The sequence below is a fragment of the Camelus dromedarius genome, chromosome 3 (genome assembly GCF_036321535.1).
Source record: "Camelus dromedarius isolate mCamDro1 chromosome 3, mCamDro1.pat, whole genome shotgun sequence".
In the NCBI taxonomy this organism is placed as follows: domain Eukaryota; kingdom Metazoa; phylum Chordata; class Mammalia; order Artiodactyla; family Camelidae; genus Camelus; species Camelus dromedarius.
In genome coordinates, this window is record NC_087438.1 from 36,816,591 (window position 1) to 37,104,948 (window position 288,358).

The window sequence follows — 288,358 nt, forward strand, 5'->3', positions numbered from 1 at the left end:
ATAACATTCCATTGACTGAATATATACCATACTTTGTTTTTCCATTCATTTGTCGATGGACACTTGGGTTGCTTCTACCTCTTGGCTACTGTGAATAATGCTGCTATGAACATGGGTGTACTAGCAAATTGCTCTTAATTAAAATAAATTGGTTACATTCTGTAGTGTTCATTCCAGCTCACAGTCTTACACTCCTGTTCTCAAGAAAAGCTCACCTTAGTCTCTCTTATGCAGTTATTTACACTTGGAATAAGCTTCACCTGTTGACCCATCACGACCAGTTGTAGACATTCATCTCACAGCTCCGATGAAGAGGCACTCTGCCTAGGAGGAAACAGGCTCACAGAGGGCTGGCTTTGCAAAACTCATTTTACAAAGTGGTGATAAGTTGTTTAGGGAGATAATAATAAGCATAGTGATTATAAATGTGGGTCTGGCCTCAGAATCTCAGCTCTAGTACTTACCAGCTGTGTGACCTTCAGAAAGTTACTTAACCTCTCTAAGCCTCAGTTCCTAATCTCTAAAACAGAGGCAGTGATAATAATAGTACTTACATCCTAGAGTCATTGTGAGAAATAAATGAAATAATCCATGTAAAGAATTTAGCATGGTGTCTGGCATACAGTAAGTGCTCAAGAGTTGTCAGCCTTTATTTTGTGATTATAGGCCACCCATTCCAACCCCCTCAATTAAAGATGAAGTCCAAAAGATAAAGCAGCACACACTCCTGCCTTGATAGCCACAGAGCTCTGGATAGCCAGAGGCCCCTTGTCTGACACGAAAACCCTAGTGATCAGAAATTTACTATCTTTTTAATCATAGAAGTTAGCTTTATTTCAAAACTTTGATAAAAAATATACCACTTAACCTAAAGTTGACCCTTCTAAGCTCACAGACTTAAAAATAAAAGCTAAGAAACAGGAAGTGAAAATGTTAAAGATCTGAGCAAAACCAAGTAAACATCACAGACATCTTTTCTGCTAAGAAAACCCTTGACCTCATCAGTGTGTCTTAAATCTTGTTTAAAATATATTTGTTTTGGGGTGTTTTGTTTGTTTGTTTTTTGTTTGTTTTGCTTTTGCATCAAATGTGGATCATCACAGCCATCATGCGAAGACAACATTTTAAATAATGATCCATGCCTTTACTTGGCCTTTTCTCAGGCTGTCCTTTGGCATTTCTGCCTTTGCAATTTTGATTTACTTTGAGTTTAACACTTTGGGGCAGTTCTTTGAATAGTAGTCCAAGATTTCAGGGCAACTAGGGACCACATTAGTATAGAATTGACAACTTTTCCCTCCATCACCCTGCTCCTGAGCTGGACAATTTAAGAAGCCTGTTTGGCCCTCCTTCTTTGATCAGATTTACATTACATAATATCTAGGTTTCACAATGAAAAGCAAGATTAAAGACGTCTTTCTTTCCCAAGCCATGCTGCTTTGCTCTATTCACTGGTGATACCCTCAGCCGAAGAACCACCCAGCACATGAGTAATTAGCAACCCTGGCTGTGCATTAGAATCCCCTGCATCACTTTATTGGAAAACTGTGGATGCCTGGAGGTCACCCTAGACCATCTGAAGCTGAATTTCTGGGGATAGAATACAGATTTCAGCAGTTTTCAGGAGTTCTGCAAGTGACTGTGATGGATAGAGAGGTTGGCTAGGTCTGCCCTAACCAAAGCTGGACATCAGAGTATAGCACCATGCTCCAAGGTAGGCCACACTCAAATAAAGGGCAGAATCCTTCAAGCCTCGCCACTGAATCTGTAACTAACTCCAATTCACCAGAAAAGAGAAGAGGTCCTTCCCCAGCTCATCTAGAAGTCAAACTTGCACCACCCGTTTCTAGCTGGGGCTGCTGAAGGCTTGATCCCGCCCTCCAGCCAACTTCACACCCCGAGTACTCACCTCCTCTGGCCGAACTCTGCTTCCAGTCTGTCTGCTCTGACTACACTAGCACAGTTAGAATTTACTGAAGAGTAAGCCCAGTCAGAAAGAATCCTATTCAGTCGTGGCTCTTAGGGGATCTCAGGGGCCACAAGCAGGGTTTTCTATGAGCAGCAGGACCAATAAACATGAAACAGTCAAGACCGAGAGGGCAGGCAGACCACTGCGCCGGGTATCGAGGCAAACAAGGCCGAGGTGTTCAACAGGGAGAACACACAGGAGGCCATCCCGGTACGAGCAGAGTGGCAGACAAAGCCAAGCAGAGACTGCACATAGAAGGAGGGCAGAGCGGTGGGTATACAGCTGGGCTCTGGTGGTAAACTGCCTGGATTGAACCCTGGCTCTGATCCATGATTTGGGACAAGCAAAACAAAACAAAACAAAAAACAAACAAAGCTCCCTAAGCCTCAGTTCTTTCATCTGCATAGCGGGAGCAGTATTACCTCTCTCACTGGGTTACATGAGAGAGTAAGTGTGAGGACTAGCACAGCAGCTGGTACTCAGTCAAATGTTAGCAATATTATTACAAGAAAAAGAGGCAGCTCCTAGAACCCAAGACAGAGGCTTAGTCAGAAGGAAATAAGGCAAAAGGCCAGTTACAAGTCAGATCAGGCCCAGTAGAAAGAGAAACCAGGTCACCATGATGGCAATAGACTGGAACTCTCAGCTCTAGTTTCTTTGTAGAAGCAAGGTTGGCTGCAGAGCCTTGGGCAGACCAGGCAGCTATGGCCTCAGCTGCAGAGGTTAGAGGCCTGGAGGTAAGAGAGCCAAGCTGACCAGTACAGTGATGGGCTTGGCACAGGTTCAAAGCTGAGAGCACTCTCTGGGACTCCTAGAGGCCACTTTCCTTTCAATCCCAGGCCCTTCCCAGTATGGCCCTTACCTTTAGGAATTACTTTAAAAAAATAGTAACTCCTAGTATTTTCTACCTCTAGTTGCAGGTTCCCACTCTTGCCCTGGCCAGTGACCTCCCTGCTGTTCTCCAGCTCTCCAGTCATTTTAGTTTCTCTAGCACCTCCCTGTTTTGCTCAGTCTCCCCTCCAGCCTTCATTCCAGGCCCTTTAAACAGGCCCACGGAGTCCCCAGAGTCCAAAAGAAGGCTTTCTTCCCTACCCTTTGTCCCTGCGCCCACCCGGTCCCACACCCTGCCCACCCCCAACCAGCCAGGGTCTTATTAGCCTCCAACTCCACCCTATAAAGCCTTCACTTAGGAATCCTCATACATATTTCCATGTTAATAACACCCACCATCTTCCCTGGAAAGTTCCCATTTGCTCTTCCTTAAGCACTCAAAATACAGTGAGACTTCACATTCATGTCTTAACACAGAAACCTCTGTCCTGCTGGCTCTTCACTGTCATTGGGGGCGAGGGAAGCATTTGACAATACTCTGAAAACAAACCGAATCAGGAAGTGGATAAAAGGGGACATTTTTATAAACATGTTTGTTTCTGACCTTCTCTTCTCCTCCTCTCCAAAGCTGATAAACTCATTGGATTGGACCAGCACTCTGCTTCTCTTTGCTGCAGAGATATTTGGAGTCTGTCTCTGACACAGACCAACAGACCTGTCCTCTTCCAGGGGAAACTTGAAACTTCAACCCTGTTTGGCCATTTCTCAAATTCATTATAGAGCAGTTATAGATCTGTAATAAGGGGAACCAAGCAAGAGAGCCCAGGTGGAGCCATCCAAGGGTATCGGTGTGGCTAAACATGAACAGGCCCCGTGGTAGAAGGCCAAGAGGTAATTATCCCCCTGGAAGAAAGTACTCCTAATCTGTGCCTGCAGGGATCAATCTGCTGCTTATTTCCTGCACTTATGCATAGGAACCAAGGAGGAAAATTGAATAATGATATTGTGGTCAGCTGCCCTCTTGGGTTAGGCTGTATTGGAAGAACATTCCCATTTTATTAAGATACCAACTCTTGGACTATTTTCAGAGCTGAAGAGATCTCAGGAATACTCTCTCCCATGGCTTCATTTTACAGTTGAAGAAACTGAGACCTTGAGAAGTAAATGGACCCACCAAGGGTCACCAGAGCAGAACAGGAACCAACTTCTCTCTTCCTACAGTCTGTTCATTGCACCACTATGCCACAAACAGCTTCATCTTGGCTATTTACAAAATACATTTTTTTAAAATGTAAATATACAGCAGGGACTGAATGAGAACATGAATGGATTTTTTTTCCTTGAAAAGAATTTGTAATGTACAATGTTTTTACAAGTAGATATATGCACCTGATTGTCCTTAGAAAATGAAAGTACTAAGGATCAAAAAAGTTATTCAGTTTTAGAGAAGAAAAGAGAAAGAGAGTCATGGGGAGGGGTGGTATGGAGAAAAGCAAAGTGAGAGGTTTAAATAGTACTGAGATTGAATGTAGGATAAAGGAGGGAAGAATGGGGCTGAAAAAGACCCTCCAAGGAAGAAAGGTATGAGAGATCAGTAGAGAAGGAAGACTCCAGAGAATCCTGAGGAAGTACTTTAAATGGTAAAGTGTGAGAATTCTTAATGTTAGAGATTTAAAATATTGTGAGGAATGGAAAAGAACAACCAGGTGGGCGTGGGGAGATGACCTCTGTTAAGCAGATGTCATTTACATATTTTCTCATTTAATTCTCACAAAAATACCATGAGAGATTACTATTATATTCATTTTGCTGATGAGAAACTCAGAGAAGTTAATTTATCTTTATCTATGGCCACAAGACTAAAATGTAGTAAAGCCAAGATTCTATTCAGGATTGACACCAAAATCCATCTAACAATCTAGGTCATGGCTTCCTTTTTATTGTAAACTGTAACACAAGTTACAGTGCAGAGGTAAAATCTTATAGCTCCTTTTGAAAAATAGCATCCACATGTCATATTAATGCATCTAACATCACAACCTGGAAATGTTCTATTCTATTAACTTTAACTTTGGGCCAGAAGAGTCATCTCCAAGCACTACAGGAACTTGAACTTGGGTTTGGGGCAAAAGAATGACCAATTTGGGAGGTCCCTTAAGTTGCCCAAGTGATTTAAAAAAAAAAAAAAGGCTTTATCAAGGGTTCATATTCCCATTTCAAAGTAAGACAATGTGAGTCCTCACCTAGCAACCAGAATTTTTTTCCTAACTCATTTCAATTCAGATTAGGTATCAGAAATCCTAGTACATATTCAGTTTCAATTCCTTCATTCTTATGTACTTGTTAAAGTTTGATCATATTTTCAGCATATTTTAGCTCCAAAAATTTTAATAGTCCCTCTAGTAAGAATATACTACTGAATAGCCACATACTGGAAAAATGCCAAAGAATTGATTAAAAGTTCAGATTCCCTTGCAAGTTTATTCTATTCCAAGGAAAATGGGCATATGATAGTAACTTCTTTAGGAGGTATGTTTTGCTTTCTCTTATGATTACTACCAGCTGGAAATTAATTTTCATGATCTCATGTGCAGTTTCTTTTGTTCTGTAGATCACTTACTAATCTCCTCCCCCAACAAAAGTATTTTAATATCAAAATAACTGAACTAATGTTATTTTTTTAAGGTCTTAACATAAAAGAGTTTTAACTGTTACAGGGGGTTGATTTTTAACATATTTTGTTGACTTCAATAGATGAATTATAACTAAATGACAGTGAAGAAGTGGGGAAGGGATTGAAGAGAAAAAGAGAGTATAAGAAAGGAGTTTCCTCAGTAAGACAATTTTTGTTAATTTTTTAACCCAAGATTGAATTCACTTTTTATTCATTTCTACATTAGATTATAAACAACACGTTCTGAGGTGTTATTTTTAGATGTTTTTAATTTGTATAGTCTAATACACAACCTAACATTTTTCCATTTAAAGCATGACAATGCTTAAAAACAAAATCAAAACAAAACCTTTTTCCTGTTCTGTTTAAGGTGGGTGGATCAAAGAATGTCTGGGCAGATAAGAGAGCTTCAGATACCAGGCAGCCCCAGTTACTGAGAAGAATAAAAAGGAGGGCTCTTACAGTCATGGCTGTAAACAGTTTCTTGCCCAAGAAGGTAAGAGAATTCTCCAAACAACTGTTGGTAAATATTCGATTCAGTTTGCTACATTTCACATCTTCACAGTCTTCAAAGGCAACAAATTTGAAACTTTATCTGGTAGGAAGGTTTTGAAACTCAAGTTCCATTTATCCTCAGCCAAGTCCAGCAGTCTGGTTCCTGGGGTGGGGACGAGGAGGGTCAAACTGTTGAAATAGTTTCTGATGATTTCCTCATCACTTGAAGCACCCCAGAGAAGGAATTTAAAATGTTTGTTGTTGTTTTGTTTTAAGTATGGGTCTGAAATACAACTTTAAAAAGCGTTTTGTTTTATGTTGTGTTTCAGGAGCCAAAGGCCAAGGTGATTCTGTAGATTGAGTCTCACCTTTCTTTTTGGGTAACTTCTGTTTAGTTGGTTTGGTTGGTTAGTTCGTTGGTTTTGTCTTTATTCTGGGCACATTGATGCTTTAAAAAAAAAATGAGACCTGTTAGGAGAAAAGGAAGGAGAAAAGGAAGAAGAGCTTTTGAGTAGGTGTATTAGTTATTAGTTAACAAATTACTCCCCAGACTTCCAGCTTAAAGTAATCAGCATGTATTATTTCACATAGTTTCTGAGGAAGAAGAATGCAGAAGCGCCTACCTGGTGTTCTGGCCCAGAGTTGCTCTTGAAATCTCAATCAAGCTGTCAGCCAGGGCTGCAGTCACCTGAAAGGTCAAGATCCATTTCAAGCACATGCACATGGTGTTTGACAGGTCGTGGTTCCTTGCTGATGTTAGCTGGATGCTTTATTTCCTTACCATGTGGGCCTCTGCATGAGATTGCTCACAAGAGGGCTTGCTTCCCCCAGTGTAAGTGATCTAAGAGAGAGAAAGAGAGACAGAGGCAGAGAGACAGAGAAAGAGCAAGAGAGAGACAGATCAAAAGACAGACACAACATGCCCAAGATGGAAGTCACAGTCTTTCACAGCCTAGTCTTAGAAATGACATTCCTTCACTTCTGCTTTTCCTTATTGGTCACACAGACCACCCTGGCACATGGTAACAGGGGCTTACATGAAGGTATGGATACCAGGAGAGGAAGACTGTTGGGGGCCATCTTGGAGGCTGGCTACCACAGAAGACAACTAGCAATATCTGCCAGACATTGACCCCTTAATTTACATTTCATACACCATTGTTGAGATTGCACATAGCCACACTACTTGGGACACTTAACAAAAACTTATTGAATGAGTAAGTTGAGAGACACACATCTCAAGCTACAACACCATGCTGCTCTTTCAGCCAGCAATTGGCAACATAACCATTTTATCAGGACTTCAGCATTTCTTTCTGCAAATATTTCATTGGAGTGATTTTCAAATGATGGTCCCAGGTGGAGTCCCTGGAAAGTATCTTCTCAACCCCTTCTTGGATCAATTAGAACAACAATTCTTCAGCTAAAAAAAAAAAAAAAAGAAAAAAAAGCAGGGAGGAAGGTGAAACTAAACCTTTCTTATGCTTTTTGCCTATGTTATTTTAAACAAAAATATTAGAAAATGAAAAAAATGAAAATGTGGGTAATGCTAAAAAATTTCATACAATCAAAGGAGGAATAGAAATCCTCAGAAAGCCAAGAGGAGTAAATCATTAATGTCAATTCAAACATTAGTTTTAAGCTGGTTCACTTTGGATTCAATTATATAAAACATATGCTTGCAGGTGCACACAAAAGACAAGGAAAAATATCTGCAAAAATCTAAAAGTATGCAATTGGAGATTGTGCCTTAAAAGTAAGGTAAAATTAGAATTTAAAAAAAAAATTTCTAGCTTTTGAGGAGTGAGGAACTTCTCAGAACATATGAGCTTGTCTTTTGATCTTTGTGTCAGACTTGCCTATTAGATTTGGGGTACAAATCACATAGAGAAGTAGAACCTTTCTTGCCTGTATGCCCCTAAATTTTTCTGGATTTATCATCCCATATCTAAAACTCACCACATTTCAGTGTCTAGCCAGACCCTAATCAAATACTGAAAGTGTTGATTGGGGCCCTTTAAAATCATTGGGCTATGGCCTCACCTTAAGCCAAAAAGTATATTTGGGTTTCTATCAAAGCAGCCTTTCTTCATCAAAGTTCTCAAAAATCACAAGTATCTCAAGTATCTTCTAAATGAGCTCTGTTTTGTGTGTTCTGCTTCGCATAAGGCAAAGGTCATTTGCTTTACCACTGGCTCCATGTCTTAGTTTGTTGATATTTCAATTGATTTTAAAGAATTTGAATATCTACACATTGACTACAACATTTCATTAAGATGTGTCATATCCTCTTAACTATTCCCATAGAAAGGGATAATGAAAAAATTAAGGAATTAGCCTCCACTTATGAAGAAAACAAAGACCTTGACTATTGAACTATGCTACCTAAAAGTGAATGTTACGGATTTAATTGTGTCACCCCAACCCCACCCCAAAGAAATATGTTGAAATCCTAACCCCACTATCTCAATATGTGACCTTATTTAGAAATAGGGTCATTGATGTGATTAGTTAAGATGAGGCTGTACTGGGAGTAGGCTGGGCTCCTAATCCAATATGACTGGTGTCCTTAGAAGAAGGCAGCCATTTGAAGATGGAGAGTTAGTTTGCAACTACAAACCAAGGAATGCCTGGGGCTACTAGAATCTAAGACAGCAAAGAACAGATTCTCCCTCAGAGCCCTCAGGAGAAACCAAGCCTGCCCACACCTTGATTTTATGTTTCTCTCCTCCAAAACTGTGAAAAGATCAATTTCTGTTGATTAAGTCCCTCTGGTTGTGGTATGTTGTTTGCAGTTCTCGCAGACTAATACAGTGAGCTAGTCTCTTACTGCTCTAGTCCAGTTCCCCCAGTGCCTTTCAATTAACTCCCGGGCTGCTCTGGGGGGACTACTGAAAGCCTCCAAGCAGCTCCACTGCCCTCAGTAGGGCTCATAGGCTGCTGCCTGCTTTGCAGACAGGTTTTATTTTGCCTGTTTATCTTTTTAAAACATTATTTTGGTTCCAATTTGTAAAGTTGAGAGAGCTTGCCATTAAAATCTGGATTCCAGCTTCTCTTGAAAAATTAGAAAATCTGGTAGCAAACTCAAATTCAGTAGGACTCTAGTCCTCCTTTCTGCATGTTATCTTATCTGCCTTGAGTTATATTTTTATACCTGCTTGACCCTCTTCCAAACTTAAATAAGTCTCTCTTATCTATTCATCCCCTACCATGGTGGTTCTCAGACTTCAGCAGGCATCAGAATCACCTGGAAGTCTTCTGAAAACCCAGATTGCTGGGCCCCTTCCCAGAGTTTCTGATGCAGCAGGTCTGTGGGAAAGCCATTGATTTGCATTTCTAGGATTTCCCAGGTGACACTGTAGCTGCTGGACCCAGGACCACAATTGAGACTGGCTGCCCTACAACATGATGTAGAGCCTTGCGCATAAAATGGGCTCATTGCATAGAGATTGCATAGAGATTAAGAGCACACAAATACTGTTTGCAACTTCCAGTTTCATCACTCATGATGACTTTGTACAAGTTACCAAATGTCCTTGTACCTTTAGATCCTTGCCTATATAATGAGAAAAATAATAGAACCTGCATAGATCAAAAGATTGCTGTCAATATTAAATGACATAATATATGTGAAATACCACAGCTGATAGTCAGTGCTCAGTAAACATTGGCTGTTATTACTATTTATTAATTCTCTCATTTCCTAGTAAGTTTGAAGTCAGAGTCTTCCTCTCATTTTTCTTTATGTAACCACCCCTGGACCGTCACCAATATCTAAAGCTGTGCCTTGCACATAACATGTACTGAATAAATATTTCCCAAATGAATAAAGAAACTTAACACATATTCACGTTGCATAGACTGAATGTCAAGCAGGACAACCAAGCTCAGTCAGTACTTTTCTAGAGACCTTATCATTCCAACACAAAGAGGAATTAAAATGGGTATTCTTACATTAAAGTATAAACTCGGAGATGATTGGTAACTGAAATGATTCCCCAAGGGACATTAACGGATAGCCTTTTGCACACAGACTCTGCTTACTCACCCATTGAATCAGGCCTCGTAAATGTTAAACCTCAGGTTGATACGATATCCGTTAGAAATTGCATGTGGCTACTCGTGACAGAGACACCAAAAATAATGACCCAAACACAAAGGTGGTTTCTCTCAATAAGGGAAAACCAGAGGAGGCAGGTCAGGGCTGGTGTGACAACACAGCAAAATCTTCAGGGACTGAGGCACCGTCTCTCTTCCTGCTCCACATCTCAGTTCTCAGCTCTGTCTTCAAGGTCACCTCGGTGCCCAGGATGGCTAATTGGGGCGCTAGACTCTTATCAGCTTCCCAGATGATGGCAAGAGCAAGTGTCCTCCCTCCCTTTTCAGAAGGCTTCCTGGAAGTCCCACAGAATACTCTGCCCCAGTCCAGTCAGTCAGAACCTGCTCACACGGCCACACCTACCTTAAGGGAAACTTGATCTTTGAGCTGAACGCATTGCTGCCCCAGGAAGGCCAGCTTCTGCTATTAGTAAGGAGGGAGAGCCTGTTTAGAGTCGTCAGTGTGTCTGCAACAGCTATGACACATCCACACACGTCCACACACACGCATTCTCAGTCCTGGGCTCCCACCGAACAACAAATCACACATTTGGAACACATTTCAAATTTGTTTAGTAAGCTACCGGGAGTGTAGGTTTCACTCATATGTTTTTGCTATCACCTTTTTGATGAGGCAAAACATGAAACTTAACCATACTTCAGCCTTGGGGAAAGCAGCTGGTTCGGCAGCAGGGCCACATGCTGTGTATATGAGGAGTGTAAATTTGGATCACACACGCTGTGATGACGCTGGCAGTGGGGATAAAAATAAACACCTCCCAACACCCTGGGCATTGTGATTATAGTACTCAAACCTTGAGCCTGAGGGTGGTGAAGGCAAACAGGGGAAGAGTGAACACACTGTAACACCTCCTTCCAAGAAAGCTGATAGGATCTGGAAAAACAGGAGACATCATTTAGTAGGAAACTCTGTCTCCCTTTCTCTCCCTCTCTCTTTTCTTCCTCCCTCTTCCCACTATCTAAAATGTATCAGGGCTGCAGTTTTAATTAACTTTTGTGACTTAAACTGTAGAGCACCTGTCTGCAAACCACCAAAGAGTGCCTCTTCCATGGAAACACTCCAAGCCATCAGCTAACCTGGACTTGCAGTTCCTCCATGGTTAGAGCCTCACAAAGCAGACAAAAACTCCTTTATAAAAAAGCTCGGAAAGAACTGAACTCTGAAACGATAGGGTCTCTGTGTTCTTTGTGTAGGTAGGCAAGGTTTCAGGTTTTGCAGTTAGCTTTTGTAATCACAATAAAAGAGAGATAGTAGCCTTTCCAGTGAGTGGCAGCAGCACCTTAACACCAGGCTGTGTGAAAAGAGATCACGTTACCTGGCGCCTTGCCTTGTAGTGGGGGGGTTACTCTATAAAACTGTGTTCTGTGTAGGCATCCAGGTAGCCTTCCTTCACCAAGGCACGTCACCCCACCTGTGCGAAGCTGATTTATTTTTTTCATTAAGGAAAAAAACTCCCCTCCCTGAAATTCAATTGATGTTGACAGTCCCTTGCTAAGTGAATTTGTGTGGGAGCTGTGGGCGATGGGCAGAGAAGGAGGAAATGTTGCCGGGGAAGCATCTACAGGCTAAGTAAACTACTAGGTGAACCACCTTAGGGGCAAGACTGTTCTGATTCCTTTGGTTGCTGTGTGTGACTTGCCAGGGGAGGTGGTAACTTAGGAGTCTGGCTACTTGATGAAGTCACTGCACTAACAAGAGTTTGGAAACTGCTGATCATTGTCACTTCTGCTTTCCTTTGATGAGAATAGATGCTATTAAATTAAGAACTGTTTTCAGCTCTGAAGACTTTATCACTTAGTTCATGACACATAAGCATTGCATACAATGATACCCTACCTAATAAGTACCAGTATTAAAAATCACATTCCAATGGGGAACTGTCCTTCATGCTGAGCTTCTGTTAGTAGAAGAATTTCAAGGGAATGGTTCTTATCTGCTGGTGTGAATTGGCCTTCTCCACATCACCGTGGAGGGATTGGAACTGTATGGATGAAGCTGTGGATGAGGGACATTCAGGGCCAGGAAAGGCTGCTGGATTGACAGAAGACAGAATATGTGTAATGAGGAGAGTAGTCATTCAGTCAATAAATGTGTCTTGACTGCCAGCTGTCTACCACTGTAAGACACTGTTCTAGGAACTAACCAGACAGCTCATGTTCAGCCAACATTTCTTACTCAGGACGTATGGGCAAGGTTCCCCACTAGGCATAGCTGGGACACAAAGACCAATAATTTGCAGCCATTAACAATCCTGTCTCTTAAACTCTAGTGAGGGAAGATACCAATACCAAGTTTGGAACATTAATGGGATATCGTCAGAGCTCAAAATAGGGTGTGTATGCATTTGAAGTGGTCTGAGACTAATAAACTTGCAAGAGCAAAACCAAATTGGCACAAACTGGCAAGTGCTGAGGAGTTGCAGAAGGGAGAATGTTAAGGTGAGGCCAACCCAGGAAGGTGATTTAGGACTAGGCTAATTTTGAATTGGAAGTTTAGGGCTCTTAGGCTTAGGTCCCTGCCTTAACCTATACATTCCTGCTGGACCCAACCAGACTGTTCACTGGGGGCCAGAACCCATCAAGGACATCTTAGGCATGTATCCCATTCTAACTTTCAGGCTTCCTAGAGAATGAAAAGTATGTACCCCAGAGGTCAAAAGCAACCCAAAGAAGTATTGTGTTTGGCCTGCAAATTTGTTTTTATTCTGGGTTGTTTTTTTTTTTTTTTTGAGCCAAAATTAAAAAAAATCAATGGAGATTTCTATCATCTTTAAAAGAAATGAGAAGATACGGAAACACTGGGCCTACAGCATGGAAATATGAATCCAGAGCTGGGAAATTTCTGACCCCCACCTCACCCTCCAGGGTAGATGGGCCTTGCCTCCCCATGCACGGTCCCCACCACTTCCTTGGCCTCCTCTACTCGAAATCCCCCACTAACTGCCATTTCTCATGAGAGTTGCAACATTGGTATTTTATAGTAAAGAAATATCTTCTTCCAATGTCACTATCAAATATGGGGACATGAAAGACTTTATATATATATAAAGGAAAAAAACATTATTCCTTGCTTCATTCTACAGATATTTATTGAGGATCTACTATGAGCCAGATACTGTTTTAAACACTAAGGATACAGCACTGGGGCAAGGGGTGGGGGTGGGGAGGATGGACATGTTCATCCCTTTGTCAAGCTGTTTCTTACTTGTGTAAGAGAGAGACAATAAATAAATATACAATAGACCTTCAGAGAGTTGTATGCAACAGGAGAAGAAAAAACAGCAGGTGTAGGGTAAGGGTGAAGGGTAGGGATGGGGTGAAGAGGCAGATACATTGGTCAGGGAAGGCCATTCCGAAGAAGTGGCATTTGAACAGAAATCAGAATGCACTGGAGAAGTGAGCATTGAGAAGGTGTATTTCTTTGCGGAAGAAAAAAAAATCCTGATGTATTTAATATGCAAAGGGCATTAGTGTCAAAAGAACTCAAGACATTATTATGAAATCAACAAAGGTGAAAATTATGGAACGGCACCCAGAAAAAAATTGAGGCCCAGTCTTTAAGAAGTTTGCTTTTTGAATGATTTTTTTTAAAACAAAGAGCTATATTTTGAATTTCATATTCATTCCACTGAAGATCAAAATCCAGTTTGTATTAGCAATCTAATTACATTTCAATCTTAGTGACCTTGTGGGGTACAAAGAGCATCTCGCTAAAGAGAGAAGCTAGGCTCAGAACAGTTAGTGTCCTTGCTTACGGCAACATGGTTACTAAGTAGTAAAGACAAGAGAAGGCTACCCTGACTCCAGCGTCTTTCCAAGGCTAGAGCTTTAATAAGTTCCTCCAAAGCACCTATAACCAGAGTAGGGTGAAAGCAAACCTGGGTGAGGAAGTGAGGGGGTTCAGAGGTGTAGAGGGCCAGGAAGTGTTTTTGAGCAACCAGTTCCAGATACAAAATTTCTTCTTGATTTCATGTTATTTTTGAAATACAAACACATTTTATGTCTGTTTCATAATGTATCGCTATTCTTTCCATTTTGATCAGATTAAGAAGATGTGCTTTTTTTTTTACCACTTAACTTTGCTTACCATCCTCCGCCCCCAAACATATTGAGTACCCTAGTTTTGAAAACAGGACCAGAAAGCCTGCAGAATTAACTAGAAGACTAGCAGAACCAGAGCCAGCAGGGACTTGAAGATGTACCAGGGCTACACACCATTATATTCTACATCAAAAGCAGGATTATTAAGATACATAAAGATGATTAAAATACTCTCTGCATTGCAAACATAAGGAAGCATGTATTACAAAATGGTATTCAAGTAATAAACATTCATTTTACTTACTTTACTGTAATTTTCAAGATGTCATGCACATCTGGAGATAAAAATAACACAATCCAATAAAACTGGGAATGGCAAGATCCAAGAATAAAGTTATTGAACACAAATCAGTGGATTGCTGAGACAAGTTTTCCTTTACTGCATAATGTCATTATTTCATTAAGGGTAAAATACAACGTTACCATTCCGGAATGTATCACATAGATGTTTCCAAGGGTTGGTGTCTCTGCACTCTTCTCATCATAAACTGTTACAGATGGGTTTGGGGGTTTTGTGGATCACGTGATGAAAATAACTCTCCCTTGCCTTGTCTTTCAATCTTTGTATAATTGCAGGGGGGTGGTTACTTATCAGTTTTTGGCTCATCTATGATGGAGAGATTCTCTTCCCTGATTTTTCCCTGCACCTGATATTTTACCCAATTTTCAAGTTAGAAGGATGAACTTGGCAGATGGCCTTCCTCAAACCATTCATCACTCTTGTAAATGGCTGGCATGAGTCCTCATTATTTCCCTCACATTCCAACACACGTTGTTCCAAGACATCTTTCCACGGACCATGAAGGAAAGAGCTCCACACACCGAGAAACAAAACACAGCCATGGAATCATATTTTGTTCAAAGATCTCTGATGATGTTGATATTGGTTTACTTGAACCAAGTACTTCTAGAAATAAATCTGGGTGTGAGTTAGGAATGGATTTAAAAAGAGGATGCAGAACTGTCCTTCTAGGGCCTCTTTGAAGGAGGAGAGAAAAGAAGATTTGTTTCTTCTGCAAGCCATTTGAGGAAGCAACTGACAGGGCAGTTCTCTGCAAATGCTTCTTTGTGGCCTCTAACCCTCTGCGGCTTCCTTTCTTTCTTATTTCCACCTCCTATTCCCAGCCTTTAAAAGTACTGATTATACAAATCACTGTAGTCCACACTTGCTCTTTTTTTTTTTTTTTTTTTTTTTTTTTTTGATGGCTTGGGTGCATTTTGTTGGTTTTCTTTCAGAAATTGTCTACAAAAGAGCAAAGTTAAAAAACATGTCCCTGGCAAGAAGGTGAGAACCCTTCCTCTTTCCCAAGATCCTTACCCCATGTTCCCCAACTGTGTACTGCTGCAGTTCATGGGGTTGGGGGGCTTGATGCTTTTATACCCCATCAAGCCCCAAAAGGGAAAAGACCTACCACCTAGCAACCCCTGCCCTCAGCCCCATCCCCCATACATTGGTCCTGGTTACAGGAGATGGTGGTGAGAATTGTTGGGGTCCAGTCAGGCAGTCCTTGTCTTCCCCATTGCTGGAAGTGCCTGTCTCCAGCATCTACCGCTCCTACTGTCACCAGAGCAAACTTAGCAAAGCACAGCTGTAGTCAAGTTCCTCTCCTGATTAAAAGTCTCAGAGGCTCCCCATGCCTACAGGGTAAGATCCTACTCATAGGACCTGGATTAACTTTCTCTCCATCTCTGACAGTTCCCTGCCCCATGTATTCCAGGGCCTGCTCCCCCTCTGCCAGGCCTGTCCACCTGCTGGCCTCTCTAAATGGAACACCTTTCCTTATCTCTGCTTGTTTGGTTTCTGTTTGAATTCACAACTCTGCTCTCCTTTCTCAAACACCCCCCTCCCCCACTACTCAGAGCACCTCAAACATAGCTCTAACTTAGCAAGTATATTTTAAATTTTTCTCGGTTTTACCACCTCTCACCCAGGCCCCACCAACCCTCAGAGGATAAAGACTGGGTCTTCACTTAATATCCTCTCCCCTCCAGGGGCATTAGCTCCCCTGCACATCCAATCTACCCTGCCTTGGAAAAAAAAAAACAAAAAAACAAAAAACCCACAGTTGGAAGCTGAGAGATGCTGGAGCAGGTGCTTGAGATGGCCCCCAGGAGCAATCCTGGGACCCATCCACAAAGCTGCAGCAGAAATCAGGTGGACTTAGGGCATACAATGTGCCTGCTGCAGGCACACAGATTTCAGTAACCATGGAAACTCAGAGTAGGAGAGTGTCTCAGAGCCCCCTGGCCCAGGCTCCCATACAGCCCAGGGATGCTTTTGCAGATCGCTGACAGATGGGCAGCTTCTTCTCCTCCCCTCCCTAGACATGGCCAAGTGATATCACCAGACAGCTCATTGCTTGGCATTTTTGCCAAACATAAATTGATCTGATTTTAATAATTACAATATTTACAAATTAAATAATAATAACTTTGAATGCTTATTGTATACAAAGTACTGTACTAAGAGAATGGCATGTACCATTTAATCTTCAAAAGTACGTTCTGTGGTAAACCAATCATCATCATCTCCATTTTCCAGGTAAAGACAGTAGCAGATGCTGCCTGTGCCCTGACCATTCCCCCTCAGGCCCCCTATTGGAGTACATGCTGGCAGGACTCCCCAGTGCCTGCACCTGCATCTCTGGGCCAGAGCCCACTTTTCTGCAGTATGTTGGCCAAAAGTGCCAGAGAATTAACCACTTCTTAGAAGCATCCCCCAACCAATGACTGAGAGAACTGCCCCTCAAGTGGGTTGGCTCTGTGGTATGTGGTCTACACTAGCTCTCAGAGGTCCCCAGTGAGGTGAAGCTCTGGTTGCCCACAATTGTAACACACTAGACAACTCATCTTTTATTGGCTGCAGTCCTTTTATCAGCTCACTTCCCCACTCCCTTACCAGTGGTTTCTGAGATCACCTCCCAACATGTGTGCTTGAAACCTGGTCACTGGGTCTACTTCCAGAGAAGACTAACAAAGACAGGGAGGCAAATGCACAGAGATCCAGGGACACACCCAGGATGATGTCTCACTCCAGGGCACACACTCGTCTCTACTACCATGGACTGCTTCTCCATCCAGGCTTTCCACTGGAGAGATGAATGCCGTCTTCTCTCCTCTACACCCAAATATGTGAAGACAGCCCAAGGCTCCTATTCCTTCTGCCGTGACTGTTACAAATGTGGTTTCCATATTCATCACCCTATCGTGAGGCACACAATCTGGCTTCAAATTTTCCACTCAAAATTAAACATACGAATTTTTTTCTGATTTAAACCTTCCATAATTCCATCCATATGTTTCTTAATCTTGTGTTATTATAGAAGCAGAGAATTCAGAATATGGTCTAGCAAACTATTCAATTTTAATCCTATTCTAATAACAAAAATATTCCTGGGACTATTTCCATGTTCAAAATAGCATCCATAAACACAAAATGTTGAATTGGTTACAGTGAATCTTATTACAAATGAAAATATAAGTAATAATTATGTTAATAAGTTCTTATCAATTTGGCAAAATTTAAATATTGATTATATACTATTTACTCATTAGCAAAAAAAAAAAAACAATAAACACTTTAATAGACTTCTACTGTATATCTTGGTCAATTGCACCCTCATCTAGAAGTCCTGGGTTTATCCCTGATATACCTTCTTCTCTAGCATCTTCTTTGTCAGTTATAAATAAAAATTTAGGCATCATAGATTAACCCAAAGAAAATATTCCCCGGAGAGAGTAATAGCTCAGTGGTAGAATGTGTGCTTAGCATGAACAAGGTCCTGGGTTCTGTCCCCAGTACCTCCATTAAAAAAAGAAAGGAAGAAAAGAAAATATTCCCAGAAGTTAAGCCACTCCACAGTGGGATGTGCAAAATATCATCAATGAGTCTAAGGTTCTTGAATTTCTACATGGACTCAATCTAGGTACACATTGTAAAATAATTGATAACTACAGGAATTGTAACATGTCACAGGTTATGAAATGAAGATTTATAGAATATTAAGGTGAGAGGAACCTTAGACAACATCTATTTTTTCAATTTCACCTTTTGCAGAAGTAAGACCTTCCAACTAAGTAGTAACATAATTAGAACTTAGGTTTCTAAGCTCCCAATTCAGTGCTTAGTCCGTTTACCAATATCTGTCACAAATTCTGAAAAAATTCACTTTCCATCCCTGTTACAAGAGTATCCTTATATTTGGAGTCACTAATCCATCTCCATGATAACCAACACCTGGTTTAAAATAGATACATGAAGCTAATCAAATTTATGTCTCAGGAATTTAGGATTAGGACAATGAGGGACCATGTCAGTGGAGAGCACTTGAACTGACAGATCATGCTAAATAGCAGAGAATTAACACTGGGTGCCATACAGGGTCTACACAATAAGATCAGTGCAAGTCACCACAGAGCCCCAAAAAGAGAGTAGCTTGAGTTTCACTTTCTCAGAGTACTTCTGAGGTCTGGTGACTTTTGGACTTCATGAAGCCTATTTGTATTTTAAAGTAATATCTCTCAACCGAATTACTTGAACCAGCTTGAGTAGGGTTCTCTTCCCTGTGACCAAAAGTCCCTGGGTAGAAGACTCTTCCTTCTTCTTGCTACTGAAGTAGGCAACTGTAAAAATGGGTGGCGAATAATGGGAGAATGGCCTTTGTAATCAGCACGAAGAACTGGAATATAGCAGGAGAGTCAGTTTAGCCAAATGCCAGCTGTGGCTAGAGAATGTCATTGTATGAGAAAAAGAGGCTGAGATCACTAACTTCTTAAGCCAGGATAGGAGCAGGCCCTCGATTTTACAAATGTACGGGTCTTGACTGGTAAGTTTTTGGTCCCCTTCCTCCTTAGACTTACCCTGGTGGTTCCAAACCAAAGAAACAAAGGAGTGAAATCTGTGAATCTGAAAGGGTGTATTCCCTTTTCCACAGGCTATTCTTTGGACAATGAACTTACAGTCCTTTTGAGACCTCTGCTACTCCCACATTTTGGGGGTGGGTCAGCACCTTAGGTCAATAGGGCTTCTTCCAATTTCATACTGGTCTTATTGGTTTCCTATACAATATGACAGTCAATATACCTAAATCAATAAAGCATTTTAAAGGATCTTCTCCCCAACATCACTAAACACAGTGGTATTGGCCTTATTTGTTTTCAACCAGCAGCCATTCTCCTACTTCTTTGTTGACAGAACCCTGATTATTCATTCCTCAGGAGAGGTGACCCCATTCCTAACTCACTAGCTCAGAAAAAATTCCAGATAAATTTAAGACAATCATGAAAACATCATTCCCTTTGTCAGCGACTGGTACAGGCATAGGCTTGTGAAGTAAATCTAGCCAATGAGATAATGGTAGCTAATATTTATTGATTGCTATGCGCCCTGTTCCAAGAGTTTTATAGGAACTCATTCTTTTATCTTTCATTACAACTTTATAATTTAGGGTCATTATTTGTTCCTACATCATGTCTTCTTGAAAAGTAGGATAATTCATCTTCTTCATGGTTTAAGTTATTTTGATTTGGATTTCCTATTACTTGTCACTACAAACATTTGAACTAATTCTCAGATTAATTTGTTCTCTTCTCTTTAGAATCCCATTTAAGCAATGTACAAAGATAGTAAAAGAGTATATAAATGCCATACATACTATTGCAATTCTTTCCTTTCTGGTTCCTGTAAGAGTTTTTTTCCTTATCCTTTACTATGAGTTAAAAAGAGAAGGTAGAGGAGAAAAGCTCATTTTCATCTATTAGGTTTATTACTAGGATACCTTATTGTTGGCTTTATTTATGAAAAATCACCTTGTAAATAAAGTAATGAATGAAAATAAGTCTTCAGTACAAACCCTCTCAAAAAGATAGACAAGTAGCTCTTTCCAACCTTATATTATTTCACTTAGGACTATCACTTGCTGAAACAGTAAAAGGTCCTTTAGTTTTTCATCCCAGGACTCTGCATGGGTATTGAGTAAAATCCAGTCTTCTATTCTAATTTACATTTTTATGATATTAATTTTTGGACCATTTCAAATCATTGTCAACTAGCAAACCATTCCTCAATAAAATAACATTTTTGCTACATGTTTCCTGGTACTTTGGTTACATTTCTACATGTTTTTGAAAATGTAGGGAAAAAATTACACTTCATTTCTTTAGTATTTACAGGAAATAGCCATTATATAGGCTCTTGGCCATTGTATTTCTAATACTATATTAATAAATTAAGATTCAGGTGTTTTCTTGTTGCTGCCTAACCAACATAAGGCAATTCAATGTAGTGACTTTTATATGTTATTATAAATAATTCAGCTATATTGAAGTAGCTTAATATAGTAGTAGAACCAGATAATTAGATGTAAACGCTAACCCTGTAATTTATTATCTTTGCAACACTGGGCAATTTAATATTCTTGTGCCTCAGTTTCCTCAGATGTAAAATAGGGATAATAATAATCCTACCTTTTAGGATTGTTGTGAGGATTAAAGGAATGAATTCCTACAAATCACTTGAAAGTTCTTGGCACAGAGGAAAAACTCTAAGTGTTATCATCATCATTATTACCAGGGTTAACCGTAATTAACAGAAGACTTGATAAACAGTGGCACAAACCATAAGAACACATGTTATTTACTTAATAAGAAGTCTGTTGGCCCTGGGGTTGGTTTATAGCTCAAAGATACCGTGAAGGACTCAGGCTCCTGCTACCCTCCTGTTTTGCCACGCTCATTGTTTTAGCAAAGTTTCTCCTCATAGTCACAAGATGGTTGCCTCAATTATGAGTTCTTCAGGCAATAGGGTCCCAAACAGGAGGTAATGGGATGAGGGCAAAACTAAAACAAATAAATTAAAAGGCAGGGTGCAGGAGAGGGGAGGTGTTGGTTTCTCCTGATGAATATTTATCTTTTCAGAAGAATGGAATTTCCTAGAAATAGTCAACAAATGTCTTCTTTGTGTCTTATTGGCCAGAACTGGGTCACATGACCACTTCTAGACCAATCACTGGGAAAGAAGAGAACTGCCATGATTGATTTAGACCAACCATGAGTCATTTTCTGGGGCTGGGCCTTCTGTTGACTGACCAAAACCAGGTTTCCATCACAAAGAAGAAAATAGCCACTGGATATACAACCAATAGTGTGTGTCATCAACAAGCATTCATTTGTTGCCTACTATGTGCTCAGCTTGTGCTCCTAATAAAACTGTAGAAATTCCCAAAAGAACAAATGATATTTTCTTTGTCCTCCAGGTTCTATTTACTTGGCACCTTTAGTCTGAGGGCTACTTCTTCTAGGCCCTGCTAAGTAACTAAATCAGAGCCTTTAAGCCCTCATCCCTAATCTACTCACTATGAGTAGCTTCACTTACTCTCCCCAAATAAGTTTGATCTTCCTTTTCATGGCCACAACCATGCATTGCATCTCGAAGTGCTTCTCCACTTTCAAGTAGTGATAACTGAAGGATGGCACAAAGTTAGTGATTCAAAATCCCTTGTTTAGAAGCTTGAGCACCCCAGCAAATTCCATTTGCCATTTTTTTTTCTCTACTGAGGGCCTACTGTGAGCCAGGAGCTTTCATAAAACTCTTTCCATTAATTCTCATTTTTAAAAATCCATGAAATATGATTCAGATAAAGAAAAGAGAAATTAAGACAGATTAAGTGACTTGTGCAAAACCATCAGCTAGAAACAGGAAAAATAATTCCCTTTTATTGAGCATATGCTACGTAGAAGCCAAGCACTGTCTTAAATGCCACAGGTGGATTCATTCCTGTAATTCTCTTAACCAACCAATGAAGTAAGCATTCACTCACAACAGATAATTTCCAAGCACCCTCTCCCTGCCATTATATAGATAAGAAATCTGCAGCTTCAAAAGCTAAGTAACTTCCAATTCACCCAGCTACAAAATAACAGGTATTATTTAAAGCTGGGTCTGTCTAATTCTAAAAGCTTTGTGTTAAAGCCCACCCACCTCTACACTGCAGGAATTTGAACTCAGGTCTCAACTCCTGGGCTCATTCCATAATCCCTAAATCTGGGATGAACACTGATGTTTTATTTTATCAGCTTGTCCTGTGAAGTGTTCTCCAAGTAGTTCATGATTGGTCTAGTTATCTAAAACAAAGTTGGGAATTTATCAGAAAAAAAGCAAATTAGTGATTCCCTTCTTCCTTTGTGAGAGTAGAGAAGCAAAGTGAGCTGATTCCTACTGAGTTTAAAGAAAGACTTCTGGGAAGGTAGATTATCAACATTGATCACATTTTTTGCTCTGCCCTCAAGCCACAGATGAGATGTTAACACTTGGATTAAGCAAAACTCTCCAGTTGTACATTTTACCTAGTCTAAATTTTGTTAGTTGCTCTGTGTTTCAGAGACAATATGAACAAGTGCTCTGCTATAAACCGCTGAGACCTTTTATTTCTTGTCAGCCCCAGATTAGAGTTTGCCAGGAAAGAGATTTAACAATTGGTAACTGCTTCAACTTCACCCCTGAAGGAAGCCTTCTCTCCCTGCTTATCTCTGTTGTGTGGCCTTGCTCCTGCAGCCTCCTACACAAAAATCAACTGGGGCAGTATTCACAGGAATACAGAGTTCAAAGGATCATTCCTTGTCTGTTTCCAGCACTACTAGAGACTTACAAGAAGTGGGAGGTGTAGAGACATTTCTTTGGTTCATTCATTCTTTTTGTTTTTGTTTGTGGTTGTTTCGCTTTGGGTATCTAAGTTTTAAACATGCCACAGGTCAAAATATTACCAAACCCTGTCCCAATATGCATTTATTTTCATGAAAGAGTGAGGTTTCAGAAAGTAAAACCTGAAATCTGAACTCTGACACTAACTCCATAGCTCTACACAGCAGGTCCTGAGTAGCTGAGAAATCATGGTTTAGGGAAGCACATGGGTGCTAATTACCACAACTATATAAACAGTCCAAACAACAAATTATCCTTAAAAAGATGAATATGATGATCCCAGTGACCACGATATTTCAGAAGATCCAAAGAACTATATAAAATAAATGACTGAAGAAAACAATGCAATGAAGTTATGTTTACAGTTTTCTTTCATTTGTATACCAAAAGAAACACATACATACACCCCCAGAGCATCATTTACAAAGTTCATGTGGGTGGGACAGAAAGTATGATGTAGATTTTTAAGGTCTTTCACACAAATGAAGATACTGATGTCTTCCTAATCCTGAGCCTCACTTTTTCTTCTTTGTGAAACAAGTCTTTGATAGACCAGAGAATTATCTCTAAAGTTTCTTTTAGGTCAAAAAACTTGCTTCTTCATCTCACTTCCCTGTTCTTTACAGGTCCATCTATTATGGCATTAATTACATTCCACTGTTCTATAATTAGCAGGGACATTTTCTTTCTGTCTCCTACCATGGGACATGAAGGCAAAGCCAGGTATTAACCCAGGACATAGTTTCTGGTGGAAATGGAGTAAATGTTCATGAGATGCAGTCTATGAATCTCTTTATTTCAAATCCTTAGTCTGAATTTTGAATGCTATAGCCATAAGGAAGTTTTCTAAATCATCTTTATTCTAGAAATTCCCAAGAAGGAATCAGCAAACTATTACTAAAAACTGTGTTTCAATAATAAGACTCTTGGACATTTCTCTGACAGTTGTTGACTATAAATAAATATAAGATGTGTACAATCTTGCTTTAGTCAGATGAGTGGATTAATTTAAGTGATTTTTCTGTGGGACTATGGCTGCCCATCCCAACCATTTCCCTATTATTCTTCATATTTCTTCCCCATCAAAACTACCTAAATTCCAAGCACCACTAAATCATCCTTTCTCATAGTTCATTCCATGGACCCCTGTATCTGAACTAGATAGAGTACTTATCATAAAAACAGCTCCCAGGACCCTCCAGCAGCCCCACTGAATTAGACTCCCTAGAGGTGCAGCCCCAGAAGCTGCATGTTTAATGAACTCCGCAGGTGGTTTTGATGCACACTCAAGTGTGAAAACTACTGCTCAGGACCCAGGAATTGAAACTGAAGGGCGACTGTGGGGATCTGTTGAAGCAATTAATTAAGTGGGCTGAAGCTCCAGTAGGTTACAAGATTACTTTGAATCCAGCCCCTAAGAGAAGCACCTTGATTTCTGAAACCACTAACCTGAGCTCTGACTCAGAGGTCAGTCACCATTTATCATCACATAATCCTCTGGTTTCACTTTGCCTGCTTTCCCTGTAAACTGAATCACCTCCTTCTATGTCCATGATGGTTAATATACATTTTATATTTAGAAAACGACATCCCCTACCCCTCAGCTCCCTGCCACATTCCCCTTTACTTAAAAAAATTTTTTATTAATTTATTATGTTTGGGGAGGGAGGTAATTGGTTTTTTTTTTTTTTAATTTATTTACTTTTTTTTAAATGGAGGTACTAGGGACTGAATCTAGGGCCTCGTGCTTGCTAGGCACGTGCTTTACCACTGAGCTATCCCCTCCCACCATTCCCCTCTGCTTTTATGAAACCTCCCAACACTGCCTTTCCTGTAAAGAAGACAGACACCGAAAAGAGTACCTCTCTTACAGCCAGGGTTATGCTCAATGGTGGGGTACTCTCCTCTGAACCAGAAATAACAAAACCACCACATTTAACAGAAAACAGAAACTTCATGCCAAAGAGAACATGTTGTTATTGAAAAGATGGGTGTTTTTAAGATTTTTAAGGGACCACACAAATACTCAGAATTATTGGCTTTTTAGTGAAATCAAAAATATTTTGACAATCATAATAATGATACCATTTAGGTAAATTCTCCCCCCTAGAGAGTACCCTGTTCTAAGGGGAGAGAACATAGGCATTCACAGAGAATCAGATGAGAAGACCTTCCAAAAGAAACCATCCCCTGTGGAATGTTCAGTGGTCTCCTGCATGTGCCTTTTTCAGCAATGAGTGAACATATTCTGAGATCCAGAATTAAAGAGGTTTAAAGGAGATGAAATGTTTTTGCTCCATATAATTAGAAATAAAGTGCTTTCACATAGTGGATACTGAAAAAAAAAAGCAGGGGGTGGGGGGAGGGCAATGAATAAAAAGTATGTCCCTTCAAAGGAAAAGATAAAACAAAAAAGTATAGAAGGAAGAGAGGAAGGAAGGAGGAAGGAAATCCCTAATTCCATTAGTTCGAGGACACCATTGTAAGAGGAAGTGAGAAAAAGGGACAGATTTCAAGAGCAAACACAATGTAACAGGAGAGCCCTACGAGAAGGAGAGTCTATTCACTTCACTTCTGGTGGGATGAAAGAGCCTCCTCGAGCAGATTCCTCACGCCCTGGAGGAGAGGCCAGAAGAAGCAACTTTGCCAAGGATGGATGTTTCTTTGAATTTTGCTCTTTGACTGCTAAATAACAGTTATATTAATGAAGGAATTTACCAAACTTAATCATGTTAATCCCCATCCCCAACCCCCCAATATAGGATGGAATGAGTGTCTTCTTTCCAAGACAGACAGGCATCCTCCAATCTTCCCAGTGCTCAGATCCTGTCTGCAGTGGATCACCTCCAAGTCTCCAGGGCAAAACAAGCTGAGCAAATAACCTACTGAGTAGGAAAAAGGATTGTTGTTGACAAAAAACCCATTTCACCAGGTCATTGGCCACATCCCTCTGGCCATCCAAAAGAAAAATCTGAATTAAGCCCATTTCTTATTTAGGAGAAATTTTCTGCAGGTATTTGAATGGCTGAGACATTCTGTGGAGTCAAAAATAAAAGGAGGGGCAGAAAAAGTAGAATGTGACATATTATGTGTCCTCCTTTCCCCATGCCTCATTCTTCCAAGAGAAAATGTTCTTTACAGAAACAACCCCCAAACAATTAACAAAATGACAATAAGAACATACATATCAATAATTACTTTAAATGTAAATGAAGTAAATGCTTCAATCAAAAGACACAGAATGGCTGAATGAATACAGAAACAAGACTCACTTCAGATTTAGAGACACACAAAGACTGAAAGTGATGGTATGGGAAAAGGTATTCAGTGCAAATGGAAATCAAAAGAAAACCAGGGTAGCAATATTTATATCAAACAAAGTAGATTTTAAAATGAAAACTGTTATAAGAGACAAAGAAGGACATTACATAATGATCAAGAAATCAATACAAGAAGAATATGTAGCATTTGTAAATATATATGCACCCAAAATAGGAGCACCTAAATACATAAAGCAAATGTTAATGGACATAAAGGGGGAAACTGACAGTGAGCCAAGAGACCATGTTCTTTGTAAGGAGCTCAAAATGTGAATAACATAAAAACCTCAGAGTTGAGACAGATTTCTAGTCTAAGAAGCACTACTGCCATTATTAAAACTGTTCTCTAACATACAGAAAACACGGCCCAGAGCTGCCAACTTACAGTCCTAGTGCTGCAGCTAATGACAAGGAGTTAACATTTATTGAGTGCTTACTACATGGGCTAAGCATCTACATGCATTATCTCTTTTGAAAATCATATTTGGAACAAAGATTTTCTTTCATGCGCAGAGCACAGAATCTATGCTAGAGAGTATTATGTTCAGAGAAATTATTTCACCAAAATAATTATAGCCACTTTATCAGCTGCTTTGTAAACCCTGATTTTTTTTTAAAATCTTGTCTCAGATGTAAGCCAAAAGAGCATAACACAGTCCTCTAAACCAAACCTCGAAATTGTCCTTGTCTTAAACTCATGCTCTTGTTTGAAAACTCAGCCTTTACATGAAAGTCCGACTGCACTAGATGTGGCTGGCATGCCCAAACAGGAGCCATGCACATTTCTTTTTGAGGATCAGCATTTGGGGGCAACCTCAGAGCAATGTCACCAAGTGGCGAGCAACCAGATCTCAGGATGAAAGCTGAGGATCTGAATAAGGTGAATAAGAGAATATCTAGGGGCGGGGGGGGGATTCTTTTTTTTAACCTGTGGTCAACAAGTTAACATGGAACAATTGTCAAGTCTGGAGACCAGTTCAGGCTGGAGAGAGGCAGGAGTCTCACAGAGTGACAGCTGTGGATCCTGATAGAATGAGACCCAGGTTTCCCAGTGTGCCCGTTGGTGCACTGGGGAAACCGGGAAAGCCTTATGGCAGTGCCACACAAAACCAGCTCAGGACAGCTGCCCAAAAAGTGGCCCATAAAGCAGCTTGTACTGTCAGCAACCCTGAAACAAACACTGCTCACAAATGCACTGCCAATTGGGCGGCTTCACCAGGAGCAACGTGATCTTTCTTTCGATTAGTTCAGAAACTTGCCTTCCAGAGATCAAAGAAAATCAGCTCTGGAGAGACTGGATGCAGTTGTAGAAAGAAAAATGTCCAAGCTTTGGAGAGAAAGTTTTGTATGTTTCTGACCCAGCGACTGTCTTCTTTACTCTTTTTTTCCCTGCCTGCTCAGGAAACTCTTTCTGTAATTACTTGAGAGTTTTTTTGTGCGTTTTTCTTTTTCCTTTGCAAGAGGATTTGCAACTTAGGGTTAGATTACATTCATTTTAATTTTCTTTTCTCCTGTAATTTTTTCTTTAAAAAATTTCTGTGGAAATAAATTAAAAGTTGCCCATCATATACAGAAAAAAAATACACAAGAAAATTAAAATAATACCTAATCCCACCACCTAGATTACCACTGTTAGTCTTTTTCTTTAATAAGTTCAAGTCTTAATTTTTCTGTGTTTGTATGCATGTATATACACATATTATACAAATGTTTGTACATCTATTCGGTTATTTTACAAAATTGGGATCATTCCATAATATGGTTTTGTGCTCTGCTTTTTTCCACTCATAAGAATGGCAGCATACTCTCAAGCCATTAAATACTCTCTGAAAACACATTTTTTTAAATGACTACATAATTACTATTCTTTTTCAGGCTTTGACATTCTGAATGCAGTACATTAAAAGGAATAATATATGGATTTTCCCCCTTTTAATGTAACTTTGAGCTTGTTTCTAAATGATTGTAGGTGTAACAATAGGCTGGCTTAGCTGTGTCCTCAACTATTGGCTGTTCACTCCCAAACGTCTGAAACCTTTTATCTCATTAGATGGTATTTGTTAGCATCACACCATCTGGTCATTAGAAAAAGCTGGATAATTGACGGCATTATTGGTAGGACTTAACTTTTGAACAGCTATTATTCCTAATATTTGGTTCCCAGTGTTTGATGTCAACCTGGTTGTTTGGAGCTCTCAGAAAACGTTCTCTCAAAGAGATAAGCTCTAAGTGGTAGCCAGCTAACAAGGAACCAGAGGCATAACATGCCACACTAGGAGTACCATATAACATGGTAGCAATCATACTGGGAAAACATGAATTGAAAGTACTCTTGTGGGATCGGTGACTTTTTTTCCCTCACCTTTCACCTCAACTACCCAGCAGCGGGGGTAAGGATTCCAAAGAGCCATCTCGGGACACTCAAAGAAGCAAAGTCATGAACAGAAGGCTCAAGGACTCCAGGGAAATGTGTCTCCTTCTCAGAGCCTTCTCAGTGTGGGTCACCTTCCAGACTTTGCTCTGAGCACCTCAGGATGGGCTTACCTGCTTTAACTTTCAGCCATCACCATCTTTTGACGCCCCTCAAGCTTTGCTCCCTACCCTGGCCCACTCCCCACATTCTTTAAAGCCTTCCTCTTCCTATAGCAAGTTCAAAATCATTTTTAAGGTTGTATAGGAGTGTGTGGCTAAGAATACTAAGAGACAGTTAAAAGCTCCCTCCTAAGTCCAACCATAATTATAACACTGAGTGAAAGACAAGGATGGTGGTAAGGGCATAAGGTGGTCTTAGAAAACACAGAGGTCTGAAGAAAAACAGGCATCTATATTTCAGAGGAAAATTCCATTCCAGTGACTCCCCTGAACATCAGGACCCCTGGAGAGCAAGAAGGGAGAGTGAAAGGATAAGGTAGAGACTAGGATTCTTCCGTGAGGAACCTCCAGAATACTAAAGGATAAAACCTAGTGGAGAATCAGCTTCCTGTCTCCACTAGGTTTGCTATTATCATATCACCACTTATGTGGATAGGAAATAGGGTACTTTAAGAAGGGGATGAATGTTTCCTAAGTTCTCACCATGGTCCAGATACTGGGCTTTTACAGATGAGGAAACTGAGACTCAAGGAGGTTAAGCAAGAAGCAAGGACAAAGGGAAGCCAGAAGAGGGTGCAGTTCTTAGCAGGAGCAAAGCTGAAAAAAGCAATTTGGAGGACAGAAGGAAGCACCAGAGAGTGTCAACTAGGAAGAGGAAATAATGCACCGTCCCCTGACTGCCACTCCCTGATCCCTGCTTAACACGGGGCTGCCATTCCAAAGACTGTTCCTACCTATAGAATGAAAGTGAGACATGCACCTGTAGATTGGGGAGGTCTTCTCATTTTCACTCAGATGTTTGGGCATCATGTTTTGGCACCATGGCATGTTTTGACTGAAAACAAGAGACTCAGAAGAAACTATTTACAGTTAAGTGTTTTCAACCAAACAGCCATTCCTCTCTCTCCATCCTGCACTGTGAAACTCTGAATTTGGTCCCAAAATCCCACTTGAGTCTACAGTTTTTAATGCTGGAAACAACTTGCAATTTAGACATGAATTCAATTATTTTCAAAATGGATGGTGCATGTCTTACTTTCAGTTGTTCTTATATGAACTTAGAAGGATTTTCTTTTGGGCATCATTCAATTCTAAATTTCATTTCTTTCCCCTTTAGCTGGTTATAGCAGTTTTTTTTAAAAGATGTTTTAAGCTTATTTGTTCTAAATCTAAGCTGTAGAGTCTCTCCCAATGAGGTCTAGAAAAGCTACCTCTCCTAGAATAATTTAGAACTTTCTCATCCTATTTTTAATAAATCACTTAGCATTATTCTCAGTGATGGCTAATATTAACAACAACAACAAAAACACTCCTAAGCAAAGAAGATGGACTAGAAAGTTCCAGCAAGAATTGATATCCTAATAAATATTCTCCCATACTTAGTAAATTTCATGTTTCTGCTCAGTTCAGAAGTTGGCATTACAACTGTAGACACCAAAATATGAGCATTCCTGGGACAGTCTTATTAGAAAAGAGTAGGGAAACACTTGATAATCATGCAGAAAAGGTATAGACCTTTCAGCAGTGAATCAAGAGGAGGGTGTAGTTCTCACCACCAGCAACATCAACACAAAAGGGACATTTCAGAAGAGTCTTCGGACTGTCTCTCATAAAATAAAAATTATTTGGGCTTCTTCCTGTGCCCAACTGTCCCCTCAGCTTGGAAAGTAAACAGCAGCCTCATTAGCACCACCATCAATGAAAATGTCTTCACCATCTAAGCATATTAGACAACTTTATGGCTGAAGAAAAGCAGGATCTAGCTGCTCAAGCTACAGCTGTGCCAAATCCGAGACGCAAAACAAGATTTTCTTCATTGTTATGATGGGACACAGGATACTTCTAAGGTTTATAGTTCAACTTTTACAGGCACTTCCCTTTGCCTTCAGAATTATATTATACTTACAAGGTATGGTACCTGAATTTCCACAGGCAAATTTATTCCCCAAAAAAGAAGTCAAGAAGTCAAAGAAGACTAAGAGGCTCAAAGACTTCAAGTCCAGAGACTTTGGATTTGATTTATATTTTGTGCCTTGGGTTTACTATTTATGTGGGTTAGGCTATTATGAATGAAGAGAACTTGCTTTCTTTAAAAAAAAGACCTGTTCTTTAAATGAATGTAAAATCATGACAAGTCAATGCATTTATAGCATATTGGTCTGGCCTAAAATGCCTCATTGCTCTACTTTCACTATTTAATCACTAATAGTTATATTTTTAAAACTGAAATCTACAGTGTTGTGTTAGTTTCTGGTATATACCATAATGATTCAGTTATACACATTTATATATTCTTTTTCATATCTTTTTTGTTATAGGTCATTATATGCTATTGAATATCATTCCTTATGCTATACATTGTTTATCTATTTTGTATATATAGTAGTTTGTATCTGCAAATCCCAAACTCCTGATTTATCCCTTCTCCTTCCCCTTAAAAATTATATCTGAAAATAATAAACTCCATCTTTCACCATGAGTATTTATTTACAAAGCACAGTTAATTTCAATCACTGTAGTTTTCCTTTCTGAAGTTTTATGATATACTTCAAATAAGCCTGCTCTCTTTTCAGCGTGCTATTTTCATTATTATGATTTCCCCTTATTTTATTTTAAACATACTTATTTTATAGTATCCTAATTTTTGTACTGCCTTATTAAGTTCCTGGGGTATAAATTTTCCTAATTTTTCTCTTATTTAACTTTGTGGCATGTGGAGTGTGTGTATGTGTGTATTCTGTAGGCTGTGAACTGTAGAAATGTACTTAAAGAATGATTTTCACTTTTTTCTATAAAGGAAACCCCAGGAGTTTTTCATTCATCTACAGTAAGTTCCTGTAATTAATTTTTCAGCTTGGGATTCCCCAAGATTCAGATAGGGGAAATTTAGATTTCACACTTATGCTCAGCACACACATAGAGTTTCAGTTTGTCAGGGGAAGTATCTTTTCCACCAGGACCCAGAGCACTCATGAGCTTCCTTGCAGCTTCCCTGGGCCTGTGGAGAGTTTTTAAGTTTACCTTTTATTGAAAAAGCAGGCATCCATGGCCCTGGCTTCATGCTAGGATCTCAGCAGCCTGCAGTAGTCCAACGATAGATCTTTGGGCATTGAAAATTTACCATCTTCCCGGGCACTCAGGGCATATATCAAAGCCCGATTCTCTCCTGGGCCACGATGACAGCTTCTCATGAGCTTGTCATTCTGATTTTGATTCCCTCTTTGTTTCTGGGACCTGGATATTTCCCGTTCTTCCTTTTGGGTGCAACTTTCTATTTTTAACATTTTATGTGTTTTTAACAAATTCATTATTGCTCTGTGGTTTTTTTGTACAGGGCTTCCACCATAATCTGTCATGATGGTGGGACCAATAATCCAAAGAACTTTTATGTAATTTTCTCATTTACTCATCAGGACAGGGGAGTAAACACATTTTCCCACTTTTAGAGATGAGGGAACAGAAATTCAGACAGATTAAGTTACAGAGCTAATGCATGATAAAGCAAGGCCAATGACATCTAGACCTGTATTTTGCCCATTTTGGAATTGGGGCTCAGTCCACTCTGCTACAGATTCCTAAGCAGGGGATGCTTCAAACCTTTTGACACTTGGCATTGTCTTCAGGCTGAATAAACAATTCATTAACACACTCTATTATGTTTCAAATACATCTAGATTTTGTGAGTAATAAAATGTAATTTCATTTAAAAGTAAAACTCTAGAGATTGTCATTCTAAGTAAAGTAAGCCAGAAAGAGAAAGGAAAATACCATATGATATCACTTATATGTGGAATCTAAAAAAAGACAAACAAATGTATTTACAAAACAAAAACAGACTCACAGATGTAGAAAACACACTTCTGGTTACCAGAGGGGAAAGGGGGTTGGGAAGGGATAAATTGGGAGTTTGAGATTTGCAGATACCAATTAATACATATAAAATAGATAAACAACAAGTTCATACTGTATAGCACAGGGAACTATGTTCAATGTCTTGTAGTAAGTTATGGTGAAAAAGAATACGAAAACAAATATATGTATGTTCATGTATTCCTGAAGCATTATGCTGTACACCAGAAACTGACACAACATTGTAAACTGACTTAATTAAAATTTAGAAATTAAAAAAATATATGGTACTGAATTCACAATAGCTTTTTCTTTTTATGTTGTGTAATTTCTCAGTCAACAGATACTAAAAAGGCATATGTTAATCCATGAAAATTGTTGAGGCACAATGGGCCTCCTAATCACATTACTAGTGACCTCTGTCCTTAGCCGCATGCCTCTTTGTGTAATTAATGGCTATGCTGGTGAGGCTAGAAAAGCAATCTGGCATTATTGTGAATCTGTAAATCCTGGGTATGCAAAGTCCCTAACTAAGGCTGGCAGATGACACCGAGGTGTACATTAAAGAAAAAAGTGTCACAGGGACCTGCTGCCACAGAAGTTAATGTAAGAAAGATGATATATCATCAGCTTTCACTGTGAAAGCTGCCTTTACTTGCACATCAAACTGTAAAATGGACCAAACACAAAGACCAAACAACGAAAAAACTTCCTATCTTTTTTGTGTTTGTCACATATTATTTCCTATCTCTGGAGTCTTGCTACGTGGCGTGGGACAGGTGTGGGACACTAGGTGTTTCAATTACTATGGGAGAAACAGCATTTTTTTTCCCCTTATGTTTGTTCTCTTAGTTTTTGTTTATTGAGACCCTCTTTTGCTAGGAATTTCCACAAATACAGACTGAAGGACCTTTAGATTCAAATCACTTTTAGCTGCTAAAGACCCTGCGATATCCCAGGAAGACTCATGGCAAAGAGGCCAAGGGAAGATGACAGAGGAAATGAGCAGCCATCATGACACTGACTGTGAGGCAGCCATGCATGAGCCTAGACACACACACGGCTGATAACTGGGTTCCACCTCCGACAGTCCAGCCAGTTCTTTCCGGCCAGCATGAATGCACCTTTGCCAGAAGTGAAAGAGGAACACCAGCCAACATGAACCTTAAAATAGGAAATATCTTTAAAATGGGGAGGTCAAATTCTTCCGTAAATACAAATCAATGTACAGATCTGGAATTTTCCAGTAGGAAGGAGTTCTGCAATGCCAAGCCACAGCAGTCAGGAACAACTTGACTCTTAGATATGCAAGCTCTTCTGCAGAGTCCTGAGCCTCAGGGCATGCAAGAGCCTGGCCCATCTGACAAGCCTCAGGGAGAACCACTTCTCATTCTAGATCAAACCATCAGAAAAACAAAACAAAATAGATGAACAACAAAGATTTACCATATAGCACAGGGAACTACATTCAATATCTTGTAATAACCTATAATGGAAAAGAATCTGAAAAAAAATGTAAACATATAGCTGAATCACTTTGCTGTACACCTGAAGCTAACACAATTTTAAAATCAACTATAATTCAATTTAAAAAAGATCTAGCATAACATCAATGAAGAAGTCAAAACACTCATGAATATCTGTATCTGTGCATGTCAGTGAGGTTTAGATCCATGTCGCTGACCAAAATCCTAACACAGGGTTTAGAGAAGGCAGTTCTTATTCAAAAGAAAGAAACACATTCAGAAGTCATGGGAGGAATTCTCCAAATGCTTACTTCAGAAGACAATTTCCCATCACTTTTTTTAAAAACGCATTTCCTGATAAAAGAATGTTTTCAACAGATTTAAGCACTTTATACAACTTTCAAATGCAGCAAAATTCATGTCTCAGATACTGGTTGCAAAACATGAAGACTCCAGAATCTTGTGGACCCACGGCAATGTGGACTCTCTGGTTTTTAAGATGTGTTAACTTTAGAAATACCAAGCAGGCAAAGCACTTAGCTTTTTTTTTTTTTTTTCCCCAATTTCTTCATAATAAGCACCATTGTATACATTGTCTACTCAAAATTTAATGCGTTTTAGTATTATGCCTTCAAGCAAGGGTGTGTCTTGTATCCACAGAAAGTCCTTATGAAGCTGAACAGAAGCACCTCATTTACTTTCCCCACTAGATAGAATCTTGGTTGCAGTGAAAGTTTGTATTGCATAGGAAATTAAACCTTGAGTTCTCACCCTTCCTATATGGCTTAGTTGTTCTCAGGGGTGCATTCAGATCTCCGCCTGGTGTCAAATAGGTTGGTAGTTTGGGCAGATATGCTAAGCATAAACAGGGAGTGAGAATTAGGTCCAAAATTCCATCAAGAGCATGTCTCATCACACAAATCAAAAACCAAGCATCACAGCAGAGTTATTGCTGCAAAGTCCTTACAAACCTACTCAGTTTTTCCATTTGACAGAGGAGGAAATGAATGATAATAACTATGGCTGCCATCAGTAGAGCACTTTGCTTTAATGAGTTCTCTAATTCTCAGGGCTACCTCGTGAGGGAGGTAGTATCATTATCCCATTTAGAGGTGAGAAAACTGAGACTTTTTTAGATCTCCTCTCAAATGTCACTTTTTCTGTGATGTATTCCCTTCATAAAATAGCACCCCCTCCTTGGCACTCCCTTCTCTCCTCACCTTGCTTTATTTTTCTCCCTGCCACTCATTTCCAATCTGATACATCATATACTTACATTTTTTGTTGTCTATCTCACCCTTCTGACTTATAAGCTTCATGGGAAAGGGACTTTGCTTCGTTCACTGCTATATCCCCAGCACAGAGAATACTGGGCACATAGTTGGTGCTTAATAAATATTTGTTGAATAATGAATTTTTTTTTAAACTGCCTAAGGCCACTGAGCTAGTATTTGGTGGACCCAGTTTTTGGATCCAGGACTATTGTTCTCTGGAATACACTTTTAGCCATTTTGCTTTTACTTGAAGTCTCTCTCTTCCATTTTCCTTAAAGAACTGAGTTCTTTCGCATCAGCTTCTTCTGCAGGAATTCCTGGCCATCCTTAATGCTCTCTGGCTACCTCCCTTGCTGTGACCATACTATAAGGATCCTTATTTGAAGGACTCCCAGGTGGGCTCTACATGTAGCTAATTGGTTATCAAATCTCTGCATCTCCCTTCATCAACAACGAATATTCTTTCTGTTCCAGCTCTAACTCTATTATTCTAAATTTTTTAAGAGTAGTTTTTTTTCTTTTGAAGGGTGAGGTAATTACATTTATTTATTTATTCTTAGAGGAGGTACTGGAGATTGAACCCAGGACCTCATGCATGCTAAGCATGTGCTCTAGCACTTGAGCTATATTCTCCCCCCTATTATTCTAAAGTCTTAGAACCAATATTTACAATGTGTCAGACTCCCCAGTGAATCCAAATGATGGTGCAAGCCTCCAAACCAAATTAATTTTAACTGAGTTAAATTTAAAAATAACTGTCTATCCCACATTCCCCCTGCCCAACTCCCATCACCAAAAACACAAACCAAAAAAAAAAAAAAAACAACTTCTTGATAGAAAAGTCTGCAAGAAAATACACAAAAATATTGGCAAAGGTGGTCTGTGAGACTAGGGATAACTTTTTTCATTCTATATTTACTATATTACTTTTATAATGAAAAAATACACTTACTTTAAAAATAAATCTAAAAATAAAGATACCTCCAATATAACTCTTAGGGCAAATAGAGTTTTATCAAGAAAACAACAATTATTTTGTTCACTTCTTTTTAAGCACTATTACATGAATAGGCACTATATTAGTCCTCAAAAAAAAGATGATCAGTCTTTATTTTATAAAGTTTAAAAACAGCAAGGATAAAAAGTTTTGCTAGATTTTATTTCACTTTAAGAATGGGTTAAATGTAATGATAAGATCAGAAGAAGAGAGACCTACTCTGACCCTTTAACATTTCTCTTTTCATAGACACCATATAACTGCTGGGTTTCATTCTCATTCAGGTGTGTGTATTTATATGAGTCAACTTAACATTGGCTCAATCCTAGGTAAGCCACGGGTCTTGATCAGAGGGTGGACACTTTTCTAATGAACATAGGGTAGAATTCTCAGTTTGGAATTCCCCCCTTTCCCTTCTCCCATTATGGTGGTCTTCTTGACTCTTGCACTGTCCTGGTCTCTGGAGTTTCTGCCCACTCTGATATTTTCTCTATCAACCACTGCTCCCAGCCATATCAACAGCCAACTTCATGGTGCCCATCTGCACAGATTTGCCACAGCAGAACAACGTGCCTAACAAGAGACAGGGCAAGAGGAAAGCAGCCAGGCTCTTCCGGAGCATGTTTTTTGACTCGTTAATAGCCTTGGTGTCACCTAGTCTTCCAAAAACAATAGGGCAGTAATTAGCTTGGCTTGGCCAGCTGGCCAGCCCACAAGAGAAGGCAATAAAGTGGAAATAAATGGAAAGACAAAAAATAAAATAGATTTATAAGCTACATACCTTTAAACATTTTATTATCTTTCTAAATGAGAAGGTTTAGGCTTTTTAATTCCGTAATTAATAGTCCATGAAGCTACTTGTCTGGGCAGAAGGCATCCCAACTTCAAGCACCAGAACGAGAGTGCCTAGGAGCACAGCAAGGTACAAATTATAAAGTCTTTTATAGACAGCAGCGATGTCTCAAATCCTCTGATCTTTCTCATGAACTTCCTTCCAGAGAGCAGTAAGTGTTCTGCTGTCCCTGAAGGAGCCACCAGGACTGGCAGCCTAGGAACCTCACTGGGTGATTAGCAGGCAGTCCTTTACCTTTCAGTGGAAGCAATAATGTTTATTTCTGGACTTGGAGCTTATTTCACAAACACCTGTGACACATTTTCAGTGTGTGTGTGTGTGTGTATTTATTATTTCAGTATACATGTTTTTATAAATATATTTATATTTATATGTACATATGTATAATGAACCACTCACAAACCCAAACATAAATGACAGGAAGAAGGAACAGAGTTATTAATACCTTCCAAGCCTTGACCAAGATTGGCTCCAGATTGGAAGCTGATGGAAGATCCTTGATATCATGGCAGAGCTGGAGAGGGAGGTGGGGAGCAGCGAATTAAGGGAAATTGGGCTGACTTGAAATTCACTGAAATTCACCAGTGAAGCGCTCTGGCGTCAAGAAACTAAAAGGCCCCAATGGGAAATAAAAGGTATTGAGATAACCATGATAGTTATTAAAATTTGACATCTACCCTAGCCTGAGGATTGGTGGAAAACTGCTGCTTTTGAATGTCTGTGTGTTTCCTGAAAGTGAGCATTTGTGTGGAAAAACTCAATACTCTGAATTCCTCAGTGTGTTTCTGCTGTCAATAGGTAGGAACACGGCTCCTCAGGGCACAGGCCTGGGTGCCATCTCCTTAGATTTCAAGATTAGGGGCAAGGGCAACCGCCATCCAGGTTCTCCATGGAGTCACCCTCCAAAGCCAGAAGAGAACACCCAAGACTAGGAATTTCAACAAGCTCCTGTTATGACACTTTCAAGTGAGCCCAGTGGTTGCATCTATTCTTGGCCAGGACTTTCCTAACAGGCTTCTGGATAGAGCCTAATTAGCATTATTTTCACTCTGTCTGGATCTATGACTAAAAGGTTAGTGGTGCTTTGTTTTACAACACGAGGGGAATTTGGTGCCTTGGAAACAGAGTGATTAACTCAGGCCAGTGGTTTTCAACTCAGGCTGCTCATGGAATCATCTGGAAACTTAAAAAAAACAAAAAAAAAAACAAAAAAAAACAGGGCCAAGACTCTATCTCTAGAGATTCGGACTTAATCTGTCTGGGCTAGGCAACATGCCAGTGGATGTTTTAAAAGCTCCACAGGTGACCCTTAGCTCCTCTCAAACCCTGTTAGGTGCATCTGAATCCTTCTTGCAAAATTCTCAGATCCTGATCTAATAGGTCTAGGGTGGAGCTTTAGATTCTGTATTTTTAACTAACTCCTAGGTGATGCTCAAGCTGTTTGTCTGCAGGCCACACATTGGAGTGTCAGAAAATGGGGGAAAATGTATCAGGAAAGAGGGTTCCACACTCATTTCTTCCCAGGGGTGTTAGTAGTGAGCCCTCCCTGACCAGGGCAAACTCCACCCCCACCCCAGATATGTGGCTTTCTTAACCATGTGTCAAGCTGAGCAGATGCTCCCAGAGCCCAAAGATGACTATCTGAGTTAGCTACGAAAATGAGCAATTGTCCAAATGTCCAGGAAGCCCTCAAATCAATCAGAGCCACATTAATGGGAATCTAAGAATGAATGAGAAAGAGTCAAGCAGTGAACTTTAAAAAAAAAAATGAATCTGCCTTTGTTTCGCTTTGGCTCTGGGCTTGTGGGGAAACTCTGTAAGCAGAAGCTTATATGGCCCTTGCCCAGTCAGATGGTGAGCAGGGACCACAAGGGAGGAAGAGGGACGCCCAGGAAGGAGGCCTCCATTTATGCAAGCAGCTTAGGAGGAGTCACCACACAGTCCACAAATGTCTGCAGACTGAGCCTTGGCCATGCTGAGACTGGGCCCGCCGAGGTCCTCCCGCAGTGACTGCCACTCTCTCCTCTGCCTTCACCTTCCTGACATACTGCTGTCCTCAGCTACCTACCTGGTCAGAAAGGGCCAGCAAGATGAGCTGCAAACTCCCTGAGACCCTTCAGCCTTACCTCCCTGGACCTTCTTTTCTCTCCTCCCAAGCTTAGGGGCCATCTCCTCCAGCAGGGCTCTCAGCACAGAATCCCCCCACCTGGAAAGTCTCCCTTCCACATTTCTAATTACTGAAATGCTCCTACTCTCCACTTCAGTCCCACCTTTCTCATCAATCCTTCCCTCACCCACCAGCCCCCACGCCTTCCTGGGCACTTCTAGAACCTTCCCTCTTTATCCATGGCTTTTACATGCCTTGCTGTTCCCAATTTATTATCCTTTCACAAAAATCTGGTGCACATGATAAACTTCTGCCTGGAAGTACTGGCCCAGTACAGTTCTTTGTAAATAGATGCTCAGAAAGTTTTGCCAAAGAGCTCACAATTGATGAAGCAGAGATTCCTGGAGGCAAGAGCTCAGGAGTGTCCACTCACAGACAAGACTTCCCACCTCTAACAAAAGTATCAGCTGCCTCAATGCCTCAGATCTCTCTCTAATCCCTGTGGGTTTGTCACTATGTGGCACCACAGTCCCCATTCTGGATTCCCTCAAAGTCCTGTGCTATATATTCCAACAGCCCTCAGGTCCAGGCCAAGCCTTGTGCTGGGTGTGCAGCCAGTTCAATAACCTAATCTCAGGCCTGTGTAACTTTCACTCCTTATAAGGGAAGTCAAAGGTCTTTGCAGGATCAGGCCCTCAGTCTGTTCCTCTGAAGAGAAAAACAATAGGGTGTGGTTGGGAGAAAAGTAGAGAGCCGGCCAAATAAATGTCTCCTGGAAAAACCACTTCTATAGCTGGAACAAACAGGTATGGCCACTCCACGAGCTCTGAGCAGAACTTGGCACCAAGACAAGGGTGCAGATATATACAGAGCAATGCCATTCAATGCCATCTCTTCACCACCAAACTTTTCAATGGGGGGAAATTTTCTGAAAAAAACAAGAACAATGGCAATTATGGATATGATCATTGGAATTTAACATGAGAATACTTGGAAAGCAGAATCTTGCCGAGGGTCTCAGGAATGACCTAGTGAACTGGCAGCCCTTGACAGATCACAAAAGAGAAATGAGAGGGCTCAGTGCACAGAGGCCCTGCTCCTTTCTCCCCCAGGGCACGTGGCCCAAAATGCTGCCCTTGGTTGCACATACGACTTGCCTTAGCCAGGTTCTTTGTTGGCCATGGGCACTGAAGTCTGTTCTGAATCCTCCTCCACTACCCTCGGGCTATCTGACTTCACCCAGGTCCCAGTCCTCACAATTGCAGAAGTGGAAGAGGGTTAGATGCAGTCAAAGTGGAGGGGGAGAAGACTTTGCAATTAAATTGCTAATTAAGAAAGTACCAACCTGAAGAAGCTAATTTGCACTGACCTATTTAAAATATCTAGCTACAGATCAGGCATGAATTGAGGTACAGCTTTTTTATGTGTCAGCCAACTGGCTTTCTTTCAGGGCAGCGGCTATCAATAATTCCATGCTAAGGACCATCTGATAGGAAATCAACCGCTGGCCCCTGGAATGCCAGCATTCCCCACTGCTCTGTTTTCCCAGTTGTCAGCTCTGTTTATAAATTGTCCATTTATAGCAAATCCAGCACCTGCTATGAACACCTCATCCTGCCAAGTGTCGGAATGTATCTCAGAAAGAGCCACTATAGACATTTTCAGTTCCTTTTAACCTTTTCCCAGCCCGGGAGTTTGAATATTTGCATAGGAATTCTGAGGGAGGACATATTATGTACAGAAAAGGCTAGATCATCTATTAAAAGTTAGCATTTTGCTCCACTAAGAAAAAAAAAAAGAAAGAGCAAATCATCATTCTCTTGGGAGACACAATGCTCTCTTTCTGAACAAGGCTGACATGGGGACACATTTAAAATAACCCCTAAAATATTCCCCAGGGTAAAAATGCTCTGGAGGAAAGTTAAGGGAGGCACCCAATATGTGACCTAGATTTGGAGGGTTTTCCCTTGTCAATTATCCATTTGCAAAGTGCCTGGGATAAATTCTTAAAATTCACCCCCCCATCCTAATACACCTCTGTTCATTTCGCTTTTCGCAAAACAAAATAAAATCAATGGCACAAGTAGAATATTCATGGAGGGTGGGCTTGTGGTTTCCAAATGGTTGTGAGGGTCAACCAGATGTGTGTGGATATCTTTGGGAAGGTGGGGCCACTGGCTGGATGCTTCAGTTTACAACTTGCCACAATAATCCTCCCCAAGTGTAAGATTGTCACCCTTTTAAAGCCCTGAGGGAGACCCTGATTGAGACCATGTGGACAGAGGCAGCTGGGCTTAAAGGGCAGCATTCCTGAGCCCCAGCTCTGCCTTCAGCCAAGTGGGCGGCCCCATATTTTTATAGGAGGACTCAAGGGCTTAGCACTTAAAAAAAAAAAAAGTTATCTGGATATAAAAGACAACCTAATCCACCCAAGGTTATTATTATTCGTGGGCCAGCAAAGGTAGGTGATTGGAAAACCAGAAAAAACTGAAGTCACTCAAGAAATAAGATTGGAGGGGATGAAATTAAACATCCATGAAATTAGAGATGTTGCTCTGGCTCAATGTGTTTTCTTTTGCACAAGTCAGGGTCCTCAGCATTCCAGAGCATTCCAAAAACTTGTAGCTCTTTTCTGCAGTCCATGCAGATTAAACTAATCTTAGATTATAGACATCAGATATTTATTTTCAAAATGGGATTGTGCTTAGTCAGTTACATGTTCCTCCAATGCAAATCATCTTTGCTTACATTTTGGTCATTCAATGGCCATCTGTTTCACCAACCTGGATTCACTCACTCATCACAGAAGTCAAGCCCCGGTTACTGGAGATGATCTCTGAGATGCCCCTGCTGGCGAAAGGAATGTGCAAATTAGGAGACTACAAATCAGTTTGAAAACTCAATGACTCCTTCCCATAAATCTGTGTCCTTAATATTAAAAATCATTTGGAGGTGCTGAAAAGGAAGAGAACTGATCCCTAACAGAAAACAGCAGCCTGACTCTCTTCGGGGCACGGATTAGGCGTGGAGAGGGGTAATGCAGATCTAAATCCATATTCTGCTCCCAAAAATAGAAAAGAGGAAACCTTTGAAGCCAAGAAGGCCTAAGAATAACCGTCAGCAAAGAGCTAGAGAGACATGGGCAGGAAGCAGCGCTCAAGTGGCAGTTCTGTGCTGCCTTTTGTTTTTTTTTCCTCCCAGTGGCTTTCACATTCATCCTGTTAAAAAGATAGCTTTCAAAGACTTCTCTTCAACACAGACACGCAGGGCATCACGGCCTGCCTTTCCGCAGCAGCTCAGGGACCTGGTGCCCAAGCGCACGTCCATGCAGCCCTCGGCTCTGATGCTGTTTCTCCCCACGGATCACTTCAATCTGTTGAAGGCTGAACAGTGAACCCTTCATAGACCACGTTCCATAGACAGCCCTCAGTAGGAAATGGTTGGCTGAGCAAACACTTGTTTCCTGTTTTGCTTTTGGTAATTTTACATTTCAACTCAACCCAGCTTTCATCGTCTAAATATTTTTTATAGTCATGAAAATCAACACACCGAACCAGTGGTTTGTTTTATCTCATGCACTCTGAATGATGCTATAAAAATGCATTTGAATATGTCTTATAAAAGGTATTCAAGTTAGAAGAGGTTCTTTGGAAACAAGAGGGTGAGGGAGCTTTGGGATGGCCTGTGGGACAGCAGGAGAGGCAGAGAGGGGAAGAGGCTCTCTAGAGGGAGATCGGGTTGATGGGTGGCAGTGAGGCAGCTTAAAGGCTGAGAAGGGAAAATAGAGTATGAGGGAGAATGTGGATAAGAAAGACATTGAGGAAGACGGCAGAGCTTCTGCTAGCCATAGTACTTGATGCAAATTAGGAAAAGGCCCCTTTTTTCAGAGTGCATGCAACCCTGTGTGGGTGCATGGCTAGATTTCAGCCTTCACTCTTCCCTTTGGTCAGATGCCCCTCGGCAAGGCACAGCTTGCACATATCACATGTAGGGCTTGGGGAAAATGCATGCAAGAGATTGAAAGGCCCAAATGGGGACATTTAAGAGAACTGGTTGAAAAAAAAAAAAAAAAAAAGAAGCCACAAATGCTTCTGGTAGCATACAGGAAATCCTGTTTTGAATCATAGATCTTTGCTGGCTGGTGTGGGTAGGGGAGGATGGTTGGCAAAATTGATTTCTCCAAACTGACTATATCAAAACACCCCATGTTTTGTCATGATTTCTCCTTTGTTGTGTTTCATGTGATATCTGTACTGTTCATTTTCAGAGAGCTCTGTGTTTGTCACATCTAATGAATAACTTCCAGGGTTAGTAAAATTTGTATCTATTTGTCAGGACCACAATCGCCGCCTAGGCACAGATTGCTGTGACTGTAACCAAGCAGGACCCTCTGGGGCCTTTCACAGTCAGACCCCTCTCCTATATCCTCTGCTGTAGCTCCTCTCTGAAGTAGCCAGATAATAGTATCTCATGTATATCTCCTGAGTTTTTCGAATGCTTAAAACCACCACCAAAGGGAAGAAGTGAACTTGATGATCAAGATCATGTGGTCCCCTGATCTCCTGGTGCCCAGAGGTTGACAGTGCTGACCGCCCTGTTACCTCAACATCAACCAATCAGAGAACTGTACATGAGCAGATCATGTACCTGGGACCTTCCTCCCTTACCTGGCCTTATAATATGCTTGGCTGAAACCCTTTGGGGAGTTAGGGGTTTTCTTGGGCATGAGCCCCCCCATTCTCCTTGCTCAGCCCTGTAATGAACATTTCTCTGCTCCAAACTCATGTTGCAGTTTATGTGGCCTCATGGTGTAGCAGGCACATGAACTTGCCTTTGGTAACATGATGAGTTATAATCTGAGCTCAGCCCTCGGCCAAAATCTGAGAACATTTAAATTTCATAGGATGAACAGTTGGTGATCCTTAACTGCCTTTATCTCAAAAGTCTTGAATGTTTTACTGAAACTACTGGTTAAACTTCAGCCAAGCAAAAAAGTATAATAACCTCCACTCCTCAGACAGATTGTTTTTCCAAGGTTTTGGCCCCAATTTGAATATAATCCCTTATCGATCTGTTTGGGTTAGGTCCATGAATTGCATCATGGTTAGCAAAATTGAAGCAGGCAAAAATCCAAAACTTATAGAAAAGAGAAAAACAAGAGAACAGTAGAACATGATATTTCATACCTCTAACAGAATCAATATGTAACACATGTACTACTCTTGCTCAGGACCTGGGCATGCAGTGACTACAAGCGGACCATTAATGTTTAAGTGACGATTTGCAGATTTTACAGTCCTTCAACAATTGTTCTATGCACCATCTCATCGAATCCTCAGAACAGTCCTTTGAAGTAAGTATGGTTTTATTATCACCTTTTGGTAGATAAGAACACTGAGAACTGGACAAGCTGAGACTCACCCAAGACCATCCAAATCGTAAACAACAGAACGAGGATTCGACCCTAGCTGTGGCCTTTTGACTCACCAGTGATCTCTAGTTCTAATGGAGACATCTCCTGATGGCCTTCTGCATTATGGATAGGTCTACTTCCTTCTCAGATAAAAAATATTCAACTTGATGGGGGATAGGATCAGCAATGATGTATTCTAGCAACTTCAATGACTTAGATTTTGAATATCTATTTCACTTTCTTTTTTTTTAAACATTTTTTATTGATTTATAATCATTTTACAATGTTGTGTCAAATTCTAGTGTTCAGCACAATTTTTCAGTCATACATGGACATATACACACCCATTGTCACATTTTTTTCTCTGTGAGCTACCATAACATTTTGTGTATATTTCCCTGTGCTATACAGTATAATCTTGTTTATCTATTCTACAATTTTGAAATCCCAGTCTATCCCTTCCCACCCTTCGCCCCCCTGGCAACCAAAACCAAAACCAAAACAAACAAACAAAAATAAAGCATAAATACAGGACAGAAATAGACTCATAGACAGAGAATCTATTTTACTTTCTAAAGATTTTGGTCTTATTTTTATATATAAAAACTGTATTCTCTGTTGCAATTGACCTAGGGGTGGAACAATAAAAAGATTCAGTCAAATCTGTAGAATTATAAAAGCCAATAGCAATATTATTAAAAATCATAATTTAAACAGGATAGATCTTTTTGTTTTTTTAATTTTTAAATTTAGCTATTTAAAACAAATAACAATTGTATATATTCAAGATATACAGAGTAATGTTTTATGTATGTTTATGTTATGAAATGATTATTACAGTCAAACTAATTAACATATCCATCACCTCCCATAGTTACCTCTTCTGGTGTGTATGTGTGTGCACACACACACAGTAACATTTGAGATTTACTTTTAGCAAATTTCAAGTATATGACAGTAATATTAACTACAGTCACCATGCTATACATTAGGTTTCCACAACTTATTCATCTTAAACTGAAAGTCTGTACTCTTTGATCCATATCTTCCATTCCCCCCACTTCCCAGCCTCTGGTGACTACCATCCTACTCTCTACACAGGACAGGTTTTATTTGGTTTTATTTTAGTTGTCTTTGGCTGTTTTGGAATGTTAGGGAATGTGATGTTTATTGTAACATAAAAGCACTTAATGAAGTCTAAAGAACGCCTTGCAAAGAACTCATGGTGGAGGCCAATCCTAAAAGTGGATTGATAGTTGATCAGTTCCCACCATTTGACAACCAACCACCCAGGTGAGAGGACAGTTTTGTGTGCTGGCTCAGCATCTGGATCAGTAACTTCTGGCTAAAGGTGAAGAATAAGGTCCTTCATGTAGTCCCTCTGCCAAAGACACTTTTGGAGAAGTAAAATGTTAACTGATTTTAGCCTCTGAGTTCTCTGCTTCTATAATCACCTCTCTCTCTCTCAATCCTAATTCATATGTCTGACTTAAAAACTACTTTTAAAAATTGAGGAGACCTTTGTATTTACCATTTCAGAGGTCTGAAACCAGTTTGACTGGATTTAGAATATCATTGTCTCAAATTGTCTAACAAGGGACAAGACCCTTTGGGAAGTTGTAAGGCCTGGTTTGGCAGTGGTCCACTGGAAGGCCTGCTTCCTAGAAGATTCATCCATGTGATCAAACGATGACAACAGACGGTCAGACCCATCCATCATCACATCTTTACAAAAAAACAGCAACAGCCCTTAGAATAAATCTAGCAGAAATTACTCACATAATCTCATCAAGTCACCAGTAATCATTCCAATAAATAGTCCCTTACTGCCTACATCCACCGCAGTCTTGCATGTCCAGGGTACGGTGTTAAAAGTTACCATTTCCCAACCTATTCTATGATACCAGTAGTTCCACTACTAGCTTTCAAACTTAGAAAAAATTCTGTTTGTATGAGACATGTGCAAAAACATTTGTGGCAGTGCTGTTTGCTATTTTTTTAATGTTAGAAACAACTTGACTGGCCCTCATTGGAGAAATGGATTTAAATATTTTGACTCAATGTGACTACAACAGAATGACATACAGTGAATAAAATGAATGAATTAGATGTACACATTTCAGGATGGATAAGTCTCAATATACTGTTGAATGAGGAAAAGCAAACTGGAAAATGTTATGTTTAGTGTGCGAGTTGTTTTAATCCTTTCAAACTGCTACAACAGAATACCACAGACTGAGTGGCTTATAAACAGAAAAGTATTTCTCACAGTTCTGGAGGCTGGAAAGTCCAAGGTCGCAGTGCCCTCATGGTCGGGTTCTGGTAAAGGCCTTCTTCCAGACTGCACGTTGCCAACTGCTCGCTGTGTTCCCACACAGAAGGGGTGAGGGACCTCTCTGGAGCCTCTGTGATCCCATTCACAAGGGCTCTGCCCACAGGACCTAATCACTTCCTAAAGGCTCAATTTCGGTATACCATCATCCGGGGGATTAGGATTTTCACATGTGAATTTGAGGGAGGTGGGTCACCAATACTCAGACCAGAGCACTAGTATCTAAGTAAACACGTAAAACATACAAAATAAGTTATAAATGCATAAATATAAATGGAAACATTCATGGAAATTATGCACATCAGCTTCACAAATGGTTATTTCTCGGGGGAGAGAGAGAGAGAGAAAGAGATAAAGACAGCTCTGCTCTACCTGTAATTCTTTTCATCTTTAGATAGATAAAAAAATGTTTTTTACAGTAATCAAAACAGTATGTTGTTGGAATAAAGACAGGCATATAGAACAGTAGAATAGATTAGGGAGCCCAGAAATAAACACTCCTGCATATATGATCAAATAATTTTTGACAAGGGTGTCAAAACCACTCAAGGGAAGAAAGGATAATCTTTTCAACAAACAGTGCTGGGAAAATTGGATCTGCACTTGCAAGGAATGATGTCAGACTCATACTTAATACTATATATAAAAATTAACTCAAAATTGATCAAAGATCTAAACATGAAAATGAAAACTACAAAATTCTCTAAAGAAAATACAGGGAAAACACTTCATGACATTGAATTTGGCAACAATTTCTTGGCTATGATGCCAAAAGCATAGCAACAAAAGAAAAAATAAATTAGACTTCATCGAATTTTAAAATTTTGTCAAACTATACTACCAACAGAGTGAAAGGTTGTCCAAAGAATGGAAGAAAATATTTAAAATCAGTACCTGATAAAAGATTAATATCTAGCAAATATAAAGAACTCTTACAATAAACAACAAATCCAGTTTAAAAGTGGGCAAAGGACCTGAATATTTCTCCAAAAAAGGTATATTAATGGGCAACAAGCACATAAAAAGAAGTTCAGCGTCACTAATCATTAGGGAAATGCAAATCAAAACCCCAATGAGGTGCCACTTCATGTCCATCAGGATGATGATTATTAAAAAACAACAAGAAGTGTTGGTGAGGATTGGAGAAACTGAAACACTTGTGTATTGCTGATAGGAATATAAAATGGTACAGCCACTGTGAAAGACCATGTGCTGGTTCCTCGAAAAATTAAACAAAATTATCATGTGATCCAGCAATTTCACTTCTAAGTATATGCTTAAACAGAAGTGAAAGCAAGGATTGAGAAAGTATTTGTACACAAACACTCATAGCAGCATTATTCACAATACCAAGAGGTGGAAACAACCTAAATGTCAATTGACAGATGAATGGATAAACAAAATGTGGTATATACATGGAATGGAATATTATTCAGCCTTAAAAATGAATGAAATTCTGATGCCTGCTACAACATGGGTGATTCTTGAAAATATTATGTTAAATGAAATAAACCAGTCACAAAAGGACAAACACTGTATGATCCCAATTATGAGTTACTTAGAATAGCCAAATTATAAAGTACAGTAGTGATTACCAAAGGCTGGGAGAGTTACTGTTTAATGGGTAAAGAATTTCAGTTTGGGATGATGAAAAAATTCTTCAGATGAAAAGTGTGATACACAACAATGTGAATATACTTCATGTCACTAATTATACACTCAAAAGGGTTAAAATGGTAATTTTTGTGTCATGTATATTTTATCACAATAATTTTTGGGGGGGAAGGGAGATGAATCAAATATGGCAAAAATTCTCAAATTAAAATCTTTTAAAACTAGATAGTAGGTTTACAGATGGTCTACTACTTTAGTTTCTGTACTTTTCTGTGTATGTGAAATGTCTCAGCTTAACTTTGGTAAATTTGTTATAAATTTTGAAGGAATGGTTCTCTTAAACTTATTCTGACCCTCACTGTCGGTAGCATGGGGAGAGTATAGAATCAGGCATTGAGGGCTGAAGGCCGGCTCTCCAATTATTTGATTAGTTTCGTGTGATCTAAAACAGTGCTTCTCAAATATAGGCAAAACATTATCTTACATATATCTCAAAAATGTTCTCCTAGGGCAGTCTACCCAAGCAATAGAAATAAAAGCAAGAATAAACAAATGGGACCTAATTAAACTTACAAGCTTCTGCACAGCAAAGGAAACCATAAGTAAAACAAAATGACAACCTACAGAATGGGAGAAAATTTTCGCAAATGAAACCGACAAAGGCTTGATCTCAAGAATATGTAAGCAGCCCATACGACTTAATAAGATAAAAACAAACAACCCAATTTAAAAATGAGCAAAAGGCCTAAACAAGCAATTCTCCAAGGAAGAAATACAAATGATCAATAGGCACATGAAAAAAGGCTCAATATCACTAATTATCAGAGAAATGCAAATCAAAACTACAATGAGGTATCACCTCACACTAGTCAGAATGGTCATCATTCAAAAGTCCACAAATGACAAATGCTGGAGAGGCTGTGGAGAAAAGGGAACCCTCCTACACTGCTGGTGGGAATGCAGTTTGGTGCAGCCACTGTGGAAAACAGTATGGAGATACCTCAAAAGACTAAGAATAGACTTACCATATGACTCAGGAATCCCGCTCCTGGGCATATATCCAGAAAGAACCCTACTTCAAAAAGACACCAGCACCCCAATGTTCATAGCAGCACTATTTACAATAGCCAAGACATGGAAACAGCCTAAATGTCCATCAACAGAAGACTGGATAAAGAAGATGTAGTATATTTATACAATGGAATATTATTCAGCCATAAAAAATGACAACATAATGCCATTTGCAGCAACATGGATGTTCCTGGAGAATGTCATTCTAAGTGAAGTAAGCCAGAAAGAGAGGGGAAAATACCATATGAGATTGCTCATATGTGGAATCTAAAAAAAAAAAAAAAAAGAACATAAATACGAAACAGAAACAGACTCATAGTCATAGAATACAAACTTGTGGTTGCCAAGGGGGTGGGGGGTGGGAAGGGACAGACTGGGATTTCAAAATGTAGAATAGATAAACAAGATCAGACTGTATAGCACAGGGAAATATATACAAGATCTTGTGGTAGTTCACATTGAAAAAAAAATGTGACAATGAATATATGTATGTTCATGTATAACTGAAAAATTGTGCTGTACACTGGAATTTGACACAACGTTGTAAAATGACTATAACTCAATTGAAAAAAAGAAAGAAAGAAAAAGACAATGCTTCTCTCTGAGATTTGCAAATTATAACCACTATGTATAAAAATAGATTAAAAAAACAAATTTATTCTGTATAGCACAGGGAATTATGTTCAGTATCTTGTAATAACCTTTAATGAAAAAGAATATGAAAATGAATATATGTGTATATATGTACGACTGGGACATATGCTGTACACCAGAAATTGACACATTATAACTGACTATACTTCAATTTAAAAAAACAAATTAATTCATAAAACAGTGCTTCTCAAGTTTAGTGTGCATACAAATTACTGAGATTTTTATTAAAATGCAAATTTTGATTCAGTTGGTCTGGGGTGATTCTCCATTTCTAACAAGTTCCCAGGGGATGCCAGTGCTGATGGTCCAGACACACTTTGAGTAGCAAGATCGAAAGAATGATCACATTCTACATATATTTTCATTTGAAAGTTTTCTTCATTGTGTGCTTCTAGATAAAAAACAACTGAAGCCAGCCTTGATTATTCTTAAATGAAAAATTCATCATCTTATTATTTGTTTGATAGATTACTATAAAGCAGAGTTACCAACAATTAAACCCTAACCATTATTGAAGATATTTCACAAAGACTACATCTTCTTTAAAACTCCTGAGCTGGAAATTCTGACTCAGCTGTCAAAGTCCATAATAAATACATAGTTTAGGACATACGAATCCCTCTTCCCCAAATGAGCTGTGAAATAGGAATTGCTATAGCACAAATTTCCACTGACGGCAAGTTACTTCACCTAATTATACAGTCCTTAAACAGTCTCTTTTTATTTTGTAAATTCCAGGATAATCCTAGGTTGGGAGCTAATAATTTCACCTATCATAAAATGACTGATTAATTGCCTAAAATTGAAAAAGCCCCAGGAGAAGAGAAATCTTCTCTGCCAGAATTGTTTAGAAATTGTTCTGTCTGATGGGTCCCAAGATGCCAATCTAGTTAACTGAATTAAAGCTTCAAGATATATAATGCTCCCAGAGTTGGCACAAATGTGATCCACCCCATTGCCAAAAAGAGAGAAATCCTCTAAATCCCCCAGTTAACCACCAGCCCACTAGACTCCTCTTCAGAATCAAACAAATGGTAAGGCCTCTAAATGAGTGTAGTTGATTAAGAGTAAGCAGATTTCAGGCATAATTATCCCACTGCTAAGCTTGTTTTTTTAAATCCAGCGAAGTTTTAAATAACACAAGTCTACGTGTAGCACTCGTTAACCTTTCATCAGCCTGTGATTTCAGAGGCATGAATTGTCTTTAGTCCAAACTGAAAATTTTGATACACATCCTAGGTCAATGATTCTTTGGACTCTGTACCCTGCCCTTCCAAACAGAATATTATAATAACACATACATACAGCTAACCTTTATGGTGCCCTAACTCTGTGCCAAGCCCTGTTCTACATGCTTCACATGGGTTCTCTCATTAAATCCTTACAACAACCCTGTGGGAAGGTATTACCATTATCAACCCACAGTTAAGAAAACACAGACTCAAACCACTGTTATACACCTGAAACTTATATAATATTGTACACCAGCTGTACCTCAATTAAAAAAAACAGATTCTGAAAATTAAATAAACATGTCCAAAGCCACAAAGAAAGTAGCAATTTGATGCCAGAATCCTGTTCACCATGATGCTCAATTGTTGATTTTCATTGTAATTGCTAATCTCAACCACAAATGGCATCAAACAGGGCTGCTCCAATGCAGCGCTTGATGGAACTACAGTAGGTTGGAAGCACGCCCCTTTCTTACAGTAAGCATTCTCCTTCTGTCTGTATTCATGCTCATTTGCAGCAGGCATTAGATATATGGGCCTGCTACCTATTTGCTGTCAAGAAAAAAAATTGTGATATTTGGCAGAGAATCTGCAATATTTAAGTGGAAGTTCACTAATGCCTCTATGGAATCACTCAGTTCTGTTTAGCCACTCAGGGTAGTTACATCAGGAGGGCTAAAATCTAGGGGTGTGCTGAGGTTTCTTTTGGAAGAATGGCTGGTTGTAACACAGGCCTGAAAATAAAAAGCTGGGGTTTGGACAGTATCAGCATATTTTTGTTTCTAAGGCAACTGAATTCCCTTCCAAATGACTTACCTCCCTCCACAAAGCTAGGTTCTTCCTTTCTGAGCTTGATACTTCACCAGCGAGTAGAAGGGCTCTATCTACATGCAAAATATCAATAGCTCAAAAGGAGGTCACATTGATTCAAGAATTATCTATCCATTTGCTGTGCCAATGTCGGAGAGCTCATATGCTGGATGATTCTAAGGAGGGAGGGCTGAGAAATATTGAGTGTCAAGTCAGAAAACAGAAAGTCCCATATATTTCAATCCCATTTGCAGTCTTAAATTACAACTTTGACTGATAAAGTCACTATTTCAAAAGGACATCCCTCAATAAAGTGCAATTCAGAGACAGTTTGCTTGCCAAAGGCCAAATGGCTTACTCTTCTGGACTCACATAGTGCATATTTCTCAGAATCTAAAGGCACTAAAGATTTAAGATAGGGGACTTTTTTGTTCAGCATCCTTCTAGATCCCTTTCAATAAACATCACCATGTTCCAGTCCCATATTTATAATGAAGTTTCAAGAGAGAAGCTAAGTAACTCCTCACTTCCACATGTCCCCAAATTGGGCCACAGAATGTGGACAAACATCTTATGGGTTGTATCCAAGAATCTATGTTTATAGTATAACTTTGCACTTTTTATTTTCAGTCTGAATCACTTCTTTTGCAATGCTGTACTTTAAAAACTCTTATTCATATTATTCAGAAATGGCATCTCTCTTTCCATTGATTCTTGAGATCTTTGTTGCCGTTTGGGTAGCAAGAAGGAGCAACTGAGGGAAAGGGTACACAAGGTCTTTTGTGTTGTGCACAGAAAACACTTAAGAGGCACTGTGAGGGGAGGGAAGGTATAGCTCAGTGGTAGAATGTATGCTTAGCATGCACGAGGTCCTAGGTTCAATCCCCAGGACTGCCATCAAAATAAATAACTAAATCTAATTATCTCCCCCCACCAAAAAAAAATGTTCTAAATATGCACTTTAAAAATATAATAAAAGGATTTCTTACTCTGTGGTTTTAGCCAATGTGGTTAAAAAATTTTCAACTTATTATTTTTAAGTTTACTTGATGTACAATGTTATATAAGTTACAGATGTACAATACAGTGATTCCTAATTTTTAAAGGTTATACTCTATGTATAGCTACTCTAAAGTCCTAAATATGTACTTAAAAAAAATAAATATTGAGTATTGATTCACTAGCTTATTTTACCTTACCTACCAGTCTGCAGATACCACCTTTACTTAATGCCTGGGAAGCAGAACTCTTAACTTCTTTCAATCTGATTGTTGGATCTATATTTGTACTATAGAAAGTGCTCTATAATTTAGCACCTATTTTTAAAACGGTCTACTCTGAATTGATCTGTGAACCCAGTTGCCTTGTTTCTCCTATCTTTGTTCTGTAAGAAAAGCTTCTGTTAGATTTTGATTTGTGGTACTAAATATACTCTGACAGAACCAAGCCCAAGCCCCAGTGTTCTCAAGGCTTCATTCAATTAAAGGTAGAAATGAAATTAAGAAGCTTTCGGCAGTGCAGAGAACATTCACACTAGGTGAAATGTTTTGTTGGAACTGTGATGGTTTATCCAGTCACTTATTTCTACCTTCGTCCTTGGACCTCCATCTCTCACCCAGGAGCTTAGCTCATTATGGATACTTGAATTATCAATAATAACTAATTAGCCCTTAATTAGGGCATTGTGATAATGAGGCCACAATTGCAGCTGCATGTCTGGTAACAGTGTTTTCTCTCCATTTGCTCCATCCCCAGGCTGCCATCTTGCATCCTGCTTTTCACAGGTTCACAAGGGGTAGTTGGCAAGCAGTCAGAGTTCACTCAATTTAAAAAAAAAAAAAACCAATACTCCTGTCAAACAGCTTCCAAAATGCTTAGTCTACTGATAGGGAATCAAAAGCATGCCCCAAGAAGCGTATATAATTCTCATTATGTCTTGAATTTGTACAGGGCATTTCTAACAGAAAAATCAAAGCACTACTGAGGTTATCTTAAATTATCTTAACAAATATTTATTCAGTGCCTACAGTGTTCATGACATTATGCTAGCCACCGTGGGGGATATAAAAATCAGTAAGGCCTGGCCCCTGCATTATTGAAGCCTAAAATATAGTGTGTATGTCATTGTCAAGCCTTTTGTTGAAGATGCTGTTCTAAGTACTTTAGGTACATTACCGTATTTTCTCCCCAAATATTTGGGTAGGTATTATCCCCATTTTACCAAAGAAACAGAGGCTCAGAAAGAGTGAATGATTTACCAGAAAATATTAAGTGTTTGAGCTATGACTCAAACTCATGTTTCTTTGATTCCAAAATTAACCACAATGCTACGAAGTATCAAGATTTATTACAAATAACCCCCCAAAAGATTTAAATTAACATAGCTCAAATGCTCCTACAATTTCCCAGTCCATGTGACAAAAAGAAGTCACAGTAATATCAGTAACACACAAATCCTGTTTTTGCTTCACTTGTACCCACAGACTATCAGGTATCCGGATAGACAGTCCTTTCTGAAACATACACTTCCCCCCAGTTATTTCTGGGAATCTGCAAAAGAAGACTCGGTCTCGTTGTGCTCACAAACCACCTTATCATCTACAGTCATCAAGAGGCATGTAACTGAAGATATATGGAACTTGAAGAGTTAGAAGTAGACTCTGAATGACAGAGAGTCATCAAAATAGATGACAGACAAGGGTACTACTCAATTTGTACTGGTAGAAAAAGTTAAGGGCAAGTAACTGGGAGACTGAGGGCACTCATCCCAGTAAAAGTTCACAATCCTTGCCTAGTTCCTGGACCTAAGCCAGTTTTCAGATCCTATAGATGGAAAATGTGGACAAGTCCCCTGGAGGAAGGACCCTGCTGTATCATTAGGAAGGGAGCACATCCCCTGGTGAGCCTTTTGAGGTCTGGAGACAGCATCTCCCCCATCTAGGGATTCTTTGCCAGCCCATATACAGGGTGACACAAAAGGCTGCCAGATTTCTGCGTGACCTAGAACAGAAAAGGGCTCTACAGTAGATCCAAGCTATGGAAAAATCAGCCCTACCACTAGGGCCATATGATCTACAGAAACTATGATGTTGGAAGTGTGCATAATAGGAAAAGATGCCACGTGGAATTGACAGCAAGTCTCAGAGGAAGAATTATACTACAGAGAGCTGCAGATGTTAATCCCTGGCTCAGTGTCTGCTTCCAGGTAACTCAACCTATGACTGCGATAGACACGCAAGACCCAACACTCAAGCAACAGCACCAAAGCCTGATCCTTGTATTCACTGAAGACAATTGTCAAAGAACCAAAGAATCACAGAGTATTGGGAATGGAAAGTATTTTGCAGGGCTTTTCCGCATCTTCCTTTGAAACTATGGCATGGGACCTAAGCAGAAGCCTGCTGGCGTCTCCTAGAAAAGATTTCCTCCCTAATGAAAAGTCTCCCAAGGAAGTCATCTTGACTTCTCTTTTTTGATCTGATGGACTTTTGACACCTGGAACCATGGCAGTCACCTAGAGCAATCAGAAGAGACCTCATGATGAAGATGAGAGTGCAAAAGACAAAGTGCCAATGTCTTTGGATAACTCACTGAGAGTTGAGCCAATCCATGAAATAACCCTAAGTCCAGAATTTTGAACTTGACATAATATGTCCCTTACTTTTAAAGTCATTTTTATACTTGGATATTCTGATCCATAGCCAGAACACCCTGATTATGGATTATCTAATCCAATGGTTTGGTTTCAGAGATAAAGAAACTGAGACCCTGAGTAAATAACTCACTTAACACCCACAGCAATTAAATGATGGAACTACAACTCAAACACTAGAATCCTGATTCTTGGACTAAAGCGCTTTGCCCCAAATCTTAGAGAACATTCTAGCTGGAATCAAAAGGAAATAAGAAGACCAGAGAGCAGCGTGGAAGCTCTGAAGGGAAGCAGTCTCTTAGGAGAGGGCTTCTGCTCATGAGTGAGGATTCCATCAGGACAGGATCCCAGCCAATTGCGACTCTCTTGCCTTGTTCCCGACCTCTCAGCCCACCCTTGTGTCCCCAGAAAGCCAATTAAAAATAAGCAATGACCATGTCACTGTCCTAGATACATAAAAATAACATTACTGTACATGACCAAAAGTGAACCAGATTCTCTGAATTTTTTTCCAACTTCCAAAAATAGTTAGGACTTTCTGCCAAAGAGAATGGAGCTTGAATTCCCATGAAAAAACATCAGTCCATGGCATCTGCTCCAGTGTAGAAATAATTAAATACACTCTGAAGAACGGAATTCTCAGTGTTCTCTCACCCCACCAGCTTTTTTTTTTTTTTTATTTCTTAAAGTAAAGGGGGATAAAATGTGGTAACCATGATGTAGTGAAGAAAGTACTAGACTTAGGATCAGGAAAACTGGGTTCCAGCCTGAAGGAAACTTTTGTCACTCTCCTTATTAATCCAGGATCTGACCTTCCTTGACGCTTATTTTCCCAGCCTCCTTTGCAGCTAAGCTCCACTGTGATAGTTAATTTGATGTGTCAACTTCCAGGACCATGGGGTGCCCAGATATTTGGTTAAACAATGCTCTGGGTATGTCTGGGAGTGTGTTTCTGAATAAGATTAACATTTGAGTCAGAAGACTGAGCAAAGCAGATTGTTTTTCCCAATTTGGGTGTGTCTTGTCTAATCTATGAAAGGCCTGAATAGAGCAAGAAGGCAGGTAAGAGAGAATTCACTCTTTCTGCCTGACCTTCCTCAAGCTGAGCACTGCTCTTTTCCTGCCTTCAAACTCAGACTGGAACTTACACCACTCACTTCCCTGGTTCTTAGGATTTTGGACTCAGACTGAAACTATACCATCAGCCTTCTGGGTCTCCAGGCTTGCCAACTGCAGCTCCTGGGACTTCTCAGCCTTCATAACCATGTGAGCCAATTCCTTATATAAACAATATATGTATCAGAGAATATACATATATATATATAAAATTTTTTTTTCTGTTTCTCTGGAACATCCATATTAATACATCCACCAATCAAAAGCACCATCCCCACATTTTGAATGGGAAGCCAGCATGGCAAAGGAGGATCTGGAAAGAGGAGTAGTCAAGAGTAGGGGAGGGATAAGAAAGTTGATTAGACATTCCTAGTTGAGATTTGACCTGGAATCACAGGAAAAAATCCTGGATCTTTACAAAAAGACAAAAGGCGGGGGGTGGGGGGAGGATATAGTTCAGTGGTAGAGTGTGTGCTTAGCATGCACAAGGTCCTGGGTTCAATCCCCAGTACCTCCATTAAAATTAATTAATTAGCTAAAAGCCCTAATTACCTACCCTCTAAAAGTTAATAATAAAATTTAAAAAAATTATTTTAAGTGCGGGGCTTTTGTTTCCTCTCTTGTGTTGAGGCATAGGACATTGCTGATTCACAAGTCAGCTTTTGACTCTTGACCAGACTGGAACTTCCATGAGGAGAGAAATTTCACTGACCTGTTGACCACTATACCCTCAGCACTTACCTCAGTGCCTGGAGCCCAGTATCTGCTCAAAAATGTTTGAGAATGAAGTCTCCTTTGTATAAGACACATCATCCAGTTCTTGCAAATAGGATAATTCTGTTGAGACTTTTACACTGACCAAATCAAACCTTGCTCAGTGTAGGAACTTTCAGGGAACCTCAGGCTAACAGAAGTATAATAATAACCCAAGAGGTTTGGATTTGGACTTAACTTCAGGTTAAAGTAAAAGGGGATAAAATGTGGTAACCATGATGTAGTGAAGAAAGAACTGTAAGGTACTGGGTTCAATCCCCAGTACCTCCATGAACAAAAAGAAAAAAGAAAAAGATTGGAAGAAGTCACAACATTGAACATTTCTCTAATGATAAAGGGTCTAGAGATGAGTGCCTTGGCTGGGAGGGTGATATCCTCCCATACATTCTCATTCCTTGTGCCAAGATGCTAGGGGATGTGGGGTGACAAGACCTGCCTGGACCACCTCCAACAAGACACTCTCAGCAGTGGCTCAATTCTCATTCCAATCTTACTTGTTACATTTTGCTGTTGCAATTACAGGGTGAAAAAGCAGGATCCAGGGAGCAAGCAAGTTCCCCCCTAACAATTTAGCATGCAACCAATCTAAGTTTTTAATTATTTTCTTGACATGTTTATTATACTACAAGAGAGCTTTAGTTCAAAAGGTGGCAGAAGCCTACAGTTAGGCTTGTACTAAGATTGAAAATGTAGCTCCTTTTGTCAGAGTTGTACTTCAGGCCAGTGTGTGGGTGTGGCAGTACAAAAGGTAGGGTGTACGCAGACCCTCAACAGTGCTGAATTGGAACAGAAACTTCTAGGCTGGTCCTGGGGGTCCTACAAAGCTCTCATGCGTGACAGAAACATGAGCTAACACTTAAGAGTATGTAATACGTGCCAGTCACTGTCTAAGCACTTTATGTGCATTAACTCAGGGAATCCTCACAAATTTGAGTATGTTACCGTTATCATACCCACTTCACAAATGAAGCAAGGCAAGCACAGAGGAGTAAGTAACTTGCTCAAGTTCACACAGCAAGGAAGGTCAAACCAGGATTTGGACCCACGCATCTGGCTCCAGAGTCTGTGCCCTTTATGACCCAAGTGAACACTAACGGGAAAACTCAGTGCCTCCCACCACAGATAACATGGTGCTTACTTCCAAAAGATGAGCCAGGGCTAAAAATCAGTGAGTAGAGAAGGGGGAGGAACAGAGAACAAGTTGTATGTTTGTTTTTAAGCCACACACACATACAGATGCACAAAACCCACCTTTGGTGCTGTTTATTTCTGACTAAAATACAGGATGTTCATAGAAAACATGAAACATACTAAAGTATGTAAAAGAAAGCACGTATCTCACGTCAATTTGAGTCCTTTCAACCTACCCACAGGTGTCATTCGTCCATCTGCCCATTACCCAATTATTCTGTATACTTGGGCAAGTAAAATTGTACAAGTCAAGTAAACCAACTCAGTTTTGGTTAGTTTGGAAGAGGAAACAAAGCATACCTAAGCAATGTCCTAAAACCTACTATTTGAGGCAAGCTGCGATTAAAAGTGATACAAATGGAGCACAAAGGATTTTAAGGCAGTGAAACTAAGCTGTCAGATACTATATTATACATCTGGTAAAACCCACAGAATGTACAACTCCAAGCTTGAACCCTAACATAAACTATGGACTCTGGGCTATTATCACTTGTAGGTTCTTCGATAGTAACAAATGTACAACACTCTGATGGGAGGTGGTAACAATGAAGGAGGGAGGCTGTGTGTATTTGGGGGCAGGGGATGTAAAAGAAATTTTTGTACCTCCTGCCCAATCTTGCTGTGAACCTAAAACTGCTCTAAAGAATAAAAGTTAAAACTCAATTAAAAATTAGAAGAATTTGAAAAAAAAAAGTGATACAAAGTTACAATAACTAATGCTTTGTGTGTACTGTGTGCCATACAAAGTTCTAAGAACCTACAGGAGTTAACTCATTCCTCCCTCACTACAACCAAATGAGAAGAAATTAACTTTAAATCCCCTTTTCACAGATGAGGGAGCCCCAGTGCGGAGAAGCTGCACAAGTATCAAAGTCCCAGCTCGTAAGTCGTGGAGCCAGACTCTGAATCTGAGCAGTGAACCCCAGAAGCCACGCTCCTAACCTTTATGGTCCCCCACCTGCTTCCGTGGAGGTTTGCGACAGCGGAGGATGAAGGGATTGCTTCTGGTGAAGGGCAGGGTTGGGTGGGGGAGGAGGGAAGCTCAAGAGTGACATGAGGCGGGCAGAGGAGCAACTGAGGCAGGTGAAGGATGAGTCCTTGTTCTTCCTGTTCCTGAAGTATTTGAGAACCTCACAATACCATGTGGCAGAGTTTCCACTAGGGCAGAACGTTAGATTTCTGTTGCTGGGTGGAGGGTTCACACCAAGCAAAATGACAACCCTTCCCAGAAAGACAACACAGGCAGACAAATGCCTGGCACAGACAAGCACTGTGGATATATTGTTATCTTCAGGCCAGAGCTGAAGCTCTGTCTCAGCTAGTCATCTTGTCCTGTGGCCCCCACTTCCTTCTCCTCACAGCTCTATCTCCAATCCTTCCCCAGGAAGGGCTGCCCCAGGACCCCGGCCAGCCAGCATTCCCCACCCCTTCTCCCCCTGGCACCTCTGCCCAGGCTGCCGTTTGGCCCTGGAGGCCTGGACTGGCCAGGGACAGCCTGAGCTGAACCTCAGAGGACAGGAAGGTTCAGTGTTTGCCTGAGGCACAGCAAGCCACCCAACAGTGACTGTCACTCCATCCACACAGTGCCCTCTGAGCCATCTTAGCCCCACTTCCCTCACTCACCCTCTCCTTCAAGGGGCGTTAGCATGATTTCTTTCTGATACAGATTCCTTTCTGTAGAATTTTGTAAGCATTCAGCCACTTCACAAGTTTGTTTAAAACTGTACCAAACTAAAATACATTTTCAAAAGTGATTGGTGGTAACTTGGCTCCAAAGATGGCGGCCATGGACTCCTCCCCTCCCTGTAGGCGTGTTGGAGGTGAAGTCCAGTCCTTCATCCCTGGAAGCCAGGCTGGTCTGTGGCTGCTCTGAACAATTGAGTGTGGTAGAAGTGACATTGTGCCAGTGCCTGGCCCTGGCTTTGGAGGGATTGACAGCTTCCCTTCCTGCCTTTTGGACCCTGAGAGCCATGGAGCAAATCCAGGCCACTTCACTGGACAGCACTGAGGCATCACACGTGCCTGAGGAAGCCCAGCTGAATGTCCAGCCCGATGAAGCCATGTAATGACTCCAGCCCCAGCCTCCCCTTGACCATATGAGACCCCAGAAAAAACTGCCAAGTTCAGACCACTTAACTCCTAGAACCATAGAAAATAAATTGTCACTCAGTTTTAGATCAGCTTATTATATAATTAACAGATAACTGAATTAGGATCATTCACTTTAACCCAGTAATTCTAGGAATCTAGAAAACATTCTGAAATATGGACCAAGATTCATTTAATATATCACTGGTAATCGCTACAAAAGCATAGAAAAAGCATGACAATAAAGTAAATTGTATATATGACCTATGATGTAGCCATTTAAATAATGCCTGAGAAGTGTATTTAATATCATAAAATGCATATATTAACCCAAAAAAAGGGAAAGAAAGGAAATGGAGTCCCCCAAGTTGTAAAAAATAATTTATGATCACATAATATGCATATGTATAGAGATAACTGGAAGTAAATTTGCCAAAATGTTAGCATTTTTACCTGAGTGTCAGGAATGGGATGATTGTTATTTTCTTACTTATACTTCTTTGGATTTTTCCAAGTTTTCTACAGTGGGCATGTATTTTCATTTTTTGGATTATAAGAGTCATACATGCCCTTCATAAGAAAAAATATTCAGATAAGACTAAAGGTCATAAAGGTAAAGCAATAGTCAACCCAAGTCCACATTATAGAGATAACCACCATCAACATTTTGGTGTTAACAGTTAGGCTTTCTTTTCCTCTGTAAATTTCCATATGTAAAAGCACATTTTGAAATAGGCTGGGATACTGTACATGCTATTTTGTATTCTGATTTATTTTTATCTGTTTTATAATCAGAAGAAAAATAAATCTTAAAAAAAATTAAGTTGATATAATTTTTGAGAACATTTCATTGCCCTTTAAACCTTCTCTTACATGCAAGTTTGCAGAGATACGTGGATATACACAAATCATGTAAACAAAGGAGCATACAAACCATGCTCCAAAATAACAGTGTAAAAATTGTGTCACTGAACAGCAATCTATGTATGAGGAAAGTTGCTATTGCAACTTGGAGGAAAAGGCTTTTGAGTGCTCCCATTTCCCTTATAGTAGCAGATCTGCCTTGGAGGACCCTGAACCTGACACCAACAGCAAGTGAGGCCTGTTAAGCATAGAGGTTACCGACAGAACTATGCCCAGCCAGCCCGCCTGACTTAGAATTCTTTCTCTTCCGCTTCACACTGGCTCTCTGACCTTGGACAAATGACTTAATTTCTGTAGACTTCTATTTTCTTATCAAAAAAAAGAGGCAATTCTATTAATGACCTCAAAGCGATACTGTATTGAGTTGGGCAGTCCATGTGATGTGCTTAATACATTCAGTTCATATCTAGGTGGTGGTGATGTCATTATTTCTTTCTACAAAGGGCTGTCACATTTAATTTGACTTGAATCCTACCCAGACAGCCAGCATTTAGTCCTTGTACACATTCTACCCATGGTATGATGAAAGATTTGAATTTAGGAGAAAGGAAAAAAAAAATCAACAAGCAGCAGGAATTATACATTACACAGTAGATATGTTATAATAAAATAACATTTTACATTCTATTAGTATCCCATGATGGGCATTAACAAAGAGTTTGGAAGTGGGAAGAAAGGTTAACTTTAGGTTTTTACACATTTTGTTAGGTGTTAAAAGTAACAAGAAGAGGAGGAGGGGAGAATAAAGGGGCAGCAAAATTTTTGCATCCTTTCCATATGCCAAGCAGCATGCTCGGGGCAGCTACAGAACGAAATCCTCCATACACATATTATTACAAACAGATGGGGAACCTGAAATTAAGCAACTTCCCTACAGTAAATGGGTGACCCAGAATTTGAACCCAGCATGTTTGATTCCAAACCTCTGAGCTCAACCACAAGGATAACCTTCCCAATAAATTCCATGAAGTAGGCATTACCAGCCGAGGTTACCAGCTAAGAGGGTTTCCATGCTGGAAGTCACATATCTTGTCTGAAACAGTCACTCGCTCACAGCCCACATATATTATTTCCCTGTTCAGAAGCTGATTTCATGGCTGCACATTAAACTTACCTAGAGAGGATTTTAAATAGTCTCCCATTTCCTGTGGTTTCCCCCATTCAACTGTGGTCCTAAAATATTACATGGAAAATTCTGGAAATAAACAATTCATAAGTTTTAAATTGTGTGCCATTCTGAGTAGCATGATGAAAGCTCATGCTATCCCCCTGGGGACATGAATCATGCCTGGTCCAGTTTATCCCGCCCATTAGTCACTTACTAGCCATCTTGGTTATCAGATCAGCTGTTGTAGGATTGCAGTGCTTGCGTTCAAGTAACCCTTTTACTAATAATGGTCCCAAAGCCTGAGAGTAGTGATGCTGATAACTCAGATATTCTCTTACTGTGCCTAACTTATAAATTAAACTATACCATAGGAAAGTACATATAGGGAAAATGTAGGACGTATGGACTTAAGTACTATCCACAGTTTCAGGCATCCACTGGAGGTCTTGGAAGTCATCCCTCATATAGATTGCTATAGAGCAATCCTTTCTATGGAGATTCTAATGTACCACATCTGAGTGGCCCCATGTCCAACTTGGCCCAATCAAGCCAGCACAGAGCACTGCCCTCAGTTGTGCCAGGGGCACCCACTGCTTCCAAAGGGACTCTCAAATGGTTTTGCCATCCCTTTGGCTCCCCAGTGATTTTCACTCCATCCAGCAGACCTACAGCTCTTTCCTACAGCTCTTGTCCTACGTTTGCTCTGTTCTCTCTGTCATTGAATCTCTGCTCTGTCACCAGTGAACTTAAGTCATTTTCTTGAATGATCCACCTCCCCCCTCCACCTCCACCCTCTCAAAGTTTCCTAGAAAGCTTTGGTGAAAGAATGTTCTATTTCTTTGTTTCAGTGTGCCTGGGAAACTACTCTTTCTGTGGTTTCAGCAATAAAAAGGAAAAAAGAAAATAAACAAAGAAAAAGGATGCTCGAAATCACCATTCATCATTCCTAGGAACCCACCGTATCAGTGATTTTTAAGAAGAAAGAAAAGAAGACTTCTTAGACTCCTTCTGCCCCCAAACTGCCTGGCAGGAATTTTGCTGTCTTCTTCTAAGTGTGTCCTTCTGAGTAGAGGCTCATTCTGTACCTCGGGACTGGCTGGCTCAGAAGAGCTATAGTTTCTGTTTTCTAAAAGTTACATAGTCTGTGGGAAGATTCTAATTACATGGATCTTACTGCTTAAAGAGTGTTCAGTTCTTAAGAACTGCAGACCTTTTAACTGTTAGAAGGGAAAATCCACACTGATTTGTTCATCAGTAAAACCATATTAGAATATGTTCCCAAACTAATACATCTAGGTTTCTCTGCTTTAAATGATATACCACTATGGTTTCTACTGACTACTCCCTTCAGCATGTTCTATATTCACATATGGAATACAATTCCAAAAATACTTCTTTTGGCCTATTAATTCTTTATCTTCCTGCTTTAGTTGTCTGTCTTCACCTCCAATAGCTCACAGAGACATCAGTCAATGTAAAACTTTTACTACTTTTCACTGATAAACCCACAGAAAGGAGCTTTTATTTGAGATGAATTAACTTCTCTCGCCCATCTCTGACACTTTAACATCTATGTGGCCACAAGAAAAGCTTTAAATAGCTCAACCTTCAGCTCTGCCTCTGGTGGGAACCAGGAGAAAAGAATGATGAGCTTGTCTGAACAACCTGAAACTGATTCCAGCCTCTGCAGAAGGTTTTGCAGTTTTGCATCCCAGAAGAAGCCAAGACTTTAGGCAAAATGTAAGCACTGAAACCATGATACTGGTGTACAGGCTCCCCTTGAAAGAGCTTTGGCTTGATTCATCTGTACCTCATTATTAATTTACCTTTTGCTGCAGCAGAGACAGAAAGAAAAATGCCCCAGGACCAAATCTCAAAGAGGCCTTACTGAGCATAATGAACAGGTTTTATGTTGCTGTTTCTTGAAAGCAGTCCCAGATTAGTACTGAATTAAGAACAAGTTGTTCCAGCAACACAAGGCTGCTTCTTTTCCAAATATACATAGAACAATAAGGGTTAAACAATCCTTCCCCAAAAGTTACTAAATCCAGCAAAAGCATTTAAATTTGGTAAGTAGTTACTTAGGGATAACTTACTGTTTGGAAAGTTACATAAGTTCTCATTTGCTATTAAGAGTCACTCATAAAATCCCATTTATTGTAACCATTATTATCTTCTGGAGAAAGCACAATAAAACAAGATGTGCTTAGTTTTACAGATGATGTGGAATAAATTAAAATCAGAATCAGTCAACCAAGAGATGAACCAAGTTGTTGCAGAATTTAAATATATTTGTTTAAAACTCTTCAATGGACATAGCTATAGATACGTGTAGGCACTTTCTTTTTTTCTGGACTGATAATCGTGAACAATGGTTATGTTTAGTTTTTTGTTTTATCTTCAGGGTAAAGCTACTCAATTGAGCTTTCTAATATACTTGTAACAGTTTCTTTTCAATACAAGAAAATATTTATATTTATATTAAAAACCAAATACATGCTATTTTCAAGTTAAATATCATCACCCATCCCATTATTCAAAAAAATGGAGGAAGAGGAGAAGCCATCACATTAAAGTTATAGCTAGTAGGAAAATATTATGCAAGACATTCTCTAGGAACTCAAACAGATTTTTTTTCCTGATAGCATAATTCACTGACTATTCATGACCAATAGATTTTAGTTTTGTGTTATGCTCTAGTTTTTTTAATTTCTGAAATAAAAAAGCACCCCAAGAGCCAGCAGAGTAGGAAGTTTTTTTGAATGCTAACAAGTTATCATATGGTCATACTTTAAGTAGAGCCATGGGAGGGGGAAAGAAGTCCATAGTTTGATGAACTCTTATGCAGATTTGGAGTGTCGTATGCTGTCCCTCAAAGCTACGGGGGCTTTTGTACTTCTTTACTTCTTTGTTCCTCACAAAGTATTATTGTTTCATGTTTTCCATTGTCCAGCCCCCAAGAACCTTGACTGAAGAACCAGCAGTCTGTGCGGGTTTGAATTCACCATTAGCACCCAGGGTAACCTCAGTCCACAGAATGTAAGAAGACAAGCAAGGCAATGTTTGTGGAGTCCAGCGGCTGAACCCGCTCCGCTACAGAAGAAATACCCCAATTGTCCTTCTTAAGCAAAAATTGCCACGATTCCCCATAAACAAGCAGTTGTTCGTTGACTGTTATAAATAGACTTTAATACACAACCAGCTGTCTGAGAGAGTTTATAACTGTTGACCAAAGACACAGTGGGGAAGGGAAATGGGAGATTTCCACATAGCAGGAGAATGGCTTGTCTGCAGTGAGTAAGCCTGTACACAGATCCTCCATTTAAAATATGTCAGCATGCCTGGATTCACGATAAAATTAGGGGATGGCACAATGGGCTTCATGTGAGATTCTTTTCAATAGATACTGTATTCTTCTCTCATGGGTGCCCTTGAATCCAGGATTGTGAAATAAGTGGCAGTTACCAGCAGATATCCTGTAACATGCTGGTCAAAGGAGATATTTTAGATGATACAGAGCAAGATGCATTAGTCTGGCTGTGATACGAACTTAAACCTCTGCCCCCATCTCTTCCCCCATTTCCTGTACTGTTTTCCTTTCTCTTTGCCGAGATGACTCTTTTTCTTCTTTCCAAACCTCCCCAGATAACCATTCTCTAGGAGTGTTCTGAACAGTTTATTTTAACCAGACCTAATCCCTAGGGCAAGATGGTGTCTCAAAAATCTGATTAAAAAAAAAAAAAAAAAGGATAAAATAATGCCATTTGCAGCAAAATGGATGGACCTGGAGATCGTCATTCTAAGTGAACTAAGCCAGAAAGAGAAAGGAAAATAACATGTGATATTGCTTATATGTGGAATCTTAAACACACACACATACAAATGAACTTATTTACAGAACAGAAACAGACTCACAGATACAGAAAACAAACTATGGTTACCAGGGGGAAAGGAGGTGGGAAGGGATATACTGGGAGTTCGAGATTTACAGATGCTAATTACTACATGTAAAATAAACAACAAGTTTCTACTGTATAGCACAGGGAACTATATTCAATATCTTATAGTAACCTATAATGAAAAAGAATATGAAAAGGAATATATGTATGTATATAGATGACTGAAACATGATGCTGTACACCAGAAATTGACGCAACATTGTAAACTGACTATACTTCAATAAAAGAGAATGCAAAAAACTAATCTTCTGGGGTGTGGCAGAACAGGGCACAGAGCAGCCAGCCAGGGGCACATGCCTCTCTGTCCTGCCATAGGATCCCACCCACGGCTGCTCTGAGTTCTGACCAGCCAGCCAGAGATAACTGGACTTGCTGTAACTGGACACGGTGTGGTGGAAGGTGGATGGGCTATTGTTGCAAAGCTCAATAAAACAAAGCAGGGAAGGACAAATGCCTTGGGGAACCAATATGAAAATAAAGGGGTGGACACAGAAGACACACACAGGAGAGTAGAACCCAGAAGGAAAGACTATTCCTTCTCCCTGTAAAATAAGTAGGTATGACAAATGAAGACCATATTTTAATAGAAAATTGTACATCATATGCATTTTTGATGTACTTTTTCCCAAAGGTCTGTGCAAAATCTTCTTTGAGACACTGAAATTTCTCTTCAGAGTCCTAGTCTGATCCCCATCTCCCTAAAATTTTTAAGAGGTATTATGAATTTTTTTAATTGAAGTATAATGGACTTACATTAGATTTGGTATTTTTGTATGATACAAAAATGATCACCATGATAAATTAATTCCCATCTGTCACCAAAGATAGTATATAGTTTTTGACTATTTTCCCCACACTTTACATTTCATACCCATGACTCGTTTATTTTGCAACTGGAAGTTTGTACCTCTTAATCTCCCTCACATATTTCACTCATTCCTGCCCATCCCTCTTTCTGGCAACCACCAGTTTGTTCCCTGTATCTGTGTCTCCATTTCTGTTGTTTGTTCATTTGTTTTGTTTTTTAGATTCTTCATATAAGTGAAATCCTATGTTATTTCTCTTTCTCTTATGATTTATTTCACTTAGCATGATGCCCTGTAGGTCTATCCATAACGTCACAAATGGCAAGATTTCATTTCTTATGGCTGAGTAATATTTCATTGTGTGTATATGTATATATGTCCCACATCTTTTGACCATCCATCTGTTGGATAATTAGGTTGCTTCTACATTAAAAGGTGTTACAAATTCTCTTTACAAAATTCATTTAAAGAGATAAAAATAACCCTGTCATGATTGAACTATACAGAGCTAGCACTCATCCTAAAATCCCAGCTTATGCTGAAATTAGCATGAATGAGAAAATTTGGGATGAGTTTAAACTAGAAAATTTTTTTTCCTTCTAGTTGAGAAACATGCAATATAACTCCAGGTCTTATTTATGAATTAGAAGTTCTAATTTAAAGACTAAAAAACTTTAAATTGAGTAGGCCAGGGATATACCTCCAGAGATGTGTGCCCGGAAGCTCTGAGATATTTGCTATCCCTACTACACACCTACATACATACTACCTACCCTCTCCTCAGTAGACCGCCATTCCGCAGTTTCCTCCCTTATAAAACAGCACCTACCTTAGAGTGTTGTAAGAGGCTTAAAGGAGTAAAAGAAGGGCCTTGCACTTGGTGCTCGATAATGTAACTATTACAAATACATTCATTTAAAAATTTCCCAGGGGGAGGGTGTAGCTCAGTGGTAGAGTGCACTAGTATTTAATACCTCCACCTAATTCAAACATAGAAGCTATTCAGTAGAACTTTCCAAAGGACCAGAAATTGTTGAAATCTGAGTTGGTCTTTAGTGTTAGATAAAGAACAATGCTCCAGGTCTACATGGTTTCAGTTACTGAGCAGGAAGAGTAATAGGACTGATCCTATGCCAATCAGCATAGAAGTGAGCCCAATTAATAGTCCTGTTCACATTTACAACAGTAACAACCTGGACTCTGGTAGCAAACCTAAGTAGAAATAGGCATAGCCTAAATGAGGACGGGGGAGGAGGAAAAAGGAAACTTACTCAGGTCTTTTTGTTCTTCATTAAATGTAAAGTTACATCATGTTTGTGGGTGGGACTTACCACAATGTCTTTTCTCCACATGGTACTCTATAAACTCAGTGTAAGCCCAAATCAAAGTTTATGACACTCACCCTTATTCTAACATACGCTGGGGAAAATAAAGACATAAGAACTGATGAGAAAGACAATTTAGTATATAGAGCAAACCCTCCCAGAATCTTAAGTATAATTAAAACTATAGAATTAAGTTGATAATGGTGATGTGAAAATGGACAATAATCAGTGGATTGGAATGGAATGTAGGAAAAGGACTCATTCAAAAAGTGATTAAAACAGTATTTCAAATCCAGGGGGCAAAATTTGAATAGCCAATAAAAAGGTCAGAACAGTTGGCTATTGGGAAAATAGATCCTTATCAGGGTAAGCATCATTTGACTGCTAGTAACCAAAAAAAACTAACAGTGGCCTAAACAAATCAGGATACATTTTCTCACGTAAGTCAGGAGAGAGATTTGCTAGCAATGGTATGATATCGTAGGGCAGAGGCCTGCAAGCTACGGCCCATGGGCCAGTTACTACTGGCTTTTGTACAGCTCACAGTCTAAGAATTTTTTTTTTTAATGATAAAAAAGAAAACAAAAGAATGTTTTGTGACAAGTGAAAATTTTAAGAAATTCAAACTTTAGTGTCTGTGAATAAGGTCGTGCGTGGAACACAGCTATGCTCATTTGCTGACATTTCCTCTACAGCTGCGTTCACATTGCAATGTCAGGCTTGAGTAGTTGCACACCGTACGGCCCACAGAGTGTAAGATAGTAACTATCTGGCCATTCACAGAAATGTCTTGCTGACCTCTGCCCTACGGGACCCAAGGTCATTCCAGCTTTCTTCTTTCCATTCTTTGCTACATCGCCCCAGCAGTTTGCTAGGCCCCCAGCTGTAAAGCCCAAGCTTTCCTGGAAACCCTGCGGGCTTCCACTCATTCCTCATTGCCCATAATATCCCACAGCCCTAGATGAACCCACCTCCCCTCACTCAGAAACAAACTTCAGAAGGAAGAAACATGTAAATAAAACTACTAACACAAAAACTAACAAGTACAGAATGTGTACGACCTTTTTATAGGAAAAATTAAGTAAACGTGAAACCTAGAATCCGTAAAGGCAGGGATGAACTTGTCTACATAAAAATCCCATGCAGAAAAAAAATAAACTTTAAAAAGATAAACTGCAGAAGATTTGCCACATATTAAGAGCTTCTATGAGAAAACAGAAAAATGATTGATAAAGAAATGAGAAAAGAGAAAAAATGATAAAGAAATTCAAAGAATGAGTGCCCCACAAGAGATATTCAAATCCTTATTTTTAAAGATGCAACTTTAAAGAATGAAATAATCAGATTAACAAAAATCAGCTTGCCCAGTGTGTGGGAGCAGGGAGAGAATGGAAACTCACAGTTGATGAGTATCAATTGATAAAGTCCTTTTTAGAAGGAAGTTCAATTGTGCAGCAAGACCGAGTCACATCTCTGACTAGCAGTTTTATGTCTAGCACTTTCTCCTAGAGAAATTCTCCTAGGACATGAAGAAATGTACTCAAAGATCATCATAGCACTGGAACAGCATGTAACTTTAAAGATCCTTCAATACCAATAATGAATCAGTTAACTGGATTATTGAACTATTTAGCTACTACTTAAGAACCAGTGTTTATCAATCGAGTACTGTATTTTTGAAATGTCTCTTAACACTTTGTTAAGGAGTTACAGGATTTTTTTTTAAAACTATGTTCACATGCAAATAAGCAGTCTAGAAGGGCACACATCCAGCCTAATGGTAGTGACTTCAGGATAAGATCGGTGGTGGAAGGTGGGTCATTCAATTATATACTTTGCTAATCTTTACATTTAAAGCACAAACTACTTCCATAAACATGTTAGAACTTCAGTTGCAGAAGTACTAAAAATCCAGTAAACTACAAGTTTGTACATCCGCTTTACAAAACACCACAAAACTGAGAGCTTGGAAAACACCAGAACCAGGGACTGTTTTGTCTTCTAATTCAGCCCCTTATCCCAACCACCATCCTCCTGGACCGTCAACTACAAAAATTATGCTGCAAGACTCAGGCAAACCCGAAGAACTATGAACATCTGCTGAGAACAAAAAACACAGCGATTTTAAGATTATTTCCTAAAGTGACTGATATATTCCTCCCCTTTGCTAGGATTCTCGAGTGTCATCTTGAACTTTCAGTTTCTCTTCTGCACCAACATCTAACAAGTTATTTTTGCATTAATAGCTACAGTGGAGTACTTCCTTATATTTTTGTTAGCTAGGTCTTAGAACCTAAAACCAGAAGTCATTTGAGCCAACACTATATTGGACAAACATTTTGAAGAGCATTTGAATTGCTTCTCTTTTCTCTGATCCTTGAGACTAAAACTTAAGACCCAGTATATTCACTCATTCTGATTCAGATATTCCACAACATTAAGAGGTATCTAATGTAAGACTCACAACATCAGTAGTCGGAAGATTTTTATTAAAGATTGTGAAAAAGCTAATATAACTGAACTGTCTTTAGGGAGAAAGTTTCTTAAATGATAATGAGACTTAATCCTTCTGTGAGGCCAAAGCTCCCACCCTGGTCAGTCTCCAACAGTGCCCAGCAGTTCCTAGACTCTCAGCTGACTCTCACCAGTAGCCAGGACCTTGGTGTCCTGCACCCTTGGACAGGTCACCCACAATGCTCCCTTGGACAGAGTCCTCACTTACTCCAGAGAGTCCAGGAATGTTAGGTGGGGAGGAATTGACCATCTAAGGCCTAAGTCAGCTTTGGCCCAGTCACAGGCCTATGGTACAGAGACCAACAGGAAGAGAGGAATAGCCTTAAAGGGTCCCAAGCAGAGCCTTGTTTAACTCCAGTAACAGTTCTACCCCGAACCCAAGAGCAGACACATACCCCTTCCAGCTCCTCCTTCCCCTCCTAACTGACCAAGGTGACACTGAGCCTGGCCAACTCACCCAATCCAGGACAGACTAATATTCAGACACCCTGACACAAGGCCCCCCCGGGATAGGGATGATGAGAATGGCACTGGAGGGGCCTCTGCCCACATCAAAGACAAGTGTCCAAGGAGGGGCTACCCCATAACGCCATCCTTCTTACTGTGTTTTGAGAACAAGAAATCAAATTTTACCTCCCTTAAAGAACTCTTGTCACTACGAGAACTAACCCCAGCCCCTCACTAAAGTCCTAGGCCTTCCTTTCTTTCCTTCCCTTCTTCTCCTTCACATTCCCTGCAGTCCTTCATGTGTTCATTGAAACATAGTTCCTGAGAACTATCTGCTGAGTGATATGCCTGGCTGTGGGGCCAGAGGGAGGCTCCAGGGGACACTAAAGGCAGCCCCATTTTTCTATCAGGGATATGTTCACACTGATATTGTGTCCATCCTCCTGGACCGTCAAGGAGAAAAGCCTGACCTTGATGGGACCACAGATCTGGAAGAGCCAGGAGCAGGTAGGAGCCTCCCTCTGCAGGAAGGACAGGAGGGTGGATGCTGTGACAGTCACAGCCCCATACTTATGGGCACCAGTAGACTAGCAGAGAAGATGTGCTTGAGGAGAAGAAGGGCATAGGGGAAAAGCTCCTGGATCAGGGCTGCTTCAGGAACGTTTCTTTTGGACAAAAGTAATAAGGTCACAATGGGGGGAGATGTGACATACTACATTAGCACTAGATTATATTAGTGCCACCTTCAATGGCATCTTTGGCTAAAAAGGAGATGCGCTTGGAGAGTTGAGCACTTAGTGTCATCCCAATACTACCCCAGAAAACAACAAGCTTCCATGTCTCACCTTAACTCAAAGTTGGCCTGACAGAGATGAATATTCAGGGTCAGGCATGTCCCGACAGTAAGAGAAGTTGAAAGTCTTGGGGGCAACAATACCCTCTCCCCAGGTATCTCTGTGAAGGTTCGCCCTGTGATCCTGCAGATGACAGAACTTCTCTGCTGGACACTTCGCCTGGCTAGGCCCTGTCTACCAGTGACACTGGCCTGGGGACCCCAGGACCAGCTGCTCCATGTCAGGGAGCAAGAGCTCGGGCAGGTGAGGCAGATAGAACAGAGAGGGCTGTGCAAGGGGCAAGGACACAGCCAGCAGCTCTATATCCCACTTGCCGTTGGTGTGGACACACTCTTTTAGGCCGACATCAGCCACATCAGTGATGGGACCTTTTCCTCTGCCATCAGGGTGGGCACCAGCTCTACCTAATACCCTAGTGAACAACAGATCTCCAATAGAGATCTCTCTCTGACTGACAGGTAGAAAGAAAATGGGGAAAGAACCCAGGAGGGATGTTTCTGTGCCCCTTCAACGATCCTCAAACTCTAGAACTAGCTCAGCAGTGGGGCGGGCAGGAGGCACCCAGGCTCACAGCTGTACCAAGGAAACCCCCAAGAAGGGGGCTGCTTCAAAATGGAGAAGCCAGTTACCATATAGGATCTGGGGGCCTGGAAGGAAGAACCGAGGGCGCTCTAGGAGGCTGCTATCACAGAACGTCCCGTGGAGGAAGCTTACTAGACCACCTCCCTTTCAGCCTCTTTCTCCCACCCATAGCCTCACAAGGCAGGGCCAAGACTTTGCAGACCCAGCGCATACACACCCAGCCACAAAGCCAGCTCCTGACTCCACAGCAGCCAGGGACAGACAGAGCTTCCTCTACTCCCAACACCTACCACTCCCATTAAAGCCAAGAAGAACAGCCCTGGAGCTGACAATTATCCCGGTTACCATGACCTGGGACCAGCCACATGCCCTATCTTGTCTCTTAACACACTGTAGTTGTCCAGGCTACCAGACATACACTGAACACTTTAGAGCATCCTCACACTCAGGGTATTAAGTACATCAGCCACAAAGCCTAAGAACACCTCACCCATTGGGCCTGCAGAGCTGAGACCAGGAAACATACTCCTTTCCTGCTAGACCAGCTGAGGAGTATTTCCCTCCTCACTCAACCTCCAAGAGGCCCAAACATCCATGGTCACTTACCTCCCAGTCCCACACTGGCCCTGCGAAATGCTACCAGGCAGCTTCTGGAAGGAACCACAGCACAAGCTACTTACTTTTGAACGTGAGGGGAAAACCACGTTGCCTGGAGGAAAGGATCTCATTCCCCGGGAAAGGCAGAATCTGCTGGGACAGTCCAGTGGCTCTACCCAGCTAAACCACATGAACCACAATCCCAGAGCCCAAAGCACAGGGACAAACCAGAGCTGTGCCTCCTACCACTGCCACCCACCTTGTGCCTACTCTCAGATGCTGGGCTCGCCCCTCCACCGCCTTTAAATATCCTTCTGCACAGGTGTGGGCCCTTGCCTAACCCCTGTAATGTGGGGTTCATGAATCCAAGAAGAACTGAATTCAGGTGAGAGAACTTCCCTCTCCTAGCACAACTTCAACACCTACCCCTGCTTAGAGAGTGGATGTGCAAGAAGTGATAATACAGGGTATTTCTTAAACTAAGCCCAAGAGCGCAGGCACATAATTAGTAGATAAATGCGCTTATGTGGACAGTGTGCCCTGCAGCCTATGGCAGCCCAAATGCTGGCAACAAGGACAGATGAGGACAATCTACAAGTCACAAAACTCTGCCTCAACTTGTATCCGCCAGAGAGTGGACTTTAGCAAACAGCAGAATCACCTAGAGGGTTTGTTAAAACACAGATTGCTGGGCGCCACTCCCAGGGGCCCTGATTCAGAGGTCTCGAATGAGATCCGAGAATTTCTCTAACAAGTTTATGGGTGATGCTAGTCCTGAGGCAGCACTCGGAGAATAACTGACCCACATCTTCTATAGCAGGACTAGTAGACAGGCGATGCTCACTAAGTGTATGCTGATTCACTGATAACAAGCCACGCCTGGTGGGTTTTGCAGCTCTAGAGTTCTTTGGAGAGGGGGGAACCCTTCAGGTTAAAAAGAGAAAATTCACTAAATCTGGAAATTATTGAAGGAAGTATCTATGTAAGGAAAGTAACTAGCATTTGGGATTCATGTTCTCAACATTCTTTTATTCTAGAGAGAAAATTAGTGGATCCTCAAAATTTTTTAAGTAACAAACACTTAAGAAGCCAATACAGCCCTCCTCACATTTCCCAACTCTTACAGATTATTATGAATATCCCAGGAATAGTCTGTCAAACATGCAAAGTAAGGCATACTTCATTAATAAATTAACCAGCAGTTCACAATATTTGCTTTTCTTAAAAGACCAAATCACACACACACACACACACACACACACACACACACACACTATCAAAAGACGAGAAACTAAAGGTTTCATTCTCACTGGAAAATTTAGAGTGTATGTCCTAAATTACACAAGTATATCAGAAGGAGCAATAATCAGGACACTCCATCTTTAGAGATGCTTTACCAACATTAGCTAATGGATGGCAAGCTTGTGAGGTAGGCATTATTACCCTTGTTCTGTGGATGGAGAAACTGAGGAAAGAGGAGGTGAAGACTTGCCCAAGGCAGGCATGGGCCAGCACCAAATGCAGAGTAGACCCTGTGTTAAAACAATTGCTTTGGATTTTCATCTCTTAAAAATCAAGAAATACAAAATGGAACCAAAGGAGAAAATAATTCAATTTAGGAAAGCGAGCTTTGGTGAAAGCAATAGGTATTTTTTTTTAAAGCTAGGAACAAAATTTCACAAGCTAATAATTTGTATGCCCCCCAAGTTTCCTGCTAATTACCACCACATCCTCTGTTATCTTTCTAATCAGTGAGAAGTTGATGATAACTCTCTCTTTCCACCTGATATGCTTTGTTTTTTAATGAGTAGGTTTTTAATGCAACCCCAATTAAATATGTAGTGAGCTTATGGAATTTCTAGCCAACATGGGTGGAATTTCTAGCAAACATGGCTTTCCTTTTTTGTTTATGTAAATTAATCTTCAAGCTCTCAGCAAGGGAAAAAAGGGTTGCTCCTGTATAATCCCCAGACCTTTCCTAAATGGCTTCAAAAGCTATATCAAGTATGAATGTGTTAAATAAAATCCTTCATGAACTTGTAAATTGCACTAAATAAAGCCTTTCAATAATAATCTTGAATGAGAGACTTGTTTTAGTAATTTATAGCTAAGCAGCTGTTGTTTTGGTAGCCTTTTCAGTTTCTTTTACACAAGAAAATCTGAAAATGAGTCATGTAGACAGGAAGACCAGATTGCATTCCATAGTAAATGTTTTTGTGTGCCTGTCTCATAGAACTTCTAAAATTTCAGAAAACCAAATGCCAAAAAAGATCATTCATTAACCATCACACTAGAGAAAACGCTGGCCAAAGATATGTTCGATTTATATTCCAATGGATTTTATATTTCATGTGTCATTGCCATGTGATTGTTGAGTGTGTGTAATTAGCACATAGGCTAGCAAAATACAAGCCAACTTCTTTAAGGCCCTGCAACGCCTAGCAAATGCCTCTTCAAGGGCATAAGGTAGGACTGACTTCTCAATTCATTAACTATGGTATGCCTATCTGCACCATTCAGCTCTGTCCATTTGGATTTGGCAAGAATCAGGAGCTGCTGAAAAGTACATAATATGCTCAGGATCTTCTTGGCACTTGTGTAATGTATGTAAAGCATATATTATAAATTATAAATTGCAATCCTCTTCTGTAGACAGGAATGTCATATGCTTCAATGATGCAGTTATTTCTAAGCTTTGGACTGAATACCAGCAAAAAGAAATTAACATTTACCCCAATATCTGCATGTGTGTTTATTCATTCATTAATAAACTATATATGTATATTCTCTAATACTTTATGCATTATAAGACAAAAAGTAGAAATTGAAATGGGATAAGAAAACAAATAGGAATAGATGTTCTAGTATTTTCTTCCTACTTTCAACAGATAATCTTTGGAGACTACTGCTCTAATGGAGTGTTAAATCTATCTTGAAAATAAGGGGCGATAACTATAATCAGCATTTACATTGTATAAGTAAATACTGCTAAACATCATTAATTCTAGCACATTACTTATATTAACTTGTTTTATCTTGGTATCAGCCTTATGCAAGAGGTATAATTATTATCTCCACTTCACAAATGATGAAACTGAACACAGACTGGTCACCTAACTTGTCTGTGGCCAAATAATTACAAAGCAAGAGGAACACAATTTAAACCCAGGTAGTCTAGAGCTAGACTCTAGTTAATCTGAAACTCTGAAGGCCTGGCAAGTTATTATTGTTCTAACCAGAAAGTGATAGGGGCACCAATGCATTAGTTTCCCTAATACCTGCATAATGGCATGTATCCTACCATGTTAAAATTATTTCTTTGAGTGTTTCTCTCTCCCACTAGAACGGAAACTCCTTGAGTTTGGGGACTGAAGTATTTTTACGTTTGTATCACAGCACTGAGCACAGTGCCTGGCATCTAAAAGGCACTTGGTATATACACTTGTTGAATGGATGGCTGAATGAAAGAAAAAAAGATTTTTTAAATGGGTGGATGGATGGGTGGATTTACCCAACTTTACTAGATATCCACTGAAATTAGAATGTCCTTGAGATAGAGACAGAAAGCTATCCTGTCAACAAAGATACTCTCAGACTTTCTTCTTAATGGGTTATTGCTCCATTGTTAAACCAACACATGGAAAAAAAAATAACCTGCTGATGTTATCCAAGCCTTTTCAGGTAGGGACTGTCCTACCCATGAGCCTTCTAATTCTTCACCCTAGAGAAACTGAAAAGATGAAAGAACAAAAGATGGGAATGTTTGTTATGGAAATAATATGTTTCTCAGGAGCCATATTCACATTTTCTTTCATTAAAAAAAAAACAGAAAAGAAAATCTGCCCTCATGCTCTGGCATCAACAGAAAAATATTTCATTACAAATTTAGCTTAGATATCAATTGGAGGGGGGGAGGGTCATGGTGAATAAATGAATGAAGGACTTGCCTTCTAAGAAGTGGAATCCAGATCCACAGGCCTCAGTCCAGTCTTAGTCCAACACATGTGGTTCCACTTCCATCAGCAATATGCTTTGTCACAATACACACAACTCAGGCTGCAGATTGACATTTATCCTCAAACCATAAGAGTTAGTATATTTCCTTTCCTTCATTTTGAGTAGCACAAATCAGCACCAGAATGTTAGCCAAGCCTTGAAATGATCCTTCTTATATTTGAAGCTGGAAACACTCCAAAGCACTTTGACCCAAATGCACGTTCTAATCAAATGTGTTTCTTTCACACCAGTTACTCTGTACATAGCTTAAAGTACAAAAGCCTCTGAATCAAAACAATGGCTGTGGAACTGTTTTAACAAATCAAATAATGTACTTAATGTAATGTGATGGGTTCCATCTAAGTTCTGTATAGTTTTCTCTGTTCACCATTGCTTTATATTCTTTCAAACGAAAGTTTTATGGAAGTTGGATTCTGGGCTTTCTTTGTTACAATTATATATATATTAATTATAGAACATAGTTTATACATGATATATATTTTAGTTAGGTTCATTGGCGTTGCTGTTTGGAGCAATCAGATATGACTATCACTGTTCTAAAACACTGCCCACCGAACTTACCTCACTTTGAGAGCTGCGCCTGCCTATCTTTATTTTTCCCTCCTCAAGACAGTGTCCATAGGGTTGATAAATTTTTACTGAATTGAGTAATTGTTGAACTGATTAGCAAAGGTAGAATTTTTCAAAGGTGTTCATTTTAATGACAGGGAGGGAGTAGAGTCCTGCTAAAGTGTGGTTAAGTGGACCAGCAAAGAGCATCTTAGGAATGTGGAATCTCAAAAGCTCTCACTTCCACACACATTGAACCAACCGGGGCTTGTGCTAAAAAGCAGATTCTGACCAGAAGGTTGGAGTGGGGCCCACGGTCCTGCAGTTCAGTGCGTTACCAGGTGATGCCTACTCAGCTGGACCTCAGACCACACTCTGAATAGGGGGCCTAGGTAAGAAGCTCAGGAAGATACTGCACCTGACAGGTCTTTGATCGAAACAAAAAAATTTAATGGGATTTAGATGATAAGCAAGGATTTATTTAGTATCTAGTCTGTGACTAGAACTTTTATGATTGAGTTGCTCTTTGACTCCATGTAGACAAGACTTCACCAATTATCCCTGTCTAGTTAATGAAAGTAGTACTTCAGTCTGTTTCCTGATATTTACACTTGACCCTAGGATTCTTTTTATGAATTTTGTTGATATTATCAAGACCAGCCAACTTTCACTTATAGAATAAATAATATAAAAATATAATTTGGGTAGAGGGTATAGCTCAGTGGAAGAGTATGTGCTTAGCATGAATGAGGTCTGGGGTTCAATCCCCAATACCTCCAATAAAATAAAATAAGTAAATAACTAAACTTAATTGCCTCCCCCCAGAAAATAATTAAAAAGAGATATAATTTTCAAGTAAAAAAGAGGACTAGTCCATTAAAATGATTTTATGATTTAATCTTAGTTTTAAATTGTTGCAACAAAAGCCAGGTAAAGAAGTTTTCTGAAAGCATTAATGCCGAAAGATGCTAAGAAAATATACTGGTTCCTCTACATAGGTGATTCTCAAAGAGTGGCCCCAGTGATGCCTATACAGCTAGTATGAATTCAGTGTCAGCAGCTTCAGCATCACCTGAGGACCTATTTGAGAAACAAATTCTGAGACCTCACCCAAGACCTACTGAATCAAAAACTCTGGGGATGCGGCCTCGGAAGCTATGATTTTAACAAGCCCTTGGGTGAATCTGATTTGTGCTTCAACTGTTAGGACCACTGCTCTCTCTATAAAATGCGATAATAATAATTCTTAATCAGATCTTCCCAATTTTTAAAGGGCTTTTATATTAAGTTATATAAGTTCCATAGGGTTGTGTGGTACAAAGTTATTTTTTTGTTTGTTTGTTTTTTTAACCAATATGAAAGCAATGTAAACTGGTTCCAAGAACATGGAGGACTGTGGTCCTGGGGAATCGCTCCTATTACAGCACATAGAAATGCATAATACAAAACTAAGCTCCAAAGAAATAACAGAAAATATCAAAATACCAGCACATATTCAGACTGGTTAGTGAGTATCTAACTCTTTGTTATTGCCACCAATTTTTGTAATTTTATATGGTTTAATAATTTAAGGAGCAAAATATTATAAGCTTCATTTACTTCTGTGCTCCTCAAGTGAAGTCATCAGCTACATTTACATCTCCTTAACCATATATGAAAAAGTATTCTTTGATAACTAATAATAAAATTCTTCTCATTGTCACTGTGATATCAAATATGTATAAAATTATGAAGAAAATATATATACAAATAAAACCATTTTAAATGGTTTTAGAAAAGGGTAAATGTCAAAGAAGAGAATTTTCTGGAGCAGGGAAAGAAGCCCATAATTGATCCCTATGAATCCGTCTAGAATGCACTGTTTGAATGAAGCCAGAGTGGCTGTCCAGTGCTTGGGGGCTTTTTCAGAGGACCCGAGTGACTGACTTTGGTACTTAGATATTCGAAACAGGATAACCAGCTTTCAGGCATGCCTGGGTCTTAATTCCAATTGATTTCTTTCCGGTAGTACAGAGTTTCCATATGCCCAGCTCCTAAAATGTTATCTCAATTTCACCGGCAAAAAATTAGATTATCCAACTGTGTATGCTGAGTTAGAGAATTCTCACTTGACTTTATACACATACTATGTAACTTCTTGCAATAGGGCCCTTTGGAGACCACAAACACTGAAAAGATTGTGGGGTCCTCTCACCCCACTGGTAATTCAAATTTTTATTTCGATACAAAACTTCCATGTATGCTGAAATTAAAAGAGTTCCTTTCTACATTTTTGAGTGTGAACATTATGAAAAAGTATGTCAAAGTTTACTTGTTTATGTTTAGTGGGAGGATGTCCTCGGCTTTGCTGGTGCCCTAAACACATCATAATCTATGGGGTAGTCCTGCACTGTCTCAGTAAAGCTAAAGGGCTCTTTAAAGCAACTCATTATTTAAACCCTCTAAGTGACTAGAAAAAGCAACTAGAGGTTCTAAGCTTTCTTACTGGTTTAAGGACTCATATTCTAGTCTGAAAAAGCAAACACTCAAGTAATTGAATGAGTAAGTACAACAGGGCTGAAGCCTAACATTGAGATGTTCATTTACACTTTCCCATCTTCTGCCACAAAACGAGAATGAAAGACAGTGGAATTTGGACCTACGACCTTCTGAATATGATACATGAACCATTTTTGAAAAGGCTATACTCTTCAGCTTCAGGATTGCTTTTGTGTCTGATAGGGCACAATTACTGAAATGATTGCCGAGATGCCTTTCCCAGCCAATGCTACAGACTTCTGCAAATAAAGGTCATGTAGAAATATACACGTTTAGTTTTCAAAAATAAGGTTAATTGTAACAATAATTACAGCTTTAAACCAATTAATTTTAAGCCCATACGGTCTTACCAAAGGGCTTTATATTTTTATAAACTTGTTTTAGCAAACTTGCTGAGAGCAGGGACTATCTGGGACATTCTGTGTAGTACCCAATGAAGTGATGGGTGAAATGTCCAGTTGTCACATTACAAATTGTTAAGTCACTTGTTTTCAAGTTATGTGAAGACAATAGTATGTGCAAAGACAAAACGTATATGAGATAAAATTCACAGTAATCTAAAAATCTGATCTTTTAAAACACATATGTGGAGCTACAGTAGGAAATACCACCTGAGACTGTTTTGTGAGTCCCCAAATCAGTTTAGTAAAGCCAAGAATACTGTCAAACAGTCTGTCAATCAATGTTAATGATTCCCTGTTTTATGAAAAGAATCATAACAGTTACTGTGTGGAATGAAAAAAAAATAAAGGTTTTGCCCTTAAGAGATTTATAATTTGATCAGGAAGAAAAGGCCTAAGTACATTAAAGCATAAATTGCAACAGAAGGAAACAACACAAAAGCAGACAGAAGCAATGTGTGATCAGTGGTCCAATCTAAATAAATGTAATGCTTTCATAAAAGGAAGAAATCATTCCAGAACAAAATTTGGCATGTGAAAATTTTATTATTTAACCAAGAAGGACTGAAGAACCTGCAAGTCACAGACCAGCTGAGCAAGAGGGTTCCCTCGTTTCAATGTTAAGACTAAACTAGGTCAAAACCATTTGGATATTTACGTGTGTTTAAAGTAGTGAACTGAGATTGTAAACAGGGAAAAGATGAGGGTAAAGCTGAGCTGAAGAACCAAAATGCTGAGAGTGCCTTGCACACCTCCTAGGAACTCTCATACTCAGCCATTGTGACACATCTGATGTGTTTAATGTGCATGGTTACTTTACATACATTCTTACAAAATGGGTAGTATTGTTTTAACTGCAGGTATTTTTTGTGAAGTCTTAGTGAGATATAGCTCACATACCATACACTTCACCCATTTAAAGTGGACAGTCTGTTGGTTTTTAGTACATTCACAAGAGTTGTGCAACCATCACAATAGAGTCTTCTATATTTTTATCTTCCCCAGAAGAAAATCGGTACCGTCGAGGAGTCACTTGCTATCCTCCCTCTGTCCAACCCGTGGCAACCACGAATCTGCTTTCTGTCTCTATAGATTTGCCTGTTCTGGACATTTTACATAAGTGGAATCACAACATTTGTGGCCTTTTGTGTCTCACTTCTTTCACTCAACATAGCCAAGTTTATCCATGTTGCATCACAAATCAGTACATACTTCATTCCTTCTTACGTCTATATATTTCATTGTATGGATTTATATTTTTTATTCCACTCTCCAGTGGATGAATATTTGGGCTATTATGAATAATGCTGCTATGAACAATCTCATATAAGTTTTTGTGTGAACACAAGCTTTCAGTTCTCTTAGGTACAGACCCAGGAATGGAACTGCTGCATCATATGGTAACTCTATGGTTAGCATTTTCAGGAATGACCAGACGTTTTCAAAGTAGCTGCACAATTCTACATTCCCAACAGTGATTTCTCCACAGTCTCACCAATGCTTGTTATTATCTGTCTTTTTTGTTATAACCATAATACTGGGCGTAAAGTAGTATTTTAGTGTGCTTTTGATTTGCATTTTCCCCCGTAGCTAACAATGTTCAGCATCTTTTCATGTGCTCACTGACCACTTGTATATCTTCCTTGGAGAAATACCTATGTCAACCCTTTGCCCTCTTTTTATTTATTTTGTTTGTTTTTTCTACCAAGTAGTATTTTTTATTTCAAATTTTTTATTTTTGTTTTTAATTTTTAAAGGTTACTTTCCATTTACAGTTATTACGAAATATTGGCTATATTCCCCATGCTGAACAATACAATCTTGAACCTCTCTTACACCCAGGAGTTTGTGCCTCCCACTTCCTTACTCCCTTTATTACCCCTCCCCTCTCCCCACCAGTAACCACTAGTTTGTTTTCCGTATCTGTGAGTCTGCTTCTTTTTTGTTACAGTCACCAGTTTGTTGTCTTTTTTGGATTCCACATAAAAGTAATATCATACAATATATATCTTTCTCTGTCTGACTTACTTCATTTAGCATAATGCCCTCCAAGTCTATCCATGTTGCTGCAAATGCTTTGCCCCTTTTAAAATCAGATTATTTATCTTTTTATTATTGAGTTGGAAGAATTCTTCGTATATATTCTAGATACAAGTTCCTTATCAGGGCTGTCTTTTCAGTTTCTTGATAGTATCCTATGAAACACAAAGTTTTCCATTTTGATGATGAAATCCAATTTGTCTTTTTTTTTTTCTTTTATTGCTTGTGCTTTTGGTGTCATATCTAAGAAATGATTATGAAGCATAAGGTCACAAAGATTTATTCCTACATTTTCTTCCAAAAGTTTTATAATTTTAGCTCTCATATTTAGGTTTTTGATCCATATTTAGTTAATTTTTGTATACGCTGTGAGGTAGGGATTCCATTTCATTCTTTTGCATGTGGCTATCTGGTTGTCCCAGAATCATTTGTTGAAAAAACTACTATTTCTCCATTTAATTTACTTAGCACTCTTGTCAAAAATCATCTAACTCTAAATGTGAGGGTTTATTTCTAGATTCTCCCTTCAGTCTATTGATCTAAATGCTGGTACCATAGTATCTCGATTACTTTTGCTTTTTAATCTGTTTTGAAATGTGTGACTCTTCCAACTTTTCTCCTCCTCAAGATTGCATATATTTTTTGACTTACAACATATTTCTTTTTTTAATCCACATATCCTTTTTACAGTTGGTTTTGAAACAAAGTCCTAGTGATCATTTTACATAAAAGCTGTCTTTTCCTCTTTGTGGAAGTGTCTTGTCATTCTCTTCATTGGGTTGATGTAAACGTCAAGGCTCTGCTTGCTGGGACTGAGGCAATGCTCCCAAACAAAGCCCTTCTGTGAATGTGGCAGCTTTCCTTCTTCCTCAAAGTTCCTTCTTCAACCAGATCTCAGCTCTTGGCATTATTTTTTTAAACTCTTGAGACCTTTAGGACAATTGCTCTATCTCTGATAATTCCAGCTGAACTGCTCAAACTGGAGCTGAGCAAATGCCTTAATAATAGGCTTTTGGAGTGTATTTTAAAATTATGTGTATGTAAAATATGCACAGAGAGACAAGCTCAAATCATAGTGATACAGCTGTGTACATATATGTTTAATTTATACAAATGATATTGTGATATCTACCTACCTATCATCTATGTAGCCATATTGAACTTGGTTTCACTCCCCCACTAGGGTGTCAATTCTAATTTAAAAATGAATGAACAAACCAAAAAAAATCTCTCCTTCGCAAGGCATTAGTCTATGTTCATTGACTATTTTTATATCTTCAGGAGCAGTTTTCGTGGTGCTACCACAATGGTTGTGTCACCAATCCTGGGACAAGTGGCCACTTACTGCCTGACACCATCTATGACTGTCAGCTAATATTCTGAAAGCAAGTAACGCATGGTGAGTGGGTTTACCTGGAATGAGAAAATGGTTTATTTTCTTTTATCAAGAAACTATCCTTTTTGAAAAATAGTACTGCCCCTCAAAAAAGGCTTTCCAAAAAGCTGATGAAAGTCTGAAAAAAGTAGGTTTAGCATTCTGCTAATATAAAAACCACAGTGTGTGGATGAGACGTCTATGACTTTGTAATGACATCCATGTATCCTTAGCAAATGTAAGGGACCGAGGCTACTCAACTATTCATTTTTAGACAGAAAACTGACAAGACAGGAATGTCCAAATAAGATAATATGTTATTTATGCATGTAATAAAGACTTTGTTTTGCACCGTTTTTGAATACCTTCTTGGTATTTTGAAAATAAATGGAGGTATTTGGTTTTTGTTAGTAGAACATTGATTTTTCCACATTCTCACCAGATGCATATTCAAATAATAGCGGTTAGAAAGGTGCTGAATTATTAGCCTTCTTAGGGATCCCACAAATCTCAGTCCAGGACAACCTTCAACAAAACAAATTTTTTAACTCCCACCAGAGGAATTGACAAAGGATCTGGAGAAAAGTTTGACGGGGAGCCAGTGCGAACATGAGCAGACATTTTCAGAAGGTGGCCACCGTGCCATGTCTGGGGTAGCAGTTGTCACCAGCACAAGTATCAGGTTTATGGAAAAAATTGACAAGAGAACATTCGATGGGGTTCTCTGATGGCAAGGTCATTGTGAGGCCTGAATTAAAAAGCACCCCATGGATTTCACCTATGGACAAAAGAGGACATTTGCAGACACAAGGCCACCTGGGAATTCTGAGCATGCAAATACACGAGTGAACTTGCTTCCTTACTTGACCCTTCCAAAGAGTGCAAGGTGCCAGACATCAACATTTGAAAGGAAATGTTATACTACAGGGATCATCTTGATGAATGCACATTTCTGGGAAAAAAAACTCTGTGTATGTAGGGGTTGGGAGGCGATCCTGAGCTTCTGAAAGATGAATTAATAACCACCCTAGAGGAGCAGAACTGGATGAAGACATTTACAAATCTAAAACATAACAACAATAATAACAGCAGCTTACATTAACTTCAGGGAAAACAACAATTGTTTTTCATGGATTAACTGAATGATAAATAGTGGTCATAATAATGAAAACACTGAATTCAATAGATAACTCAAATTACAATTTAACACTGCTGGGAGGATGGGCCAATGCATGATGAGGAGGAGAAAAGAGACTAAATTCTCTTCTATTCTATGGGAAGACAACAGAGAATGCCTGACATGAAATAATCAAGAAGCAGCAATACCACATGCTCAAAAACACATGAAGAGAAGCGTGAAAATAAGCAGCTGAAATAAAGAAATAAAACAATGAGAAATAAAACAGGTGCCAATGGCTGCCTTTGCGGAGGGGGAATAGTGGGAAGAGAGGCAGGGAAATACTGTTTCTCATAACAAACCTTGTGAACTATTTGAGTCCTTAAACTATTTATACTGGTAAAACAACAACAAAAAAAGAAGTAGATAGGGGGAGGCAGAAGAGAAGGGAGGAGGAGGAATGGGGAAAATAAATTAATAAACAATTGCAATAATCCAGGAACAACTGGACTCTGGCAGAGAGGATGGGAATGGGAGGAAAATGGGAGAGAACTGAAAGGAGTTTCCTAGGAAAGTTGGAAAAGGCTTAGTGCCTGAATGTGGAGGAGAGATACTAAGATGGCTGAAATCTTGAGCCAGTTTATTATGAGAATAGTCTGTGCTTAGAGAAAAATGAACTAACATTATATTGTCCACCTTATACGATTAGCACCATCTCATATGCTGTGCTGTTTCGTAAGAACAATTAAGGGTAGGATTCAGCACTTTATTTGTACAGGGCTGTCACTTTCACATGCTATTTCTTGTCCGTATCATCATTTTTACTACACTATCAACTCCTTTGCTTTATACCTCTTTCAAATGCCCACTTGGTTCCACATAGCTAAGGATATAATAGATTCTCCATAAATAAGCCATGGTTAATGGATGACGTTAGGTTACAAAAAGCCATCTTTCAATGTTGATAGCAGTTAGGTGAAAAGAAACTCAAATCTATCATTTCTAAAGTTACTTTACCTATGAGTACCTTATATATGTTATTTTATATAGAAGTGTAATAACTAATACTTACCTAGTACTTACTGTGTTTCAGACACTATTTTAAGTGCTTTTCCTGTTTTAACTCATTCACTCCTCTCACTGACACCTAAGGTAGGTACTACTATTATTCCCATTTTACAGATGAGGAAACCAATGCACATGGAGGTTAAGTAATTTGTTCAAGGATACACAACCACTAAGTTGCAGAATCAAGTTCAAACCCAAGAAGTCTTGCTCCTAAGTTAGTATGTGTGTGTGAGAGAGACCTGTTCATACCAACATGGTATGATACAATTAAGTGGTAAAGGTAATTAGAGAATAGCATAGCAGATCATAACGTACAGTGTGGTTCAAAGAGAGAGTGTGAAAGGGATCAGAGAAAAGAGAGGTCCTTATGAATAGAAATGATTGGAAAAGAATTTCCTGAGTAGAGAAGATATAAGTAGGTCATAGGTTAATTTACCAACTGATTTATTTGCCAAATGACAAATTTGCTAAAGTTTGTCAGAAAATTCATTGCAGCTGTGTTACCACAAGAGCTAGCTGCATGGCCAAGGGCAGAAAGGGACAGAGGTATCTAAATTGTGAGACTGATAGCCAAACTGACATTTAACAAGTCTAACAGATCTCTAGTTAAAGGATTATAGCAAAGCTTTAAGGAAACTATAATGCAGGAAAGTCCCCAGTAAGGCAATGAATTAATAATTCTGCGAAACAATCATTTGTGGAATTGATTTTTGGTGAACTGCTTGTGGCAAAATTCACTGTCAATGAATTGATTTTTGCTGCATGTGCCTGATTCAGCAACTAGAACTGGAATGTATAAAGGCTGGTTTGGTCCTACAATCCCCAATCCAATGACCTTGAATCCTTTTTTACTTAACCTACAATAAGGGATACACTTTTACCCTTTACAGTGTGATTACACACACACAAGATTCACATTGCCCTAACTTCAGGCAGTGCACTCTGGTATTTTCTATTCTACTTTATTTCTTTTTTTTTCTTTTTTCTTTTCTTTTCTTTCTTTTTCTCTTTTTTTTTTCAATACTGATTGCAAACCAATAACACAATTTCCTAATCATCCAATTGGTTATGACCTGCAGTTTAGAAAATCTTGTAACAGAAAACCTGTTATAACTTTGAATATTCAGTAAAAGGCTATAGCACCGAGGTCCTATAGCACCAAACTAACGTGTAATATCATTTTGGAGAAAATAATGCATACAATTCCAAATCAGTGTTCCAGAATACCTTTCCCCACTGCAGTGGAACGGGGAACATTCTCTCTACTCTAAATCCTGCTGCGGGGCTGTAGGGAGATTTTGCAACTCCAAATTGCTGATTTGGCTGCCATGGCTTGATGGGTCGCTGAGGAGCTAGTTAAGGGGCTGGGGGGAGATGCCTTGATCACCAGATGCTGCACTCATGGGGCCCTTTGTTTTCCTCTACTAGACCTACCTACTTCACTTTCCATTGCTAGAACTTGCCATCTGATGCCCACAGGAATTGCTCTTTCCCTTGTTCCACTAATAAACCGAACATCATCTTTCACTTCCTCTCCTGACCTGGAATCAAGTCACCAACCCTTTGAGATTTTCTAAAGGGGTATATTTCTGGTGATAAGAAGGTGCAGATGGAATGGAAGCTTTCTGCTGTATTTGCCTTGTCCTTGTCTTTCCCCCTTGGGCCACGGAGGAGAGACAGACTTGCACATAGGTTCTTGCAGTGGGTTGTCAAGTACAGTAACATTCATTCATCATCATTTCAAGAAAAACTAGACTTGGGCTGTTCTGATTGGGCTTTCAGGTCATCTGGCTAAAACCACTATTTTATAATATTATTTCTAATCAGCGACATATAAATATTAAAGGGGAAAATGATTAAAACAAGTATACACCATGTGTTGTTGGATAATGTCCCTTCATTTAGCCATACATTTAGACAAATTAGATACTGATTATACTTCAAGTGTAACATGCTGAGGGCCTATTCTGCCCTTTTGAATTCAATTAAATTTTTAATTACTTGGTAAAGGGAAGCACTTCAGGAAGGCGAGGTGACATTTCACCCAAAGACTCTTCTGAAGTTATGAGTTGAAAAACAATGATATTTTTTATGGGCTATTGTTCACTGATGACCGACCAACGCTTTTTTTATGAGCTCATTCTGTTCGGTTTTAACCATCTCCATTTGTTCATCTCCAACGGATTTCTATCAGCCCTACTGAATGCCAATAGAAAAGATTAGCGTCAAAGACAAAGAATAAGTAAAATTTCTGGGATTTGCAAATTTCTGGGATTATATCCTTTGCAGCTGGCCTTTTCCATATTGGAGTCAACCCAAAACTTAATTTAGAGAGAAAGTTTGATTAGCATTCCTTCAGTTATGAGGACTTTATAAAGCAAAGTGTTTTCTTGGCACCTTTATTAAATTTTTTTTTCTTCCTTATCCATGTGAGTTATCTTTAGAAGAAGAAGAAAGAGCTGAACTTTGAAACAGACTTACCGAGAAGGTGAATGTGAAGAACTCAAATACAAAACTGAGAAAATACAAAACTGTGATTGTTATGAAGCATTTGACTAGCCTGAATGTCTGCTGTACATGCTGGGTATTTCTAGTGAAATGCATAAGAATCTGTTGTGAAACTCCAGTCCCACGTTCTCTGGTGTGAGCCGGCTACTTCAGTGAGTTACAGCTAATGAGGGCGTGGTCCCAGTCGGAGTTACTCAGCATCATTCAAAGAAATTATATTGCTTTTATCACCAATTAAACGTCTAACTCCAGTGAATTACTGGGAAATTTGTACTGCTGCCCACAGTAGCACTGGTTGAGTGATTACACTATTACCTGTGAGTGATTACACTATCGCTACTCAAAAAACCTTTAAGTGCCTGGTAACTAATAGGCACTTGATAAATATTTGTTGACTGATTAAGCAATGCCTATCTGTTATACAAAGAATACTCTTATTCTTCCTGGAAGGCGTGATATGTAGTGTGAAGAATACCAAATGTAGGGTTAGCAGCCTCTCCTGCCAATTTGACAGCTAAGTAATTTGGGGCAGGATTTTGAAATCTCCCCGAGGTTCCATTTCCAAGTCTGTAAAATGGGAAGAAGAACTAGGTCCATTGGGAGAAAGCACTGTGGAAGAATTAAATGGGGTGACAGAATGCAAAAACCCCTGACACACAGGGGGCTCTTAGCAAACACCGAATGAATCAAATTCAAAATCACTGTTTTTTTTTTTTTAAGTTAAGAGACAAGATGAAATCTTCCCTGGAATGGGTGGATTTAAAAGAAAAGAGACCTAAGGACTGAGGAGAAAATCAGCAAGAGACTGAGAAAGGGCAGTCAGAGAGACACATGGCAAACCATGTGAACGCATTTTCATCAAAGTCAAGTGAAGAAAGAAAAAATTACTGATTCTTGTAAATGAGTTTTTCCCAATTTTAGTCTTCCTACCAATAATTTTAATTTATTTTGTTCTCTGGATTATGTGGTATTCCTCCTCCCTTAAAAATAATCAACTCATTTTTGGCAAAGTACAGATGCAAGCAAAAACAATAGGAATATTAAATAATCCAATGTCAATAAACAAGGATTAAGACCTTCTCTGAGCTACTGGTAAGCTCACAGGACAGCCCCAGTCTCCTGTCTATACATTTTTGAGGGAGTCAATGAATCCAACAGCAAATTCCTCGGGTAAAAACAATGGCAGCTTTTCACAGGAGAACCCAACTTGTAATTTTATGACATCCTCTCATCAGTTACCTAAGCTGACATTATTATTATTGATTAGATTATTATGAAAAGTTATGACAGATGCTGAGATACTTCCCTTTGAAGAAAAAGAAAATAGCCTCTAAGGAAAAAGAAAGATACAAGTGAAGAGGCCAAAACTCAGCTGACTTAGGAGGGGCCACTCTGAACATATGCTCAGCCTCTCTGGAGACTGACAGCTCCAGTATGTGATAGGCCAGACTGTTTGGGAGCTGCCTCTTCTCTTCTGCCAGACCAGATGATAATCAGTAACTGTCACATGAATAGGCAGAGCTGGGCCTGGGCCTGAAACTGCAGTGAGGAACACCGGGCCTAGCCAACAGGCCTGCAGAGCAGTTGGAAAATAGAAAAATGCAAATGTCCTGGGTCTCCTCAGCCCTCAGTGCAGAATTGAAGTATCAACATATGGTCAGCTGTTTCAGGAAGATAAAGAATTGCTTTTCAGAAAAGACGGCAATTTAAAAATCAGCTTAGAAACGTTCTTGTATTTCAGAAGCTTTTGATTTCCAATGGTATGCCCATATAATTGTCATCCCTGAACATTGTAGTATTTGAAAAATAAAAAACCTAAGTCTTCTTGGAATGAGTTCCCCTACTTTGTCAGTATCTATTTCTAAAGGAGATGAATCTTTAAAACAAAATTTTGAGACCCTCTGAGATATTAAAAGTGATTAAAATAAGATGAGGTATTTATTTCCATGGTCTTCTGCCTCGTCCACTGTTACCTCAAAAAGAATTGGCATTCCAGTGTTTTCATATGTACTAATGAGCTATAACAACAATGCCCACCCATTTACACAAATCTATTTAGTAGTAAAGAAGATAGTCTCGTGACTTCCCCACCATTTGGGGCACTTCTTAAAGAAAAGCCATACTGAGTTTTCCTCTGCCTGTCTCAGACTGTAACCTACAAAACTGAGGAGGGTAAATGCCTCTGTTCAAGCTTCTGCATCTTACCGCACTCTCTTCCAGCTTGGCCCTGCAGATTCTCTGCCCATTAAATCATCTGAAGCAACAGATGCATCCTGCAACTGCCAGTAAATACGTGTGAAGGGGAGGGCCCTCTGCAGAGACTTCCTGCATTTTAGAGCCACTACTACATTGACACTTTTACTTTTTCATTTTAGAAATCATTTTTCTCTGTAATTTAATTAGAGATGGAAGTCAATGATAGATGTCCTCTTAGGAAGTGCAGGGTGGTACTAAACTAAGCCCCCAAATCAAGACTGTTTCCCCCTCCTCATGAGCTGTATTTCTTTTTTAGTTTTTGTTTTTGTTTTTTGACTTGGCAAAAACACTTTATTTAATTACTTAATGTACTAAAAAGCACACTGGGTCCACAGTGTACATTGAATATATTGCAAGGATCAGTCTCTTCTGTGTTGTAATTTTAAAGTGAAGTGCAGAAGTCTTCATAACCAACTCAAATGTTCACCACCAAAGTTGGGGGAAAATAAGCAAATAAAATCGGTTATAAAGTGTTATATTTCCAAAAGAGAACCTGGCATTGTAGCATTTAATGTCATCCTGACTTCCCAAAATGTAAACTTAGTAATATATGGAAATTAGTGGATTTGTTATAGAAATACTTATTTTCAAAAATTAGATAAGTTATCTCAGTCTAACTAAAACTTTGCCAAAACAAAATCACTAATAATAAGGCACACTTTTTGCAAATATTTATCATTTTACATTTGTATGTATTATTTAAATTGATTATTATTTATTTGTTATTGAAAAACAGATACAAGTCTGTTTTAGAATGTACAAAGATTATAGAAATAAAAAGTGAAGTTTCCTCCATCCAACTCCCAAGAGTGCTATTAACCATTGTATATGTATTTGAAATATTTTTTTAAAAATTGTATCATATCATGTTAGCATTATATAATACAAATATATATAAAATAATATATGCATAGATTTTTCAAAATTGGAATCATATAATGTTCTGCTACTTCTTTTCCACTTAACTACATTTCAGACAAATTTCTCTGTGTCAATACAATATATAGGCAGAACGAGCTATTTTACTCTTTTTTTCACTCTTCTTCATTACTGAATATTAATTTGGTTAGCATAATTTTTTTAATCTAACTGCTACAAATTGACATTTGGTTTATTGTTACTCTTGAATAGAATGAATAGAAACACTGCTCTAAAGGACATTCTTGGTTCTCTGTAGAATAAAAATAGTTCTCTGCAGAGTAGAGACGCTGTTTCAGAGCACAGGTTTATTTAAACTTTTGAACAACATTTTACATTGTCCTCTAACTATGGTATTGTATTGAATGCCCTGTGCCCACCTCACATCTTGGCCCACTGTTTACCCCCATTATTGCTGCAGCTTCACGCAGCTGTCCGCGGCCTTACGGCACCTCACTCCAGCCTCACCTCGCTATCTCTCACTTCTGCCCCAGGGTTTCTCAGACTGTGTGCCTGTGGGGCCCTGATCAGCTTTGGCACATGCGCAAACCTCGGAATGTGAAAGACTAACACCTCCTTTTGCAGCCTTCTCCATTCTTTGGGTGGGCAATTGGGAGGCAGATCTACATAGCTCCTCAGAAAGTCCTGGAGGGATCCAGTCCTGATTGCCCACAGGGGTGGTCACTAATGGAAAGGGGTCCCCTGGACTGGCTTTTCTCTCTCTTTTCACTCCCCAACTCCTGTCCCCCTGTCTCTGGCTCTGCTTTCTGGGGGGGACCTCAGCTAACAGGTACAGATTAAATCCTGCCAATGGTGAGTGTTTCTTCTTGTCCTTAACCACACCAGGCACTAGCCACCTTTTTAAATATTGTCAGTCTGATAGAAAATAAATAACTCTCACTGTTTTAATTTGCATGTATGATTAACAATAAGTTAAACCTAAAACACACTTAAAAATCAGCGGGTGAACCACAATCAAGAATCATTCATTTCTTCTAACATTAAAACTTTAAGGAAAAACACTTTATTGCCTCCTTCTCCACACCCCCTTCCTCCATAAAGGTACTATTTTCTGATTTTCACATAGTAATTGACATAACAAATTCAATAGCAAAAACCCAACATGACCAGAAGCCTTTTCCTATTGCCTTACAGCCTATGAAATGTTAAGACAGGACCAGTAAATGATAACCACAGAATTTGAACTGGGGCCTTTGTTCGTATGTGTTAGACTTTTATAAAATATTAAAGCTGAAATAGATGTTAAATGTCCTTCAGGATCCTTACTTTGAAAATGGAAGCACTAAGACCCAGGGAAGGGAAGTGACTGAGTGACTCACCCAGTGTAACACAGACAGAAGTGGTAACAATCTGAGACTCCTGGCTCTTGGTCTGGTGCTTTTTCTACTAAATCATCATGCCCTTTCTTCAGAAACTGATCAGTTTGGCTTTTCTAAAACATTCTCAGTTCTTAGTCTTTTAAGACCCCATTTACCTTGAAATAAAATAAGGTAAGAAATGTTCATCATAATTTCACCATAAAGACATCAAAAAGGACCTTTTTAAAAGAAAAATATCCAGAAAGGTTATATCTTTGTAAGCAACTTTAAAAGAGCTTTCCAGTGTGATTTATTTCTAGAATACTGGGATCCTGGCATCTATCACTATTCCAAGGTGACATAAAATAAGAGGTCAGCATGAGTATCTAAAATAAAAAACAAAATTTTAAAAACCTGACAACTGCTAAAGAAACATCAAGACAAATAAGAGGTCAGAGACCTTAAATTTATTAGAAGTCTATAGCTACCAGCAATGTAAAGGAAACCTGGAGATCTGTATCTCACAAGAGTAGATTTAAGTTAATTTTGTCTCTATGTATATGTTAGGGATTTATCTTGAGTTTTAATATATGCAGTTTTTACTTATCATGATAAAACTCTATTTAAAATAATGAAAGTTTTAAAGTCATTGGAAGTGATTCATGTATTTAGACAATCGAGCTTTATTTTATTTTTTATGGCTGAGTAGTATTCCATTGTGTAAATATACCACAGCTTCTTTACCCAGTCCTCTGTCGATGGATACTTAGGTTGTTTCCATGTTTTGGCTATTGTATACAGTGCTGCTGTGAACACTGGGGTGCATGTAGAGTTCCCTCTGGATGTATGCCCAGGAGTGGGATTGTTGGATCATATGGTAAGTCAATTTTTAGTTTTTTGAGGAATCTCTAAACTATTTTCCCAAACTACATTCCCACCAGCAGTGTAGGAAGGTTCCTTTTTCTAACACCCTCTCCAGCATTTATTGTTTGTGGACTTTTAATGACTTTTTAATGGCCATTCTGACTGGTGTGAGGTGATAACTCATTGTAGTTTTTGATTTGCATTTCTCTGATAATTAGCAATATTGAGAATTTTTTCATGTGCCTATTGGCCATTTAGACAATTGAGTTTTAAATGCATACATTCAATTCCTATCATGATTAATTAGCCTGTAATAACTGCTGAGTTTGCTTTAGACATGTACTATTTCAGCGCAGGGAAGAGCGAATATTTGTGATGCACCTATTAAGTGCTATGTACTTGACATAATTTCAACTTTATTTATTGCTAGCCCCTATCCTATTTTGAGTTCCCATAAAAGCAGAACTTGGACAGGATTCTAATGCAAATAGTTGTTTGGGAGGTGATGGCAGAGTAGTGAAGAAGTTACACTGGGAAGGCAGCTAAAAAAGATTGTATTTCCAAGCTGGCTACCACTATGAGTAGCTGGAGCTTAATCCTGCTGGAAAAAAAATCCAGAGATCACTGTAGAACACATTCCTGAGTTATCCTACATCAAGGGTAAAAAAGTTGGTCAATGTTTAACCAACAGCTCTGGGAGAGGGTAGGAGAGTTCGGATTTGCAGTATTTGCTAATTCCAGTGGTATAAACACTCCCATTGGTCAATTTTAAGCTGCCAGTGTGACATCACTGAACTTGGAGTTGGGAAGAGATGCTTTCTGGGTTCTTATAAGTTGGTGCAAACCACCTGCAATACACCACTGCAACTTCCATCACTGGTTAAGGACTGCTCAGGACTGGGAAGGGGAGCCCACTTCCAGCTGGCCACGTGGAAGGCCAGAGAGATGCAGTTGCTAGCATGGAAATCTGGCTGGTGCATCACAAAGTAGTGGTAAGGGTGAGAGGAAAAGGGTGAGCTTCTAACAGTATATCCCCTCATTAATAATGACTAAAGTGTGTACAGCTTGCCAAGGTCATGTAGCTAATAATGGAAGAACTGAGATTCAAACATAGACTCGACAGACACCATACTGTCTTGTCTCTAAGTCATGCTGCTTCTCCTATAGAAAGCTATAAGGATTACAATGCATTAGAGAACAAAGAAAATTATACTGTATTATTTAGGGTATATTAAACAGCAATAACAAAAAGATTAAACAAGTAATGGTACAAGACACTAGCATTTTATTCCTTAGTCAAAAAAATAGAATTTTTTTCCTGGGAAGGAATTCAGGAAGTTGTCTAGAGGGGTTGTCCTCCACCTAGTCATTCAAGGACCCTTTTGTTCTGCTGCTCTGCCATCCCACAGGGCATTGTAGTCATCTGTCTCCAATCAGTGCCATTTATTTGAAACCACGGTGCATGTTCTGTTGATGAGAACCAGTCACATGGCCATACCTAGCTGCAAGGCAGGCTGGGAAATGGAGTCCCCACAATGGCTAAGCAGCTGCTTCCCAACTACAGCTGTATGGCAATGGATGGAGAGAGGGAATTTGGCAGACAGCCACCTCTACCACACCTTTTCAGAGACTATTTAGATTAGCTATCAATTTCCATTTCTTTGTATAATGAATTTAAAGATCCACAGTAATTCAAAGGTCATTTTTTATGTTTGGTATACGAAGATCTTTTTTAAATATAAGATTTAAAACAGCTTGGAACCTTGGGTTAAAAAAATAACACAGAGTGTAATATCCTTTTCCCCATTCAAAGAGTATGTTAGTGAAGATACCCATGGTAAAGTTTTCACTTGAGATGCTTAAAGCATTAGGGAATAAAAACTTCACTGAAGCAAAAACTCTGAAAGATCTTATGAATATTTTTATGTTCACTAAGAAAATAATATCTAACGATTGAAAATCAACAAAGAAATTTTATATGTTATATTAGTAATAATGGATATCTACTGCAGCTTTAAGGTTAGAAGAATGGGCTGTGCAGCCAGAGTATCTAACTTCAAATATCATCTTCACTACTTCCTGGCTGAGCAACCTTGGTTAAGTTACTTAACCTTTCTGTGCTTCAGTTTCTTCATCTGTAAAGTAGAGATGATGTTGGTGCCTACTTCATAGGGTTGTGTAGATTAAATAAGTTAATATACATGAAGCACTTATCACCATACTGGCATATAGTAAGTGCTAAATAAATTGTTTATAATTATCAATAATTTCTAACATCCTACGCTCCCTAGAAACTTTCCAGGATCCTCTTCCTACAAATTCTCGGATTTGTTTCCTGTGTTACAAATACAGCTCCTTTTCTGCCATTCTCTTCTTCTTTAAAATTATTTTTAATTAAATTTTTTTTTAATTTTGTATTGAAGTGCAGTTGATTTACAACATTAGTTTCAGGTGTACAACAAAGAGATTCAGTTATACATATACATACATATGTATGTACATATATTTTCAAATTCTGCCATTCTCTTCTGCATTTTAGATTCCCTCTCCCCAGTTCTCTCCCGTTCTCTCTTTCCTTCTTCTTTCCCTTCCCTTCTCCTCTCCCTTCCCTCCCTTTTTCTCGCTCTCCCTCCCTCTTTCCCAATTATCCCCAATAAAAGACAATTAGAATACATGTAGAAATAAATTCTCACTTTCTTCTAAAGAAAGTGCACAATTATATTTGCAAATAAAATAGTACTATTTGAAAGAAGGAGAACCCTTCCCCTGTTAGGAAGGGAATGGTTGGAATTAAGGATCAAATCCTGAGGAGTCTTAGACAGTTGGTGCTTTTCTTCTTGGAAGGGCTGGGAATTGAACCCAGGACCTTGTGCATGCTAAGCATGCACTCTACTGCTGAGCTATACCTTCCTTCCCCCAACAGTGAGTGTTTTGTAGCAACTTTCATCAACTTCTCTTAATTGAGCATCTACTACTTGCAAGGCACTGAGCTAGGGACTCTAGGGAGGCAGGAATGATGAAGAGGTGATGGTCTCTTTCTCCAGGGTCTCATAAGGTGGTGGATAACATGGACATGGACAAAAGTAGCTCTTGCACAAGGCAAACTCTGGAAGTCCTCTGAGGGAAAGGGCATTGTCTCACTCCCTCTACTTCTAGCACGTGGAACGGGGCATACCCATAGCAGGCGCCTAGCAGTACCTCCCTCAGACCTGGGTAGGAGGATACAACGCACCATCCATGACACACTTGGAAAAACAAATTTACTAAAGAACGCACAGCTACCGTGGTCACTCGGGTCTGGTGTGCTGTGCTGACTCATCATGACCCATAACCCTAAACATTTGCTCTCAAGACCAACACCTTCACATGACTTGTCCCATGGCCCTGACATGTCAAGAAGGTCTGTGGCTATGCTGCAGCCGACATTGGAGATCAATGTTAACTTGCAGTCAGGGAGAATCTCACTAGTAGAGTGTTTAGTAAGAGAAGAGACAAGCTAACTTGCCAAATCTGCCCCTCTGCTAACAGGAATGTGATGGATTCCTGAATACCAACATGTCATATCCTATTTATCTGAGTGCCCACATTCTTGCTTCTCTTTTCGTCCTGTTTCATGGGTATCAAGCTACCTACCCATTAGGGCAGTACTCACAACAGCTGCACATAAACACTGAGAAAAATATTGCAATATTCAGCAGTAGTATGACTTAGATATGTATTTATGGAGGTATAGACAAAGCGTGTGAAGGGTGTCGCTATTCCTTACGTTGGCAACCATATGGCTATTGAATGCTGGAATTTCAAATAGTTTTATTCTAATAAAATATTTAAAGACATTTAATAAAATGTTCAAAAAGTTTAAAGTTCAGCTTTATTTATATAATTTTATTTAAAATTTTGATATTCATCAAATTCATGTCTTAAAATAGAATTTTGTCTTTTAATAATAATGGGTAATTAGATTGTTTCAAGTGAGCAAATGCAAATTGTGTGAAAATCCCAATTATAACAATATAATTAGAAATTTTGTGTAAATAAAAATAGGAATTTAATATATGTCTTTATTTTATTCCTTATATACTGTCAGCCCATCAATGGAGCACACAGATATAAATACAATTGTCTTTAATATTTTGTTGTCAGTCATATAAAAATCATAATTTTACATATAGCATTCAATTTTGTCTTTACAAAGGTATATTTATCAGGGTAGAAGCCTAAAACATATTTTACTTGCTGTTGGTTTACATGTGGACATTTAAATAATTTTAAGTGTTGTATGGGGCCTTCATCTGTACTCGCCCTGAGACTCCAAATGTTAGGAATGGGACTGGCCAGGGGTGGTGGTGGCCAGAGTCCGGGGGTGGGGTGGATTTAAGGAAGTGTATTCCGGAGAAGAGGGCTCATGGGTGAAAGCATGGAAGAAAGAGAGTGTGACCTGTTCCTGAACTGGGGAATGGATATTTGTGGCTGGAGCCCAGGCGTAGGACAGGGTGAACTCTGCTGAGCACTGAACACCCAGTGGTGGAAAGTAGAGGGCTGTGATAGACTGGGAGCTCCATCAGGGTAGATGGCATGTCTACTTTGATCCCTGTGGTATTCCTGGGTTTTGCATGGTATGCAGTACATGGGAATGAATATACTTAATATTTGCTGAATGAATGAAAGAAGGAATTTGGATTCTACTGTCTATGTAAGGTGGAACAACTAAAGAGTTTGAGGAGAGGGGACAAAATCAGAATTATAGTTTAAAAGATAACTGACAAGGGTACCTAAAATTTATTTGAAGTAGAAAGACTGATTTGCTTAGTTATATGTTACTAATTTATATCTATTGTGATTCTTTATCTCCTGAACATATAAATGTGGATTTTTTTTTTTAAATGTGGGTATTTAGTTATACACTAATCTGGCCTAACTAACCATTTAACAGACCATGAAACTCCTAAATCTTAGCTACAATGGCTCTGGGGCTGTGATGTCTGATACACTCACCACTATCTATATGTGCCTTTTGAGCACTTGAATTTCAAAGATCTAGTACAAAAATAAATAGTAAAAGATCTCATTAGTAATATTTTAATATTGATTACATATTGAAATAGTAACATTTTGCATATAGTATGGAACATAAAATTTATTATTGAAATTAACTTTATTTGTTGCTTTTTAGTTTTTTTTTTTTTTTAATGTGGCTACTAGAAAATCTTAAATTGCGTATGTGACTTGCATTTCTGGTTTGCATTATATTTTATCAGATGGCATGGCACTGCTCTAGTGGATACCAATTTTGTATACCTCTTTAGCAGCTTTGACCCCAGAACAACACGAATCCATTGCAAAGTGAAGGTGCAAATATTGTAAAAGATGCAGAAATTGACTAAGCAACTGGAAGTGGTACAAAACTTCTTACATCACATATAAAGTCTTGTCAGTGTAGGATTTAGCAGAGCTGGACCAGTGGACCACAAAGGAAGAGAAAACCAACAAGGATACAGATTCAAAGAAAGCAACTGAATATTGTAGGAGTACCTTGGGGAAATGTATGAAATCTTTGAATATTTTTTGCAAAAATGATAGTTATTATCAAGCCACAAAAATCAATTGAAAAAAGAATATCACAACATACATCAAAAAACAGCAACCAACATGGCTCATTCAAATAATTCAAAGAATCAGTGCAGAGTTGCAAAGGCAAGCAGAATTTTGCTGAGATTGATCAAATGTCATAAGTTGCAGTTTTATTTTTTAAATATAAAACCCCAATTCAACTGGTTTTCATTACTTACTACAAAATTGAGTTTCTGATTTGAAGTACATACAACTACATGTAAAATGTTTAGGTGGCTGGTTAATAAAAAGGAATCATAAATAAAAATAAAAATAAAAATAAATAAATAAATAAAATATATATGGCATAAAATATTTTCTTTTAGCTTAAAACATAAATAGCAGGGTTTTGTTTTGTATAGTTTGGGGTTTTTTGACCAGTATTTGGCTGTTAGGGTCTTGGTCCTTTGAGTATGGGTCCACTATTCAAAGCCCCATGTATCGTTCTCATATATGTAATTGTTTACAACTTTCACTTTGAGTTTCTTTCAATTTAAGTGAGAAGTGATAGTACATGCAAAGTTCTTACAGAATTTTTTTTGAATGCTTTTTGCCCCATCTTTCACAATCATCATACAACTAATCTGGTAGAGACTTTTTTTCAGTGTCTCACCTTCATTCATTCTTTCAAAGCATTTAACTTAGTTATCATTGGAACAGCTTTCATTTTGTACATACATACTTATATTTTATTAATTTAATAATCAGTTTAATAGTACTTAATTAAATTCCATAAGGAAAGTTACAATAGGTGTAATTAGGTTTGGACCAAATATAATGGATTCTCTTGGGGTCCATAACTCACCCAATGGCAGCAGAAGTGTGCAGGTGTCATGGGCAATCATCATGCTGTGGCATCCCTCTGTATGCTGCACACCACGCTGGGAATGACAGGTATCTGTTATTGGAGGAGTCAGCTAAACGGAGGTAGGTTAAGAAACTTTGTACTATAATGTCACCTACAGTGTTCTTGTAGAGGGCCAATTATCCCATGAATGACAAAAATTTCCTGACTTAGAACATCTGGAAACACCTGGGAAGTATGATGTCTGAAAAGAAGATGGGAAACCTACTTCTAGCCCCAACTCTCCTGCAAGTATTCCATAATAAATATTTACAAGCCTGATAGAACACCAGCTTTTACTCTATTCTCAAGGTTACCTTCTGACTCTCTATGTCTACCTAAGACATAGATCTCACAAACAGAGGCATGAAAACACACACACATTGATGGATCTGAAATTCTACCAGAGTTAGCCTGATAAATACCCACTAATAAAAATATTTGCAAATGGGAACATTTTATTTAATTTTGTAAATATGGAAGAAAAAACCCAGTATGTCGAGAGAAGAAAACTCCTTGTATGTGCTTAGTAGGCATTTAATAAATATATGATGAAAGATGCACAGGCTGAAATATTGCTGCCAGTGCATTTTAAATCCGTTCATTCTAATAGCAGTGATATTTATGCACGATGAGGAATATTAAATTGGATCCTCCAAATGAGTGTGATGTAGGAACTGAAGTGTGGCTTAGGCAGTTCCCAGAAGCACTACGTAGAAGCAGTGGTCTGTAAAGCACTGGTGTAAAGGTTACCAAAGTTGTCCTGGTATAAATGAAATCACGGGAACATTTGTATCTGAGAGGATAGAAATAAAGAGCTTAGAAATAGTAACTAGAATTTTCAGTGTACAAGCAACCTTTGAAGATAAGCAAGTCTCCTTTCTGTCATTAAAGAAATCAAATTTAGGCAATTTGACATATGTCTTTATGCAATATTATAAAGCAGAATGCAACAGCACCGAAACCAGAGCTAGAGTCTTAAAATGCAAAAACTATGGTAGCAATCCCATGGGTTAAATTATCTTCAATGAAGACTTTGTACTGACATATGGCAGAGGAAGAACACTCTTCAGTCAAGCATGTCCTTTGATTATTTTTCTCTTTTCAAAAAAAAAATCGGTTTGTCAGTGTATAGATGCACAGTGACAACCCGGATATTTACAAAAAAGGTTAAGGAACAGATGACTCAAAGCACCAAAAACTAGGTGAAAGACCAGCACTTAGATTTCTCCATGGTGGTGTGATGGATGGAGGAGGTCAGAGAACTAGTTAATAGTGTTTGAATTTGGTACACCCCTCACTTGGTCCCATTTTCATCGCTGTGTACAAATGAAGAGGCAAAAGTAAATGTTTTGCTGGAATCCCATTCTACTTTGCTACTCTGGCCAAACATCAAAATTGGAATAATTTTGAAAGGCTGAAGGTGGCATCTACTTACTCTTCTCATTTACAGGTACCTAAGTATGTGTGTGCCAATTCAAAGGTTTTCTGATCTGACTAGGAAAGAGGAAGATTTATCCTTTCCAATGTAGGGTTTGGTGGGTGTGGCCATACGGGAAGACCTGGGAAATAACTAGTTTGCTTTGGATGATACACTTGGCTACCCTTAAAAGACTGTATAATTGTAGCCTAAATGTAGACTTAACATTTTAACAGATTTATCTAAAGTTTCAAAATTTGTACCATTGATTGTAACTAAAAGTATCTTATGGTAGATGTTGCAGCAGTATTCAAAACACTAAGCTAATACGAAACCTGAACCCGTTTTAAAAGTCCCTCGGATATCAGCACCCTCCTCAGTTAACATCTGTACCGGGAAGGCGGCTTTCATTTTACTTCCAAGAAGTCAAAGGAATTATTTCGTAGACAGTTTAGACTTGTCTAAATATATGAATACTGACAAGACAGAGCTCTCCTTCCTCTTCCTGAGGAACCTTCCCTCTCCGCCCCCTACTCTCTGGCCTTAATTCATGTTTCACAAAATAAATCTAGGGACTCGGTTCCCGGGTTATGGGAGATTTCCCATCACAGACAAACCGGGTGGAGGAAAAGAAGGCAACGGGAGAAATAAACGCCACACTGAATCCTAAAGAAAGGTCTAAATAAATTATTAACATGTAAATAGTGCTTTTTCCATTCCAAAGCACCTTATCGCCACACGCCCCCAGGGACTGGAAGGGTTCGCATCGACACAGAGGCCACTCGGGCACAGCAGGGGTGGGGGCGGAGGGAACCCAGACGGTGGCCCAGCCCTGCCGGGAAGACGGACGTGCAGCTAGAGGCATAGGATTCGGGCAGGGCCAGAACCTGGCAGAGGATGACAATATCGAGCACTTCCTGGTTCCTTCCCCAAACGTGCGCTATGTAGTCCTGAATATCGCTGCTTTCCCCAAAGACAGCGAAATCAAAAATAAAGATCTACAGAGATTCCCCGAGCCCTCGCTTCTCTCTAAAGCCGGGGGCGGGGTAGGGTGTGAGAGAGAGAGGTCCCAAATCTGTGACTTCAGGTTATGAACAAGATACTGCAGGAAACTTTTGTTTTATTTGTAGTACGAGTTGAGGGTACGGGGGCAAAAGAGGAGGAAGGCTTTTCTAAAAAAAACTATTTTTTGGTCCGCGGCAGCACGCCTGCTGAACCTTGGGTTCCTTTCGCTTTGCAGCAGGCGACAGCCCAGGGCGCCACCTGCGCGTCCCGCGAGGAGGGGGAACTGGAGGGGTTGGTCCGCGCCCGGGTTCCCCGACGCCCACTGCAAAGGGCTGTGCAAATGACAGACAGACTGCAAACCCTCTCGCCTGCTGTCCCTTCAACCCACCACACACCACACACCTAAGTTCGAACTGCAACTCCCGTTGGGTGAGCGCCGGCCGAGCCGGGCCACAATTGCAGCGGAGAGGAAGCGGCGCGGCCGCCGCCAAGGCTCCTCCTCCCGCCGGTGCAGCCCGGGACTACCTGGCGGCGCGGCGGGTGCGGTGCGCTAAGCCCGAGGCGCCCCGCGTCGGCCACATCCGAGCCCACCTCGCCGGCGGACGCGCGGCTCCGCCCCCTCCACCTGCCGCTCGCGATACCCGGCGGCGGAACCCCTAGCGCCCGCCCGTCAGTCCAGGCCAGGCGCCCGAAGGGCCGCGCTCACGCAGTTGGCGCAGGCGGCCCTACGCTGGAGGCGCAGCGCCCGCCCGTCCGCCCGCCCCCTGCACTCTCCCCGCCCCCTCCCTCCCTCGCAGGGGCCGAATGCAGCCCGCGAGAGAAAATGGCGGCGGCGGCGGGGAATCGCGCCTCGTCGTCGGGATTCCCGGGCGCCGGGGCGGCAAGCCCCGAAAAGGGCGGTGGCGGAGGGGCCCTCAAGGCGAGCAGCGGGCCCGCGGCAGCAGCCGGACTGCTGCGGGAGGCGGGCAGCGGGGGCCGCGAGCGGGCGGACTGGCGGCGGCGGCAGCTGCGCAAAGTGCGGAGTGTGGAGCTGGACCAGCTGCCGGAGCCGCCGCTTTTCCTCGCTGCCTCGCCGCCGTCCTCTTCCACTTCCCCGTCGCCGGAGCCCGCGGACGCGGTGGCGGGCGGGAGCGGTTTCCAGCCAGCGGCGGTGCCGCCGTCCCACGGAGCCGCGAACCGCGGCGGCGCCCACCCTGCCGAACCGGCGGCCGCAGCGGACAGCGGCGCCCCGAGCCCCGCGGGGGCCGAGCCCGGGGAGAAGCGGACGCCCGCCGCCGAGCCGCCTCCTGCGGCGGCCCTCGCCGGGTGAGCAGCGCGGCTGGGGGCGCGGTGGAGACTTCAGAGGCGGGCGGGTGAGGGCAATGAATGAACCCTGGGCACCGCGCACGTAGTCCCGGGGATCTGCGCAGCGAGGCTGCGCGCTGCTCGCCTGAACCCGAGCCCTTGGGCACCCCCTTCAACCCTATGGGCGTCGGGCGGCGCCCCGGACCTGGCCTGGGGGACGGGACGGGGGCCTGGGGCGGGGACGTGCCGGAGAGTTTGTTATTGTTTGCAGACATGTGACAGGCGTGCAAGCCGCGCTGCGGGGACCAGTTGAGATAAGGTGTGGGGGCCCGGGCTGGCTTTGTGGGGCTCCCAGAATCGGGGCTCTCTGAGGAGCCCCGGCGCAGAACCCTGGTGCTGCCTCCGGGCCGGGATAGGGGGCGGGGAGCAGTGCGGCAGCGGCGACCGCAGACGAGAGTCCCGGGGGGCACCGGAGGTGAGGCCAGAGCCTGCAGGCGGGCGGTGGTCAAAAAAGGGGCGGGGTAGGTGGAGAGCCGAGCCCGAGGCCGAGCGGGGGCCCGGAGGGCAGCGGAGAAAGCGGCGCGGTCCCCGCGGCCGTGACAGGCAGAGCCGCTCGGCAGGTACTGGGAGTCCGGCCGGGACGAAGGCGGCGCTCCCGGAGCTTGGCCGCAGGGAGCTCCTGGTGGATGTCTCCGTAACGTCTGTCAAAAGCTTTGCGGGCTGACGGGCTGCAAACCCGCTGGGCTTGAGGTCTTTTAGGACATGGGGTTTTCTGATTGCGTCCCCCAATGGGGCTTCAAGTGTTCTTGGGAGTGCGGACTGCACCACTGAGACTTGAGTGACTTCTGTTTGGAGTTTGAATTTGGCCTTTGAAGTTTGCATTTGGCGGAGTGGTGTAAGAGCCAGGACCGGATGTGTCAGCCATTCAGTTTCAAAGCGGTGGGGACTGCTCCCCGCAGCCTCTCCGGCGTGGTTGGGGACGGCGGCGCGGGTGCGGTGCTTCCTGCTCCGTGCAGCTGCGCGGGCGGGCGGCCGACTGCCGGATTCCAGGGGACTCAGTGCCGTGGGCTCCGGCTCAGACAGTCCTGTGCTGCATCATGCATTACGATATTTGTAAGGTAGCTCAGACCAACAGTTCCTGGCCTGACCCTTTTGTGGCAATTGGAAATTTTTATGTTTAAGGAAATTCTTTAAAGTGTGACATCCGTAATCCTTGTTTTGAAAAAAATCTGACTAGTGTATGCAAAGCACAGGCTTAAGGGGTATTTTGAGTTGGAAATGTTTTTGTGATAGTCACCCGTTGCTCTCTAGAGTTTCCTGACTTATTCTGAGAACTTTAAGGACTGCTTTATGCATGTTTCCCTTGTGAGACGAATTTGACAGTAGGAATCATTGGTTTTGGCTAATTATCTAAAGAGATTTGGCACCTTTGGGGGAACTTGATTACTTATTTGTTTAAAACTATAGTTCGTTGATTACTTGGAAGTTGCCCCTTTCCCTCCTCCCACAAAAATCCTAAAAATATGGTCAGCACTGTGCCATAGCGATATTGAGAGGCAAGGAAATTTGTGACTGTGATAGTTTTCTGTGTGCACTTGTATATGTAACTTAGTCTTACAAGAGTTAGTTCCGCTACACTTTACTGCTTCTGTGCACATTGTATTCAAATTTGACTAGAGTAAATTTTGCATGCAGTTGTTGCTACAAGTGAGCTCTAGATAAAAATATTAAACCCTAAATTTGAAAAATCAATTTCATCTATTCTCATGAAACCAGTTTTTTTGGATACGTCTCAAATAATTTAGCAAGTGTCAGCATTCTAGTCATCTTAATGAGCAGACTACAGTAAAAGAAGGATCCCTGTAAATTTAATGTATAGACATTTAGTGTTGTCTCCACTCAAAATAAGAGGACGAAGATGGGAGCAGATAGAATTCAGGGACTGAGTAATACATGCTTAAGTTTTGCATTTTATAATTTAGATTCCCCTCCTCTTTGTTTAAGAGGTGGATTATGATTGCACAGTGTATGAAATAATGGGTTAATCAGCATAATTTTTTAATGAATTTCACTAGCCAGAATGCTGTTTTTTCACCCCAAATGTCATAACCTTTTATAGAATGTAAAATACTGTAAATAATACTTTGTTTTACTATAATAAAATATAGTAAAATGTATAGTAAAATGTTGACTCCCTATCCTTTTGAAATAGTGATTTTTTTTTCAATTTTCTTGTCAGTGGGGTTGAAATTCATTTGAATTTATTGGTATAAACACTTTGATTATATGCAGTTTAATAAAATCTCAATTGAACTTTACGTTTTACTTTTTTGACAGTAGTTACATTCCTACTTTTCAGGAGGAAAATCTAACATTGAGGTTTTGAAATATTTTTTTATTTTCACTGGTAGGAGTCTGGAGTTCCATATTTAAAGACCTGTTGTATTTTTGAAAGAGAAATGGATGATTTTTTAAATTTCATAATTTCCTTAAGTTTTTGACCTTAGGATGTAGAAATTGGAATTGTTGAAAATACATTTTTTGTAGCATAAGTTATATATATAATACTCATATTAAAAACAGAAGATTTTAAGTCCGTCCATCTTTTTCAGGGTAATAACTGAAATCAGTGAAAGTCTTTTGCCTGTAAGTGGCGCCCAAGGGCTTGGAATTTTTCCTTATATTACAGAATTAGGGGCTTTTTCTTCCTATTTACTGTCTTTGAAGAGAAATTACAGTGTTACTCTCCATTGAACAGGCTATTGTGAGTTTGGTAGATATAATTACTCCATCCTATTTTTGTAACTTAAAAAAACCTAACTATCAATTTGCTGGCCCCATGAAAGAACAAGATATGCTGTACTTGTTAATGTTAGTTTTTGTTTAAAACTAAAGCTATTTCATAGGCTGCTTTTATAACCTCATATAGCCCTCAGCTTTCACTTCCTTTTAGAAGCTACTAGATTGAAAATATAATTTAATGACTTTTTACTAGAGGAGGTATAGGAACATTATTATCCCAAAATAAGATTAAAAAAAATTAAGTTGGGGATTTTATAAAACAATAGAGGTAGTTACATAAGTTAGTTTTACATGAATGTGTAAGTTTTGTTGTTATGAATTGTCTCCAAGTTCTATTTTAAAACAGGTAAGAAAATTAATGCATTCTTCAAAGATTAACCTTATTAAATATAATTCTGAAAGAGAAATATCAGAGCTAGAATTGTTGCCAACATTTGTTTTCTTTTCATATCTGATTTTGGCAAGAGTGACTGGTTAACCAACATTCCTTAATATATTATTTCCAATACACTATAATAACTCCATTTTGTTAGATACAAAAAACAGGAAGTAGCCCTGTTCATTGGTATTCTTTTACATATTCTGTAGCACCTCAAGCATATGTTGCATGTTTTAGAAATGGTCACCGGACTTACCAACTTAAAGATTTCAAAATGTGGAATGAAAGGAGTGTTCTTTGCTTTCAACAAGAGCAGAAGAACCAGCTACAGCTTGCCTAGGTTGTCTGCTGATCAGCCTTGACAGTTGCTGTGAGCATTCCAGAAGAAATGATGGGGCGGCAAGGCTGTTAGTGGGGAGTGGATTCCCCTAAGGAAAAATATAGGGCGTTTAGGTGTGCTCTGAGTTAGAAGGCACAACTTTTGCATTTCGTATTCCATTTTCTTGGCTTGAGGATTACTTCTCTATGAAGGCAACAGGAGAACGTGGCATCGAAAAGTAATAGTCTCCAGAGGCTGCCTAAGAGCTGTGCTGTATTGCCCTCATAACCTTAGATGCTTTGCTGTATCAAACATACCAAGTATATTCCTTAGACTTGGTTGTTTTCCTCAGTCCTGGCCTCTTTTCATATCCTAAGTCCAAAATTACACCTACTTAAAACTGTAAATGGGTAGAAGACTAGTGTGAGGAAATGTGCAGTATTAGGAATCAACCCAAGATGTCTTTAAGAAATAATCTAAGAACATTTTTAAATGTGAAAGAAATCATCAGGAACAGAATTAAAGTAAATGGTTCATTGCAAAGCAGTGAGACGAGTTGAGTGTTCTTATTGCAAGAATCTAAGAGAATGTTAACTGTGGCTAAAACATGTTCATTGAGCATATAGATATGTTTAGATACCTTTTATATCGTCACTTTTCTTGCTTTCTGTGTGTCAGACAAGTTGTATATGTATTATTTCATTTCATCATCACTGCAGCCTTCCAGTGCATTGTAATTTGTTTTCAAGAGGTGGAAACTCTTGTGTGATGCTAAAGCCCCATGATCACACAACCAGAAGACTTGCTAGGATTCAAACCCAAGTCGGTCTCCCTTTCTTTCCACCATTCTCTGCTGCCTCCATTTTCTTTTTCAAATTAATAATCAGATTAATTGATGATTTTGAAGGAGGAAGTTGTTCTACAGGAGTCAATAAGAGATTGAGAGATCTCAAAACCCAATGCTGTTGCCAGTGTTTGTCCCCTGATGGGTATATAGCTTTCTGTGTGTGTGTGTGTATCTTTCTGTATGTGTATCTGATGTGTACGTAGCTTTCTGTAACCTGGCCTTGTACATGTAATACAGGTAAACTGCTTGGATCACCTCATCATGTTAAGCAAAGAGAATAAATGACTTGTACTTAGATCACCTCATTATGTTAGGCAAGAAGAACAATTGATTAGTGCTGGGTGTTTCTTAGATTTCCTGATTTGTGCTGTTTACATCATAAGTGGAAGGAGATAGAGAAGCTGAAATCAGCATCACTTATTCATCTTAATTATCACACATGGAGAGAAACTATCCCAGTATAGCTGGACCCTGCCCCTTTGTTACTGTCTCAGATTTCAGTCATTCAACATTTATGAACCTCTGCAAGGTGATGGTCTGGGTGATAGAGAAAAATATTACCAGGGCACAGCCTCTGTTTCTGTTGGCAGATTGTAGTACGAACATGTTTCACAATACCATGTTAAGTGCTGTAAGAGAGATGGGAATATGGAAGGGCACCCAGATTAAAAATCAGTGCTCTGAATCTCACCCACAACATTCCACACTGTATTCCTGCAGTGAGTACAGTCATGCCTCCTTAACTTCCTGAGGGATTAATGGACTTTCCAGGTTAGCAGTTAAGGGTGGTGGCTTTGTTGTGCTTTCTGCTTATACATTTGGTCTCCTAGTTTTTGCTCCTTTCCTTTGGTCTCTTTCCCTTTTCTTAGGACAGATATATGCTGTAGCTTTTCCATTTCCACAGCAATGGAAAAAGGAATTTAGATACAGATTAGTTTCAAACTATTTCTGCCTGTACTCTTTAAGAGAAATAATGTAGAATTGCAGGTTCAGGTGTGATTTTTTTCTTTTTTGAAAGAAAACATTAAAATGGGGGTATGGGAGCAAGAAACTCAGTGTCTGCCAAGGCTGATTTTAAAATTTAGTCTTTATTATTAGTAACAGCAACTCAGCTAGTTAAGAAAACAACATTGGGAGATGTAAAATATGCTCTAGGGTGTAAGATAATCAAGAAGATATCCTGGTCTTCATTTACTCTATGGCATATCCTGGTTGGTTTAGGTATGTTTGGTATGGAAAGAAGTTCTGTACTGTTAGTGATTGAGGCCTTTGAAATACTGGTCTGGTTAGTTTGGTTTAATACATTGAGTGGTTGTAGACTGCCAAGAACTGTTAAGTTCTTAAGACCCACCAAGCGTGTATTTCTGAAAGTACAGTCTGTCACTTGGGAATTATTAATGAAACCCTCGGACCTCTTGATGACTGGAGGAAGTGCCTGGAGCTTACACGGGGCTGTAGTTAGTGTGTTAACTAAGTTTATCACATGTAAGCATGATGATAAGTGTATGTGGAGTGAGGAGAGGGCAGATACTGGGTGGTGGGTGGAGGTTATACTCTTGACAGACAGACATCATTATGTTTCTTTATTGCCTGAACAATCATTTAACTGATATAGTATCAACCTATCCTCAAACTGGTCTTACAGCATTCTGAGTACTAAATATCAATTGCTAACAAAGAACTGTTTATTCTTTATGTCATTGTCTAGCACCTAGACTAGTGTCAGGCACCCATGAATATTGGGTGCCCATGAGTGTTAGGATGAATTAATTTTCCCAAAATGGTTATTGTTAAATAAATGTATTGGAAGATACACTAACTCATAATTTACCACTTACTGTGATGGGATTTTAATCATAGTCTAACTTAAGGCAAGTTTTGAAGGCAGGAACTGCTAAGAGTTTTTGTGCATTGCTTGATGTTTAGTAGCAGTAGTGGTATTTAGCAAGTAGTGGTTAATTTTGATCAATTTTATATAATGTAAACTTTACAATAATTAATTTAATAACTGTGTAGTTACAAAGTAATTGGAGCCATGTGTACACTGTCAAATACTGAGAAAATTGAGTTTCTGGCATTTGAGTGTCTAGTTATCTGGGCTGATAGGTGAGCCGTCCTGATTTTCTTCTTCACCCTGGTGACCCTTCCTTGATGGCTCCTCATCATCCTCTTGAATGTTAATTATTAGAATATCCTCAGGCCTAGGCCTTCTGTCATTCTGTCTCCTCCACCACCACCCCCTCCCCCGTCATTAATGCCTTTAGATCAATCGTTGGCCATTCACAAATTATTGCAGAGTTTATTTTCCTAGCCATGACCTTTCCTAAACACCACACCTAACTGTCTACATGACACATCCATACTTTGATATCTAAAACCAAACAGGATTTTTCCTAGACCTTGTCTTACTAACAAGTTCCCTGCTCATGAAATGGCAGAAGCAGAACCTAGGACTTACTCAGTTCATCATCAGAGGCTGGTGATTTGACCTGTTATCACATCCCTAGTCCAGGGTTCCATGATCTCTCATTTGGACTAATGTAGTAGCCTTCTAACTTGCTCCCTGTCTCCTAGTTTCTTTGTTCCAATCTGTTCTCCATATTATGTGGCCAGAGTGATCATTTTTAAATGTAAATCTGATTATAACAATTTTCCCTCAAAAAAGTAAATTGATTTTTTAAATTTTCAAATGCTTTCCGTTTGGATCAAGACCACAGAATCCTTAACATGTCCTGTGGAGCCCCTCCCTGGCCTGGCCCCTGCCTGCCTCTCCAGGCCCATCTCAGATCACACTCGCCCATGTTCTGCAGGATTGCCTTCTTTCATTTCCTCAGACTCAGCACACCACCTCCTGCCCTAGGGCCTTGGCGGCACGGCATGCTCCCTCTGCCGGGAGCACTTTCCCCAGTCCTGAGTCACTCAGTGTTGAGATCTTTGCTCACTGATGCTTCTTCCTCAGGGAAGCCTTCTTTCCCTGATTTCCCAGACTGGCTTTGTAGCACCGTGCTCCTACTGTCAGTGTTGAGATTTTACATTTATCTTATTTGGTGACTAGCTGCCTTCCCAAGGAAACTATAAGACCTGAGTGCGCAGAGCCTGTGATTGGGTAGGGACCCAGCACCTAGCAAGTACCTGGCACAGAGAGTAGACACTCTGGAAATGTTTGTTGTATAAATAGGTGAGGGTAATAATGACATGGCAAGTTCAACCTAGTGGGTCATCTGTTTTTTGCCTGGTCAGATGTAGTTAGTCTAGGACCTAGCTGCGATGGGGTTAGATGGCAAAAGCCTAGATGGTTGACGTTTCCACATCGTCAGTTTGCGATAGATTCATTGGGAGGTATCTGGACTATTAGACACACCAGGTACCTCAGGTGAAGGAGGACAGCTTAATGTGGTACAGAAGAAATAGCTCTATTGCGTGATGATCTGCCACAGGGAGAAGTGTCTGCTGTGTGTGTGTATTTCTTCAGCTGTTACTAGGAAGTTGAGTGTGCGTGTGCGCTTCTGTATGAGTAAATATACACATGAAGGTATTATGCATTAATTTAATGATTCCTTTTTTCAAGTTCTCAGAATGTGATCCAAACTTAGGATACCATTTTTAGGGTATCCAAAATATATTAATTTGTGTTATTGATAATAATTCAACTTGGGATAAATAGTTCACATTTAAAGAAAAGATTTGCTAGGCAAGTACTATATGAGATTTCAGGAGCCAGGAACCCTGGTAACAGAACATTTTAAAGTTTACTGGTGGTAACTATACCTGGCAGCCTCCCTTATCTAGAACATGGTTTAGCACTAAGAAGTAAGAGAAAAAGGCTCTTAGCTGTCAAAGGGCCTGTAACAAAATCTGCGCTTTGAAGTTCTTTGGTTTTACACTTAGAGGAGTTCCAAGGGTACTCATTCAGGATTCGCTGACATTTATTTAAATTATTATTTTTGCAGTCTTTTCCATTCGGTGCCCCTAATACTCAGCAGTTGAAAGCAGCCAATTAGAAGGACTAGCAGTGTGAGCAAGAGAATAGTTCCCTGAAGGCAGAATATAGGTAGAGACCTGACAGAGAAGGGAGGAGAGAGGAAGATAGAAGAGGACATGAAACATTGCAATTGGGGGCCACCTGGTGTTGGAACGTTCAGTTCCACATGCCTGGATAGCCTCTAAGATAATAAATTTATAAAATCACAGCACTTTCCAACATTGCTTTTTGAGCATCAGTTTCCTTACCTGTAAAATGAGAGTGATCAAGTTTATCTGATTGGTTTTGTTCTTTATGTGGTGACGACTGTGGCTTGTTATTGTAAGGTTATCATGTTTCCATCTACTCAGTGAACTAAGTTAGAAAGCTTCTAATGTGTTAAGGAAGATTCTATCCATGATAGTTGTAGAAAGTATTTCAATCCTCAGAGGGGTAAACATCTAAATTATCTGGAAGAGGTGGTCCTGTAGCTTTGATGATGCTGAATAAATGAAGCATTCTTTAGAATTATATAAAATCACATGCTGCTCATTAGAAACGTCTTGTGGATTGGCTGTGTGGGAAAATCTTTCTTCTTTATTTGTTGGCCTGTGTTGTTTTATACCTTGCACTTAAAAAAAAATGCTTAATAGTTAATCACCACCACTACCACCACCACCATGTACCACCCTTTTCCTGGCTAGACTGAGGAGTCAGACAGTAATCTCCAGCTTTGTACCATTGACCAAATTATTTAATTACTGCAAGGTTTTCAGTTTAATAAAATGGCTACTTGTGAAAGTATTTTTAATGTTTACATGCTCTAAGATGTTGAGTGTTTTGACACAGATGTTTCACATTTCTTCTTTTTTCTCTTTCAAAATAATTAATTGGATTTTCTGGATTTCAGTTGGTATTCTTAAATTCTTCATGGGTAATTGTTTTTCGCTGAACCTTGGATTGTAAAAAAGATGTGACATATTAATGTAGATATTAGTATTCTTGAAAAAAGTTTTAGTGTTTTAATCTAAATTTATTTTGAATTTTGAAAATGTTTCAGTTATTGTGGTACACTGGCACCTATACAAGTCCTTATGATTTTTCTGGGATTCAGAATTTGTAGAATTAAACTTCATTAATAAAATAATTAGACAATCCTTTTGAAAGAAACAACAATTTTTTAAATATTTATGTATTTATCATTTAACAAAGGACCGTATTACATAGACTGCTGTACAGTTTGCTTTTTTCTTAATAGTATTTTCTTAGTTACCTTAATGATGAACGTAGAGCTGCCATTTTTAATAACTGCATCCTATCGCATTATTCGGCCGTCTCATTAACCAGTTTCCTGTTTCTAGACATTTATATTGTTTGCTTTTTGGTTGTTACATTAAGCTGCAGTTACTACCATTGTATATACATTTTCATACGTCTGTGCATTTGGCTTTGTTAAGTAAATATTCAGAAGTGAAACTGCTGAGTCAAAGGATATGCATATTTTTAAATTTTATCATATAGCCAAATTGCTTTGTAAAACATTGTGCTAGTGTACATTTACCTCACAGTACATGCTAGTGTGCATTGCCCCACATTCTTGCCAACGCTGGATGTTATTAGACTTACATTTTTGCTAATGTGGTGGATGAAAGATGATTTATTATTTTAATTTGCATTTCTTAGCTTTTTAGCATCATATTACAAGTTGTGTTTATTAAAAATTCCAAGCTTCTTTTGTGCATTTCCTTTCACACATGAGAGAGAATTGTTTTTCTTACTGATTTTTAAGCATGCTTTATATATTAGAATATTAGCTCTCACATTATTGGAATTGTTTTCCTCCACTTTTGTGTTATGACTTATGAATTTCAGTTATAGTATTTTTCATAAAGAAGCTTTAAATATGTCTTCAAATTTCAGTTCTTTGTTTTATTATTCCTGTGTTCAGGTCTTACAGACTGGCCCTCTAGGGAGGGAGTGCTGTGTAGTGCAGATGCCCGAGTACTAGTCAGAGTTTCACTACTATCAAGCAGTGTACCTGGGATGTTACTTAACTTCTTTGCACTTGAGTTTCTTCAACTGTAAAATAAAGGTACTACTTCAGAGTTGTTGTGAGGACAGTGTTTGAACACTTCTTAAAACAGTGCATGGTGAACACTGTATAGGTAATAGCTATTATTCTTCCCTACTGCAAGATTATAAAAATTAACCAGCCTTTTCTAATGATATTTTTATAGGTTTTAAAAAAATACTTTAGTCTCTGATCCATCAGAAGTTTAAGGGTGACATAGGGCCCTAACTTTATTTTCTCCAAATGATTGACTAGGTGTCCCAGCACTGTTTATTGATGAAAAGTATCTGCTTTATCACATACTAAATTTTCAAATATTTGAAAGTTCCCGAATTCATTTATTTCAGATCTTATTCTTGCAACAAGTGTCTAAATTCCTAAATAACTACATTTCAAGTTTTGTACAAAGATTCTAAAAGAAAGTCATTTACTAAAGAAAATAAGATATATTGGAAGATTATTAGCTGTATCTTTGCTGAATTATTCTTATTAATATTTTGGTGCCTAAATGTCTCGGCTTCAATGACAGAACCCTGCATCCAACTGTCTCTGGGATAGTCTGGGATAGTTTCTCCAGGAGGTACAGCTCTGCCAGGTACTGCAGACATCACGTGTCCAAACTGAATCCCTGACCTTCTCAGCTTCTCCATCCTCCCCTTCACATCTCCTGGTCCTTTGAGGTGCCATTGGTAATCCCTGCCACCATCTCCCTAATTGGTATGCTCTTCCTCCTCTGGCTTTCTCATCCTCAGCATCCACTCAGTCTCCAGTTCTCTTGTTGCCAGTTGTCCGCTAGCCTTGGAATCCACCCCCACAACTGCTAACCCAGGGTCACACCTGTCACCTCATCCCAGTTCTTGCAGGTCTTCTTCCTAACCAGCCTCCCGCCTTCGGACGTGTCCTCCTTGGTCTTTTCTCTACACCGCAGTTAGAGCGAGTCTTCTACAATGCAGAGCCGATCTTGACACTTCTGTCCATGAAACCTTTTCTTCATCCTCACAATAAAGTCCAGACTCCTTACTGTAGCTCAGAAGCTCCTGATAATGGGCTCTGCTCCCCTCTCAGCTCGCCTTCCAGAACACCCTGCTCCAGCCATTCAGTACCAAGGTCTCGTTTTTGTTTCCCCAGTTTGCCCTTCTTTTTTCTCAATGTGCTAAATGTTGTTTCTTATGTCTGGAATAATCATTTTGTCGCTTCTGTGAGATTTTTTAAAAATATGTTTTAGTCCCTTTGCAATGAAGAATTATTGATATTCTACTAAACATAAATGTGGCTATTTCCAGAAGTCAGTACTATATTGTAAATTCTGCTGAACTCTTTGATTTAAAGTTCCTAAGTTAGATTTGCCACTTTTAAACCTCTTTAGTTTTTCCTTTGTAACCGCATATGCAGTCATGCCTTACTGAACAAGTGTATATGAAAAGTTATACATTATTGCAAAGTGAGTCAGATTTCTCTGTTGGTATGTGTTAAAATTTCAGAGGTGCAGTTGCAGGACGACATTTTGGTGCCAGGCAGCTTGCAGTCTGCCCTCAGTGTCTGTGGTTGCAGAGCTCTTGGGAACCCAGAGGAACCGTACCGCACAGTTTTACAGTATAAGGGCTTGAGCAGCTGCAGATTTTGTTATCTTCAAGGGGTCCTGGAATCAGTGTCCTGTGGCTATGGCAGGGTTGGCGGGTGGTGACTGTATTGCTGTCATCCAGAATAATCCAAGACCATCTCAAGTCGGAGAACAAACATGCTCAAGTGCTTTAAGCACAGAGCTGGTCACGGCCTGGACACGTCCATCACAAGGTTTGTATCAGCTGCCTGGTCTCCACAGGAGCTGATGGGTTGTAGGAAAACAAGCACATCTGATGTGGGGTCATTCCGAATCTTTTTGTCTGGTCTGTGGGTGTTCTTTCTAGAAAAATGAAAGGGCAGGGTAGTAAACATGCCAGGGTGAGTGCCCATTGTCAGTGCTGTCGTTACTCCTGACAAGGGCAGAGTCATGCCTTCAAGAACACTCTTGGAGTGACTGCTGTGAGCCAGGCACCAAGGTGCTGGGGGACCAGCAGGGATGAAGCCCATGAAAGAGCTGAAGGAGGTAACAGTCTACCTGATGACAAGGGTGGTACTGGCCTCAGTCAGCTGGGAATAGAGGTGAGTAGGGAGGGTTTTCTGGGAAATGGGAGGTCCACCAGGTCCTGAAGACCACAGAAGGGTTAAACAGGTGAAAGAGACTTGCAGGGAGGTTTTGTGGCCTGGGGATGGGGGCAGGGGTGTGTGGAGAACACACACAGGCCCAAAAGTCTGCGGGAGGCTTGTGTGCTGATGTGGAGGACTGTGAGTAGTTCAGGTAGCTCTGTCTGGACCAAGAGCAGGGTGTAGACAGGGCTCAGCAGCCAAGCCAGGGGACAGAATTCCTGGCTCTGGCCAGAGAACCATGCAGAGCCCTCTCCTCCTTGTTGCTCCCCTTGGCAATCCTTAGATCACCCTGCTCAGGGCAAAATAAAAAGCCTTTGTAGTTTGACAGGTAACTGCACTGCGCTAGGAAGTGGGTCAGGAGGCCCAAGGAGGAGTCACATGGGAGCTGGTGCAGGACAGTCAGGCCACAGTCTGGGAGCTGTGGCTCTTGCACTCTCAACAGTTCCCCAGGGTTTCAGAGGCTCACAGATTGGGAAATGTTCTCAGGCAAATGAATCCCAGCCATTCTGTTCCTGAATGTGGTTTTGGAACTACGCGATTACATTTCAGAGGCAGTGCAAGGTAGTGATAAGGAGCTGGGCTCAAGAAATCAGACCTTTTAGTCACTTACCACCATTGGACTCTGAGGGAGTCACTTAACTTCTCTGAACTTCAACTTTCTCATCTTGAAAATGGGGTGAGTGGTGGGGATTAGACAAGTTAATGAAGCACTCAGTAAACATTAACTGTCAATAACATCACTGCAAGTAACTGTGAAGATTTGCTCCTTAACCCTTGGACTGTACAGATGAGGATGAAGTAAAGAGACTCACAGTTACCTTACTAGTTACCATTGGTTCAGCAGACGCAGTTTGTATAGATTATACATCATCTTGAGAGCCATATATTTTTCCTTATTATTTTGAAATTATTTTTGAGAATAATGGAAAATGCAGCATTCAGAATTACCTGATGTGGGAGAAAGCATGTCATCAATAGAAGATCAGGGTTCTCATGACTTTGTGAGGACCTAAGACTGGTCTCCTAGGTCTCATCTATGAAAAGAAGAGGTTGGCTTACATAATCTTTTGGTTCCTTGCAAGCTCTGGCAGATTAAATTCCAAAAATTTCATATGAAAACTATTTCTTATGGCTAAATTTAGTTCTAATTATTGAAACAATTATTTTTTTGAACTTATAAACTCCTGGAATTTTAAACATGGGTACCAGGTATAGAGAGAAATACAAATGAAAAGGAATGAAGGCTCAGAAAAGAGAAATCATATTTGTTAACTGACATTAAATGATGAGAAAATATTTAATCTTCTAAAAGCATGTCACTATGCTGGGAGAACAGTATTTTGCAAAGTGGAGAAAATAAATTAGGGCAAGGTCATTTGCATGTTTGTGTTTAGCAAATATGCTTAGAGCACAGTTTTGAAAATAACTTTAAGTCTAATTTTTGGTAACTTTACTGCTGTTAAGAACTGTCTTTTTCTCCCCCAACTTTAATTGTATAAGGAAGAGACATTCCCTAGGGATAACCTCTAATGAGCAAAACAATCCTTTGACTTTTTCCTATGTTTATAAAGACCTTTTTATAAATATACATATGTATACATACTTTTTTTTTTAACTGAAACTTTTTAAAATGCATTTTTCAGTGACACTTAGTTGTATTGCTTCCTAGTTGTGAAAATTTAGACTTGATTCTATTTAGGGGGTTCTTTTTACATAATTTGTACAGAGTTGGCAATTACTGAAAAGTATGAATCTCACTATGAATCTTTTGTTTCTTTTTAATCCAATCACTTGGGGCTCAAATTCTAGAAAATCTGACTTTCAAGTCATTTTGGAATAGAACTTTTAAACTGATTTAATCATTGTGGTTACACCAGTTGGAAGCATACTCACAGAGAACTCTCTTGCCCTCACTATTTGCATACATAGAACTGAGCTGCTCATAATTCATTGCTGAGCACATGGACATCTAGCAGTAATTACTGTTTGTCTTAGATTCCTAGTAGTGAAGGATATTTGACCCTTCCTGCTTCCGTCAAAACCCATGCAGTTCTCCATTTCTGATTGTTGGGATCAGTTATTCAGGTATTGGGAGCACTTACTGCATGCTAACAACACATGATTTCCAGACAAGGCTGTGATAAGAAAGCAAAGTCCTTCTGAGTCTTGGTTGTCTTAGCACCATTCTTCTAGCCTATTGTGACTGATTATGATAACTGGCTACAGGTTTGGTCATGAATAAATAAGGTAGCTAGACCATCATTTGCACAATGAAAACTGAAATCATCCTGCAGTTTCATAGGTGGATAGTCATTCCCTCCACTGCAAGAGGATTTGCTACGAGAGTTTTAAATAGTGCCCAAAACATATGAGAACAAAGCCTTCCCTTATTGGGCTTACATTCAAAAGGCAGTTTTTGCATCAAAGAGAAAGGTTTATACTCAAGAACTTCTTGATTTCTCTTCTCCCTCATTTCCTGGGCCAAGTTTTGGTGATAACATAGAAAACCAGTAGAGTCTGAAGTCAGCTTATCTCTAAATACAACACCTTGCAAAAGAAATGTGTTCAGAATTACATTATGTAATATAATGCTTTATTCTTGTTAAAGGTTCCCCAAAATACTGAATGTATTTTAATTACTAAAGACAAATTAGTAGAAATTTCTTATCTAAGTAGAGAATATGGTTGGCCATACACTGAGCCAAGATGAAATTGTTTTTTCTGAGTTCTGTCTCTGTTTCTTATGCCCCCAGCCCCCTACACATACACATGCTACCTCCCCAAATGCCTACACACACACATACACACACAGAAGTCTTGCTTAGTACTGACTTTTCATTCCATACTGGCAGGTTGTGCTGGAACCTGTCTTTACAGGATCTTTGGTGAGCAACTTACACAGAATTCTGTGCTATAGTAAGGTTCCTATAGAGCCAGTGCAGTCACACTTTTTCCTGTATTTCTGTGTTCTTTATTAAAAATAAATTTCATTTTATAAATTATTTCTTGAACACTGATAGCGTTTGTATTTGTGATCAAATCTTCTTTACACGTCAGATTACCTGCATACTTTTTACTCCAGGCTAACTTCCTGTCTTCATACTATTGGGTGACTCCTGACCCCGTACTATTGGGTGACCCTTGTACTATCCTTGTGACATAAGTGCAGTTTTTATTCCCATTTTACAGATGAGAAAACAGAGATCCTGAGAGGTCAGGTAACTTGGCAACTACTGGGAGGTGAAGCCTGGGTGTGAACCTTGGCAGTTCGATGCCAAGACTGTACTCTTTAACATTATGATACTCTTTTATGCATATTTTTGTATTTTTTTAAATCAGGAGATAGGTTTGAGTTACATCAGAGCACAGATTTCATCATCTTATTCGTTTCCTTCTTTTGGCTTTTATTGAAGTAAAAATCATACCTGGTGATGATTTTTAAGATTATGTTTAGATCTTCCAAAATATGCAGGAAACATAAGTGAAACATTTTCACATTTTTCATTGTTATGTGAAGTTCCTATAAAATAAGACCAGTTGTAAACACAAAATTAGGCTTCAGTGTGTTTACTCTGTCAGAAAAGAACAGAGGTTCAGGGTGCAGATACGGTTGAATTTCTTTAATGCGCAGACCTTTGCCCACAATGGGAGATGTGCTTTGAGTGCATGTGCAATAGAGGTGGTCATTGCTAACACTTGGGGAGCTATCGCCCTGTGGCATAGGCATCATTCTCATTTTACAGTTGGTGGGAATACCTCAGAAAAGTTAGGGGGCCTCTCCAGCCAAGTGAAGTAGTAAGAGGCGGTCGGGGGGAGAGGAGGGATAAATTGGGAGTTTGGAATTTGCAGATACTAACTACTGTGTATAAAGTAGATAAAAAGATCCTACTGTACAGCACAGGGAACTATAGTCAACATCTTGTAGTAACTTACAGTGAAAAAGAATACAAAAAAGAACATACACGTATGTGTATAACTGAATCACTATGCTGTATACCAGAGACTAACACAACACTTGTAAATCGACTGTGCTTCAATTAAAACAAAACAGAACTCCTGATGCTCTCTGCTCTATGTCTACACATACTCCCTCCTCTTCCCCTTTTCCTGGGCTCACACCTGAGCGTCCTAGTGCATGCTCTGAGGTAGCTGCCTCAGGTACCTCAGGCATTTTGAAACTTCTTACATCTAAACATAGCTATTAGAGCTGTTTATAAATGGGTCATGAAAAAAATAGCTAGTGGTTTTCATTACCAGTGGTTTTAAATTAAAGCTAAATTCAGACTTCAGCATTCTTTCAGTTGGTGTTTTTTGATTGTTGGTTGTGCCTATTTACTAACTTGAGTAAAGATACTAATTTCTAGGGCCAGCATCCAATATGAAGTTATGCCTAAATGAACTTCAGTTCGTTTGTTCTCTTACTGATGTTTGTTCTCTGCTAGTAATATAAGTTAATGAATGCCTGCTTATCAAGTATGGGATCTCTATTTGTGTTCAGCAGGCATCTTCTTTAATAATTACAAGAGCTTACTGGCTCTGAGGGAATTCAGTAATCTCCCTGACCCTATGCCTTTCCAACAAAGGAGATTATCTTTGAGTTTAACTATAGAAAGGTCACTCAGGTAAAACTGAAATCTCCTTTAAGACAAGATAAATATCTGTGCCCTTAACTATGTCTCTAATATTCCATTATTTTGTTTTCTTAAATAATAATAGTAATGTGTTTGCTGTCCCAGAAATCTTATATATGTGCTGCTTATGGAAACTTATACTGTCTCTTCAAACTCAGTAATGTTTACTGACATACTGTGTGTACACTACTGTGCTAGGAGCTGATCCCCAGATAAGAGCTGGGGGAGTAACAAGATAATTCAGTTGTGTTCTCTAGTGAGTTATTGATTACTGGTAACTAGTTTCAAGAGACGCTCTTGGAGAAAACTGAGGGATAACCTGTAGGTTCTACCTGGATTTGACAGCATTCTTGTATATACTGGATATGAGGACATCTTCATAAATGCTGCCTGCTGATTGTCCTTTTAGGGTAGGCAATGAAGGAAAAAGATGAAGAAAGAAACACTGTTGTACTTGTAAGAAAGACCTCTTAATAAAAATGTTGAGTTGACTCCCCTCAAAAAAAAATCCAGAATGATTCAGTGTCAGACTCCTGAAAATGATTTTATTATGTGTATTATAATTATATACAGCTTTTAAGAAAACAACTTGCAGAAAGTAAACTATGTTTAGTTTTATATCAATAGATAGTGATTCCACCTCTGGGATTCAGGTTTCATGGTTCCTTAGTGTTTCTCTCTAATGACAGCTTTGCTCAGTTGAATCTTGGGTTGCTCAGTCAATTGCCAAGGATGAGGAATGAATAGGCAATTTTAATTCCTTGATAGGTAGGCCCAGGCTCATATTCATACCTCTGAAAACAGGGTGGGGAATTCTAGCTCAGATTCCTCCCTCTGAGGAGTGCCAGGATTTCCTGGAAGAGAGCAGAGAGGAACCTGCAGGGCAGATGACACCCAAGAGGTAGAGGAGAGAATTTTACCCAAGAAGAAAATGGTCAGCAGTAGCTATCCCACTGGGCAGGACCAAGAGCAGCAGGGACTGTCTCAAGACCAGCAGTTTCAGTGGAATGATGGGACGTTGGAGCCACTGTGCTTCCTTAAGGGATGACAGGGTGGTGAGGAAGCATGACTCCTCTTGAGAAGCTGGAGGAGGATGGAGGTGAAGAGAGGCAGGAAGCCCAAGGATTTGCAAAGGTAAAGAAGTGTTTGGGGGTTAGGTTGGTTGGGTTTTGTTTTAAGGCAAGAAGATAGAAGAATACTCATTAGGCTGAAGAGATGGAGCAAAGAGAGGAGGCAAGGTCAGTTGTTAAAACCTGAGTTTTACTGGGTGTGGTTTTCAGAAATACTGACATTTCTCAAGGAGGGAGCTTGGAAGGTACTTGACCACATAGTGACTAGGAAGCCAGCCTGTGATTGAAAGTTTGCCGTGGTTATAGAAGATGTTGGTAGGAGTTTTCTGTGTTTAAATTATTATTGCTCATGGTATAACAAAATAGTCACACACTCAAGAAATTTATAAAGAACTGGCTACATGCCAGGCACTAGGAATACAGCAGTGATGAAACAGACAGAAATCCCTGTTCTCATAGGCATTACGGTTTCACAAAAATGTGGTTGTAAGTGTTCTTGGAACCCATTTCATGGTTTCTACTTGCACATTTTTTCATGTTTTGTGGCCTTCCCTTAGGATGGCCTGAACACTAAAGTGACCTTCCTGGTCCATGTGTTCAGAAGATTGCTTTCTGTCCAAGCCTTCTGGTGGCTCTTGCATCTCTCTACCCTCTTCCTAATTGTCAGTTGTCGTTACTGCATAGAAATACTGTCCAGGTTCCGTGTTAACTTGGGTGTGAGCATACCTGACTGGTAGCCAGTCAGATTTTGATGTTGAAGGCGTGGTGCGGTGATAAACCAGGGGAGGTGATCCAAGAATACTTTCTTGGTAATAATAAAACATCAATATTTTTAAATGATTTCTTTTTAGAAAAATAATTTAGGGCATATTTAGAAATAGCCCTATAAATATTGTTCATTATCTTGCATAACTGATAGACTTCCTTGGTGGAGATATTGCTGATACTTGGCAGTTAATGCAGTTTATCTCTGCTTCAAGTAGAGGGTGACTTATTACTTATGTGTGGCTAGTGGTTGTGCCATAGATAAATTATGTTCTGGTCATCCATTCAGCAAACTTCTGTTGAAGAGAAAGGATGAGGAGCCTGCTCTGCAGCCTGTCCTCCTGGGAACACTGAACAAAATTGATTCAAGTCCCTAGTCTCAGAGTTTACCTTAATTATCTGAATTTTACCTTTTAGTCATATTTGTATTTTTAACACAGAACTATCACTGCACCCCTCTCCCAAATCTTGAAATAAAATTTACATTCTAAAAGTAGATGCTCTATTTTTCATACTTATGGTGTGGTTTCAGATGCATCCTGCCAGCTGTTTCCCCCAGACTAGGAGAATCCAGGTGTGAGGAGTTTGGATTTGGGGTTTTAGTGCTGTCCCTTCCCTGGAGGCACCCTAATCACTGACCCCCCTCAGCTAGTTCCCTTTCTCCCACTCAGGTTGCTTCCTAGTGGGATGTAGTCTTGTGGCTTCTGCCTTTCCCCTCCCAGACACAAAATCTTTTGGGGTTTTCTCCAGGATGTTTTCTTTCTATTAGCTACAGAAAAATCAATAGGCATTAACAAAATTAAAGACACGGACAAATTCCAAAGTTATGGGATAGTGTTTTTTTTCACTGAAATACATGTGTCTAGGCTCATAGTTTGGGGCTTCTCTTACTGACCATCTCTTAATGTTTTACTGGGGATGAAATCTGTCACTTTTACTGGTAATCTTACTGGTATTCCCAGCTCCTCTCTCTTTCTGCAGTGCCCTTAGAACTAATGGTGGAGACTTGGTTTATATAAGGGCCTTAGCGAAGCTTATTTACATCTTAGAGATCTTTCTGGTCTGGAGACTCATATTGGAAAGGTGTTGCTTCCTCACAACCTGCCATGTACAGGTACCAAGCATTAAGAGTCACCGCTGTAAAGTGGTGGATGAGTAAGACACAGGCCTTGTTCTCAAGTAAAACACAGCCCGAGGGGAAAGATCAGTCTGTTCCTTTTTTTCATTGCATGTTTATTTAGTATCTGCCATATGCCAGATTTTCTGCTAGGGCAGGGAACATAAAGTTAAGACCCACTTTTGCCCTCAAGGATCTCAGTCAAATGTGGGAGACAGATAAGTAAGAAGCCATTATAACAGAGTGCTATTTGCTGAGTTAGGGCAGAGGAAGACCTTTCCTCACGCCTGACTGAGTTAGAGGGGCCATGAGCAATGCGGAAGGCCAAGGCTGCATCTGGGATAGTTTCTCCAAGGAAAGGGTGACCCTGGAACTTGAGTGAAAAGGTAGGAACTACAGGGTATTGAGACCAAGAGATATAGCTAAGGAAAACCAGGCAAGTTTTATTTTTATGTTTTGCTCCCTTTGTATACTAATAAACTCACATTTTATTAATTGTCTGCTTTGTTTCTGTTTTTCAACTTAAAAGTTTGAGGTTAAGTGTCAGCCAGAATGACAATGAAGTCAAAGTTGAGTCAAAGTTTTTCTCGTTACAAAGAATATTCACATGCATGCTTTTGAAAAAAAGAGTTGCTGTTATGTCTTAAAATAAGAATAAAACAATAATATAATTTATATATTATAGGTACAGTCCTTTGTCCCATTTCCATTCAGATTATTTTATAACTCATTAAAATTGGAAAATAGTTAGGATGAATATCTTTTGAAGCATATATACCAGGCTAAATTATAAGTCAAAACCTGCCAGTTTAAAATAAATGCAATTGGTTCTACTAAATTGTACCTTTTGCTACAGTGAAAAGAAATTGGCATATTTATGAACACCTCCAGAATTCCATTGAAATGAGAAGACATTTAGGTAGACAGAAAATAATGATTCAGATGATATTTGGGACAGGATATCGGAATTCCTGTGGCTTCTCTTTCAAGTGATTAGAGGGCAGATGACATCTTTGATATTAGTAGTTGCCTAAGTTGCATTTTTAAGGAAAGAGTGCCACCTACTGAATGAAGATATTTTTTCTTCCCTCCCATTCCATTCCTAGAATGTTGTCTCACTTTGAATTCTTAGTTTCTCCAACTGTGTGCTATGGTTAACTCCAATAGGTAGTTTATGCCAGACAGTAAACAAAGAAGTTAGATTCACTCCTGGTCCCATCTTTCAGTGGATTAACTAGGGTGGCTAATATTCTTATAGGGAGCTTGTGCCTCCAAAACCAGTTAAAATAAAACCGAAATAAAACTGAAACGTAAACATGATTCAGCACTTTGGAAGCTTCAAAACCTTTCCATTATTTTAATGTATTCACTGGCCCAAAGGTTTATTGTTTGTTTTAAGATGGATATATGGAATATATAGGAATAGGAATGGGTGAGCAAATGGTTAGGAAGAAATTATTCCAAGGAATAACTGAAGGGGATTGAGGATCTACTGGGGATATTAGTACAGAGATTGTTTGGTCACAGCTTGGCCATAGGTCACTTGGGGAGATTCCTGAGGTCATCCTGCAGATCCAGATACCTACTTCACAGTAAACCATGTGATACTTTTTGGTAGTTCCTCTCTGTGAAAGGTTGAAAACGAGAACACTAGCAAATACACCAGTATCAGAAGTAAAATATTTCATTTGAGAATTTCACATAGCCATTATTTGCAGTTAATTGGCACATTTGTGGTGTTTTGGCTTAATATGTTGCTAGGCGTCAATTGTCTCCAGCTTTTCCACTTGTTTAGCAGACTGTGTAAGTAGAGTAATTTCTGTAAGAGGAGGTGAACTGTATGCTAGGTTGGTTTATACTTGCTGATTAGACAGATTAATTGTGCAGCCCACTGAAGGATAATGCTGTGTATTAAAATCCTGAAGTAAGAAACAAACAAACAAAATACATAGTGTACGGTGTTACAGTTCATTCCATATAAAATGTTTATGTTGTCTAACCCAAATATGTCAGGCTTATATCCTGAACACCAGATGTAATTCACCAAAGTTGAGTCACTGGGTTTTTTGTTTTTGTCTTTGTTTTTCAGTTTAAAGAGTAAATTGTGTCTAAGAGAGTAGATCTTAAAAGTAAAATGAAAAAAGTAAGTAAATAAGTTGCAGTGACATCGACTCATGTTACTTAAATAAGGAGTATTAATTGGCTGAATTGCAAGCATTCTCTGAGAACATTATTTTTAACAATACAAAAGCAAAAATATTTTAACAGTAATTGTGTTTTCAAATTAGCACTCAGAATGACTCATTAAATGTTTACACTATCCCAGTTTTTCTCCTTTTAAAAAAAAAGTAAACCATCACCTTTGTGATTTGACACAGATTAAGCGTCTCTGAAATTATGAAAGCAGATTATGGGAAAAGCATGCTGTGTGGCTGCAGAGAGCCCTGGGCTGGGGAAGTTAGAATTCAGATTGGAACCTTGTCACGACTGGAGCTGAGACTTGGCCAGAGCACCACCAGCCTTCATTTCTCATTTCTGGCATACTTCACATCTTTTTGACTCATCACACTTAAATATGCAGAATGGTTATGTGTCTTTTAAGGAAGAGAAATTTGTAGTTCTTTCATGAAAAACAAAAAGAAGGCTAGAAAAGTTAATGTTTACAGTGTAAAAAAAAATAAAAAAACAAAAACCTTAAACTCTATGTTTTGTGGTCTCTCCTTCCTTGAATGTTCCTCCTGGGGGTTGTTTTATCTTTCTGAGAGAGCTTTGATAGAGTTCCTTGTACATAATACTCACCCCTTTTTAGTAATTACATTTAAATTACTTTTATGATAGTGACTGTTGAGGGTACTGAGTCTACAAGTTTAGTCATTTCCAGCCTGAGTTTTCACAGGGCCTGTGGATCCACATGTGTACTATGGTGACGGTAATGGTGTTTTAAAATGGTGAGAGAGAGAAAGGACTCTCACCACTTTAAAACACCAGGAGCCACTGGATTATAGGAGTACAAAGAATATTTTATGCAAGTAAACTATTGGGAGGTACTCTCCAGATTGAACAATTAAAGGGAGATTGTGTGTCCTGTTGAGCTTTATATTTTTTGGTATTATATCTCCCTCAGAGGGCTGTAGCATTTATACAGTGGCATTAGTAAATGAATCATAATGTTCACTCTAGATGGCCCTGAAATACCATCTTGTAGTCTGATCTGATTTGGTAAGTTCTTGTACTCCAGAAACGTGAATTATTTAAAACTATGTAGCTGGTTAATGGCCTAGTTAGGATTTGACTCTGAATCTCCGGACTCCCCAGTCCTCTATTATTTTACTTTGGTTCCATGAAGCCTCCCACAAAGTAGAGAGTAATAATTCAGTACCACATGTTTATTTTTAAGGAAATATTTCAACCATACAGAAAAATACAGAGGGAAAGTATTATAGAATAATATAACAGCCATAAAACCTTCACCTGTGTTTAATAAATGGTAATATTTTATTATATTTGCTGCAGTTAGGTCTGTGAAGAATCGATTATTGAAGCAGCAGTTGGAACCTCCTTGGTCTCCCTCCCTCCCTCCCTGCACCCGTAGCAGCCTTGTACAGCCAGGTGTCTCACTCCAGATGAGTCAACACTGTTACCTCCCGAAACTAGAAACGTAGTTGTATTTTGCTGTTTTCATCTGTTTTTTGACTTTCATGTTAAAGGAAATTACCAAGCAACAGAGACTAGTAGGAAGAGCATAAGGCTTTGAAGCCAGAGAGACCTGGTTTTGAAACTCAGAATCCCCACTCACCGTGGGTTCTTAGTCAAGTCCCTTAATCTCGCTGTGAGAGTTCCTTTATCTGCACAGTGGAGACTATGTGTCTTGCCGTGTGGGAGACTTGGGGCCGTGTGTGGGCGGCACCTGGCGCGGTACCTAGCACAGGGGAGGTGCTCTGTGAAGAGGAGCGGCAGCAGCAGAAACAGTGATGACTCTGGTGGTCATGGAGGTTCCATTATTGTGTGCTTGTCGCACACTTGGCACTGTTTGAAGTGCTTCATCTATGTTTATTCATTTTAAAACTCTATGAGGTGAGAACTGTATGTAAAGGGCGTAAAATGAAAGGCACGTAGGAAGTGGATCATAAATATTAGCTATTGCCTCCATTTTACAGAAGAAATTAATGGGAGGAAATTAGGGAGGTGAACTTCCTTTTAAGCACTTTACATACTAACTTATTTAATCCTAATAGCCACTCCATGTGGTGGGTGTTATTATCCTTTTCTTAGTGAGGGAATTGGGGTAGAGAGGGGTTAAATAACTTGGGCCAGAGCCATACGGCTAGTAGGTGTCAAACCTTGGATTTGAACCCAGGCATTCTAGCTCCAGAACTCATGCCACTGACCTCCATGCCATACATCTTGATTATGTTTGTGGTATGACTTCTTTATCTACCCTATCCTAGGAACGTGTCCTTCAAGTTATGTCATCTTTGTTGAACAAGAAGCCCTTTTGATTTTGTTGTGGATACAACCCAGATTTTACTGGTTTGGCCGTTACCCTCAATACCCCTAAGAGACAACCCTCTTCCTAAACTCTCCAGTGTGGGCTGCCCATGCGCTGGTGTATGAATTTGGTCAGTTCCCTGTTGCCGCCCCTGAACAGCACTGCCTCCTCGGCCCTTGCCCTCGCCTCCTTCAGCCACACTGGTCTCACTGCCTCTGCTGGGCATTGATGCTGCTTCCGGCCTGACCTGCTTCCCAGCAGACACTGCCAGGAGTGCTGCTGTCAGTGCAGGAGACCACGGGTGCTCCTGCTGCACCAGAGCTCCAGGGCTTTGCAGTGGAGTGAGGACCGTGCCCCAGGTCCATTTTTTATTTCATATTCTGGGGCTTTCCTCTAGACATTTAAAGATTTTTAAAGAAAATAGCTTGTCAGGCGGTTTTTGGTTTTTTTGGCTGTCTTCTTTGTCTTCACCCCAGACCTAAGTCTTTGGCAGAGAGTAAGTGGACTGGGCCAGGAGCAAATCTTAGTGACAGACTCTGGCCTCTGCTAGTGGTTAGACTGGGCCAAGTTTGAATGTCTGACACCCACTTCTCTTAGGATGGGGTTTGTACCAGGTGAATATACCCATCTCTAGCTGGCTGTCAAATAATCTTTTTCCCCATATTTCAAATTCTTGGAGTGTCAGTTGCTCTAAAGACAATCGCTGAATTTTATGATAGCTTGGGAAGTCATATATTAAGACATTAAAACAGCTGGTGTTAGTTTCTTCTCTGGACTTTTCTTCTTAAACCTACTGACTAATTTGAATCAGAAAGGACTCTAGAGATGATCCAGTAGAGCTTTCTCACAGTTTAATTCAAGGACTACTACTCTGTCAGAGGTGTTCTGCTAAAAAGGACTTCCGTGCCATATAAGTAAATAAGTGTGAAGAATGCTGTGTACCTTCTTTTTTTTTTCCTTTTCTTTTTCTCACTTGGAGAAGTATGATGCACAGAGGTCTTTAAATAAATGCATTTAACTATTTTACCTAGTGTTTCCTAAACAGCAGAATTATAAGCTGTTTAGTATTTTATAGAACATTATTTTCACTAAAGCTGTTTCTTTTGTTAAGAAAATATTTCAGCCTTCATCAGATCCATGCCTGCCAGTCCTCTTCTTTTCTTTAAAATTATTCAGGCATTACAGTAGGTTGTTACGGAAGTGATTACTTTGATGAGTAGAGAAAAGTATTTTTGAAAAATACTTAAAGTAGTAAACATTCCAGTAACAGCTGGTAACTTGTTCAGTCCGTTTGTTTTGTCTGTCACTGGTAACAGAACTGCACCTGTACCTATAGATCTTTCCAGGATTCCCCTAGATAAAATTAAGGATGGAGATCTACTCCATCCTTGCAACTATTTATGATGTATTAAAATACTTCTGTTATATCAGAGCTGGCATGTGTTTTCTCTGTTCTGCTAGACTAAGCACCTAGAGGGATAGAGAGCTGTCCTATTTATCTTTTGTTTCTTTATCCCACTTTGTATTTGTATCTCTGTTGCCTAGCCCAGGACTTATGTGTAGTAGGCATGCCAGCATTCGTTGAGCAGAGAGGTTTTCTAGCAAAAAGCATAGAGAAGGAAAGTTACATTTGTCAGGAAGTCGTTTTTCCTTATTCTGAGCATCCCAGTTAACGTGCCTTTCCACCAGCTAGAGGGAAGTACTGTTGAAATGGTGCTAGCTGTTCCACAGGATTTGGAAGAAATCATTCTCCTAGCAAAGGCTGTAGAGGGCTTTGTGCTCTAATTTAGCACTATATGCCTCTTCCTCCATTAATCTGGGAACATTAAAAATAATCCAAAGAGGGCGGAGGGTGGGAAGAGATAGATGGGATTTCAAAATTGTAGAACAGATAAACAAGATTATACTGTATAGCACAGGGAAATATACACAAGATCTTATGGTAGCTCACAGAGAAAAAAATGTGACAATGAATATATATATGTTCATGTATAACTAAAAAATTGTGCTCTATAATGGAATTTGACACAACATTGTAAAATGATTATAAATCAATAAAAATGTTTAAAAAATTAAATAAACATAATTAAATGGTATATAACTAAAAAAATAATAATAATCCAAAGGTGTTTATTAACATAAAAGGTACTCAAAATGTGACATTTTAAATTCTAAACCTCTTTTCCTAAACTATGGAGGGAGGGAACATGTACAGTAACAGATCAATTTCCCAATTATTAGCTTTGTTCATTTGATCACTTAGAATACTCAACCTGAGCTGCTACATTTCTTTCAAAATAATTGACTTGTAAAAATGTAGCTGCACTCCCATTGGAGGAGGTTCCAAAGAAAAACATATATCAGACACCCCTACCCCTACCCTGCCCAACACTGACTTGGGATCTTTCTGATGAAACCCCAAATGGTGAAGGAGCAGCCAGCTTCTTCCCCTTGGAATACCTGCTTTGTGCCATGAATTATGTACCAGTGCCCTTAGATGGAGGACAGGACAGGACACTGCTTTGCTGAAAACTGCCCCAGTATTGGTGTAGGGAGTTGTGATCTACTTCTCTATGTAGTGAAAAAGCTCACTTACATTTATGTATCAGTTGTCTTTTACACATTCCCAACCCTAGGTTTGTCAAGTAGCATGAAAGGGGAATTCTTGAAAGGAAATACACATTTAGCCAAATACTATGAAAAAAAGTAGCATCCTTTTCCTTGCTTACTGATCTATATTCAACAGTTAAGGAAGAGGATGCTCATACGTCCCTTTTTTTTTTCCAATGGTTGCTAAAGGTTCTTCGTCAGTTATCAAGGACACAACAAAGGAAGGAATAAACAGTGGAATTTTTAGCATTGAATATCAAAAGAATACAGGCCTACAGGATTAAAAGTATTTGAAGCTTTCATGGGTTTATATTGGAAAGAAATAATGAGAAATGGGACCATTTTGGTCTTAAACTGCCCCCTGTAAACACTGGCTCTCAGAAAGTAGTTTACATTAGACCTATAGGTCTTCTGAATTTGTGAGTGAGAATAGTGTGAATTTTTCCCATGGAAAGATGGGTGGAAGAATAGTAATATTTAGAAATTTTGTTACAGAAGTGATTACTTTGAGGAGTAAGAGAAGTATTTTTGAAAAATACTTAAAGTAGTAAATGTTCCAGTAACAGCTGGTAACTTGTTAGTCCATTTGTTTTGTCTGTCACCGATAACAGAAGTGCACTCACTGTTTTTCTGTCACTAAGATTTTCATGTATTTTGTGAGGTGATGAATCTTACAAAATCACAAAACTCATTTCTGTCCAATTCTGGCCATTTTTACAATTTTTACTTGTCTACATAAATACTGCCATCAAATTTTTAGTTCATAATTTGTGACAAGTCAGTGAATTTCATTGACCTTGAGTCTTAAGACATTACAGAACTGACAACATGTTGGTTTCACTTAAGTCTGATTTGTTTTCTTTTATGCCCACACATAAGGGGTGTTAACTTGAAGAGATGCCTGCCTTCACCTCTGGTTCTCCTTGACTGCTTTTTTTAAAAACAGTATTTTCTGATTTCAAATTACCAATCTTCTAGAATTTTCATGTCCTTCCTAACCTAACTTGATTACTAATTTGATTCATCTTATTTCCTTTAGTTTTCTTTAAAATTCTTACCAATTTTAATAGTCGAGCTAATCTCTGCATAGCTATTTCCCCTTGAATTTTGCTGGTATTTGAGCTGTCTGAATTATCTTTTCCTCCTGGTGAGTTTTAACTTCTATTGCAGTTTGACATTTTCTTGACTGGTCAGTTACACACTTGTCAATACATATATTTGATTGTTATGTATCCCCCAGCTTGATAAAGTACGCATAATTAGTTTCATACTTATATTAATTTGATGATTTCTATGTTCATGTCTTAGCATATTTAGAAGGAAGAATTATTCTTTTTTCCAGATTTGGATAGACTATTTGGTTCCATTAGTGAGTGATGTCATCAGTAATTAAATTACATGATATTCAGTGTTACTCCACAGAGCCAAAGTAACACTGAATATCATGTAACTACAGAATTAAACAAAAATGTGATTCTTGAAACCTAGAGTCTTTTTTTCTTCATTTACTATATCCTGTTAATCAAAATATGTCCTAATTGGTAGTTATCAGTATCTTATGTACATTTAAATAATGTATTTTAATGGTATCCGAATTTGTAGCACACTATTATAATTACAAGAAATAATTTACTAATCAATTCCTTAGAGTTTATTCAATATTCTGTAGCATATCAATTGCTTTAAGTATATTCATACATTTCTAGCATATACATATAAAAATATAGAAACATTATACAGCTAAAATACAGTTTTCTTTTTGATTCACTTGTGTTCTTTAAAGGGAGGCTTTGGATAGGTAGTTAATTGCATAGACTTGGTCAGAGGTAACTGACTCCCAAAAAAACCCTTCTATATTGTTGTTACCTTTAAGAATGGTTTGATACTGTCTAGTAGCTCTCTGTGTTTTGTAAATTCTTTGTTACTATATTTGTACGGTGATATTAAAACAATCTTTTTTGATTACTAATTTAGAAGTAGAAAGCCTTTTGAATATTCTTCCTATTCTTTTTGAAATTGTTTATGTGTCCAAAAGGCACTCATTTGTGGTAGAAGTTATGGGTTAAACAGGCTGTGTGTGTCCGTTACATGTGCTGGGCACAACATCTGCAGTGTTACTTCCCAGATCTCTGTTGACTGGAAGTGATAACCAGCTACTCCAAGTCCAAATCATCAATTGCTTATCAAGCTCATGGCATCTGTTGCTCTGGGTGTTTTGTTCGTGGCTGCCAGACATGCCAGGGGAAAGGTCCTGCCCTCAAAGAACTTCCACTTTCCTTGTCTAGGTTGGCCTAGGTCAGCTAGTATTTACAGTATGATTAGCCACTAATCCTTATGGTTTAATTTTGGTTAATTTCATACATACTTAAGCTTTTATACCATGTTCTACTTTTCAGAATCCTGTAATTTTTGCTGGAGAATAATTATTATCTTAAAATTCAAATGCACTGATATTTTAATAGAAACTAATCCATGATATCAGACAAATTGATTTTTAGTATGTACAAATCAATTTAGAACAATTTATAAATGTGAATCAATCAAAATCAGTAAGGCAGAATTAAACTGCTTATAATCATTGTTGATAATAAGCTATATTGTTGTCTTTGTTATTTGATCTCCATATTAGCTAACTTTTGATGTAGCTAACCAGAACATAACAATGAGCTTTTGGGGGGATGAAATTCTTTGCCTGTATCCTTCAAATGACTGAATAGGAAGGTTTGCACACAATACTAGAAATAGTTTTCTCCCTCTGATAAAGATTCTGGTAGAGATTCAATATAAAACTGACTATACCATGGCTATATTCATATTAAGAAAACAAGAGTCCTTTGTTGTGCTAAAGAGAGGATGTCTACTCTGTACTGGGGTGGGGGAGCCTGTTTCTCAGTATAAATAAATAGGTATTGTGCCATCCTTAGTTCTCAGGGCTAAACATTACTGAGCATAACCTGGAATGAAATCCTTTAGAGATAATTTTCATAATATGAGCCACTTTTACATATTATTCTTATGTAAAATTGGATATGTTATAAATGTTACATTACATAAAGATGGAAGGGTTGCCCTTACCAATGATTTTATTTAATCAGTGCTTAGAAGAGGGAAAAGGCCAACAGTTGCCAATGACAATATATCTCTGGAGAAATTATCTTAAGGGAAAATAGTGTTCCAGGACTGAGATACAGATTTTTTGGCCTCAGATCTAGGTCAGCAAATTTTAAGCGCTTGTAAATATTAATTTTCCTTCTGCCCTGGAAATCATTCATCTGAGTTTAAATCCTGTATTTTTCACATATACTTTATCACCTTGGACATAAACCTCCCGGCTTTTCTTCTTATCTGTGGATGGGATAGCAAGAGTCCCACTCTCATGAGAAGAGTCCTATTTTCATGGGAACTGACTGAGATGACCCCTGTGGCACTGTTAGCACAGTGCCCTGGCCATGGTAAGGGACTGTTAGCGTCTGTTGTCAGCCTTTATGATTCATCACACTCTCCTCATCCTTACCAAAGTCATTCCTTCTCTTGCCTTTCACCTGGAAACTTAAATTTTAAGGGTCCCACTGTAGTCTAGTTTTGTTTTGGGAGAGAGTTCCTCCCTTGCTGTCTCTCCTCTGAGTAACAAAGCTTATGGGTTTTAGTATATGAATTCCTGCTGCTAAGAGCTTCACAAGTAGACCTCAGTTGAGTGGCTCTGAATTTTGCCTGTCCCAAATAATTCAGTGTGTTTTCCAAGGTTGTTTGACATTACCCAGACACCGAGAGAATTGAGATTCTCTTATATAAAGTTATCCATAATCTAAACTGTTCCAGATATCTTTATGTACTCTAGGGTTAAACCCCCTTAATTTCCAGAAAGTTTTCATATGATCATTATAGTCTTTGTTACTCCTATTATAGCAAAGTGCTCTACTAATGAATAGAATTAATGGGCTTCTTTAATTCTTATAGTAAAACTCACCATTTAAAAGACATGTTTAATGATGAATCAACAGAAAAAGAAAGTAAAGAGACAATCCCCTTTAAAATAGCACCCAAAGTAATAAAATACCTAGGAATAAAGGAGGTGAAAGAATTATACAAGGAGTACTATAAACCATTGATGAAGGAAATTAAAAAAGACTTTAAAAAAGGGAAAGATATCCCATGCTCCTGGATTGGAAGAATCAATATTGTTAAAATGGTCATACTGCCCAAGGCAATCTACGGATTAAATGCAATCCCTATCAAATTACCCAGGACATATTTCACAGAACTAGAACAGATCATAATAAAATTTATATGGAATCACAAAAGACCTAGAATTGCCAAAGCATTACTGCAGAAAAAGAAGGGCTGGAGGAATAACTCTCCCAGACTTCAGACAATACTATAGAGCTACAGTCATCAAGACAGCATGGTACTGGCACAAAAACAGACATATGGACCAATGGAACATCATAAGAGAGCCCAGAAATGAACCCACAAACTTTTGGTCAACTAATCTTCGACAAAGGAGGCAAGAATACACAATGAAATAAAGACAGTCTCTTCAGCAAATGGTTTTGGGAAAACTGGACAGCAGCATGTAAATCAATGAACCTAGAACACTCCTTTAAACCATATACAAAAATAAACTCAAAATGGATCAAAGACTTAAGCATAAGACAAGATACAATAAACCTCCTAGAAGAAAACATAGGCAAAACATTATCTGACATACATCTCAAAAGTGTTCTCCTAGGACAATCTACCCAAGCAATAGAAATAAAAGCAAGAATAAACAAATGGGACCTAATTAAACTTATAAGCTTCTGTACAGCAAAGGAAACAATAAGTAAAACAAAATGACAACCTAAGGGATGGGAGAAAATTTTTGCAAATGATGAAACTGACAAAGGTTTGATCTCCAGAATATATAAGCAGCTCATATGACTTAATAAGAAAAAAACAAACAGCCCAATCCAAAAATGGGCAGAAGACCTAAACAAGCAATTCTCCAAGGAATAAATACAAATGATCAATAGGCGCATGAAAAAAGGCTCAATATCACTAATTATCAGAGAAAGGCAAATCAAAACTATGATGAGATATCACCTCACACCAGTCAGAATGGCCATCATTCAAAAGTCCACAAATGACAAATGCTGGAGAGGCTGTGGAGAAAAGGGAACCCTCCTACACTGCTGGTGGGAATGCAGTTTAGTGCAGCCACTGGAAAACAGTATGGAGATTTCTCAAAAGACTAGAAATAGACTTACCATATGACCCAGGAATCCTGCTCCTAGGCATATATCCAGACGGAACCCAACTTCAGAATGACACCTGCACCCCAATGTTCATAGCAGCATTATTTACAATAGCCAAGACATGGAAGCAGCCTAAATGTCCATCAACAGCTGACTGGATAAAGAAGTTGTGGTATATTTGTGCAGTGGAATACTATTCAGCCATAAAAAAGACAACATAATGCCATTTGCAGCAACATGGATGTTCCTAGAGAATGTCTTCTAAGTGAAGTAAGCCAGAAAGAGAAAGATACCATATGAGATCGCTTATATGTGGAATCAAAAATAAATAAATAAATAAATAAATAAATAAATAAATAAATACAAAACAGAAGCAGACTCATGGACATAGAATACAAACTTGTGGTTGCCAAGGGGGCGGGGGATGGGAAGGGACAGAGTAGGATTTCAAAATTTGTAAATACTGATAGGCATATGTAGAATAGATAAACAAGATTATACTGTATAGCACAGGGAAATATATACAAGATCTTGTGGTAGCTCACAGTGACAAAAATGTGACAATGATTGTGTGCTCATGTATAAGTGAAAAATTGTGCTCTATACTGGAATTTGACACAACATTGTAAAATGACTATAACTCAATAAAATGTTAAAAAAAAATTAAAGCAACTAAAACAAACAAATAAATAAATAACATGTTTAAACTTCTTTGTATTCTCATCAATAGATATCAACATAGATATCTGATGCCAAGTTGTTGTACAAAATCAGATTTGACAGTGGCCAGTGAAGGGCACAGGCTTCAGAGGCTGATCCACTGGAGTTTGAATCCTGTCCCTGCTGCTTACCAACTGTGTGACCCTGGGAATGTAACCCAGCCTCTCCAAGCCTTAGGTGGTAATGACCTGATAGGGTTGTTGGGAGGGTACAGTTTATACTCATAAAACACCTAACACCTTGCCTGACACGTAACATTTACTTTTTCGGTTATGGTATGTCTGGCAGTTACTTCTCCAATCACTAGTTGTTGGCTAACGTATTTTCATGCTAACGATGAACCATTTAAGAAATACTTTAAAGAAATTATGGTAAACTTGGTAGGAGTATGTTTTTCAGCGTTTATTGAATGTCCTCTGGGTCAGGGAGTGTGCTGAGTTAATGTTTTAGTCAGGCTCTTTGGGGTTGCAGGGACAAAAGACGCATGAGGGTTTATTTCCCTCCACTGCCCTGCCGCGCATACATGCGGCCTCCAGGGAACGGGAAATGTGGGGCTTCACCACCCAGGGAGGTAGGAAAATAGCACCAGTTGTCTAACAGCATAGCAGGGGCCCAGGTACAACTCTTAGGTTTACTTTTATTGCTTCTTCCCTTCTTCCCGTCTCTAACCACATCTTCCTTCTGACTAACTTCCCTCTCTTCTCCCTTATTTCTCTCTTATTGCTGCTAGTTACTACTTCTCTCTTTTCCTCTATTTTGGTGGCCATTTTTCCTGCAGTGACCCACTATCCATGGATCTTGTATTTAAACCCCCATAGAGAAAGAGTCTGGTTAAGAGGTACAGCACCATCCAGTGTAGAAGGTCTTTGGATCAGGGCACATTCTTGCACCAACCAACTGTGGACTGCAGGCTGGGTTCAAATGTGTAAAGCATGGTGCCCCAAGCATCAGACACTGCCCTAATCCAGGAGGCGGCTGTGGCTGGATAGGCCCTCTGACCTCGTGTAGGGTGCCTTTTGTGGCTTGCCCAGGACATTTGGCACTGATGATAGAAGAATGAATAAGATGGGGTAACCTGTCCCAGAAGAGCTCCTGATGTGGTGAGGGAAGCAGATACTTCAGCAAATACTTGAGTTTCTGCTGTGTGATAATTAATATAAGCATACTGGGAGGGAGTGGCTAACTGCTGTAGAATGGTGGTAGGAAATTCTTTACTGAAGGCATATGAGATGACAAAAAGTGTATTCCTGTTCAGGAAACAAACCATCTTCAAAGGCAGAGAGGTATGAAATATCTTAGTACGCATATAAATGGAATATTTTAGTGCTGTAAGAAGAGGACAGTGGCTGACATTTAAGGGGCTCCAGGAAGAGGGTCTAGTATATGATACTAATGAGGTTAGTCAGAGTGTTAGAAGCAAAAGTAGGGAAAAACCATCTCCTAGAAAACAAGGGAAGGGAGATCTGCAAGAGTGACAGTCCAATCAACAATGGCTGGTGCCACAGTGGGTCATATAAAGGGAGGGTCAAGTGGCATCATTGAGGAGGGGCCATTGAACCATCTCATTTTTTAGCAGGCAAACTGTATAGGTCTAGAAAGAGACAGCCTAATCTCAGGGGGAAAAGCTTTGAAGTTTAGGTCAATCACAGATTCATTCTGAGGAATGTTTAGAAACCAAAAAAAGCAAGAAACCTCATGTTTTCTAAATAAACAGGAAAGGAGGATAAAGCTTAATCTGTAGCAATGTTTAAGTTTCTTATAATTATCTGGCTAAAATTTTATTTGTTTATTTTTAAGTCTTCAAAGTATTTCCCAAAATATATATGTTTGCTTTGCTAAAAAGACTGAAATATACAGGCTATTATTTTAGTTGAAATAACAAATGTGGTTCTAGGTAATAGATGGGGCAAAAATAACTCTCCTAAACACTCATGCAGCTATCTGTTTAGATTAGTTTGTGTTTTAAAAAAAAGTTTCCTACTATAGCTATGATATTAATTAGATAAGATGACAAATCACTGCTGTATACATGCACACACACATACATATATCTGGTAAAAAGAAAAAAACCTGTATATGTCTGATCCATAAAGACTGTATGTTAGGACTGTAACAAAACAATAAAAATATCTAAGAAAAACTTGTTTTTCTTCCCCATTTGGTTTCAGTTTCAGAGATAAATGAAACTCAGTACTCAGGTATGGTTTTTTTCCTGACAAGCAGAAAGGATTCACTGTATATTTCATTTAATCAAAGACCCCATTGGCTGTAAATTGTATTACTATTTTGTATACCATGAAGAAAGGAAATAAAATCCTGCCAATTAAATTACAACAACATTTGATTATAAGAGGCATTCAGATTTCAAAGATACTAAGTGTGAAAAATGCACATTTTAGAATTAATAATATACAATTATTATGAAGACATTAGAAAAAACACTTAGGTTTATATTTGCAGATCAATTTAGGAACAACAAAAATTGTTCTACAGAATAACATCTAAACTGCAAACCTAGTCTTAATTAAATACAGAACTAGAAAAAGATTAAATAACATGAATACTCATTAAGTTTTAAAGCTGGGAAGGTCCTTAGGGCTGGCAAAGATGTTAATAAATGATCATTCATTTGATAATTGTTTTAATACCTGTTGTAAGCCAGACATTGTTAGATACTGGTTATACAGCCTCAGATGAAGCAGTTGTCCCTGCCCTCGTGGAGAGTGTGTGTGTATGGGGGGCGGTTGTTACAGGTTTGCAAATTGCAATGAGCACTTTAAAGAACAGAGCTAAGAAAAAAAAAATGGAACTAGTGGTTCCTAATTGAGACTGGGAATGTCTCTAAGGAGTTGAAGAAAAGCTAAATTAATGAGGTGAAAAGTAGAGAAGAAACAGCCTGTGCAAAAGACCTGAGCCAGGAAAGATGTTGGAGTTTTCTAGGCAATGAAAAAAACAGAAGGGTGAGCAGAGGTGGGTTCTGGGTGACTTCAGCTGAGGTAAGACCAGTTAGTGCAGGGTTTCATAGGCCATAACATTTTGGATTTTAGTCTAACCCCAGGGGGAAAACCCCAGGGGGAGAATTTTAATGGGGAAGTGACCTTGGCTGCTCTGAAGTCTGGATTGGAGTAAAATTCAAAGTGAAGGAGCCCCTTAGGAGTCTATCGCTAATTCAGACCAGCTAAATTGGCAACTTGACCTGGGTGTTGTGAATGGAAGATGTATTTTCTTGAAGATAATTTGTCAGTATTACCAGAAGTCTTAATTTGTGTACATTTGACCCAGTAATTCCATTTCAGGGCATTTATTCTAAAGAAATAATCTTAGATGTGTGCAATAGTTAAAAGTTAAGCTACTACTATGTTCATCCTCTGTTCTTTATAATAAGAAATTGGCTTGAAAGATTATAGTATTTTTCAAACAAGTGGAAAGAAGAGGCAAATCATGCTAACTTTAAGGAGGCCATATCATTCAGGAAGATTTGTTTGGATAGGCGAGTCCTCTGTGTGTTAGAGTGGGTACCAGGGAAGGAGACTGAAAATACAGAACTTAGACGAGATACTCATAAAGCAAATTTAGGGGAGGAGAGACTTTTAGGATCAAGGGGAAGCACAAGCACCTTTGTCAGGGAGTACAGGAGTTTCTCCTGTACAAATGCACTGCAGTTCTACAGGGTGACTTATTTTGAGAACTAGCCTGGGAACCTAGCCCCGCCTTATAACATTGTTACTGGGGGGAGGGGGGCAGGGGGAGTGCTTTTCAAACCAGAGTTGGGAGTAAATTTTTAGTATGCAGTCAGCCCATAAATTTGGTTGCCTATATAAATCTGAGCGTCCCTGGATAAGTATTGACTAAGCAGGATAAACTGAGAAAACATTTCTCTCTCTCTCTCTCTGCCCTCTCTACTCCCTCCACCTCTCCCTCCTCCCTCCACCCTTCCCAACCTCTTCTCCCTTCTTTTCTGCTTCCTCTCTTTCCCTCACCCTCTTGGCCACCTCTCCCTTCTCTCTCTCCTGTCTCTTCTTTCCCTCTTCCTTTCTTCTCCCCTTCCCTCCCTCCTGATCCACCCCTAACATTTACACTTTATGATATATTCAGAACAGGAAAAATAGCCAAACACTTCTAAGTAAATAAGAAAATCAAATTCCCTTCCTTCCTTCTCATATTGCCTCTTTCTTTGTGACAATTTTTATATGTGTGGTAGAAATCATTTTAATGCCCATTTGCAAGTTTCAAATGTTATGTGTTCTTTGCATTCTTTAAAAATATCTAGGCTAGTCTCTGGCACAGAGGTATTTAACATACTGGTTTCCTCTCCCCTTACAGTACTGATGCTTCAGTAAAACTAGTTAACTGTTTCCTTTCTAGTGCATATTTCGTTTTAAGTAGATTTTTTTTTTTTTTTTTTTTGCTGGTTCTCTGAAAATACTCATGCTTTATAGTTAGGATTAGTGGAAAATTCCTACAGGATTTTGAATTTGACTTTTTGGTGAGCTTGTGGTTATCATCTCTGGTATTTCCTTGACTGTTTCCCTTTCCTATCAGTGTTATTAAAAAAAAAAAAAAACTTCTGTAGCTTTATAGAATTTCCAAAATAGTTACTGAAGTTAGCTTAGTATTTTAAAAATTGTTACTTCCCCAGAATGCAGTGCTTTAACTGTTTTCTTATAAACCAAGTTTTAAAATCCATACCTATATATATTGTGTTGCATATAGATCTGCATATGGATATGAGTGTATTCTGAAATTTGTGGATGTTTTACCCATTAGGCTTTGTAGAATTAGTTCTCGGAAGTTACCAGCTTGTAGGTTATTTCATTCGAAATAACCTACAAGCCACATTATAGATGGAATAAAGATCAAAATTTTTGTATCAGATAATTTTTACTCGTTACATATAGAGTACCCCAAGTGCTTTATCATGTTCTGAGAAAACAAATTAAATCATTTAGGCTTTGAAAAAACATCGTGAGGTCATAGAAGGTGTAGTTAGGTTTCACCTAGCTTATTAGTTATTTAGCTTATTTCAGAAAATGAGCATATTCACCAGATTTTATCTGTATTAACTTAAATTATTGGAAATCTAGGGTAAAGAGTAGTAAAATACTCTTCTAAACATTTGTCTCTAATATACTTGAGCATGCTAGAGCGGTATAATTAAAACAATGCAGTTTTCATGAATGTATTAATGCACTGCTTTAATGTCTTAGGATGCATTTTATTAACTACCTAGAAACAAAGGTCTGCATTAATACTATTAGTAAGCATGCACTTTCTAAATAGAACCTTTCTTTTTAAAGGCATTAAACTCATGTTATCAGGCAATACTCAACACTATCCACATTATAAATTGCAACAGTAGATTAGTATATGATTCACAATGATATTTTCATATCTTGCTTAAATCATTGGAGTTTTTAGCAGTTATCTTTTTAGCTTTACATGTCCATTGAAAATATGAATAGAACCGTGCTGTTCTATTTTTTCATATATACATCTCATGCTCCTTGTTTCTCCCTCCATTTTAGTCGCGAGATGGAGAATAAAGAAACTCTCAAGGGGTTGCACAAGATGGATGATCGCCCAGAAGAACGAATGATCAGGGAGAAACTGAAGGCAACCTGTATGCCAGCCTGGAAGCATGAATGGCTGGAAAGGAGAAACAGGAGAGGCCCTGTGGTGAGTGGCTATGGGTTACCTGCTATAAGAAAGAAAGCGTAGGAGGAAATGGAAAATTAAGCATAAATAGATCCTTTTATAAGCCTTTTTTCCCTTCTTTATTTTAAATGCAGTAGTTTTATTTGCTTTGAGATTCTGGCCACTTGAACAGAACATTGCTAAACTATGCTCATTAAGCAAACTATTCTAGGAACTAAACCCTTTGGTTGGATGGGAGAGGTAATGCTTAAAGCAACACTGCCCTCTAATGTCAGCATCTAAAATCCTTTTATTAGAGATTTATCTTGTACTTAGAACGCAAAAGAGAAAAGCAATTTTTCTAGTTTTATTTTGATGTTTTATCTTTAAGGTAAGGTCTAAGGATCTTAATTCCAAATCTTCTAAAGTAATGTATGACAACATTTTAACTAGTTCATAAAGCGTAAATGACTGAATTAAATCTGTGTGGGTAAAAACAGTCTTACATTTATGGTTTATAAAGTAATAGTAAATAAAAGTTGATATATTATCTGTTGTATTTGTATAATATTGCATAATAAAAAACTCACTGAGTTCATTTCTTGTCTTATGTTCAAATTTACTTATTTTTTAAATATTTTAAGTGATAAAAATATTGGAATTTTAATTTAGGTGGTAAAACCAATCCCTGTTAAAGGAGATGGATCTGAAATTAATAACTTGGCAGCTGAGTCTCAAGGAGAGTGCCAGGCAAGCACTGCTTCCCCAGCTCCCAAAGGCCGACGCAGTCCTTCCCCCGGCAGCTCCCCATCAGGGCGCACAGTGAAATCAGAATCTCCAGGAGTAAGGAGAAAAAGAGTTTCCCCGGTGCCTGTAAGTTAATGTTTCAGCAAATATGTTAAGTTCCTACAATTTTTAAACTTGTTTATAACACAGAAAAGATTGGCTAGACATCTGTTAGAGCATCAGTTCTCAAAGTGTGATGTACAGGCTCTTGGTTGGGGGGACCTGCCCTGAGATGCTTTCTATAGATCCATTAGGTCAAAATTAATTTTGTAATAAAATTGACATGTTATTTGCCCCTTTCACTGCATTGACAATTAAATGGTGGGTAAAGATGCTGGTGCATTTGCCTGAATTAAAGCTATAACAATAGACATTGTACTCTTCACTTGAGTATTTGGCAGACACTTTACTTAAGAATTAATATTCACTTCAAGGAAAACAACCATTAGGTTTTTTCACTAGTGGTAAAATTTGAGATTTTAAGCAAAAATTAGAATTTTGGAAAACTCACATCTACCACTGTGAGCTTGATAGCCTCCCAATACTTAGACTTTTCTAATAGGTCAATGATATTAACAAATTTGTATATTGCTGAATGAAATGTGTGAATGTTTGGAAGATCTGCATAACTCAGTAAACCAGAGTTTTCTGTATAACCAGTGCATGAAATAGGATCATTCTTGAGTAAAGTATGTAAGATCATTCAAAGTATGTAAGATATACCATCTAGATTTTAATGTAATAGTAGAAGAAATTTGTTTCTGTGGTTTCAGATTCCACATTACAGCCCCCCTTTAAGAAAACACTCCTTTAATGTTAGTATCAAAGAAGAATTTTCATTGTTATTTGGAAAGGCTTATTTTTTCCAACTATTTATCTGTGTTAGGCCAGATTTTCTTCATGTTCTTTAACCAAAACATCAAATCATAGCAGATTGAATGCAGAAGCATCAATGAGAATCCAGCTGTCTTCTGTATTAAGCCAGGCATCAAAGAGATTTGCAAAAAGATAGGTGCTAACTTCCTGAGATAGACAGACAGACAGACTTCTATTGGGAGAAATGCAAGTTAAAACTTACTTTCTAACCTTGAAGAGCAAATGAGTAAATGGAGAAAATGACTGAGATATAGTGACCACAGGGGGGAGATTTGGGTTTCCTTGGATTTGAGGTTGTTAAAGCATATTAATGCTTCAATAAGTAAATTTTAAGTAAAAATTTTACAGTAAAGCCCAAGATACTCAACAGTATTTATTGGCTTTATGTGGACACATAAATTACCTACTTTTTAAAACTCAAAACAGGAACAATCATATATTAGCTTATGAATCTACAAATTGGTCAGGAGTGTCTTATGTCTGCTCCTATGGCATCTGCAGAAGCTAGAGTGTCCACGACTGCTTTTTCACTTGCATGTCTGGTCCTTCAGCTGGAACAGTTGGGGCTGTTGGCATCTCTTATAGCATGGAAATTGGGTAGCAATAAGTATTTCAAGGTAGGAAAGCACATGGAACAGATTATCTCTTACAGCCCTTAGAAGGAACCAACCCTGCCAGTACCTTGATATTGGACTTAAGTCTCTGGAACTGTGAGACAATAAATTTCTGTTGCAGAAAAAAAAAGTCACTCAAGAGGGCAAATTCCAGTGTGGAAGCTCTTTTGCCACCCCCTTGCATCTTGTTTGCTAGTCACTCATTGCCCAAAGCTAGTTAACGTGCCCAAATCCAGAATTAAAATGATAGGAGACTACAGAAGGGTATAAATACTGGGAGCTGTAGTTCACAGGGGCCATCAAAGTAAAAGACTACCACAAGTATATACAGAATTGTGTCTCCCCCTTTGGGATATATGCTAGATAAAGTTACTCCCTTACTCTTTTTAACAGCCACCTAGCACTTCATTATTTGGATAAATCATGGTTTATTGGATGAACTACATACTAATGAGCATTTATGCTCCTCCTTAACTTTCATTACTAAAAAAAAATGCTGCAAAAATATTTTTATGCATGTGTCATTTTGTACATCTGTAAGCATATCCGTAATCTGAATACTTAGCAAGTCCAATAGCACACACATGTATGCCTGGTTTTGTTTTACTTTTTAGTAACTGCCTATTAAAGAATAATGGTTTTATTAAGATACAATTCATACACTATACAATTCATCTGTTTCAGTTGTACCATTCATTGGGTTTTGGTATATTCACAGAGTTGTAGCCACCCCTACAGTCAATTTTAAAACATTTTCATCACCCCAACAAGAAACCCCAGACCAGTCTCTCCCCAGGCCTAGACAACCACTAATCCACTTTCTGAGTCTATATTAAATTTGCCTATCTTGGACATTTTATATAAATGGAATCATATAATATGTATAATCTTCTGTGATTAGCTTCTTGCACTTAGCATCATGTTTTCAAAGTTCATCCATGGTATAATTTGTAATCAGTACTCTACCAATTTTAAATTGTAGAATAATATCCTATTGTATGGGTATACATACTTTGTTTTTCCACTCATCAGTTGATGGACATTTGGTTTACACTTTTAGCTATTGTGAATAATGCTACTGTGAACATTCCTGTACACATTTTTATGTGGACATATCTTTTCATTTCTCTTGGGTTTGTACCTAGGAGTGGAATTGCTGGATCGTGTTTTCCAAAGCAGCTGCACCATTTTACATTCTCACCAGCACTGTATGCGGCTTCTAGTTGCTTCCTGCTCTCACCGATATTTTTTATCTTTTAACTAGTTAGGCACCAAACTAGAATTTCCACTGGGCATTGATGAAAAGACCAAGTTCTAGAGGAATCAGTGGAGTAGAGTGAGAGTGATATATCACCCTCACTATAGGAGAGTTTTCATCAGCCTCCAGTAAGATGTCTTAATTTGGGAAGAGTCACTTGCCATTAGTTCTCCACAGGGTGTACCATGGGAGGAATTTCTTGGTGCTGTTTGTAAATTACCAGTCACAAAACAACATTTGGTAAATGCATTAAGTGGAAGGCAGGGAATTGGATGCTTAATTTTTATCACTAAAAACAAGGCATTTTGCCTGCTTATGAGACAAATTTCTTACGTTTTTATTTTGGTTTACAAAATACGTTAAAAAGAAGTCAGATATTTATAATTTGTAAAATTACCACATAGTTGTCTCTCTTGGCCAAAGATTTATTATTAGGTGTCTTGAGATTTTAGAAGAAGTTTACTCATGATAACTATGTCAGACAAAAGCATTTGCAAATGCATTTTGTCGCATCTTGGGCCATTTTTTCAGAATATAAAATGCTACATGGCTTTTTTGGGGTCATTGTTTCTTATCGAGAAATGAGCAAGTAACCTAACTTTAAAAATGTTGTGAAGTTTCAGAGCGGGAGAATCACACCACCTCGAAGAGCGCCTTCACCAGATGGCTTCTCACCATATAGCCCTGAGGAAACAAACCGCCGCGTAAACAAAGTGATGCGGGCCAGGCTGTACTTACTGCAGCAAATAGGACCCAACTCTTTCTTAATTGGAGGAGACAGCCCAGACAATAAATACCGCGTGTTTATCGGGCCTCAGGTAGGATTCGTCACCATTTTATATTTTATTGGTATCTGGTCCTAATTCAGAGTTATACACTATAACATTCTTAAATTTAGATCAATTATGTAATTCTTGTAAAGGGAGTTTAAAATATATTTTGGAAACTAATAAACATATTTATTTAATGTATTTATGAAGGGTTTTACTAGGATTTAATATACGTCAGAATAAAATTAGGTCTATTTAATAAACCAAAAATAAGAGATTAATTTATGGAGATAGCTGTGGGCTTTTCTTGCATATCCTTATATATCTTATTCTATTAAGGATAAGAAGCAAATTAATAGAAAGTTTAGTATAATAAACTTGGAAATATTTTAAAAAGGATCAAGTTAGGAGTTTTCATAGAACCAAATTAGGAATTCTAATAGAATCGCAGAGTTATTAAACCCTAAGTTGGTTTGTTTGTTTTAAACTCTTTAGAACTGCAGCTGTGGGCGTGGAACATTTTGCATTCATCTGCTATTTGTTATGCTCCGGGTATTTCAGCTAGAACCTTCAGATCCAATGTTATGGAGAAAAACGTTAAAGAATTTTGAGGTAATTTTTAATAAATGCTTTAGAATAAAACTGTCAACAAATTTTTATGGTATATTCCTGCAGTTTTTCCATGAGCTCTGAATTTAAACAGTGGTCATTTCAAAGGTGTGAAAGTATGTAAGATTTACTTGATATTTGTAAATACTTCTCTTATCATCTATTGACTAATTAGGTTTTTCTTATAGACTGAAAAAAAGTAAACACTGACCTGCTGTAAAAATACTGTCCTTAGTAAGCTGTATGTATTCTTACTTTTGAAGCTCTTGAATTGGCTTTATGAAAAACTTATTAAATAAAAGGCAAATAATTCAACTCTTCATATGTGTATTATGGCACAAATATCATTGTTACTGTCTTTTTTCAATGTTAGGTTGAGAGTTTGTTCCAGAAATATCACAGTAGGCGTAGCTCAAGGATCAAAGCTCCATCTCGTAACACCATCCAGAAGTTTGTTTCACGCATGTCAAATTCTCATACATTGTCATCATCTAGTACTTCTACATCTAGTTCAGAAAACAGGTTAGTACTTTTTAAGGAATTAAAAACATTAATCCAGTGTTACTTTTTAATTTTAGGGATAATTTCTATAAGTATATACTTGTTAAGTTGCTCTAAAATGGTTTAACTATTGAATCTTGTCTTTCAAGTTAAAATCAAGGGTAAAAAAATATTAAAGGTCGTCTGATATATATATAGATGAAAACTATATATATATAGTTTTGTCTTGAAAACTACAGTGTTGAAAATAGTACCTTAAATATCGGAATCTAATAAATGTCCATGTCATAAGAAAAATAACGTGGTAGGTAAAAAAATAAGTGGCTACTGTTTATCAGTCATTACTTTGTGCCAAGCACTTAGTATGTTGTCTCATTAGGTAGTTTTTATCACTTTTGCAGATAATGAAGCTGAGGCATTATGTAAATGTTTTTCAAGGCAAAGTGATTATCCAAAATCATTTCCAAATACAAGATTTTTAAGTTTCATGACATCCTAATTTCTTTCATAGATACTCTCAGGGAATCCTCATTACAGTCTATTTCATCTGTGAGAACATAAGCAGACTCTTCTAAACAAAGAGAATAATCAGTTGTCATTAAGAGATATGGTAGCTGTTAATCATAGTTATTACTTAAAATCTGCAGTGCTTCTCAAACTTTTCCATTGCCTAGTTACTGATAAGAATAAACTCATAACCCTGAAGAATCTGAAATGCAACCCAGTATGACAGGTATGAAAAAATTAGAGTACTATCATAAAAATTCACATGAATTTTCTTTCTTTTCCAAGATTTCTTTATTGGTTTTAATGTAAAAATGAGTTTCTTAAAAATTACTCCAGAAAGGACTGCTACTTCTCTTAGGAGGGCACCTCCCATGTGTTCCCAGGCACCCCAGTCTGAGAAGCACTGGTCTAAGTGATTAAGTCCCATTTTCATCCCATCAATCTTTTAAGTATTGTAAGTACTTCAAAATTCATGAAGAATAGAAAGTGGTGATATCAGGACAAGGGTGTGATAAAGAATTGAGAGATTTTTTTCATCTGTGGAAAAAGTAAATATTTGAATTTTCTTAGTTTTTATAAAGTGAATTGATTTTAGAATGGGGGTTTTGTGAGTTTTGGGAGACATTAGAGATTTTCTACTTTACATGGTTCAATGATAAATGAAGCCAAAAGAGTCATTTGAACGAACCTGAGTATCTTGACTTCTAGTTCAGGACTCTTCTCTTACTCCTCATCTCTTTCAAATAGAATGAAAAGGTTAGCTTTATTTCTCAAGCTTCCTGACCCAAAACTACTCTAGAGCATTTCTCCTTTTGATATTTCTGTAGCTTTTTATTTTGGAAAAAAATAATAAATGCTTAAAACCAGGTAGCAAAAGTTAACATAGAAAGTTTCTCTCCAGGATGAAAAAAAGTACCCTCTAAATAGGGCTGGCCATAATTTGGGAGTTTGATTCATGTGCATTTGCAGTATCCCAGGGGGAAACCACAGAAATTGTAATCTTATTACTGTTTCATGTAATCACAAATTTTTATATCTGAAATAAATATTTTAAGACTAAAATCAGTAAAAAAGAGAACAAATTAATCCAGAGGTCTTACTGCTGCATTAATTTTAAATCGTATATAAGAAACAATAAAAAAGAGAATTGGGACAAATTGAATATGCTTATAAAAAATAACTAATAAAACCTTACCAACAAAATAAAAGCTGGAAACAGAAACCTGGCATCCAGTACATAAGTGGGCAAAGGGCATGAAGAGAATTTTCACAAAAGAAGAATTTCAAGGGGCTAAGAAACATGTGAAAATTGTCCAGACAACTTAATAACTAAGGAAATACTCATTTAAAAAATATATATGGATGTCAGATTTATTTACAGAATTAAATCCTTTGTAATGAGACAGTTAGTTCAGTTCTTTTAAGGATATGCTTTACTGTATAAAAAAGTGGTATAGCCTCTCTGGAAAAAAGTAATGTGACTTTTTAAAACATTTATATTCATTGATCCAGTAAATGTACTCTTACTGGTGGTGGGAATCGGATTAAAAATTGCTGTATATTAATAGGAGAAATACTTCTTAAATGGTTTAATTAGATGCTCCTAAGTAAGAATTTCTAATTAATTTTTTCATATTCTAAAGAAGCCAAAATTGTTTTTAGCATACGGCATTATAAATTCGGTGTTATGTTCTTACATGTTTAATGCTTTCATTTCCCCTTCCTTACAGTATAAAAGATGAAGAGGAACAGATGTGTCCTATTTGCTTATTGGGCATGCTTGATGAAGAAAGTCTGACAGTATGTGAAGACGGCTGCAGGAACAAGCTGCACCACCACTGCATGTCAATTTGTATGTGGCTCTTTTTCTCCCTGTGTTTACCCAACACAGTTACCGTATAAGCTATATTATTTAGGATTTTAACATGGCCTTTGGGGAGACTGGTGAGAGAAGAAGAGAAGCATATCTAGGTCCTATGTGAAGTTTTCAACAAACTGGTGTTTAAGATCTCTTAGGAGGTGAGCAGTGTGAGTGAAGAAATGTTATAAACTATGATTCGTGTGGTAATGGAAGGCGTGCACAGAATTAGAAACAACTCTGATCTGGAAGGTGCACGTGGAGGAAAGGGAGTAAAAGAAGACCTAGGCAGGCATTACAGAGAGGGCGACATCAAAGCAACTTTTGGAATAGCACTACCAGGTTATCAAGTGGGCAGAATGTTTTGAAAAACAGTAAACAGAGTACATGTTATATAACTAACAAAACAGCATTTGCAAAAATTACAAGCATCAGAATAATTTAACATGCTGTGCCTGCCTGCTTTTAGGTAAACATATATCAGATGATTTTTCTGAGGTTCCTTCCATTTAAATCCTGTACTAGCTATTATGAACAATTATTACAAAAATATTTAATGTTAAACATTTATATTTTTGTAAGTTTTTTTCCTTTAATTTTTCAGGGGCAGAAGAATGTAGAAGAAATAGAGAGCCTTTAATATGTCCCCTTTGTAGGTCTAAGTGGCGATCCCATGATTTCTACAGGTAACCGTTTTGAATTAATGATTTGAGTTATGTTTGATAAGAAATAGAATTGTTCTCAAAGTGTTATTTAAACCTGGTAATTATTTTTAGCAAGCTTTGTTAATTTTTTATTTAGCCACGAGTTGTCAAGCCCTGTGGATTCCCCTTCTTCTCTGCGAGCTGCACAGCAGCAGACCACACAGCAGCACCCCTTGGCTGGATCACAACGAAGGAATCAGGAGAGCAATTTTAACCTTACTCATTATGGAACTCAGCAGATCCCTCCTGCTTATAAAGATTTAGCTGAGCCATGGATTCAGGTAACTCGTTCTTGTTCTTCATTTCTCAAAGAAGCATTTATAGACTAATTAATGTAGTTGTCTCCTAGTTGTTTATAATATGAGAATGTACTTTTGCTTGCCTCCATCATGACTCTTATTCCATTGAAAAACTTTAATTTTACCTTTGGTGTTACTACTATGCCACTTATTATAGAGCTTAAACTGCAAAAATTCTTTGTAGTCTCACCTCCCACCTTTAGAAACATCTCTTTCTGAACAGACATAAAAAGTTATCCAAGGATAGACACTAGAACCACTTGTTCCAGTGTTTAATCCCATTCCTGCGAATAATTGCTGTCATTTTTCTTGTTTGTTGCCATTTAAACTCAGTTTCTCCTTTCTGTATTCTCATGGCATATGTTAGGTACTTAATAATTGCTAAGTGGATGAATAAGAAAAAATATGTGGTATTTACCTTCTATTAGTCATTTTTATTTGTAAGGACAGTTTCCATTCCTTGACTGCCTCTTCTGCTTAAATGCTTTTTCATTCCCAGGAAATCAGATTATCAGTTGATTGGATTCTGATGATTTTGTTGTTGTCTGCTTAGTCCATTTTTTTTTTTAATGCAGAGTTCAAAACCAGATAATCTCTCCAGTAGACAGTAGTAAAGTAAAATATTTTTGATAATCTGGTAAATTCTGTTTAAAAATATTAAATTTGTAAACAGACACAATAACTCATTAAGTTTGTGTATCAGTAAAATTTATTTCCGTTTCTTTTTTATGATCATTATAGTCCTGCAGCTTTTGAATTCTCTTTTCTCAGCATGTTAAAAACCTAATATGAATCTAATAAAATTTGTCAACTTAATAAATATATCCTATTTATCTCATTCATTAATGGTATTTAACATAGGCTCTCGCCTGCCCCTTGAGTCCTCAGGAAAACTCTCAAGTTGGTAACTGAGCTGTTGGATGCCATTTTTTTGAGGCAGTGGTCTAGTTTGTTCTGCTTAAGCTTAGGTTGGACTAGGCTATATATTCCTAGTTTTTAAAATTAGAACATCATATAAGACATAATTAAGACTTAGATAGGGTATGCTATTTAACACTGCCAGGCATATAATAAATTCAAACATTCTAATTGATTTATTCTCCTTTACTATCACTTTAACACAGAACACATGAAAAATATGTTGTGATTTGTTTTCCCCAAAATTGTGTTTATTCAACTCTCATGTTCAGAAATTTTTCCTATAATATCTTATCTTAGGTATTAAGTTTACTTTTAGCTAACTGGTCCATAATGTCAAGACATGAACCCTTTCTTTCCTTTAGGGACTCTCTGGCTTTGCAGACATGGTGATAATAACTGTAATAATATGCACTTTAATTATATCCTTATCTTTTGCTGATTTCATCATAGAATGCTTTTCTTTAGTCATTTGATTTTTTTCCACTCCATTCATTGTAGTTTTTTATAGTTTTTTATTAACCTTTTTGTACAAGACAAAAAATTAGGTAAGCACCATTATCATTGGTAGGAGAAATCCTCTTATCTCTTGAATACCCACCCAGGTGCCTTTCTTGATTTGGCTTTTTTTTTTTTAAATCTTGCTTCAGTTTTTTCTCTGTAAACTACCTTAATATGAATACAAATTTGGGGTTCTTCACAGATTTGTTTGTTTTGTTTTGTGGTAAGCAAAGGAGTACAGAAATGCATTCATATATATCCATCTACTTAATGTTCATTCTCTTAATTTTACTTGCGCTAATAAATGTTAAGGACTTTTGATAATTACCAGTTAAACTTGAATATAAAATTCCTCCTTATTTATGTATTTGAAAATTGTATAGTATGGTGAAAATTTAAGAAATGTCCAGTTTCCCTCTAGTAATTAAAAATCATGCTTAATTCAAAATACTTTAGGTTCATTAGTTTTTCTTCACATTGAATTCATTTTGTTTGTTTTTGATAGGTATTTGGAATGGAACTCGTTGGCTGCTTATTTTCTAGAAACTGGAATGTAAGAGAGATGGCTCTCAGGCGTCTTTCCCACGATGTTAGTGGGGCTCTGCTATTGGCAAATGGGGAGAGCACTGGAAATTCTGGGAGCAACGGCGGAAGCAGCCCGAGTGCTGGAGCTGCTAGTGGGTCTTCCCAGACCAGTATCTCAGGAGACGTGGTAGAGGCATGCTGCAACGTTTTGTCAATGGTCTGTGCTGACCCTGTCTACAAAGTTTACGTTGCTGCTTTAGTAAGTAGCTTTATTCTATAACCATAGTATTGTGGGTTTGTTTGGGTTTTGGTTTTTTTTTTTTTGACAGTTTGTAGATACCATTTTTACAATTCAGTAAAATGACTATCTGATTTCAGAAAATCCAAATTTTGTTTTTATTTCATAATGCCAGGAAATTGCAATTTTCCATTTAATCTCTTCCTTTGGATTTTACTGTTTTAATCTGTTGAGGTTTTCTTATATGCTGTTTACTTTTCTCCCCTTAAGTAGCAATATTTTGCTGTTCATATCTTTACATTTGCCTTACCTTACACATGAGCAAGTTAAAAATTCTTTATGGGTAGGATAGCAAAGCAATCAAAGTTACTTTGATTTTTTTAAATTTGATATTAGCAGACATTAAGAAGAACTGATTTTTAATAAACATTGTTGTATGGAAATTCAGAAGCCTTTTCGCAAGAGAGGATTCCATGACATAGATTACTGAGTTGTTTTTCTAGTTCAACCTGTTAGAAGTTGTCTTTTATGAGTGGGACGGAATGACGAGGAGGCTGTTTTGTTTGTAATTTCAGAAGCTAATTTGACTTTCCCCATTTTGTGTATATATATATCTTTAGAACAGGGTTTCTCAACCTCAGCACTTATTAGCACTGACACAGATAATTATTTGCTGGGGGTTAGGGGTGCTGTATTACACATTGTAGGATGTTCAGCAGCGTCTCTGGCCTCTACCCACTAGATACCAGTGGCAACCCTCTCCTCTCCCCAGTCATGACAACCAATGTCTCCAGGCATTGCTGAATGTCCTCTGAGGGTCAAAATTGCTCCCAGTTCAGAAACACCACTTTAGAATAATTCTTATCTCATGTTTTTTTTTTTTAACTCAGTCATCTCTCTGCTTCTCAATCTTTTTCTAATCCATGCTATAATAGCTGTACCTGATGAATCTTTTTGAGAGGTAGAGGTAGTATAGCATGGTGGTTATGAACAATACTTCGGAATCAGAATTAAGTCACCTTATAATTAATCATCCCAACTGGGATACTTGAATAATCTACTTGTTAATCTGGATGTGTGGTCAAGATCATAGAGACCTTGAGTCAAATTCTGGTCCTCTGGTTTGCTAGCAGTGTGATTTTAGCACTCTTAAACTTTAGCTCTCTCACCTATAAAATAATGAAAATATTTATCACTTAGGTTTGAAATGAGATTGTGTAGAAATCTCTAGCCATAATATCTAGTACACTGTAAGAATGTTGAATATACAGTAGCCATCATTATTCCTTAACTGCTACTTTGATTATTCCCCAGCTCAGAAACCTAAGGTTTCTGCTTCTTCAGCAGCATTTCCTAAAGCATATTCTCTGGAAGTTTGGCAGGATTATGAAAAGTTCCCTGAAGAAGGAGTTCTGTGTTCAGTTAAAATGGATGAACACTGAATTACATGAGGTGAAATGGGTCTGTTCACTGAAAGGCTTCTAGGAACCTTCAATAAGTTAGCATACATTGAGAATCTATAAAATCATGGGGTAAGATTCATTAATTCCCAATTTTATCTTACCATGGTCTGTTTTTTTATGTAGCATCTGGAGGGACCAGCATACTACAGAATACTATAGAAGAAGACCAGTTGTTTTGGTTCAACTTTTTACCCCTTCTTACTATTTTCCAGCACAAACCTTCAGACATACTTAACTGCTCAATATCCTGCCTTTCTGTCTGGTTATTTCTTATTAAGTTCAGATAGTTTCCCACTGAGTTTGTGAGCTCCTGGAGTTCAGGGACTCTGTGAATAATACTGTATTCTGATTCCCCTACAATTATTTAGTGTGCCAGGCACAATGGAGGCAGAAATATTCTTGCCCTTAGAGCTCTCTCTTCCCTTTCTCCCCTCCTTGCCCTTCTTTTTTTCCCCCTTCCCCTCCCTTCCCACATGTAATTTTTTGCTGAACCATTCGAAAGCTATGTGCAGGCATCATGACATTTCAAATACTTTAGCATTTATGTCTTAAGAACAAATACATTCTTCTGTATAGCCACAATGCAGTCAAGAGACTCGGGAAATTTAACATTAATAACAATATTATGTACTATAAAGTCTATATTCAAATATACCCAGTTGTCCCAACAATATCCTTTACAGCTTAACTGTAGACTTTATTCAGATTTCACATTTTTCCATTCATGTCTTTTTTCTCTTTTTAGGATCCAATCCTGGATCTCACTTTGCATTTAGTTGTCATGCCCCCTTAATCTTTTCCCATCTGTGACAATCTCTCAGTCTTTCCTTGTCTTTCATAGACCTTGTCACTTTTGAAGTGAATTGGCCAGTTAGTTTGAGAATGTTCCTCAATTTGGGTATATCTTATTTTCTCATGATTAGATTGTTTATGCATTTTTTGCAAGAATTCCAGAGGTGATGTGCCCTTCTCAGTACATTGTATCAGGGGGTACATGGTGTCATTGTGTCTTATTATTGGTGATGCTAGCCTTCATCACTTGGTTAAGGTGCTGTCTACTGGGCACTGTAAAATTACTACTAAAAAATGTCTTGGGGGAGATACTTGGAGAGTATACATATATCTTGTTTGTCTTCAACATCTGACCACAGATTTTAGCATGTCAGTGGATCTATTGGTGATTTTCTATTTTTCTTATTCCTTCTGTATCTTCTGTAAAAAGCTGTCTCTTCTCCCCCGTTTATGTATTTATTCACTTTTTTATTTATATCACCAAAACTCATGGGTTTTTATTTTATACTGTGAGTTATAATTTAGTACTATCATCTTTTATTTTGTTGCTCAAATTACTCCTGCTTTGGCCATTGGGAGCTCTTTCAAGTTGGCTTCTGTTCTCATTTTCTTTTTAAAATAACTGTCATCTTGAAGTTAATTCAGACTTTTAAAAATTACAGAAATAGTTCCTTTCTACCTTATCTATTTCTTTATTCAGTTTTTTTATTTGTATCAGTATCAACTTGTGGATTCTTATTTTATTTATGGGTTATAATCTGTTTCTATCATTATTTATTTTGTTTCTCAGATTGTCTCAGATTATGCCATTGTCTCTGATGCTTTTTAAATGTAGTTAAACTGACCTTCAGTTTTTTCCTCCCAGAAAACATTGAGAGCCATGCTAGTATATACTCCTTGCCATAGTTTGGCAGAAAGAATCAAACTGCAAAGACTTCTCCGGCCAGTTGTGGACACCATCCTAGTCAAGTGTGCAGACGTCAATAGGTAAGGCCCTGTTAATGAACTGCTTCAAATACTCTTTTATTAAAAGCTAGCAGGGACTATCATCAAGAAGTCTACAAATAATAAATGCTGGAGAGGGTGTGGAGAAAAGGGAACCCTCCTACACTCTTGGTGGGAATGTAAATTGGTGCGGCCACTATGGAAAAGTGTGGAGATTCTTTAAAAAAATAAAAATAGACTTACCATATGATCCAGCAGTCCCACTCCTGGGCAAATATCTGGAGAAAACTCTACTTTCAAAAGATATGTTCATCCCAATGTTCATAGCAGCACGACATACAATAGGCAAGACATGGAAGCAACATGAATATCCATTGACAGATAAATGGATAGAGAAGTTGGGGGGGGTGTACACAATGGAATATTACTCAGCCATAAAAAGAATGAAATCATGCCATTTGCAGTAACATGGAAGGACCTAGAAATTATCATACTAAGTGAAGTAAGCCAGACAGATAAAGATAAATATCATATGCTATAACTTACATGTGGAATCTAAAAAAAAAAAAGATGTAAATGAACTTATTTACATACCAGAAATAGACTTACAAACATAAAAAACAAACTATGGTTACCAAAGGAGAAAGGTGGGGGTAGGAATAAATTACAAGTTTGGGGTTAACATATACACATTACTATATATAAAGTAGATAAACAACAAGGACCTACTATATAGCACAAGGAACTATATTCAATATCTTGTAATAACTTATAATGGAAAAGAATCTGAAATAGAAAATATATATACATATGTATAACTAAATCACTTTGCTGAACACTTGAAACTAACACAACATTGTAAATCAACTATACTTCAATAAAAAAAATAGCATGGAGCCTCACATCTAGTATTTAATATCTACTTATTAGATGAGGCTTCAAATATTGTTTTCTAATGTGAGATTTGAAATTAATATGTAATACTTAAAGCTCTTTAAGGAGAAGAATTAGTGGCAAGTAAAACCAGGCTAACAAACTGCATGGACCTTCTCATTATTGTATTATGACTGATTCTCTTTTATTTTAAAGTAGTATCTTAAACTAAAATCCAATTGATAAGAAAAACAGCTGACATATGTATAACGTATAATCTCATTGTAGAGAATGAGTTACACAAGATGGGAACCAATAAAATCATTATACCTACTTTGCATTATCAGAAACAAAAAAACAAACCCTTCCATTACTTTCTTTGCGATGGACTTTTACTCTGTGACAATTTATGTCAAATAACAATACAACAAAAATTTCATAGATCCCTGCAATATCCTTAAAAATCAGCAAGGAACAGGAGTAACCCTAATTGGAGGTATGAAGAGATATGAGGTATGGTGATAGTAAAAATGAGCACAAGCTATGCCTTTATTAGACCATTGATTATCTTCCCTCCACCCCCTTTCCAAAAAGTGGGAGGGAAAGACCACTTTTCCTATAATAAACATAGCTACAGTACACACTTTTTTGGCAATTCTCATCTCTTCATATCCCTGCAGATCAAATCTCTCGTTTTACCTCTGCCATTACACCCTTTTGGAGCTCTCTCAGTCCAACCTTGTCTTCCTCCCTAAGTCACATGTTGTAGTCTGTACAGGGTCTCAAAAATTAAGCACTTAACTTTGACTTGTTTCTCATCTCATGAAGTCCATCTTTTGCCTCCATTATTTATTCTCTACACAAGCCTATAGATTGTATTAGAAGTTTTCTTGTTGCTTAGAATACCGTAATATCTGAAAAACATTAAGCAAATTAGTAAGTAATTTGCAGAATGCATAGACAAATCATTTCATTTTTTAATATTACAATAGATTTTTCTTTCTGAGAACTTCAGTGGTTTTGTAGCATTTGTTGTGCTGCCCACTTTCTGAAATTTTAAAGTTAGGCTGCATGGTCACTTGAATGACTGAACATCATAAGAAATATGGTAAAGAGATTTTATGGTATTTGGAACTCACTCTGGCTATATAAGAGAATATAAAGGTTTTGGATGAGAAGATTTTGTTTTTAATTCAAGTGATCTTAGTGAAAATTCAGAAATCATAATGTCTTGAGTCTTCTTTATTTTAACAAGATATGATAACGAAAATAAACCCTTTATCTGGTTTGACATTTAAATAACACTTGCTGTCAAGAGCCAGTAGTGAATATTCTGTGTTTAACATAGAAGATAAGATAAAATTTATGAAATTAGATCTAATAATAAATATTATTCATGCTGACATCATTAATGTGATTTTAGTGGTGGAAAAGCAAACACTTCTGAAAACATTTTGTTCCCACCTTTTCACAAGGCATTACATCACTACATTACTACTCTCCTTTTAATGCATATTTATCCAAGATCCAAATCTGATATTGCTTCCTTTCATTTTTAGTCGCACAAGTCAGCTGTCTATATCGACACTATTGGAATTGTGCAAAGGCCAAGCAGGAGAGTTGGCAGTTGGCAGAGAAATACTTAAAGCTGGTAATAACTTTTTATTTAAAATTACTATAGCATGTTTTATCATTTTCCTGAGCAGACTGTCTAATCCCATGATTTCTGATAGGGCAGCTTCAGAATTTTGAAGTAATTTTGTAAATTGACTCAGCTAACATTAGAAATAGGAATCTAAGAGAAGTTCTTTAAATTAATATAATTCAGAGTAGTTTTGTTGACCCTATACCATTTGATCATGTTTTGTTTTAGATTTTAATGTCACTATTTTTCAGTTATTTATTTTTACTTTACTTTTTGTAGGATCCATTGGTATTGGCGGTGTTGATTACGTCTTAAATTGTATTCTTGGAAACCAAACTGAATCAAACAACTGGCAAGAACTCCTGGGCCGCCTTTGTCTCATAGATAGGCTGCTGTTGGAATTTCCTGCTGAATTTTATCCTCATATTGTCAGTACTGATGTTTCACAAGCTGAACCTGTTGAAGTCAGGTAATTTTTCTTCCGAAAATGTATTACTTTTCCTCTTCTTACCTACTTCATCCCACCCCCAAAGGAGGACACATTTGATTCATGAAAGACTCAGAAATTACAGCGCATATATAGGTTACTAATACCTTAATATCTGATTGACATAAACACCTGAAGTCTAGACTATCTAATTTAAAAGGTATGGATTCTTTGTACTGAAATGATTTTTTAATGTACAAGATATAAATTAGTACCATCTTTTTATTTGTATATATTTTACATTAATTTTAACTTGTTTCATAATTGAATGTGTTTTTTCTTTCAGGTATAAGAAGCTGCTGTCCCTCTTAACCTTTGCTCTACAGTCTATTGATAATTCCCACTCAATGGTTGGTAAACTCTCCCGAAGGATATATTTGAGTTCTGCAAGAATGGTTACTGCAGTACCCCATGTTTTTTCAAAACTGTTAGAAATGCTGAATGTTTCCAGTTCCACTCATTTTACCAGAATGCGTCGTCGTTTGATGAATATTGCAGATGAGGTGGAAATTGCTGAGGCCATCCACCTGGGCATAGAAGACACTTTGGATGGTCGATGTGACAGCCTTTTGCAGGCATCTGTCCCTAACAGCTATCCAGAAGCCACAGAGAACAGTTCCCTTGAGCGCACAGACTATTTAGAGAAAACTGGAAAAGGATTATGTGCTACAAAGTTGAGTGCCAGTTCAGAGGACATTTCTGACCGACTGGCCAGTGTTTCAGTAGGACTTCCTAGTTCAACAACAATGGAGCAACCAAAGCCAATGGTTCAAACAAAAGGCAGACCCCACAGTCAGTGTTTGAACTCCTCTCCTTTATCACATCATTCCCAATTAATGTTCCCAGCCCTGTCAACCCCTTCTTCATCTTCCCCATCTGTACCAGCTGGCACCATAACAGATGTCTCTAAGCATAGACCTCAGGGATTTGCTCCCTGCAAAATACCTTCTGCATCTCCTCAAACACAGCGCAAGTTTTCTCTACAGTTCCAGAGAAACTCTTCCGAAAACAAAGACTCAGATAAACTTTCCCCAATCTTTACTCAGTCAAGACCCCTGCCCTCCAGTAATATACACAGGCCAAAGCCATCTCGACCTACCCCAAGTAACACAAGTAAACAGGGAGATGCCTCCAAAAATAGCATGACACTTGATTTAAACAGTAGTTCCAAATGTGATGACAGCATTGGCAGCAGCAGCAGTAGTAGTAATGCCGTTATACCCAGTGACGAGACAGTGTTCACCCCAGTAGAGGAGAAATGCAGATTAGATGTCAATACAGAGCTCAACTCCAGTATTGAGGACCTTCTTGAAGCATCTATGCCTTCAAGTGACACAACAGTAACTTTTAAATCAGAAGTTGCTGTGCTGTCTCCTGAAAAGGATGAAAATGATGATACCTACAAAGATGATGTGAATCATAATCAAAAGTGCAAAGAAAAGATGGAGGCTGAAGAAGAAGAAGCTTTAGCAATTGCCATGGCAATGTCAGCGTCTCAGGATGCCCTCCCCATAGTTCCTCAACTACAGGTTGAAAATGGAGAAGATATCATCATTATTCAACAGGATGTAAGTATAGCTCTTTAAGAGGTTGGAGCATTTCCTTGGATTGTGCAAAAATAAGTCTAATTCAGAAATACGGCTTTTAACGAGTTAACCATCAGAAGCAGGTTTTTCACATAAAATTAATTATACAACAGTGTTTGTATCATTATTTGAATAGGAATACTTGTTGCCCATTTCAAAGGCATTTCTGGTTGATTCTACAATGGTGATCACTTATGCATTTGACATTGGTCACCAACACTGTCCATTCAGAGGTCAAGTTTATAGGTGGTTTGGGAAGCAAGACTGAATAAGAGTAATATCTTGCCAGGCTAATCTCATGAACTCTTACTCTTTTAACTTAACAGTAAAAAGATTGCTTTCATTTAATATGTAGACACCAGAGACTCTACCAGGACATACCAAAGCAAAACAGCCTTACAGAGAAGACACTGAATGGCTGAAAGGTCAGCAGATAGGCCTTGGAGCATTTTCTTCTTGTTATCAGGCTCAAGATGTGGGAACTGGAACTTTAATGGCTGTTAAACAGGTAAATATCTAGTGAGCATATAAATGATTAAAATTATAAAAATGAAACATGAGCAAATAAAAAAATTAAGGACATATCCCAACATGCAAATATTTCAGTTCTTTTAAGTTTTCAGAAGACTAAATTTCAAAGTAGATGTTGCCAAAACACCAGAAGCATCATGAGTTCTATTTGAAAGTAGAAGCATTACTGTTGTAGTAAGATGCACCATCAAGGTGGTCCTTATAGAGGTTGTGTTTTTTTGTTTGTGCTTTTTTATGGTTAATAGAGGTGTGGTTTCATACTCCTTTCAGCAATGTTACTGGTACAGCATCATCTTGGGATTTCTGTGATTTACTTTTTATAGTAAGCATGCTTAACAAGATATGAAAATGATAAAGCTTTCATTTTTAAGTCATGTTAGTTCTTCTCCTGTGATTGGGCATTTCTCATTTTTTACTGTCTTCGGATAGTTTTGAAGGATTGGCCATGTCCCACTATTTTTTTTTTAAATATTTCCTCATATTTCACTGCTTTTTAAGTTAGATTCTTATTATCTAAAAGAACTTGATTTGGTTTTTTATAAATTATCTATATTGTATCCATAAGCATAAATGCCAACTGCTATTAATATATAAACTAGTTTGGATTTGTCCACTTTAGATCAGATTGCTAGTGAAAATTATAAATTAAAAACTCATCAGAATTCAAAACTTTGCAAACATATTTATTGAAACAGGTAACATATGTCAGAAATACATCTTCTGAGCAAGAAGAGGTAGTAGAAGCATTAAGAGAAGAGATAAGAATGATGAGCCATCTGAATCATCCAAACATCATTAGGATGTTGGGAGCCACATGTGAGAAGAGCAATTATAATCTCTTCATTGAATGGATGGCAGGTATGTTTGTATTTTAAATTACAAATAGTAGTACATAGATTCAGCTTTTCCATTGATAGTAAACTTAGGAAAACCATTTAATGAACACTTATTTTTATTAAACAGTTTAGATTTCTAAAAGCAAATTGCCCCAACATAGTAGTATAAACTGTAAATATTTAGTCCTTCTTTAAATATAAATAAAATATTCATTACCTTTACCTTTGAAGCTTATTCAGTGTTTCTTTTAAATGATTGTGTACCATTGTTTTATAGGAATAATTGTTTTAAGCCTGATATGATAAGATCCATATCTTTCCATCATTAATTGGACAGATTTAGGAGACATTTTAATATGACTGTAAAAATAAAATTGATTAAGATATAATTTGGAAAGGTAAACTAGCACTGAAGCATAATGTTGAACCTTGTCATCTACTTAAATAAAGACTGAGTTTTATTTTGTATTATACAGTATATACAGTAAAATAAATGACTCGGGATGTAATGAATACTTAAGTGCGCGATTTAACTTCTTAGATTTTTCAGATTGGAAGAATGTATTTCTATTTACAAATCAGTTCTTTAGTATATTCTCTGATGTTGGTTGTAGGTGGGTTGATGGTTATATATAGGTTGACTCTTATAAACACTTTTAAATGAGGCTTATTGAGTTTGTGACTTATCCCAGGTCAGAACTGGTAAACAGTAGGATATGAAGCCTGACTCTGAGTTTTCTAGTTCCTCCCATTCTTTTTAGCTTCTGTTAAATGACATGTTACCACTGTTTACTTAAGTCATTAAGAAAGGCATTTTGGATACCTTGGTCAAAAAGACAGAGAGGTGAATTGTACATATGAGAAACAGTTCCATCCAAAATTGTTAACTTTTAAAGCTTTTTGAAATCTTGACCGTCCAGAAAACTAGTTTATGAAGGTTCTGTGAAAATGTCTCCTAACTGATTGGGTTCTGAGATTACTGGACTGTGTTAGGTTTTAAATCATTTTCCCTTCTGATGCAGATTATAAACTTAACATTTCAAATGTGAATGTGAGCTCATGCTGTGCAAGCTTATGTAACCAAAGTGTTATAAACAATTTTAATTTTGGCTTACATTTATGATAAATTATTGTTATTACATGTTTGTCTTTAGGGGGGTCTGTGGCTCATTTGCTCAGTAAATATGGAGCTTTCAAGGAATCAGTAGTTATTAACTATACTGAACAATTACTTCGTGGCCTTTCATATCTCCATGAAAACCAGATCATTCACAGAGATGTCAAAGGTAGGAATTCTTTTAATTATTATCTGCTTGTTATCAATAAGCAGAAAACAAATGTAATTTTAAAACTTGGACTTTTGTTGATAGTTTCTGACTTGAGATCAACTATGGGATTGTTTCTCCTGAGTAATTCAAATCACTAGAATTATTAGAAGTGAAAAGAACCTTTAGAGTCATATAATCTGCCTTCCTAGAGAAGCTGTGAATTTTCCACAGCCGTAGTGCTAATTGATGGCAAACCTGATATAGAATCCAGGTCTCTGATTCCCTGTCTTACTGCCTCCCCAGAAGTTCCTGTTCCTGGGTTTATTTAGAATAACTGGGATATTATAATCTTTTAAGAAAAATCCTTTCACATCTTTTGCAGTTTGGTTTATTAAGAGCAACTTTGGTTTCCTGACATGAATGGCTTTAGCTAGTATTAAACAAAACGCATTCAACTAATCTTATAACACTAATTTTTTATTAAGCTGTAATTATGAAATTACAGTATAAAGTTTGAATTGGTCTAGGTCAGTATGTTTCAACAGAACTGTGTCTTAAATTGTAAACTACACTAAAATTTTAACTTTGAGGAAAGATTTTTGTTAGGAATCTTTATATTAAAGGTTTAACACTTACTATAAAGTTTTACTAAATCTCTGCCTTTGTTCCTTATGCCTTGATGCATTGTCAGATTTTCCCTCTGAGGCTTTGGATTTTATTTAGTTTATACTGTGGAGACCCGTGTGCCATTTAGTAATGAAGTGAGGAGAGTAGATTTCTCTGAACCTCTGACATGCAGTTCACTTCTTTCATTGTTGTCCTATTTCATTAGTAGTAGTTTACTGAGTTTTTAATCTGTTCTTTTGTTTTTAACACATAAGGGCATTTGCTGTTTCTGTTGACAGGTGCCAATTTGCTAATTGATAGCACAGGTCAGAGACTAAGAATTGCTGATTTCGGAGCTGCAGCCAGACTGGCATCAAAAGGAACTGGTGCAGGAGAGTTTCAGGGACAATTATTGGGGACAATTGCATTTATGGCACCTGAGGTGAGAAGCAGCTTTGAGTGTGATGAAAGAAAATATTTTAGAGTTCTGTGTCCACATTATGCCAAATAATTTTGCTGTGTTATCCACTGTATGCTTACCAATTAGAAGTTCATGGCCCTAAAGATAAGGTTTCAATGATATCCTTGATTTCAGACCCTTAATCCCTGCCTTTCCATAGCCTTTAAGCAAATCTTTTAAAACCTATTTCTAACAAAGAATATTGGGTAATTTATAGTAGTTGTTTTGTAGTAAACCCAAAGTACACATAATAGAAATTTTAAAAATTGTTCACTCTATGCCAAAGGGAGATGAGCACACAAAAGCAAATCTTAGTAGTAGCTGAAGTTGTTTAAGCATTGCTCTTCTGAATTCAGCCTCCTCTGTTGTGTTCATAAATAGTGATTATTGATTGTCATCTTGTCCTGTAGTTTGTTTTACTAGGCACACTGAGGCTGCTTTGAAATTCTGATACGACTTCAGAATCTCACAATCCTTCAAAATATTTTTGTGCCACATAGGAGATTAAGCCTATTAATGAAATAAATGAGGTATCAGGTAGTCTGTGAAATTGCTGTTTGTACCATTGTTTGGCTCTGAAGTAAAAGAACTACACTCCATAACGGCAGAATGGCTTTCTCTTTTTTTAATGAGTCATTTCCAGATTAACTCTCTGCTTTATTTTAGGTACTAAGAGGTCAGCAGTATGGTAGGAGCTGTGATGTATGGAGTGTTGGCTGTGCTATAATAGAAATGGCTTGTGCTAAACCACCTTGGAATGCAGAGAAACACTCCAATCATCTTGCTTTGATATTTAAGGTAACTGTGAGATTAAAATTACTTCTTTCTACTAAAATTGGCAGGAGGCAAATTTTCATGGGTTCTCCTTAACTATCAATCTAAATAACATGAAGGCATATCCTCCTTGAAATAGATATATATGTATTTATGTCCAGGAATTTCTGTGGTGCGGTGGATGTTGGCAGCATGTACAGTTAGTTCTCATTATCCACAGTAGCCACATGCTATCAAGTCACTGAATTGGCAGATACTAAATCATTGCTCCCGGGTGAAATATGTACCTATATATATACACAAATCAAACTTTCAAATTAAAACTTGAAGCTCTTCAAGTATGGTACAATCACAGATTTTTTTCATCTGATTTATTATTTCCAATATTTAAAAACTTCACACGTAAGTCAGACACCAGCTCTTGTGTGTTCTACCTTTCTGACAGCTCTCAAATCCATTCTCCCCATTTCCACCAGTGAATAGGGTAGTGATTGAGATTTTTAACTTTTGAGTTAGACATGTGCTGATTAAAACCTTGGGCTTCAGAGTCATACAGACCTGGTTCCAAACCCTGGCTGCATCCTTTAATAGCCATGTGACTAGGAAAATTACTTATTCTGTCTACCCTGTTTTCCTGTTTATAAAGTGGGTGTGATAAAGCACCTACTTCATGAGTTATTCATATTATTATTCATATTATTATTCATATTATTATTCATATTATTATTATTATTATGAGGCTGGGCCTGAGTAAAGCACTTAGCATACAGTCTCCTCTGTGCAAAGTGGCTAGTACTAGTCCTCCAAGCCAGCCCCCAGCACCTTTCACCTGCCCTGTCCTCCTCCAGTCCTCCCCATGCTTATATAACTTCCTCAATCCTCTGAAAAAATTCAGTGCAATTGTGTTTCTGATGTACTTAATTGACTGGCAGGTTTAGTCTTTCTTACTCTGAATAGCTGTCTGTGCTGAAAAAAAAACAAAATGCAATGAACCAAAAAGGACAAACCTTGGGAGAGTGAATATGAGGAAAGCAGAATTGATTTGAGTGAATATTTAACCTGTCTAATGATTTCAGCATACTTAGCCTTGTTCATTTGAGACAATAAAGAGAACTGTAGCTCCCTCTGATCAGGATGTATTTGACCAAAATTTAAAATCCTAAAATTTAAAAGATTCTTAGAGAAAACCTCCCATCCAGTGGGTGTGTTTTTCCATAGACTTCTTGTTAGCAGAAAGTCCACCCACTTGTGTTTTAGTCCTCTGTATATAGGATGCACATATAGAAGCTAGGAGATGTATGCACATGTACTTCTATATCAAAGGTTCCAGTTGTGGAGAGCTTTAACACCAGTGTTTTCCCTTATAGATTGCTAGTGCAACTACTGCTCCATCAATCCCTCCACATTTGTCTCCTGGTTTACGAGATGTGGCTCTTCGTTGTTTAGAACTTCAACCTCAGGACAGACCTCCGTCAAGAGAGCTACTGAAGCATCCAGTCTTCCGTACTACATGGTAGCCAATTATACAAATAAACTATAATGGAGACAGGATGCTCAACAAGAGAAAAAAACTTGTGGGGAACCACGTTGATAATCTGCTGTCCTTCATGCTATGAACAAGACCAGTGGGGAACCTTTACCTAAGTATGTGATTGACAAATCATGATCTGTACCTAAGCTTAGTATGCAAAAGTCCACAATTTGTGCAGAAACTGTAAACCGTGCCTTTCAGAGAACTGGCCCTAGGTGAACAGGAAAGCAATGAAGTTTGCATGATGAATTAACAGAGAAGCATAAATTCTTTTTTGGAGCACTTTTTCAGCAATATTAGCAGCTGAGGGGCTCAGGATCTATTTTAATGTTTCTATTATTCTTCCATTTCACATTGTGATCAGAAGCAGGGGGTTCTGCAATTCCGTTCAGTTTTTTGTTGTTGTTGTTGTTGTTTTTTTTTGTCACTGGCTATAAAAATCAGTATCTGCCTCTTTTAGGTCAGAATATGCTATGAGTAGCAGTAAATAAATATATTTTTTAAAGTTGGTAACTTCTTTCTGACCCACAATTGACCTTTATATTTTTTAATGCCTGGGCAATTGTGGTTCATTGTGCATTTTACTGTTGGCCCATTCATTTCGTTTTTGGAAATTATGGTTCTGTATTTTCATTTCACCTTCATTTTTGTTTAATATTCAGGGAAAGGTGATCTTTTCAAACCAGAAAAAAAAATGGAACTAGGTGTGAACTAGAGTTTATTAAATATCTTGCTATTGCAAGAGTTTTTTAAAACAGATTTTATTTGTTTTTAAAATTGGAATATAATAAAATACTACCTTCATTGAGTCAGTCACTGCTCTTCTTGTGCAGATTAAATTAAGTGAAAACCAACTATTCTCTGTGATGCAGCTCACAACCAAGATCAAGATTACCTTGAAACTTATTTGACTTTTTTTTAATGTATCGATTCCTTTTGTAGGAAACGTCACATCATTTAAGTCTTACTCTGTATGTAACAATCCATCATTCATCATCACCACTGATAACATGTTAACTGCTATTTTCCTTCTACCATGCATCAGCTCTTTACAGTAGGCCTGGTTGATAAAAGAAAAACTGACTTAATTACTCAACTAATGAGTAACAGTGTTTTTAAACAGTAAATTTCCTTTGAACTTGGAGAATGTGTTCAGAAAGAAAAGTGAAATTGAATTTCATTTACACACAAATTGGATTTTGCACAATCAGATAATGGTTTTTGTCTGAGCTGAATTCAGATGCATGGAATCCTGATGGAAAATGGCAGCTTTTTTATCCTTTTTTCTTTTTCTTTGTAAGTCTTTTAAATCAAGTACTGATTAAGTATTTAATACAACTTTTTTGAGATAAGTTTTAACTCTTCAGAAGCCAGTTGAATTGTTGCAGAGTTAAGTAGAATTGGTTATTCTCAAAGACTCAGGATAAACTAAATAAGCTATATAGAGTACATTTTAAATGTACAACACAAATTGGAAGTAAAATAAGTTACAAGATAAGTTTACAGGGATATATTGCATATAATTTTTAAAAGGCAGTTTTTTTTTATATGAATGTGTTTCTTAGTGAAATTTTACATTCCTTTGGTTGGAAGATTGGCAATATTTGAAGAGTTAAAAATAGAACTGAAATGTGAAGTTTGGTAGCTCTTAATGTGGTTTTTTTTGGTTTTTTTTTTTTTTGGTTTTTTTTTTTTGACTACTTAGAATTTTTCACAATTCTAATAAGATTGTTTCCAAGTCTCTTATGTGCAAGCTTTAAAGGATGCACTCTTGCCATTTTATGTACTGGAAGATCATTAGTCAGATTAATACTGTGTCTGACAGAAATGTAAACTGTATAAACTGAGGAACCTCAGCTAATCAGTATTACTTTGTAGATCACCATGCCCACCACATTTCAAACTCAAACTGCCTCTAGATGTCAAAATACATTGTTTGAGTTTGTTTGCAGTTCCCTCAGCTTGCTGGTAATTGTGGTGTTTGTTTTTTGTTTTGTTTTGTTTTGTTTTGTTTTGTTTTGTTTTGTTTTCAATGCAAATGTGATGTAATATTCTTATTTTCTTTGGATCAAAGCTGGACTGAAAATTGTGTAATTATTTTGTGTTCTTAATGTTATTTGGTACTCAAGTTGTAAATAACATCTACTGCTGTTTATTCCAGTTTCTACTACCTCAGGTGTCCTATAGATTTTTCTTCTACCAAAGTTCACTTTCACAATGAAATTATATTTGCTGTGTGACTATGATTCCTAAGACTTCCAGGGCTTAAGGGCTAACTTCTATTAGCACCTTACTGTGTAAGCAAATGTTACAAAAAAATCTCTGGGTTAAGAAAATTTGGCTTAAATGTATCCTTTGTTATTTTAAATATATCGAGATATTTTAATTAAAATTTTTACCCCATTGAACCAATTTTATAGTATTTGTACCTATTTTGGTGTTTTGTCTTTATAGTAAATAAAAGTTTTTGAACAAAAGTTGTTACTTTTATTTATTTTTAAATAATTTCATACTTAACAAAAAAGTATGAACACCACAAAGAACTCCCATATACCATTCACCCAAAAGCCCCACTCAGGTTTTGCCAGCAGCCCAGTGATGTCCTTTATAGCAAAAGAATCCAAACCAAGATGAGGTGTTGCTCTTAGTTAATGTGTTTCTTCTTCCCATTCAATCCAGAACCATTTCTTAGTTCTTCCTTGACCTTCACAATCTTAATATTTTTTAAGATTACAGTTTATTGTTTTATAGAAGTCCTACATTTTGAGTTTGGTGCTTCCTCAGGATTCAATTCAGATGCATTTGTGGCAGGAGTATCTCAGAAATGATGCAGTGTTTTTCGGTGACTCAAATCAGGAGGCATACAAGGTCAGTTTGTTCCATTGCTGGTGATACTCAACTGTGATCATCTGAGTAGGCTTTGCTGCTATAAAGTTACTCTTTCCCTTTATAATTAACATCTACCTTTATATTAAGTACTTTACAGAGGTGATACTTTGAGATTACATAAGTACCTTGTTATTCAACCAACTTTAGCTCTCTGCTCTTAGTTTTCTTGCTGATGGTTGCCAAATAGTGGTTTTCTAGTTCCTACATTCCTTCTATATTTTATTAATGGGCATTTTGCTGTAAGGAAGAGCTTTCTCTTCTTTCATTTATTATTATTATTCAAAGTGGATTCCTATTCAGTGAGATAAAATCCATTACTGTCATCACATATTTGCTCAACTTGTCAGATTTAGCCATTGGGAGCTAGCTTCTCTATTGACTGACAAGCCACCATTATTCTTTGAATACTTCCATACTTTCAGACCCATCTTGTGTGTTTGCTTCATCCCTGGGATCAGCCATTTTTCCAAAGAGCCCTGACTTCTTTGACGTATTTAAAAACTGGGTGCTAGATGTGCTCAGTGCTCCTGGGTGTCACTGCTCCCAGGCCCTTTTGGTAAACAAAGCTAGAATGTGTGTGTGTGTGTGTGTGTGTTTACAGGGTTTTTCCACACATACGCAAAATACACATATATACTTATACATAACACACACAGACCATGAGTTCATAACAATCTTCCAATTTCAGTCTACCACCACCCAGGTTCATTCAAGCTTTCCCTCTGTTCATATTTGTAACTTCTTTTCTGGAAAGTAGGAAACCTGGCTCCCATTTGCCTCAATATATTGACTTATTTACTCAAGATCTCCACCCACCCATGTAACCGTCTCCTGACACTCATCAGGCTGCCATCTCACTCAACCGTCTTCTCTGCATGGGCCCCAACCCCTGCTAGACTGCCCTTGCCTAAAGGCATATATGTATAAATATATATTTTTTAAAATTTTGGAGCAGTTTTAGGTTCACAGCAAAAATGAGCAGAAGATTCAGGGATTTCTCAGGGAAAGGTATAGTTCAAGTGGAAGAGCACATGCTTAGCATACACAAGGTCCTGGGTTCAATCCCCAGTACCTCCTCTAGAAATAAATAAGTAAACCTAATTACCTAACCCTAAAAAAAATAAATAAATAAAATAGAAATAGAAATTTAAAAAACAAGAGTATTTAATTTAAAACAGACAAAAAAAAGAAAAGCTTTTTTTAAAAAGTATTCTTTTTAAAAAACATAGACAATTATACCTCTTTTAAAAATTACTTTATGTAGTTTGACATGTTATATACATGCACATAAATACTATTAATGTTCCCAGATAGCACAGATTAAACCTAATTGATACTGTTCATAAAACTTTCTATATCATACGACATTTCTAAAAAAGCATTAAAAAAAACTTCTTATATTAAATTGTTGAGAATGAGAATAAAGATTTATTCACCAGATACTATTTGTCAGGCATACTTTGCAACACAGTGATTATACCCTCATAAATGAGGAATTGAGGCAATTTCAATCTTTTTGCAATCCAGGCTGCACCAGGAAACTCACTTGCCCTGCCCCACAGTTTTAGTCTTAGATTGTATGTACCTTGTGGTTGTGTGCTGCTGGATTCCACTTCTATCCTTCATATTTCTGCTCAGTAGTCGTTTCACAAATGATCAAGTTGAATCAGAAACTAGATGATCCAACCCTGCAAGACAGGTAACTGTCATTGAATAACTGTGAGTTCAGAAGCCATTCTGTGTCTTTACATTTGTTTTAAACTTTCTGTATGTGATTTTAAATGCACATTTTTAAAATAGGCACTGGATATTTTTCTAAAGGACACACTCAGTCATTTCAGGAAAGTATTAACTTTGAGAAAAGTTTTCTGCTTCACAGGAATTTATAAATTAATTCTATTATTCCTTGATTCTATTTAAATGTTATTAATAGTTTTATAAAATGACCAAATCTGCAGGTTAGGTGGAATCTAGAAAAATATTGGGTATCATGCTCATATAAAAATGCCAATGAATGCATTTGTGAACTGATACAGTAATTCACTTGTTATAAAACAAAATGCATGAAATACTGCTGTCATTGGGGAACATGGTGACAAACAGAAATGTATGCAAACTGCCATGTCATTACAATTTTTAGGTTTGTCATTTTTTTAATTTGTGCTGTATGCAAAAATCTCATGTTGAATTGGCATAAAGGAGGAAAGGAAGGGCCTTTTAAATTAGGTGATGAAGGTGGACCTGGTGACCACAGAGCCTGAGCCATCACATGGGTCTAATCTAGGTCTGCCTCTGCCAGTTGTGTAACCCCTGTTTTGGCTTTCTGAACCTCCATTTCTACATCTATAAAATGAAAGCAACAGTGTTGCGAGAAGCAAGAGAACCTATGTAAACGGTTCAGAAACAGTGCCAGGCACACTGGATGCAAAATACATATTTGTATGAGTGAATGAGTGACCTAAAAATCACAGATGCCTGTGGGGCTAGAAGTGTCCTTAGCAGAACTTTTGGCTGACCTGAGAGTTCATGCCAAGTTCATGTTAAAAGGAGGGCCATATTTGAAATGGGATCATTTGGAACACCCAGTGTTGCCAAAGCCTCTAAATTTTCAAAAGAAGCTGGAGATCTGGATTTTACATGCAATTTCTTGATGGTTACACATTGGAAACACACAGGTGGTCCAGGATGACAATGTAGAAAGATCCTGAACTCACCTCTTTCTACAGCCACATCAAATCTACAGCTATATATGGAACAATTTCCCCCTGTAAAAGGCCTGAAAACTAACTGAACAGCTCCTTCACAGTAAATGATAAAAGGGCCACACTGATACAGGCAGGAGAGGCTGAGACAAAAACCCTACCCTCAGTGCTGTGAACCACAAATCAGGAGGGATCTCAAAAATCCAGAACTTCTCCCTGAGGAGTGGGGGTTTGTGCCCCGTACCAGTCCCCGCCAACCCTTGGGACATACAGTGAAGAGATGAGCCCCCAATATGTCTGGCTTGGAAAATCCCACGGGGCTCATGCCCAGGGGACCGAAAGGGCTGTGTGGAACTGGGATACTTCTCTTAAAGGACTCGTGTGCACCTAGGGACTAGTGCAAAAGCAGCAGTTTGAAAAATGCCTATGTGAAAGAGATTCATTTGCCAATCATAAGGCATCGACTTAGAAGGGGAGAGGCCTCTGGGGACTCCTGCTGCCCCACTAAAGATGAGGGGTGCGCCCCAGGCCTGCATGCTCCCACTGATAGGAGGCTTGTGTCCCTGGGAACCACCGGACTGTTACAATTGGAGAGACAGCTCTTAGCAGTCTACCACCCACACAGACAACAGACTGAAGCACACTTCCATTCTTTCTATGGAAAACGCCTATTTACTTGTCCTTAAATTTCAGCCAGAGGGACAGACTTTAGGTTTGCCACACATCTAGAAGCTACGGAGGTGCTCTCAGGGAACCTAGGGTAGGGGACCCCATATTTGAGCTTTCCCTCAGCCTCTCTACAGCTCATGGGAATCTCCCAGAAGGGAGCTTATACACTCATTTGAAGCTCCAATTTTTGTAGCTGTTGTCCAGAGGGACACTTCTTCTCATCTGCAGGCAAGCAGGGTTTACAATGATGCTCCTATAGGACAGCATATATTTGCAAACTTTAAAAGTGAATGCCTGAGTGTCTGGTTTCCAATCGGCCTGAAACTAGGGGCTAACTGAGATCCGTCCCTATGAAACAATGAGTTTCTTGGCACACCTCAACAACTCGAACTTCTGAAAAATAAACCAGGCTGTTTAGAAAATAATAAAGGTTTGAGAGACAACCAAGAGCCAGAAAAAGGTTGAAACATAAGATTCATAACCAACACAAGACCATGCCTTCAAGTCTGAGAAAGGTATATGTTTCACCTATTTAAAAAAAAAAACAAAAACCCACAGAGTTATGCAAAATGAGGAAATGGAAGTATGTTCCAAACAAAAGAACAAGATAAAACCCCAGAAAAACATCTTAATAAAATGGAGATAAGTAATTTACCTGATAAAGAGTTAAAAGTGATGATCATAAAGATGCTCACTGAACTTGGGAGATTGTATGGCTGTTAGCATAAATGATGCCATCTTGGACCCTTACAGTTTCTCCTGTCCGTTCACTGACCCTACCCAAGACTGTACTGTGCAAATGAATCACTTCTCTGTGTTCAAGGGCCTCGTAGTTAGTACATATTGTTTAATAATCACTAGGACCAGGTAGTCTCTATGCTGTTAATCCCCAGACAATGATGAAAACCATCCCTGATGTATTCCTGGTGCCCACGAGACTAGTGACCCAATCATATATCTTAACTTAGAAATGCACATCCTGTTACCAAGCACCTACAGCCATACCCTAGGTTAACTACAAATTGTCCCAGTGGCCCCTTGGTAGTGCAGAGTGCAGCTGCGAATGCTTCCAGATCCTTGTCCATCTGATCCAGACCCTACCCTGTGAGTAAGTCACCCTATAATAAACTGATCCACTGATGATACAGAGCTGCCTGGCTTGTTTTTTCAGCCTCAAGATGTCTTCTCAGTTCAGTGGGCACTCTTCATTCCCTCCATCCTCCAACAGAGACGAAGGGATGAATACAATGAAAATTTCAACAAAGACAGAAAATATAAGAAAGTATGAAATAGATGTCACAGAGCTGAACAATACAATAAAACTGAAAACTACACTAGATGGGTTCACAGCAGACTAGATGAAGCAGAAGAAAGGATCAATGACTAGAATACAGGGCAGTGGAACTCACTCAGAAAAAAAATTTTTAGAAAGTGAAATAGCTTAAGGGACCTACAGGATAACATCAAGTAGAATAACATTCACATTATAGGGGTGCCAGAAGGAGAAGAGACAAAGAAAGGCATAGAAAATTTATTTAAAGAAACAATGGCTGGAAACTTCCCTAACCAGAAGGAGAAAAGACATCTAGATCCAGGAAGTCCAGAGAGTTCCAAAGAAGATGAATCCACAACAAAATTCACAAAAAGGACAAAAAAATTCACAACAAAAAAACATTAAAATTAAAGTGTCAAAAGTTAAAGAAAGAATTTTAAAAGTCACAAGAGAAAAACAACTTGTCATATATGAAGAAATCCCCATAAGACTATGAGCAGATTTTTCAGCAGAAAATTGGCAGGGCAGAAGTCAATGGCTTAATATATTCAAAGCAATGAAAGGAAAAAAACCTCTAATAAAGAATACTCTACCCAGCAAGGTTATCATTTAGAATTGAAGGAGACAGATAGAGTTTTTCATACAAGAAAAAGCTAAAGGAGTCCATCACCACTAACCTAGCCTTATAAGAAATGTTAAAAGGGCTTCTTTAAGCTGAAAAGAAAGGGTGTTGATTAGTAACAAGAAAACATTTGAAAGCATAAATCTCACTGGTAAAAGTAAATACAGTAAAGGTAGTGGGTTAATTACTTATAAAGCCAGTATGAAAATTAAAAGACAGAAGTAGTGAAAATAACTACAACTACCATAATCAGTTAAGGGAGACACAAAATAAAAAGATATAAAATCTGACATTAAAAATATAAAATGTGCAGAGTAAAAATGCAGTTTTCAAATGCATTCAAACTTAAGTTGCTATTAACTCAAAATAGACTGTTGTGGGGGAGGGTATAGCTCAAAGTGGTAGAGCACATGCTTAGCATGCAGGAGGTTCTGGGTTCCATTCCCAATACCTCCATTTGAAAAACCAAATAAATAAATACATAAACCTAATTATCTACCCCCTGAAAAAAATAAATAAATAATTTTTTAAAAAATTAAAATAAAAGACTGTTATATATGTAAGCTGTTATGTAAGAGTCTCAAAGTAACCACAAAGCAAAAACATATAGTAGAAATACAAAGGATAATAAAAAAAAAAAAAGTCTAAGCATAATACTAAAGGATATTATACAACCAAAGGGGAGAGAGCAAGAGAAGAAAAAAAGAACAGAGAGGAACTGCAAAACAACCAGAAAACCAGGCAATAAGTATATACCTGTCAATAATTACTTTAAAAGTAAATGGACTAAATTCTCTAATCAAAAGACACAGAGTGGCTGAATGGATTTAAAAAAACAAAACAAAACAAAACACAAGGCCCAGCTATATGCTGCCTCTAAGAGACTAATTCCACATGTAATGGCACAATACAGATGGAAAATGAAGGGATGGAAAAAGATGTTTCACACAAACAGAAACCAAAAGAAATCTGGGATAGATACATTTATAACAGACAAAATAAACTTTAAAACAAAGACTGTAATAAAAGACAAAGAAGGTCTTTGCATAATGATAAAGGGGCCGATCCAACAAGAGGATATAACATTTATAAACATTTATGTACCCAACATGGGAGCACCTAAATATACAAAGCAAATGTTAACAGACCTAAAGGAAGAAACTGACAACAATATGATAACAGTAGGAGACTTTAATACCCCACTTAGGTCATGGATAGATTATTAAGACAAAAGAGTAAGGAATACACAATGGGGAAATGACAGTCTGCTCAATAAACAGTGCTGGGAAAAGTGGACAGCTGCATGCAGAAGAGTGAAACTGGACTATCTTACACCATACACAAAAATTATCTCAAAGTGGATTAAAGACTTGAATGTAAGACCTGAAACCATAAAACTCCTCAAAGAAAACACAGGCAGTAGGGTCCTTAACATCAGCCTTGTCAATGATTTTTTGGATCTGACACCAAAAGCAAAGGCAACAACAGCAAAAATAAACAAGTAGGACTACATCAAACTAAAAAGCTTCTGCACAGCAGAGGAAACCATCAACAAAATGAAAAAACTAGCTACTGAATGGGAGAAAATATCTGCAAATCATATGTCCAGTAAGGGGTTAATGCCCAAGATATACCAGGACCCCATAAAAATGCATAGCAAAAAACAATCTAATTTTTTAAATGAGCAGAAAATCTGAACAGACGTCTTTCCAAAGACATCCAAATAGTCAACAGGTAAATGCAAAGGTCCTCAACATCACTAATCACCAGGGAAATGCAAATCAAAACCAGAATGAGATATTACCACATACCCTACCGTGTCAGAATGGCTATTATCTAAGAGACAAGAAATAACAGGTGTTGGCAAGGATGTGGAGAAAAGGAAACCCTTGTGCACTGTTGGTGGAAATGTAAACTGGTGCAGCCACTATGGAAAACAGTATGGAGGTTCCTCAAAAAAATTAAATATAGTACTACCATATGATCCAGCAATTCCACTTCTGGATATGTAACCAAAGGAAACCAAATTACTCTCGAAAAGATATTTGAACTCCTGCATTTGTTACAGCATTATTTACAATAGCCAACACATAGAAACAATCCAAGTGTCCATGAATGGGTAAATGGATAAAGAAAATGTGGTATAAATGTACAATGAAATATTATTCAGCTATAAAAAAGACAAAAATCCTGCCATTTGCAACAACATGGATGAACCTTGAGGGCATTATGTTAAGTGAAATAAATCAGACAGAGAATGACAAATACTGTATGATCTCAGTTATATGTGAAATTGAGAAAAAAGAAAACCTCACATATACAGACAACAGATTGGTGGTTGCCACCAGTGGAGGTTAGGTAGGTCGCAAAAGTAGATGAAGGTAGTTAAAAGTTACAAACTTCCAGTGACAATGTAAGTCCTGGGGATGTAATGTACATTATGGTGACTACAGTTAACAGTACTGTATTGTATATTTGAAAGCTGCTAAGAGAGTAAATCTTAAAAGCTGTCATCCCCCCCCCCAAAAAAAAATTGTAACTATGTGGTGACAGATGTTTACTAAACTTATTCTGGTAATCATTTTGCCATATATACATATATCAAATCATTATGTTGCACACCCAAAACTAACATAATGTAATATTGTTATATGTAAAATAAACAAACCAACCAACCAACCAACAAACAAAAAAACCTTGTCTAGGAGTAAGAATGAAAAGAAGTAGTCTAGAAAGAGGGGGCATAGGCTCAGAGAAGGAAACACAAATGCTTAGCATAGTTTAAAAGGTTCTTTTTATGGTTCTCAACTCTCTCACCTCCTGAAACTTCTCATGACCAAGACACCTTACCAGCTACCAGCTATTGCTGTTTCCCAGCACACGGCATGGTCTCTCTTGCTATTACACTCCTCTACCAGAACTATCTGCCCCTCTCTTCACTAGATTCACTCCTACTTGTTCTTCAAGACTTACTCTTAATCTCTCTAGGTAAAGTCACCCCTACCCATGCTGCGTTAGATGATTTTCTCCTGTAATGCTTTAGCACTCGTAAGTCAACTTCTTTTGGTCCTTCCCTTGCTGTACTATAATGTTTGGGTTACTGGTCATTTTTATTCTGTGAGACTGAGTTTTGCAGCTATAGGAACAGTATCTTATTTATTTCTGTTACCTCTGTGACTAATGTAAGAGCTAATATAGTCAACTTAGATCTGTTGAACAAAATGGCAAAGACTAAAAAAATATAGTTGATTTCTGACTAATACAGTTTTCTGACTATACATTTAGTGGGATATATTCAAAGGACAAAAAGAAAGCAACGAAATATTTAGTTTTGGTAATGGTGTTGTAATTCTAAAAGTATTTTGTGTATTATGGGATAGAGTAAGTAAGTAAATACATTGATGTCATTAGGAAATAGGGTTTTCACTGTGGGAGAAGGAAGCCAGATATGAATGGGAGAAGGAAGAGAAAATCAAACGATACCAAAGACATCAAATTGCAATTGGATATGAACTCATGGTTTTTCAAATACAGTTTTAGTAACAATGATCACACCTAGCTCCTAGATCTTGGCTTCTAAGGCTGACTCCCTAAATAAAAAGAAACAGGGCTCCTTATATAAATGGCTGGTTCCAGATCTTGAACAATAAAATAGAAAGTGAGCCTAGTACATAAGACTAATGGGGACATATCAAAAGGACACAGCTTGATAGGATTCCTACAGAACAAGTCTGGGACAATTTGATTATCAAATGGAATAATGATATTAATACACTAAATTAAAAAAAATCATGAGCCCATGGTGATTATTTGAGGGCAGAGAATGAGAAAGGGAAAGCTGTTCTTCACAGAAGAATGTCAGCTAATAAACTATCTAACAAATATAGAAAGGGGGACAGGACTAGAAACACATCACTTTGTGAACCCCAGTATAACTGACTCAGGCAAAAATCCTGGCTGATTATTGAGTGAAATGTTGTTGGGAAAAGGGACATTCACATGGCCACAGAGCATTTTGAGATTACTGGAAGTCTATTAGTTGTCACTTTTAAAAAGTGCTACATTTAGAATCAACAATGGTGGGACAGAAACAGACTCATAGACATAGAATACAAACTTGTGGTTGCCAAGGGGGAGGAGGGTGGGAAGGGATAGACTGAGAGTTCAAAATTTGTAGATACTGACAGGCATACATAGAATAGATAAACAAGATTATACTGTATAGCACAGGGAAATATATATAAGATCTTGTGGTAGCTCACAGCGAAAAAAAAATGTGACAATGAATATATGTATGTTCATGTATAACTGAAAAATTGTGCTCTACACTGGAATTTGACACAACATTGTAAAATGACTATAACTAAATAAAAAAAAGTTAAAAAAAAATGGTGGGACAGCCTGAAATGATATGACTCATGATGTGATACAGTAAGAAGTACATTTCATATATGATATATATCATAAACATCTATTATCATAGATATCATAAATATACATATATATTGACAAAAACGAATTGAATTGAATTATGAGGAAATAATCAGAAAAGGCTGAACACAGAAATTATACAAGACACCAGGCCTGATCCCCTTATAAGCTTTTTTTAATAAGTTTTTTTTAAAACATTTTTTATTGAGTTATAGTCATTTTACAATGTTGTGTCTCCTTATAAGTTTTATGTCATGAAAAACAAATAAAAGCAGGGGGTAGATTAAATTAGACTTTGATCCAATTTTAAAAGCAAATAACAAAAGAACAAACAGCTATAAAAGGTATTTTTGAAATTAGGGAAATTTAAATATAAACTACATATTCATAATAACAAATCAGTTCTTTTTTAAAGATATGATAATGGTACTGTGATTATGTAGAAAATGTCATATATGTGTACATAAACACACATATAAACATATGTACCTACACGTATACATACATATACATATATAGAGAAAGGGAAGGGAAGGGGAAATGTTGCAAAACATTAACAACTGATGAAACTATATAACAGATATATGGTTGTTCACTGCACTTTTCTGTAGGTTAGAAATTTTCAAAATAAAAAGTTGGGAAAATATTTCAGTATGAATAGTCTTCGGTTTGGTTTTATTTCTTTTTGCATTTTATCTTGATATCCATTTTCTCTATTTCTTTTTCTTGCAGCTGAGTTCCTGTATTTCAGTGGCAATTCAGCGGAATTATTTAGAGAATTACACAACATCCAGAAGAGGGCAGCAGAGTAAAACTTTTCTTTAATTAAAGAATCATCTGAACAGTATGTTAACTTTGCCAAATATCTGAAAATCAGACTTTATCTAACCTCTCTTTCAGAAACAAAGCAGTTATCTCAGTGTTCCTCTCAGAAAATTGAAAAACTCTAGGCAATTATTTCATTTTTCTAATCAAAAACCTAGACTCAGCGTTCATCTATAACAGGGCATCCCTGTTCTCCCATGTCCGTTTATGGCAAGAGTAACAGCTACAACTAAGGAGAGGCTGTATCAAGACACTTGAGACTTCTTTCCTGGTCTCCCGTTCTCAAGACCACCCTGCTCTTGGATGGCTGTCCAGCTACCTACCTATCCATCCACCATCCGTACACCATCCATCTACCTACCCACCCATCCATCTATCCTGCCAGCCACTGTTCCTCTGAGCTTCCCAAACTATTCCTACATTCTAGCACTCCACTTAAGAACCTTCAATGACTACCTACTGCATATCTCAAGATTTTCTGATGGTCTGACCTTACTCTGCCTAAAAAATTTATTTCCTAACTCTCTGGGGCATCATTCACACTACAGTCTTAAATATTTGTATATTTATTATAATTATTTTCCACTAGATGGCAGTAAAGCGGCCAGAGGAAGAGGTGGCTTTTGCTAATTCACAGACTAGCAGAGACTGTTTTTTTTTCTTCTTTTAATACAGTATTTTGTATCCTGAAGCACAAAATAACCTCAAAATACTTTGTGTCTAATTTTATCAATATGCAATATACTACTGTAATTCATAGAATTGACATTAACTTCAATATCTGAAGTTAGTGAAATGCCTTGTCGCATACTTTCCTTCTCAAAATTTTGCATCACAGGGGAGAGAATAGTTCAGTGGTAGAGCACATGCTTAGCATGCATGAGGCCCTGGGTTCAGTCCCCAGTACCTCTGTTAAATAAATAAGCAAATAAATAAGTGAATAAACAAACCTAACTACCCCCCCAAAAAAAAACAAACCAAAAAAATTTTTTGCATCACAATATGTAGTTCTAACAGTTGATTTGATTCTCAAAATTTTTTGTCTTCAGATCCCATTAAACCTTTAAAAATTACTGAGAATCCACAAAGAGCTTTTGTTTATGTCGGTTATATCTATTGATATTTACTATATTATATTAAAACTGATCAATTTTTAAATATTTATTTATTAATTCATTAAGAATAACAATTTAAAAACGATTACATGTTAATATGGGTAATGTCTTTAAGAAAAACAGCTAAATCCCCCACCAAATAGTGAAAAGAATGGCATTTTTAATATTTTTGCAAATCTGTTTTATTTCTGGCTTAATAAAAGACAGCTGGATTCTCATTTCTGCTTCTTCATTCAATCTGTCCTATCACATATCATGTAACCCCGAGAAAACTCCACTGTACCCTTGTGAGAGAATGGGAATAAATTAAGACAAATAACATCTTAGCACTATTATGAAAATAATTTTGTCCTTGAAGATGTCTAAAAAGGTCGTAGGGACCCCCAGTGTCCCTAGGCCACACTTTGAGAACTGCTGGTTTATGCTATCCCTCCCCTTCCAACTTTTTTCTGCCTATTTCTCTTTGAAGCACTCCTTAACTCCAGGAACTCACACTGAAATTCTATGGTAATTAATATTTAATTTTTCTTAATTATATGTTTTTCCAACTAGACTGTAATCTTTTGAAGCTGTACCTAGGCTCCCAGTTATCACTGAATAAATATTTGCCGGTTATTCAAATACCCTCCAGAATACCCACCAACTTTAAATATCATCTCTCTTCCAGCAGAGAACTGTGAAATCATGATTCATACAAAGTAAGCCTGTCCTCCAGCTTATAGTTTGAAAAACACTTCTTTCTTAGACATAGTCAAGGCTCTAAGCTATTTACTGATTCTGCCCATAAAAAATATTAAAAGTGGAAAAATATTGCCAGGATTTAATAAAATGTTTGAATATCTGCTAGTTTGTCAACATAAACTCTGTCTTTTCATCACTTTCCACAGAGAGAAAACCTTAACTCCCTCCTCTGAAGAGGGAAAAGGACCCCTCCTTGCTTGCCCAGGAGCAGATAAACATTGGTAAGTTCACTCAAAATAGCAGAGCGATTCCCTCCTGCATTTTCCTACAAGGTTGACTTCCCAATTCCGGGCTGTTTTACATCTTATCTTCTCATCTCAAACCTCTAATATTCCCCCTTATCTATTCTCAGTTGAAGATCTTGCCTCATAGATTACTGAAAAACTATCAGATTTTGCCCTCAACTTTCTCCATCCAAATTCACTAATACACTTTCTGCTAAGCCCACATTCTCTTCCTTCCCTCTTGCTACAGTTGAGGATGCATCCCTGCTCCTGTCAGAGGACAACCTCTCCATTTATGCTCTGAATCAGCTCCCACCTTCTCAAGGACTTTATTCTGGAAATTACTCACACATCTACCTCAGTATCTTTCTTTCTGTTGGATCATTCTCATCAGCACACAAATCTGCTTAGAGGATCTTTCAATTTACAAAATTTCTCTTCACCTTTGGCCCTATTTCTCTGCCCCTCTTTCAGTAGAACTTACTGAAAGAGTTATGTACATTTGTTTCTCCTTCCTCCCCTCACTTTTTCTCAACACATTCACACTCAAACTTTTCACCAAAACTGCTTTTGAGCAAGTCATCATGGACCTGCATCTTGCAAAACTTATGTTCACTGCTCAATCTATGTTCTTTGCCATCTCCTCTTTCTTTCTAGGTGATCTCATCCAGTCCTCTAGCTGATGACTCAATTTTATCTCCAGCTATGGCTTCACTTCAAAGCACCAAGTGTGGATATTCAACTAGTTACCTGACATTCCTCTCATAGGCATTTCAAAACTTCACCCTCCCACATCCAATCCATCAGCATGTTCTGTCAACTCCTCCAAAATGTAATCTAATCACCCTCTCCATCTCCACAGCTACCACTCTAGTCCAAGCTATCATTATTTCTCACCTGAACTACTGTATTAGTCTCCTAATTAACCTTCCTTGTGTGGTGACTGCCCATCTATTACATATAAAATACTCAGTGATCTTTTAAAAGCAAGAAATAGATATCTCTTTTCTGCTTACAATCCTCCAAGGGCTTCCCACTACACTAAGAAAAATCCTCACCCAAGCCTGCAAGGCCCTACATGATTTCACCTCTTCCCTGACTTCATCTTTCCCTTCTCTGCTGGCACCATGTTCCAGCCACATGGACTTCTTTTCCTTCCTTAACAAATCAAGCTTCTCCCCACCTCAGTGCCTTTGCATTTCCTATCCAGAGACTCTCCCCACAGACCTTCCCAAGTTTGATGCCTTCTCAATCATATATGGCACCACCCTATCCAATCTTGCTATCCATATTCTGACCCCAAGTGACCCTTATAAAGAGAATGAAATCCCAGGAGGAAACAGATCACACACACACACACACACACACACACACAAGTTATCTGTGTCCCTCTCTTCTCAGTACCCTACTTCATTTTCCTGAGGGCACTAACCACTGTCTAATATTATTTATATGTTTAGTATCTGTCTCCTACATTACAGCCTGGGATACAGTAGGGGCTCAATATATTATTTGTGGAACTCTCATTGTGAACTCTGGAAGTTACAATCCATCTACGGACACATGCTCTATTTGTGGATTTTTAGGATATTAATAATAAAGTTTATGTTTCCTACATGGCATTTTTATAATCAATAGTATAAATGGACTTTAAAAATACAGTGCACATATCTTATCCTCAACTGGATAGAGTATTTGGAGAGACTGGAAACAATAGTAAGTAAGGATAAAGAATCAGACAGAAGAGGGTAACTTGGACAGCAGCACATATCCATTCCTACTAATGCCAAACTTTTGCTTGTTATATGTGATATATTATAAAACTGACTCTCAGTATGTTGTTTCTCATTTATCTGTATTTAAAATTTTATGTAAATCATTAAAGACACAGATGATCTAAAGGACACTACCAATCACCACTATGACCTAAATGATACTTATAGGACTTTAACCCCAACAACTACAGAATATACACTCTTTTCAACTGCACATCATATGTTCACCAAGATAGAGCATATCCTGGGGCATAAGCAAGTCAATAAATTTAAAATAATTGAAATCATACATGTCCTCTAACCAAAACAAAATTAAGAATCAATTACTATAAGATATCTAAGAAAACACTAAGTATTTGGAAATTAAAAACATACTTTTAAATAATCCATAGATCAAAAAAGAAATCACAAGGGAAATTTTAAACATATTTTATACTAAATGCTAATGAAAATACAATATATCAAAATTCCCAGGATTCAGCTAAAATAATTATTGGAAGGAAATTTTTAACCTTAGATGCTTATATTAGAAAAAAAGAAAGGTCTAAAATCAGTGATTCAAGGTTCTACTTTAAGAAACTAGAAAAAGAAGGACAAAATAAACCCAAGGTAGGACATATAAAATAATAAAAAACAGAAATCAATGAAATGGAAAACAAACAACAGAGAAAATTAATAAAGCCTAAAGCTGTTTCCTGAAAACCTCCAGTTACAATAATGAAGAAAAAAAGAAACACAAATCATCAAAATCATAAATCAATTATCACTATAGATCATACAGACATTAAAAGAACAGTAAGATTGTATTTATGAACAACTTTATGCCACCAAATTTGACAACTTAGATGAAATGAACAAATTCCATGAAAATTATAACTTACAAACTTGAAACAAGATGAAACACAAATTTTGAATAGCCCTACATCTTTAAAAGAAATTTAATTCATTATCAAAACTAGAAGCCTGTGGTTTCACCAGCGAATTCTATCAACATTTAAAAAAGAAGTAATGTCAATCTTATATTTAAAAAAAATTTAGGACGTAGAAGAGAAGGGAACACTTCTTAACTCATTTTAGGAGGTCAGCATAAGCCTAATACTAAAACCTGAAATAAAACTACAAACAATTCATGAGACTGAAGATTTTAAAACATACATTGGGAGGAGGGTAGAGCTCAATGATAGAGTGTGTGCTTAGCATGCATGAGGTCCTGGCTTAATCCCCAGTACCTCCATTAATTAATTAATTAACAAACCTAATTACTTCCTCCCTAAAAAATTTAAAAAATAAAATAAAATAAAAATATATATCAAAATAAACATGGGATAACAACAAAAGCATATAAAAACTAATAGGATATGACCAAAGTGTTTCTCAAAACTGAGTAGGATACCTCAGGAAGCAAAAGATGGTGCAGTATTTAACTGTGTCATTATGATTTACTACATTAAAAGGAGAACATAGAGAAATTATGTGACCATCTCAAAAAGTAGCAAAGAAAAGCATTTAATATTCATCATTCATTTAAGACAAAAATTCTTCACAAACCAAAAGTAAAAGAGAACTTTTTGAACTCTATAGAGTATACCTACCAGAAAATTACCAAAAATATTGAACTTGAAGGTGAAACTTTAGAAATAGATGAAGCAGACTTATACAAACTAATATGGGGAGACTCCAAAATACATTTTTAATAAATAAAAGAAGTTGCAGATACTTACGGGGTTTTTTTTTTTAGAAAATTCACACACAATTCTGTGATTTCCTATTGGTACATACACAAGTGTGTCCATACATAAAATAAGGCTGGCAGAAAACACATTAGACTGATAACATCTGAGGAGAGGAGGTAAGGACCAGGATTGATGGAAATAGGTTACAGGGTGTGGTTAAGGAAGCCTTTAGCCTTATCTACCATGTTTCTATTTGTTTTAAGGAGGATGTTCATTTCATGAATCACTTAGGTAACTAAAAAGTAATTTTAAAATCACAAATTTAAAGTCAACATAATATTAGAAGTACTAGCCAGAGCAATTAGGAAAGAAAAAGAAATTTTTTAAAAAATACCCAAATTAGAAAGGAAGAAGTATAACTTCACTATTTTCAGACAACATGATTTTATAAAAAGAAAAACCTAAAGATGCCACAAAAATACTGTTAGAATAAACTGATAAAATCTGTGGAATACAATTTCACTATACAAATCTATTGCATTTATATACACTAATAAAGAACCATCAGAAAAAGAAATTAAGAAAATAATCCCATTTACAATTGCATCAAAAAAGAAATAAAAATACCTAGAAATAAATTTAATCAAGTAGATGAAAAATCTGTACGCTGAAAACTGTAAGACATTAATGAAAGAAGCTGAAGAAGATGCAATGGAAAGACACTCCATGCTCATGGATTAGAAGAATTAATATTGTTAAAATGTCTGCATCACCCAAAACAATCTACAGATTCACTGCAATCCCTATCAAAATCTCAATGGCATTTTTCACAGAAATAGAACAAATAATCCTAAAATTTGTATGGAACAATAAAAGATCCCAAATAGCCAAAGAAATATTGAGAAAGAAGAACAAAGCAGGAGGCAACATAATCCTTGATATCAAACTACATTACAAACCTATAGTAAGCAAAACAGAATGGTACTGGCATTAAAATAGACATATATAATAAGTGTCATACTAAGTGAAATAAGCCAGAAAGAGAACGAAAAATACCATATGCTATCACTTATATGTGAAATCTTAAAAAAAAAAAAAAAAAGACAGAAATGAATTTATTTACAAAACAGAAACAGACTCACAGATAAAAAACAAACTTATGGTTACCAAGGGGGTAGGGGGTGGGAAGAGATAAATTGAGAATTTGATATTTTCAGATACTAAGTACTATATATAAAATAGATAAACAGCAAGATCCTACTGTATAGGATAGGGAGCTATATTCAACAACTTTTAATAGCCTATAATGAAAAAGAACATAAAAACATATGTATAACTGAATCACTATGCTGTACACCAGAAATTAACACAACATAGTAAATCAAATATACTTCAATTTAAAAAAAAAGGACACACACATAGATAAATGGAACAGAATAGAGAGCCCAGAAATAAACTCATGCATATATGGTCAATAAATTTACAACAAAGGAGTGAAGAATATACAATGGGGAAAAGACAGTTGATAAACAGTGTTGGGGAAATTGGACAGCCACATACAAAAAAATGAAACTGGACTACTATCTTACACTACACACAAAAATTATCTCAAAGTGGATTAAAGACTTGAATGTAAGACCTGAAACCATAAAAGTCCTCAAAGAGAACATAGGCATTAGGCTCCTCAACATCATTCTTACCAATGATTTTTTGGATTTGACACCAAAAGCAAAGGCAACAAAAGCAAAAATAAACAAGTGGGTCTACATCAAACTGAAAAGCTTCTACAAAGCAGAGGAACCATCAACAAAATGAAAAGACTAGCTACTGAATGGAAGAAAAATATCTGCAAATCATATGTCAAATAAGGGGTTAATGTCCAAAATATATCAAGAGCCCATACAAATTGATAGCAAAAAACAAACAACCCAACTTTTTAAATGGGCAGAAGATCTGAATAGACATTTTTCCAAAGAAGATGTCCAAATAGCCAACAAGTACATGCAAAGGTGCTCAACTTCACTAATCGCCAGGGAAATGCAAATCAAAATCAGAATAAGATATCACCACATACCCTTTAAGAATAACTATTATCTAAGAGACAACAGGCTGCAATCCATGGCATTCTCTAAGTATTTGGCATGCTGTGCCTTGGGCAAACAAACTTGGCTCAGTAACAGTAGGAGAAGTCCTTTCTTTCCTCTCATGGGCTTTGCAGATTGGAAGAGTTGGCATGAGACCCCAAGAGAGGTTCTGCATGGCTCAGCAGAGGTGGGATGGGATGACTCAAGGCACTCTACTAGGCCTGCCTACACCCTTGGCCCACCTTGAAATCCCAAAGGGAGTAAGTTGCTCCAAGGAAACCAAGCAAAACTAGCTGCTGGCCTAGATGGCAGAGTAGAAAAAGCTAGAGCTCACCTCCTCTCATGAAGACACCAAAATCACAACTGCAGAACAACCATCTATAAAAAAGACTGGAACCTCACACTCCTGGGCATATATCCGGAGAAAAATAAAATTAAAAAAGACACATGCATCCCAATGTTCATAGCAGCACTATTTATGATAGTCAAGACATAGAAGCAACCCCAATGTCCATCAACAGATGACTGGATAAAGAAGATGTGGTACATATATACAATGAAATACTACTCAGCCATAAAAAAGAATAAAATAATGCCATTTGCAGCAATATGGATGGATCTGAAGACTGTCATTCTAAGTGAAGTGGGCCAGAAAGAGAAAGAAAAGTGCCATATGACATGATTTATATGAGGAATCTAAAAAAATAACAACAATAATAATAAAGACACAAATGAACTAATTATTATTTTGATTTCTTGAATATGTGTAAGCACATTTGACTGTCCTTTATGATTGGATTACCACATTCTGTTGATTCTTATTTTGTAGTTGGCTTTATTCTTTTGATAACTATGTAAGCTTAATAAGCTAAAGATCTAATCCATTCTTAGAAGCAATAATTAGCACACATATGTAAACTAAAAAAAATGTGCAGTATACCATATATATGTATTGACATGCAATATAATGTGTATGTGCAGTCAAACTGTAATAATTCTACCTAATAAAACTGGGGAAAAAAAAAAAGCCTGGAACCTACCAGAGATCTTCCATAACTAAAGACATGTAGTACGAACCACAATGAGACAGGTAGGAGGGGCAGTCTTGCAATATAATCAAATCCCATACCCTCCAGGTGGGTGACCCACAAACTGGAGAATAATTACATTGCAGAGGTTCTCCCACAGGAGTAAGTTCTGTGCACCACGTCAGGCTCTCCAGCCCAGGGCTCTGGCACTGGGAAAAGGAGCCCCAAGAGTATTTGGCTTTGAAGGCCAGCAGAGCTTAACTGCTGGAAAGCCACAGGATTCGGGAAATAGAGATTTCACTCTTAAAGGATGCACACAAAACCTCATGCTCACTGGGACCAAGGGTAAAAGCAGTAATTTCATAGGAGCCTGGGCCAGACCTACTTACTGGTCTTGGAGGGTCTCCTGGGGAGGAGGGGAGGTAGTGGCTCACCCTGGGGACAGAGACACAGTGGCAGATACGTCAGGGAGTAATCATCTGCATGAACTCCCCTAGAGGCTTATATCTTGCTTGAGTCATTAGCACCAAGACCTGGCCCCAGCCAACAGCCTATAGGATCCAGCATTAGGACACCTCAGGCCAAACAACTAACTGGGTGGGGACATATCCCCAGCCATTAAGAGAAGGCTGCCTAAACATTTCCTGAGTGTACAGCCATCTCTAGACATGCTCCTAGACATGCCCCTGCTCCTGCCACCAGAGGGCCAAGACCCAGCTCCACCCACCAGTGGGTAGTTACTGGCCCCTCCCACCAGGAAGCCTGCAAAATCCTCTAAACCAGCCTTACTCACCAGAGGCAGACACCAGAAGCAAGAAAATTACAATCCTGAAGCCTGTGGAACAAGTATGCAACACAGACCAGATCCTACCTCAGGACCAGCTGTCCCCAGGCCCTTGGGTGACAAGAGGGGGAGTGCACTGCCAGGATGCATAGGACATCTCCTACAGAGGGTCACCTCTCCAAGGTCAAGAAACATAACTAACCAACCACATACATAAAAATACAAATAGAAATTTAGACAAAATGAGGTGGCAGAGGAATACATTGCAGACAAAAGAACAATACAAAATCTGATAAGAACTAAGTAATGAGGAGACAGGCAATCTACCTGAGAAAGAGTTCAGAGTAATGATCGCAAAGATGATCAAAGAATTTGGGAGGAGAATGGATGCACAGAGTAAGAAGTTAGAGGTTTTTAACAAAGAGTTAGAAAATATAAGGAACAACCAGAGTTGAAGAATACAATAGCTGAATGAAAAATATATTAGAAGGAATCAATAGTAAACAAATGAAGCAAAAGAACAGATCAGGAAGCTGTAAGACAGAGTAATGGAATCACTACTGCAGAACAGAAAAAAAAAAAAGAATGAGAAGAAATGAGGACAATTTAAGAGACCTCTGGGACAACATCAAGAGCATTAATATGCACATTATAGGGGTCCAAGAAGAAGAGAAGAGAGAGAAAGGGCCTGAGAAAAAGTATTTGAAGAGACAGTAGCTGAAAACTTCCCTAACCTGGGAAAGGAAACAGTCACCCAAGTCCAGGAAGTACAAAGGGTCCCAAACAGGATTAAGCCACAGAGGGACACACCATGACATATTATAATTAAAATCACAAAAAATAACGATAAAGAGAGAATATTAAAAGCAACAAGGGAAAAGTAACAAAAAGCATGCAAGAGAACTCCCATAAGACTATCCGCTGATTTTTCAGCAGAAACTCTGCTGGCCAGAAGGGAGTGGCATGATACATTTATAGTGATGAAAGGGGAAAACCTACAACAAAGAATAGTCTACCCAGCAAGGCTCTCATTCAAATCTGATGGAGAAACCAAAAGCTTTACAGACAAACAAAAGCTAAAACAACTCAGCACTACCAACCCAGCTTTACAACAAATGCTAAAGGAACTTCTCTAGGTGCAGAAGAAAAAGCCACACTAGAAACATGAAAATTATGAAATGGAAAAGCTCACCAGTAAAGGCAAACATACAGTAAAAGTAGGAAATCATCCAAACAAACTAGCAGGAAGGTTAAAAGACAAAAGTAGGAAACTCATCTGTATCCACAATAAGCAGTTAAGGGGTACACAATACAATTAGATGTAAAATATGATATAAAAAACAGTACCTGTGAGAGGAGGAGAATACAAATACAAGGTATTTAAGATAAAATTTAATTTAATTAAAAAATCATCAACTTAAAGCATCAACAGACTGCTATATCAAAATAAATACGGACTGCTATATCAAAACCTCTTGGTAACTGCATGCCAAAAATCTATAATAAAGACACATACAAAAAAGAAAAAGGAAGACAAACATAACACTAAAGAGAGTCAGCAACTCACAAGAGAACAAGAGAAGAAAAGGGGGGAAAAGGCCTACAAAAACAAATCCAAAAGAATAAACAAAATGGCAATAAGAACATATATATTGATAATTACCTTAAATGTAAACAGACTAAATGCTCCAACCAAAAGACACAGACTGACTGAATGGATGCAGAAATAAGACCCATAAATCTGCTGCTTACAACAGACGCAATTCAGATTTAGAGACACATTCAGACTGAAATTGAAGGGATAGAAAAAGGTCTTCCATGCAAATGGAAATCAAAAGAAAGCTAAAGTACCAATACTTACACTAGACAAAACAGACTTTAAAACAAAGACTGTTACAGAGACAAAGGACATTGCACAATGATCAAGGGATCAAGCCAAGAAGATACAACACTTGTCAATATATATATACTGAACATAGAAGCACCTCAATATATAAGGCAAATGTTAACAGACAAAGGGAGAAACTGACAGTAACCATAATAGTGGGGGACTCTAACACCTCACTCACATCAATGGACAGATCATCCAGATAAAAAATTAAAAAGGAAAAACAGGCCTGAAAGGGAACATTAATTAACCAGATAAACTTAACTGATATTTTTAGAGCATCCGAAAGCAGCAGAATACATACACATACTTTTCAAGTGCACATGGAACATTCTCCAGGATAGATCACATATTGGGCAACAAAGCAAGTCTCAGTAAATTTCAGAAAATTAAAGTCATATCAAGCATTTTTTGTGATCACAATGCTATGAGATTAGAAATCAACTACAAGAAAAAAAATTGCAAAAAAACACAAACATACCAAGGTTAAACAATATGCTACGAAGCAGCCAATAGATCACTAAAGAAGTCAAAAAATTCCTAGAGACAAATGAAAACAAAAATATGATGATCGAAATCTGCTGGGACATATCAAAAGTAGTTCTAAGAAGTAATAACAAGCTTGTCTCAGAAAACAAGAAAAATCTCAAATAAATAATCTAAATTTACACCTAAAGCAACTAGAGAAAGGAAAACAAAACCCAAACGTAGTAGAAGAAATAAAGATTAGACCAGAAATAAATGAAAGAGACTGAAAAAAAAAAATAGAAAAGATCAATGAAACTAAAAGCTGGCTCTTTAAAAAGACAAACAAAATTGATAAACCTTTAGCCAGATTCATCAAGAAAAAGAGGGAGAGGGCCCAAATTAATAAAATCAGAAATGAAAAAGAGAAAGTTACAACCAACACCACAGAAACACAAGGCATCATAAGAGGCTACTATGAACAACTATATATCAATAAAGTGGACAACCTCAAGGAAATGGACAATCTCTTAGAAAGGTACAGTCTCCGAAGACTGAATCAGGAAAAAAACAAAAAATATGAACAGACTAATTACCAGTACTGAAATTGCATTAGTAATTTAGAAACCCCCAACAAACAAAAGTCCAGAACCAGATGGCTTCACAGGTGAATTCTACCAAACATTTAGAGAAGAGTTAACACCTATCCTTCTGTAAGTATTTTTTTTTAATTGCAAAGAAAAGAACACTTCTGAACTCATTCTATGAGGCTACCATCACCCTGATACCAAAACGAAAGATATCACAAAAAAAGAAAATTACAGGCTAATATCACTGAGGAACATAGACACAAAAATCCTCAAAAAAAAAAAAAATACTAGCAAACCAACTCCAGCAATATATTAAAAGGATCATACACCATGATCAAGTGGGATTTATTAAAGAAATATAAGGATTTTCCAATATCCACAAATCAATCAATGTGATACACATTAACAAACTGAAGAATAAAAACCAAATGGTCATCTCAATAGATGCAGAAAAACACTTTTGAAAAAATTCCGCGTCTATTTATGATAAAAACTCTTCAGAAAGTGGGCATAGAGAGAACATACCTCAACATAATAAAAGCCATTATATGACAAACCCACAGCTACCATCATACTCAACAGTGAACAGCTGAAAGCATTTCCTCTAAGAGCAAGAACACTTTTTTTGCTGTTGTTCTGTTTTTGGTGCCGAAACTCAGGACCCAACCACTTTCACTAAACATAGTTTTGGAAGTCCTAGTCACAGCAATCAGAGAAGAAAAACAACAACAACAAAAAGAGAATCCAAATTGGAAAAAAAGAGGTAAAACTCACTGTTTGCAGATGACATAATATTATAGAAAATCCTGGCCTCTCAACTTCTGAGATGGCCTGCACTCTGTCTATGGAGTCAGAATAAATCTACTTTCACTTTACTATGGCTTGTTCTTGAATTCTTTCCTGGACTAAGCCAAGGACTCTTATTTGGCAGGGTGTGTTCCAGGGACTCACCCAAGACCTGGGACAGGACCATCCTCTTGTGCCCCATTTTCCCACAACAGAAGTACTGTGGGTAGTGCTGAAGAAACCAGTCAGGACCCTCTGGGACCTTCCTGGGTATGAATCCTTTTCATGTCTCCCATTTCTTATTTGTAGGAAATAGGCTTCATTCAGCCTCCTTGGCCTTCCCTTAGTTCCAAGGAATCCAAAGATTCAAACAGTTGCTTATCAAGGAAGGGAAGGAACGCAGAAACAAAGGAGGAGCAGTCAAGAAAAAATGCTGCAATCAACTATACTTCAAAAAAATTAATTAAAAGTTAAATTAATTTTTTAAAAGAGAATCCTAAAGATGCTATTAGAAAATTACTAGAGCTCATTAATGAATTCAGTAAAGTTGCAGGATACAAAATTAATATATAGAAATCTGTTGCATTTCTATACAGTAACAACAAAATATCAGAAAAACAAATTAAGAAAACAACCTCATTTACCATCCATTAAAAGGAATAAAATACCTAGGAATAAATTCTACTTAAGTAGGCAAAAGACCTGTACTCTGATAACTATAAGATGCTGACAAAAGAAACTGAAGATGACACAGATGGGAAAGATCTGCCATGTTCTTGGTTTGGAAGAATCTATACTGTTAAAATAACTGTTAAAATACTACCCAAGTCAATATACAGATTCAATGCAATCTCTAGCAAATTACCAAAAGTATTTTTCAAAGAACTAGACCAAAAATTTTTTAACTTATATGGAAACACAAAAGACCTCAAATAGCTAAAATAATCTTAAGAAAGAAGAACGGAGCTGGAGAAATGACACTCCCTGACTTCAGACTATACTACAAAGCTACAGTAATCAAAACAGTATGGTACTGGCACAAAAACAGATATATCAATGGAACAGGATAGAAAGCCCAGAAATACATCCACGCACTTATGGTCAATTAATCTATGACAATGGCAGCAAAAATATACAATGTAGAATAGATAGTCTCTTCAATAAATGGTGCTGGGAAAACTGGACAGTTACGTGTAAAAGAATGAAATTAGAACATTCTCTAACACCATATACAAAAATAAACTCAAAAAGGATTAAAGACCTAAATATAACATCAGATACTCGAAAACTCTTAAAGGAAAACGGCCAAAACACTGTTTGACATAAACCACAGCAATATTTTTCTGGATCTGTCTCCTACAGTAATGGAAACAAAAGCAAAAATAAACAAATGAGACCTAATTGAACTTAAAAGCTTTTGCACAGCAAAGGAAACCATAAACAAAACAAAAAGACAACCTAAAGAACGGGAGAAATATTTACAATGTGGCCTATAAGGATTAATTTCCAAAATATACAAACAGCTCATACAGCTTACTATCAAAACAAACAAATCAAAAAATGGGCAGAAGTTCTAGACATTTCTCCAAAGAAGACATACAGATGGCCAACAGGCACATGAAAAAATGCTCAACATTGCTTATTATTAGAGAAATGCAAATCAAAACTACAACAAGGTATCACCTCCCACCAGTGAGAATAGCTATCATTAAAAGCCTACAAATAAGAAACACTGGAGAGAATGCGGAGAAAAGGGAACTCACTCTACGTGGTTGGTGGGAATGTAAATTAGTCCAGCCATTATGGAGAACAGTATGGCAGTTCCCTATAAAACTAAAATTAGAGTTACCATATGATCCAGCAATTCCACTCCTGGGCATATATCTGGAGAAAACTTCAATTTGAAAAGATACATGCACCCCAATGTTCACAGCAGCACTGTTTACAATAGCCAAGACACAGAAGCAACCTAAATGTCCATCAATAGATGACTGGATAAAAAAGATGTGATACATATATACAATGAAATACTACTCAGCCATTAAAAAAGAATGAAATAATGCCATTTGCAGCAACATGGATGGACCTAGAGATTATCATATTAAGTGAAGTAAGTCACACAGAGAAAGACAAATTTCATATGACATCACTTACATGTGGAATCTAAAAAAATGACACAAACAAACTTATTTACAAAACAGAAAGAGACTCACAGACATAGAAAACAAACTTATGGTTACCAAAGAGGAAAGGGGGAGGTAGGGATAAATTGGGGGTTTGGGATTAGCAGATACAAACTATCATATACAGAATAGATAAACAGCAAGATCATACTGTATAGCACAGGGAACTATATTCAATAACTTGTAATAATCTATAATGAAAAAATATGAAAAAGAATATATACATATAACTGAGTCACTATGCTGTTCACCAGAAATTTACACAACATTGTAAATTAACTATACTTCAATTTTTTTTTAATTTTTTTAAAACAACAAATTACAAGTGTTGGCACAGATGTGGAAAAAAGGGAACTCTTATGTGTTGTTGGTGGGAATGTACATTGGTGCAGCCACTATGGAAAACAGCATGGAAGTTCCTCAGAAAATTAAATACAGAACTACCATATCATCCAGCAATTCCACTCCTGGGTAAGTATCCAGAAGAAACCAAGTCACTATTTATAAACAATATCTGGGGGGGGGGGGGGGGGAGTAGCTCAGTGGTAGAGCATATGCGTAGCAGGAGGAGGTCCTGGGTTCAATCCCCAGTACCTCCATTAAAAAAATCCTCAGTACCTCCATTAAAAAAAAAGCAATAAAAAAAATAAATTAAAAGAGGCAAGATATCTCCACCCCTACATTCACTGCAGCATTATTTACAATAGCCAAGACATGGAAACAACCTAAGTGGCCATCAACAGATGACTGGATAAAGATGTGATAGAGATATATATAATACATATCTACACATACACACAAAATGCATACTACTCAGCCACAAAAAAAACCTTTCCACTTGAGACAACAGGGATATAACCTGAAAGCACTGCTAAGTAACATAAGTCAGATACAGACAAATAGTGTATGATCTCACTATATGTGGAATCAAAAAAAAGTGAAAAAAATTAAAAAATAAAAAACCCAAGCTCATAGATACATAGAATAAATTGGTGGTTGCCAGGGGTAACTGAAATGGGTGAAGGGGGTCAAAAGGTACAAACTTCCTTTTAAAAAACAGTAAGTCATGGGAATGTAATATACAGCATGGTGACTATAGTTAGTAATACCATAGTGTATATTTGGAAGTTGCTAAGAGTATACATCTTAAAAGTTCTCATGAAAAAAAAAAGTATGTATTGTGACAGACATTAACTAGACTTACTGTGGTGATCATTTTGCAATATATACAAATTTTATCATTATATTGTACACCTGAAATTAATATAATGTTATATGTCAATTATGCCTCAAAAAGTAAATAAGTAAGGTCTGGGAAAAACAGTCCTTTGTACTAGATGTACACTGTAGATGATTAAACCATATGATAACAAATTTAAAAATTTTTAAAAAGCGCTTGAAGAAACATATACAAAAATTATTTTTTTTGTTTTTAAAGATAAGTATATTATTACAGGTAAGAAGTCAACTAGTTATTTTTGGTTCCTTGTAAGTTTGGAGACCTTAAAGTTACTCTTTGAATGCCATTTGTTATACATCCTGGAACTGAACTCTCTGTTAGGTAGTTTAGACAGAAATGAGCACGGGGCAGGGGGTGAGGAAGGGGAAAGGAACAATCCAGAACACAAGGAACCTGAGCTGTCAATTAATCAGAGCACAAGGAACCTGAGCTGTCAATCAACCAGAGCATAGGGAACCTGAGTTGTCAATCAATCAATCATTCATTCAATCAATCAATCACGAAACCAGGATATAAAAAGAGGAAAACCAGGGAATGGTGCCATTTTTCCTCTCTTGGATTGGCCTGCTCCCAATTCTCGGGAGTGGACTTTCATTATTTTTTTACTTCACTAATAAAAATCTTGCTTATATCATGCTTTTTGTCTCTCATCAAAAATTCTTTTTTTTCGGGTGTCTAAGAACTGAGGTAATTCTTATTTCCCTTTTCCAGTGACATTAATCTTGGTGCCAGGACTTAGATTGCGTGCTTAAACCTAATCTTTCCTCCTTCATTTCTCTCTCCCTCCCCAAGGCCAGCCAGCACAGCATAAGCTCCTGGGGCCAGTTGTGGCAGATGGACTGAGAATACAAGACATGGTAGGGTGACCAGCCACTGGCTAACGTAAAAGAGATCATTCCAATCAGACCACGGAGATACCCAGCACACGGTAAGACTGTGGCCGTTTCCCCCTTTCTGGAGAGGTGGCTGAGACGTCAGCTTCCATCCCCGAATCAGGACCCTAGGACGCTAGGCGTTGCTGATTCATGGCTACCCTCTAGGATGCATTTGGTTGTGGACAGAGGCTGAAACGTCAGCCTAGTCCATGGGCTTTTCACCTTAGGATGCTAAGCTCTGAAAACCACCTTGTATCCTACCCTTGTTTCAGATGGGAAACCAAGAGTCTATCCCTGCTGGGACTCCTTTGGGCTACATGTTGGCCAACTGGGACCGTTTTAATCTACAAACCCTCCAAAGAAAAACACATATATTCCTTAAAATTGAGTTGCTGGAGTTCTAGCACAAGTTCTCCTCTCCTGCTGCCTTCCCCATTCAGGAGTTTCCATATGGACCCTCCAACTGTAACACACTCCTCTATTTTTGTTCCCCCTTTCTCTGGCTATCCCAGTTGAGCAGCTCTCCTGCTCCTGGATCACCGACCACCTGCGGGGTTAAAACTGACTATTTTCTTGGACTGCGGAGACTCCTAGCTCATGGTAAGACTGTGGTCACTTTCCCCATCCAGAGAAGAGGCCGGGATGCCAGGTCCTCCTTCTGCAGGCCAATGACCCTGGGATGCCAGGCTCTCTTCGGTCCATGGCTTCAGGGTACTCTTGGCTACAGGCAGAAGACTGAGACATCAGACTATAGCTTGTGGGCTTCACCTCGAGACGCTGAGCTCTGAAGACCCTCCTTCCCCCAGTATCCTGCCCTTCAGATGGAAAGCCAACAGTTGATCCCTGCTGGGACTCCCCTGGGTTACATCTTAGCCAAAAGCATGGCCCATAAATAGGAGCAAAATTCAAACCCCTTGCTCCAGCTTAATCTCTTCTACACTACACAAGGTAAATGGCCTAAAATACCATATATCCAGATCTTTTATTTGCTGAGGGACAGCAATGATCTCCTAAAGAAATGCAAAATAACCACCTTGGCTGTGGCTACTATCAGCAATCTGCTGTCCCCAACACCTCCTTGAGAAGGGGACTCCCTTAAACGTACGTCCTCCCCTGCTCTCCCTACCATATACCCCTCATTTAAAGGATAAATTTCTCACCCAATCTGCCCCTGATATTAGACAAAAACTCCAAAAGGCAATCCAGGAACCCAGAGTAACTCTTGATAAATGCTAACCATTGCTACCACAAGTTTCTGTTTAATTGAGATCAGGTACAAGAAGCCAAGGCTCAGGAGAAGGAACGAAGAGGCAAGGCATGCCAGAATGATTACAGCCCTTCAAGGGCAGCCACCATCCCTAAATCCTTAGCCCCCAGCATCCTGAGACAAGCCTGATGATAAATACAGTATCTTCCGCTGACCTGGTCAATGAGCCAAGAAATGTCCCCATAAGGACAAACCTCCAAAATCTGCCTACTTTTGGTGTAACAAGCAAGGTAATTGGGTGGCCCTCTGTCCCTCGAGCCAAACAGCCCATTGGGGAGCACTGGCCTGTGATCTTCAGATGGTTGTCTGGGACTAAAGAAGCCCCCTCCAGCCAGCCCCAACACAAGAGATCTTCATCATTGGGCTGGAGCTACCAGGACAAATGGATGTGGCAAGTAGAACAATAACTTTCCTTTTGGATACTGGAGCCACCTACTCTGTCCTAACTTCCTTCTCTGGACCCTTCTCTAGATCCTACAACACACCTATCCTTCTGGTCATTAAGAAGGATGGGGCCTATAGACAAGTCCAAAATTTAAAAATCATAATCGAGGCTGTAGTGCCTCTTCATCCAGTGGTTCCAAACCCCTATGTATTACTAATAACAAACCTCCAGGAACCCAGTGGTACCCACTACTTTAGACCTAAAAGATGCTTTCTCCTGTATACCCCTTAGTCCCCAGTCCCAATATTGATTTACCTTTCAGTGGGACTCACCCAGTGGGTACCAATGCCAGTTAACCTGGACAGTACTACCACAGGAATTTAAAGATAGTCCTCACCTCTTTGGGCAACACTTGGCCCAAGATTTACAGGACTTACAGCTTAAAAAAGGAACTCTTCTCCAATATGTAGATGACCTACTTATCGCCTCCCTTACTCGAAAACAGGCCATCCAACATGCAGTCCAAACTCTTAACTTCTTGGCCAAGAAGGGATATAAAATTTCCAGGTCCAAACCCAAAATGGTCAAACAAGAGGTAACTTAGCTAGGAGCTGTTCTGACTCCTGGAAACCATAGCCTTTCCCCTGAACGAATTCAGGGAATCTTACAGCTCCCTAATCCCACTACTCGAAAATAGCTCAGGGCATTTCTCAGATTAACAGGTTACTGTAGGCTTTGGATCCCTAACTAGCCCAACCTCTACATGACAGCTTAAAGGATAAGGATGACTCAGTACCTCTCCAGTGGGGTCCTTTTCAACAGGAATCAATAGAAGAACTAAAAAATCTCCTAGTAAGATCCCCGACCTTGGGGCTTCCAGATCCCACAACGCCATTCCAGTTATATGTTCATTAGAGAGGAGGAATAGCCTTGGGGTCCTCACCCAATGGCTGGGTCCTACCCAACAGCCCATGGGATACTTCTCCAAGCGGCTAGATCCCACTGCTCGAGGCTGGCCTTTCTGCCTAAGAGTGTTGGGATCCCTCTCCACTCCATTTAAGTAGGTATGACCCTTGTTTGCCCCCTTCATCCCTTTGCTAGGATTAGCTCTATGTATTAGACCTCTAACTTTTCAACCTTCTTATAAAATGTGTTTCTTTTTGTCTACAGGCAAACTTCAAATGGCTATACAAGAAGGTAATCAACCAATCATCCAAGACAGCTTTTATACAAGCCCCTTGATGGACACTGACCCTTCACTCACCACCTGCCCAGTGACAGCCAGCTAGTCTGGGACCCCAGCAAGCTCCATTGTTGCCCCAGATCAGCAGGAAGTAGCTTAAGTGGTCGTCGCCCTCTACTTCCTAAAGACTGGGGGTCCTATGACTAGAGAGGAGAATGTTAGGTAGTTTAGACAGAAATGAGCACTGGGCAGGGGGAGAGGAAGGGGAAAGGAACAATCCAGAACACAAGGTGCCTGGGCTGTCAATTAACCAGAGCACAAGGAACCTGAGCTGTCAGTCAACCAGACTGCAGGAAACCTGAGTTGTCAGTCAATCAATCAATCATGAAACCAGGATATAAAAACAGGAAAAACCAGGGAATGGTGCCATTTTTCCTCTCTTGGATTGGCCCACTCCCAGTTCTCGGGAGTGGACTATCTTTCATTATTTTTTTACTTCACTAATAAAAAGCTTGCTTATATCACGCTTTTTGTCTCTCATCAAGAATTCTTTTTTTTCGAGTGACTAAGAACTGAGGTAATTCTTATTTTCCTTTTCCGGTAACACCTCCATTTAGCAAATTAGGTAAATCTGGAGGACTCCAATTTACCAAACACAACACCTGATGGCAGAGTTTGCCAACAACTTATATGATATTACAGTGAAATAGAAACTTTAACAGATACTTTTTTCTTTCCCTTTTTGGACTTGAACAAATTAGTCCTAAAGCTACTTGAATCCGCCCAAATTTTAACTACATCTGACCTGTTCAATTCAGGCTTTAGGTTAGAATTTACCCTCACTCTTAAGCAAAGAACAGGAAAATGGACTTTCCAGCCTAAAGAAATGGCATCAGTAAGTTTAGTTCTCAATAAACACCTGCTGATTTGGAGACGGTTGAGTTATTCTGGTAGTTTGCCCCTACTGGAACTATGCGTTGTGTACACTAGTCTTAAACGTGTGTGTGTGTATATGTGCATGTGTGTGTATGAAAATACACGAGCCTGAACGGAGGAGAAAGAAAAAGGGAGGAAGGGAGCCTCCTACAGCTCTACGCACCTGTTTCAGTGAGCTCGGGTCGCAAGAGCGGAGGCACCGAAACACAGGCGACAGGAGCCGTGGGTACAGGGCCACGGAGCGCGGCGCTGAGGGCGGAGACCGCGGAGGGGCGGAACAGCACGGCCTCCGCTCCTCCTCGGGTCGGGGCGGGGCGGGGCGGGGCGGGCCCGAGACCGCGACCCACCTCTCCCGCGGTGTCCTCGTCACTGCGCCACGGGACAGCCATGCCGGGCCGCCTGCTGCGGGGCCTCTGGCAGCGGTGGCGCCGTTACAGGTACCGCTTCGTACCCTGGATCGCGCTGAACCTAAGCCACAACCCGAGGTGAGAGGACGCGGCGACCAGACCAGGACGGCTTTCCTTCAGTCCGGTGACGCCACTGCGGCCTCTGGGACTCAGGCGAGCCGGCCCAAGGCAGGCGGAGCCTCAAGCAGGTGGAGCCTAGGACGGCCCAGCGGCCTGAGGCGGGCTGGACCTGAGGGGCGGGGCCGAGGTGGAGGCCGCTGGAGTCTGAGGCGGGCTGGGGGCCTGAAGAGGGCGCGGGGCTCTAGGTGGGCGGGGCCTAGGGCCTGTTTCCCGTCGTCCCTGGCGCTGCGATGTCCGCCAGGCCCGGGTTACCGGCCGGATTATCGGCCGGTGGCTCGTGTTTTCTCTTTTGCTGTTCGCTGGCACTGGGGTCCCTGTGTTTGGGCAAGAAATGGAAACTTTTTAAAAAGAAAAGAATTTGTGCGGCCTGAGAGTGCGTGATCTTCTCTCCGCTAAGGCATAGTTAGGAGCTTGAAACTTCTTAGAAAAGCCAGACCGTGGTTTGTTTTCACAGCTCCGTAGTTGATATGGTGAAAGCAAACCAGCTCTCCTGTGAGGATAACAGCATGGAGGAGCTGACGCATAAAAACAAGCAAAAAAGCCCGTCGGAGTATTGGGTTTAAATTACGGATTCAGTGCTTGAAGAAGGGGATCTAGCTGAGAGGGTGGCCGTAGGATCACTGTCATTGCTGGCTTTAATAAGTGGCGTGCTGGTGACCTGGAGGAGGTCAACATGATGCTCACTTGAGTAGACAAACTAGTTCCGTTGAAGGCTGGTTGATAACCACAGACGTCCCCAGAGTTTCATACTACCGGAACATGAATTCAGATGCATCATTACTACCGAATTGTGACGGGGAAATTGGTTCCTTTTTCGTTCAGAAGTAAAAATAGTACTTAAAAATTATGGAAGTAAAAGTAATGTCATTAAAGCAGTAAACACTCCTGGCAGAGAATGTGACACAAAGTATTTAATGTTAACTCAAATTTGTCTTTGAAACTACACATCTGTAAAAAGAGCCATTACAATATAAGGGTTCTCATTATGTGATAACATTCACATGATGGCTGTGGGTGTAGTGGGGAACTAGCTCTGTTTCTCCTTCTGACTCTCCCAATTACCACCTTTAGAATCTTGGGCAAGTTCCCTAACATCTCCAAGCTTTAGTTTCCTTGTGTGCAGAAATGAGATTTAAAAAAATGCAAGGACGCAACAGCATTTGGTAGGGAACGGGCCTTTCATAAATACTGGCTGTTGTTGACTGGCATAGGTATTGTCAGTAGTCAGGTGACTAGAACCATACACAAACTTTTTTTTTTTTTGACACCTTTATTGTGGTATGGCTCCTGTATAGTAAACTATGCATATTTCAAATGTACAATTTGATGAATTTTGATAGATGTGGACAATACCCAAACTCTTTTCTGAACTTAGTGTTATGCCCTGAAAACACATGAGAATCATCTTCACAAAGGCCAGTAACCCAGAGGACATCGACAGTCTGGCTTTTATCAGTTGAAGGATAGTGAATAGAAACTTTTCCCATTTTCAGGACCCTCCGATATGTTCCAGAGGAATCCAAAGACAAAGTTATCTCAGATGAAGATGTCCTAGGAACATTACTGAAAGTTTTCCAGGCTCTATTCATAAATGATTTCAATAAACAATCAGATATCTTGACTGTGCTTCCAGAACCTGTTAAATCAAAATATCAAGACCTACTGTCAGTTCAGCATCTGAGGGTGAAACATCTTGAATACAGTCATGAAGAGCAAAATACCTTTAAACCAGAAGAAATTCTTTACAAGACATTGGGTTTCAGTGTTGCCCGAGCAACTAGCTCATTGATTTCTGCTGGGAAAGGTGTCTTCATTACTAAAGGATTGGTACCAAAAGGCGCGGTTGTATCTATGTATCCTGGTAATGACACAATTAGTACTTTGCCAAGAATTTCTTATACACAGATAAATATAAGTTCAACAAAATGCCTAACCCTGTAATCCTTAGAGTAAGGGACTGAGTTGGAAACTCCGATTTCCACAGATTTTTAAATCCTGATTTGGAAATTAACTGCTTGTAAATTGTCTTATGTGTTAGAAAGTATCCTGGAGTATTTGTTGGGATAAATGTATTTTTCTTTTAAGGACATTTTTCTAATCAATGTTTTAAATTAGGAGACTATAGTATGGTCTACTTTGGTAAGACTGATTACTTAAAAAGCACTAGGGAATAAGTCAGTTTGGCTTAGATAATAATTAAAGGTAAAAAAATGATATGGGTTAAAACATGAAAGATAAAATTTAAACCTATAAATTACTGAATAAAGACCTTCCTGCCACTTCTAAACTTAAAAAGTAAAGCAGCTTCTTTGCAAAACATTGTTGACTAGAATGCTCAGTAGAATATGTAATTTGTTAAACGTATTATGTAGTATAGTGGAAAGTATGTGTGAATGTTTAAGTCAGACATATGTTTTTAAAAAGTCATTCTACTATTTTCTAATTTCATGTCCCTAAGCAAAAGAGTCTCAGTTTCTTCCTACACAACTAATGTAACTCTGTAAAGACTAAACAGGACAAACCAGCAACAAATAAATTAATACTAAAATAAATTTAATAAATAGATTAACCTGCCGGGAATATAGGAAGCACCCTGTAAATATTAATTTTCTCCTTTCCTCCATTGCCAATGGAAGGAGAAACAACTTGAATGTCAGACTCATGTATTCCCATATATGTCTACATTATTTAATTGATTACTACTAAAATACATTTCTTAAAAAGCTAGTTGTTGTTGTTGTTGTTTGGAGGAGGGTAAGTAATTAGATTTATCTCTTTATTTTTAGAGGAGGTACTGGGGATTGAACCCAGGAGGACTTCATGCATGCTAAGCATGCTCTCTACCACTTGAGCTATATACCCTCCCCACAAGGCTCTTTAATAAATGTCAACTCTCATTCTACTTTAAAAAATAAAAACACAGCTTTGTAAAACTTAGCCTAAAATGTGGTGTTCACGTTTTTGTTAACCAAATTGGTCATATTTTACTTGGCTCTGTGGGCAAGTTGGTTCTGTGCTCTACCTGCTATTCGGCATTCTTTAATTCTTTAAGGGAAAGTAGCCACAGAGAATGGGATGGTCAAGATTGAAGGTAAAATATTAGAAAAAGGTAGAGCAATTAAAACAAGTTCTCCCATGTTATGTTTATGTTCCAGAGAAGGTTTCTTATCATGATGTTTCTGATCTTTATATGTTACTGTGTCTTTGTCCTATTGTACACCAGGTACAGTATATCAGAAGTATGAGCCAATCTTTTTCCAGTCCATTGGAAATCCATTTATTTTTAGATGCCTGGATGGAGTACTCATCGATGGAAATGACAAAGGAATATCCAAAGTCGTGTACAGGTAAGTTGGTGCCATGTTCAAATATAATTATAGGAGACAGAACCACACCACAATGATAACTAGCATTTGTACTCTAAATAAAATTTTATTTAGGTAGCTACTATGTAGCAACTCAGTTGCCCTATTGATTAGACAAAAGTTTTCTAAGAAAAATTGCCCTGTTCAATTCTAGGGTTAACTTTGAATGTTAAGATACAGAGGAACAATCTCTTAGGTAATGCTTTCACCTGTTTCAGATCTTGCAATGGGAGGGATCGACTTGGCCCTTTAAAAATGAGTGATAGTACGTGGCTAACGTCAGAAATTCATAATCCATTGGCTGTAGGACAGTATGTCAACAATTGTTCAAATGGTAAGTTGGCACCGTGGGGCTGTGAGATATAAATACAGCAGTGGTAATGCTCCTCCTTTGCCACATGACTGAGTGCCAGTGGCAGTAGAGTTTAACATCTCAACTGTTCAGAACCCTTGAGTAAACTCGAACTTTGTACGGGCAGATTTCGAAGAGAGAATTTGAGGAGATAATGATATACATTAATTGGAATCCTTTAGTTTACTATGTTTATTCTGATTTTGCAGTAAATATAGGCAACTGCTAACTAACTGCTCTTTTTTGATCATTATTATTTTAATATTTTTTAATAGTTAACTTGGAGATTATTTTGTCAGTGCTTCAACATAGCCTTATAGGTTAATCACTAGACTGGTATTTCCATTCTGTTGCTAAGTTTATGAATCACCTACCTTCTCCAGGGTTTGGCTTTCCCATAAGTATAAGTTTGATCATCTGGCTACATTTAGCGTAGACTTTAGCGTTAGGGAGACATGAACTTGAAGCCTGACTTCTCCCTAGCCTTTAACTTCTCTGAGCCCCTGTTTCTTGATCTTCAAAAAGTAAATAATAAAACATACAAACATATGTGTGTGTGTATAAATAAAATCTAGCAGTACATGGAATATAACAGTAATTATTAATTTGAGCATTTTCTAATAATTTAGACAAACCACATATCAAGTGCCATAATTCAGGACTGTTTTCCATGGCCTTGTAATATCGCTGTTTCTAAAAATTTTATACGTGTTCCTAGACAGAGCAGCCAATGTCTGTTATCAGGAATTTGATGTGCCTGCAGTTTTCCCTATAGAACTGAAGCAGTATCTTCCAAACATTGCCTACAGCAATGACAAACAAAGGTGAGTCTCCTGGAAGAGATTTTCCTATCTTCTGTCTTATGCTATACCTAAAAATATATGTTTTCTAAGAAAAATCTATATAGAGTTTGGGGTGAGTTGTTTTATTTTATACTGAAAAATTGTAAGTTGGATTTTTATGTTCATCACACCTTAAAGTGTTAATGTAGGCTTATTCAAAATCTAAAATTTTCCATTAGCTTAGCTTATTCTAAGCTTATTATTACCCACTTTTATTCTATGTAGTCCTTTTTAAGTATCAACTTTGAAGTTTTTTTTCAGGTGTTTCTGTTGTTTTTCCTACCTACAAATCTTCAAATAAAATTAAATCATTTTAAGAATCCTGTTCTCCACCTTACATGAGAGCACCCAGTTGAAGAAATGGGCCAAATTACACTATTATTTCTTTTGTCCATTTCACTATTAAGGCACAAAAACTTAATAGTGAAAAAAAGGGAAATACTCAGAAGATATGAATTTTTAATGTAACATTTATTCTCTGTTCATTAAGTGGAAAGTTTACTGAGAATACTTAAGCAGCAATTTTTAAATATAAGTAATTCTGTAGAACTAAGAAGTCTTTATTAAGAATGCTATAGGAAGATTTTATCTTTATGTCATTTCACTGAGCTGCCAGTTGCTGGCAAACTTTGTTTTGTATGGCTCCTATTAAGTTGTCCTTTGAAGATGAATGATATTTAAAACTTAAGCTTTTCCCTGTACTAAAAACTGGATAACTTTTATGTCTCTCTCTGTGTTTGTATATTTGACAATGAACAATTTTTCAGCCTTATACTCTGGGGCATATTATTATTACTATTTAAAAGTACAGAAAAAATTAAATGAGTAGGAACATTGAAGGTGCATATCTCTTGCTGTGTCCATAAAATGTATTTTTAAAAATTCCAGTTAATTTTAAGTAATGCTTCCAGCTTTGCAGAATGCAGAGATACAAATTAATTTTTTTAAGTGTTAAACTATATAATGAGTGTCATTTTGAAATGTTTTTTGTGATACCAGTTTTGAGGGCCTGAACATAGAAACATTTTCAGAGGTAGTCATTTGTTTAAATGTATTGATTTGTGGTCTTTTTAAGATGTAGAATAAACATACTCTAAAATACCTCCATCAGGGATAAGACCTATTTCCTCATAGAAATCAAATAATAAGATAGCAGTAAGGAATTTGAATAAAATTATATCTGTAAAACCCATATTGGTTATATTAAAACTATGAGCTTGTATCTGTTAATACTCTAACTTTTGTCTCTTTTTGTTTTCAGTCCACTTCGATGTGTCGTTCTTGTCGCACTCAGGGACATCAAACAAGGAGAAGAACTTTTTTCAAACTACTATACAATTGTCAGCTAACTCTTTGAATTAGAAATTAGGTCTTCTACTCAGCTATTGAATTAATTCCAAATGTTTTTTGGTTTCTCTGCATTCCACCTGCGGAACAAATATTTTGAAACCTAATTGGAGTGGGATTTTTTTGTTTGTTTTTATTGATATTATATTTATGTTTCAATTCCAAGATAAAAGCTATCTGCTTCATTACAATTTTAAATTTGTAATGCAGTTCCAATGTTAATTGGTTTGCTTAAGTACACAGTAGCTTACTAAATTAAAACCTACTGTCTAAACTTAAAATTTCAATTTTTCTTTTATTTTAAATACCCCTGGGGTGTTTTATCAGAGTTTAGCCAAGTCATCAGAAATTCTTGTACCTTTGATGTGTACAAACTTCTGTAAAAACTTTATTTTTACAAAATAATCTAAAGCCAAAATTGTTCATTGTGTTGCCATGAATTAATAGGGGGGCGGGGGTGGAATGTGATTTAAAGATTGTTTTAGCTGTGTAAGGGGAAAATGGAAGGTCATTATACTATTTTCTCTACTTTATTTGAACATTTACACACACACACAAATTTTTTAAGAGCATGAGAGACATTGTTTCAGCATGGAAATTGAGTTAAAAGCTGGTGGTGGGAAGAACACCTGTTCTCCATTTCTCATGTTCCGTGGGCTTTCATTAGTAATACTCCTGCCTCTCTCTCCCCATTGGACGAAGAGTGGTTTTCTGAGGTTATTTTGGGAAAAGAACTAGGCACTCATGGCCTGAACCCCTCTAGTTCCTTCTCTGTGGACTCTCCCAGCAGAGTGTGTTCTGGGATGCTCTCTGCCCTGTTAATGAGTTACTTTGATTTCCATCGACCTGACTTCTGCATCCAGATGTCAGTTTCAAACTTGGATAGGGAGGAGGGTGTTATCCACTGGGTCCCTCAAATCCTAAAATGGAACCTGTATAACCAGATTCAGACCACCTTCACTGCTGCACCAACAGTTTTTCTTGCATAGTTTATTTCAATTTCAAAAGGCTCCTAATTGCCTTCCCTGTTGCCATGCTGCCCCCTTTACAGAACAGATCATTAAGAATGATTCTTTTAAACATAAATCAGATTCTGACCCAACTCTGCTCAGAACCCTTCTATAACTCCTACCTTGGAGTAAAGTCCTTCACTACTTCTGATTGCATGTCCAGCTCACCCCAATCAGCCACACCTGCCTCCTTGCCACTTCTTGAACACGCCAGGCACACTCTCAGCTCAGGCCTTTTGCACTAGTTCTGCTTCCAAAAACTTTCCCCCAGATAGCCATTATAGCTCACTCTTTGTCACCTCGCCTAACCACCTTATTGAAATTTGGTCCCCAACTGCCACCCCTGAGAATCCACCTTCTACTTCTCTATAGAATTCACCTGGTATGTGCACATAAATCCATGACAGCATCTTTTTCTCAGCCTCATTTGTCTTTTATTCGTGCCACCAAGATTTTGAGAGATCAGGGGGACTCATCTTGTAAAAAAGCCAAGCTATTTGAGCAAGATCCTGTTACCCAGAACTTTATGTAAAATACAGAAACTTTTAACTCCTATGGACATACTAGGTGGAGTATTTAGAAGTGAAATGTTGCAATGTCAAAGACTTTTTTTAAATAATTCAGAAAAAAAATCCATGTTATATAGAAAAAGTTCAAATCGGGGAAAATGTTAATTGTTTAATCTAGGTTGTTCTTTATACTGTTATCTTAACTTTTGTCTTTAAAGGTTTTTAAAATTTTTTTTAAGTTGGGGGAAAAGTCATCATCAGCTTAAGAGTAATATAGGTCAACAAACATTTAGTGAATACCTGCTATGTGAAGAGTCCTAGGAGATTAAAAAAATAACATAGTTCCTGCTAACAAAATGCTCACAGTGGGAGTTTAAAACTTGCCCAGTACCATGACTTGGTCTGGACTGCAGGGGTGAAGATATTTTTAAAAAATAAAACATTAACATTTAAAAAAATAGAATTTTTCTTATTAGAATAACTTTTAAATATTTGTAAATGACTTATTTTTGACATACTTATTAAATGCTTTTATTAATTCTACACAGAAAACAAATTTGTGGCAGTATTGGCTTTACCTCTGTAAAAACAATCTCATCAAAATCAAGGTACACAATAGAGCATGTGTGTCTCTAAAATGAATTCCAGCTAGAGTATATTAAATCTCTAAAAATGTGAGCATTTCTGGTCTAGGACCATGAATTGAGTGCCCCTGTCCACTATTTTGTCAGAGAACCCACAAAGACACGTTGAAGAGGCTAAGGATTAGAGATCACTTACCTAGGTGGGAAATGATAAACAGTGCTATGTCCCAGAGACTAATTTAAATTAAAAACTGGGGGGAGGATATAGCTCAGTGGTAGAGGTCCTGGGTTCAATCCCCAGTACTTCCACTAAATAAAAAAATAAACAAATAAACCTAATTACTTCTCCCCACCAAAAAAAAAAAAAGACAAAAACTGAAAGTGCATATAACAAAAAAATCCAGTTGACAGATGGCATGAAGAGTTTGAGAAGTCCGAGAGGCAGCAGGCCAAAACAGATAAGGACTACGAGTGACTGGAGATCATTCTGCTCCCACAAGGCTCTCCTCCCTCCCCTGAAAGCCTGAAACACCATGCTCTTATGTGCACTTGGCTGCACTCTTGGCTGTATTCAAAACACCAGGCTAGTGCTTGTCCCCCTTTGAAGGCGCTTCTGTGTATGTGTCCACCAGAGAGCCCTGCACATTAAGGCTCTTTGGTGTCTGTGAATGAAGAAATGTGATTTTCAACAAGCAACTGAAGCAGAGGAGTCAAGGTTTTTATCCTTGTATCAAATCTGCCATTATGTGCAATCTTATCACTTATATGAAGAATGGAACTAGATAAAGCTCTGGTCAGAGCAAGTAAAATATGAGGACAAACTTGTGCAATTAGGTTGAGATATTTAGCTTGAAAAGATGAAGGCTTATGGAAGATATTTCTAGATAAGGAAATTAGTTTACTATAAATATATTGTCAAATAATAACATCTGATCAAGTTTTAGATTTCATGTCTTTTTAAATGACGTAATTGCCAAGAACAATGTTTCAAACATGAGAGACATTCAATAAATACTTCCTGAATTAAACTGAATGTATGCAGAATCCTCACTTTGGGATGACTAAAATGTTATAGGTGGAAATTTATTTTAGAGGATTTAAAGAAAGCTTATTTTTCTACCAACTTTATTACTTACCTAGCAAATATCTTACTTACTATATCTAAAACCAACTTAACAGAGGTTAATATCTACCCATGTGTTATAGCTTAAGAGTCATTAAATAAAAATCTATTTGTGGCAAATACTCACACAAACCAAGGAAAAAAAAAAGATTTCCAGATTTTTATTTCTGGAACTGTACACCAGGTATTAAAGTACAACAAATACAAAATAATGCTCAAAAAAATCAGTGTTTATGTACAAATATTAAAATCAATGCAACAATAGCAACTTCCTCTTGAACATCTGATACTAAAACTTGTTCTGATTGTCACTAATTAATCTCATACTCACAGGGTACTTATTTCAAACTGGGACAATTGGAATCACTGGTCATCTAAGAGGAATTTTAATATCTACCATATTTAACAATAAAACTAATAGTTTCCTCCTTTTAGTGAAAAAATTAAGAACTTTTTAAAAAACATAGTAATGTCAATATTTTTATAAATTATTTCAATTTCCATTTGTAGACAATGTGCTTTGAAACTCTGGGAAAACAATCTCCTTGGTTGTCAGGTTTATTTGTTAGTTTACATTCAAAGTTGAAATATTCACTAGAGACTTTGGTTAAATTAAACAGTATCACTATGCTCTATTAGATCTGATGTTCTCAAATATTATGACTGTCAATTGTAAAAATTAAAAAGGAAACAAATGCACAATTCTTTGACCTAATTGTATACAATTTAGTATTTTTTAAGCAGTATTCTACATCCTTCAAGTAAATTCAGCAGTTGACCATGACAAGAGGAAAATTAAACACTGAAAAAACTAGCATGAAAAAGTGGAGTACGACTAACAAAAGTAAAGTATTGCTATAATCACAGCACCAGTTTCACTTCTAAATGAATCCGCTGTCCTCTTCAAACCCCCTGTACATGAAAGACACATCAGCCAACACTGCAACTGCTCACCGTGGATTTTTGGTTTGTTCATATGAAAATAATGTGACAAAGGAAAAAAGAAAAAAGAATTTATCACAGTTTGTTATAAGAATTGTGCTTAACACTTGATAATAAAGGCATTATTGTTTCTCCATATGATTGCAAATCAGTTATTTTCATGCTTTCAAACGCAATTCTTCTAATAAACAGTAACAAATTCTCTGTTAAGATGCTCAAACGGAAAGAAAAAAAGACCAGTAAATCCAGATTTAAAAGGAAATTCAATAAATAGCTATTTTACATGAATAAAGTCTTAGTGGTACAATTTATGAATGTCACATCAAGCATGCACAAAAATGGTATTATACATGGAGGAAGCAGTCAGAAAATATTGAATTAGATCTAAAAAGATATGAAGAATTTACATATATATACAAAAATCTTGCAAATTATTGCCTCATTTTAACAAGGAATTAAAAGTAAACGTTACCAGCTAGTTAGAGCTCTCTAAGAGGCTAAAATCAGACTGGCGTTTAAAAATCTATTAAACTAGCTGGAATTTCTTTTTCTCTCATATCATTTCTGGATTTTGGTCAAAAATCTTTATTTAAATAACTAAAGTGTCCATTCAACTTGCTGATAATCAAAACTTTAGATAAGAAACACTGTTTCCATCTTATATCAAGATCCCAGCAATGCATAGATAAACTGAATATATTACTGCATCAGCTACTGAGAATGGGCATGTTCATTTAAGTGCAACTGGTATTAGCATTCAGTCATCTTTGTGTAAATTATTTTATACAGACCAGCCACTGTAAACCCAGAGTAAAAATTAAAGTTATAACAATGGAAGATTATGGCCAGTATCTTACTAAATTACAGGTGTACTCACTTTTAACAAAAGAAATCAGGTTCAAAGTTTAGCACGACACCACAGCAATAAGAAGCTGACAACTTGGATAAAAATATCTGAAAGCAACACAGAGCCCAGGCTACCCATTATTTACTGTGTGCATACAGGAATGCTAGACTTCAGATGTATAAATTAGAGATGGACTATAAGTTATTAATTTAACTACTTTTGTCCACTGTGCTAAACTAACTTTTATAGTAAATGTGCTAATGCGTAAACACTTCAAAGCAATCTTCATTAAAATGCTGCAAAGAAAAACAAGAATACACATCATCCAAAACTAAGGATGTCATTGCAGTTCACAGTTTGTATAATAAATACCCTCCCTTTCCATCACTACTAAGGTCACTACATTCTATCTACTCATCAGCACAACCTTGAAGCGATTTATACTTAAAAATATCAGCAATGCAGCCAAACACTTAAGTTTTTTGCAAAGCAAGACAACTAATAGAAATTGAAAATTTTAATTAAGACGGTGCAAAAAAAAAGGAAAATTCTGTATTTTAACTGAACTATAAAAGCAAAGCTCATCATATCCTAATACTGCATTACATATTGTTTGAATTCACCTTATAACTTAAAGATGCATTTCTACAGAGCAAAAATGGCCAAAGTTTATGACAATGGCTTCTCATTCACAATGTTTGGAATAAAAATAAAACTGAGTTTGAGATGCATCTGAACGTCAAACACTTTTTAAAACTTAAAGTGGTAGCGTACCATTCTATTTCAGCTAGGAACTCACATTTTTCTTGCCAACTGTTCAAGCTAAACAGTAAAGTTTAAATATACTTCAAGGTTCTACTGCCTTATGTGTAAAATCAAGAAATCCCTCCTAACTATTAACACTCTGAACTGCAGTGCTACAAAACAACTTAAGAGGTGTCCCAAAATGTAAACCAATGAGTGGCAACATCCTAGGCTTTGTAGACCGTGCCCTGCAAGTCAACTGCCTCAGGATAAACTAAAATATCAATGACCAGTATGATTTTTATGATTACAATCTTGATAACGGTGGACAAAACCCCATGTGAATACCACATCTTCAAATGCCAAATTTTTAGCCAATAAATGAAGTTACACAGAAATCTTCTGGCAGTAAAATGACCAATTCTGTGTAAGGTAGACCTGGTCTAAAATTCTGAAACAGGATCCAAGCAAGCGTCTTCATAATTTGCACACAGTTCCTCGTGCTGGCTTCCATAAAGATGGACTTGCTGTTTTGTAAACTGAAGTGCTCTAGTTGAATAACATGAGAGAAGTTTCCATTTTTAAAAAATCCTTGCATGTTTGTGCAGTTTAAAGAAACCTACCCCTGCTTTTATTTAATTAAGAAAATAAAACCAAAAATGCTACATTAAGCAGGGATCGGGATCGGTACCTGTAAACATTGTTATTCCACTGCATCCATTACGGCAAAAGGAATTTACACAAAAAGAAGCCACTCCATTCAGTTCAGAACATCTGTGCTGGTTTTGAGCTGGTGGCCTCTGTCTACAGGTTTTAAAATTGGGAGTGAGGGCAGTGGGAAACAGAAAAGAATAGAAAAAGAAGGGAGTAGGGAAGAGGTACTGGGGATGAGGAAGAGATAAGCAGAGCTTAAAGCTGCACCACAGAGTTCAATCTTAGTTCCCAACTCTGCTGATCATAGTTCATTTCCACATTTATGGATTGAAAATGAAAATACTCTTGATAAATCAAGATATAGTTCTATACATACTGACATCACTGATGTCATAATGAAAAAGGTTCAAACTTCCAGTGAAAGACTAAGCAAACCTGATACTTTCCTCAAGTTTACTGGTACTGCACACCCACTGTTTCCGGGCCCCTCACTCGAGTCACTCAGAATGAAGGGCGGCATGCTGATGCAGGGCGTGGGCACTGATGAAACCATTGGTCTCGTTGGCAGACAGACTGCCAAAGTCAGCCACAGACACGGCCATCTTGGCACTGGTGATATGATGTGTGTGATTTTCAAAGTCCACACCCAAATTATTTACAGAAACCTCATTCATAAAGGATTCAGGAACAGCAATGCCCATTTTCAATCTCTTTGCCGGTCTTTCTGATTCTTCACTGCACATGTTCATGGGGTTTAGCTCTGAGTGGTAAAATCCAGTCTCAAATAAATTAAAACAATCACTTTCCCCATTGCTGGGCAGGGTGAGTAACTCCTCCGTTACAACAGGCACATGATTTACTTGTCCACGGGGTGTGTTTCCCAGTGGAGGAAAGCTATCATCCAAACAATTCACATCCGTTGGACTGCAGACGGTCGCTACACTGTTGGTCAAAGCTAAAAAGAAATGGAAAATGATTTCAGTAAGTGGTCCTTTGTCATGCAACAAAAGGGATATAATTTTGCCCCAAGCTATACTAAAAAATGCAAAAAGATGTTCATTTTACCTGTCAAGTCACTGGCAGTGAAAGAGTTGAGAATGTTCAGCTGTTGATCAGGAATAGGCTCAGGTCGGTTAGCAGTTAAGGCTGAAGAATTTACTGTCCCACCCAGAGCTTCTGTTTCATCTACCAAACGATCCATATAGTCCCTAAAAAACACACCCCAGTAATTTTATGACTGCATATCACAGTTAAAAACAAAAGTCCCTGATGTCAAGCCCATAGTACTTACGTAACTCCAGGGTGATGGTTATATCGCTTCTTTCCAAATCTTGTCTGTTGGGCAAAGTAATCATAACGTTCAGATTTCTTCCACATATAGTAGAATGCTACACATTCAGCAACTGTTCTAGTTCTCACCTAAAAAAAAAAGTTGGATTTTTAAAAATCAACAAATTCTATGCATTTCTTAATGCAAAAGTTTTTTTTAACACTGTAGTTTCAACCCATTGGTCTTGCTTTCTACCCCCTCAATTATGAAATTCTGAACATTGAATTAGTGAACTGTCTCTACATTTACACTATTTAATAATAGAAGCCCAAGGCTTTTTATTTAAATTATAATGTAATAATAATAATGAATGCGTACAGAGAAATTATCTTAAATCTTTACTGAAAATCCTAAAACACTGGCATCCTTTAGTTTTCTTCACAGAACTTTCACTGTGATTCTGACTTTAGCAGGAGTCCTTCCTAATCCTAAGGGATCTATGAATGGGCTTCACTGGGATCTACTCATTCCCAAATTTCATGCAGGTACACTTCACTGGGGAGAAGGATGCAGCTTTATTACATTTTTCAAAGGGTTCTATGACCCAAAAGAAACTAAGAACGCTTGACAAACAGATCAGCACTTTACCTCATCTGGAATTTAAGATGATTGCCAACTAAAGGCAGGATTTTTTCCTCCATCATGCATTTGGCTCTTAGCTCCAACAGAGTTTGGTAAAAACAACAACAGTAACAAAATTTGAGCCTCATTCAACTTGGCTCCATATCCAGACTCGGACTCCTCTAACAATATACAGCTCTAGGTATGAGTTCAGACATACAGACAAAATTCTGTATCTTTACCCAATAAGCTTTTCCCCCTGTTTAATCAGTACCCAACAAGAAATTTTCAGTATCTCTATCGTAGTTAGTGAGCACACTGTGAGATAAAGATCATAACATGGGAATAAGCTTTTTAAACCAAGAAATAAAGTATACCTTTCAATAAACGTATTAACTCTTTAAGTCTTCCAAAAGAATGTAGGCTTCTTGGGAAGAGAGACCTTTCCTGTCTTATTCATTGATGTATCTCTAGTGCTTAAAACAATGTCTGGTAAATGATAGAGCTTAATTTGTGAAATAAATGGGTACATTTCCTAAGTCATTGCAAAACTGAAGTTTTATTTCCATTTAAAAAGTTAACACAGACTTCTTTAAAAATGTTTTATCTATTTGCTAAATTAAACACTTCATCTCATCTTTGGGAAAACAATAGGTTTTCATAAATACTAAAAAGCATGAAAGTATTCAACATTATACTGGAAGATCTAGCTAATGCAATAAGAAAAAGAAATAAAAGGTACACAGTTTGAGAAGAAAGAAAACTCTGCAGATGACATGACTGTCTATATAGAAAATCCTAAAAACTAATGAATGGAATTAATAAATGATTATACCAAGGTTGTAGGATATAGGGTTAATATGCAAAAGTCAACCGCTTTCCTAGATAACAGCAATGAACAATTGATTCTTGAAACTAAAAACATAATATCATCTGCATTAGCACCCCAAGAAATGTAATACTTAGGTATAAATCTTAACAAAATACATGCCAGATCTACATAAGAAAAACTACAAAATTCCAATTAAAAAAATGAAATATTTAAATAAATGGAGAGATAGTCTATGTTCATAGATAGGAAGACTGATTACTGTTAAGGTATCAGTTCTTCCCAACTTGATTTATAGGTTCAGTGCAATCCCAATTAAAATTCCAGCAAGTTATTTTGTAAATATTGGCAGACTCATTCTGAAGTTTATATGGAAAAGCAAAAGATCCGGAATAGCCAACACAATATTGAAGGAGAAGAACAAAAGTTGGAGGACAGACACTACCCAACTTTAAGACTTACTATAAAGCTGCAGTTATCAAGATAGTATAGTATTGATAAACAAATATATTAATGGAACACAACAGAGAACCCAGAAACAGACTCACACAAATACAGTCAACTAATCTTTGACAAAGGATTAAAGGCAACTCAATGAAAGAAAGATCATCTTTTGAATAAACGGTACTAGAACAACTGGACATCTACATCCACCTTACACAAAAAAAACTCAAAACAGATTACAGACCTACATGTAAACTGCAAAACTATAAAAGCTCCTAGAGGATAACAGGGAAGAAAACCTGGATGACACTGGGGATAGTAATGACTTTTCAGAAACAACAATAAAAGCACAATCTATGAAAGAAAAACTGGTAAGTTGGACTTCATTAAAGTTAAAAACTTCTAATCTGCAAAAGACACTGTTAAGAGAATGAAAAGATAAGCCAAAGACTGGGAGAAAATATCTGTAAAACACCTATCTGATAAAGAACTGTTATCCAAAATGTATAAAGAACTCTTGCAAAAACAAACTACCCCAAAAAAAATGTGCTAAAGACCCTAACAGACACCTCACCAAAGATGTATAGATGGCGAATAAACAGATGAAAAGATGACCCACATATGTCATCAGGGAAATGCAAATTAAAACAAGATACACTACAGACTTTCTAGAATAGCCAAAATCCAAAACAATGACACCAGACGCTTGCAAGGATGTGGAGCAACAGGAACTCTCATTCATTGCTGGTGGGAATGCAAAATGGCACACTATGGAAGACAGTCTGGTAATTTATTATAAAACTATTCCATACCATCCAACAATCACACTCATTGGTATTTATCCAATGGAGCTGAACACATCTAAAAAATACCTGCACACTGATGCTTATAGTTGCTTTATTCGTAATTGCCAAAACTTGAAAGCAACCAAGATGTCCTCCAAATGGTGAATGGGTAAACATATTGGTACACTCATACAATGGTATATTATTCAATAATAAAAAGAAATGAGCCACAAAAGGGACAAACCTTAAATGCATATGGGAACTCTCTATACTTTCTTCTCAATTCTGCCATGAACCTGCAACTGCTGTAAAACTGAAGTCTTTTTTTTTAGTGTGTGTGTGTGTGTGTGTGTGTGTGTGTGTGTGTGTGTATTCTAATACATTGGGATAATTCAATAAAATATACTTTGCTTATTCTCTTTGTCCTAATGAACACAGGATTCTAAAGTATTTAGCTGAGTAGGTCAGTATTTTATGCCTATTGCTTTCTTTTTTGGGGGGGGATTAGGTTTTTATTTATGTTTTTAGAGGGAGTACTGGGGATTGAGCCCATGACCTTGTGCATGCTAAGCATGCACTCTACCACTTGAGCTATACCCTCCCCCCATGCCTATTGCTTTTTAAACTAGATTTTATATTTTAGAGTAGTTTTGGGCTTACAGAAATTGATCAGAAAATAACAGAAATGTTAATGGCAGGGGAGCATTAACAAGTTACAACTTTTCTCCCCTACTCAAATGACTTATAAATTGGTTGCTTATATTCATTGTAATTACTAAGCAATTTCTCTGTACTAATTTGCCTAACTTACCTTATTCTTCTGTATAAGATGAAAATCTTTTCCAAAAAGCATCAGCGCATGTTCAAAGCTCCGGCATTCTTCTTCTGTCCATGCAGTCATTCCTTCTAAAGAAATTTTAAAACAAAATACAATGGCCTCAAAACTCTTTTATATGAATAATCAATTTACTTTCAGTATGGTTTCCCTATAAAAGGCTAAAAACTTATACACACACACACACACACACACACACACAAGTTCTGTATGTATAGATTTTAGTTAGGATTACCAAAAGTATGCCTATTATAAATCTTATCAAAAAAATCTAGAATACTAATATAAATACCAGTTTTGTTCCTCTGCATGTTGGGATAAGAATTTAACGATTTTTTTCTATAACTTACGCTCACAGTTTTTCAGATTTTTTTAAACAATGAGCTTTTTTTTTTTAATTAGGGGGAAAAAACTTACACCAAAACAGTAAGTTTTTACATTGTAACTGATTGTACTTCAATTTAAAAAATAAATTTTTAAAAACCCCGTAAGTTCTTTAGAGACCATAAACAATCAACACATATTTATTTAAAGTCAATTTTCAGAGTGCTATCCTATAGAAATATAAAGGGAATAAGAAACAGCCATGCTCCCAAAAGACTAAATCCCATTCAACTTCCCACAGATGTTAATGTTGATGAATCAAATCTACTTGGGGCAGAGGAGACTTGAAGTACCTCATTCACAGTGGAGACCAGATCCCCAAAATCAATACAAAACGTATTTAGTTTTCAGAGTTTGAGAGCTTCAAATATTTTTTTTCAAAGAAGCAGATTTTACAAGGAAGTATTTCAATGTACTATCTCAATCTACAAGTTTTAAATGTACTATTTTCAGCTTTTATATTTTTCCAAGCCATTTATATAATATTACTAAGTATTATTTCATTCTGTATATACTTAATGAAAGCTATGATGCATGCAATCAATTTATATGACAAAAATACTGAAATTAAAGTTAACCATTTTCCCTGACACAAAACAAAACCTAAGCACTGCAAAAATGTTATTACATGATTACTAAAAATACACTTCTTGCAATAAGTTCAGTGGGATATATTATACATTTTTTTTTCATCTTTAATCTCTTTGATTTCCTGACAACATTTTTTTCCAGTGAAATCGTAAAATCATTCTTATTCATTACTTTGGATATACTGTCATCTCTGGGGTCTGCTTTGTTCATTACCAACTATTTCTTAAAGAAAATGGAGGTGACCCAGGGGTAACTAATTTGTATTTGAACAATCTCCGCTATGTCTAAAATTAGAGGGCAAGAAAAGGAAAAAATTATTTACTATGAAGATGAACACAGATCTTACACAAGTGTTACAGGATTGCTCCATCCTCTATGATACTTTTCTTATTCTGATCCCCAAATGACCATCCCCTGTCACCTCCCTCTCTTGATCCCAAGTGTTTCTTACCTTGAGATGCCTTTCCATTGCAGCAGTACCTTTCAATTGCTTCCTTTATATTATGGTTACACTTGAGAAGTTCATATAATGCCTAGGGGAGCGGGAAAAAAACTATTCAATAAAAATTACCGAAAGTTCGTCCTTAACAGCATTTAAGAAAAACAACAAAAAAATGGTAAATTGTGAGAGTCCTACCAAATACCAGCTGAAATGCTCTCTAATTTCAGGACATTTGAGAATATGTTTGCCCATACATTTACTCTACATAACTATCCTGTAGATTGACTCTGGTATCCGAAGTGTTTGTTCACTCTCATACCACCTCTCAGAAGTCATCCACCAGTATCATTCTTGACTTTTTTTTCAGGCCTTCTCAGCTAGAGGAATTCCCCTATTTTAGATGATTATTTCTAGTTGGGAAAAATTAGAATTATGATCCTGTCTCTTGATATCACCTACTCCCTGCCCTATAAAGTTTTAATAAAAGAGAACAATAGCATACCTAGAATATAGAAGGACCAATACCTTAGTGACTAGAGTATAATGGTCTTAGTTATTTCCATCTACTATGGAAGATACTGTATTTTTAGAATTAGAATTTCTTCCTATTAAATCTGTTTGGAATTATAAATATACTAAATAATCGCTAACAGAACTCAACTGAAAGTTAAATAATAATCCATGTCCCCAAGTAAGTTTCAAGAAAGGGAAGGACGGCTCAATATTAGTAAACCTATTAATACATCCACAGGTTAATAATCAATACATTAATAATCGATCATTAAAGACAATCTGAACAGCTGCTAAAAAAACTTCAGATAAATCAGTATTCATTTCTATTTTCAAAAAGACAAAAACCACAACAGTTATAAGTAGACAGATACTACCTTACTATGATAAAGATGGCCTATGTCAAACCAAGGCTGGTTTTATTCTTAATGTAAAAACCTTAAATGTATTATCTTCCATCAAAAGCAGGCCTCAAATCACTGTTACTACCAAGTATCTCAGGATTATGGCTAATGCAGTAAGATATACAATGGGAATAAGAGATGTAACAATGGCAAAGAAGCAGCAAAAGTATAATAATGACTTTAAGACTAGAAAACCTAAGAGAAACAACTGAAAAATCTTTATAGTAAATAGTTTCAAAAGCTTGAGAAAACATTTTAAAATTGGTATTTCTCTAAATCAACAATACACAAATATAGATATAATAGAGATCCCACTTACAACAGTGCTAAATACACACACACATATTTAAAGGATAATGCATGTGATATTTAAACAAAAACATTTGAGTGATTAAAAAAAGTCAAATGAAGAGACTCAGACCATGTTTTTGAAGTAGATTTAATGTTCTAAAGGTACTACTTCTTCCAAAATTAATTTATAGTTTTAATGGAATATCAGTATAAAAATCCAATGGAATTTTTTTTTAAATTGATACAGATGCTTCTTTTTTTTTTAAAGTATATTTGATTTATGTTATGTCAGTTTCTGGTGTACAGCATAGTGATTCAGTCATATACATATATATATTATTTTTCATTACAGGTTAGTGCAAGATACTAAATATAGTTCCCTGTGCTATACCTTAGGTCCTTGCTGTTGGACCTCGTTGTTGGGATTTCTTTTCGACAACTGACAAAACTCTGAAGTTCAGTTAATATGACTTCTCTATGTTACTTGAGAATTCAAGTTTCAGTCCACCTATCTCTGGGTATTCATTAGTCAAGATTAGCCAGACTGGTGATACAGAGTGAAAGGTATATGAGAGGGGTAAAATAATGTCAGACAGCAAAACTAGGGCATTAAAAAACCCAAAAAGCAATACTCTCATCCTTATCCCACACACTGTCAGAAGAGTGTTCTGTACCTACAAGTATATAGTACTTAAAAAATGCTCCTAAAGCTAACTTACACAATCTTAATAGACGTTAACTTTAATCACTTCCTGAATAAAGTTCTACAACAATCCAAAAAATAACTTCATCATAAAATCTGAAAGTCCAACCACAGAAAATGTTTAAATATACCATGGAATATACAGTCATCAAGAATGAAGTAATATTACCCAATCAAAAAATGGGTAGAAGACCTAAATAGACACTTCCCCAAAGAAGACATACAGATGGCCAACAGGCACATGAAAAGATGCTCAACATTGCTAATTATTAGAGAAATGCAAATCAAAACTACAATGAGATATCACCTCACACCAGTGAGAACAGCCATCATTAAAAAACCTACAAATAATAAATGCTCAAGAGGATGTGGAGAAAAAAGAACCCTTCTACACTGTTGGTGGGAATGTCAACTGGTGCAGCCAACAATGAAGTACAGTATGAAGGTTCCTTAAAAAACTAAAAACAGAGTTACCATATGATCCAACAATCCCACTTCTGGGCATATATCCAGGTAAAATTATAACTCAAAAAGATACATGCACCTCAATGTTCATAGTAGCATTATTCACAATAGCCAAGACATGGAAGCAACCTAAGTGTCTGTCAAAAGATGAATGGATAAAGAAGATGTAGTATGGATATACAATGGAATACTACTCAAGACATAAAAAAGAACGAAATGCTATTTGCGACAACATGGATGGACCTAGAGATCATATTAAGTAAGACAGAAAAAGACAAATATCATATGCTATCACTTATATGTGGAATCGTTAAAAAAAATGACACAAATGAACTTATTTACAAACCAAAAATAGACTCACAGACATAGAAAACAAACTATGGTTACCAAATGGGAAAGGGGGAGGAAGGGATAAATTAGGAGTTTGGAGTTAACATATACACACTACTATATATAAAATAGATAAACAACAAGAACCTACTGTATAGCACAGAGAACTATATTCAATATCTTGTAATAACCTGTAATGGAAAAGAATATATATATATGTATAATTGAATCACTTTGCTGTACACCTAAAACTAAGACAACAATGTAAATCAACTATATTTCAATTAAAAAAAGAAGTACGACAGAAATCTCAATGACAAAGAAAATAACATTAAGTGATTAAAAGGATATAAAATGGTATCTAAAATAAGATAAATGTATACGTATATACATGGTATACAAATATAGCAGTATTTTCCAAGTTTTAAAAATCAGAGATAGACAATTCATATATAAGAAATATTTGAATCAAATAAAAGAAAATAAAGAAGATACTATATTAGTTAGCTACTGTTTGAACAGAAATTGATGTATACCTGTTCATTGTCCCTTGTGTGTGTTCCTGCAGAAATCCTATCCATTATTTTTTCACTTCCAGTTCTTAATGAGGTCTCAACAAGGTACTCCTTAACTTTGCTCTCCAAAACCACACCAGGACGCCAAAGTAACTGGTCTTCATTTTCATACACTGATAGAGAAAATCCCATTAACACATTAAAAATAGTGAACACACTCAAAGATGCATACAGACTGCTCTTCCTCTTCCTATACACTGGACAAGTAATTAACTTCAGGACACCAATAAATTGATTGGCAAGTTGAGTCTTTCACTAGCAAATGTTTAAAAGAATTTTTTTTTAAATTTTATTAAGGGCCAAGTATTCCAGCGACTAGAGCAAGTAGTTTTTTTGGTGGTTGGATTTACTAACAAGTGAGAAGGTTTTCTATGCCTAGTAGTCTAATGTAAAACTGGTAGTGGCCTCTTATACTCTTCTAATGAGGGGTTAAAAGTAACCTGTGTAAATTCTTTAATAACTTCACTGGAATTTTCTCTTAACTCCCTAAATTGCTCTATGAAATGTCTAGAGGTTAAAAATTGAAAACAAATAAAATAAACAAAAATAAATAAAAATCAAAATAACTGCCAGTAATGAAATACCTAAGAAAGATATACTTTTCCTTTACTGATTTCTTCCCCAAAAGGTAAATTTTTATTTAAAAAAGGAAGCAGACTAATCAAAAAAGAAAAAGAATGACAAACAGTAAGAAAAGTAAACTTTCCACCTAAGAGGCTAATACGTTAATAAGTGAAATGTCACTAAAACAAACTGTATATTTTATTAATGCAAATACTGCTGCCATCCTCAAAGCTTCTACCTCACACAATAAACTGTGAAATAAAATCCTATTGCTTCAACTGCAATCCATTCTTCAAGTGTACAGTAACCACTAAATACAGCTAATAAAAGAAGTTTACTGAGAATTAACTATGCAGCAGAGACCGTGGTAAGTGCTTTATAGTCACAACTGTATAAGGCAGGCATTACCATCCCGATGAGCAGGAAAGTTAAAAATAAAGTGTGCCTGTTAAGCAACAAAACTGACTTTTGAGGTAAGTTTCTGGAACCAGTTTCTTTACTCTTCGGTCAAAACTGAAGTAGTTTTGTTTGAGTTTATTCCCTCAAAAGATAAAGTTTACTTTCCCTCCTGAAAGCACAGAACTGAGAGATATTACCTCCATTCTGTTTAGCCTAAGGACCGAGAGCTGCTGAGTATGTACTTGGCTCCAAGGGTGTGTGTGTGGCACGTGGGTGGGAAGGTGGAGAGACGGGGGCATCTGAGGATGATCAGCTCCTATATACTTCCCTGGGACAACTGCCTTCTATCACTTGGAAAGCAGCTTAGGAAATCAGTGTTGCTAGGGGCTGCCAAGGTTACCTAGGTAATCAGTCCTCCCTCCCTTTCAATGGGGGATGAACTGATACAGAGAAAAGGAAGAAAGAAGAATTCAGGAAGAGTTGTGTCACTGTGCTGCTTTCGACCTCATAACTTCAAAGGATGAATCAACTCATTAGAGAAAAGGTCAAATGCCCCTGGCCAAATCTGCTTGGTTCCCAAGTTCAGCAAGGAAGCTGTACCTGGATTTTTACTTCCCATCACCTCACCTCTCCATTTTTTCAGAATCAGCTATAGTTGGAATCTATCAAAAATTTGAGAAAAACTGATTACACTTAAGTGGGGGTGTGTAACAAAAGAAACAGAATCCTTACATTCCACACCTTCTCTTCCAGGGCTGGGGCAGAAGAATTTCTTCTAACTTTTTTTTTTCCTCAAGAGTTTCTTTCCAAGAGGATCATATCCCTAACATTCTCATTATCTCAGATGATAAGATGCTACCCACTTCTACTGGAGAAGGATATGGGCCAAACAGTTGCACTTGGAAGAGCAGCTCCACTAATTTCACAGTTGCTGAGCATACTGGCTAAGAAGCATTGTATGAGGCAGAAGGTGGTTCCCTGAGTCTCCTGGTTAATTTTAATACATTATTCCTAAGTCAGGCCTAACTGTTCCCTGACTCCAAATCTCCCCTTACACCGACAAGATGAGTATATAATCAGGTATTTAAATAAACATGCTGAGATGTAACTTGGCCTACCAAGTATTATCAAAATCAAAAGTCTTCTTTACCTTTCTCATTACCAGCATACTCTCCAAGATAAGGCGGAATCTCTGCCTGGTACTGTAAACCAATCATTATTTCCTACAGGAAAATTTAGAAGTAAAAACAACTTACTATAAATGCTGAAAAACAAAGTTTCAACTCATTAATCAGTTACTACAAGTCAAAAGTTACCTTGCAAAACAAAGTTATTTTAAATTATTTCAGAAATGTTTTTAAAAACGACTTTAATCCAAATGGTCTGCTAAGTTATGATGGTAACTTAACATACCTTCCTCAGATCTTCAGGTGAGTTACCACTGTCTGTTTCAACATCTTCAACCTCTGATTCTTTATCCCCATCACATGTAGTATTTGCTTAAAAGAAGAAAATTAAATTTTAAAAAAAGGTTTTTGTTGCCTATTTTTGCAGTACTTAAAAGAGTGCCTAGTATTTTATTTACAATAATTTATAAAAATTGATTGAATAAATGAGATCAGCACAAATACACTAAAACTCTTGCACTGGTCTCACATTTTGAAACTAGTCAAAACGAGACACTGAAAATATTAAGAAAATGTATAGTATCTTTATAATTATTTGGTATATGGTCAAATAGTTTGGAGAGGCAAGAGGAAAACCACTATGGTCACCTTAAAAAAGAAGGTAAAGCACTGGATTACACTAATCCAGAGTGAGACACACAAAGAGCTACACACTGAGTCCATCAAAATTATCTTTTTGCACACATATGTGTATGTGTCTTAGATCTTGTTAACTTAACTGTCCTTCCACCATAAAAATACTTGAGAAATATGCAAGGCTTACAAAAATTTATTTTTATATAAATTATTATTTGAGTTCATATAAAAAATTATCTCAATTCAAAAACCTTTCAAATACTACCAATATACATTAAGGGATTACACCAAACACTAAAAGGAAAGGATTAAATAAATCACTAAAAATAAAAAACATTTTTTGAGCAACTCATAGTAGTTTTCAAAACAAGAAAAGTAAGAACTTTTTAACAGAAGTCCAAAAAGTGTCTATAGAATCTCACAGCTGAACTAAGATTGGTTGCCATAGCAAGAGATGAGTCTTAGGAAAGAATAGGCCTGAAAAACTAAGCAAATGTTTTTATTTTTAAACAGTATATTAGTTTACATCTATCCCAATTTAAAAAAAGGTTATAATCTTATTCAGATTATAATAGTATTTTATTTCAGTTAAGTAAAACACTTAGAATATTCTCATATAACTACTGAATGCAATAAAATGTACTCAAGCCAGAATGTCAATGCTACTATTAAACAGTAATGATTGGGTTTCTTACATCGTAAAGGTCTAGGGAAGAAATCGGAAGTTTCATGGGAAGTCACAGATGGTGTCAGATCATCTGCAGAAGACTGAGTTTCCTCATCATCACCTGACAATAGGTCTTTTGCTATTTCCTCCTATAAGAATAGGAATGCAATGCTAGAGTTAGAAATGATTATATTCATCAATTTCAGGAAAAAAGTTGTCATAACATTATTCATAAACATTATGGTATTATGATACAATTAAGAACTAGCTGAAACCTCAGTTTTGGGAAAAGTAAACTTGAAATTCTCCTATAATTTACTTCATGTACATAATTACTTAATAACATTTACTATTTAATTATATACAATATTTAACAACTATACTATTATATACTTATGATATAACAAAAAAAATTGCCAAATTTGTGGGTATGCTGAGCACTTATCTGAAGATGCAGACTGATTTTTAGTGAATTTACAATAATAATCTTACTTCTAAGTGGATAAAAGTTAAACTCATTTTCTGCCAACTAAAATAACTAAAATAAGAAAGTCTCCAAACTCCACTCTTCCAATAATTTTTAAAGCCCAACTAATGAACCACGGACTAGTGATATAATTTTAAAAGAAACAGTTCTGAATTGATTTTTATGTAAATGTACAGTCAACCTTGTGCCTGGCACATAGTAGGAGCTCACTCTTTGCTGAATGACTATGGTCATCAATATCTGTCGTACAGTGGGACCAATGTAACTCACAGGAGGAGGTTCCAAAATGTGGATTCCTCTCCCTGCCTGAGATACGAAAGGCGAGGAAAGCTCCCCAGGGATCCGTCAGCAGAGACCACGACTGTGAACTTTCGTTGGCAGAGACTAGGCCTCCTCTACAACCAGCCTGTGTTAAATACGTATCACTGAGGGCTTGGCTGCTATGGCCGCTGTCATTCCCAGAGCCCAAGAAAATAGAATTTCTCTCCAACCACTCCACACCTAAGCTAGTTTGGTTTGAAAAGTTCTGGGAGATTTATTAATCAATGCATTCAAGTGTCCACAGGATCAAAAGAAGTTAGGATAAAATCTAAGTTTAAATACAGTATATCTATACAAGAAAAATAAAAAGTTATGGAAGAATACTCAAATATGCAAAGTATTATTAAGCTATTACTACTTTAAAAATAGTGTGATCAAGGCTAAACAATATTCAAGCCAGTCACCAAAATGATAAGAGCAGTGGGTCCGTAAGAAGTTTACAATTCAGAATTACGAAATGCGTAAGTAAAAGAAACTCATAAAAAACAGTTAATGTAACAGAGCTGGATTTTTTCTTCTAAATGCTTGTACTTACTTTGTCTAGTGTCATATCTGGTAGTTCATCTGCAAGTTCACTTGGGGAGCTATTTGCACTGGAATTTGCAACTGCTGAAATTGTAGGTTCATAGCCATAGAATGCCAATAAATCTTCTAAAGGCATGTTTCCTTCCTATTCAAGCCAGAGCACAAACATGAACTCAGAAGATGCCGCAATTCTGAACCACAGATAAACTGTGACACCATTAATGTTCATAAAGCACATTACCAGAACAGCACTACCAAATCAAAACCAAATTTTAGTTCTGCTTTTTGTACTATGGCCAGAAAACAGGATCAAACACCTAGAGCTATAATTAATATATGAACAAAAGCCTAACAATTAACATCTTAAAGTTTTTATTTGCTAGCATCATTTCACCTTTTAAAAACTTCTCAAATACCTGCTTTAGTGCAGTTTTTTTTAGCTTTTACATTACTATAAAGATTTGCCTTGAAAACATTTCCAATTAATCAGTCAATAACGTCATGTAATTTTTAGCTTGTTTCTTTGCAATTAACAGTTGGCCACTTGGTTTATTCTTCATGTTAATTAGAAGACACCTAATGGGAAACATCTGCTAAACATTTACTAACACTAGTAATGTTTATATATTAATGTTCAAAACACTTATCCTTTGATATTCCTACTACTGTATCTATTTTTTTTTTCCCACAGCCGTTTTTTTTTTCCCACAACTGTCTGATGAAGTTTGCATTACCACCATCTTACAGATGAGGAAACTGAGTTCTGAGTTTGAATCCCAGGTCACCCAGTTCACTTACCGGCTGTGCTGCTTTCATAAAATTACATACTCTGGCTGGAGTGCTGTCTGTGTTATCAACACTTAAGCCATGCCATATAGTGGCACCCATTGTTTCTTCCCTCCATTAATCTGAAAATAAGTGCTATATTTCCTTTTTTTAAATATTTTAATTCAACCACTAAAATACATAGAAATATTTATAACTATCATTTAAAATAACTTCAAGACCAGATAACCACAAACTAGTTAATTTCTTAACTATTTTAAAGATGTTTATGTCCACCTACTATTAAGAGATTCACTTTTAAAGCTTGCTTATGGCTTAGTTTTCCCTCTAAGAATCTAAGTCATGAAGCAAACAGCATGAAAACATGAAGACAGTGTGTGCAAAGCATGCCCACAACAGATCACAAAGTGAGCTGAGGATAGCCAGTGATGATTCCCAGACAGCCAACTGGCTATCCACCAGGGCCCACAAGGGACACAAGTTCTGGGGGTCCCAAGAATTGGCCTTTGCCTTTGCAGTACAGAATTTACATTTTTCACTATACCTGAATGAAATAGTTCATGTTATGAGCTTAGGTATATGACAAAAATCCTCATTTGTAAATTTGCAGTAGGAGACAAGCACCTTTCCAATGACGGTACCAGTCATGCTATGAAATCTTTTCAACTTGGGACTGAAATCAGTAAAAAGCTGCTTTGGGAGAACAATAAATTTAGCACAAATTTAGTTGGATAGTCAGGATGAACAGAAGCTCACCCATGTCATGGGAAAACCTCAGGAGTTAGTCTTCTCCCAAATCAAAGATCCCTTCAAAGGTGCTAGAACCACACTGAGAGTTTCTGCAGTCCTGCTCCTTGCAGAGTCCATGCAGTCCATCCCCTCCGGCTCACACTAGGTCTAAGAGGAAACAGGGTTGCAGCCTTTGCTAACCAAAATCTTAGAGTTCAGATTCCCTCCATGAACTGGGGGAGACAGGAATTTTCACTCATCGTGCACTGATAGTCCACTCTCCCATCAACACAGCATTCACTGGGCTCTAGGAACTATGTGGAGGACAACCGGCTATGGATATAGAAATAAAATTAACGAAAAAAAGAAATCCTTGCTCTCAAGGAATTCAATCTTGATGGAAAGAAGTGGTAAGTCAAAAATTATAATACACTGTGATAGCTGCAATAATCAATTCTGGAATTGGTGCTATGAATAGGTGGGTAGAAAAGGGAAGACCTACACCCCAGGAATAACAGTAGGTGGAGGGAAGTATCACAAAGAGGACAAAGATTGAGCTAAGTCCTGAAAGATGAAGAGGCTTCTAACAGATGAGGGTTGTAGACTAGGGACATGTGGTTCGTCATCAGAAACACTGAGCAGTGACTGTGCCAAGAGGCCACTGTGCCTGGTGCTGGTACGAAACACAGGTCTTGCCTTTCTACAACTTACAGACGAGGGGAGAAAACGGACAATTCACGAACACATAACTGCCAATTATGAAGAGTGCAAAAGAAATAAAGAGAGTCCTGAGACACAACAATATGGAGGGCCTACTTTCATAGTGTCAGAGGGGAAGACAATGAGTGACTCTCAGCTGAGGCCGGAAGTCTGCGAAGTGACGAATCAATCCTGTGAAGAGCATTCCAGGTAAAGGAAGCAACTCACTTGAGGCCCGAGGGTGGTTTTCCACTAAGCCAATGGCCAGAGCACAAAGAGTAGAATTAAAAAAACAAACAAACAAACAAACAAACAAACAAACAAAAAAAGAGGAGAAGAGAAAGACAAGCAGAGGAAGATCACAAAAGGCCTCATGGGAAACAAACTTGGGCTTTATTCCCAGGGCAACGGGAAGCCACTGGAGAACTACAAAGATGGAGTGACAGGACTCTTTCTTCTTAAATGCTGGGCAACTGCATGAAGAAAAGTCTGAGAAGGTGGAGAGATAAGAGAAAAGCAGGGAGACCACTTAGGAGCCTCATGCTGGTTTAGAGTAGCAATACAGACATGAAGAGACGTGAATAAATTAGACATATTCTGAGATGGAATCAAATGGGCTATTGGATGTGTACGTAAAAGAGAGAGAGGAGGACAACTCCCCAGATTTCTATTTGATCAACTGCCTAGGTGGTGGTAACTTTCACTGAGATAGAAAAAAACTAAAGGAAGGAAAGGTTCATGAAGGGAAAAATTAAAGAGTTCTGCAGAGGACACAAGTTAAGTTTGAGAGGACTATGAAACATCCAAGTGGGAAAGTCATGTTGGCCAAGAGCCTGGAGCTCAGAGGATCAGGCTGGGCTGAAGATACAAATCTGGCATTCATTAGCATCTAGATGGTATTCAAAGCCACAGGAGTCGATGAGGTCACTAAGGGTGAGAGTAAAGAGAAGGGGATCCATGCTTTATTAGAAGAACTTACAGATATCTGTAAGTTATCTGACAGAGGGATTACCCTATAGGCAACAGGATATGTCTGTAAGCTTTGAGGCATGATTTTGGAAGTAACGTTCTAGGGGTAGTAGAAGAATGAGAGCCTGAACTAAAGAAGGGATTTATCCAAGGGAAGTTAAGAAAAAATAGTATGTTTCTTGACTCACTTGATAGAGGGAATGCAAGTGACACAGGAATCTAAGTAAATTGCCTATTTCTGGCCTGAGAAGGTTAAATAGCTATAACATCATTATGAGACCGAAACATAAGATAAGCTTAAGGGTGGGGGGTGGGATGGTAGATGATGATTTAAGGTAAAGTTGAAGCAATGGGCTTCAATGAGTCATCCAGAAAAGGCATATAGAGTGAGAAGACAAAAGCTAGAACCCTGGGGAATTACCATCAATTAAAATGGGGGTAAATAAAGAAAAGGCCATAAATCTGACAGAGGGATATACCAGAGAGTAGAAGTAGAATTAGGAGAAAACACCGGATTACACAAATTAAGGAAGAAGCAAGGGTGGAGAAACTACAATGATCACTGGTCAGATATCAAAGAGAGATCAAGCAAGATAAAGACAGACATGAAGTCTTTGTATCTGTCAATCAGGAATTATTGGTGACCTTACAACCTGTTGGGAGAAAAGCTAAGGACTCAACAAAAGAGCAGAAAGTACAAACATTATAAAAGGAGAATGACTAAGGGCAAAACAGGGTCAAAGAGAATTTCCAAATGTGGGAAATGTATGAGTAAGATTCTATACTGAAATAAAAAGATACATGGAAGACTAAGCTGAGGGCTGAAGGAATGGAATCTAGGGATTAGCCTGGGACGTGGCAGATACTTTTGGGATGGGAGAAAAGGAAGAAAGAATGAGTATAAAAGTTATGTTTACATGTGTGGTGCAAACAGGAGGTTCTGGGTAGTCATTCATGAAAATCCTATTTTTTCTATAAAGATACAAGTATGATCATCTGTTGAGGGAAAAGGTGACCATCTTAGTGGAAATCTCATTAACATATTCAAGGCATGACACTGTAGGGTCCACTAGAAGAGGCTGGTGCTAAACACAGAAATTATCTGTACTAAAACTTTAAAGCAAAACTGGAAAAGGTTAATCTAGTCTTTGAAGCACTTTACAGTAAGCTTTCTATTGGAGCCTATTAATAAAGCACTTAGCTCTGTGAAGCACAGAAGAAATATTTTCAAAACTGAACCAGCAGATCTCAAAGCCTCTGAGATCTGTGGTGCCTAGATCAGCTTAGAAGTTTACTCTAGCTCCTTGTCCCAGGGATGAGGATTTTTCTCTTCTGTCTGTTCCTCGGGTATTTTGTTGAACCTATCTAAATTTCAAGGAACACACTAGAGTCTAGTCACACTTATGAATGAACTATTTTATAAGTCAAAGGATTTATAACAAGAAGAGTACAAGATTTAGAGGCAGAGGACTCACTAACTGCTAACGTGGGCAAATCATCTAACCCTTCTCACCTCTATTTCCTCATCTGTAAATAGAAAAATATATTTCCTTAACCCTATGATGCATAGCCTCACATATCATAAATTAGGATGCATCCCATTACCAATGTACAGATTTCTTACAGCAGTGTTCCTCTCTGTTCCCATTTATGCTAATTCTAAATCTATGGTAAATCTTACAACCAACAGGGCCTCTGAGCCAAGGAAATAATGCTAATACTTTTCTGACACACCTGGTGGTGTTGCTGGATGGGTCAAATGACACTGTCTAAGTGAGGTACAGATCAATTTTAATATAACACCAGTCTGATATCTTAAAATACAGGCTGCAAAACAATCTGCACGTAACTTTTAATGCTTTAAAAAAAAAAAAGACCTATACCAAAGCCTAAGCGCTAGAAAAGGTGATTTCTACTTTTCTCATTTCACAATGAATGTAAGAGGAGAAACTTATTTATTAATAAAGGCAAAGATGTAAATTATTTTTTTAAAACCTATAGGTCTAACTCTAGGACTATTAAATAAAACCCCTCAGGAAACAATAACATGAATAAATTAAATTACAGAATGATGTAACATAAACCTTATTTTAGTATGTTTAATAACTAAAATCTTGCCACAGTCTGTTGTCTGTATTTACCAAAGGGCTACTGTAAGAAAACTGATTTTGTACCTCTCTTATTTTCCATAATATATAGTGTACTAAAAATGTGTAAGCACCAAAATAAAGGCCAATATGTATAGACTACAAACTATCATGTTTATTTACTATGAGTATAAAAACTAAAAAATTTTAAAAACAAACATTAACATCAACCTCCTAAGACTATTACCATGTAACAACTAAATCACTGTTCCAATAATACAAGATTAACAGAATACATTATTTTAAATTGTATAGAAACAATTTTAAATTTCTTTAAAAATTAAATGATCCTTACTTTTTATTTGTGTCTCTACTGTTTCTTTTATTCATTTTTATGTTTCATTAAACATCAATAAAGAACAGAGACCAAATCTACACAGTTATGCTTTACTACGGACAAGAATCACGGTTCAGAGGAAGTAAGCAGTCATTCACTCTTAGAAACAGCTCCTCTTGCCCTCTGCTCAGTGAGAAAATGACTAGCCTTCCAAGCGGGCACACAGCTCTTAGGTCATTAGAATTTGTGTAAAAAAATTTTATTTTTCTGTCTCAATTTCCAAGAATGTGACAAAATGCCAAGAAGCAAAACTGCCCAAGTACAAAGAAGATGAAATATTTAAAGGGCTATAATTTTTCTGAGTCTACAAATTCAGTAATCAGTATCATTACAAAGCAAAGACTTACTAAACAAAATGAAAATCACAGGAATAGAAATTAGGTATTTCTGTGAAAAGCTAAGTGAGTAACTCTTTGCTGTTGTATATTTCTCTTTATCTTTCCTAATTTTCTTCAAAAATTCACTAACCACAGATCAAAGCAGCTATTACTATAATCTCTGCAAGAATAAAACCCACAAATCTGAAAAATAAAATTTTACCAGGCCATAACAATCCCTACCAGATTACCCAAGTAGTAACAAAATGTGTTAACACATTAAATGAAATTTTTAATTCTTACTAGTTTACTGACAGCACATCTATTTGCATAGCTAAAGTGCAGTGTAGCCCATTTATATTATTTTCTTATGGCATGCTATAACTAGACTGCTGTTTCCCTATCTTTAACAGGAAACACATAATCAAGGAAGGTGCATTATGAGACCAACTGGGACTTCTGCCCATGCCCACAGCTGTGTCTTGACTGAAACAATTACAGGAGAGAAGTATCTAAGACGCCTTCCATGAACTTCCACGTGAGGCTAAACATCTTCTACTATACATAAACCCTTTTTCTCCCATAGCTCTCACTGCTTATAGCTTTCATAGCTCTTAGCAGAGCACATCAAAAAATCACTGTTCCCATTTGTCACCCTACCCCACACTAGACTGTAAGCTCGTAGAGTCCAGGGACATTGTCAAATTGTTCATTTCTGCAATCCCAGGACCTACCACAGTCTTTGGTTTAGTGATAATGTGAGCTGGATTCTAATTCTTAGTTATTCTAGGCTACTCACTCATAGGAGGTAGAAAAGAACAGCCTGAATAAAGTTAAAGCAGAGCTTGAGACTCTTGAGCATCTTTTGTCAACAACAGGCAACATCTTATCATCACCCCTGAAAGAAGTGATAGGCAAGGCTTTTCTTCTTGAGAATTTCCTAATCATTTTATCTCTATATTCCCAAATCTGTTAGGCTTTTATAGGAGATAAGTGTATTTTTTTAATGATTGAATATAACTGCAACTGTGTTGGATTAATTTGCCAAAGGAATGAATGTCTTTAGAAAATTTCAGGTCTACAAAGCCTGGGGTCTAGGCCCTGAAGACTCTCCTTCTGTTTCCCTGTGTATTAATATGAATAAAGAAATGCAATAATAGCCCAGTCCTGCCTCACAAAGATAGCAGAAGAGATTACAAAAGAATATGCTTTGTCTTCTTCAAGAAAAAGAGGTATGAAACTTCAGTGTTATTCCTGAAAACTTTTATTACTCTGGGCTGATTAGAAATTTGCAAATAAGCTTAATTTAGAGATAAGTATAATCTTTTCAAGGGACCCCTATGGAGCTCTCTCTCTGTAGTCCAGGTATAAACATGTGTTTAAAATCCAGTTCATTTGAATTTATACTGATTTGGGGTTTAGAAAGCTATAAACTACATTTACTCTGCCAACTTTTTAAAAGATGGCTGGTGGGTAGGAAATAGGTTATTACTAATTCACATTTAAAAACAGAGTAAAACTTTTTCAATTTTCTTACAGTAGCCTACCAGATTACAAGTCTCTCGAAGGAGAAGATTTCTCATTATATCTACTCAGTGCTTAGTTAAACTCAAGTTTGCCCTTCAGTAGAACAGTGTGGTATAATACAAAGAAGCAGGGCTAGGATTCTGAATTAAGTTTAGGGCTAGGATTCTAGAACTAAGTTCTCTATATCTCAGTATTCCCATCTGTAAATGCACCTATTTCAAAGTGCTGGTATAAACTTAAAAATTAGGTTAACAGATGTAAGTTAATTTCTTAAAAGTAAATGAAAATGTACTCATTAGGCTATCCTTCAAAATAATGAAAAAATCAGCAACATTCTGTATAAGTTAGGTCAAAAACAAATATACTGATACTATTCTTTTTTAATTGAAGTACAGTTGATTTACAATATTGGTTAGTTTCAAGTGTACACAAAGTGATTCAGTTTTTATGTGTGTGTGTGTGTGTGTGTGTGTGTGTGTGTATATTCTTTTTCAGATTCTTTTCCATTATAGGTTATTACAAGATATTTAATATAGTTCCCTGTACTATACAGTAGGTTCCTCTGATACTATTTTCATTTCAGGTAGGTTGTAAAATAATTTACAAAAGAATTTTAAAATTTTATATACTGTAAGTTTGTATTCAATCTTTAAGTTTGTATTAAAATACTAAAGTAAAATTCTTTACCTTTTCTAAGTCTTCAATTTCAGAACTGAAGTTTTTACCCTCATCCATCATTTCTTCTTCTTCAAGAGTTCGTTCATCATCATAATCATGGACCAACATCTCAGCAGTGGGGTCAAAATCATGATCCTCAGATGACAAAGACCCAACTGGAAGGAAACAATCAATCACTTAATAGGTTCATAAGGCTATTTACAAAAGAAAATAATTTGTGTTCTACTGCCATTTCCTTTTAATATTTATATCTAAGCTTTATTAAATGTATAACCTGTAAGGTATACTTTCTACGTAGTTTATAAAGTTAAGACCACAGATTCCTGAAAAGATATCTAAATCAGCAAAAGAACAAGGCTGCTTTATAACCACTTTTATAAGGTGTCCAGTCCATGAGAACATGACTTATAATAGCAGCAAAGTGGAGTGGTCCCTAAAAAAATGTTCTCCTAGAAAAGTCAAAAGTCGAATCAGTTAGTTTAATACATTTGTCTAAAAGCAGTAGAAAAATGTCAGAAGGATTATGAATAGAATATTTCACAAGAATCTGTTATACATTAAGGCAAAACACTTCCGGAAAAGGGAATATAAATTTTACTCAAATCTAACCCTCAAATAAAGGTTCGAAACAAAACAGAGATCTGGTTTCTAGAACAAATGCAAGTTTTGTGAAGCAGCTACACAGCCATTAGTCTTCAAAAGCACTACCTCACTTACCATTTCTGTAACAGTATTTCAAGCATCTCAGCCTTAAACCATAAGAGCATGTTTTCTTTGGACTACTAATAAAATTCTTAAAATTACATGAAGGGAATACAGAAACTCATATCTGAAATTTTGGGAGATATATCCCACTGCAAGTTGTTCTGGTCAATTCAAACTTGTTTATAAAGTGGTAATGCTTTTTAATGGCAAATCTGAAGTCAACAGGATACCCTGAAAACCAAATGGAAAGATGAATGCTATCCATAATCCCAAGAGAATGAAATTAAATTTATGAAAAACAGTATTTTCTCCATTTGTTTTACTCTAGTATGTAATTCAATTAGACCAGTGACTCTCAGAGCAGGGAAGGAAAGAAGTATCAGAATTGTGGAGTGGAGGAAGGGAGAAGTGGAAACAAGCATACTGGACGCAAAAAGTTTGATCTGTTTTTAGTCAAGCAATTTATTATTTTAAAATTTCAAACATTTAAGGACAGTGTGAGATCATTACCAAAACACTGAACTAGACCAAAGATTTTTCACTATGGAAAAAACCAGACACAATTCAGTGTTTTTGATTCTGAGTCTGGAGAACTCTAATCATTAGTCCTAAAGTTAATAAAATTCCTACGAGACTTTATTCTTTAGAAGGTTTACATTATGCTATTTTTTTAAATGTTCGAATATTAACCTGCTCATTTTAAAATCTGTTGTGGTATAGGTGGTTTAAGTTAATTTTAGAGAAAGATGAATATTTTTTAAATAGCTCAAAAGCAGAGCATCCACCAGTGCAAATTTTCATTTTCTGAGAAATTCCTGGAAACCCTTGAGGTATGCCAAAGCATAAGGTATGAAATACACAGTAACTCTTCCACTTTTTTGAGGACAGAGCTCTAGCCTTTTTGTAAGAACCGTATCACTTGGTACACTTTAAGGCTTCCCTTAAAGTGGAAGGTATTCATTCAGTAAGGGCCAGAAATGGAAGGGCCTGAGGGTCTACTCTTGGCTTTGTCCCTGGCTTTCTGGGACCTGAGACAACTCATTCAAACTTTGTGGGCCTGGGTCCAGTTTTGGATTTGTACATACAGTGTTGGCTTGGATGACCTCTAGTCTCTTCCAGCTCTAAAATCCTCTTTAAAAATGGCTAATTGATTAAAAACAAGTTACAAGTTTGTTTAAATGCCAAAACTACACTGTCTTTTTGCTTTTTATTCAGATTGCAACTTCTGAAAAGCAGACAGTGATGCAAAATGGAAAAATTCCACTATCATCCAGATGTCTGGCATCATGTACATAAATTTTCTTTCCCTAAATTCAGTTATAACAAAGAAATGTTTGTCTCAAAGTTAGAGAAACTTTTAAAAATAATTTTTAAATGTAAAGACATAGCTATTTTTAAAATAACCACAAATTTCTTCTACTTGGTATTATTTTATAATATCTTAAATGATAATCAAGAGAGACCTTAAAGGTTGACTAATACATAAAGTAATATGCAAGGAAATGGACTGTTCACTCTAAGGCAACATGTGGTAACAGACTTGGGAGCCCATCCAGGCTCTGCTATTAACTAGGTGACTCTCAGTAGAGTTATTTAAATGTCTCCTCAAGTGTAAAAAATAAAGGAGTTGAACTAGTTCAGAGACACTTTTCCTGAAGACTATGAGAGGGAAAAGGGGCAGCCAAGAGGGGGCTGGAAAGGGGATGATAAAGTGAAACAAAGCTGTCCTTCCATTTTAGCACACGAGGAAAGGTCTTTGCCATAGACAGGTTTCAGAGGTTCCAAAAACCCCAAATTATATGAATTATGCATTATATGCAGAGTTCTGGAGACAGAGTCCTTTGCTTTCATCAGATCCTGATAGTTGGTTCTGACACCAAAACAGTTAAGAAACACACTCCTAGATGATCTAGTGTTGTCTCACCTCAAAAATTCTATATTACCACTTTTCTGTGCCAAACTCAGAAAATCTGTGCTTCTTTTGATTAGGGCAGCTTTACCTAACTCTCAATTTTGAAGTTAACACAATCTACAGACATTTCTCATATATGAAGAAAAAAAAAAGAGAGACAACATAAGTGGAAATGAGGAATCATGATTAATAATCAACATAAGCAACCCCAAAATTCTGACAAATCAAAGAGTCAATTTCTCAAAGAAATTAAAATCTAAACTAAATTGCTAAAGTTAGTGGAAAGTTTGGGAAAGATCTGGGATTAACTGTTTCAGGCTTAGAGAAAAAAATGAGATATGGGAGAATTAAAGATATACTACTTAAAAAGAACATTTGTCAGTTAGCAGCTTTGTAACAAAGTATTTTTTTCAACATGCAAGAAAAAAGAGAGAACAGTATAACCCGTTCCTTCCTCAAACAACTTAATTACCAAAATGTACACTGAAACTCTTAAAAACAAATGATGAAAAACTCCCAAGACAAATTTTTGTGGGAAAAATTTATCAACAGGTCTTTTAGCCCCCATTACCCTCTGGGACCCACTGAAGAGGGAAGAAAATAGTACAAACCTGGGCTCGAACTTCCAAAAGAAGCCTAGGAGAGAGAAGAAAACGTGCGGTTAGATCGCGCAGCTAGGGGAAGAGGCAGCACCGGCAACAGGGCGCAGAGGAGGCGGAGCCCAGCGCTCCTCCGCAGCTGCCAAAAGTACAAGACGTAGCTTCGCTCCAATCGCTCCCGGCCCCTTTCGGGCCCCTCTTGGCTGCCTCGCCTTCCTCTTCGAGTCCCTAGTGTACAAACTCGCAGACCCGGGACGGAGCCCGGAGTCTAACAGGCAACTCTAAGCTGCCCCGTGGAGCTCAGCAAGTTACAAAGCCGAGAAGCGGAACCCAGAGTAGTCGGCTCGCAGCATCGGTCCCCAATACCCCGGCATCTCAGGAATCCCCCAAATCCCACCTGGCTCTCCACGGCCCCGAACAACACCTCGCAATGCAACACCCTTTCCTGAAAAGGACTCGCCCTCTGGGCACCTAGTCCACCCACCTGGGGCAGGGAGCCCCAACTCCAGGGCTGTCCTCTGCCCCCGAGCATAGGCCAGCTCGCAACCGGACACTCGCCCCCAAACCAAAGCGCAATCCCCCCGTGCTCTTCCCCGCGTCCGGAGACGCGGACCCGCAGTCCTGTAGATGCTAGTTCCTTCCAGGATGTTTAGTCCTCGGGCCCGCCAGCGAGCCCCCCTCTCCCCAGCAGACTCCTGCCCAGGGGCTTCTGCTGCGCCACCCCCTCCCCCCAGCTCACTAGTCCCCGGGGACACGGCCAGGGCAGCTTCGCTCGCCATGCCTCCCTCATTCAGCCCAGAGAAAAGTGGGGCTACCCAGAGCCTCTGGAGAAAGCGTCTAGAGTCTTGGTCCTATCTCTTTACCCCGAAAGGACTCCGGCACCTCCCGGGCTGCGGGGCGGGGAGTCCCGCTCGCCTCTCCCGAAGCCCAGCGGCCGCGCATCCCGCTCGCCTCGGCGCCTGGAGCAAAGTGGAGCTTGTGGCGCCTTCGCGCCGCAGTCCAGACACGGTGGGCCGGGGGCACACAACACTCCTGCAGGGCAGTGGCGCAGCCCGCTCCCCGCTCTGCAATCCGGGCGCGGAGTGGGGGGGAGGCTCGGCCGGTTTCCACCCACCCCGGCCCCGGGAGGCGGCGCAGAGGCTCCGGCGGCCCGCGTCAGCTGCCGGGGGGCAAGCCACGGCGCCGTCCCCGGGTCGGGACTCGCTGCCGCCGGCCGCCGCCTCCCGTCCGGCCCCGTCGTCCGGCCGGCTCGGGGCCGGAGCCGCCGCGGCCTAGTCCCGGAGGGAGACCGCTCCCGCGCCCGCTCCCGCCCCCCGACCAGCCCCCCTGCCGCCCGTCGCCGCCCCGCGGCCCCGAGCCGCCGCGCCGCCCCCCGTGAGACCGCGGAAAGGGCCCCGGACCCCACAGGCCGGCTTGGGGAGCGCGGGAGGCCGCCAGCGGCTCGCTCCAGCCCGGCCGCTCCTGCCCGGTTTCCCTGCTCACCTCCGCCATATTGGTACCTTTAGGGCGAACGAGCAGCGCCGAGCCCAGTCCCCGGATGGGGCGCCTGAGCCAATCGCAGCCGCCGCCGCCGCCGCCGCCGCCGCGGTCCGCCCGGCACCCGCCCGGCGGCGGAGGCGGCTCGGCCCCTTATAGGGCAGGGCGGCCCGCGACACCCCCGGGCTGCTCGCAAGCCCACCCCGCCCGGCGCCCCTCGCCGCGCCCCGCGCCCGCTGCGGGTGGCTCGACCAGCACTCGCACTCACTCGCCCTTACCCTCTCGGCTGGAGTAAAGTTCCTGCCGAATTGGAAGCAAACGGGGACGGATGGAAACATCGGCTCGGGACAGACACACGTCCAGCCAGTCGAGGCCCAAGAGCTGGCCGGGGCGGCTCGGACCGACAGACACTCCGGTCCGGGAGGGAGTGGGGGAAATGGGCAAGAGACTTGGAGGGACAATTCGACAGACTTCCCTAAGTAAGAAGAGAGGAGGTGGTCGATGGAGTAGACTGACGGACCAGAGGAAGCTCGGAGAAAAGAGAAGTGGCTGATCGATGGCAGAGTCAGTCCAGAATGAGAGGACAGCGACCAGGCATTTTGAGGTACCCGCTAAGAGACCTGCAGGAATGAGGGATGCTCATCAGCTTACACTGGCTTATGGAGTGAACAATGGAAGTGGTCATTTGCCAAACAGGCTCTTGAAGATGCAGTGCAGAAGAACAGGCAAAAGATCAACAGGGCAAAATGATGGTGAATAGACTTGCACAATTCAAAGATAATGCTTATAAAATATAAACTGTGCACGTGCGAAAAAAAATTAGAACGGTTAATCAGCAAATAGTCCAAGGGATGACCCAGAGGTACATACTTGATAGCCTGTGGAAAGACAGGAGCAGTATTATCAGAGGCCCTGAACTGAATCTCAAAAACTCGACCACCCACCTCTGTCCCAAAAGGTCAAACTTCTGCTTAGGGTCAAATGGAAACTAGACCTGTGGCAAGTGGATGCGTTGAAGAGGGAGGACAAGGCTTAAAAGGTGTACCTGTTCCTAGGAATGCCTTGCAGTCATTTGGTCTTCATTGGCAGATGTAAGTCTAACTCCTGGTAGGTCCATTTTCACACTAAATAACTTTTGAGCAAAGTACACAAAAATATTCACCAACAACTCGTTGGTAGCCCACAGAGGTAAATCCTGCAAGAAGTTCAAGTCTGCAGGCCGAGTTGCTTTGGCACAAGGTTGTCTTAGGCAAGAGGCCAGGAATAATAATATGAATGGAAAAGAAAATTTTATAGATATGGAAAAGAGAAGTCTGCTGTAAGGTCTTGGATAAGTGAGATGCAAACACAATCAGAAAAGTATAGCAGGGCACTATAGAGACTTGGAGAAGAGAGTGATTTCGGGCACCAGAGGTCTTCTCCCAACTATTGCTGAAACAAGTAATATTAAATAATAGAGTTGAGACTTTTTTCTGTAATCTCACAAACTGAGAGACTTTTGAGAAGCTAAAAGTTTCCATACTTTTGGTCCAAACATGAAAGGTTTGAATTTTAATCTGAGGTTGCCTTCAATTCTCCCCTCCAAGGGCACATACAGAGGATGAGGCTGGAGATTGGATAATGGACAGGAGGGGAGAGGGTTACTTTCAACTTTTTTTAAGTAAAGCATCTCAAAATTAAAGCTGCTCCACTGGTAAAAGTTATTTATTGGTGGAAATTTTAGGGGAAAAAGTCACTTCAACCACTTCAAAACATCATAAAGACATGGAAAATTACACTTTCCCTGCTGTGAAAGATATCTTTCGACCTTTTGTCCAGTCAAATAACTCAAAAACAGCTGAACTTTGAAACCAGAGGCTTGGCACACACTGTAGGTACTGTCCTCAATGAGGCGTTTAGAGTTTTCAAAGTAAAAAATGGCTTGAAATTAAATGCAAGTGATTAACTTTAGAAATGTGGCAGTGAGCACGCCCGGTGGACAGAACCATTACACAATGCCCTGAGCTTGACCACAGGCTGAGCCACCACAGACCAGGGCTGAGTCCGAGTCATGAAAAAAGTTTCTCTAGCAGCCTACCTTGTCATACTTAACACTAAGGAGAAATGTTTTCTTCATAGCAAAATGTGGCTAATCCAAACTATAAATTGTGGCCTTAGGTTCCACTTTGCCATGTCTGAGAAATATGCACACCCATGCACTTGCATAAACCTTGCTTTTTATTAAACTGTAAAGATTTTGTATAGGCACTTGTAATTTTGACTGCTTTTATTCTCTCCGTCCTACTACGTAGTTTATGTAGTCTGTATCCACGGTATTAAATAAGGATTCATAGAAAGAGAAGGGAAGCTAAACTAATTAGCAGTTTAAGGAAACAGAGCTACTTTCCCACTCCTAATCCCTAGAGAAAAAGTTTACCACCCAGTCTACCATAACACACTCCTTTATGATCAAGTGTATAAAGTCTACCATCTGTATATGGATCTTTCATTATTTTTGATGGCAAGACTTCCAGAAGTTCATACAAATAAAAAAAAAACCCTTGTTCTAGGGAGTTTATATAAAAAATTACTTTTTACTGTTGTTATTATTCTACTGTCACTACACAACAGGTGGCATTATGTAGAAAATAAGTCCTGTGCTGGATGCTGGGCACTATGGGATCACCATAAAAGTCCTTGTCCAAAGCTTACAATGTAACTGAGTAATTTTTATATGTGGTGGATGGGAACCAGAGCAAGGAAAACCCAAAACTGAAACCATGGTAACCCTTAAGTAGAACCAAAATGTTGTAGATCCTCTAGCCATCTTCAGAAATGAAATAAATCAAGAAAATGTTATAAATCTCTGGTATGAGATGTCTGACAATAAATATATACAAGAAAATATGAATATGAAAAATAAGGACCAGTGAAGCTAATTAGCCTAGGAGATTAACACCAGAAAGTTAGAACAAAAATATGCAGGTAATGAGGTGTAACACACAAGAGTTAAACCATAAATTTGGCCTAGAGCTTTCTGGTGCCAAAGCAAAAAATAAAAAATAAACACAATTAGTTACTTGATTCTCTTTGTCCTTGAAGAGAAATGTATGAACTCTTCCATGAAAACAAAGCTTTTCAGGACTCTTTAAAGAAATGTCTTGCCTGAGCTACGTAGTAACGTAGTAATGTAGAGGGAAATAGTCTCTAATAGATCCTCAGAGGGCACTAGCAGGGTTTACAACACTGTTTCTTTTAGAGACCATCCACGAAAGTTGAGAGGACCCTACAAACGTATGACCCACTGAAAGCAGTTTTAATAGGGCCACGGTAATGCAATACATATATTTAGCTTTCTACAGATTCCATCTAAACCAAGAGAAAATAATAGACTATCCAAAGTTATGTCTCCAAGTTAAATGCTCGTGGTGGTCAGGCAGGTGCAATGAACGAATGAAACAGACCAGTGTGAAGGCTAAAGTGGGAGGAAAAGCAAATCAGTAGACAGTAACCCTGCCTGAATGGAGCTGCCACTAACTCAGTCTCAGCAAACTGGCTCTTGCCTTATGAGAATGTGGGCCCAGTGCTTCTAGACGTTCTCAATTTCTAAAAACAGCTGGAAAGATGGATTTTTATGTGAAATCTCCAGGTTTCTTAATTTGTCAACCCTACTTCAAAATGACACCTGCACCCCAATGTTCATAGCAGCACTATTTACAATAGCCAAGACATGGAGACAGCCTAAATGTCCATCAACAGATGACTGGATAAAGAAGATGTGGTATATTCATACAATGGAATACTATTCAGCCACAAAAACTGACAACATAACGCCATTTGCAGCAACATGGATGTTCCTAGAGAATGTCATTTTAAGTGAAGTAAGCCAGAAAGAGAAAGAAAAATACCATATGAGATCGCTCATATGTGGAATCTAAAAAAACAAAACAAAACATAAATACAAATCAGAAAGAGACTCATAGACACAGAATACAAACTTGTGGTTGCCAGTGGGGCAGGGTGTGGGAAGGGACAGATTGGGACTTCAAAATGTAGAATAGATAAACAAGATTATAATGTATAGCACAGGGAAATATATACAAGATCTTATGGTAGCTCACAGAGAAAAAAATGTGTGACAATGAATATATATATGTTCATGTATAACTGAAAAATTGTGCTCTTCACTGGAATTTGACACAACATTGTAAAATGATTATAACTCAATAAAAAATGTTTAAAAAAAAAAGTTCAATGCTGAATACACCAAATAAATCACATTAAATAAATCATGTTAACTGTGAGCTTCCAATCTGCAGACTTTGAAAGGACCATCCTCTTAACATTACCTCTCACTATGAATTTGGGTAAGATTGTCATACCAACAATTCAGCTCTCCATTGCATTTTTCTAAATACATCCACTTCTCTTGTGTGAAACTCAAATATTTTTTGATAGAATGAATGGATGACTGCTCTCTGAAAAGGTTAATTCATTGCGGTAAGCTTTGCCTAAACAAAACCAAGATTGTTAACAGAAGGGAGATGGCCTATGCAGTAACTAAAAGAAGAAAGAGAAGAAGAAAAGAAAATAGTTTTCACAGAGATAAAAAGAAAGAGTGAACCCTCAGTTCATTACAAAGGAAAAATGAACCTGGACCACAGACATAAGAATCTACCAGACCTATGAGTTAAGGCTGTCCTTATAAGACAAACGTATCAGGCTAACATACCTTTGTAAGGCACCCCAACTGTAAGATCTTACAACTTAGTAATGCCCCTTAAATTTCAGGGATGTTCTCAAAAGAATTTTGAGTAACTGTATCCCTTTCCACATACCCAAGCTGCCATCTGATTTTTTCATTATAAATTTAAATAGTTGCAAAGGATATACTTTCCAACACATTGTAATGGTGGTCATTTAATAATAAATCTATTATATAACACTATAAAATGTATGCAATGGAATCTAAATACCATAGCAATTTGGTATGTCCATCATTCTATTAAAAAGGTTTCTTCTTTAATAGGAAATTTTACATGATTTCTTTTTCTCCTTGAACTCATATTCCCATTCTATTTCCTTCAAAGAATTTTATCCCTGTGTAATATGCTTTATGCCTATAAGTCTTTTGTTGATACCCTACTATCTTTCTCTGCCACAAAAATATCTCTATAAATTGACTCTCAAAATTTAATAATTTTCCTCTAGATTATCAATATAATTATTATTAATTCACAATTGATAAAAACAATATACATAGATTACAACATAGATTAAATCTTGTTGAATAGAAATACAAATTACACTGGAAATCAATCTCCTTAATAAGGTGAATCAGACCTTAAAAAAAATTAGTTCATGTACCTGTGAATCAGACCTTAAAAAAAATTAGTTCATGTACCTGTGGATGAATTTACCTTAATAGTAGAATAAGAATAAGTTTAACATCAATTATATTTTTATTGTTTATTTGTATAGCTCTGAGAAACCATATTCATACAATAAGAAGATGGGAATAGAAGGATTTTATTATTCAGTCATCACTCAGTTCTTTGAACTCTTTAGGAATTTATCATGTTTTGATCTTCTATCAAACATTTTTAATGATCTTATACTGATATTTTGATTATCTTCAATTTTACTGAAAGCAAAAAATCAAGTTACCTGACCTGCAAAAGGATTTGCTACCCAGCCCTTACAGTCCTGCATTATAATCACTTTAATTTTGATGAATAATACCAGAAAAGACTTTGCCAAAACTTAACAAATGACTACTAATTGTAACCGTTATTTTTTTCATTTAGAAGCACCTGTTTAACCCAACACACTTAGAAAGAGGGGAGCAAATGGAAATATTCTTAATTTCAATACTTTCTTCCCAATACAGTATTTTAAATAAGATGTACTTATTTTTATTGTGTCACAAATTTTAAATATATTTTTGTTATAATCTTGGAGCTGTGAATTTACCCCTTTTAGCTTGTGGAAAATGACTGCCATATAACCCAACTAGCAAAGTCTGTCTTCTTTGTCAGATCAAAGTGCCAGGTCAGACTTGCTTTCTTTCAGAAAAAGTCTGACTTCATTTTTTCAATCCTAATGATCATGTTAAATCTTATTTTGAAACATGTTAAAGAAAACATTGAGAAATAAATTACAAACCATGTGCTATTGTAAGATACATTACTGAAAGCAGGCAATTCAACAGTAAAATGGTAAAAGATCTAATACAGCTAATTTATTCATTTCATAATAAATTATAAAAACAAGACAAATCAATATGCAGTTCCTCATTACTTAGTTTGATATCATTCAATGTAATGTGTAGTTAAAATTGTTAAGTTATTTATATTACAAGGAATATGATAAAAAGTCACTGTATTTCTTTGTAAACATAGGTACATGTATGGATTAAATTTTGATATTTGCTTTGGGAATAAAAAGGAATTATCAGTTAAAAATAAGAAATTTTCCATTAATTTCATTTGTATTCAACCTTTCTTATGTATTTGATAACAGGGAAAGGTATATGCTGCTAGAAACAATCAATCTAGCAGTTAGCCTTTCATTTTAAATAGGAAGTGAAAAAACTTTATAAGATAAAAATCATACAAGGATTTTTACCTGTGGCTTTATCTAGTGTTCATAAAAATGTGGAAGTCTCTGAAAACATTTCAATTTCCTCTCAAAGACATGGCCTACAAATGCGTATTGAGATTAGCTGAAAATGCTTGCTTAAATTTAAATAGCTTTTAGTATTTCTTACCAATTCTTTATTTTGCTCTTTCCAGAATCCTCCTTCAAGAGCAATGCATTCTATGACATTGGTCAAGAGAGAGAAGAAAGAAGTTATTAAATAAAAACTGTTCTCCCTCTCACTACCTACACTCCGGAATATGTCTGATATAGGAAAATCCCAACAAGGACAAAAATACTCCATTCCTCACACCATGCTTAACCTTAAACTAAAATGTATATATATGACAGGTCATTCTAGCATTAAGTAATATTTTTTTTTCAGGGGGAACCACAAGCTTTATTGGCTGAACAAGACATGTACTAAAAATAGCATAAAAGCTTATTGTACTTCCTTTATTTCAATGTGTATGTCTAAAAATATATTGTGAAGATTCCTTCTTATATCTTCTTAACTCTAGTTATTTTTTAAAAATTCATTCTCTAAGATTGACCAAAACAGGTTGAACAAAACAACCGTAAGTACTGACAATTCCTTTGTAGTTGTATGTTGCACTGTATTGGAATGGAAGCTAGAGAAAATTCTGAAAAATCTTAACTCAGCAATTTCAGAATTTTAGCAAAAAGTAACTGGGGGCAACCAGTTTGGAGAACTGGGTTTGAGATGGAACACACAGGGCAAGGATAAACAGGTATTTCTCTTGATGGAGGAACATTAGCACTTCCCAAGGCAAGAATTAGCAAAACTAAACTTATTTAATGGATTTATGAATTATCTTGAAGAAAGAATACACAGCTCAAGGAATGCCGGTGGCATTGCTCTCCATTCCCTTCAGTGAATAAACTCTGGGTTTACCCTGAAATGGGAGACTGGAAACTTCTGTACTCTTGGTTGGCTTTTTTAAAGTGTGAACATCTTGCTACCCTGATTATAATTTTGATGTTTATACATATTCTTTCTCTTTCTTTCTTTCTTCTTTTTTTTTTTTTTTGGTACAGCATGGCCTATAAATACAAGCCATAGTATTTACTCCTTCATCTGATGTTCAACTGAAGAATCACCCAATACTGAAGAAAAATTGGTTCCATTAGACTTTTGAGAGCTATATGTCCGCTCTCAATATGGTACTTTCCTAAGTCTTTTTTTTCCAGTTCTACTTCTTTTTAAATTATTATTATGAAATGTTTCAGGAATATCAAAAAGTATGCTATTTAAATAGTTTTCCCTCCTTTTTCTTCATTCAGTTTGCACAACTAAATGTAAATACAATGTGATTCCACATTATAACCATTTACTGAGTACCTACTAAGTACATATTTTTTCATATAACCCCCTCCATCACCTTGGAGGTGGCTATTGTCTCTTTATAGATAAAGAAACTAAGGCTCACAGAAATTCAAACTTACTCAGCTTTTAAGTAATAGGGCTGAATTTGGACCCAAGTCTGCTTGAATTTAAAGCCTGAGCTCTTTTCTTCCTATTAAGATGTTAATGAGTAAACCAAGAGCCACCAAAAAAACCCAAAAAGACAGCATTTAAGTGAAATCTTGATAATTATAAATGAGACTAAGCAATCTCTTTTGGGGGGAAAAATTAAGGGACCAAGTTTTAGAATAATCTGTGAAATTGGATAAAAGAAAAATATGTATCAGATCAACTTATTGTAACAATAATACATTAAGGAAAATAATCTGAGTTATGCAATACTTAAAAGATGGTAAGCCAAGAGGGCAGAGACCATGTCCAACTCAGTCCCGTTTTGCATACATTTAGCCTAAGACACTGCTTGGCACATAATGCGTGTTCACTCAGGAATTATTTTTGAATGAATGCGTTAGGATCTAGTTCAACAGTAGCTACTTCCTAGGAGAGAAATGACCTAAGATATACAATAATGATGATAACAGGCAATTTATCCTAATGCATTGTTAGGAAGGGTACTACAGAGGCAACAGTCACTCACTTATTAATCCATTTACAAGCCATTTCCATCCCTGGCCTTTGGTTGGTTTGGGCCTGCCCATGCGATACAGGTATCAGGAAGCCCAGCCACAGCCACCAGCCCTCTGACTTCACTGTGCAGTCAGGCAGCCCTCCTGCTCACCTGTTCTGACCTGTGGTGGCCCCTTCTCCCTCCTCTGCCCCAGATACCTGACTCTCCTTAATGTCACACCAGAGTAACATCCCTCAGGGCCCTTGTTATGACTCACTAGGACATGCTTCTTAGGCTTTTACTCAGCATTTTCACTGAGACCTCCACTTACCCATAACTGCAAGTTTTTCCTGGTCCACACAAGCCCCATACTGGCCACATCAGCTCTGCCTGGCCTTCTATCTGGGACAGGCAGGGACATATGATCTCACTGTGCTGGGATCTGTAAGGAGATTCATTATAAATCTACATTGCAAAATAGCTCTCCTCACTCAATAACTTGTATTTCAACTTTTGAAATACTTATACCACAACGTTTATATTTACACACAAATGAAATCACCCCACCACTGGGTGGATTTCTCTCCAAAGCTACCATGTCAAAGTTGTACAAAAACAAGCTTATACTTTGGGAGAACTTCTCTCAATAGAAAGAAGGAATTTTAGGAATTGATTGTATCAGAAACATCTTTTGTGCCATGTCAATTTGCTATGGCCGCAATAACATAGTATCACAGGCTGGGTGTCTTGAACAGAAATTTATTTTCTCAGTTTGTCACAACTTACATCACAACAGCGATATAAGAAAACACTTCTTTTGCCATGCCCTCTTCAATATTTTGTATAATATTTTACAAATGGCTGCTTTATTTTAGAAAAACTGTTATTTCAATTTTTCATGTGTTTAATTTCTAGTACAAACACAGAATTTGCTGTATTTTCTAACTTTTTGTATTTTATATTTTTTAAATTGTTTGATTTCCCTTCTCCTTTATATGTTATTGATAAATTAGCATAATTTTCTTATGGTAAAATATTGAATACATATCTTTAATACTTTCTTTTAGCTATTATTAATAATGTTTGCTAATTTATATTTGCTTTTTTTTAGTTTGCTGTTATAAAATTTCTCCAACGATCATGTAAAAAAAAAATTTATTTTCTCACAGTTCTAGAGCTAGAAATCCAAGACCAAGGTGGCAGCAGTTTTGGTTTCTCTCTCCTTGGTTTGCAGGTGGTTTGCCATCTCATTGTACATGGCCTTTCCTCTGTGCACATGTATCCCAGGTGTCTCTTTCTCTGGCCAAATTTCCTCTTATTGTAAGGACATCAGTCAGATTGGATTAGGCCCACTCAATAGCCTCATTTTAACTTAATCATGTCTTTAGAGGCCCTATCTCCAAATAGAGTCATAACCTGAGGTACTGGGGAATTGGGACTTCAACACACAAATTTGGGGGAGCAATGATTCAGTCCATAATATGTGCCTCCTCAGGTTCTTTCCACCCAATCTGCCTCTCAAGCTCACAGCCTCCACCATAGATGGCCAATTCTGTGCAGGCAGCTCCTGCTGGTGTCTGGCTTCTTCAGCCCCTTCTGCACTCAGGCGATAAACCAGCTGCAGAGCACGGATTCCGGCTTCCTGAGTGACTGCTGGGGGGGTCAGATGTTGTAAGCTAGATATGTGGAGGTTTTAATTCCATAAGAGGCAAACTTGGACAAACGGGGACATGGGAAACTGAAGGTGCCAGGCAATTAAATTTCCCTTCCTCCTTCCGTTGGATGAATGACTCTGGGGCATTCTTTCTCCATACCAGCTTGTCCTGAGACATCCAGTGGCTGAGCCAATGTACCTGTTAAGTGACCTGCTAGGTCTTCTGTGGCTTTGTCAAGAAACAGTGACTTTTGGGGGAGAGTACAGCTCAGTGGTAGAGTGCATGCTTAGGATGTACGAGGTCCTGGGTTCAATCCCCAGGACCTCCATTAAAAATAGATAAATAAAAATTAATAAATAAACCTAATTACCTCCCCCTCTCGAAAGAAAGAAAAAAAGAAACAAACAAAGACAGACTTTGCATTGCTTCCCATCCTTCCCTGTTTAACTTCCCTTTTTCCTCACTCTTGCTGCCTTGGCTTTGCACTTTCCAAAAGCATCATCTCTTAATCCTTGCCTCAGAGTCTATTTTCTAAGGAATCCAGGCTAGAATACTGGCATACTTGCTATCTGGAAACTGAGACTGGAGAGGGAAAAAAAAAGGACCCTGTTAATAACAGACAAACTCAGACAAGAAATCTCAGGGCTGATTCTGAGCTGAATATCATTTAATCAATTAACATGCTCCTGTATGATGTATGTTGCTCATCAGAGGACACATCATCAGTCTGTGAAATGTAAGATTAGGAAGTATATCAGTTGGTTCCAACTGGGAAAGCAGAAACCATGTCTAAGATTTAAAACAAAGGAAATCAATCCAGGAATTGGTTTCACAGGTCACGAAAATGCTGAGATGCCAAACAGAAGACTGTGAAAAAATCCAGAGGTTGAAAAAAGCAGAAAGAGCTGCCACTTCTAGCACAGAGAAGGAAGAATCAGCATTACCACAGCCCAGAGGTCAGTCAGTGGGGGAAGATGGAGATATTGGATGCTTGAGTAGCTACAGGTGAAGGTATAGCTTTGCTGGAGCTGCAACCCAGGATGGAGAGAGAGGGACAAATACCCTGGCTTTTCTCTCCCCCTCTCCACTTGCCTGCCAGTGCCTCCCATTACCTGAACTCAGGACGAGGCCAGCTGACACGGGAGCCAGGGAAATGCAGCCTGCAGGAGTTGGTGCCTCTCATACAGAGCAGTTCAAGGGAAGGATATAAGGTGAAATGAATGGCATGGGGTAAGGACTGGCCCAGAAAACAAGACAGGGTAACTTGGATTGTTAGAAGGTCAATAATTGTCAGGGGGCTGTACCCTGGGGAAAATATATCTATAACACAGTTAGAGCATTGTGGACATTGAAATAAAATGTCCCTGACTTCAAGTGTTATTAGCACATGCGAACTTGGAGACGTCATTTAATTCATCTGAACCTCAGTTTCCTCTTTCCAGTCTGTGTTCTAACCCTCTTAGAAACAATGAACAATACTTTAGCGTTGTCCCACTGAAAAATGAGGAAGCTGGAATTTCATCCACCAGTTCCCATCCCCACTGAAGTTCACTCCTGACATTCACTCCTGAGCACTTTTGGCCTGCCCTTCCTTCAGGAGGGCCAAGCCCACTGTCTCAGCCAGAGAACACCCTGAGGCAGAGAGATGCAAGAACCAAGTGTGTACAGGTACTGTCCGAAGGTGACTCCAGGGTAGACTGAGGAATATGGGTCGAACACTGGCAGTATCTGCTGCTGATGTGTAACTAAAAAAGATCCAGGAATCATAATGGGCCACGATCCCGCCTGGAATCAGTATAGCTGTGCTTTCAGGTTTCCCAAGATCAGTGCTTTTCAAACTTTTCTGACCAATATCCACAGTTAGAAATACATTTTTACATTGTGACCTAGTATACATGTGTGTTTGTATACTTACACATATATAACTGAAAGCTTTCATTGAACAATACTTATTCTAAGTACCGTGTACTCTGATACCTTTCTATTTTATTAGATTTTTTTTAACAAAGGTTCCAAGTCCCCAGAATTGATTTCCTGACCCTCTAAATACCCTTAGTTCATTTTCCTAGCTACTCTAGTGAGGGCTGCTGCCGTGACAAGTTAAGGAACTGGAGCCAGAATGTAAATAAACTTTGTCACTATGCACTAAAGTCATTAAGCACTAAATTCAGCTGACATTTTTTCATAGCAAGATACTCTCAATGAAGGAAGCAGTGTGTTGATTCATATCTTGGCACAGACCCCTTCTCTAGTTAGGGACCAGTAACAAACTGTTCATGGATCTGCACCTCGTGCAGTACTGCCCTAAACCACACTTGAATGGGGTTTAAAACATAGTATAAGAGTAAAAAATTAAAAAAAGAATTTTTCTAACATTTGCCCTTCTCTGTTGTTAAAAGATCCCTAGCTTTCCAAAATTTTACTCAGCTATTTCTTGGGGTCTCTAATGAGTGTCTCCAGTGATGTCATCAGACCACATTTATAGATGGTTCACACTCTCTCCCTAGTGCTGAAGGCTAGAAGCAAGGGTGAAGACCACTGCCCACCCCCTCTGCTCACCCTTGCAAGAAGGACCACTTGGTCCATGTTCCTCAGCTCCCTGCTCCTGCTGTCATCCAGATTATTGAGAAATGAGATTCCATTTTCACTTCTGCAGACCAAAAGAGGAAGAAAACTGGTTCTCGCACTGCAACCGTGGGACCCTTTTATAGATTGTAGGTAAGTTCTGTGAAGTTACTGTCTTCCAGGACAGCAGTCCTCAAACTGAAGTAACGCCAGGGCAGTGGGTTTCAACCAGCAGCAATTTTGCCCCCCAGGGAACACTCAGCAATGTCTGGAGATATTTTTGGATGTCACAACTGAGGTAAGGGGGTTGCTACTGGCATTTAATAAGCAGAGGTCAAGGATGTTGATAAATATCCTACAATGCACAAGACAGCCCCCCCCCCAAACAAAGAATAAAAGGACCCAAAATGTCAACAGTGCCACGATTGAGAAACCCCACCCTAAAGGGACTTCCCAGTGGTGAGCAGGCACCGACTGTTCTAAGCTGAGTGGTTAATTACTTTCAATTCCATTTGTACTCTTTCCTAAATTTGGTCTTCCATGGTCTGCCAGTTCTCCTTTCCCATCTCCCTTTCACATGACCCTTTTCCCAAATCCCAAATATACATTCCCAGGTATAAAAACTTCCAAGGCACCCAACAATGGACAATTGGAGTGTACGTCTCTCTTCTGAGAGAAGCATCTATGAGACCTTTCCCTGGCTGCAAAGCAAAAGAGCATCGTAAAAACACTAAAGCAGCAGTGCCTTGTTTCACACAGGTGACAAACCGCTGGTGAGTCTCTGAACCTTATGTACCTATCTATATGTCTTAGGATTAGAAATCAAAAGCAAGATAAATTGATCACAGGGATACATATGAACACATTTATATGAAGTGACAAATGAAGTCAGACTTTTTCTGACTGAAAATTCAATCTGGCTAATGGGTTTGACAATGAGGACTGACTTTGCCACTTCAGTTATACAGCAGACATTTCCATAAGCTAAATTGGCTAAATCTGCAGGCCAAGGTACAATATATGACATACCAGAAATGACATCCTTGGCAATTATTTAGACTTATAATAGAAAAATTTACATGTTAACTTAAAAATGTGAGAGGAGGGTGATAGAAGCCAGAATAGAGGTTACCTATGGGCAAGAGAGGGCAGGTATCATCAAAAAGGGAGCATAAGCGAGCCTGCCAAAGTGTGGAAATCTTCTACATCTTGACCTTGGTGGTGTTAACATAAGTGTATAATTATGGAAAAATTCACTGAGCCATACACTTAAAATGTGTGTATGTTTTAAATAAAAGCAAAAAAAAAAAAGTAAAGGGCTTTTTCAAAATTATTTTGTGTATTCAACCAAAAAAGTTTGAAGGCAACTGCTCTAGGAGTATGAGAGGACTAAATTTTCCCGGCCTTTAGTCCTTGTTTTCTTACAGCTGTGGTCTAAAACACGTCTCTTCTGCCCTCTGTCCTAAATACTTCTTCCTACCCGGTCTCACTTTCTTCCCAAACCCTTCTACTAAGTCCCCAGAAGTTATATTTTGTGATCAACACATCCCTACAGCCTGAATCACTTCCTGGGCATTTCCCTCCACCACCTGCCTTAACTGGGATCTACCTCCTCTCCTTGATTCCCTGTCCCACCCCAGGACATCATCTTTTCAGGCTGTACAAACATCAGAGTCAGCAGGTGAGGTCTATGTTCTTGCTCTTCTGATAGGAAGAAGGTGCTCCACCGTCTGAGAATCCTAGCACTCAGTCATACAACCTTCACCCCATCACTGTCATTTCCTGACTGCCTGGCCACTGCCCTTCACCCACCAAGGATTTGGTGTACACACAGCCTTCTCCACCCTGATCCCTGCTATTCTCTTGGTTACATTTATACTTAAAGAACAGAGGATTTTAATTTTAATGAAGTCCAACATATCCATTTTTTTATGGTTGGTACTTTTTGTAGCCTATGTAATTTTCACCTACTCCAAGTTTTCAAAGATCTTCTCCAATATCTTTATTCAAAATATGTTAGCTTTAACTTTAACATTTAGATCTATGTTTTATTTTGAATTAGTTTTTATGTACAGTGTGAAGTCAAGATTAATTTTTTCCTTATACATATATGTTGTCCCAGCACCATTTGCTGAAAAGCTTTCCTCATTAAAATCATTTGGCGCTTTTGTCAAGAATCAACTGACTATACAGTGGTCCCTTGGTCCATTGGGAGTTGGTTCCAGAACCCCATCTCAGAAACCAAAATCCACAGATGTTCAAGGCCTTTATATAAAATAGTATAGTATTTGCATATAAACTAAATCTTCCCATATACTTTAAATCATCTCTAGATTATTTATAATACCTAATACAATGTAAATGCTATGTAAATTGTTGTAAATGCTATGTAAATTGTTACCAAAGTGCAGCATATTTAAGTTTTGTTTTTTGGAACCTTCTGGAATTTTTAAAAAATATTTTCAATCCGTGGATTTTGGTATCCGTGGGTGGTCTTGGAACCAATCCCGCAAATACCCAGGGATGACTGACTATATATATACTCAATTGAATCTGCAGAGATAGACATATTATGTACACACATATATATATATACACATTTTATATATATAGATAAAATGCCTATTTCTGGGCTTTACATTTTGTTTCGTTGTTCTGTAGGTCCATCCCTAAGACAATTCTACATCATCTTGATGACTTATAATAACAAAATGTATAATAAGTCTTGAAATCAGGTAGTGCAAATCCTTCAACTTTGTTCTTTTTCAAAATTATTTTAGTTATCCAACATACTTTGTTATTTCCATATGAATTTTGTAGTCTGTTAATTGATTTCTACAAAATGTCTATCAGTATTTTCACTGAAATTGCATTGAATCTATCGACCAATTTAGAAAGAAATGACACCTGAGTAACAGTGAGTCTTCCAATCCAGGAACATGACATATCTCTCCATTTATTTAGGTCTTACTTTCTCTCAGCAATGTTTCATAGTTTTAGTGTACATGTCTTGCAGATCTTTTATTAAGCTTATCTCTAAGTATTTTACATGTTTTTCAATACTATTTAAAGGACATTTTAAAATTTTCATTTCATCATTGATTGTTGCCAGTATATAAAAATTTAATTACATTTTACATATTGACTTTGTATCCTACAACTTTGCTGAACTTATTTATTATTTTAGTGGCTTTTTTGTAGAATCTGTAGGATCTTCTTTGTTCACAAACATGCCATCTATAATTAAGACAGTTTTACTTCTGTCCTTCTGATTCAAATACAGTTTTCTTTTTTTGCTGTAGTGCAACAGCTAGGACTTCCAGGACAATACTGAATAAACGCATTGAACTTATCCTTCCTTGTTCCTGATATTCCTAGGGGAAGGTATCTTGTTTTTTACTATACTTACAATTTCTCTGATACTTCTCCCTTAAAAAGTGGAGTCTAATACCCTTCCCCTTGAACATGGGCCATAGTTAGCTACCGTTTCTAATGGATAGACTCTGGTGGAAATGATGGTATGTGACTTCCAAAAAACCAGGTCATAAAAGGCACTGTGACTTCCTCCCTGCCATCTCTTCCTCTTGAATCACTCACTCTGGGGTAAGCTATCTGCCAAGCCATGAGAACACTCAAAAAGCCGTATGAAGAGATCCATACAGTAAGGACCTGAGGCTTTCAACAAACAGTGAGTAAGAACCTGAGGCCTTATCCCAACAGCTTCATGAATGAACCATCTTGGAAGCAAATCCTCCAGCTGTAGTCAAGTCTTCAGATGACTGTGCCCCCAACTGATATCTTGAATGCAACCTCATGAGAAAATCTCAAGCAGAACCACCCTGGTAAACTGCTCTCAAATTCCAAACCCTCAAAATTATGAGATGATAAATATTTATTGTTTAAGCTGCTCAGTGTTGGGGTAATTTTTTTACACAATAGATAACTAATATAACCATTAAGGCTCATGCTTCCTGTATATCCCTTTATCATGGTTAGACATTCCCTTCTGTTACTAGTTTGCTGAGAGTATTTACCATGAGTGTTGAATTTTGTCAAGTATCTTTTCTTCCTTCATACATTGAGATGGTCAATTGGTTTTTACCTTTATTCCGGTAATATGGTGATTTTCAATGTTTAGCCAAACTTTTATTCCTGGTATAAATTTTATCATTCCCATTGTAAGGGATATCCATATTACTGAGCAATTATTGAGCAAAAAGGTATGAACAAACTGATACATATAACAACATGGATGAATTTCAAAAGCACTCGGGTTCTATATATATTAAATTCACACAATGGCAAAACAAATCTACTGATGGAAAGTAAATTAGTGCTTGCCTGGTGGCAGAAAGTGGGTGGGGATTGACAGCAAAGGGTAGGAGGAAAGGTTTATGGAAATATTCTATATCTTTGATTATGGTAGTGGTTACACAAATGTATAACTCATTAATCAATGCCCTTAAAACGGGTGCACTTAAATGCAAGTGAATTTCACTTCAAGAGAGTTGACGTTTAAAAGTTTATACTTAAATTCTATGAAACTAAACAGGTTGAGAACGTACTTCCTTGTCATGCCTGGTAAAATAAAAAATGCTAAAACAGTAGGTCTCAGTTATCTTTAAACATGGTTATCTGTGTTACAACTAAAGGTAGCAATTTGGCTAATGACCACACTAAGGGAGAAAACACTGGCCTAGTTAATGGATTTAATCTATTTCCAAGTCTAAATGGTTGTTAAGTAAAGACTTTTGCTGTGTATAGAATCATTACTGCAGGTAAGTGTACTCACTGGGCCTATTTTCCTAGGGTGAAATTGAAATATGTTTGAGAAATCCAAATCCAAGTCAGTTCTCCAAGGGAGAAACATCTACTTAAGTGATCCTAGCTTCAGAAAGGGTTAAACAGAAACACAACCCATGACTTTTCTGATGGTTTTTCTCTTTGTGCTGACAGCATTTCTTCTTTAGCTGTGATAATCCTGAAATCTCTCTCACCCTGAACTAGGACTCTTCAGCCTGGAACACATAGAAATGGGACAAATGCCAACATTTGTTTCTAAATAAACCAGTCATAAAAGAGAAGTTGTTGATAAGAGGAATGATTAACATTATCAATTATAAGTTACTGTCAGTAAAAACTGTGATTTATTATAACCATGCCTAATGCTGTCCCTCCTCTCCCTTATCTTTGCATTTGCAGAAAATAAATCTCTGAAGGAAATGAGAGTCTGCCTCAAAACTGGTCATTGCACTGGTCATGCTGTCATCCTCGTCACTCTCAGGTTGGAATTCCAGAATAGCTGCTGTCCCCAGGTCAGCCCCTCCTGGACCCCTCAGCTTGTCATTCCAGCAACTGGAGCACAAGAGAAAGAAAAGGGCTAAGACAACTGTCAGTCACATTCAACTTTCCTCTTTCTCTACACTTTTATTGTGGGGGTAGAATCTGAAAATCTCACTAACTGCAACCCCTTTTCCTTAGTTGGGGAAGCCAAGAGCTAGTTATGCCTCTGTGATGGAAGATGTCTTTTGTAGGAAAACTTGAAGAGCCCTGAAACCAAGGATGTGCAGGACAACTAAGGTCAGAGAGCCTAAGGGGAGCGAGGAGCCAGCAGCAAGAACTAGGGGACCATAATGAAAAAGGCAGATAACTGTGGAAGAGGATATGGAAAAACTAGAAGCTTCATACACTGCTGGTGGGAATGTAAAATGGTGCAGTTGCTTTGAATGGCATTATGACAGCTCTCAATAGATTAAATATAGTTACTAGATGATCCAGCAATTCCATTCCTAGGTGTACATCCAAGAGAAAGGAAAATACGTGTCCACATTATAACTTATACACAAATATCAGAGAAGAATTATTCATAACCATTGAAAAGTGGAGATAACCCAAACGTTCACTGACTGAAGAAATGATAAACAAAATCTAGTATATCCATACAATGGAATATTATTTGGCAATAAAAAGGAATGAAGCACTGATAGAACATGGATGGATCTTGAAAACATTATGCCACATGAAAGAAGCCAGTCAACAGAGGACTACATATTGTGTAATTCCATTTATATGAAATTCCCAGAATAGGCAAATCTATTGAGACAGAAAGTAGACTAGGGATCGCCTAGAGTGGTGGAGGGAGAGGTGGCACAAGGAAGGACTAGGGGTTGTTGGCTAGGGAGTGCAGTGTTTCTTTTTGGGGTGATGAAAATATTCTAAAATTGATTGTGGTGGTGGCTGCACAACTCTAAATTTACTAAGAGGTATTGAATTGTACACTTTAAATAGGCGAATTGTATGGCATGTGAATTATATTTCAATAAAGCTATTACAAGAAAAACAAAACAAAACAAGGGACCAGAACAAGAATGGAAAACCCAGAAATTAGCCAGCAAGAAAGAGGAATCAGGCAGGTGGCCTGAGGCAGCTCCTAGCCCAGGTGCTGTGTGCTGCTGCTGCTGCTGGTCTGTATTTGCCACATGAGGCACAGATAGGATGAGCTGAATTTAAAAGGCCAGGGATGAGCTAGACACTACTGTACAGCAAGCTGCTGTTTTTATAACAGAAGACTGCTTCTATAGTTGCTCTTAAAAAGTTCTAAGAGCCTGCTTCTATGTTCAGGTCTTTTTAGGGAGCAGATGGTAAACCCCATATTGGTTTGCTTATTTAGGTCCTCAGGGTCAGGAAGTTGAATTACTCATACTCAGTTCAAAACACTTCAACCTCATTGATCCCATGTAAGGCCATTAGGGGAGTGAGTATTCCTTTATATTTACTCTTCACTCCTATAGTCCACCCAAGCACCCATCTTTCGGTTTGTATGTGTATATTTGCATATTGTTTTATATGTATATATTTTTTAACTTAGTAAATATTATTGCATTGAACATCTCAATTCTGGATCTTTTTTTTTTCACTCTACACATTGTTAAGACATATTCATGCTGTTAGGTGCACATCTTTGCTTCTAATGGCTCACTTGTGCGTATCCACTACGTATTACCTATCCACTCTCCCCATGATTGACATACAGGCTGCCTTCCTCTCTCTGCTACTCCTGGTAATGTGCGGCATCTGTGAGAACGATCCTCCCAGACCTGTAGCCACAGGAAGGGTAACTGACCAAAGGCCCCAGCTGGTGTACTCTGAAATCCAGCTCTGTGTTTCACCCGAGGTCACCCATCCCACGGGCTGCTTCCAGACAGTGACTAAGTGCAGCAAGGATGTTAAGACAGGCCCATTCCTGGGAGACATGAGATTCCTTTCAAAGCTGATTTTTGGCTTGAAGACTTCCTGGTGAACTCAGAGAACCTTCCTTAGATTGTACGGCAGTCTAGGACACTTCCAACAATGGTCCTTCCTCCCTCCTTCACTTGGGATCAGACTTGCATTGTGGTATGATGGTCCTCCCAACCCGCCCCATTTTCTCTCAAAGGCATATCCCCTCATAAAATCTTTGTACATTTAATTGATTTAATCCACACCTTGGCATCTGTTTTTTGAAAGACCCAGGCTACTCCATAATGCTTTACCACACATCTTCATACGTGTCCCCTAATAAAGCTGTGTAAAGATTTCTTGGGGATGCACATCAGGAGGGAAATTGGTGGGTCCTAAGGTGGGGCCAGATTGCTCCCTGGAGGGGCTGCTGCCAACTGCATTCTCAACAGCAACACATGGGGTTCCTGTATCTTCCCATCTCTGCCTCTCTGTGGCATTATCCATTCATTTCTGTCCATCTAACAGGCATAGAATGGTATCTCTTTGTTGTTTCAAATTTCTCTGATTACTAAAATTATCAATCATTTCTCATATGCTTTTTAGTCTTAGGGACTCCTCTTCTGTAAATTGCCTGCTACATTTTTTGTCCATTTTTACATTATGATTGCTTTAATGTTTCTTTTTAGTTTCAAGAAATTCTTTGTATATTCTAGAAGTCCAATGCGCTATCCATTGCACAACGGAGCCACCTCCTTGAATATTCTAGATACTGAACCCTTGTTGATTTTAGACTTTGCAAATACCTCCCAGTTTACCATCTAGTAACTTTCTCCATGATATCCTCGATTGAACAGAAATCATTCATTATAATATCAAGAGCATATTCGGGGAAGGGGAGAGTTGTTAATATATTGCATCATGGTCAAAAGCTTGAACCACGGCCAGAAACACTCTGACTTCATTTTAGGCTCACCATCCCCTAGATGTGTACATCTAGGCAAGTTACCTCTCTTTTAACTTTTTGTCTCTAAAATGGGGGTAATATAAGAGAATCCCACTCATCTGAAGCAACTGGGAAAAGTAGCTGATCATCTTAAGATGGAGAATCATAAAATGCTATACATATGTTAAATATTGTCTTTTAACTTAAAACTTACAATTATGTATTTATTTATACATCTTTACATAGAGCATAGGCTTTTTGTTTGGCTAACCATACTTCACATCTTTTTTCTTACCTAATCTGATCCATAATGCATTGGCAATAATTTCCAGTTTGGAGTTCTTCAAGGTATATCAAGAATTTATATATTCCAGTTTTTTACAATTTTTCCTATCTGTTACAATTGTTCTGAGCCATATTTAATTGACAGAAAGTTTTTTTTTAATCATATCTTTCCAGAGCATTTCACTTAATTTTCTTAAGAAGAACTCTTCATATGACTCAACGTGTGGGAGCAGAAGTGCACGCATAGGCAAACTAGAGTCCTTGGCTGTAAGGATTCCATGTGGCCTTGGAGTTCATCCTTGTTGGTCATGGAGGAAATGGAGAGCCTTGGAGAATCTGATGAGTTGTTTTAGTGAAGTCTGCTTAGGAGTTTCCATGGTTATCTGCCTTTTTGCTGGTTGTGCTGAACATTGCGCTTGGCGCCTAGTAAGTGTTCAGTAATTGTTAATCATTATTGATTTTAGACTAGTGGTTCTTTATCCTGGGTGACTATGATTTTCACGTCCCACATAATGCAGTGAGCTATAATGCCCAGGACATTCCTCACAACAAAATGTCACTAGTGTCCAGGTGGAGAACCCTGCAATAAACTATGTGCTTCAGGAAAACAGTAACCACACATGTTTATTCACAGTTGTCTCTAGCACTTAACATCTCATGGTCCACAGTAAATAGTAAATATGTGTTGATGCATGCACTGACTAAATGAGTGAAAAGCCTCTGAGATAAATGAGGGCACAACATCAGAGTCAGGCCCCAAGATTTCAAAGGGGCACAAACAGACCCCTTCCCAGAAAATTAATCTAGACCACTCTGCTCCTGATCTGACTCCTGTATACGACAGCTGGTCAACTGCAATCGGTTTGATCCTCATCTGCTTATACTGTTTCGCCTGTCGTATTCACCCACTATGAAGTTTATTACTATTCTTTTGGTAGTTGATCTCTGGCTAGATACCTGAACTTTACTTCCACCCTGCAATTCAACTTTGGTCCACTTCTCTGGAGAGCCCAGCCCTGCCTTTCCACTAGTGTTCAGCATCTCCGCCTCCTGCCTGGCCCCTGAGTACCTGCTTCAGCTCTGGCCCTGGCCCAGAGATTAGATGAAGGGAGAACACAGGTGTTATAGCTGGTTAAAGAAAGTCCTGAATGAAGAGAATAAAAGAGGTCTGGCCCAGGGAAGTAGGAGAACTAGGTTCTCACCCTGGTCCTACTGCTCATCAACAATATCTTGGGTAAAAGCTCATATTTACTCTTTCTTAATCTGTTTTTTAATCCATAAAATGGAGACAATAATGCTTTTCAACCTGTTACACAAAGAGGTCTGTAATAAAATGATAACATAAAGGTGATTTTCAGAAAGATTTGCAAATAACCTAAAAGTCTTTAGTAACTGTCAAAGAAACTAACTTTTTTCAAAATGTATATAAATGTAAATGTAAATATAAGTATATATATTCATAAGCCACCCACCCCTGGCATTTTCCCAGGCAGGCAGAGAAATGCTACTCCCATTTCACAGATGGGAAAATTGAGCCCCTCACAGGTTAATGCTTTGCATGGTTCAAATAGCTGGTATGTTCCAAAGAGAATGGACCAGGACATAGGCCAATGTTCTTTCAACTAGGATACTGGGCTACTAATCAGTTACTTTGAAGAAACATGAAAATGACTTTGATAAAGTAATGCAAAATCACATTATAAGAGAATTTGGCATGACAGGAAGCTGCACAGCATACACTCTAAGGATAATTTTATAGTCACGTTCCAGGATACAAAATCACAAAATTGGGAAACAGGGAAATTATGAAGTTAGTTGTCTTTTTTTTTTTTTTTTTTTTTTTGCTTTGAAACATTTTGCTCAGAGAGAATTTACATGTGGCCCTGAAATTTCTCTGTTCATTCACGTTTTGGCCATTCTTTTTGTGGCATGGATCTACAGAACAGCAAGTGCCATAACCTTTAATTCACGCATGACTGTCTCCTGTGTCACTCTGTGGGATTCAGCCAGGCCTGGCAATACTCACGGATGGATGGAAGGGAAGGAGGCAGCAGGACTTGGACACATCTCTGTCCTGAGGGGTCAAACACAAGGCAGGGAGAGGGAACCAGCAGCTGCAGCTGCAGTGAATTCTGGGTTTGTGCTCGATGTGGGGCGGGTGCAACCGGAGAAGGCTGAGCAGGCTGTTGAGAAGGAGGAGGAGCCCAGGAAGCACCCGAGGCATGGGAGTTGGGCATTCAAGGTGGGTCACCCTTAGAGTCCAGGACACCCAGCCAGGAGTCTGACAGCACTGGAGATATTTGTGATTCTGATCCCTGGGATCTGAACTGGCAAGGTCAAGGGAGGCTCCTGTTCTAAGAGGAGATGCAGACACGGCCAGGTTATTGAGAACAGGCTTAAATACAGAAGCCCAGACTCAAGACAACGGGGCCTGTGAAAGAAGATGGAGAATTTAGGAACAAATTAGGCACTGTTTAAAGACCTCTGTTAGGGCTGGTTGTAGCTACTTGGAGTAGAAAGACTGCTCTCTGTGGAGAGAAAAAGGAAGAAGCCAGGCTCCAGACTGGACAAAAGAGGCAGTGGGCTATCAACTGTCAGTGGTCTGTGGGACCCTTGATTGCTTCTGTTGCCCCTTTGTGAGCACAGCACCCCGCATACGAGAGTCTCTGGCCTGCAGAACATTCCCATCCCATGTGCTGCCCCTGGAGTAGCCTCACAGTTCGTACCACAGAGCTAGTACTAAAGAGATAAACAGAAACTTGGGAAACTCTCTAGGTTGAGATTTTTCGTATTAACAGGTTTCTCTGTAATGGACTGTAGTCAACTCCTTTGCTCCCTGGTGCCACTCTGCACCTGCCACCAGAGCTCTCTGTAGTCAGCCAACCCTGGCCTTCTAACCCTATGCACATTCTCTTTGAAAAAAGCCCATCAGAGATGCCTAAATGGGAGAGAGGACTGGGCAAAAGGAACAGGGGAGGGAGAAGGACCAGCTCTAATTGAAGTCAAACTTGGAAGGACACTGAAAAGGAAATGGTATAAAGAGAGACTATAGGTGGCTCACAGCAAAAGAGAATGTGACAATGAATGTATGTATGTTCATGTATAACTGAGAAATCGTGCTCTACACTGGAATTTGACACAACATTGTAAAATGACTATAACTCAATAAAAAAAAATGTTTAAAAACAAAAAGAGAGAGAGACTACAGGTTGCTCTCCAAAGCATTCTGTGCTAGGACTGAGTCATCCTTGGGTATAAATCTTTTTGATGCTGATCTACCAAGGAATGAATGGACAGGTGAACAAATCAGTGAATGACTCAAAGAATCAATGGACTGATAAACAAATGAATGATGGGGATAGGAAAATGGCAATGTGCAACCATCATTATATAGATGTGTGTGTGTGAGCGTGTGTGAAGAAGGAAAAGTTCAAAGGGTTGATGAGTGTAACAGGTACTCAGGGAGCTACTCTGGCCCTTAGAGAGGGACTGGTGACAAAGCAAAGGGGAGTAATGAGCCCCAAATTGCCTCAGAAACCTCCACCCCTAGAAAGGCAACAGATATGTTGCATCCTCATAGCCAACAGCTGTCACGTTCAACTCTCTTTCCCCCATTGGATGTGGAGCAAAGAAGGGCCTAAGTCAAAGAACGCTCCACTCAACCAGTCCTTCTTCTGACAAGTCCCTTATGTTTAATTCCTGACACTACAAAAGAAACAGAATCACTCACAGAGTTTATAACTTATGCTTTAATGCAAATACAATCCTGTGTCTCTGAAAGACTAGCTACTCAGCATTGGCTAAAACAGTACTTCACACATGTACAGTACAGTGGAGTGGTGAAACTGGCTATGCAGAGTGGGGTGACCTCCAGCTTAACTTTATCTAGCCAAAATATAAGAGGATAGTGTATTCTAATGGCCTGTTGTGGCTGACCTTTTCAGAATAAACATCAAGTTCTCAACCGATAGAGGGATTGTACCAGGATCACCTGGGGAGCTCTGTCAAACATCACATGCCCCAGGCATCCTAGCCCTGATTCTGGTATTTCCTGCCTGAGACATAAGCTACTAGAGGGCAAGGAATTAGATCTGAATTTGTTTGTACCCAACAGAACATCTGCTACACAGGGTGGGCTCAATGTGTATTTTTATAATCATAGAATTTGATTATCATCATAGAATTTGGAACTTGAAGAAAACTTAGAGCTCAAGCAGTCATCTTATTTAATGGCAGAAATTAGGTCCAGAGTGGTGAAGTGACTTGTCCAACATCACACATCTAACTAATGGCTCAGCATGGCAACTTAAATTGCAGGAGACTTCAAAGTGGTTAGTATAAAAATGTAAATTAATCAGTAAAGATAATTGTTTTCTGCAAAGGGCAAAGCACCAGTTTTAGGAAATTGGTCAGACGATCTGATTGAGGGGATGAAAAGACATGCTAGGATCACACATCAAATGTGGGGTGTATGGGCCAGGGGTCTGTCTTATCTTTAGGTTCCTGCCCTCTCCATCCTACTGCCAACCAAGCCTTGTAATCCTAAGCCTACAAAATAGGGTAAATGGGCATGGTTTATTGGGAAGTTATCTTCTGCAGCAGGAGAAAAGGAGCCAGTATCAAATGCCAATTCAGTGCTTCAAGAAAGATTCTGAGAAAAATGTTTATTAATCAGGAACAATTTAGGTGAGCTTCCATTTCAAGACATATAATCTCTATTATGAAAACACTCACCACCATTAAGTATCTTTTCTTGAAGCAACAGCAAAGTGTCATGAAAATGGCTATAAATTTCAGGCAGAAGGCTACTTATTACTACTGTCAAGAGACAAGAACTCATGCAGCATTGAAACAGCTACTTCTTTTTCATTGGGCAAAGCCCAGCATAAAAACCACAGACTCTGCTTCTAGATTAAGTTCTTTTCAATACTTCACACTCCAAGGATCTAAACAGCAATTTCTTTGGCTTTGAGTTGTTGTTATTTTAAACAAATACACCATCAAGTGACACTTTTTATGTAGCCACTAGGACACCACCTGGAGAAGATACTGAGGCTCAATCATCTTCTTAGACTGTGCTTTGGTGATAGAGCAGATGGCAGGGAACACTGATGTGGAGGGGGTGCAACTTTATCAAGCAAATGGTCCAGTCCTTTTGTTACCCTTTTGATAGTAAGGTCCAGTTCTTTTGTTACCCTTTTTATGAAACTGGGCTCCCTGAAGCATTTACATCTCATGTTTCCGGATTCTATCCATCTATCCAAACAACTTAAACCAAAATCGTTGTGCCATATGAAATATTTTAAAAATATATCTGTAATCCTGATAAAAAATGTTTAGGGAGGCATGTTCTTGGCCACAGTGTTTCCAAAAATATCTCTTGCACATGCCAACAATTGAGCACACAATCTGTGTTATCTGTGCCTTCAACCACTCACACTACTCCTCATCTTTGAAGCCAGCTGTTGAAGGGCATTCATCACAAGGTCACTCAGCCTCCAAAGAGGATCATTTGACAGTGGCACACAAAGTCATCTGATGGAAGATAAGAGTCTTTGCAACAGTGTGTGGCCTGTGTGGTTGCCCAATGTCAGTGGGAGGAGAGGTGTTACCAGGAGAGAGGAGGGACTCCTTTCTGAAATTTAAAAAATACACACTACTGCCTTTTTTGCCCTGAGATAATTGATTTGTGAAATCCATCAGAGATTTAAAACTCTCAGATGGCAAGACTTGCAGTATATACAATATTCTATGAGTTTATCCTAAGAAAAATAAAATTATACCTGACCCCTTGTATTTTCATCCAATTCTGGCATTAATAGTTAAAATAATCAAATTTTAAGGAATTTTTTTCTAACCAAGCAATTTCTCAAACAAATTTGAGAATAAAAAGCTTCTTTAATTTGAGGATGATTTTTATAGAATGTTAAGTGCAGTACTTAGGTTAATATGTATCTCAGTATTTAACTGCATTCTTCCATGCAGACCTCAGACAGAGGAAAGTGTGGAAGAATGGCAAAGAGCCTATTTACCCCAGGAGAGGCTTACAGCTCACCATCCAAGGAATTTCAGTTGTAACAAACTTTCTCAAAAATTATTTCATGGTGAAAGATTATACTTCCAAGTAATGTGGCTCAGTATTTTCTTCTTCTATTGCCCATGATATAACAATTAAAGTTGATAAGGCCACCCCTGGTCACACTTAAAATCTATGAAATTAAAATATGGCTGTGGTTTTGGGCAAGGCCGATGAAATCAGGCAACCCTGCCCTGGTTATAAGAATGAAATGTTAAATGAGCAATTCCACTTCAATTCATTTATCTTAAGAAAATAAAGCTATGACAAAAGATGAATGTATAAGGATATTCATAGCAGAATTTATATAGGGAAAAACTGAGAATAATTTTAATGCTCAATAATAGAACACTAAGTATATGATACAGCCATTAAAATGATGATCAAAATGTCATAGTATTTGCTTTAAATGTTAAATAATAGGAAAAGTTATAAAATACTAAAGGCAGATGAGCTAATTTTTATGGGAAAATGTAATAATACACACATAAAAAATAGTCCAGAAGAACATGTTGTAAAATTATGGGTTATTTTAACTTTCTTCCTTCTTCCTAGAATAAGTATACAAGACTTGTATACCTTTATTTTTAAAAACGCATTTTATAAAAAAGAATAAAAATATCAGAGATCAAAAATGCAAATTGCCAAATGTTTGTCATAGACACCTGCAGCCCCTCCTTTCTACTTGAAAAGGCAGGATAGGTTAACCCATGAAACAAATAAACCCTACATCTTGGTAACTAAACCCAATGAGAAGTTAGTTTCCACAAATGCAATGGTCCAGTGCAGCTGTTCCTAGGCCTAAGGTCAGCAGATGAGGAAAAGAGAATTTTTGAAGTTACACAGGTTTTCTTAGACAAGCCCAGATGTAACTTACAATATCACCCAATCCCACTGGCTAGAACTCAGACATACTGCAGGGAAGTCTGAGAAACATCTAGTTATATGATTAGAAGGAAGAAGGAAATAATTGGGTTATCAACCAGCCAATTGCAACCACACTAGCGTAACCAATATGGGTACGATTTCCACATGGTAACTCCACATGGTAACATGGATATAGGAGTGAGGCATCCTTCTGAGATCTAGAAAATGAGGAAATGAAAGTTAACGTAGCTAAAGCCAACCCAATACATAAAATATATCCAATTCCTACCTATCTGAGCAATGAACAGGAGAGAATCAAATGGACACTGCAAAAGAGGCCATTCTCACCTATACTCCAGAATTTTTTGTTTCAACCACCAACTCATGATCATATTGCCACAATGGAACGGCTTCATGCTATCCATAACTGCAACCCAACAGATTGCAGATAGACTAACAATAGCACCCAGAATGAGTTGGGCTGACTAGGGTCCAGTCTTCAGAAACATGATTGTACCAATAGATGTGAAATTATAGCAAAATCAAACATTAATGTAGTCAAATATTTTAACCTGAAATCTAACAGTATGAAGCATTCTATCTGAAGAAAGAAGTATACTAATAGAAAGAGATGATCTTCAGAGAGTTTAGTAAAAGAAAGAGCTAAGAGTAAGAATTTGGCAGTTTATTCATCACTGTTCAGGGAGACATTAGATCATAATTTTAGCTAATATTCATTGAACTCTATGGTTCTCATGAGTCTAAATACTTCACACACATCATATCACCTAATTCTGTAACGATTCTATGAAATAGCTTCTATTGTTATATCTTTTCAACAGATGAAGAAACAGATGGTCAGAGAGTATAAGTGACCTGCTTAAGTTTTCAGTTTGTGTCAGAGTCAGGAGTGAACCAAAGCTTTCTGACACCAAGAGCTAAAAGTCAGTATGCTCACTGCATCACACGGGACATGAAAATCATGGTCACCCAAGAGGAGTACCACATGGCAGAGCAGGAATAATTCATCATGTTCCACCTTGGCCTGGAAGAAATATTTGCCCAAGTTCCTAGACTTGGCTGGTGTCACCTGGGAGCTTATAATCATATGGTTCCCAACCCCTATTCCAGCCATTACTAAATGAAAATCTCTACAAGTGGGACTCAAGGACCCATATTCTTATAAAGGTCCTATGGTGATGTTGATATGCAATGAGATTTGAGAATTAATTCTCCAGAATTTCCCTCCCTTGACTCTGATTCGCACAGTTGAAAGATTCTATTTAAAAATTCAGCCATGTTGACAATGGGAAAGATATCCTAGATGGTGTGCATAAAATTCCACTCATAGGAAAATTTGTACTCTTTTGTAAAGTAAGAGGTTAGCTTTCAGTTTTGTGGATTAGTCTTTTAGAAGCTTCATCAACAGAAGTAGATTGCCCCTACCCGATCTGTTCATTTCACTTTGTGGTCTGGTTGGGTGAACAAGAGTCCTTGTTTGCCAGAGTTTTTCTAGTTTTCACATTGAAAGTCCCACTTCCCAGGAGATTCCTTTGATTAAGCTGGTATGATTGGGAGGATGACCAACATATCTCAGTTTGCCCGAGATTGTCCCATGTTTTGAAATTGAAGGTCCCATGTCCTGGGAACCCCTTGAGTCCAATGCAAACTGCATTGGCCGGTCACCCCAACTTGATCACAAATCACTGCCTCCTGATGAAACTCTCTCTGCTTAGTCTGATAACCTCAAATTCTCTGTTTTATCTTTTACAAAATATCTTTACTAAATATATTTTACAAGACTTAATGATATCCAGAGTATTCAGGAAATAAGGATTTTGTTCCTGTGGAGGCCTCGTATATATTAAAACATACATACCACTTATAGGCCACAATGAGGACTCATTTAGAGAAAAGAAAATCAACAGTTAGGATTTCTCAAAAATTGAATGCTCTGTAATTTCCTTTCATGCTTTCATAAGTAGGACTGAAAAAGCACAGCAAAGGTATGTTACTATCTAGTTTCAAATATTGATGGGAAGGGACCCAAGTGCCACACCAACCATGTGATCAGAGAAACTCCAAGGTGTTTGGAGTCTGCAGAAAAAACCTCTGATGTCACCAAATCTTCACAAAGAGGCCCCCAATGCCTCCCTCCTTGACGGAATGCCTCTCTGACTTGGGGTTCAATTTCATTCCCCAACTGTCACACTAGTTACGTTTCAAGCAAGTGAGTGACCCAGTGAATGAGTTTGCTTAATAGATTTCTGCTTTGTTTCTGAGAGCCTCTCTTCATGCAAGAATTGGTGAGTGCTGGGTCAGTCATTCATACATTAATGTATCTGAATATTCATAAACAGGGTCTGCTTTAGTGTTCCCAAACTCTGCTTCATGAATAATTCACATGTTTGACAGCAACCTATGTTATTCAATTTATTTAAAGACTACAATCAATACAGCACGCTGCTCTAAAACACAGCAACCAGTCTTTTAACTGGAGTGTGCTTTACAATTTTTTTCCAGTTATTTCTCCATTGCACTGAACCACAAATATAGGGTAATTACTAATAATTCTATCTCTATTTGCATGTCACCACAATCAACATATTGATTGCTTTTTGATTATAATAAATGGTTGGTTAAATTGAAGGTTTGCGATTAAGAATGTTAAGCTCTGATATTTATTTAATTCAGCTGCACCAATTTAGGTTCTACATGGTAATTTCATAAAAAGCTATTGAGAATCAAAGTAGTTATTTGAATCAAGTTATAAAGAGAGCCCAGTTTCCCCAGGAGAATCTGGCGTTTGAGTAAATTACACAGAGTAGGGGTTTGGTTTTGCCTCTTGGAGCCTACAAAGCCTTCCAGCATTATGTTCATTTTGATATGTAAATAGAATGGAGGAAAACTTAGGAAATTTCTTAGGTTAATTTTCTATTTTAAGATTTGAAGAGGTAAGACTCAGAAAAAGAGTAAATGAAACCTTATTTACGCACAACTTTGCCCTAGGCATAAACAAGGTTGTAAACCGGCTGGGTAAAGACAAAAACAAGAATTACAGGAGAAATATGATAGAGTAGTCACTTTGGTAGAAAATTTGAGGGAGTATCAAGACTTTGGCTTACAGCCAGGAAACCCATTTCAAAGGAATGAAAATCCACTATGTTTTAGAGTCCCTTAGGAAGAGACACCAAGTTTTTGTATAAGTCCAGTTTTGTGATTAACAAAGATTAGCCCAAACTAGAATGATCAGTGTTAGGAAATTCTTACTGATATCATCAAGATTGCACTTTCACTTCATTTCCTCTTGTTTTCTTTGAATGGCCATCTTTCGACACCTTCCTCATTTATTCATTTAAGAAACATGTAAGTTCTGATGAGGACTGTGTCTCTCCCTCCACCAACCAGGGACATGATGTAGTTATACAGACCAGCTTTCATATTTTCCTATTCTAAGGGCATACATATAATGTTTCTGAAATCAAGATGTATGGTTAATATATGCTTTCTTACCGTCTCCCTAAAAAATCTGGTATTAATTGCATAATCTCACAATTCAGATTGCCTTAGAATGAAACCATGATATTATCATGGCTCATGGACTCTTCTAGACTAAAGTTCTCCTGGAAGTGTAATCAACCTGGGCCATGCCTGACTTCTTAGAGAAACCCAAGTCTTCCGAATTCATAAAACCACTCTGGGGAATAAGGCTTCCTGATACCCTACTTATTGTGCATCATAGTTTACTCCCATGTAACCACTGGACACCACACAAGATGAAACTTGTCATCTTTTCTCTCTTAGACTCTCTTCCCCAGCCTATTTTGTTTTTCCTTTCTCCTGCCTCACACACTGCTTTTCCTCTCCCTCCTAAATCTGCCCATCGTGCTCTCAGGAAACCCTATTTCCTACATAACGAACTCCACTGGATTTTCAATATCACGAAGTGTTCCCTATGTCTCCTTGCCTAAACTGAAACCCAGACCTTCCCCAAGGAAACTGCCTGCCCTGCTACCCTCTGAATAGTTGCTTCTCACTACTCCATGCCTGATGTAGCCTGAGGTCAAGAGACTGTCTTGACAGCATCTTCCCTAAATAATGATGCTTTCAGAACATTATTTTTCCATCCTTGAGTAAAATCCTCTTTTCCTTTAAGGTTCATAACCTGGTTTTACTGTCCTGCCTTCCTTACTCTCTTACTTGTTGACCTTCTCATTATGTTCCATCATTCACTATGAACCCTGACTTCTCATTCTCTTTTTCTCTAATTTATCATCATTCTTGATTGCTTTTGTCCATATGAAAGACCCACCCAGCACTTCAGTATCTTATTTCTTTACCTATTCAACTCCAAATACCATCACCTTCACCTGCTTCATTTGATACATCTTGGACATCACCACCTTTTAAAACGATTCCACCTCTAAAATTTTCAAACGTTCCACTAACTGGATCATAATTCCTATCCTACATTTCTCTGAAATTCCCATTGTCCTTGTCTTTCTTGTTTTTTCATCCTCTCTGCATTTCCTTTTCAATCTAATCTAGACTTCATAGTCTACCACTTCCACCACTCTCTATACAGTTCCCTCCACTGCCTCCCTCTTTGGTCCTTCCATCACACACGCCCAGAAAAATTCCAAGCCTGGAGAACACAACTACCTGTCTTCTATGACCTACACCTAGTCTGTGGGCACTGGTGGAAAAAAACCCAGCTATACAAACACATATAGTCAGATCACTCCGATGCCAACCAGATTCTCAGTAACTACCTTACAATCCTTCTATTGTCAAGGTAGCTTTATCTCCACGCTCTACAGAAATCATTTCAAACTTATCTGTCACTTTCTTAACCTATATCTTATCACTCTTCACTCTTTCTCCCCCAAGGAAAATAAAAGCCTAATTTGGGGTTGTCCTTCCTAATACACACATTTACTAGTGCCTACTTTTCTTCCTTCTTTTCCTCATTGCCAAAATGGGAAAGATGTCCTGCCTCTTATCTAAGTCTATTCTCTCTACCTGTAATCTGATCTCACTTGGTTCTACCATCTCTCAATAGTGTATCTTAACTCTTGTCCTCACACTATCTCCTTCCTAGAAGAATTTAAACAGGACCTAGTATTTCCCATCTTAAAAAAAATAAACCCACTCTGAACTCTGTATTTTCTTCCTTTCATAGACAAGCCTCTTCAAAGAGCTATCTGCACTCAATACTTCCCCTCTCTTACCTCTCATTTATTCCTTGGCTCCTGCAATCCTGGCTTCTCACTCCACTGAAGTGACTCTCACTACGATTTCCGACCCTTGTTAAATATTTGACCTCTGTAGTATTTGATCATATTAACCATATCATCTTTTTTTTAAGTTTTCTTTTCTTGGCTTCTGTGAAGCCATGCCTTCTTGGTTTCCAACCTGTTTCTTCATACCACAGCCAGGTTGTCCTCCATGTCACTCTGTTGTCTCTCGAGACAAAGTCAAGGCTCTACACATTTGGACCCCTGTTTACCTGTCCTGTCCTATCTATTGCTGTCATCCTAACTCCTGCAGAGCTACCTGCAGTTCTGGGGGATCTCTAGACCTTTGTGTCAGCTGCAACCTTTTCCTGGAATATACTGCCCACTTCTCTCCTTGCTAACCCCTCGTCTCTCAAGGCTCCATTTGAACTCACTTCCTTTGTAAGCCTTCCTCGAGATCAATGTCTCTTTCCACCTCCACCACGACTGGGTTAGAAGCCCTTGATCTCCCCCCATAGCATCCTATCATTGTGTGTTTCACAATGTCAAATGTAAACCTTGAAGCTATGGATGTGCCTTCTTCACGATAATATTCCCAGCAATTAGCACAGTGCTTAGTGAAATGTATGTATTCAATAAATATTTATGTATAAATAAATAAATGAATGAATGAGTGGTGTTTGGCCTCTGTACTAGACATCAAAGCTCTAAGCTATGTCCCGTGAAGGCTATGAGCAGTAGAAAGAGCACGGGCTTTGAATCCCAGCATGGCCCCTTTCTGGATAATGGGAAAATACTTAACCTCTTTGACCTTCAGTTTTCTCATCTGTAAACTAAAATTTTTCCTTCTGGATTGCTGTAATGATTAAATAAACAGTTATTTAAAACATGGTGCACCCTAAAATTCTAGATTCTTGATTCTCCTCACTTTTATAATAGCTCAGTTTAACTCTTCATCCAGTCGAATCCAATATGCTTTTTTCATTCTTTTCCCCTTAGAGCTATTTCCTTCCTGTATATTAGGCCATCTTCCCACAACTCATCTACATAGCCACCTTCCTCTTTTCTTTGATTTCTTCCAAGAGCTGATTCCTGTACCTCATTGCTGAGGCAGACACCACTAATGGTTTTTGCAGAAACTGTGGCGTCAGACACAGCAGCAGATCCATAAGTTACTGTACATCCATGTGAGCAAAAGATAGGGCTTGAATTCCCAGGTGGGAAATGATAAATCTAATTGCTGAAGTGGATACCATTAATGGTTTTTGCAGAAATTATACTGTCAGATCCTTCATCATGTGGACACTTGAACTCCCAAGAGCAATCAGGAAAATAAATTCTCGTGTATCAGAAGTTCTTAGCCAGATCTTGCATTAAAATTTAAGTTCATGTAAGTATTTGATGGGGACAAAGCAAAGGCTATATAATTAATCCTTGTCACCCAGTTGTTCTTAAAAAAACTGACTTAGGACTCCCATCCTATATAGATTAATTAACTAATTAAATTTCCTAGTATATATTAAGTGTCTTGTGTGTACTAGGCATTGTGACTCGTCTAGGAGTAAGTACAGTTTGGAACTGGAATCAGTTTAGCACAGTAGTTAACAACTTGGCTCCAGCTCAGTTCCTGTCTGCTCAAACTCATATGTAAACTTCATCACTCACTACTTGCGTGACCTTGAGCAGTTTACTGCTTTGTGCCTCAGTTTTCTTGTCTGTAAAATGGAAATAATGGTACATTCCTGATTAGGTTATAAGGAATAAATGAGTTAACACATGTTAGGGGTTACTTAGGACAGTGCCTGCCACTGTATACACTTAAATTTGTTAACCACAATTGTTGTGGGAACCCTGAGGAGGGGCATCCATCCCAGGCTTGGGGACCAAGAAGGGACTGCTGGAGGAAATGATGTCTAAACTGAGACAAGAAGGATGAGTGCAGGTGAAAGAAAGAGTGTTTTAGACAGCAGGAACAGCATGTCCAAAGCCCAGTGACTATGATCCAAAGTGGAAAACCGTTAGCTAAGAGTTGCTGGATTATAGTGTGTGTGTGTGTGTGTGTGCGTGTGTGTGCGTGTGTGTGCGTGTGTGTGTGTGTGTGTGTGTGTGTTGGAAATAGGAGGGTTAGAGAGAAAGATGATAAAAGTAAGCAAGGGTTCTACATGTCTTCCATTTGTCCCTTCCCATTATAATCTTCTCCACCCAGCTCTTTGTCCCAAGGCTGACTTCTATGGACCATTTCTGTGGTTCCTTTGCTTACAGGCTTCCAGTGTATTTGGCCAAAGAGAAGCCCTGAAAGGCCATCAGAGGGAGGGAGAGGGTTGAGGGTGGGATATTACTTCCCTGTAAACCTTCCTGGAGGGTCCCAGTGAGCCACAGCTCCTTTCAATCACTCCTCACCTAACAATCATTCCCAACCATGAAGAAAGAAACTCAGCCCAGGAAAACACCTGGGGAAGGAGGTTACCAAGCCTGATAGTCTTTGGATCCCCAAATATTTCTAACACCCACTGGATGTCTCCTACCCAACCCCAAGTGTCAGCCCTGAGAAGCAAAGAGAAGAAATATATCCTTGTATACTCTTTCCCTTAAAATCTCCTAGGATCAAAAGGTGTGGATTTCAAAATTTCTTTTTTTAATTGAGGTAAAATTGGTACATAACATTATATTAGTGTGAGGTGTTCAACATAATAATCTGGTATTTGCATATACTACAAAGTGACTGTAAGTCTAGTTACCATCCATCACCATACAGTTGACTCCCTTCACCCTCTTCATTGCCCCCCAACCCCCTTCCCCTCTGATAACCTCCAATCTGTTCTCTGTATCTGAGTTTTATTTTGTTTTGTTTGTTCATTTGTTTTGTTTTTTAGATTCCATATATAAGTGAAATCTCAAGGTATTGGCCTTTCTCTGACTAACTTATTTCACTCAGCATAATACCCTTAAGGTCTATCCATGTTGTCCCAAATGACAAGATTTCTTTCTTTTTTATGGTTGAGTAGGATTCTATTATGTATGTAAACACATCTTGTTTATCCATTCATCCATCAGTGGACACTTAGGTTGTTTACATGTCTTGGCTATTGTAAATAATTTTCCAATGAACACAGAGGTGCATGTATCTTTGCAAATTAGTGTTTTTATTTTCTTCAGGTAAATGCCCAGAAATGGAATAGCTGGATCATATGGTAGTTCTATTTTTAATTTTCTGAGGAATCTCCATACTGTTTTTCACAATGGCTACACTAATTTACATTCCTACCAACAGTGTAGAAGGATTCCTCTCCCTTCACATCCTCAACACTTGTTATTTCTTGTCCTTTTGATTATAGCCATCCTGACAGGAGTGAGATAATATCTCATTGTGGTTCAATTTTTCACTTTCTTTATGTTATGTCCTCCTTAGTTATTGGGCAGATGGCTTCATGGCTTGACCATTTAATGGAAGTGGTATCTATTTTATGCCATGATATAAACTTCTATATTCTGAATGCCTCAGAAATGGCTCTGGAAATGAGCTCTACAAGATGTCTTGGCCCCACGGATTACCCAGGGCAAAATTATATTAGTTTAATATGCTCACGATATTTCACCTGTTACACGAAGATTTGCAGTTTTATATATATCACACACAATTCCTGGGCATAATAAGCACTTATCAAATAGTACCAATTCTTATTATTAGAGATGATGCAATGATATGATTATTATTAACTCTTAGGCAGTGACTCTGAAGGGTTCTCTACTGCACCCAGATGACCACAGACCCACACGCATAACCTTCCTTCCTTTGGACAATTTTTTTTCATTTTATGGTTTTTAACCCTGCATCTGGGTTCTTCTCTGTGGAGCTGTGGTAGAGTTGTCTCAAACCCGTTATCACTTGCCAGTGTAATCTGTTGGCTGTTCTACTTCCCTACACCCCTCTGCTCTGCCTTGGGAAGCACATCTTCAAGTAGGAAGGGGCAGCCACCATGGCAGTCCCTGATTCCAGCCCTACAAAGCTCTCATCTGATTGATGCACTTTCTCAGGGCCACAGCAATATTTGCCAGGAGTGAGAACTGCTGGCACTACCAGTCCTGGCCTCTGGGGGCACTCTGGTCTCTCTAGTCACCAGAGCTGAAGTGGTCAGCTAGAGATCATAGGAATGGGCTCTTCTGCACAAAACAAGTTCTTGATCCTAATATAACTAGTTCCAGCCTGGTTTTATTTGCACAGTTCCCAGGGTTTATAGGAACCTGATCTTCCTCTTTGGTGCTATCTCACTTGGATGGTAGACCAAGATGCATGGACTTTGAGCTTTGGACAGTTTGGGAAATTTGTTGTTATGTGTGGTAGCTATGAAAATGCATTGCTCAGACCTCCTTCAAGACAGTTTGGGGGTGCTACTGTGGTAAGACAGGGTGGTTTTGTAAATCTTTTCTAGAATCCTCCAATATGCTCTCTCTGTGTGGACCTCCATCCCATCCTATCTAGCCCTGAGGTGCACTGCACACTTCCTGTGTAGCATCCTTGTTCTCTGGAGGAGGAATATATTCTACTTGGTCTCTTAGCTTTTCAGTTTCATCCTCCAGACATTATGTGGACTTCTAAACACTAGAAATCCTGCTATTTCATGATGTAGTTCTCTTAATTCTGTTTGTTTTGTCAGACCTATAACATTAGCTAGTTTGTTAGAGCTGGTTCCGTCTCTAATTTAATTCAGTTATTTCTCTTAAGTGTGAGAAAGATGTTTGGAGACCACAAACATCAGGGCCATTTGGGATGTTTGTTAAGAAAGGTCATGTCCCTCACCTAAAACACACACACACACACACACACACACACACACACACACACACACACCTTAGATCTTTGGTACAAAAACTCAGCAAATTAAATTCAACAATGTATTAAAAGAATAATACACCAAGACCAAGTGGGATTCATTCCAGGAATGCAAATTAGGTTCAAAATTCAAAAGTCAATCAACGTAATCCACAATACCAACATGCTAAAGAGAAAAAAAATACGATCATATCAGTTGACAGGAAAAAAGTTTGATGAAATTCAATATTCTATCATGATAAAAACTCTCAGTACATTAGGAATAAAGGGCACTTCCTCAACCTCATGAAAAGCAATTGCAAAGACATTTATAGCTAACATCACACTTAATAGTGAAAGACTCAGTGCATTCACACTAAGATTCAAAACAAGGCAAAGATGTTGGCTCTCACCCCTCTTATTCAACATAATACTGGAAGTTTTAGCCAGTGCAGCAAGGCAAGGCAAGAGAATAAAAAGCACCCAAATTGGGAAGGAATAAATAAAACTGTCTCAATTTACATTATTATCTACACAGAAAATCCCAAGGAATTTTTTTTTAAATCTCCTAGAATTAATAAGTGAGGTCATCAAGATCTCAGGATAGAAGAAAATCATTTTAAAAAATCAATATTATTTCTATACACTAGCAATAAACACATGGAAACTGAAATTAAAAATATAGTATCATTTACAATTTTTCAAAAACCATTGAAATACTTAGACATAAATCTAATGAAACATGTACAAGCCTCCTATGCTGAAAACTACAAAATGCTGAAGAAATCATTTTAAAAAGATCTAAATTAATGGAGAGACATACTATGTTCATGGGTTGAAAGACTCAACATATGTAAATATGTCAACTGTCCCTAAATTGATATACACATTTAATGCAATTCCATTCAAAATCCCAGCAACATCTTTGTAAATATAGAAAATATTATTCTAAAATTCAGATGGAAAGGCAAAAGAACTAGTATAGCTAAAACGTTTTTTAAAAATAATAGTGGAAGAATCAGTCCACCCAATTATTATATGGCAACAATAATCAAAACCACGTGGTATTAGTGGAAGAACAGACACTTATATCAATGTGTGATCAGAACAGAGAATGCAGAAAGAAACCCACACAAGCATGCTCAACAAATTTTTGACAATGGTGCAAGAGCAATTCAATGGAGGAAAGACAGCCTTTTCAACAAATAGTGCTGCAGCAATTGACATCCATAGGCAAAGAAAATCAACCTTCAATGTCACATTTTATATAAAAAAATTACCCCAAATTGGATCACAGACTTAAATGTGAAATATAAAACCTTTAGAAAAAAAAAGGAGACAATCTTCACAATCTAGGGCTAGGCAAAGAATTCTTAGACTTGACACCATTCTTAGACATGATCCATCAAAGGAAAAATTGATAAATTAAACCTCATCAAAATTAAAAACTTTTGCTTTGTGAAAGATCCTGTTAAGGCGATGGAAAGATAAACAACAGCTCAGGAGCAGAATACAGGTCCACGGAATTATGACTCTTGCTGTTTCATAGGATACGCTTCCTATTGGAATAGACCATAGCCTCTTAATTCCTGTGTAACACCATCTTTGCTCACCTCTCCAGCCTATACCTGACAACCCATTTATTTTCAACTGGAGGAAAAAACGTAACATTCAGAGTCTTAGGGTCAAAATGAAGATCTTTTCAGAAGTATAAATGACCTGATTTTAAAATAAAATGTATATTCTTACAGTTCCTGATCCTGCAAATGGTAAAGAAGGAGAAGAAAGTCCCCTTTCCAAAACAAAAGCTCTGGACTCCATGTACTCACATCACACATTCTTGTCTTAGGCTGAAGGTTCACGGCTAAGCTAAGGGTTTCCATTTCCTCCTAAAATCTATTTAAGGAAAATAAGGATTTAAAAAAAGACACAAGTTACCTTTGATACCAAATAGAAAGAATTAAAACCTGTAGTAGACAGCTGCTTGCTTCCCAAAATGTCTTGGCAGCCTCACAGCTGCAACTTTCCTGAAACCTGAGGAATCAAATTTAAGAGAAGTTGGAAGCTAGAGAATCAAGACTTTAGCAGGGAGGGTACTGCTCAGTGGTAGAGTGTGTCCTTAGCATGCACAAGGTTCTGGGTTCAATCCCCAGCACCTCCATTAAAAATGAATAAATAAATAAACCTAATTACCTTCTCCCTTCCCCCACAAAAAGAGGGGGGAAAAACTTAAGAATCCAGACGTTAGAATACCAAAGCATTAGATGGTTGAAAGGAATTTTGATTGACTAGGCAAGTAATTCACACCAAATAAATCTATGTCAAGGTAGAAGAATGCAGTGAGGCTGGGGAAGGGGAATGGGTATGCTTGCTGTAAATCTCACTTTCACATCTTAGCACTTGAAGACATTTTCCAGTGTATTTCATGGCCGGGGTAAACTCTACTACCAGGCAGTTAGGCTTTCTTCCAGAGGACAAAGGGATCATCTGTATGTTTTCTTCTTTCTGTTAGAGGGAGATGGGGGAGGAGGGGTGGTGATGAGCAGAGACCGGACATTCCCAAAAACACTTGGGTTTTGTACTGACCAGAGAACTTGGCTGCAAATAACAAAGACTTTGGGTAACTAAGCAGAATAGGAATTTATCATCAGGAAATCTGAAGAACCTAGCTCAAAAATGAAGTATGAACCAATAGAGTCCAAACACGTAGGCCCGCTGCCAGGATCACGCCAGCCTGGCTGGGGGCCATTGCTGCAGCTGTCACCACTGCTATAAACTGAACATGGCCAATGGCTCTGCTACCACTGGACCCTGGGGGTCACCACTGTTATCACCATCACTAGGGCACTTGAATCCCCTGGGAATAGGATGAATCAGAATGAAAAGTCAGGATCTCCAGGAGATTTTAATGAATCAGGACTCCAAAAGTATGGCCTACAAACTTGTATTTTAAAATAAACTCACCAAGATGACTTTAAAGATCCACCTTGAGGGGAGGGTATAGCTCAGTGGTAGAGCACATGCTTAGCATGCACAAGGTCCTGGGTTCAAACCCCAGTACCTCCACTAAAAAATAACAAATAAATAAATAAACCTAATTACCCCCCCCAAAAAAAGAATTGGGTGGCCACTTAAATGATAGGCCAGTGGCCTCCCATTAAAAAAAAGAAAGCAAAAATAAAAAACAAAACAAAACAGCTTATCCCCAAGTAAAGATCCACCTGATTTGGAAAGTAGTAACTTAAATGTAGAATATTAATCATGTTATTGCCCTAATCAAAGCCTTCCTGTTTGTTTTCTGTTCAGAATTATTCAATGACTTATTATTACCTATGGGAAATTAAGTTCAGATTCCTTAGACTGGCATTCAATACTCGATATTTTCTGGCCCCATCCCATTTTTCCAGGCGTATATCCTCTTCTCCTCTCTGTGGACCTACACAGCAGTCCCAGTGAACCACCGTGACCTTTCTGAGGCTGTGCTGATGCTCCCTTGGCTTCAGTCCCATCTTTATCTGCTGAAATACTCTTCATTTTTCAGATCACCTTCACCACAAGCTCTCTTTAATTATTTCTCAGCTGTCTCTAAACTCTCTTTAGTACTTTACTTCTCTTTTGACACATCATATTATGACTTATGCTATAGATTTTGTGCATATATATTATTTATAATAATAGAGTAGAATCTCTGCATCACATATTGTATACAGAATAGTGCCTGACACATAGTAGATACTCAATAAATGCATAAACAAAAGCCATCTTGGGAATTTCTCCAGTCAGAGTTACAAAGTACACTAACCCTGATAAATGTTCCCAATTAGGGGCACAGCTGGCCACAAATTCTAGTATTCTAAACAACAGTCTGTTTATCAAATTTACCAATTGGAATTCTTTAAAAGGAATGGATGGTCGTACTAAGTCTCCTTAAATACAAATATTACTTACCCTATCACTTAATTGAATACCAATAAAACTGTGTTTTACAGAGTTAGATCACACCCTGGCCCTCAAAAGTTAAAATTAAGAATGTCTATCAACTTAGAGAAAACATTACTTACACAAAAATGATTTTTGTCAATGGTGACCAGGAGAGAAATACTTCATTGTAAATATGTTGCAGTGAATTTTTAGATAGAACATTCCAAAACCCAGCTATCTCAGTACTTATTTTTTAAGAGGTTAACCACAAAGAAAAGGTTGCCCATTGACCACTTGGGTCAAAGTTTAAAGGCCTGAAGTGATTGACTGGCACAACGGTGTGTGGTTAAAAAGGAAGAAAGACCAAGTTTTGGATTTCTTTTCTCTGGTTACCTTGTGTCAGAGATAATACTATAAAGCTATCAATACAATGGTGTTTGCTTTCATTTTTCTCTATATCTGGGATGTTTTTCACTACCTTTGCTTGAAAATTACAAAACTAAGCCAAACCAAAATGAAAACAGAAAAACAAAATGAAATGGAATGAAACAAAGATCTTCACTCCTTTGCTTTGACAGTGCAGCTGATTAGAGCTGGATAAATAGGCAGGTGAAATGGGGGACAGGAGGTGGGTAGTGGGCTTATTAATGCAACTGTGGAGTGGTCAGTGAGTTTGGAGGTTCCACACAAAGTTCAGTCCAGATTCAGGAAAGGATTGGGGGAAAAAAGGCCCAGCTGAGGATGATGTCATGACTCTATTCATTTATTCAGCAAATATTTACCCAGTGTCTGGCATTATAGGTCTTGGGATGAGTAAGACAGATATACTTGAAGGAGATAATGAATAAATGATTGTACAAATGATTATTCTGCTGTGTTGACAACAATTACTATGATAGAGATGTATACAAGGTAGTCTAAGATTATATAACATAAGTCCCAACCCCAACTCACTTCCTGTGTAAATGAGCAGGATCCCATAGTCATCATTGGTGACCATCTGATATCTGTAATGGTGTTTGTAACTGCCTAACTGTATAATGGTTTAAAGGGTTTTTTTCTCATGCTTTTGCTGACCAGGGTTGGGCTGCAGAGGAGGAAGGCTTGGGGGGTCTGCCCAACTCCCTCATGGTGCTGTGGGCAGGAATCATACTCGTGCCCTGCTCTTGCCCCAGTGCCCTGTTCTTGATCCTAGTGCCCTCCTCTTGACCCCTTGTGGCTTCCTTGTATCCTGTTGTTTGAGCTGTAGACATCAGTCTGCAGCAGGAGATCCTAGACCTCAGTCTTAGAAGGCTAAAAGCATCTATCAACCTGACTTTTTTTTGTTCATCCCTTCTACATACCTGGTCCAGGTTCCATGCTAAAGAGGACTCAAGATGAGAAAGATATAGTTTCAATTTCTAGCCAATAGGTTTTACAGAACTCATATAATAGGCTAACCTTTAAGCATCAATATTGCTGGTGAAAAAAAAAAAAAAAACTCTAACAAAAAACTTAATATATGCTAATCTTGAAAGCAAATAAAGGAAATCCCCAGGTGCCAGACATGCAAAACAGGAGTTGGAGCCAAATCTCTCAAGAGAAGTTTAATAAATCAATAAAAGTTTCAGAGGCCAACAACTGGGGTACTGGTGGTTTCATAGGGATGAGGGGTGAGGATTTGGGCTTCCCACAAAAGCCATGGCTCACAAGGCTGCTCTGTCCATGATAATGAAATGGAAAGACCCTGACTACTGTCCAGGGAAGTGTCAATAAAGCTCTTTTTCTACCAAGGGAAAGTGGCATCCATCGTAAATCAGAACACCAAATCTGTGTCACGAGAGTGAGCGGGTACAAATTCATCCTAGGTTCAGTGATTTGCTAGAAGGACTCACAGGTTGTCCTCATGGCTAGGATTTATTACACTGAAAGGATACAAAGCATAAACAGCAAAGAGAAAAAGCACATGGGCAAAGTTCGGAGAAAATCAGTTAAAACTTTCCAAGACTTCCTTCCCGGTAGAGTCACACAGGACACACTTAATCCCCCCAGCTAGGATTTGTTACAACACAGGTGATATGTTGTCTATTAGAGAAGCTCATTAGAGACTCAGTGCCTAGGATGTTAATTGGGGGCTTGGTCATGTAGTCATCCTCTGCCTAGCTTATACCCAAATCCCAGGCTCCCAGTAGGAAAGTATGTGTTCATCCTAAACCATGTTGTTTGTAAAATTTAAGCAGTGTGAGTCACTTTGATTAGTTCTGAGAATAGTGGGACCATGCTTGAAATCTAAGTATGTGGAATGGAAACACAAAAAAACCTTAAGCCTTGTCACCACACACACAAAAAAAGGTAGCTATGTGATGTGATGTGATGGATGTGTTAAATAACTTGTTTGTGGGACTCATTTCACAATGTATACATTTATCAAAACATCATGTTGTACCTTAAATATGGTACAATTTTGCTTGTCAATTATACCTC

The 288,358-nt window shown here is 38.2% G+C and overlaps 3 protein-coding genes and 2 long non-coding RNA genes across 23 annotated transcripts; 2 read left to right on the forward strand and 3 right to left on the reverse strand.

Annotated features, from left to right (window-relative positions):
* Positions 1 to 5,715: 5,715 nt before the first annotated feature.
* Positions 5,716 to 104,967, reverse strand: LOC105087134 (uncharacterized). Of its 15 annotated transcripts, none has more exons than XR_010378376.1 (8): positions 104,783 to 104,967; positions 101,794 to 101,869; positions 42,094 to 42,195; positions 37,167 to 37,291; positions 14,434 to 14,464; positions 10,883 to 10,962; positions 6,593 to 6,810; positions 5,716 to 6,437 (listed from the first exon to the last, which is right to left on the reverse strand). It is a non-coding gene; the product is annotated as an uncharacterized LOC105087134 (long non-coding RNA). The 15 variants fall into 15 exon arrangements; XR_010378369.1 differs by having other exon boundaries at positions 42,094 to 42,192; positions 104,660 to 104,967; XR_010378364.1 differs by having other exon boundaries at positions 42,129 to 42,195; positions 104,660 to 104,967.
* An 89-nt stretch (positions 104,968 to 105,056) lies between these two features.
* On the forward strand, positions 105,057 to 171,615 carry MAP3K1 (mitogen-activated protein kinase kinase kinase 1). Of its 5 annotated transcripts, none has more exons than XM_064480746.1 (20): positions 105,057 to 105,562; positions 144,269 to 144,419; positions 145,050 to 145,250; positions 148,529 to 148,729; positions 149,177 to 149,293; positions 149,664 to 149,812; positions 152,029 to 152,150; positions 152,761 to 152,842; positions 152,958 to 153,141; positions 155,084 to 155,362; positions 158,462 to 158,583; positions 160,974 to 161,065; positions 161,339 to 161,528; positions 161,833 to 163,114; positions 163,488 to 163,640; positions 164,359 to 164,521; positions 165,654 to 165,785; positions 166,673 to 166,815; positions 167,500 to 167,631; positions 168,975 to 171,615. In XM_064480746.1, the coding sequence occupies exons 1-20, from the start codon at positions 105,081 to 105,083 to the stop codon at positions 169,122 to 169,124; spliced, it is 4,527 nt and encodes a 1,508-aa protein (XP_064336816.1). In that variant the 5' UTR covers positions 105,057 to 105,080; the 3' UTR covers positions 169,125 to 171,615. The 5 variants fall into 5 exon arrangements, 4 of the variants coding, with proteins under 4 accessions (XP_064336816.1, XP_064336819.1, XP_064336831.1 ...); XM_064480754.1 differs by lacking the exon at positions 105,057 to 105,562 and adding an exon at positions 106,199 to 106,659; XM_064480749.1 differs by lacking the exon at positions 165,654 to 165,785.
* A 1,817-nt stretch (positions 171,616 to 173,432) lies between these two features.
* On the reverse strand, positions 173,433 to 204,024 carry LOC135321051 (uncharacterized). The gene is made up of 2 exons (XR_010380465.1): positions 203,935 to 204,024; positions 173,433 to 173,715 (listed from the first exon to the last, which is right to left on the reverse strand). It is a non-coding gene; the product is annotated as an uncharacterized LOC135321051 (long non-coding RNA).
* A 76-nt stretch (positions 204,025 to 204,100) lies between these two features.
* On the forward strand, positions 204,101 to 212,682 carry SETD9 (SET domain containing 9). Its single transcript, XM_031445435.2, has 6 exons — positions 204,101 to 204,256; positions 205,792 to 206,159; positions 207,522 to 207,645; positions 207,882 to 207,997; positions 208,734 to 208,839; positions 210,119 to 212,682. Exons 1-6 carry the CDS (start codon positions 204,159 to 204,161, stop codon positions 210,204 to 210,206), a joined length of 900 nt encoding a protein of 299 aa, XP_031301295.1. The 5' UTR covers positions 204,101 to 204,158; the 3' UTR covers positions 210,207 to 212,682.
* An 893-nt stretch (positions 212,683 to 213,575) lies between these two features.
* Positions 213,576 to 243,757, reverse strand: MIER3 (MIER family member 3). The gene is made up of 13 exons (XM_031445408.2): positions 243,710 to 243,757; positions 242,240 to 242,264; positions 239,021 to 239,166; positions 230,833 to 230,967; positions 229,518 to 229,638; positions 228,473 to 228,558; positions 228,210 to 228,282; positions 226,058 to 226,209; positions 222,828 to 222,909; positions 221,378 to 221,472; positions 217,909 to 218,036; positions 217,683 to 217,825; positions 213,576 to 217,572 (listed from the first exon to the last, which is right to left on the reverse strand). Exons 1-13 carry the CDS (start codon positions 243,716 to 243,718, stop codon positions 217,115 to 217,117), a joined length of 1,653 nt encoding a protein of 550 aa, XP_031301268.1. The 5' UTR covers positions 243,719 to 243,757; the 3' UTR covers positions 213,576 to 217,114.
* Positions 243,758 to 288,358: the final 44,601 nt, after the last annotated feature.

Excerpts from the sequence above, each read along its gene's own strand:
- MAP3K1 (XM_064480746.1), top strand. The coding sequence starts at position 105,081 with ATGGCGGCGGCGGCGGGGAATCGCGCCTCGTCGTCGGGATTCCCGGGC. Across the intron at positions 165,786-166,672 it reads CATTCACAGAGATGTCAAAG|GTGCCAATTTGCTAATTGAT; the intron begins GTAGGAATTCTT and ends TTCTGTTGACAG. Across the intron at positions 166,816-167,499 it reads TTGCATTTATGGCACCTGAG|GTACTAAGAGGTCAGCAGTA; the intron begins GTGAGAAGCAGC and ends GCTTTATTTTAG.
- MIER3 (XM_031445408.2), bottom strand. Across the intron at positions 229,639-230,832 it reads CAGATATGACACTAGACAAA|GAGGAAATAGCAAAAGACCT; the intron begins GTAAGTACAAGC and ends CTATTCTTATAG. Across the intron at positions 228,283-228,472 it reads CACCTGAAGATCTGAGGAAG|GAAATAATGATTGGTTTACA; the intron begins GTATGTTAAGTT and ends ATTTTCCTGTAG.
- SETD9 (XM_031445435.2), top strand. The coding sequence starts at position 204,159 with ATGCCGGGCCGCCTGCTGCGGGGCCTCTGGCAGCGGTGGCGCCGTTAC. Across the intron at positions 206,160-207,521 it reads GGTTGTATCTATGTATCCTG|GTACAGTATATCAGAAGTAT; the intron begins GTAATGACACAA and ends ATTGTACACCAG. Across the intron at positions 208,840-210,118 it reads TACAGCAATGACAAACAAAG|TCCACTTCGATGTGTCGTTC; the intron begins GTGAGTCTCCTG and ends TTTTGTTTTCAG.